Raw genomic sequence first — 288,358 nt, forward strand, 5'->3', positions numbered from 1 at the left:
GTCAAGTGAAAGTGCTAAATTTCATTTCTTCTTTTAACTTATAAAAGGGTCAAAAGTTGGGTACAAATCCTGCACTCGAAATACGTGCACTCTTTGATAGACAGTATAGCCATTCATCCAAATAAACCTAGTTCAAGGAAAGTGAACACTCAATGCATTTGTGACAAACCTGTCATTTTAATATTTTGCCCGTTACGTGAAACTGTCATCACACATCATCAAGACATTGTGCTATAGACCTCAGGGTTCTCGCCAGGAATTTCTTCACGCTTGTCGGCAGTTATACGCGTTGTTCTGGGGGTGGGTACGGGAGGGGTGTTCCCCCTCCCGCGCGAACGCGGAAGCCTTCGCTAATGCTTAATACAACACATATAAATCGCCGTTAAAATGCCACTAAATGCGACATTTTCACGGAGATGTAATGAACGTTGTGAGGGGCATATTCTCACAGAAACAATGCAGAAACTCCATACATTTTGTTGGCGGCAGTTCCTAAATAATAAATGAAAGAGAAGTAGGTGCCGATGGTGAAGGTTCCGATTTCTTTTAGGCCTTTCCTGTTTCACTGTTGCAATGATTGGCCGTCTCCGCATCGCAACAACGCGCGCCGTGTACTAGCTAACTATAGTGTTTTTGCTTTCTCGCCGTCTGCTCGACCACTTGGTAGGCCTACTGCATGCAATTAATGTGCGAGAAGCGATCGAGAACTTTCGGGACATCGTTGCACTTTCCTTTCTGGGTATACTGCGGTAGTTTGGCCGTGACATCAAAGAGACATCATACAAATCATACATGTAATGATGGTCATTATTCCGAAGGTTTGTTTAATCATAAAATGAAACGATTCATTTGTGAGTACTTCGAAGGTTTGTAATCGGAAACAACAACACCAAAGGTCGGTATTATAGATGAATTTTCAACATAAACAAAACTGATTTCGTTCGAAGATGAAAAAAAAAAAATTTCTTTTTTTCCGATCAACGAACCTTCAGAAAGGAATCTATCATCTATCATCGTTACTGTTTCGGAATAACAAACCTGGCTTCAGAGTAAGAAAACACCGTTTGGGGGCCGTTGTTGTATTCCGAAATTATACTGGCAGAACGTTCGACATAACAAAACTAATTTCGTTTGGATATAAACAAATATTTCTCCTTTATCATTTTTCGATTAACGATCATTCAGAATTAAGAATGTGGAGTATTATTTTACCATTATTCTTTCGGAGTAACGAACTCTCAGAGTACGAAAACTGTAACCGTTTTGGGCCGTTGTTTTATTCCGAAATTATACTGGCAGAACGTTCGAAATAACATAACTGATTTCGTTTGGAAATAAACGAACATTTCTTCTTTATCGTTTTCCGATTAACGATCATTCAGAACTAAGAATCTAAAGCATTTTATCATCATTATTCTTTGGAGTAACGAACCTTCAGAGTAAAAGAAAACTGTAACCGTTTTTGGGCCGTCCTTTTATTCCGAATTTTCACAGGCAGAAAACGTTCGAAATAACAAATCTGATTTCGTTGTGAAATGAACGGACATTTTTTCTTAATCACTTTTGGATTAACGAACCTTCAGAATAAAGAATGTAGCATTATTTTATCATTAATCTGTTGGAGTAACAAACCCCCAGAGTAAGAAAACTGCAACTGTTTTTGGGCAGTCGTTTTATTCCGAAATTTCAAGGCCAAACGTTCGAAATGACACACTGATTTCGTTTCGAAATTTACGAACATTTTTCTTTCTTTAATTTTCGGTTAACAAACCTTCAGAATAAAGAATCTACAATTTATTATTTTATCATCACTATTTCTGTCGGAGTAACAGACCCTTAGAGTACGAAAACACGCTGTTTTGTGCCGTCGTTTTATTCCCAAATTTCACTGGCAGAACGTTCAAAATAACAAAACTGATTGTGTTGTGAAATGAACGGACATTTTTTCTTAATCATTTTTGGATTAACGAACCTTCAGAATAAAGAATCTAGCATTATTTTATCATTAATCTGTCGTAGTAACGAACCCCCAGAGTAAGAAAGCTGCAACTGTTTTTGGGCAGTCGTTTTATTCCGAAATTTCACTGGCAAAACGTTCGAAATGACGCACTGATTTCGTTTTGAAATTAACGGACATTTTTCTTTATTTAATTTTCGGTTAAAAAACCTTCAGACTAAAGAATCTACAATTTATTATTTTATCATTACTATTTCTGTCGGAGTAACAGACCCTTAGAGTACTAAAACACGCTGTTTTGTACCGTCGTTTTACAATGTTTTCCGAAATTTCACTGGCAGAACGTTCGAAATAACAAAACTGATTGCGTTGTGAAATGAACAGACATTTTTTCTTAATCATTTTTGGATTAACGAACCTTCAGAATAAAGAATGTAGCATTATTTTATCATTAATCTGTCGGAGTAACGAAAAAAAAAAAAGAACCTTGGTGGTGATATTAACTGATGCTGGTGTAGAGAAAAACAAAGACAGCTTGCTCAAAAGATGCTTCCTTCTTTCAGTTTATTTTCACCCCAGTCATTCCTATTGTTCTCCTCCCATGAACCCCTGCCATGCACGGACGATGAACAAAACAAAATGTTACCGACGCTGCAGTGAAAAAAAAAAGAAAGAAACACGTGCTCGTAGCAAATTATCTACACTTTTCAAGTAAACAAATTGATGTTCGTAATGAAGAATTTTAAAAAACACGACCACAAGCAGTGGGGAAACTTGATATCATGGCTTGTGGAAATTTCCACGAAATTTCCACGAAAGCCAGGTGTCGGATAAAGGAATGCCGCGTGTACTGCCACCTTGCTTCAGTGGTCGTAAGCAGCGTGTACATAGCATGTAAACCAACTGGGAACTTGATGAATGATATTATCCTTTTATTTTCTGCCCATGAAGGCCCCCTAACCCACCTGTTAACAAACCAAGCCAGAAGCACGTGGAGCATTACGTACGTTGAACTTGAAAGACCATCATGACAGAATTACCATAAATTTCGGCCCGGAGAAGGAAAATGGAATATTCACGAATGACGTTTACAAATCCATGGAAAGTGAAGAGGCTCAAATGGAACGCATGGCTTTTTGAATAAAAAAAAATAAATAAATAACCCGCGGAAACTACCAAAACCAAAATAACAATTTGCATTTGCTTACTCCATCGCACGTTCTTTTTTCTTTTTTAAACGAAAGATGGAGTTAATTTTCTCTCTGCGGCAATGCTTTGAACGCATTGCCGATGGCCAGCTTCCTAAAGAATTGATACGAATCCTTTCAAATATATGAAACAAAGTCTAAAAATGCTGGATCCTGGCGGGGAATTCTGGTTGTATTATAAATCCTGCTCACTATCAAAATTTAATCATCTGTTCCTTGCGCAATTTTACCAACCAACTGTTCCTGAAATTTTCATCCTAATCTGTTCCCAAATTGTGACTCATTTTGCGAATAGAGAGACAGACAGGCAGACAAACGAACAAACAAACTAAAGCAGCAAAAAAAAAAAAAATACAACCTTTGGCGGAGGGGGGCATGCATTTCATATCGTTTGTTTTTGCGTAACCCGACAACAAGCGTGACATCAAGCGAGCACGTGTCAGCCTTCCTCAGCCTCCCTCGGCCTCCGACCCTCTCTTTCCGTCCTCTCTCATCTCTTTCTCTCACAATACCGTCATACACACAGGCCGCTGTGTGGCCGGCAGGGTGATGCATGTGTGTGTGGATCCCGAATCAGAGCGCATGTGAGTGAGCAAGTGTGTGATGTGGTGTGTACGTGTATGTGAAGCTAGTACGTCGCTATGTTGAGCCAAGGAGGTGAGTCTCACCTCCCTGGTTGAGCCGAGTTGTTGTGATCGGTGCGTGATAACTTTTAGCGCTTGTAAACTGCTGCTCCTTTCAACATCTAGTTTCTTTTCTAGCCAGATAATAAAGACTGAAAAAGGCGAGAAATTGGTCCGAACTTAGCTTGTCAAGCAAGCAGTTCACGCGTGGTGTTACCCTTGTCGGCAAGTTTTACCCTTGTCGGCAATTGTTTCTTCAAACCGCACGCTTGTCGGCGCCGACAAGGGTGACATACGCTGGCGAGATCCCTGGACCTATTCGGAGAACCATGCATTATGGCTGAGGCATACCAGTCGCCAAAGCGACATTTCTAGTATTCTTTTGTTTTTTATGCTGTCATATCGTCAAACTATTTGCTTATTTACTGACAGCCTTCTGTATACCTATCCCACAAAATGTACATTCTGCCATAATATCAGTCTGATCACTATTTGTTCCTTTATCCTCAATAGTGCTAAATCAACATGGGTTATTTTTTATTAGGCTATTGTACATGTTCCTTATGTAATGTACTGATATATTATTCCTGTTTTTAAATGACTATTTCATGTGTGATATGTTCAATGTAGAATATTCTGAATAAATTGAATCAAACTAAATTTTACTGAGAAATGAAATAAAAGGTTATGTTTTCGAAATCAGACAATCAGACTTGACACCTAGCCTGTAGTGGAAATACTCACATTGGAACTGGAGGAGTAACTCACATGAAATAACAGAGATTGCAAATTGTGTAATATTGTCATGATGATCAAGGTGTTATATCCCCGTCTCCACTGATATTGATATATTTTCCCAGAATGGAAGAAAAAAGTTCTCCCTGATTAGACTTTTTGGACTTCCGAAGTTTTACTACATTAGAATGTCCCTGTAGCACTTCTTTGTTCTGTGGCTGAGCCTGGAACAAACAACTTTCTCTCCTTAACTTCATCCATGACTGTATGTTTGTACAGGAATGGTTACGATACAACAGCATCTAGGCCCGGTAGTGATGTAGCACTTGTGTAAAAAAGTCTCATACAGCATGGTACAAGAGGAATGTTTTGGCACACTCTGCTAATGAACAGTCAACAGCATACAGGTCAGACTCACATATGCTCACAGCCACACATAAACAGATATATCACTATTGCTTATTAATGAATGATAGACCTACATATTTTACTATACAGTGTACATGTCTAGTTACAGTCAATGTTTATTTCATTTTCAAAGCCTGTCAAAAGTAGAAGGAATACAAGTGACATTCTGCTATTTAAGAAAGCACAATGTGATTTATTCAATATGTGGGTACTTTCCAATTTCTGGTAACAGAATTACTCATTAATTAGTTGCATCATTGTTTTCTTTTAATGAACATTTGATACAGACATTGACGAGTGTGCCAGCAATCCTTGCTTGAATGGAGGAAACTGCATCGATGAGGTCCAGGGTTACAGATGTGAGTGTGCTGTTGGATGGACTGGTCCTTCTTGTGCCATAGGTAAAGTATTAACATTTTGAATGTATTCCTTTTTCTCTAAAGGAGGATATGCAACCTCCTGTAGTCATCTCAGAATAAATTTAAAAAAAAAATCAGCCAACATACCTCATTTGTGTTTATGGTGTTCCATGCATGAATATGTTATTAATGTGTAATTTATAGAATTTATTTAAAAAAATTAAAAAAAATTAAAAAAAATTAAAAAATTAAAAATATAAAAAAAAAATTAAAAAATTAACCAAAAATAAAAATTTGGGTGGCCCGAGGCGGGCCACCAAATTTGCCCTTTTTAAAAATTTGGTGGCCCGACTTTCATTTTTGGTGGCCCCGGGCCACCGGGCCACCGCTAGTGTCGAGCCCTGTTTTATGCATGGTCAGAAGTCCCATACTATGTACTTGATCCCCCTCTCTTGGTGGCCCAAGAGAAAAATTTGTTTGCCCCCCCAAAAACAATAAAAAAAGATAAAATTCCTGCTTTTTGGGGGGATGAGTCAAATATTTAAGTTTTATCATAGTAAGAATTGGAAGCTGGACATATCTACTCATGAATAAACCTCAACAAACTCGCAACACTCACTCTCAGGCACTCATTTAGTCCTTTTTATCCATCCTTTAAACAAATTTAACTGCTGAATGAGACTAAGTATAAATATTCATTGACAGGCACATGGCTTGCAACATCCTAACATAAATAAATGACACTTTTTAAAAAATTTTGGTCGCCTGAGGCGGGCCACCAAATTTGCCCTTTTTTGAAATTTGGTGGCCCGACTTTCATTTTTGGCGGCCCCGGGCCACCGGGCCACCGCTAGTGTCGAGCCCTGTTTTATGCATGGTCAGAAGTCCCATACTATGTACTTGATCAAGTACATAGTATGGGACTTCTGACCATGCATAAAACAGGGCTCGACACTAGCGGTGGCCCGGGGCCACCAAAAATGAAAGTTGGGCCACCAAATTTCAAAAAAGGGCAAATTTGGTGGCCTGCCTTGAGCCACCAAAATTTTTTGAAAAGTGTCATTTATTTATGTTAGGATGTTGCAAGCCATGTGCCTGTCGGGCCCCATCGGGCCACCAAATAAAAAAGTTAGTGTGGAGCCCTGCATAAAAGCATGATCACCACTGGGATAGGATCTAAATTTCTTTAGTTCTCTAATGAAACCTGCATTGTTAGAATTAATGGATTCTTGCACAAAATTAATCAGTATTTTTGTAATCACTCAAAGATTATGGCTACTACTGGGCAATTCCATAAATTCGGACGTACATTTTGAACACATTATTTAGCTGCCCAAGATACAAAGATTGAAAATATGAAACTTTTTTCTGGCCATGATATGACAAGTGGTCAGTACAAAACAATTAACTATGAAAAAATTATGCCAAGACCTCAGTGACCTTGGAATGATTAAAAGATAGCATGTGTTCGGACGTACACAGAAAAAGTGAATTTTCTGACTTCGTAAGTTCAGTAGCAAAGTTCTGTGAAGTATGCAATATTTTTCTAAAAATTCACATTATATCAGTTAAAGTAGATGTGAAATGATGTAGAAACATAAAAAGAATTAGCAATTTAGACAATTAACATGGAAATTTTTATGTTTGTTTTTTGTTTCGGACGTACAGTTTCGGACGTACACGACCGCCGTTTCGGACGTACACTATGTACGCCCTCAACAACACTTATAATAAAGGCAAAAAGACATTTGTTACATAACTATTATTCATCCTAGGCCCTTCTCAGATGATAGCACTTGTCTATCATGTCAGCATTACCAGTGTAAATGAATAAAAGAGATTCAGAACATGAAAACTACTGTGTACATAGGGTTTGTGCATTATCAGCTGCCTTAATACATGTAACAATATTCAGGCATGATAAGTATATGTACGTACATGTACTTATATTACAGAACCAAAATTCTAATAACAAACTTTGTGATTATAACACAAAATACAGCCTAAAAACTAACTGGCCAGAACAACAGAAACACATGTGTTGCAAACTGTAGGTAACCAATTACTATTTTGATTTATAGAAACATTATATTTCTGTTTATTTTTTTTTCACAATGAATGTGATCAAGGTACAAAATAATGTACGGTCAACGAAGTACTGTACCAGATGCATGTATTTACAAACAGAAAGAAAAATAAAATTTGTGGAAAATAGAAAGATTTACATTAGTAGCCAATAACTGTATACTGACTAGATATTTGTTACATGTATACCATGGTGGCAAAACAATACATTTTTTTTTTTTTTTACAGACAACAGTAGAGTAATCCTGACACAATGGATATTGTTCATGGGCAAGTCAAAGCTATTTTATTTTGCCATCTTATGGGAAAGAAGAGTAAATAATCAAAAGAAACCATTTGCTGATTACTTTATGTTGATTCAACAGTAAGTACATGAATTGGACCAGAAAATTTTACATGAAATTTTACTCTGTTCTCAAAATTCTCTGAACTTTCAATGAAAAGAGCAAAGCAAAATGTGCATGGTCACATTCAATTTATGAGTGATTTATATATTAAACACAACATTCAGTGTAATTTAAACATTATGGGTTCCTTTTTTGTGAGGTCAAGCTCACAGAAACATGCATGGTAATGTATGAAGAAAGTAACATATCACTGGACAGTTTTGCATTATGCTTGGAATATTCTGGTAATCATAGGCCTTTTGATGTTGTTGTTTTTTTAGATATTAGATTTTTAATAGTGAAATGTTATTGAGTGCCTGCTAACCATTGGGCTCTATGCAGTGTATTTTTGTTGCATAATTTATTATATGAAAAAATCTTATTCACTCTGAAATATTTATCATTATTATTATAAATCACTAACACTATCATGACCATTTTTATGGCATGACCAGCTCCCGTACTCCTTCGGCAGCAACATTAGTCTGTAATTTTCAAATGAATGATTATTAACAGTGCATGAAGATAAATCACAAATTAGACAGGGCTGCACAGTTTAATACCCATTTTTTCTACTGGTCAGACTGGTCTGTCAGACCAGTAGGTGCCCAGTTTTTCCATCCTTTACTAGTCCATTCTTTCAAAAAAAATTACTGGTCCGACAGTAATTTTTACTTGTGCTGGACCATCGGACCAGTGCCAGTGTGCAGCATTGAATTAAATCATTAAATTGAAAAGATATGATATGACATAGATACTATAGTAGACCATGAAACCGATTTTGAAAGAAGATAAATACATCATAGCTTTGTCAAGAAAATTGACAATTAAGGTTTAGGAACTAACCAAAGTGAATTGAACATTGTATGTTTTTGAGGTCTTAGGTCATAACAATGTCTATTGTTGCCTAAATTGCAGGTTGTGTGTCCATATATCTGTAATAAAAAAGCATGAAGATGCAGATGATACCTTCAAGTCACAGGATTAGGATTGTAAACACCAGCCGACAAAAATGGTAGTAAACAGTACATTGTAGTATTGCAATGTGAACGCAAGGTGATAAGAAGCTGAAATACTCAGTCTAGGCCAAAATAGGAGGGTATTTCATACAACAAGCCACCTTCTCAGCTCTATGTAAGTTAAAGCAAGTAATCAATATCTGTCTTTGTAAAGACACATTGTCTAAAGAATGTCCCAGAATGTTGCTATGACCATTCCCTACTGCTGGTGGTTTTCATACATTCCACAGTATCAACTTCAGACCGCTCTTTCTGTTCAGCCTAACTTGTTTGTGTACACACATACATGGACAGAATTTGTTATTTAATGAATAATTAAAATTTTATTGAATATTATAAACCTATGTATACAAGAGGATTAGACACAGAAATGTATTCCTTAAACATGTAAGCTCAATGGGATTGTTTTCAATGGCTTCCAGAGCACAGTAAGAAGTCAACATGAAAAGTGTTTCGGACGTACATAAAAGTTGTTTCGGACGTACATAAAAATGTGTACGTCCGAACACATATTTTTTTCATTAATTAGAGATAATTACAAAATTCTACAGTTACACATTTGAAAAGCAACAAAAACTTGCTTTGCATTGAGATTTTGCAGTTTGTTGGCATTCAAGTTTTTATGTAGGATTAAAAAAAGGTGTTTTTTTGTTTCGGACGTACATTGAAATAATGCATAAAATAAAAGTGAAGAAAACAACATAAATTGTCACTTTCACATTCTCTACCCTATGGATATGGAAAAAGTGATTCATTACCTTCATATTTAATGATGTAGTGAGTTGAAAAGTTTCCTTTTCCTTCACAAAAAATATCAAATGAAATAGTGGATTATAAAAGTGGTTCCAGAGCAGTTGTTAAATGGCTTCATTGAAATCACTCCTGTGACCTTGACCTTGGTTAAGTATATTTCTAATTTACATTTTTGAACAGTTTGAACAATTCCCATCAAAATGATATATAATTTGTGCTGATAATTTCATTTTGAAAAATTGACCCTCTGGTTGACAAATTTATGGAATTGCCCTACTGCAATCTGTTATTATCAGTTGCAATAAAAACAACTTGATGCTAGAAATCATCGATTTGAATCGGAAATACGCAGTACCTGCTGCATGCAATACTGATTGAAATCAGCACTGGCTGTTGGGCTGCAGCTTGCTGGTCCAGTGGATACAACGTCTCTCAGGTAGTCAGGAGATCGTTGGTTTGAGTCCAACCCGAGTATGTGTGCCCATGATTTTTTATCAGGGCCACTGCTTAAACACTGATTAATTGGTGTTTATTTACATCTATGTACCGCAATCTGTCAATCACTGCATTGTTGTTTGCATTTTTGTTATCAAAATGAACATAAAGAATGCAATGAACATTATGTAAGTATTTTTGATAATGCATAAGGAATTTGTAGATTTTTTTTTCTTTTACAAGTTTATCCAATATGCATGAGCAACAACTATACATGATGGAACGAACTTGAAGGTGAATTAAACTAACACTGCTCAGTCTTTTTTTTTTCTTCTTTCTTTTTTTTAAGGAGATGGGGATGACATAGCAGGGAGTATGTGAAAAAAAAAAAATTTAAAAACTCAAGAAAAGGAAAATATAGGTTTCAAAGTAAATATCTTAACTTGAATTAATGTAAAGGTGACTACTCTCATTTTGTAGCCAAAAAGTTAAAGTATCTCATTTTCAGCTATGGAAAGAAAGTATTAAATTATTTACATTTTTGCAAGAATTACTGCCTCCATTTGCATAATCAAAATGGCAGCCTTATGTTTCAGACAATTTTAAGATATTCGCCTAAATTAGTTGGATCATTTTTTTATCTAGTTCCTTTATTGAACATGACCCCATATGATCTAGATTGATTTGTAATAGGTCAATCCAAGATCAACTAATCAATTATGCAAAGAATGCATTTCCTGGGACAAAATGTCCTATACATGAGGATTTGAGTACATGCATTTTCTCAAGTTTTTTCTGAAGATTTCAAACATTGACCAGTCATACTAATTTCAGAAGTTCTGATTTATTAGTTTTAACTCCTTATTAACCAAACTAGGAGTTGACATTTGATAAGTCTTTCATTTTGTAACTAAACTAACTTCCATAGTATTTAAGCAATCAATTTCAAAATTGGTATCTATGATGATCTGTAAGTGTAGTTATGCGAGACGCTCTTTGTGTTTCAGCCGTAATCTAGCAGAACTCCCTAAGTCGATTTTGGTCGATTTTCAGGTTTTGAGTGTTTTGTGTGTTTTTTCTCATGCTCTTTCAAGTGGGCCAAAAAATAAGTTGTGATTCGGTACAGAAAGTTATTTTTAGAAAGTAATTTTGGCAAGTTTCCTGAGGAGAGAGGGCCATTAATCTGGCAGAACTGCGTAAGGCGAGATACGAAATGAATTTTCCGATGTTAATCAGGCAGAACTGCGTAAGTCGACTTACGACAACGCTTGGACCAAGGTGTTCCTGCATCCCGCACAGACATGGTATATCTTAACACGCGTGTGCGCGGCCTTGGTAGTGACGAACGCGCTGCGTGTTGTTTTGTAGTTAACCATGCAGCCGCCGCTGCGCAAGCTAGCAGTGCCTAGCTAGCTAGACACAGAGTACTCGACGACAGTCACGCTAAAGCAATGGATCCAAAAGCAATGACCCTCAACTCTTGGGGGAAATTGCCACTTTCTTTCCCTTCATAGACTGGCAGGCTTCAAAACAGGTCAATATGCGGTATGCCTTACTATTAAGTTTTGCCACAATCTAGGGTTTTTCAAGTCTAGAGCATTTCTAGATCTAACAAACGTTATAGTTTGCATCTTGTCTGACATCACGCTCCAGTCAACTTTAGGCCTAGGGTCTACTTAGTACTGCAGCACTTGTCCATTGTTAGTGTACGTGAAATCAATGTACTGTGCGGTAGGTCACGCGAACAACAATATCTGTAATCCATAGCTTCTCATTTTGTTTTTCATTGTAATAAGCGGTTAGTTGGCTTGGATCTATGGGATTGATCTCCCGAGAAGTTTAATGAATATCTAGGATACCGTCCATAACGATGGCATTTTCGATCCAATCCTAAAGACGTCAGAAATTGGCCACTACTAACACTTTTACAAGTTAACTCTTATATACCGGTACCGTACCGGTACTCCCGGTAGAGTTGTACATTACTACTGTTACTTAACTTAGGCCGAATCGCCGGTTATTCTGTCTTTACTCAAGTTTCTAGTTTTTTAGATTTTATTCGGCATAGACATTCTTTAAGTCTGTAATACGAATAATCTAGAATCTACAGGTTAAAAGCTAAATTATAACCATTTAGCCCTAGAAATAGATCTGAAACTAAGATCTAGATCTGTGATCTATATTACTATTACTAGACACTATAGGCTAGGCCCCTATAGATTTTATAGACTTAGCGTTAGTCATTAGATAGGCAGGTTAGGCTCTACGTTGTTCTTAGATCTACTATAACATTAGTACTAGATCCCCAATAGACAGTCTAGCTCTAGATTTAGCCCCTACCTGGATATAGATCTAGTGTCTAGACTAGAAACTAATTTTCATTGATATTAGTCTGTTAATGACGCCCCAAAATAGATGTCTGGATGTTACATAGACCTAGACGATTGAGTAGAAAGAGTTCGAGAGTTCTAGTACGTTTTAGGCCTGCGTAGAGAGTAGAACACTACTACCTACCCTAGTAGTGCTGTAGTACTGTAGGAGTGGCTAGTAGTTAGTCGGCACAAACGAGACCTAGGGTCTGTTTTCTATTTCTAATAAAGCTGTAAATAAACTTTTAGTCAGGCCTAGCTCCTAGTATTCTTTAGTTTAAATAGAGTTTAGGCCTTCAGCCAAAAGGGTCTAGGCATACTCTTACTTTGGGTATACAGTAGGAATGATGAGATCAGTAGGCCTATCGTATGCAGATCCCTATACCGCTCTACTACAGTACTAGTCTCTAGATGTCTAGTGTATCATTAGGCCTGAATAGACTACGGTCTAGACGGTCTACAATGTAGTACCTGCAGTCTTGATGAACATATAGCTGAACATCTAGTCTAATATCATTCTTAATCCAAATGCAATGCTTCATGAGATCGACAATAACCTAGTAGCTGCCAGGCTTTTGATGTAGCGTTACTTCTCTTGCCGCTAAATAATACTGAAACATGTACACAGACGGACAATATTTGAGGAAAGCAAGTTATTTTCTACATACGAAAGAATGGATAAAATGAAATTGAATGTGAATCAGTAATGATGACTTTATACAATGTGAACAACAGGGCTGCCAACCTTGAGTGAGAGTTTGGCGTGAGACACTGCGAGGGAGCGGAGCGACCTCCTGGCTAGCACCTGGCGGCCTGCTGTGCGGCCGTACGGACGTACGTACTACGTACACAGTCAGTGTATGTAAAGCGATGTAAAGCACACGTCATAGCCATACATGTACTGTAATTTGCCAAAAGTACCAGCTACACTCACGTGGTATAGGTAGAAGCCAATCGTAATCCAATAGCTCGTCTTTGCGCGCGAACCGAAAACGATTATTATTGGTTAAGCTTTACACCCGCGCTGGAAAATCTCGACATTTTGGGCTTGGGCATATTGATATTCGGAATATCAGAGAATTTAGAGATATATTTATTTTTGTAGTCATGTACAGTCCATTTAGGGGGTTTAGCGTGAGATTTCGTTTATCAGAGTGAGACAGTCAAAATTGGTTGAATTGCGTGAGTCTCACGCTCAATGCGTGAGAGTTGGCAGCCCTGGAACAAGTATTTCAAAAAAAATGTACTCGATCTAAAATATTCATTGTTTTGACACTGCATCCGCTGAATAGTAAGGGGGATGGATGGTAAAATCCGATGGACAATCCGCAGAAAATAGACTGAGATACGTAGTTCTGGCTGGTAAACCACGTGTTTATCAGTCAAAACTGCGTATCTCTAGGAGATACGCAGTTCTGGCTGATTAGCACGTGGTTAACGACGAAAAGAGATACGTAGTTCGGCCTGATGAAACACGTGCTTATCAGGCAGAACTGCGTATCTCCTAGAGATACGCAGTTCTGCCTGAAAAACCCCCCGCATGGCCAAAGACTTACGCAGTTCTGGCTGATCAACCCGGGCACGTGACCAGAGATACGCAGTTCTGCCAGATTATGATCGCAAAAATTTGGCGATGATTAATCTGGCAGAACTGCGTAAGTTTTTTAAAATGGTAATTATTACTACTTAAAAAGGTCAAATTGTCATTTTTTTGCTGGAAATAAATTCTTTAGACCAATTATGACCAAGAAAAGAAGAAAAATGCAACTCATCATATCCCAGTTTAGAAAGGTGTAACATTGAATCTTAAAACCCGATTTCTGGCGTAATGAGTTAAAGGAGATACACAGTTCTGCCAGATTACGGCCAGTTTGTACTTGACAAAGCGTTGCCATGGTAACCGCATGTTTTCTTCAAAATCTTGTGCAGTGAACAACTTCCACAGTTTTGAAGCAATTGAAATCAAATTTGTCAGGCATTATGGCCTTGAGGCATAGATGTGGAACACATAATTTTTGTGTTTGTCGGACAAAGCATTGCCATGGTAATCATAATTTTACCAAAACCTTGTGGATTGAATAACTTCCACATCACTCAAGCAATTAACGTCAAATTTAGTATGTATGATGATCGGGAGGTGTAGTTATGCAAGACACCAAAATGTGTTGATATAAGAAAAGTGTGTTGCCATGGTAACCACTCATTTTTGTATCAAATTGAACCATTTAATCTATGAAGGTGAAATTTGGTGTGTATGATGCTCCTTAAGTGTAGTTTTGCGAAATGTCCTTTGTACTTGTATCGGACAATGCGTTGCCATGGTAACCGCATTTTTTAAAAAAAAATCCTGTGGAGTGAACTTCTTCCACAGTTTTCAAGCGATTGAAACCAAATTTGGTAGACATTATGGCCCTGAGGTATAGATGTGGAACACATAATTTTTGTGTTTGTCACACAAACTGTTGCCATGGTAACCACAATTTTACCCAAACCTTGCAGATTAAATAACTTTTCCTTCATTCAATCAATTAAAGTCAAATTTAGTATGTATCATGATCTAGAAGTGTAGTTTTGAAAGACACCAATGTGTTAGTTTAAGGAAATGTGTTGCCATGGTAACTATTCATTTTTGTATCAACATAAACCATTCAAGCTATGAAGGTCAAATTTGGTGTGCATGATGGTCTTTAAAGTGAAAACAAAGTTCTGGTAAGGGCTTGAAAACCCGTCTGGCACCATTTCATATTTGCTTGCAATATATCGAAAGAGTCTACAAAGAAACTTACCTGGCTGATGCGGTTTGCCGGAATGATGAGTCGTTTTAGAGTATTTTGAGAAAAATAATAAAAGTCGGAAAACCGACTTTTATTCCAGAAGGCTCCAGACTAACTTGGTCTCAGGGAAAACTCGACCCTATTTCAGGCAATTTACACACAGTTCGTGATCGCCATATTCTACTGTATAATACCAAACGAGGCCTAACTGAACAGACAGGAAAGTGCGTGCTAATCCTGTACAAAACAAATGGACAGCGCGTGGTCCTCAAGCCTATACGCACATCACCTCAGTTGCTGAGACGCGCGGTCTTTGAAGTTTTTGTTGTTGTTTATCAAGCGTCTTTGATTGTTTTTAGAGGTGCTTGATAGGCGCACACTAATTTTGCAAGCGCGCCAAAGAGGTTTTTGATGCGCGCGTTGTAACAACTCGACCATTATACTGAAGGCAGCCAGAACGCGAAGCGCTACAATGTAGTTTATACAGGCCGCTCCCATAGTACAACACTGTACAATCCAGAGGGACAACCAACACAACTCAGCCCGCCGTCAAAGCGAGGCCGAGTTATCCCCGAGTCCGAGTTTAGCCTGACCCCGTTCGGGTAAGTTCTGAGACTGAACCTTTTTGGTTAATATTTCGCATTTTCGTCGTTACCCATCGTATATCTTGTTATTACAGCGTTATTCCGCACATTTCCTAGGCAAACGTTCACATTTGGGAGCGAAATTTGACAACTTTTGCAGGCGTATCAGAACTATGTTTTGGCTTTAAGTGTAGTTATGCAAAAGGTCCCTTGTGTTTGTATCAGACAATGCATTGCCATGGTAACCATACTTTTTACCCAAACCTTGTGGAACTCAGTGTCAACTCTGTAATTGTACAGTAAACTAAAATTATTCTATTTCCAATTCGACAAGTGCACAAACTTGGTATTAACGTCATTGCCCTCAGGACATCACATACTATAAAGCAACACTAGGTGCGGGGGTATTAATCACCTTCAGCGATAATTCTAGTTTTCAACAGGCAACCAGTGCAGTTGATTCAACAAAGGAGAGCTCTGTTATGCTTCTTAAAGACCTAATAAAATGGTTTAGGCATTTTTTTCTCAATGATGTAATAATATTAAATGTTAAATTCTAAGTAATTCTATGGTTGTGCGGGGTTTTTTACTGTTCTAAATTTTGTTCTATATTTGTTAACATAATGGATGCAATTTCCTCGGTTTTGGAAAACTTGCTATACTTTCACCGCATGCGGCGCACTATCACTTCTAAATTGTGATGACGTCTAAGAACGGAGTCGTTCACGACCAGTCTAGCTGTAGCCAGCGAGCTAGCAAGGCTATGCTAGCACAGCGCAGCGAGCGACAGCCGGCCATCGGCGGCTGCACTGGCTAGCGCTGGCGGGGGAGCGAGCTAGCGAGCGCATAGCAGGTGCTGCGCTGCACTATTGTCATTGGCTAAGCCTTTAGACAAAAGAATATTTAATGAACTGTATCGGATTTAATACTGCCAATAATACAGATTACAACTGTGATACGCTTGGATATCCATTATTTTCGGCAAACTCGTGAAATAGGCCCCACCACTGCGTGTCTGTACTAATAGTAATACTACGGCGACTCGCCTGTTTCAGCCCCACCGTGTGGCGTTCATCTCGGTAGGTAAGCACGGCGGTGGGGCTGCCTTCCACAGTGAATACTCGTGAATGCGGCGAAAATGACTTCATAATATGGCCCTCGACTAATTTAATGGCCAATTTAACCATAAATACAACCCTACCTAACCCTAAACCCTAGGAGGACCTACCCTTGCTTGCTATAAACGCACGGGTACGGTGCACGCGCACTGCGGTGGGGCCCATTTCACGATAGCCCTACCACCACTGCGTGTCTGTACTAATACTACGGCGACTCGCCTGCTTTATAGGCCTAGACCTACTCGTGAATCCAGCCCCACCGTGGCATTCATTGGTAGATAAGCACGGCGTTTGGGCTTCCTTCCACAGTATGATTTTTAGCATAAAACAAAAACTACTCGACCAAAATTGACGATAATTCTTGGTATCGTTTTTCTTAGAAAATGGCGCATCTAAATTACTGATAACAAATAGTGCAGAAACTGACTATGGGAAACTGGTTAGGCCTTTTTTTTTTTCTTTTTTTTTTTGAGCCACGACCCACCCTGTGACAACATATCCCCCTAACCGTTAGGCGTTAGAGTGTAGCCTCTGTACTACTACCAAAGATTGCTATTACTACTTACTAGTCTACTAGACCTAGTGCGCCGTAGTGGTAATAGTACTACTACTAGTAGTAGTACTAGTAGACTGCTATTAGATCTACTACTAGACTACTACTGGTAGTTTAACTTGTAAGTGTAGCGCCGAAACTTTTAGGGTGGGGGAGGACCTTTCGTAAAACACAGATATTAATACGCAGCGGAAGAATTTTGGTTGGGCTTATTGTTATGTGTATGTACTATTATGTTAACATACACTAACACTCGAAATATATCCCCTCCTTTCGGTCTACGGGAAGGTTTCAAACATATGTGCAGTGTGTAACAAGTCACATCAACATCACTCAGTCACAACTATACACATTCACACATACAGCATGGTGAAACACTTTCATCTACGCTCACCATCATGCATACTATGCTCACCAGTAAGGAGTAATTAAATAAATTTACTACCATGACTGCTAATCAATAACTATTAGACAACTGTCTTTAAAGGAAATACATAGCTTCCTTTAATGATTATAATAAGAAACACATATACATTATGTACAATATGATTTAGTCATGCCAAGGGCATTCCAATCAGACCCTACATGTCTGGATTTAGTTGTCCTGTTTCTCAACGGTTTTATTTCTTAAGTCATTACAAGCTTGTTCCTAACAATTTAACCAAGTACGAGCCATTGCAACGATTGAGCAAGTTTTCAGTGCAGACATTTTACATAAGCCATTGTTTCAGGTCACTGTAGTCGAGTTGACCTGAAATACCAAAAGTTGTGAAGACTGTCAAAAGCTGGGATGCTCAACACATCCTCGCTCTTTGAAGAGCGGGAGCAAAAAAAGAGATTATCGAATGATTTCTTATATCTAACTTCAAAAACATAATTTATTAAATGAAGCAAAACTTCATGGATCAAACATGAATCAATTGAATCTTGAAACGTTGTGTTAAAACATAAATAACATTCGATACATAAATGCATTGAAAGTAATATACGGCAAGTGCATGATCTGTTCAGTTAAGCTTTACATAAATGCATTGTGAGCCTAATGTGATATCGCAGCAACAGATAGCTGCAGTCTATCTGGTTGTCCTGACAATACCACTTTATTTAAATCCAAAACAAATGTGACTTTCACTTCAAAGTCATGCAATTGAAGCGTCAAACAAAGCACCATGTGCGGCGTATATTAGCAACACTGAACAGATGAACAAATGACCTAATGTACAATTTACCAAAGTGTCAGTACTTATCATTAAAGCAAATGAGCTTAACTTGTGGAATCAATAAAATGTTAAGGCACGTGTTATCAATTGACTTGTTTCAAATACTTGAACTACAGCAAAATCTCATTAATCCTAAATGATATTACTTGAAAGCAATCACACATATCAATAACTACATACATTAAATTGAGTGCAAATAGCTTACCTGAAATACCAAAAGTCGTGAAGACTGTCAAAAGCTGGGATGCTCAACACATCCTCGCTCTTTGAAGAGCGGGAGCAAAAGAGGAGGAAGTTTGAGCCAAGATGATGCAAGTTGAGGTGGACAGTACCACCTTGCTAAATTAGAGGGTGGATACTGTAATCTGAGGGGGGGGGGGATGGTTGTGGAGTCTTCAGGTAAAGCATATTTGTACTACATAGTGTGCTGTTTTACCACATTGTAATTAGCACTTATACACATAACACATGAAACACATTGTCTTAAACTAATTACTCTCAAATATCATGATTTCAATATACTCGAGTAACTTTTATCCACCTTCATCTGTTGAGATGGAAGAGCCCATTTCTCATTAAATGACTAACGCTACTTTCTCGAGAAAAGGCAATAGAGAGGGGTAGGGAGAGGAAGTGGTAGGTAGAGGGAGTAAGGGGAGACAGAGAGAGAGGGAGTTTGGGAACCAAGAGTGGGAGTGGATAAAGCAAGAGAGAGGAGAGAGGGAAAGAAAAGGGCAGTGACGCAAGCTCCTACCAGAAGCTGGTATATATCATGTGCATTACCATGGCAACCACACTGGCTGGACTTCGGAACCTGTCAGCACACAGGTGTGTGTTTAGAGCGGTCCATTACTGACCGGTAGTGACCACAGTGCTTAGGAATGTGAGCTGCTTGCCCACTTTCATTTCGTTGCAGCATCCTGGTCATCCTATATACTAGTTTAAACCATTTAAACTATACAACATGAAACATATCATTTAATGTTGCACCAAACAGGGGCTACATAAGCGCCGGCCGACGGGCCAGGCCACGGCCGGGACGCTCCCGCTTGCTTGCTGCGGCTGGAGTAGCCGCTCACTTTGTGAGCGAGCTGGGCCTGTTCTTCTAATCTACTTACTAGACAAACAGTTACAACTTACAATGTCAATCATATTCTGAATACAGTATATCCTTTCTAAGGTTAAACTATATGGGGGCATACCAGACATACCAATCTGTATTTCCCAGGCGATCGTTTCCATGAGGTCTATTCTCGGGCTTGGTGCCATGTTCATACGCTCTTGCACTGGCAGCGGGGGAGATGCAGCTGGTTCATATCGGTAAGGTGCAGCCCCACGATAACGTTCTGGTTCATCGGCTGCCTCTCCCTCCCCATCTTCCCCTTCAACTTCACGTGCCTCCTTTTCTTCTCCGCTATCGTCAGAGCTGCAGTCTTCATCATCATCATCATCATCATCAATGTCGAAGTTTAACCATATAGGGGAAGACATTATACTCGAGGTACCAGGTATCTGTGCAAGCTAACTTAGTGATAATGTACGTGGTAATGCGTACATGTCGACAGTCAAGTGGGTCGACCGGGAGCGCACATCCCGCGGAGCCCGGGCCTGGCCGGGCTAGCTATCGTGTACGCGCGTGTACCAAGCTAGTAATCTGAGTGCTTGTGCTGAGCGGCGTCTGCTAACTGAGCACAACTCCGTGCTTATACGTCATCAATCGGTTCAGGGGTGTTGGTCACGTGTGTATCTTTTTGCAAAAGCTGCAACGGGGTCCTCCAAAAATGTGATATTTGGGGGAGTTTCTAGAAGTGATAAAAACCGGAACGACACTGACAACATATTTACATTGATAATCATGACATATATTTTACATTTCTTTTGCATATTAAAACATTTTGCAAGCATTTTATTAGGTCTTTAACTTTGAATATAATTCGGCGCAGTGCAATTTTGAATGTGCTTCAACCTCTCAACATCTGTTTTGTTGACATTAAGTTACAGAGAGTGTGAGTAATCCAGCCTACTGAGCATAAGGGATCGAATAGCATGCGTACTGGCCTCCTTTGTGAGCATCTTTCTTATTCTACAAATATTATACTGATGGAAATTGAGAGATTTACAAAGTGCAGTTACCTGATCAGACATCAAGAAGAGTCAATGTAGACACCAAGAGTCTTAATCAGAATTGGAGGGGACAATGAAAGCATTACCGACAGACACCGACACCCTTTGTGGAAGATGATGACTGACAAGTAACAATGCCTCTGTTTTTGCATCATTCAACTGTAACTTGTTCATCACCATCCACTGATTTACATCATGAATGCACCTTTCAATTGTTGATATTGCGTGGTATAAACTATCTGCACATTTAGGATCAATTCAAAGCTAGAATACATTTGAATATCATCGGCGTAAAAGTGAAACAATATTGTGATTCCTGATAATATCACCAAGCGATTTGACATGCAATGTGAAAAGCGTGGGTCTAATTACGGACCCCTGAGGCATGCCATATTCGAATGGACTTCTAATCTGACCTCTCATCCCCAACACAAACTAAAAATTAAAATTCCTTTAACATAAATACATGATGGATAGTCAACTTAGCCCTTGTCTGAAGGACATGTGTACCTTATGGCTCTTCTCTTATTGGAAAAAGGAGCAAAGAAAATGGGATTCCATCGGGATTCGAACCTGAGACCTCCAGATTGGTAGCCCAGTGCTCTACCAACTGAGCTATAGAAAGCCCTAGTTCCGTGTTCGTCCCAGAAACCCTAAATTCTCAAAGCTCAAATGGTTAGAAGCTGTGGCAATGTGTTTGTGTGTGACACACACGTACACACTTGAACCTGGCATAAACCTAAAGGATAATTCAACTTGGGGATTAATGCGAGGGATCACTGAAGTGATACAGCTTTTTGAGTATGTAACAAACTACACAGAAAAACTGACCAGAACGAATATTATTTATTAGTGGAAAAAGGAGCAAAGAAAATGGGATTCCATCGGGATTCGAACCCGAGACCTCCGGATTGCTAGCCCGGTGCTATACCAGCTATGGCTCTTCTAAATACAATAAATTTTGCTTTAAAAGATGACATCGCATATTAGTCGACAAACTCACTCAATTCGACACGGCAAAATAGTCCTGACAACTCGCTTAAGTCGACGCGGCAAAAAAAGTCCCAATTTTCCCCTATGTAATTCCTTGAAAATTTCCTCATCTTAGTCAACTTTTTTAAGTCAACAACTCACGTAAGCCGACATGATTTTCAGTGCCAACTGAGCTGAAATATGTGTTTTCACTCAAATTCTTATCGCCATACTCTGAAAAAAGAACTGTTTTCCCGCTTCGATTCATAGCATTACCACTCGCTAATTCGCTGTACGGCGCAGTACCAATTGCACCATGCCTCCGTTGTCTTGTACGCCTGAATATAAATGGCATACACTTTTACATTACTACTACCCAAGGTAGTTCAATTTCTTTCTCTCTCTCTCTCTCTCTCTCTGAGTGTTTGTGTCTGTGTGTATTGTATGGTGCTGCAGAGGTATTATATCAGTGTGATTTATGGTGCACACATGGAGCTACAGCTGCATTGTCCAATGAGGGTCTAGCAGGAAATTGTTCTTCAACACATTTTTCTTGCATTTTTATCATGTTTGAAATTACACTCATTGAACTGCACACTTGCCTTCTAAGACCCCGTTCACAGTGCGGGGCTGGGCCGAGCCGTGGCCGAGCCGCAGCCGAGCCCAGCCTCAATTGCGGGGCCGAGCCCCGCAATTCTGTCCATTTACAGTGTCGGGCTTGGCCCGGGCTTTTAATTCAAACCTTTCAATATTTTGTCGTAGTGGCGCTCTGCTTGTAAACAAACGCAATTTGGTATAGTCTGGTTTTCAGCCCCTTTACCAACTGGATTCCGTGGCGATGAAGTCACCGTTCGGCAAAGGCCTTTGCCGAAGGAAAAATCCTTTGCAGGACAGAAACCCACCTCAAACTATACTAGTTTTTTGACGTTGACGGGGGTTAATATCCTGAATAGCGAAATAGTACGGGCAGAGGGTCAGGAAGCCAGACTAAATTTGGTACCCGCATTTGGCCCAGTTTGCGTTTACAGTGAGAAAATGCCGGCTCGGCCGCAGCCGAGCCGCGGCCGAGCCGCGGCCAAGACCACCTCCAGAGCATGGCCAAATGCGCCCCCAATTTTGGCCCCACATTTGGCCTTTTGCGCGTTTACACTGAAATGAAGGCCGGGCTTGGCCATGGCCGAGCCCGGCCTTTTTGCTCACTGTAAACGGGGTCTAAGCTAAGTCAAGAACATATTTTGTGTGGTGATAGTAATGTATGCAGTTTTGTCAAATAACCAGATATATCTCACTTCTTCTCTCTGCACTCTCATTATTTGTTCAGTTACATGCAGTTTGCAGGGATATGTTTTTTATGGGTGATGCTCATTAATATGTTCCAAAATTTTCTTCATCCGAAAATGCAAAATGTTATAAGCCTAAATCCTAGTAGGCCTAGGTGCTCGTCATCCACACATGAAATAGGCCCCTTCATTAAGCTGAATATATGTGACGTTAATCATTCGGAAGCGTGGGATTAGAACTCTGGGCCCGTTTCTTGCAACTTTGTGTTTAAATGCAACTCAGAAAATCAAATGCAAGTCTATCAAATCACATGCAATGTTGTATTCAAACGCACGAGCGTTGCACTGGGAAAAGACTTGCATTTTTGCCAACAAAACTAGAAACACAACTCTTAAAAGCAATACAAGTGCGTTGCTGAAAAGACTTTTGATTTCGTATGCCAGGGCTCCACACTAACATTTTTGTTAGTGGCCCGATGGGGCCACCAAAATCCTCAATTTCACATTTTTGGTGGCCCGAGAGAAAAATTTGGTGGCCCGAAAAAAAGCAATAAAAAACATTAAAAGTCCTGTTTTTTTAATGAGTCAAATATTTAAGTTTTATCATAGTAAGAATTGGAAGTTGGACATATTTATCTACTCATAAATAAACCTAAACAAATTTAACTGCTAATTTCCGGCCCAAAAAGTTACAAATTTATTGACATACTTTTCAAAAAATTTTGGTGGCCCGAGGCGGGCCACCAAATTTGCCACCGGCCACCGTTAGTGTCAAGCCCTGCGTATGCAATATCAAATGCAACTTTCGCCGTGACCGAACTTAGCAGGGGAAAGACATTGTAACATTTACACGTCTCAAACTACCAAATTGCAATGCAGCTTAACGAAATATCAATGAAAACATTCTAACAAAGTGTTACAGTTCATTATGTCGAAGGTTTAAATGTCAGTCCAAAATTTCATTAGCCCAAAAGTGGAATGAGGCTTGTTCTTCCAAAGGGTAGTAAATCCGTCGTTGTCGGATTAACAAACTTTCCTTTTTTTGTCCCCGCCGAACAAGTTCGAGCAGGGGACTATGAAACGGGCTCCGTACGTGTGTGTGTCCGTGTGTCCGTCCGTCCGTCCATCCGTCCGTGTGTCCGTCCGTCCGTGTGTCCGTGTGTGCGTCCGTGTGTGATCAAAATCTTCAATTTGCTACTTCTCTGTCATTTATGAGCCAATTTTGATTCTGTTTGCTTTATATGATAGCACTACATGGGAGCTTTGAAACTTCTACAAAGAATTTCAGTCGTGACCTTTGACCTTGACCTTTGACCTATATTGTACATTTTGCTACAAAATGCTACTCCTTCGCCATTTCTAACCCGATTTTGATTCCGTTTGCTTTATATGATGGCACTAGGTGAGGGCTTCAAAACTTCTACACAGAATTTTGACCTTTGCCTTCTTTTACCTTTGACCTTGATTTTTGACCTATATTGTACATTTTGCTACAAAATGCTACTCCTTCGCCATTTCTAACCCGATTTCGATTCCGTTTGCTTTATGTGATGGCACTAGGTGAGGGCTTCAAAACTTCTACACAGAATTTTGACCTTTGCCTTCTTTTACCTTTGACCTTGATTTTTGACCTATATTGTACATTTTGCTACAAAATGCTACTCCTTCGCCATTTCTAACCCGATTTCGATTCCGTTTGCTTTATGTGATGGCACTAGTTGAGGGCTTCAAAACTTCTACACAGAATTTTGACCTTTGCCTTCTTTGACCTTTGACCTTGATTTTTGACCTATATTGTACATTTTGCTACAAAATGCTACTTCTTCGCCATTTCTAACCCGATTTCGATTCCGTTTGCTTTATGTGATGGCACTAGGTGAGGGCTTCAAAACTTGTACACAGAATTTTGACCTTTCCCTTCTTTGACCTTTGACCTTGATTTTTGACCTGTATTGTACATTGGCTACAAAATGCTACTCCTTCGCCATTTCTAACCCGATTTCGATTCCGTTTGCTTTATGTGATGGCACTAGGTGAGGGCTTCAACCTACACAGAATTTTGACCTTTGCCTTCTTTGACCTTTGACCTTGATTTTTGACCTATATTGTACATTTTGCTACAAAATGCTACTCCGCCATTTCTAACCCGATTTTGATTCCGTTTGCTTTATGTGATGGCACTAGGTGAGGGCTTCAAAACTTCTACACAGAATTTTGACCTTTGCCTTCTTTGACCTTTGACCTTGATTTTTGACCTATATTGTACATTGGCTACAAAATGCTACTCCTTCGCCATTTCTAACCCGATTTCGATTCCGTTTGCTTTATGTGATGGCACTAGGTGAGGGCTTCAAAACTTTACACAGAATTTTGACCTTTGCCTTCTTTGACCTTTGACCTTGATTTTTGACCTATATTGTACATTTTGCTACAAAATGCTACTCCTCCATTTCTAACCCGATTTTGATTCCGTTTGCTTTATGTGATGGCACTAGGTGAGGGCTTCAAAACTTCTACACAGAATTTTGACCTTTGCCTTCTTTGACCTTTGACCTTGATTTTTGACCTATATTGTACATTGGCTACAAAATGCTACTCCTTCGCCATTTCTAACCCGATTTCGATTCGTTTGCTTTATGTGATGGCACTAGGTGAGGGCTTCAAAACTTTACACAGAATTTTGACCTTTGCCTTCTTTGACCTTTGACCTTGATTTTTGACCTGTATTGTACATTGGCTATAAAATGCTACTCCTTCGCCATTTCTAACCCGATTTCGATTCCGTTTGCTTTATGTGATGGCACTAGGTGAGGGCTTCAAAACTTTTACACAGAATTTTGACCTTTGACTTCTTTGACCTTTGACCTTGATTTTTTACCTATATTGCACATTTTGCTACAAAATGCTACTTCCGGCGGGGACATATATTACGCACCGCGTAATTTCTACTTTTCCTTGTTTTCAGAGCGGTAATGCTGTGAATCGGAGGGCGAGATCAATTCTTTTTCAGAATATGAATGGCAATAGAAATTTGGGCAAATGATACGGTGACTTTTAATAGGAGAGGCAGTGATAATCATTTCTACAAAATCATACTAAATCAAATGCAAGACTTTTCAGCAGCACACTTGAATTTAAACCACAAAGTTGCATGTGATTTAGGGAATTTGCATTTGATTTTTCAAGTTGAGTTTAGTTGAGTTGAGTAAATATTCTAGAAACAGACCCAGGTTTCCAATCCTGCTCTCCAAAATCTCTCAAGAGATTTTGCAATTGGCGCGTTTACCATCACTAATGAGCGCATGATTTATGCATGAATTAAAATATGATCGTTGCGAAGATACAGTAGGCATCTTTCGACGGCAAAAGGAATAAAATTTTTATAATGAGCCGCATCACGATCCAAATCTTACTCTGTAGATGAGAAATTATTTTCATTTATACGTCGACAAAATGTCTAGACTTATGCATAAGATGACTTTTGCGTATGTCAACATGTTTTACTCAGTCCTGATTATGTTGACTTATGTGAGGTTGGCTGTAGAAAGGTTAGAAGGAAAGCTCTATAATAAGATCATTCATTTTTGAGAAAAGGAGAAGAAGTAGCTTTCTCTAATCTTATTGTTAATATCAGACTTTGCTCTGAACCACACTTTTGCAAATTTGAGCTAATGGCTTTTATGGCATCATGAAACTTTCATGAATTGCTAACACAAATGAATTGTTATAAGTATATTACAAGTACTAGTAATAAAGGAATTTGTTGAACTTTCTTATGCATTATACGTCAGCAAATCCGCACACTTACTAAATTTGTGAAAGTTTTATACAAATCAACCTTTCTGGTTTTACAGTAGCCTCTTTATTTTGTATGACTTAACATGCAATATTTGATATGTTGATAAAGCCATTGCAATTATTCCACGTTTAAAACTTTACCTGTCTATGAAATATATTTGTTCAACTGGAATAGAATTTTAAGTGCCATTATTAATGTATACAGCTAACTCTGCAGAACTGAATTATGAATATACTTACGTAAGGCAGATGTAGAATTATTTTCAAACATGAATGTTAATTAGATAATCTTTTGTTAATTTATTTCAGCTTGTATTGGGTTTCTGAATCTGGGATGTGACTACACCTTAAAACTTCTAGCTGTGCTATTTGTTGCATGTTGAATTAGTTTCATGAATGCACTTGCTCATTGGGGACAACTGTGCAATATGAATCATATTTTTTTTACTCAGATTAAAGGGGCTTGTACAGTACTGGTTGAGGTGGGGATACATGTTTTTTACATTCCTAAGTGAGATAAAGAGAAACTTCTAATGAAATATGAAAGAGCGTTTAATTTTAAGAAGGATTCAACGTTTATTTGATGAAAATTGTTTTTCAAATGGCTGAGATATCCAAAAAAAGTGATAGTAATAAAAGACTATAGGCCACGCCTTTTATTAGGATCTCTTTGTTTCACCTTGTTTTCGGATATCTCAGCCATTTCAAAACCAATTTTCTTCTAATAAACTTTTGATACCCCTTAGAATTGCATGCTCTTTGACATCTTATAGAGTGGTTTCTGAATGTCTCGCAAAATGTTAAAAGCTACATCCTCACCTCGACCAGAACTGTACACATCCTTTAACAGCAACAAAAACATGCTTCCTCTTTAAGGTTGAAAATCCTTGTATGTTCCATATGTAAAATGTGCAATATATCTTGGACTTGCCCTTTAAAAACTGGTATTTTATAAGAATATCTGATCTCCTGTTGAAGTTATGAGACTCATTTTTCGTCAGATAATCATTCAACTGAGTTCAGAATAGAGGATAGGGGGTGTGCTTGCAAAATGTACTTTTCTTTCAAGTGCTTGATAGAAAAAACAATACTCGTATAGATTAAGTTAAATATCAATGTATTGACAAATTCTGTGTACCATTTGTTTTCTTTTTTTCAGAAATCAATGAGTGTGCCAGTTTACCATGTTTGCATGCTGGGACGTGCCTTGATCAAATCGGCCACTACAATTGTTATTGTGCCCGTGGCTGGACAGGTACCAACTGTGAAACACGTGAGTAGGAGCTCTAATATGTGTGTATACATTGCTTCTCTCGATGCAACCAGAATGGTATTCCTTGAATCACACATAATGATGAAGCATACAAACAAGTTTGATTCTATTTGAAATAAACAATTACTGATAGTAAATTTGGCAAGGGTGAAAAATGATGATAACAACATTATCTTGTAAAAATTGTCTCAATGGGCAAAAGGGTTATATACACAAAGAGACATTATTATGCATTTTTCTTACCTCTTATATGCCTAATTTATGCATATTACCCCTATAAAGCGTTGAGGTTTTGTTAAATATCAAATTGTTTTATTATACGCAACCCTCTGTAGTCATCTTTATAATTTTCAACCAAGTTGTTATTTCCAACCTGGATTCAGTTCTGTAAGGACCTATTTTATTGCCGCAGACATTGCTGCAAGCCTGCAACTGCTGCACTTGATCAGTTGTGGTCAATTGGGCAAACTCAAGAAACAAAAAAAATCCTTGTGCTCTCACCAAGGTGACTCCAGGGCTGTTTGAGGCATCTCCAGACAAGGTGATAAACAATATTGGTTTCTAGTCAAGTCACCACTGGAACCATCTTCTTAACATTCTCTATCATCATTGCTGTCTCAGCATCCACAAACTGTGCTGAAGCTGCCTCGTTTAACTCACAAATGTAGAAATGCCCTAGAGGTCAATGATATACATGTCTGCATACATGTGGAACCCCACATATCAAAAATAATTTACATTAATGTGAGGACAAGGAGAAATTAGTGCAAATTAGCATTATTTTAGACCCATTCTTTCTATAAACATGAATTTGACTGAATATGGAAAAGCACACAGAGAAACTAACACCTTCAGTATTCTCGGAATTCTCATATTAGCCTCGTTCACTCCCAAATATGCTGTAATTCACTGTATACGCCGAATATTTTGCGAGATTTTATTTTCGCAGATTTTGCGAGTCAGCTGCTATTCGCGAAATTAAAGACGGGCAAAAATATTGGCTCTGATCCCAATATGAATGTAACGCACCTATACATTTCTCCGTTCAGTGCAGGACTCCACGATCGCGAATTTAACCACTCGCGAAATCGATGAGAAGTCTTGATTCATAAAGATTTACACTTGCTAAATATATGGCGTATACAGTACATAACTTGACTTGTCATAGTTACTCTTCAGTTGAATGTTTCATCGAATCAAGCTTTGAACAAGGGCAGGTGTGAGTTATTGAAGCGAACAGCTAGTGTATGGACAGTGTGTTCATTGTAACATCTCGATGATTGGTGTGTGCCGGTGTCTAATGCAAGAGTGCATTTGCAATCAGGAAAGCCCTTGTAATGAAGCGAAGCTACAATGTCAATATTTCTGTGATAAACATAAATTGTGCATCCTGATGTTCAATTTATGTGACTGATATGCTTAAAAAGTGTGCAGGAGCCATGTTTTGGGGTTGTCCATCTCTCTGGTTATCCATCCCACATATCGTTCTGATGAAAGAAGAACCACTCAGTGGAAGACATATGCTAATTAAATTTTTGGCAAAATTTCTCAAGGTCAGAGGTCACTAAACTTTGACAGAAATTACATTTTCAGCTTTGACATGCACTAGGAAGAGATGTACACTCAGCAAAAAAAGAAAGTAAAGACTTTTTCCAGTTAATATTTTTCATAGACGATTTCGATGAAAATCATTGTGTCATATACCATATTAAAGATTATTTAATTGGCTATCAATGTGGTAGGTTTATACAAAGGGAAACTTTACGCATGAGTGAACACATTCATTTTTGTCCTCCAAGGCAGAAAAGGAAAAATTGCAGAGATTGACATATTGAAATTCATTTGCAAATGCCCTCCAAGGTAGCAATGATAACAAAAGACCAATTTAACGCAGTGAGAGACATGAATAGAATAGCAGAAATAAGTTTCCGTTCCCTCGTTTCTCTTTATATTCTAAAACAAAAACATAGTGGGGAAACTGAAGGTGGAACATGATAATTTTCTATCAATTAATTCAAACTTTAAATGGCAAAGGGATTGCTGCAAAGGTGATAAAATTGACAGAATCTATTCATTTCACCTTTTAATTAAGGAGTTTAAGAATGCATGACACAAATTTAAGAACCAAAAATTATTTCAGATTTTCTTAATTTGGAATAACGCTTCAAATTTAACCCTCTCTGTTACCATTACTTATTCTCTTATGTCTTTTGACTATGGATTTGACAGAAGATTCTTCAATTTCTTCCATTATTGTTATTTTTTGTCTGTCTTTATCTTTGGAGGGTTACAGAGACATTATAGAGATCATAGGTTGAGTTTTGCAAATTAATTTGCATTCTTATTGTGTTGAATTTGTCTTTTGTTACCTCCGCCAAGGGAGGAGGTTATGTTTTCGTTACCGTTACCGTTACCGTTACCGTTGGTTTTTTAGTTTGTCCGTGTGCGAAATAACTCAAAAAGTAGTTAACGGATTGGGATGAAACTTGCAGGAAAGGTTGAGAATGACACAAGTACCAAACAATTAACTTTTGGGAGTGATCCGAGAATTTTTATGGAATTTATGAAGGATTTTTGACATTTTGGCAGGTAGGGTCAATGAACTTGGGAGTTCAGGCTGCGCATATTTGAGGTTTGCCTTCGCGCACTAAAGTGCGTGCTCTAGTTTCTGCTGGGGTGAGGCGTGCCATGCAGCCGAGTATTTATGACGTAACAAAGGCTTCTATATTGGGAAATCTGGCAACTTTCAGCACACAATGCTATAAGTACGTATGGGTGGAAATCACTGATATCTCTACGGAAGAACAAGATCACGAAAATGATTTGCATGCTTGGCGGAGGTCTGCGCTCTCAGAGTGCTTTTCTAGTTCTCATTGTTATATGGAACAGCATACACACCTGAATAACAGCTTGTCCATTTTTAAATTAAGGTAATTAAATTACCTTTAACATGGTATATAAAACACCATTATTAGCCAAATAGTCTATGAGAAAGATGAACTCGAAAAAGTGATTGCCTTTTTTTTTTTACTGAGAGTATTTTAAATAGATTTTAAATAGATTAAAACTGGAAACTGATATCTATAGGCAGAGGGTCAATACTTAAAGGGAATCTCTCCCCTAAAATTTAAATTAAACCATTATTAGCCAAATAGTCCATGAGAAAGATGAACTCGAAAAAGTGTTTGCTTTCTTTTTTTTGCTGAGTGTATTTTAAATAGATTAAGACTGGAAACTGATATCTATAGGCAGAGGGTCAATACTTTAAAGGGAATCTCTCCCCTAAGATTTAAATTTGAGAGGTGTGAGAGCATATCCTAAGAACTCTAGAGAAAATTCTATCCCATCATAAAAAATGCCCGAACTGTGAAATAGTAATTTGAATAAATCAGCACGCACTAGTAGCCAGATCTGAAAATACTAGCCGCGCGTAGACCATCGGTGTGTGCACATTTCCTTCGTTAGCCTCTGTCTGCACACAGCTATATCGAATACATTCTATCGGTACCGCCTCATCGAGCCATATGCATCCGCATGAGTAGATGCTGCCGCGGCTGCCTGTTCAGTGGCCCACAGCAGCGCGGCTGCCTGGTCAGTGGCCCAGCGCAGCGCGGCAGCACCAACCAAGCTAGCTGCGTACGTGGACATTTGCGTGCGTTTGCGTGTTTTGAGAGTATCGTAATACACTGATCATACAGAAAATTATTGAACTACACAATCGAATGCAGTCGATAACGCCAGATGACTTCTCTTAGATCAAGGCGTATGTAATTTTTAGCATTTTAGAGATTGCTCTATGTCTCTTTATATGTAATTACTATATCTCTGTATGTGAGTATCATTGCGCTCTTATATTTCATAGCGGGTTACCAGTACAATAACCTACAATGTACAATGTCAGAAAACTAAATTTCTGTGTACAGATACACTCTAAGGTTAGTGGTCAAGATCACTGAACTGCATCAAAATTTCAATAAATGGCAGAATACAGTGCTTGCCTGAGAAAATGGTAGGTATCCTAGTTTAATTCTTCTTAACTTTTTATCAGGTGATCCGAGTATCCTCTCGGATCACCTTCTGTATCTGTACTGATTCTTTGTTCTTCTTCTTCTTCTTCTTCTTCTTTTTCTTCTTTCTCCTCAAAAGTTGTGCAGAGGTAAACTCAGAAAGTCCTGAGACTATCAATGTCAAAATTATACCATGTATGTATCATGTCCCAAAGACGACAAATCTAATGTATCATTGTGATCAGTCGACCGTGACGTCACTATGACGTCATTATATGAAAACACATTCTCATTCATATATCATGAATGGAATGGAATTATTCAATGAAATTTACGTCACATATATTTCAAGTCAAGCGCATTCTACTCATATTCTCAAAATTCATATTTATCCTTAAAGCGTGCGCGTACGCGCGCGTTGAAATATTTGTATGCTCAAATCGAGCTCAATTTTTTTTTGCATACGTTTCAGACGATTTGGAGCATTTTTGGAAAAATTGAAAAAATTGGACGGACGCGTACGTGCGCGCACATATACGCACGCACAGCTCTTATGCTATAGAAATTTCCCGTTTTTTCACTCTTATCGGATGCCTGAAATGTCAAGGAATATTTCTACCAAGTTTAAAGTCAATCCGATTCAATATGACGTCATACGGGCCCGTCAAAGTTGAAATTCCGCGCGCGCGTCAATGGCGATATACAGTGCAACTATGCCAAAAAACCACCAATTTTAAATCCGAATTTACTCGTCAGAATGGACGGTGACCCCCCATTTTTGTTACATATTCTGAAAGCTGATGAGTTGTACATATCATTTCATGGGTTGGCGATGCTGGAAAAGTGATTAAAAGATATCAAATTTCTTAATAAAATAAAAGAAGTAAATTTTCAAAATGACGTCATCAAATTTCAAGTTCACTCGAGCGTATCTCACTTATCCTTTGCCAATTTTTACCCAGATTTCAGTATGTTGTAGCTTATCAAATGTTCTTTCATTAATGTACTAACAACATTTTGATTAGATGACGGCATCACCTCATAAAAATGGATTGAAAGTAATCTTGTCAAATTTGATCAGTTTACGTGTTATATCAATGGGAGTGCAGTTTTTCTGGAAATGAAAATTGACATGACTATCTTTTTCGAGCACTAGCTCACCTATGCTTCGGTGAATCTCTCTAAGATTTTAATATGTTGTAGCTGAGACTTTGGGCTATCGTTAGTGTGCCCTTCATTTTTTCATACGGTACCGGGATCACGTCCAAAAACTTGGTTGAAATCAAAGCCTATCTTAGATGTATTTTCATATTTCTTTCTTTTTCCAACTTTCTTTGCAATAACTCAAGAAAAACATACCCTATCACCACCATATTTTGCACATGTTTAGTTCATGTCACATACATTATTTCATAAAATAACAATTACTTCATCAGACGCCATCTTGGGTATGTAAATTAAGGTCAAAGGTCATAAATGTTTCATCCTTTATCTTGGTAAATACATGTCCTATCTTTCCCATATTTTGCACATTCAAAGACCATGTTACAAGAATCATTTCACAAAAATAACCACTTTTTGCTCAGAAGCCATCTTGTCTGTGCAAAGTGGGGTCAAATGTCATACGTACTTTTTTCTCTATCTTCGTTATGACGTGTTATCTCTATGGGAGGAAATTTTTCTAGATGTGACAATTGACATGATTGTCTTTATCGAACACTAGCTCACTTATGCTTCGATGACTTTCTCCTAGAATTTAATATGTTGTAGCTGAGACTTTCGGCTATCGTTGTGTACCCTCATTTTTTTCATACGACGTCGACATCACATCAAGAAACTTTGTTGAAAAAATTAAAGCTTATCTTCGATGTACAGAGATATTTCTTTTTCTCTGCAACTTTCTTTGCAATAACTCAAGAAAAACAGCCCCTATCACCTTCATATTTTGCACATCTGTAGTTCATGTCACGTACATTATAATTTCATAAAATAACAACTACTTGATCGGACACTATCTTGGGTATGTAAATTAGGGTCAAAGGTCACAAATGTTTCATCCTGTATCTTGGTGAATACATGTCCTATCTCTCCCATATTTTGCACACGTAAAGACCATGTTACAAGAATCATTTCACAAACTAACCACTTTTTGCTCAGATGCCATCTTCGGTGTCCAAAGTGGGGTCAAAGGTCAAATATACTTCATTGTGTATCTTCGTTAGTGTATACGGAATTCGGTACCAAAGATGGCAGGTCTGACTCCCTTTTCTAAATGAGAATCCAAACATAATACGACCAATGTCCCTAATCTCAGGTGAAAACTGTATGGTCATGCCTTTTGGGATCAGGAATCAAATCATTGATTTCCAAAAAGATCGGATCACCTAATTTGTCAGTCTTGACAAATTCCGAGTCTAGTTAATTGTTGTGATTAGTGCATTTACTTTTTAATTGGCTATATGTAGAGTGTACTGCTGAGCTTAAGCTCGAATTGTCATCCTAGAATACATAGAATCAAAGTGACTTACAGCAAGCATGTGACCGCACATCATAAAATCAACAAAAAGTCGCACACCCTGATCTTACATGAGGACTCAAAATATGTGATATGTATCAAAGTAGTCGATCTTGAGTTTTTGATATTTTCTGAAAGAGAAATTCTTCTACATTATTCTAAAGTCTTAGAACATAAAACAAATGGAAAATTGTGTTTTTACCAGTTTTTCTATATTTCTTTGTAGAATAGTGGGATTACGTGTGTCGTACCAGAGGCCCCTTTCCATTTCTTAAAAATCCTTGACACAGTCTTCACTTTCAACTCCAATAATTTTTGAAAAGATGATGCTGCTGCTTTGAAAGTTGGTATTTGTCATGGATAGAATGTGTTGATAAAGCTTACACAATTTAAGCTTAATTTGATAATCCTTTCATTGTTGCTATGGTATTTTTACATCCTTTTCTTTTTTGTCCCATTCATTGCACTGTAAGCACGGCTTGGTAAGATTGAGCGCTTGAATAGACCCTATACTTTGGAGCCTCTTTTCTCTGTACCACACTTTTCCAGAGTTTTTGCTTTCTTTCCAACATTTAGATAGGTTAGGAGAGTCCATTGCACTTGAGTTAGACATCATTTTAAGGCCTAAAGTCTGCTCTTTCAGAATTTGCCTGTAACTAAAAATTCATCTCTGGCAACATTTTGTTGGTTTTGTGATGCAGGTGACATGTGCAGTCCGCTGTTGTGTATCTGAATCATTCTGATCCTTTTCGTTTGATGTGTAATTTTTCCTGTTGCAGCGCGGAATGTGTGTGAAACACTGCCTTGTCTGAATGGAGCGACTTGTGTGGATTTCCAGACATTTGGTATTTGCCTCTGCCCCACTGGTTACAGTGGTGTTATTTGTCAAAATGGTAAGTCAGTGCCTGTTTTGCCCACAATCAAATAACATTTCACCTGACTTGCATAGATCTTCAACTACTTCAGATAATGTGAAAAACACAACTGAGTCTATTTCGTGCAAATAATTTTTTTACTAGATAGTTGAAGATTGTAGGTTTCATATGACTGCTTATTTGCTTTAAAATAGAGATATATTCATTAAAAAGACATTTTTCTCTTGCGATTCAGAGATCCTATTTCACAATAGATTTTCATAATTTAGAGAGGTAAATTCAATAGACTAATAATTATGAAGATCACTCCTGAGCATTCTGGATTAAATACAATGATAATTATTACATGTTTGACAGAGTTTCTAGTCTATCAGGATAATACTAATTTGTTTGTTATTTTCAAACTTGTGTAAGAAAGTTCGAAACGCCTTATAGGGTATGGTATACAAGTATATGCCACAATAGCAAAATTTGCCATTTAGGGAATGTGATGGTCCTGGTAAAGCCATGTTGGGTATAGGTGTATTTTCAGGTGTCACACCATTAACGTGGTCACAGATTGGATGTGCCATAGTATGCCATTCGTGGCATCATGTATGGTCCATTACCATTCTAGAGTGCTTGGTTGCCAATGGGTATCACATGTGCTTTAAAGGACTTTATAAGTGGATATCTTGTTGGTCTGAAGACTAAGTTGCAACCAGGTTGCAACTGTGCTTCTTCTTCTCTTTCTTCTGGTTAAGTTTGCCTCCTTCAATACACTGAAAATTTTTGCAGACTGTATTATTTACATTATAATACAGTTTATTTACAGATATTCACAAGTACATAGACTTCGTTTACCATGTAGGGCTGGGCCAAGCCTGGCCTCAATTGCGGTACTCGGCCCCGCAGTTCAGTGGATTTACAGTGGCTGGCTTGGCTTGGGCTGCATTCAAACCTTTCAATATTTTGTTGTAGTGGTGCTCTGCTTGTAAACAAACCAGAGCCGTAAATAGAGAACAAACGATTATTTGGGAGCGCGCCAGGGTCACAGTGTAGAAGCACTGGTGCAGGCTACGGTTTTTATAAAAGGCGAACTTTCGAACATCATACTCACAACTGCTCTTTCCTTACTTTTTATCTGCTTTCTACGCACAAGAACACAAGGATATGGACAAGGACGAATGAAACTATATAGTACAGTTATGATGATTTGATGATAACCTAAATTTAAACACAAATTTGGAAATACTACCTGTCCTCGTACTGACATGCTAATGATGAAGATTCTGTAGCGTACACCGAAGACTTTTTGCTGAACGTGGGATTATGACGTCATGATGTCACAATCATTGCACTTTTGGGGTTGCAATTTGGTACCACATTTGGCCCAGCTTGCGTTCACAGGGAGAAAAGGCTGGGCGGAGCCCGAATCGAGTCGAATGTTGCACTCTAGTCTTTATTCAATTCTTCACCTTGTTCTGTATGCGCATGTGCCCAATTGTGTACGCATTTATGTGTGTATGGTAAAACTGCAAGTGAAACAATGAATGATAAACTGTATGAACATGTTAAACATACATTTCAGGGATCACAGTAGGTTGAACAAATATAGTTCTCAATAAACAAAAAGGTTTTGCTTTTTCTGAACAAACAATACACTTGAACTCCATTATACATGTGTAATACATCCATGTATTCCTCCATGTATTCACTAAACATCATGAAATGATTGACAGTTCTGTAACTTTGTCATCCATTTACTGTTGCAATGTCTGGAAAACATTTAATGTTTGCAGGTCAATCTACAAATTAAGGCCCTGCAACACACTTACAGACTTGTGCTCTTCTAAGCTTAGAAGCCATACCCTTCTGACGCATTCAGATTACAGATCTTGTCCCTTTCTGCGACATGATGCAATAAATTGCAAAAGTTTGTGTGGAAATATGAAGGTAACATACTCTAGAAAATTTATACACATAACTTTAGGTTTCCACAAGGTAAATAACATTTCCTTTAAGCCAGTGCTGTTTAAGAGGCTCTAGAGTTTTAATTTCCTTTCACACAGAGATCTAGAAGTGATTCAGCCTGTGCCCAAAATGTTGCCATTATGTATGAGATGACATACGAGTGTAAGACGGAAAGCATGTATCAGTATCTGAATACCGACGTCTTGATATGCATTATATCCACATTGTTCAGACAGCAAAGTTATCACTAGCCTCTGCCATTAACATTACTGGTGTCAAATCCAACCTGGATTTTTATGCCACCGCCACGAAGTGTCGCCGGAGGCATTATGTTTTCGGGTTGTCCGTCCGTTCGCAATAAATTTTGTGGACAGCGTAACTAAAAAAAGCTTAAGGTATCCTAATTAGACTTGGTATGCATATGCATGAGTGGACGAAATTGTGCCTATTAACTTTTGGGTGCACATGCTTAAGGTCAAAGGTCATATGCTCAAAATTTCACTATTTCACTAGTTATCCTACATAGGATTTCTTTGCGTAGATCACCTCTAAATTGTTACAAGGCTGAAGTGTTGTGAGATCACAATTCCTGTTTGATACTACAGTCTTCAATCAGATGCTCATCAGAATGAGTTTTCCATCCCATTTATTCTTGGAGATCTGTGTGCTCATAAATGAGAACAGTTCTTTTTTTTATCACTTATTTTTTACGAAGCAGCTTTTTCAATCATACTTTGAGATTTGAGTGCTGCCATCACCATCTCTTGTTAGTTGACCACACATTGTTGCTTTTAATTTTTACTTATAAATTTTAAGATAATTCTCCTCAGGATAATTATCCTATACAACATCAATGTGTGCTCAGTCTCCCTAGTCATGTGCACCTCCAGAAAAGCCAGGTGTCTCTTGTATTAAAGGTGAAGCAAAGTGTTCAAAATGAAGAATAAGAAAAACGATAGTAGAGAAGAGCTCCGGAACACCTTTAGTTGTTTGTTTTGTTTTGTTTTTATTTGGGGGGGGGGGGGGGCAAAGTCTCGATGGGGGGCACATTTACGTGACAGTGTGAGGTCCTCAGCAATGGAGCAAGGTGAGGGTGGATACCCCCCTCCCATGGTAGGGACTTTTGTAAAAAGAGAGTATAAAATTAATATGTATATTATGATTTTTTTTCCATCATCATTATTGTGTCATTCATTTTCATGTGCATGTCTGTGTAATGATTTTTGTACTTCATAACTCACTTTTTCTACTGCGCCTTGAGCATGTTATGTGGAATTGGCGCATTATAAGTACTCTGTATTATTATTATTATTGTTATTATTAAAAGTCATGTTTACAGAGCATTTAAAAAAAATTCTAGGGAATTAAACATAGTGAAAAATCACTGCAAAAGATTATGATCATAACTTATGAAAACGATTAATTTTACTATTTCAAGTACAGGCAGAGCTAGCGAGCGCTTCGGAATGTATAGATTTTCAGGTCTGATCAATTAAATTCTGTATTACACAATAACATTTGTTATTTAAGAATACAGTAATTAATGAATGGAGTATATGTGTGCATGTCACAGTCATGTCAGGATATGTGTGCATGTCACAGTCATGTCAGGATTACGATCAATATTTTTCGCATGTTGTTAAGATTTGCAAATAGCACCTGACTTGCAAAAATAAGAACCACACAAAATATATGTTGTATACAATAATTGATATCATTGTGGGTAGTTAAACAGGAGCTAATTTTGAACAATGAACAAAACAGCTGCGATCAGTGCAGTTCATATTGGTAAAGCTCTTGATGTATGGGTGAACAATAGTTTTGACCTACACAGTAGATTAGAGATCTTTGTGCACAACATGATGTCCAGTCATGTGCCACCAAGTAGGCCAAACCCATTGATGAGGACTTTGCTCAAACCTTAAGTCACACACTACTCCCAGTTTCATTTTATCCCCAACTAATATTCATCTCACATTTTCCATCATTTGAAATCTAGATCCTTGCTTTAACTACTTTGTTTAAAGGGCATTTCCCTTCCAAGACAGTTAACCATCTTTTATTAAATTTTGTGTTCCTCTTTCTGATGAATTAAAAAAAAAAAAAAACATTTTTTACATGATTTTGTAACTCACACCTGAAATCATGCCAAATCGCATGCATTTTCTTTTATTTCATGTGAAATCAACAAGTGGAGCATTGTTTCTGTTGGTACAAAAGGTTAGTAGAGAGAAGAGATAATTAGGTGATCCGAATATCCTTCGGATCACCTTCTGTATCTGTACTGATTGTTTATTTCTGGACAAAAGTTGTGCAGAGGTTAGCTCAGAAAGTGCATTGCCTCTCAATGTCAAAATTATACCATACATGCATCATGTCGCAAAGACGACAGCGCAAGTAAAATCATAGTGATCAGTCGACCGTGACGTCACTATGACGTCATTATATGAAAACACATTTTCATGCATATCTCATTAATGGAATGGAATATTTTAATGAAATTTACGTCACATATATTTCAAGTCAAGTGGATTCTACTCATATTCTCAAATTTCATTTTTATATCAAAACGCGCACGTACGCGCACGTTGAAATATTTGTATGCTCAAATTGAGCTCAATTTTTTTTTGCACACGTTTCAGACCATTTGGAGCATTTTTTGAAAAATTGAAAAAATTGGACGGACGCGTACGCGCGCGCACATATTCGCACGCACAGCTAATATGAAATAGAAATGTTCAATTTTTTCACACGGATCGGATGTCCGAAATGTCAAGGAATAGTTCTACCAAGTTTTAAGTTGATCCGATTCAATATGACGTCATACGGGCCCGTCAAATTCAAAATTCCGCGCGTGCGTCAATGGGGATACACAGTGCAACTATGCCAAAAAACCGCCAATTTTAAATTCAATTTTACTCCTCGGGATGGACGGTGACCCCCTATTTTCTTTACATATTCTGAAAGCTTATGAGTTGTACAAAAAAGTAAATTTTCAAAATGATGTCATCAAATTTCAAGTTTACTCGAGCGTATCTCACTTATCCTTAGCTAATTTTCACCCAAATTTCAATATGTTGTAGCTTATGAAATGTTCTTTCAGAAGTGTAATTACACAATTTTGATTAGATGACGACATCACCTCGAAAAAATTGATTGAAGGTAACCTTGTCAAATTTGACCAGTTTACGTGTAATCTCTATGGGAGTGCAATTTTTATGGAAATGAAAATTGACATGACTATCTTTATCGAGCACCAGCTCACTTATGCTTCGGTGAATTTCTCTAAGATTTTAATATGTTATAACTGAGACGTAGGGCTATCGTTAGTGTGCCCTTCGTTTTTTCATACGTTGTCGGGATCACGTCAAAAAACTTGGTTGAAATTACAGTTTATCTTACATGTATTGAAATATTCCTTTCTTTTGCAACTTTATGTACAATAACTCAAGAAAAACATACCCTATCACCACCATATTTTGCGCATGTTTAGTTCATGTCACGAACATTATTTCATAAAATAACAACTACTTGATCAAACGCCATCTTGGGTATGTAAATTAGGGTCAAAGGTCATAGATGTTTCATCTTGTATCTTGGTGAATACATGTCCTATCTATCCCATATTTTGCACACACAAAGACCATGTTACAAAGATCATTTCACAAAATAACCACTTTTTGCCCAGATGCCATCTTGTTTGTGCAAATTGGGGTCAAAGGTCATATGTACTTTTTTCTCTATCTTCGTTATGACGTGTTATCTCTATGGGAAGGTATTTCTCTAGATGTGTAAATTGACATGATTGTCTTTATCGAGCACTAGCTCACTTACCCTTCGGTGAATTTCTCCCAGATTTTGATATGTTGTAGCTAAGACTTTGCGCTACCGCTAAAGTGCCCTTCGTTTTTCATTCGATGTCGGGATCACGTTAAAAAAATTGGTTGAAATTAAACCTTATCTTCTATGAATTGAGATATTTCTTTCTTTCTGCTACTTTCTTTGCAATAACTCAAGAAAAAAAACCTATCGCCCCCATATTTTGCACATGTTTAGTTCATGTCATGTACATTATTTCATAAAATTACAACTACTTAATCGGCCAACATCTTGGGTATGTAAATTAGGGTCAAAGGTCATAAATGTTTCATCTTGTATCTTGGTGAATACCTGTCCTATCTTTCCCATATTTTTCACATGTATAGACGATGTCGCAAGAATCATTTTACAAAATAACCACTATTTCATCAGATGCCATGTTGGGAGTGCAAAGGTGGGTCAAAGGTCATATGTACTTGTTGCTGTTTCTTCGTTATAGTGTATACAGAATTTGGTACCAAACATGGCAGATATGACTCCCTTTGCTAAATGAGAATCCAAACATCAGACGGCCAATGTCTCTAAACACAGATGAAACTTGTATGGTCATGCCTATTGCGATCAGTACTCGAATCATTGATTAAAAAAAATCGGATCACCTTAATTTGTCAGTGATGACAAATTACAATCTCTCGTTTGTATTGTGTCTTTGACGGTGAAATATGAACTGATATATATATATTTCTTTCCCTACTCAGGCCCTGTTGTGCCCCCAACAACTACAGCAAAGAGCACCACACTATTAGGTATACCTTTCACTACTAGTGAACACTCCGCGGTGACAGCTTCAGCATTGCCTGTTGTGATATCCTCTACAACTGCTCCTCCACCCACAATAGTAACGTCAATGGCTGATGCATCAACTGCAAAAGTTGATTCTACAAATAAGGTGATAACAAATCTACCTTCTCCTATGTCCACATCAGTAATTTCATCATCTAAGCCAACCACGTTACTTGCTACAGGGTCCTCGGCGGCTAACCCTACAACTGGGGTGACAATATCACAGCCTTCTGCTATGTCATCAACTAAAGGGACAACATCTGGGCCAACCTCCTCTCAGTCTCCTTTCTCTTCTAAGCAAACAACAATAAAAACAAGTTATGGAAAAGACATGATGACTGAGAATGCTTCAACAGTAAATCAACGATTTATCACATCCAAGCAGATGGGGACACTAACAAGTAGGCTTGTATCTGCATGGTTAACGTCAAACTCTTTTACAGGGGAAAATGTTATGGCTACTGGTCAAGAAGTAACACCTAGTCCAAGTGATACTTTGTCTTCAAATGTTACTGCACAAGCCAAAAACGTGACTGAGTTTATATCCACAACAGACCAATTAGTTAGTGTGAATGTCACTGGTTCTTCAGCATCTTCAAAATCTGCAGATGGATCAGCTCCACCTATGATTGAGCATACCATTCTTTCAACTATTGCAAACCTGTCAGAGATAAGAACACAGTTCACTCCTGTCTTTACCACAGTCGAACAGGCTATTACATCATCCATCCCAGCAGATGGCAACTATAGCACCATAGCAGAAGTTACTACTTTAGCTGCAGAACTTGAAAATCCAGCTTCTAGCATATCCATTGCATCACCAAATACAGACCAGCAAGGTTACACCATGAATGGAAAGGCTTCATTGGAGGCCACAATGACAAACTCAGTGGTGACAGAACCAGAATTTGTCACATCTGTCGGCAATGCTGTTACAAGCAATGGGACTCTCACAACAGGAATGAGCCAAATGAGTACTGAATCTGAAGAGGAAATAACAAGAATTATGGCAAGTGATATATTTGTAACTGGTTTTTCAGTTACACAGTCCAACACTGATTCGATAAAGGACACATCTACACAGATTGGTGAAGCACTACTGACAAAAGACAGCAAAACCCCACGTACTGATTATATAGTGACGATTGCTGATGAGAATACCATAGCACAGGCAATGCTTACTTCTTCTGCAGGAGAGGACATATTCACAGCAAAAACTTGGCCTGAAGCAACTACAACAGAGGAAGGGACATCACATCCCTACCCCTCTACCAGCCATGTTGATGCCATTTCAAACCAGTCTTTCACTTCTGAACAAAGTATGGAAGTAACAGTACCTTCTTTAACTTCAAGATTACTAGTGATTGGAACAGAAGGAATGACAAAAGCGATGACAACTTTTGAAGAAAAAAGTGAGTTTGCAACCAGCAAATTCTTTGGTTCTACCATTGGTAGTAACCAAAATTCTCAACATACTGTGCCTGGAACAACAGATGAAAGTGTTACTTTCTCTTCTACAGCATCATCCAAAATTGCATCAAAAGCAACACCAATTGCTACAGGGACAGTTCAGCAAACTGGAGAATTGCTCGGATCACAGTCACAACATCCTCCCGTCCAAGCTTCTCAAACCACATCTGTCTCACAGGGTCTCACCAAAAATGGACCCATTGATACAAATACACCAAATGAAATAACACAAGAAAGAGCCACACAGGAAATAACCAGTGAAATTCTGACAAGTGGATCCATTGTTACTGTTCAGGGTGAAAATTCTACCCCTAGTGGAGGAATGACATCTGAAACATTGGCAATGGAACATATCTCTCCAAGAAATGAAGAGTTTACAGATATAACTAGTAACATGGAAGCATTGATACAAAGTACTGCTGCACAAGTACCTCATGAAACTATCCCAGGTGATGCATATACACCCCAGCATTCAACAAAGGAATTTGAAGGTACAATTCCAGGAGGTTTTTCATCAGACTATTTTCATCATACTACAATGGCATCATATTCTACCTCAGGTGCCCCAGCTACTAAAGTTAGTACAGATGACAGTTATACAATAGAGGGAACACTGTTGAGTAAAGTACACACTCCCCTGCCAGTCTTCCTATACAATGCAACTGATGATAATCTGATACATTCAAACCCATCACAAACTTTCATGACAACTTCTGAGTATGGAGGTATAGACACTGGAACTGAAGAGGTGAAAACTGTTGATTCCTCCACTATTTTTCCTAATTTTCCAACAGATAGTACACATGATGTTTCAAGCATGTCATATGCTCAGACCAGTGGGCTCACACAGCAAACAAAGGCTAGTGCAAAAGTGTCAGCAGGCCATACAACATTGATAACTAACATAATAACAACAGATGAGAGCAAAGTCACCACTTTTGAAGAACGAAAAGAAGATATCACCATTATTGCTCCTGCTGTCACAAGTGAAGAGATGAGACCCATGAGCACTCTGAATGAAGCCATAGAAGTGAGCACAGGAGAACAACATGATTTCTCAGTAACTACAACCATGATGACCAAAATTTTTACAGAACTAAGTTATGAAAATTCTGCTGCTTCAGACAAAAAAACAGCATATACAAGTACATCAGATGGAGGTTCACACGTAGCAACAACAAGCAAGAACCAGGATGATATTACTTCAGACTTACCTAGTGATGTGTCCAGTGCAACTATTTCAGATTTTCAGACAGAAAATTCTGCTTTTACTTCTGAAAGCCAGCAACTCGGGAGGAATGGCTCTGATGTAAATACTAATATGTCAACTGATGTTTATGCAACATTTGATGTTGGCAGGCAGACTACAAGTTCTATTTTGACTGACACTGAAGATAGTAGACGCTTATCCACCGTCACAAATGAAGGAGGTCCACAACCATTTCTGACTGATACCAGTACAACTACTGTAGAAATGAAAGATACTCGGACAGATGGCCTCACAAATTCTCCCTTGCCAGATGTAAACAGTCAAATAATAAATCAGAGATTGCAGAGTGATGCAACAACTGAGAGTGAATCAGTTACAAGCACTTTAGCTGAAGTGGAGTCTCTGCACACAACGGTCACTGCTTCAACAGGTGCAGACGCTCTTGATATAACCTCATATCACATCTCTGCAAATGGAGAATCTACTGAGATCATTACACCAGCACCTCAAAACCCAGATGGCTCAATCCTGTATCAAACTGGCATGACTCTTATTACTAACGATGGAGCATTTCCTACAGCTACCCCATTATATACACAAACAAGGAAAGTAAAAGAAATTACTCTTTCCACAAGGGAGACATCTACTCTTAGAGAAGGAACTCATTACAGTGAAAAGACTGCACTTAACACTGGTTTCTCGTCAACAGCTTCTCCAAGTATTTCCAAGCTTCTCCACAAAGAGACAGAAGCAACAACCTCTCAAGAAGTAAGCACCAAAGATAGTACTGATGACAAGACTGGAATGATTCCACATGAAGGGCTTACTAGTGACTTTTTTAGCCCTGCTGTGGAAGAAATTGGCACAACAGTCGCTCAAAAGAACACGTCAAGCGTGGGAAGGGGCTCTGATGCTTCAACAACGGGACCATTTGGAGGAAAAAGTGTTACACCAAGCAAAGAAACCAGTTTAGAGACACAGTTTTCAGAAACAAGTGAAAGAGAAACTACTTCCAATTATGTAAACACAGCCATAACAGACAGTGGCCTAGTTAATATGACTGACAAGGGCACAACTAGTGAGGATGGTGCCTCTACACAGCAAGAGACAAGCTATTATACTTCAATCAGCGTACATCCGAGTCATCACAGAGAAGATACTATTCAGGGAGGTGTCACAACCTTTCAGAATGAGTTTAGGCAGACCACTCTGGGTGTTAGTATTACAAGAGAAATGTCCTCTAAATATGACATGTTATCAATGTCTGCTAATCCTTCAAGTGTTGCAGCAATTCAAAGCAGAACTAAAGTGAATGGGAATGATATATCGGAAGAAGTGACAGCTTCCTCGAGGAATGGTGACCACACTTCTTTTTTTTCGCAAACTATGCCTGAGGGTCCTGTAAATATTGTTGTGACTGAACAGAGTACAGTCAAAAGTGAGGAAACAATCATTCCAACACAGATACCTCCTAGCAGTGAGGCCAGAGATACATTTACTCATGACCTAAGTACAATAAGCAGTGATATAAGTGCAATGAGCAGTATGATTAAAAGCGAATATATCACCCCAGCACTCACCTCTATTTCAGAAACTAGCACTGAAGATGCATCTACAGAAGCAAAATCTTCTGATTTTATTCAAACCATGGCAGTGACAGAAGCAGGAGAAACAACTAGATCAGTGCCTATTGCCTCATCCATTACTGAAGAAATAGAACTTACAACACCTTTAACTGATGGAGTTTCAGATGTGGGAAATATGCACACAAGCTCTACATTAATGACAGTGCCCCAGGAATCAACGTCCCAGGTGCTCACTTCTGAAGGCAGTAGAAAGATCAATATGAAGACATTTTATGGAGTTCTGTCAACCATTGTAACTACCGCAGATCAAGCTTTTCGGACTAGTTCAGTTGGGGGTAAGAGCACAATGACACCAGCAAGTATTTCAGTTGAAAGTGGAGCCCCTGTTGAGGAAGATCATACTGTAGGCAGTATGATATCAACTCAGAAAAGAACAGCAACAGAGGACTTTCCAGATTCATTAACACAAGGGCCTACATTGAGTTCTACAACAGGGTTTAAGCCCCTTTATACTCTGGAAACAACAGTCCAGATGACAGAACAGGGAAGTACAGGTCTTACCACCCAATTTCCTGTAACTGAGGGAGTGACAGGGGATGAATATACGCTATCTATGCATACGTCATTATCAGTAGCTGATGGAAAGACCAGTGCATCTACAGAAGATAGCCTTGATACAGTGACTAATGTCATTACTCAAGATGGAGTCATTTTCTTAGCATCCACTTCAGTGCCAGTACAAACACATGGATTGTCATCCAAGACAGCAACAGAAACGTCAGCAGGAGTTCCAGTTGAGGTTACCACAAAGTCTCATTTTGCATCAACAGAACACGATATCATCAATATATCAAGCAATAGTGTTGCATCTACACAAGATATTCTCAATTTCTCAACTGAACCCAGAGTAACTGTGCAGGAAAGTGAAGGAATAATATCACAACACTCACTAACTCAACGGCTCTTTACTGCAACTCTGGGCTCTCTGCCAGTTTCAGACATTACTGCTGACCTTGCCATAACAGCTAAGAGTGAACTGATGAATGACATTGCAGGAACTCCAAGTGCTAGTTCACCATTGGGCTATTCTACATTGGAACCATTCACATCTGCCAGCCAAGATGAGAGCACTACTGGCCATCTTGTCCAGGAAACTAGTCAAGAAACGACCCATGAAATTTCCACATCACAACAACTTGCAGAGAAAACAGAACAAGAAGTGGAAACTACTTGGTCTCTAGTAACAAGACCAGGATCAGATATTGATGCAACACAAGATCCACTTGCTAATACCACACAGCCAACTGTTACAATGCAATTTATGGGTACAACTGATGGGCATACACAAAGCTTTAAGCCAACAGTGGTACCACATCTTGCAACGAGAGCATCATCCACTGAACCAACAAGGAAGCATAGAGCTTCATCACAACCAGTTGTGCCTTCTACAGGGCAACAAACTTTATCTTCACAGCAGTTTTTTCCAGGCACTCATGAATCTGCCATTTCAGACAATATCACTGATGATTCACACCAAACTGCACTGACCACAAAGCTTCCAATGTCACTTTCAACAACACAAACATTCATCACGCAAGACATGAAGACCGAGGCCAGACCAGGAGCAGAGACTGGGGAAATGATTCTACAATCAGAAATAACAGCAAAGCCTGTTACCCTTGTCACAACTCGACAACAATCTTTTATATCTAGGGAGCCGACAGTCGCAACTCAGACAAGGCATCCCAGAGATACAACATTTTCACAAACTACTCTTAAAGGCTGGCATAGAGTAACTACTCCAGTATCAAATGTGTCAGACCAGCAGTTAGTTCTTACATCACAATCAGACACAAGTACTGACAAATTTGTTGTCACAACTATAAAGCCTGAAGTTACAGAACCAACTGAGATTTCAGCAAAGCAGTCATTTACAACCACTTTGTCACACAGAGTAACACCACAAGCCTCTGATGTAACCACAAGGCAGCGAGGACATACCACAGAAATGACCATGACCACAGGGAACCAGCCTGTAGTTAACACAACAACTTACCCCTCATTTTTTTCTTCTGGGCAGTTAGTCACGACTTCAAAATCTCATCCTTTCACTGATCAACTAGTCATTACAACAGGGAAGTCAGTGGTGACAATGAATCTTGCAAATGTTACAACAAAAGAGCCTGAAGCACAAACAGAATCAATACTCATAACAACTGAAGAGCCAGCAGTTATGACGAGACAAACAGTTGTCACTACAAAAGAAGCAGTGGCTTCATCAAGTCAGGAAGTTGTATCAACACAGCCACCGCTTGCAACAGCAATATCGCCAATGCTGAACACTCGTCCAACAGTCAAAACAAGGCATCCAGAGGTTAACACTCCACCACAGGTTACTACAAGAGATCAGGTATATTTCACTAGTCAGCCATCAACCCCTAAGACAGGGCAGCCTGCTAGGACAGCTACAGCAGCTACACACTTGACAACAGGAGGTAGTTTACAACATGGAATGACACATACACAACCACAAAGTTCTTCAACAGCAGCACTACATACTCCAACACAAGTGTATTTTAGGACAACACCAGCATTCGTGACTCAACCTGCAATAGTTTCCACTGATAACACTACCACAGCTGATGGACTCCTGAAATATACTTCACAGCAGACAATGAGGACTATGGCAAGGACCACACTGGAAGAAGCTCAATGTAAGAATTAAGACAGTCTAAGAAACCACATTTTTGTGTGTTTACACTGTATTGGTTTTATTTGTCACCCTGCATCACAAAACGAGCAAAAAGTCGCCAAACATGGGTTTTTAATTAAGGGCAGATTCTGAAAGAGTGCTAAGACTCGAAAGCTTTCAAACAATGTATAACTCAGTTCAAATGGACTCTTCTAACCTATCTAGATATTGGAAAGAAAACACACACTCTGGAAAAGGATGAACTGAGAAAAGAGGCTGTGAAGTATGCAGAGTCTATTCGAGCGCTTATTTTTTACCAAGCTGTGCTAGCTGCACTGTGAATGGGACAGAAAAACAGGATGTAAACCACTGGAGCAACAATGAAGGGATTATCAAATTAAGCTGAAATCAACCATGCGCTGTTCGTGATTAATGCCAACTTTCAAAGCAGTAGCACCAACCTTTCAAAAGTTTTTAAAGTTGAAATTGAAGAATGTGCAAAGGATTTTCAAAAAAGGAGAAGGGCCTTTATTGAAGATATAGCTGATCACACTTCTCTACAAACAAGGTTGTAGAAAAGCAGCTGAAAAGACACTCTCCCATTCATTTCATGATTTGGTTGACCCATTTCACCTTTTGGAGTCCTTACCTCTCAAGGGCCACAACTTTTTGTTGGTTTTGTGATGCACTGTCAGTATAATTGTCTCATGAAAGAGAGTAAGAAATGTGTGCTTCTTTCATTCATTGTTCATATAGTTTCAGTCATTTCAGTTGCAGAATTTGGAAAATCTAAACTGGAAACTGTGAAAAGTGATTGGTAAATTGAACAACACATTAAAGAAGATAAGAGTACATGTTTCTGTCTCAATTTGGCAACGTTTTGCAAATTTAGTGGATTCAAAGTATTTACTATTTAAGTAGTAGGGGGTAATTTCCCTCATACGGTATCATCACAAATATTAATTGGGTGCAAGGTGTGAATAGAGCATGTGCCAATGGGCTCGCAACCTCTTTTCTGATACACAAAAAAGGCACCTGAACGGGGTCAGAGAAAAGCAAAATCCACTGAACTCTGTTTTGATCACTATGTACAACTCCATAAATGTTTTATAGCAAAATAAGCTCACACTACATTGGAAAAAAAGGTAGATAATACTGTGGTACATGCAGTGTTCATACAGAAACAGAACAGATGTTGATAGAAGAAACTGTAATCTTTCTATCAAAGCCATTTTTCTGAGCAACATAACCCAAATAAACATGAATTTAGGCCACAAATGCAGGCACTCTTGTCTACATTTTGGGAACCTGGTATACCAGGTTGCCATATATCAGTTGACCCCCATGGGAACATGGCAACATTTTGATACAAATTCTAGGGGTGACTGTATAATGAGAAATGGTCCAAAAATTTTGGAATACAGTGATTTTATTGACCTGCATGGCATGTAGAGGTATGGCATTTTGTACTGCAGTTTCAGCTCTCCAGAAGATGAGTTTTTGCCATCTTGTGTCATTAATCGTTTTTGTTATGGTGATGAGGATTTTGCCAATAGATTATTTTGGATGGGAGTTTTATTAAATGCTTTTACATCAAATATGAGCCCATCCATGGATGCAAATTTGTGTACAGATGATGGTTCCTGGTAGGTGTATGTTCATTAATGTACCTTTGTTACTCTTTAGATTTTGACATTGCATGCAAATTCCTCACTAGATGCAGTATATAGGTACAAACTGAGATGAGTGGAATCTTTGTTTGTTTCAGATGCAGAGGTTCTCACAGCAACTGTAACTATATTGAAAATCAATGGTATCGAGACATTTGTGTCTATGGAGATGCGCAACCAATCCAGTCACACCTTTTTCAACTTCCAAGCGCAGTTATGCAATGCAGTGAGTATATACAGGGTATAGGACATTAATAATCTGATTATCAGACTGAGGTTCAGGGAGTATTGTACAGTTGTTAACAAGGTGTTCGTGCAATGATGTGTATTTCAAGCCTTTTGTATATGAGGGTATGAAAATGTCAGTGGTTGTATAACAGTTTTAATCTTTTCTGGATGATGGAGAAATGCAATATAATTATATCCCATTGAAATTAACACCAAAAAACTCTGGCCACTAATTGCATACTGATGCATAAACAAAGCTGAAATCATTAGAATATCGCACATAAATGTAACTCTGCATCTGCCAACAGCTGCAGCAAAGGCTTGATGGCATCAGGAATAATGCTTGGCTTTCAGACTCAAACAGATACAGGCATCTTGAAATTTTTGCACATTTCATGCAGCAAGAAACTAGCAATAATAAAACATGTCAATATTTTTGCTTGCCCTGTGTTCCAGTAATTAATGCCTCAATTCTGTAGCATATAAAACATGTGAAATTCATCTTTAATACCCAACTGAGCAGAAAAAAATGACTCGTGTGAAAATATCCACTATTGCAGTAAAAATGCTTCTCAATGCAAATGCAATTTGCCTGATGCAGAGTCAGGTACCTGACATTCCAAGTATACAGACAACAAAATTTGATTTCATTTGTTCTCTTTAGCTGCTGGAGTACTTTGTAAGCCTCCCCATCAACACTGTTGGCATCATATGCAGAGTAACGAGCCTGGTGAATGGTAGCATTATTGCATCTCTGGAGTTTAATGTGACAGCTGGCACACAGGATGATGCTCTCAATAGGGCAACCCAGATTTATAATGCTCAAATCACAAGCAACACTGTCATCACTGATCCTGTCAGCAGAAATGAGTTCACCCTGGCTACCTTCACTGTCAATGGTATGTCATTGTACTGTACTTGAATGTTTGCAGAGGATGGTATTTCATTCAAATTTAAGATATCATTAATGATTCTTTGCATTTATAAAAAATGAAACAATGTTTATGTATATGTATATTTATATGTACTTAGTTATGTACAATATGTCACTTGTAAGTGACATTTGCTTAGTGTTTAGTGGAAGCATAGAAGGTTAGAAAACTTAATTATGAAATGTTTTACCTGAAACAAATTTAGCGTAAGTTACCATATTGTGCACAACTCCTAATCAAACTTTAAATACTACCCTTACTTTGAAAGAATTTATCAGTAGAAAGCTGATTAATCTGTCAAATACTTCTTCACAAAGTAAATTTTGAGATTCCCATATGCATATTGTTCATTGAATTACTTAACTTGGAAATGCACTTCATTGTAAACACTGCATAAACATGTGCATGTTTTTGGCAAAACCACATACATTTGTATCTCTGTTTTGACACTTTTGAGGATATTCATCGTGTAGATTTTTAACTTCTTACCACTGTATTTTTTGACTTGACATGCTGTGTGTGATTTGTGTAATTCTTTTAATATTCACACACATACACAAATGAAATCATGAGTTTTATTTTATATCAGATTTTCTTCAGATACATGGTTAAGCCAACATAATCATAACCATTTTGTTTAGCATTCGTTTGGTAAAATCATATACATGTATGTCAGAGTAACCATCATCACTCCACCCGTTGTTTTGGCAAAACTATGTTTTTGCCAAATAATGTAGCAGCTGATGTAGGCCTTTTAATTTGACAAAACCATGTATCTTGTAGAACAGAGATATGTGGTTTTGCTAAATCATTCAGAGCTAAAATCAGAAATTGCTAAAATTTATATTCATATAATTAAAGAAATAAAGTTGAGTTAAAGGCCTACAATGTGACAAATTAGCCATGTGTTCACAAACCTATGCATCTCTGTTTCGGCCCATTTAAAATATTTGAAGAAATAGATGTCCAAGTTTGCAACATCAAAATCATTCCTGTATCCTACCACTTACTTCTTTTGACTGGACACATTATTCTTATCTGCATTTAGTATTTAGAAATACCATGTATTTTCTCTAGGCATGTGATTTCCAATATTTTTTATTTTTTATTTTTTTTTTTGCATCGTTATGAAAAGCTTGTGTCACAGGGAGCGATGATTTCTGCTCCATGCACTCTTTTGGCAAAACCACATACCCTGAAGACCAGAGATATGTGGTTTGCTAAATCATTTGATCATAAATCAGAAATTGTTAAAATTTAAATCTATATTATTTGAAAGCCAATACCCAAATTTTGACAGCTGAGAAATCATGCATACATATATATGAAAAGTTACAAAACCTGAAATTGGCAATATTTTGAGATACTTGGTTCTGCCAAATCTAGGCCATACTAACGTATTACTTAACTACATACACATGTCATCTAGAGCCCGTCTTCATATCTTAAAATTAAATGATTATTCAGGGTTTGTTTGTTTTTAACTGATGTCAAGTTGTTTAATGCCACTGTTCTGGGAATTTCACCGTTTTATACCTGAATATAACTGCCTTTCTGTACTTATTAATAAATTGTATTACTCCTGATATATGTGGAAAGACGTGAAATCATATCCAGACTGTCAAAGTGGTATACATCTGTAGGGATTGAAATAGGTTTACTCCTTCGATACTTTTTCATTTTTGTTGCAGGCAGGGATATTTGCAGAACTCAGGCACCATGTCAAAATGGAGCAACTTGCATTGATCTAGGTTTTGATAGCCATCGGTGCATGTAAGTGCTATTGGCCTTTCTCTTACTTTCTTTCAGTCTCTGCCACCTTACATTTTCCTGTTCCTTTACAATGACATTGCATGCCAACATAAAGTATATCCTCATATTTGTTATCTCTTCAAAGTGGGAGATAATTTGTTCTTGGAAAGCATGAGAGCAAAGATGCTCTCAATTATTATTATTATTATTTTTTTAGTTGCAAGATTCAGAAAATACTTACTCTGTGATTGTCTCGTGTGCTCAGTGGAAGCAAAACATATCCATCATTATTACCTATGTAAGGTAGTTTTACTGGGCAATTGTAATTGGTATTTTGATTGGTCGGAAAATCACCAGTTTCCAGTGGGCAATATTAGTGGGTATTTTTCGTCTTCCAGGTTTCACCATTATCTTTACATGTAAACACTCTTGTCAATCACAAAGAAAAAAATTGATATGCACAAACAGCTGGCATCCGGGTACTTAAGCTCCTGGTGATGAAAATTTGCTGTTGATGAGAGTTTCTCGCGGAGAGGTTTCGCGACGAAGGGCAAATTCCCATACGTTAACACGATTAGAAGACGATCGCTGCACCATGTGTAGGTGTGTGTCTGACTGTGTGCGCTGGCTGTTATGCACACAGCATACCTGAGTTTCACAACAGAGGGCAAATTCCCATACATTAGCATGTAAAAATAGAAGACGATCACTGCAACTGTGTAAGCTGCATGTGCCGCGTACCTGAATTGTGCAGAGGGATTGTATGCATGCGTGTGTATAGTTGAGCGCAGTAGTGTTGGGTTCGACCTGGCAACGAGTGGAAATTTGTTACCTTAAATCGGGAAGTTTACATTGTAATGGTTTAAAGTTAATTCTCAAGATGCCTAATATGGGTAATAGTGATGATATGGACTGTGTACTTTTGGGGGGATACAACATTAATTGCCCTCACTGGAATTGTATTGCCCTCGTCGAATACAATTCTAGTTCGGGCAATAAATGTCATATCCCCCTCGAGGCCAGTCCATATTATATAATTATTTCCCTCACAAATCATTCAATGTCCTCTGATTGGTTGAGGGCATTGAAAGTGACAAAGCATTGTACTAGGTGTTACCAAAACATTTCCCACTTTTGATCCTTAACCCATTGAGGACGAGTCCCGAGTAAACTCGGGCAGGGGTCTATGGGAAATGCATGTTGTAGCAAAATCAAACCATCCTCATGCACGGGTTAATATTTCGAACACTATACATCAGATAACACTGTCATTGATATGAGTAATAGATGAATAGTGTACAGTTTAGTTGGTGGTGGTTTGAATATTGAAGCATGAATCAGTTTCATTAAATCCCTGATTAAAATATAATTCAAAGGTAAGTTCCTTATTTTGGTCTAATTTGAACCCTCTGTACAAAATTGAACTGTACATGGAAACCAATGATGTGTATTTGAGTGTGTGCTTACAATGACCCTGAACAATAGACATGAATACCAAGAAAACCACCTTTTCAGAGCTCTGGTGACTAGGCTTCTGGTCTCTTGCTCAAAGGCACATGAATGCTTTACTAATGATTCATGATGGAATTGCCCTGGGCACTGCTAGTCTGAAACCATGGTAAAGGGCAAAATGCATGCATATGTTTTCATGTGCTTGCATACACTACATTTCAAGATGAATAAAGACTAGCGGTGATACTGGAATTTCTTATGAATATGTAATAGAACATTCAAACCCTGGCCATTGTTCAAAACCATTGTCTGGGTGTTAACCACACACCCCCATACACACCAATTGATCCTTGTGCAAAGTTTTGTACAGAAGACAGAAAAATAGAGCAAAATCTGAAACCTAACTAAAAAATAAATCTTTAATTTTATCTATCTGGTTGAAGCTTTCATTTTGAAAATTACCTCCAACAAAATTGTACACTATTCAGCTATTGCTCATATCAATGTCAGTGTTATCTGATATATAGTATTTTAACTATTAAGGATCAAAAGAGTTTTTTTGTAACACATTGTATTTCCACCATGAAAATCCAAGTCAAACTATTCACTAGTGAAATAGGGAAAAAAAAGACTAGTACATCTTGTATACCATGCTGCCATGGTGATATTTGTGAAGCACATGCACACCACTCTTAATTACAAGTGCGCATTCAGTGCATGAGATGCCATGTCACGGTCTGATGTGTAAAATTATTAGGAAAACCCCTAGAAAGAATCACAAGGATTCTTTTCCTCACCAGAAGGATTATTTTCCAATCAATTCCTAATAGATTAAGCTGATTGCACAGTCCAAGCATTTGCTGTTACACAGTAGAACACAATGCAGGCAGTTACACAGAAAGATGTACAAGACACCTTTTTCGTTATTTTTGCATAATGCATTGCCATGGCAATGGCAAATTTGGAAATTTGCAAATTTGTTACACAATGTGATACCATGGTAACAGCATTTGTTCACTTAGACCAGGCATCCACTAGGGAGCAGACAAGACGCGGACAAGACCCGGAAAGCAAATTTGGTATTCCGCACTCATTCGGCAACCTGTCCGCATGTTCCTGAAAGTGTCCCCTCACTGTGCTAAACATGTCCGGGCGTTTCCACACCTTCAGGAGAGAGAGAAATTTCCGCATCAAAATTTTGATCGAGACCAAAATTTGGACAGGGAAATGAACTTCATGACACCTTCAGCAACTTGTCCTGACGATGTCCTCAGGACATCCCGCCTGTCTGGAACCCGTCCGCTCCTTCCGTAAATGCTCCTGAAAGAATCCCGCGGAGTGGGGAAGCTTCGCCAATGAAAGCGGAAGACACCAGGAATGTTTTTAGGACAGCGCGGAGCCGATGCGGATCTATATATGCAAGTGTCCGGAGCCAATGCGGACATTTTGTGATCAAGACATGAAAGAGTCAACACATTCCATGAGCGAAATGATTTTGAAAGTTGAAAAAATAGATCAATGCAGCATTATGTCAATGAAACGCAAAAAGACCAATAAGGGAGGCGAGGTCCCCATGCAAGCCCCACAACCATAACTCTCTTCCACTGATTAGGAAAAGGTAAATACAAAGGCAGTGGATATTTTGCCAACTGTAACTAGGAAAAAGAGGAAGCAGCACTATCCGCTACGAGTAAACTTTGGGGATTTTTTTAATGTTCTTTTCAGAAGTCATTTTCATTAGAGGGATTTTTAATAGTTGCCATTACATCTATACATGGTGCATCGTTTAGTTCGCTTTAAATGTGACCGCCCAACTCAAACACCACAAAAGTGGAACTAGGTCATTTTTTATATATAAATTATAGGCATAGGGCCTACTATGTTATAAGCTTGAAAATTATACAACTTGTTTGATAATGACCATCCTAAGGGACCAGGGCCAGTGCTCATTCGTTCGTTCGTATTTATTTTGCTTCTCAAATCAAATCAAATCAAAAAATGAATTACATCAATGTGACAAATTAAAGCCAAACATAACCAAATGACAAAGGAGCAACACAAAAGTTTCTACATTACAAGAGTATGCTTTAGAGGGAAAAGAAGATGTGAGTGAGTGCTGTGCGAGTGCAATAGGTGAGTTGAATGTTTTTGTTGGAGTCATTTTATGGTATATGATTATTCTTCAGTATATCAGACTTGAGTATAATAATACTAATAAATTCAGACCAAAACATAAACAAACTCATATCAATTATTATATGCTATTTTACTAAATATATTGAGTTAAAATATTTTTCTTTAAACCAGCTATGAAAGAAAACAGAGTTGTTTATGTTTGTAGGGAGTCGGGTAAAGCATTCCGTGTATCAGGTCCGTGATGCCTCACTGACCTGTGAGCTATAAGTGCTATCTCAGCATCTGTCACAGCTGGTATTTGAAGCAATAGTGCAAAGCGAATTTCAGCTGGTGTGACCTCCATGACGACTAGCAGTCAAATGAGAAAAATTCAAAGTCAGCGCCAAATTTATACTTTTCCATTTTCCTGGTGTTGTCCGCATGTCTAACTTATGTTGTCCGGAAGACATCCTGATTGTCCGTGTTCATTCCTGGTGTAATCCTAGATGTTTCCGTGCTGCCCGGCTACGATTAGCATATTCCGAGGTATTTCGCGCTCTTCCGGAGTGATTCCCAGGACACTCCTAGGAATGTCCGCAGTGAGTCCGCGGACAGTCCACTTGGGGATTAGGGTTGAAAGGTCAAATCATACTACTTAATTATTTGTTACAGACTGCTAATATTGTCATCACTAATTGTAACGTCATTACCTGCATGTACACATTGCATGCATGCATACTATACTGTGAATTGTGTGTGTACACATAAAACATAATTATATGTAATACAAAGCGCGCGCATGAGTTCAAAGATTTCTGGTTCCGGTCAACATCCACTGTTTGTGCGGGCGAGACCTTTCATACTGGACCAACATCAAGTGCATGTTCCATCCACTTTTCATCCACTGTTCACCAGGGTGTCTCTTTTTGGGTACCTTTCATACCAACAGTGGTCTAGCATAAACAGTGGATGACCTCTGGACGTCATTTACTGTTCAGTGTCTGGTATAAAAGGGGTGTTAGTAACTGTACAGTCTTTGCTAGGTCCACCAAACTCACAACACAGGTACATAACCTAAAAATGCTGTTCAAGTTGGAATGTTGGTTAAGTCCAACAAGGTCAAAGGTCAAAATGTCAATGCATTTTATCTGATAGGCACTGTACTTGCAATATTGAGGTGTACTGCAGTAACTTTCCACAGCTTTGAGCTACAATTTGTACATGTATGACCACCAAATTCACACCGCAAGTGTGTCACATAAAGATGTTTTGTAAGTTCTAGCACTTTCTATCACTCTCACTTTGCTAGTCAAAATTGCATTTTGTTTAGCATTGATCACATGTATCAATTTTGTTACAGGTGTTGGGACCAATACACTGGGCCAAATTGTGAAGAGGGTAAGTGGTGTAAGTGTTACGGCAAATGACAAACTTGTTTCATCTTTGTTGTTTAACTAGTTTCTAGGAAGCACTATAAGTAGAGTATTGTATGCTTCAGTAGCAAGTTAGGGTAAATTAAATCTAAATTTCAATTTTCTAAATTGTAATTACAAAACAATTTGTACTGTAAAAGTGGTTTCTTTTGCGTACAGATACTTTCGCGGTTTTCATCGGTGCCCACTTTTTCGCGTGTGTTTAAATTCACGGTAGGCAAAATCTGTGAATTCACAGTCGGCAAAAACGGTTTATTTTGCTCATGAAACCCGAAACTTTAATCCAATTATTCCTTTAGTTATTAAATAGAAATTAAAATTAAATGCAGGCTTACCTGAAATCCCGTCTCTCGAGTACTTTATAACTTGCTTGTACCTACGTGTACATTGCGCGGTATTGCTGTGTGTGTTAACCATCAATAGGCCTACACTCAATGCACAGAATCTTCGTGTGTGCATGTGCGCAATAGCGTTGTGCATGTAACAAGCGGTGAGTTCAAAACATTTTCGCGTGATGTTAAATTCGCGGTTCAACCTCAAAGCGCGAAAAGCGCGAAAAGCGAAAATAAAACCACCGCGAAAGAAACCACTTTTACAGTATTCATGAATGACATCAGCATAAAGTGATGCCCTTTTCGGGGTTTACTGAGGGACAGTTTATTATGACGAAATTTAGTGCCACTAGTGGAGCTTTCTGCTGATTTCATATGCAACGGATTTCAATTTATTAGATTTACTTGATTTTATTAGGCTTTTGGTAAATGTGAGTCATGATTTCAGAGATAAACATTCAGTTTGCAAATTATGCAATAATGCCACATAGCAACATTTGATGTAAATACATTTCTCTTTCAAATTATTGATAAGTGTCAGGGGAGCTTAATCAGATGTTATTCATATTGTAATTTCAACAGACCTCTTTCTGTCTTCATTATTAATACACTGCAGTATTAGTACAAATGCATTAGTATTTAGTATAATTAGTGTTAGTATTCATTCAGCATTTGAAAGGCATTACACGTGAATGATCACACAACAGCTACAAACAAACAAAACAAGCGTGATACAAGGGTACAAGATGTCAGGGAACTTCCCTAAGTTGCCGGGTTGGAAAAAAACTCCATCAAAATCACTATGGCCCGAATTCATGAAGGTGGTACAAATGAAACCATGGTTTAAACCACGGGCGAAAACCATGGAGTGCCAAGTGTTGCATGAAATATTTCGTTACGAAATCAGTCATTTCGTTTATGAAATGATTATTTTGTAACGAAATTACAACATTTTGTAACTGAACATTTTGTCCACAAAATGATAACTTCGTTAATGAAACGGTCATTTTGTCAAAGAAATGACCAATTTCGTAACGAAATATTCCGTGGTTTTTGTCCATGATTTAAACCATGGTTTCATTTGTACCACCTTCGTGAATTCAGGCCTATGGGTCTCTCCAACCAACTCCACCCGTTGAAGACTAGTCCCAAGTATACTCGGGCAGATGTCTATGGGAGATGTGTGTTATGGCAAAATCAGCTTGTCCTCAATGATTTAAGGAAGCACATCAGGGAATACCTGATATTTACTAATTAGCTGGTATTTACAAATTATTCTGCTCACATAGTGCTTGTATTCATCTACTATGTTGCACAGAAACCATAATCCTCTTCCACGCCATGTTTCTCTACAGCTCTGCTTCTTGTACTCAATGTTGTGAGTAAGACAGACACAACAGCAACTCTTGCCTGGAAATACCCTGAGAATCTTGGCAATATTGATGCATTCTTCTTTGAGATAAGGGTGTCTGGTGAAGAAGAACAATGGATTCGCACCCAACTCATCAGTGAAGTGGTCCATCAATTCACAATCACAGATCTGCAACCAGATACCTTTTACTTCATTCGTCTCCTGGCTGTCTTCTCAGGCTTATTTGACCCCTCAGTCATTTCATTTCAGGTTGCCTTTCAAACAATGGAAGGTAAGAAATGTGAAATGCAGCTGATGATTGATATCTTATCTTTCTTATCATTTGGAAAAGTGTATTCCTATCGATCTTTCTAATTGCTAACTGTTTGTGAAGTTATTTAATTTGGATGAAATTTTCATGAAACAATAGAAATGGACCAACAAACAACTCATTAAATGTTTGGTGGTGATCTCTTTAAGTGATTTTTTTTTCAGGACAGGATATGGGCATCACAAAGAAAATCTAATAAGGTGAACCATTTTAAATCACTGTTATTGAATGCAGAATGTCATGGCTAAATTAGTTTAAAATATGTTCTCATATGAATCTTTGTAGTGCAGTGTCTGTATTCTTTAAAAGAAGACTGTACTGACATTTTCTAAATGTCTGATAATTCTAATCTACATTTTTTGATGCCTACTACTGGAAAGAGAGGATTCTAAAACCCAGGATAAGCCTGTAATAATTTTTGAAAAAAATGAAAACGAGCAAGCCATGGAACGATCCACACAACTTGGCGTACGTCACAGGTGCTCGGTGGTGCACAACTCCGACTTTAGCAAGACGAACTACACATGTCAATTTACTGATGAAATCTCACACGAAGTACTGCAAAAGCTGTTATTTAGTAAAATTGCAATATGGAGCTGAAATAAGCATGTTAAACAATATTTATTGACTTTTAAAAGGAATCTCTTCAAAAGCTTTTTATTTAGATAAAACTTGTGGGGAATATTCCAGATATGCAAAATGAATTTGGCATCGTTATCCAAACGTGCTGCCCATAGAAAACTGTGTGTAAGTAACGTTACACTAACTATGCATTTATGAGCGATACATGGTTCAACAGTTCAAACTATCTAACGTAGATGAGGGCTGAGTGATGATCTTAAAATCTAAATCCAAATAGAGTCAACGGCAATCACGATTTACGCCTAGTTAGAAGAAAACGGCACCCAGTACACATAGACTCTAGACTAGAACTAGGACTAGGACTACTGAGCAGTCAAGGACCGAGTAGATTCTACGTGGCAGTCCAAGTTTTGATGAGTACACTCTCTCGCCGTCGACAGCTGTACGTGCACAGCGCTAATAAGGCACAGCGTAACATTATAGTATACATACCCTTGCTGCCAGAACTTGAAGAAAGTCTGGACTTTCATCTGGATGTTCTGGCAGCAGGGGTATGTATACTATAACTAGATCTAGACCCTTGTGCTGCAGGCACTGCTGTTCCTGTGCTGAATTTTGTAGGTACATGTAAGGTATCTGCTTTATGGATTTCCAATGTTTTTGTAGTTGAGATAAATCTCATGGTGGTCGTATTTACACCAAGGACTAGATCTAACAATTATTTTTAGTAGGACCCATCTCGGAAGAGTGGCCTGACCACGTAGGCCTAATAGAGATACTAACAGTGCCGCCGCTTTGCGATCCAAGCGCTGGTGTAGGTATAGTGCTAGCGTACTTCCGTATCCATGTAGATACACTTTGTATCTCAAAATTCACTTTACCAAATTGCACCAAAATCACAGGAAATACTTTATGACTCATATCCAATTGCTCACGCTAATTGGAACCAAATCGGGAAGCGTAAGTGTAGTTGTCCGTACTTCCCTGTTGTTGCTAAAAATAATCTACTCTAACGTTAGTACGACTAAACATGAGTGATCGCGGCGTAGGCCCTACCTGCGCACGCACAGACTGAAGTTAGCCAAGAAATTTCATGAGACAAATCTTTCAAGTATTCGGGAGCAAAAAATCAATTTACAAATTATTTGTGGTAAGTTGAATGAAAAATATGGTGCCTAAATCACACAAGTCGCCACAATCATTACACTTTTGAATTTAGTTCCCGCGTAAATTCCCCGTTCGCACAGTACTAGTCGGCTAACTTCAGTTCTAGATTGTGCAGGTTGCGTTTGCCAAGATCTCTCGCGAAGAGTGAGTTTGTTTTGAGTGACAACTTGAAAGTTGCCATCGATATTGATACTTCCCGATTACCAATTTCGTTCAAATATAAGAGAGTACTTCGAAATATGCTTAGAAGTATATCCTGTAATTTTGGTGCGATTTGGTTCAGCAAAATTTGAGATATCTACATGGATAGGACAGTACACAAGCACTGCCTGCTAGCTAAATTAGGCCTAAGCGTCGTCTGCTACTCGGTACGAATTAACGCACGCGTATGCGAGCGCTTGTAATCAGTAATATAGTGAGCACCTTTGACATCATGACATCCGGGCTCGTCAGCTCATTAGCATGATTCTCACCTAAAAAGTTCAATTTTTAACGTGAAATTACGGACTAAATCGTTATGAAATTTTGATTCTGTTCGCACCGCTGGGTCTTTTAGAATTAAAAGAAGAACATATAAAAAAATAAAAAACCGATACAATGCCCTTTTAACATAACTCATTAGAGAAAAGAAGGATGATAGATCATGAAAGGCCTACAATGCATGTAATAGCAATTTGATCTAGAATGTATACTGGTACTAGTCTGGACTAGGTGCTTAAGAGTTAAATTACCCTGTAAATTCAAATGTCATTCCTAAATGAAAAATACAGAACTATTGCATGAAATGCAAAGTATGTGGACAAATAACTCTCCAAGGCAAAGGTCTGTCATCTTTAAGCTTTTTCTTTTCCTGTAGGCCTAAACTATATAGGGTTTTTATGCCTCAGTCATGAAGTGTCGCTGGAGGCATTGTTTTCAGGTTGTCCATCTGTCCTTCCCTCTACCCATAATCAATTTTGTGGACAGTGTAACTTAAAAACTCTTTGAGGTATCCTAATGGAACTTGGCATATGTATGTGGTGTGAGTGGACTAAGTTGTGCCTATCAGCTTTTGGGTGCACATGCTCATGGTCAAAGGTCAAGGTCAAATTCTCAGAATTTCACTATTTCACTCATATCATATTAAGTACTTGAAAGTATTTTCTTGAAAATGTGATACCCAGGAATGATTCTCAAGGGAAAGTTTTGAAAGTTTTGGGCCATGGGGTCAAAGGTCAAATGAAAGGCTAAAATTTCACTTTTTCTGTTTATCTCGGAAATTGTTTGAAGTATCTTCATGGAACTTAGTACATATGCATGTATTGCCTGACAGTGATTCTCTCAGACTTTTGGGGTCATGGGGCCAAAGAGGAAGGTCAAATTCTCAAAATTTTGCTATTCCCCCCCCCCCCCATATCCATGCAATCCCCAAAGGTATTTTTTTAACTTACCGTTTACATATATTCCGACCCAGATAAAGATTTTCTGAAAAGGTTTTGGGCCATGGGGTCAAAGGTCAAGGAAAAATAATGAAATTTCTAATTTTTTCTCTATATATTGGAAATGACTTAAGTTAGTGTTATGAAATCTGTACATATGTACTGCCTGACAGTGACTCTCTTGGTAATTTGGGGGTCATTGGGTCAAAGGTCAGTTTAAATTGCTGCAATCCTCCTGTGTAATGCTGAAATTACACTAAAGGTCACTTTTTCTCCATTCCTTGCTCAATGCATAAACTTAACAATTATAGGTAAGTACATGTATGACTGCACAATGATTCTGTAGGGAAAGATTTTGGCCAGGCAGTCACAGTCATGAAGGGAAAATGTTCAAATGCCACATTTTTCCCCATATTCTTAAAATAGCTCAGTATATTGTTATGAAAATGGGTGTTACAAGTTAATAATTAGTCAAAGAATTATGATCATATGGTCAAAGGGGTTCCATGACATATGCTCCTGCAACAATTGCTCCCATGGGATATCTGTACTCCAAGTCAAACATAAATTCTACCCATGAATATAACCCTAACCCTAATCCTAATCCTCACATCAAACTAAACCTAAAACCCTGTCACAACCCTAACCCTAGCCCTAACCTTAAGTCCTTGGAGATAATAAGACGGAAGCAAAATCAAATGTCGCAGAAGCAAATGTCATTTCACAGGTTAAAGAGCAAGGATCAAAGGTCAATCGAAAATGCTCAAATCCCTGAATACCTGCTTTCTTAAACAATTTACCCATCCATTCAAATGAAATCTACATCAAGGAAAGTAAATACTCAACACATAACAATTAAGCGTGTCATTTTACTTTATTGCCAATTATGTGACAGTTTCGTTTCATATTGTCAAGATGTACTGTAGATGCATTGGGAAAACCATGTAATTTGGTGGAGACATACATGATGTTGGCATTTACCAGTCGCCATAGCGACATTTCTATTTGATCCATATGCTTTGACCAAAAGAAATGATTTAAAGCAGCTCTATTGAAAACAACAAGGTCCTATGTGTAACAAGTGGAGTATTGTGAAACACAATATATGACCTGCAACAACGGTCTCAGGCCAAAGTCGCAAGAGCAAAATCCCTCCTATGCAGGGTACAAAGATTTTGACCGTTATTTTTGTTGATTTTGTTTTTTGCAGAAATAGAATTGTTGATATGTTTACTACATCTGCACTAAATTTCATAGCAGAAGACAGTTCTCTTGTTTATATTTCATCATTATTTCCATTACTCACTGTTCCACCATCCATGACATAAATGACAGAGATGTGTTGTGAAAAAGGTGCATTGTAATAACACCAAAGTAAAGGATATTACCACAAACAAGACAAAGACCAGCCAGTTAGAACCAGCTTTTAATTCCAAAAGCCAAAATGAGTCAGGTTCCAGACCAAGCTAGGTATTTGAGCAATTTGGTTTTGCAAAGTTTTGCACAAATTGTCATCAGCCATTTCAGCAGCAGCATTGTGTGCATTTCAAGTTCAGCTCTAGTGCTGGTGTTAGTGCATGTGTTAGTGCTATCTCAACACTAGCAGCAGCAATAATCCCAAACTTTTGAAATCAGCCTGTGTTTGCAGGTTGACCTCAAAATTATGACATCAATATTTTTGATAGCTGAGGTGGGGTCCCGTATTGAATGTGTCTTCTGAACCAAGCTTCACTGTTTGTGTTGGCAATTTACATGGTGCTACTGTTTGTTATTTCAATGTGGGTGTTGGTGTTAGCTATTACTTCTTGTGAGACTCACTTTCACGTACATGGATTATGTACATTTTGCCTTCATACTCTATGCAAAGGCAATGGTCACCAGCAAAATGTACATGAACAATCTAGACATGGTTACATACGATACAGATCTGAGCCTTGGAACAAAATATTAAAATCATTGTATTTTGAATAAAGAATGAAATTTGAAGCATTTTAAACCATCTTGCCCTTAATGTGTCTAAAACTAATAATAGCAGTAATGCCAACTTAACTTGATAAAAGGGCCAGCACTTTTATTATTGAGCAATTCCAGCATGATAACACGGACTTCGTAGTAATTTGTAAATAAACACTAGTTACAGTGTAAGTGTTAGGGATTGATGATTGTGATAAGTATGGTTTGCATTGATCTGACTATCAGTTTTAGAGCATGATATAAGGCAGATGCCTGGGAGATAGAACTATATAACACCAACACTGCCATTGAACTTGAAATCATACATTGTATGCTGCATTATCTTCATTCTTTGTTTCAAGTGTAATGCGGCCACAAAAACAAAATGTGGTTGCATATAGTATTTCATTTGGTTTAAGTCAACCTCCTGGAGAATACTGTTGGCTGTCAAGAATAACTGAGTAGAGGGTAATTCATATGTGACCCGCTACAACAAAATGATCCTAAAGTCGGGCGAGGTCGATTATTTGAAAATTGCATGACACAATTCCCTAATCTTTCTGCTTTAAATTGATATACAACACGTCTTATAACAATAATCGGCTGCGGAGATATCAATGTTTAAAAGAGAGCATGTCAAGACGTCTGGGAAATCACTGTTTCGAGAAAGCGCCCTAAAAGTTCTCCTCGCAACGCAATCACAGTCAAGAGACACGCAAGTCAGTATTCACCTGCGGACAATAGAAGGTAAGCCCTAGCAACCCCCGAAATGCTCATTCAATCACAGCGTCGGCGGTCTCCTCACCGACCAATCAGTGACCAGGATGTCAGGAGAAGCGGCTGGGCATAGCGCAACCCGCCCGCACGCACCAGTCGACTGGGCAGAGTGCGAGCTTCACGCTTCAGTTAGCGGCAAGCAGCAAACTGACCAATGAGATCACTCTGGTCGTTGTTAGGGGCGGAGCCTATGTGTGGCGCTCAATCCAAATGTTCGAATCAGTTTCTGCTTCGTTGAAACGCCAAAAAACATGGCCCAGAAAAACGCTATTTTTTGGTCTTTCCTTTCATCATTTTGCTTCAAAATTTCGACAGATGATAGAAGACATGTCAGACTCTAATGATATGTCAAATTCAGAAAATCGTAAGTTTTGACCAGTTTTGATGCTCTAACTTCAAACTCGATTTTCACGGCTTCGACCGTGCACGACTTTAGGACCATTTTGTTGTAGCGGGTCACATATATATCCCCCCAGACCATGGCATTTAACTCTTTATGTGCCATGTTTGCACATCCCACTCAATCGACGGCGTGCCAACTTCGCATATTCCGCTCAAACCCACTAATCCGCTTAAACCCATCGATAAATCGCCTAATCCCGCGGTACAATGAAAGCTTTTCTCGCGCTTTTGTTCTGTTGAGGATTTGAAACTACCAAATATATTCATACATATTCTTTCGTGTATAACGTCCAAAAACTATAAGAAATCGGTTGGGACAGCACAAATATCAACAAATGTAAACAAAGGAATTAATTAAATGATTGATTATGTTCTTTTATTATTAAAACAATAAAACATTCAATTCTTCAGTGTATTTCTTAACCTGAACTTGAAATTATATCTGTTTGTAAACAATGACAGAAATGAGGACTTGGCATTTGTATTGGGATTCAAAATAAATCTAATAAAAGTAATAGACAACGTTCTTGTGACTCTCTTGGATTATAAACAACTTCAATATAGGCCTACACTCATCAAGATAGATTACTTTGAATTGTACAAATGCCCGAATAATAACCAAAATAAGGCAATTGAATAAGGCAATTGAATGTTACCGTGACAATCGAGAATATTATTAAATACGTCTATATACGAACAGTCAGGCCAGGAGAAATCAGGTGGAAGTCTCTGGTGAGAAATAAAATGAATGTCCTGGTAGCAGGAAACTTGGAATAACGATGCTGCAGTTGGGAGATTTCGCGGTGATGATGGAGTCTAACAATAGATCCGGTAGCGATGCAACAGGTAAAAGGTAGTTCTCGGAGATGATGGAGTCTAGTTCTGGTGGCAATGCAACAGTTAAAAGGTAGTTCTCAGAGATGATGGAGTCTAGTTCTGGTGGCAATGCAACAGTTAAAAGGTAGTTCTCGGAGATGATGGAGTCTAGTTCTGGTGGCAATGCAACAGTTAAAAGGTAGTTCTCAGAGATGATGGAGTCTAGTTCTGGTGGCAATGCAACAGTTGAAAGGTAGTTCCTGGAGATGATGGAGTCTAGTTCTGGTGGCAATGCAACAATTAAAAAGGAGTTCGCAGAGATGAAAAACCAGGAAAAACCAGGTAGTGATGAGAGAGTTCAGAGAAAACCAGATAACGATGAGAGTGGTGTTGACAGTCAGATCGAAGAAATCGAAGTTCTCAGAGATGATGGAGTCTAGTTCTGGTGGCAATGCAACAGTTGAAAGGTAGTTCCTGGAGATGATGGAGTCTAGTTCTGGTGGCAATGCAACAATTAAAAAGGAGTTCGCAGAGATGAAAAACCAGGAAAAACCAGGTAGTGATGAGAGAGTTCAGAGAAAACCAGATAACGATGAGAGTGGTGTTGACAGTCAGATCGAAGAAATCGGGTAACGATGAAACTGAGTGTAACAACAAAGTCCGAACGGAAAGTGTCTCTGAAGAAAAACGGTGTCAAGTTCTCTCCGTGAAAATCTATCGAGCAATTATATGATCATCTCCTGCTTTGTGAATTGTCTAGTAAGTAAGTAAGTATCTATCTCTATCTTTTAAAATGTCTGCAAAACAATGCGTTGGTAGAATCCCACGTCTTAGCAAAGACAACAATGCTAAAAAAATGAGCGCGACGCGCTCAGAAAACGCACAAAGAGGCGCGCCTCAAATAGAGCAGCGCTCATTATTACTCAATAATAGAATACGCATATAACTTATTTACAGGCACATACGTCATAATCATACATTAAATATACATAGACTGTGGCTAAGACGTAGGCCACAATAAGAACATGCTACAGTTCCTTTTACATACAGCGTGAATTCTATGTGGTGATTGACTAGCAAGCGGTGCTCCCAACTAAATCTGCGTGTAAATTCTAAGTTTCTCTCACGGTTTCATGTGCAAAAGTCATGCCTTTACAGTAATGTAGCAACTGCTCATTAAAACAATAAATAGAAATAGATTTGTCATACAATTCATATCAAAGCAAAGCTTGGCATTCCTCTTCAACTTTGCTCACTATTATGTCCAGCTTAACAGAAATTTGTAGAAGTTATATAGATTGGAAAAACAGAATTCTTTCTCAAAGCATGACTACCTTCGTGTCTCAGAATATTAAATGTGGCACACAGATGGTTTCCACCATGGCAAATAAAGAGTTAAAGAGTAGAGGCTGGATAAGGATTGCTTGGATTTTATGCACATGGTATACATTTCTTTTTACATCGTTTAGCTTCAGTGATGCCAGAAAAGGGTGCTGATGTCCAAGCTTCTGTGTCTTACTCCACACTGATATGGATCCTGATCATCATTGCCATCATGGCCTTTATCCTCTTTCTGTTTGTGGTGATGATGGCATATCGGAGGCGGGACTCTGTCAGATTGCCCTTTAAAGGAGACAACAAAGGACGATTTGAAGCTTGCATCAGGGTGAGTAAAACTTGCTGCAGATTTCATTACTTTTTAGTTGTTGTGTGTCATTTTCCTTTTCTTAACTGTGCTGATATGCCAGTAAATTTAATTTGCTGTTCACATGTTACGATACTGATTTCACAATGCGTTTTGACTGCATGGGTATCAAAGTGAGTATCTATCAGCAAGAAAAAAAAAGGCATAAGAATAACATCATTTGAAGTTTCGTTTGTATGTCAGTGTTTGATAATGTGGCTCTAAATGTATAACATATTATGTACAGTCAACTTTTAACCCATATCCACCGGTCGCGTAATGCAGTTCAAAGACTGTTGCTGCCGGAGACTATTTCCCATAAGTTCACTACACTGTGCCATCTCAAATTCAAGGTGATGTCACCAACACTTCTGGGCCCCATTTCATAAAAGGTTGATACGATAACAACTCTTGCTGGAATGGCAATTGTCATGGTAACAACACGAATCCAGCTTCCTGATTGGCTGTTGCTATTGGAAGTTAACATTCCAGCAAGAGTTGTCATTCTAACATCTTTTATGAAACAGGGCCCTGAAGAGAAAACTATGGAAAACTATATATCAATTGAAAGAGAGAGTAATGGCCTTTCATATAAGTTGTAAATCAGTGTCATGTCATGAATTATGTGACGTCATATGATTTTAGTATCTACAAATGATTAGCATACTTCTTCGAAAGAAACCACTATTAGAAAATATTTATAACCTTCATACCGGTACAGAAAAACAACTATCAATTTTGATATTGTCGTAATGTAAGCTTTCCGTCGGTTTATAACTCATAGGGTATATTGCTGAAACAAATACAAAGAAATGTCGAATAATAACTCAATGATCTGCGCTCTGCAAACCAGTCTGGTCTATAAACTCATAGACGCTATGGATGGGACTATTGGAAAGTAGACTTATACGTACACACACAGGAGTATTCGATCTCACCTATTCTGTCAGCAGCCTGCTGTAAACCTCCAAGTGAATACAAACTCAAATGAAAATATCACTAACAGGAAGTGATGCAAAGGACTGGGGGATATCAGGTCAGAGTTCACAAGCTATAATAAGCTACATAAATGACGTCATCGTCCAAGCCATTTCTGCTACAGATTATCCCATAGACTGGCGTTTGCGCAACTATGGAATATCCCATAGATATCGGCGGATATGGGTTAATCATCCCAACATGAACTGTTTGCCACTAAACCTTGACAAGGTGACAGTGTGTATATACTTTTCATGTTGTAGTTACTGTGAACAATGCAGGGTTACCCACAGAGACAAAGTGGTGTGTATACAAGTACAAATGTATATCATAATGTAGTAGCATACATGGCATGCAAATAGAGTCATATTTGGCACTGATATTTGCTGGCATGGACCATCACTCAGATTCAAACAGAAGTCAAAACTTTTGAAATTCAGGGTTTTTTAATGAAATGGATTTCCGTGTTTGTAACATTGAAATAGAATGATCATGTCTATATTTAAAGCAAATAGATTAAATATATTAAAGCACATAATTATACATTATATTCCCAAATCACACAGAAAAACAAAGATGGAAAAACTGCCATCAAAATATGATAATGTCAAAGACCATTCCAAGAAAGTGAGCAGTTTGTGATCAAGAGAGAGAGAGAGAGGGAGAAATAAAGGGGATGGTAGGGGAGAGTTTTGTGCTCATGGTATGTGAAAAGTTCATACATACTTTAATTTTCATAAGAGTTCTTTTTGGCAAATCTTCAGTGAAATTGTGTGCATTGAGCGTCTGCCAAAAAGAAAGTGTGTGCCGAGCACATTATTAATGCAAGATTAGGCTGCTAGTCATTATAGCACTGAATAGGTCATAAGCATCAGTCACTGCCACGGGGGGGGGGGGGGGGGGCACCCGCGAGAGGAGGAGATTGTTTTGGTTTTGGCATGGGCTATGTCGCTCCATGGTGCGTGTGTGTGTCGACAAACTTGTACAATGCTCTCCTTCTAATTCCTGTATTTTCGTTATTTATGGGTCAAATTTTTTCGTTCGAAATTCAAAACGGATGACTATAGAATTTCTCAATAGAATATAAAATCTAAAACTTTAGAAAGAATAGAGAAAATTGAGTGCACTTTGAATGGTCTGCCACAGGCAGATATCCTTATCATGCTCTTACGTAATATGACAGCTGTTGCAGTCATTAAACCCTGGCTTGTCCTCCAGGTTTGCCACGCCTGAGTAGAAAGTTATTTTGCAGTGGGCAAATACATCTACTCCCACTTCTCAAACGAGGAATCGTTAGGGGGGTATAGCACCCCATCAGCTTCGTTTGGCGATGGGGTCTCGCCTCAAACGGGGGTTTGACAGCATGACTTGTTGCTGACATATTTTAAGAGCAGCATTAGTTCCCCTGCTTTCTGACAGAGGAAAGTCAAGTACTCTTTCATTATGCAGGAAGAGTGACAAAATATTATCCGTACATCACATCATATAATGTTGTAGTGTTCTAATCCAGCAATGGAGGCACCAAATTTTTGAAAAATCGTAACTATTGAACGAATTGTCTGATGTGCCTTAAACTTCACCGATGTGTTCTACTAATATTGCCACATTTTTTATCAATCCATAGATATGTTTGGGTTTCCTTGTTTTATTGAAGGTGATTGCTCTGTTTTTTGCAGCCGCTTTTCTTAAGTGTCCCAAAAAGTTTTTCATTTTCTTTCAAATTCTTCCGCTTTGAAGGTTTGATAGTTTGTCCCAGAATCATAAAGTATAACTGATATTACAGCTCACATAACAATTGACAGAAACATTGACAATATGGAACCAAGGTCCACTGCTTTCTTTAAATATATTTCCTCTGGTTAATATCATCAGGCTCAGGTTTTTGCTGTTTCCTCTGGCCATTATGCTGTTCCCTGTGGTCAAATGAATGTCAGGTTTATAGTTGTTGGTGGGAGGGGGGGATCAAGGGTAAATGTGTGAGTGACTTTGTGTGTGTACCTGTCAGAGAGGGCTCCTGTATTTTTTTTTAAGGGCGGGGTGGCTGTGGGAGAAATGTGGGGGGATCAAGGGCAAATGTTAAGGCCACCCCCCTCCCTTGATGACTGGAAGAGTCTTTAAGCAAAACCCTCAGGGAGGCATAGGCTTTTATCTTTCTTTCTTTTCTTTTTTTTTTTAGCAAAGTGTGGGTGAGAGTGGTGGTGGGGGGGGGGGGGGGGGATGGTGCCAGAAGACAAACCTTGAGTTTCTGCTCACCTCTCAATACTCAAGTTACATGCTAAAAGCAAGCAAAAGGGAGAAGCAAACAAATGAAGGAGAAATATTTCAGGTTTTTTTTCTTTAAATAAAAATGTGGCAAAGTATACATGAATGAAAAAACAAAAACAACAACATGAAGCCCAGAGACCCGTTGATTTTTGTCATAACCTTGCAGATCACCATCTCTCCCTCTGATTATGAACCAGTGAATGTAGTGAGACTACAATTTACTTATTGTACATTTAACAATACTTAACATTGATCATACTGATTAACATTTTACATTGGTTGATTCTATCCATAATTCACATTGTAGAACTATTTGAAGCACTAGAGCTGGATTCTTTTGTCTGCAAGTGGTTAATAGTGGCTTAATAAAGCCACTGTTTACCATTGGGAGCAGTGATTAAAAAAAAATATTGGAGATTTCATATTTGATGCTTATGTACAAGTGTATAGTCCAGTAGTATCACAAAATGTCCTACCATATAGGAATTTCGCAGTAAAGCCACAAATATAATATTCCAGAAATGATTTTGATAATACTATAGTTTATGTTTCGTGTATTTAACAATACTTAACATTGATTATACTGACTAACATGTTTATATTGGTTGTTTCTATCCATAGCTCACATTTTAGAAGTATTTGAAGCACTAAAGCTGGTTTTTTTTTTAAATCTGCAAATGGTAAATACAGTGCACTCCCGTTATAACAAACACAGTTATAACGAAATTGCAGTTACAACGAAGGAAAAATTTAGGCCGCAACATTATCCACTCTGTGTACTTTTATTGTTTATTTGTTCGGTTATAAAATAATTTCGAAATACATGTAGCGAAAGAAATCTGCCGGTCCCGAGGACTTCATTATAAAGGGAGTCCACTGTAGTGGCTTTGATATTCACCGGGGTAAACAGATGAAGAAGATCATGAATATTAATTCTTTGTCCACAGTTTCTACAAGGAAGAGGAATCAGACCACAGTACCTCAGCTTCTGCTGAGTTTATTTTCAGTTTCAAGATTTCTTTCATTTCATCTGTTACATTAATGATATGTGACCTTGCATCACAAGCAAAAAGTTGCATGCCTTGATTTTACATGAGGTCTCAAATAGTTGAAATATGTGAACCTTATCAATCTTCAGGGTTTTTTTTATATTTTCTGAAAGAGATCATTAAACAAATGGGAAATTGTGATTGGTTTGCCCTTTTTTTAAACACTTTTATTTTATTTTATTTCTTTTTTTGAGAATAGTGTGATTAGTTGGATGTCTTTAGAGGCCCTCTTTCATTTCTTAAAAACCCTTCAAACACTCCTAATTTTCAGTGCTGATGACTTTTCAAAGAATAGTGCTACTGCATTTAAAGTTGGTATCAGTCATAAGTAAAATGTGCATAGTAACATTTCTGAAGTAAAATTTCAGCTTAATCTGATAATCTCTTCAATGTGTTTGCTACAGAGTTTTACATCCTGTTGCATGTCCCATGTATTGCACATAGTTCAGCACGGTGAGATTAAGCACTTGTACAGACCCCAAGCTCCAAAGCCTCTTTTCTCAGTAAATAAATACTTTTCCGGAATCTGTATTTATATTGAGTTCTACATCATTTTTAAGCTTAAAATCTGTAATTTCAGAATCTTCCCTGAACTAAAAATTCATGTCTGACGACTATTTGGTGGTTTTGTGATGCAGAGTCACATATCAATCAGTTAATCTACATGTATAGTCACTACTGAGACACAGCAGCCATGGCAAGTAATTGACTTCAAAAAATTCGGTTCCGTGGAGGTGAGCGATGCCCCAATGCCTGAATCGTCTGAGGCTTGTAGCAATGCCAAGGATTATGAGAAGGAGGAGGAGGAAGGGGAAGAAGGTAAACAGGACACGATGGCTAGCAGGCTAATGAGAGAGAGGGGGAGGGGAGAGACTTAAGTTGGTGGGGAACAAATAACTTTGCATTATATTTATATAATATTGGATGGCTATGAATGGGATACCAGGGAATATTGTACGAGTTAGGGCCAATATTGCACGAATCGAAGATGAGTGCAATATTGACCCTAACGAGTGCAATATTCCCTGGTATTCCATGAATCAAGGCCATCCAATATAATTATTATCATCTATACAATCAAGTAAAGCTAGCATAAACTGCACAAAATTACCCGGCTTCTACTCATCTTGGAAGTTGACTCGGCAGTCACATCCCAGCGCTGAAAAAGGGAAGCCCCTAAAACTGCGTATGAAACAAACAGCTAGCAAGATGTTTGCACGCTTGTGAATTGTAACAAACTGACGCACACTAGTAGCAAGCGATTGCGCATTCAGCAAGCGCTCGTGCAATAGACGAGACAGAATTGAATATGGTGTGATCTTGAACAGCAAAAAACAACGGTAGCACGTTGGCCTATGCGCTTCGTTCAATATGCTCTGATATTGAACGGTAAAAATTGAGCGGACTGCAATACGCATTTTTAATGCGCTGTTAAAACGTCCTATATAGATGATATAGATGATTGGAAATAAACTATGATTGAATTGATAATTCCTCATATTGTCTGTGTGTGTCAAATGGTTGTCGCAAAGTCATCCTGATTGTCCTAGTCCCTGACTTGACCACTCCTACTGTACAATCCTTGATGTGTCTGCACTGTCCTGCTACAATCACCTTTTTCTGCAGCATTGTATGCCCTTCCCAATTCATTTCTAGGACACTCTTATGTTTGTCTGCAGTCAGTCCTTATAGATTCCTAGTAATGTCTTTGGACAAGTTAATTCACACACTTTTTCTGCGTCTGACGCAGTAAGAATGCCGAAATGGCATAATTTGCTTCTGCAACCTTTCTTAGTCTTTTTGGGGCTCTAGTGGACGTCAGCCCTAAAGGGCATTCAAGGTTTAAAATTTCATTTTTATCTCTTTACAAATCAGAGTTTCATCAAACATGGTGGATAAACAAATGAGTCTTTAGTTCAACTTTAAAAGCAGTCAATATTCAAATGTAATGGATAGCTTGAGGCAATCGATTCCAGACATTATCACATCAAATGATCAAATTTTACAAGGTTGACGTCAATTGATGTATTCGCACTGATGACATCAAATTTAAAATGCTATTATTGCAATTTCCGTAGAGAATTTCACAAGCTAAAAATACTGAAAATCTGGCTGAAATAAGTCATTAAGGAGAAAAATATGCTCAGATATGTTTGACATTTGATGACACCCACAAATAAATCAATCAAATTTTACAGACTGAAAGTAAATCGATGTTTTCACAGTAATAATGTCATCAAATCAAAAAGCTTTTATAACTACAATAGAGATTTTTTAAAGCTACTTGTTTTATTGCATACTTTCTTTTGATGAATGCCTTGTAAAATGTACTGAAACCTTTGTTTAAATATGTAAGATATGCTTAAAACAGTTTGAAATTTGATGATGTCATTTTTTATTTCTCGTTTTTTCGTATCAGTCAAAATTTGACATCAATTCCATCATGCAGGGCGGGTGCACATCTAAATAACCCAAAGTATCTGCTACAATACATCAAAGTTTTGGATAAATTTGTCCAAAGACAAGTAAGCTATTGTGCAATGAACACAGTCATATCAATGGGCATTTTCAATGAGAATTGAAGTACGTCCTCTTTTATAAACCTTTATGCTATTTGTTTTATTGTGGGGAGGAGAGAACATGCTGATTTGCTGAGCTCAGGTCCTTTCATCCTAACTTTCCCTTTATAAAAATAATGTATAACTAAAAGGTTTCTGATGATGGATTCGGCACATTTTTACTGAACTTTTTGGTAATTCACTCTGGGAAATGTCCCAAACCATATAAAAGAGGTGGAGATGTGAAGCTCCTCAGATGAGGGAGCAAGGAGACAGCTTGTGTGCGAGCTGAGGACATCTCAACATAGCTGTACAACAAAAGAACTCTCACAATAAACCCTGCAGGAAGGTGATCAACTGTACACATGAATTGTGTTATGCTGTTCCATTCCTGTGCTAACATGTGGCTTAACCCTAAAAAGACTGGGGGAGGCCTAAAAGGCCCCCCCCCCTCGACATTTCGCGCAATTACTCTGCAACACGCAATGCTCTCGCCACGATGTTCTACGACTTTTTTTCTTTCAAGTTTCCCACACATTTTGACACCAAATTTGTGACACCCGGGGGTACGGTTCTGAAGTTACATAACATTTTGTACATGCATGTAAGGCCGAAAATGGCTCAAAAATATAATTTTGTGTACAAAGTCAATGCAAATTGAGTTTTTTCACATGGTTCATATATCTACTCTCAATGGCTAAAATTAATTTGTTTTAGGAGTATTATGCTTCAAAAAGTGTCTGCCACAAATTTTGTTTAAAAAAACAACAAAAACAAAACGTCAAAAACAAAGAAATACATAAGAAATCCATGAAACAATAGAATAAATAAGAAATTAATTTTGATACCGATTTTTTTTAAGTGCATTTGCTTAGAATGCCACAAAGAATAATTAGACAAAAAATGAGCACTTTTGGAGCTTTATTTACTGATTGAGATCAAAGAGTCTGATTTGTCGCATAAATTAGCATAATCAATCAAAATGAAATAAAAGAAGACCATTTTGGAAAATTCAAATATACGATCTTGTAGATTACATGGCACACTACCATTGTGCAAATTTTCGCGGCGATCGCGCGATCCACGGCTGAGATCTTAAGGGGGGCCCTTTAGGCCCCCCCCCCCAGTCTTTCGAGCTACCAAAATAGCCCAGTCTTTTTAGGGTTAATGGTGGTGAGTATCTCTGTCAGCGACAAAGCCAGTATCAGCTTTGTCACATGAAGACAGGCCTAAAGAGTCACTGGACAGTGGTATCGTGTGGTATCGTTCCGGCGTCTTGAAGAATTGCTAATGTAACACTACTATTCAAAAATGGCGACAAAAGAAACCCAATACTGTTGGCAAAGTCATGGAAAAGATATACAGTACTCCCTCTGAGAAAATGTAACATCCTTCATCATCACCTATGACTTGATCAATTTTTCCTTCAGAACGACAGACTATCAAAAGAAGAATGCCTCTTCTATTGCTTGCCTTAGACCCTTGACTTCAATTCATTTGGCCACCCCAGTGTCATTTCTCAATATTTTGTGAACTACAATCGTGGGTATGTGTTTCCTGTAAACCTCATCTCCTTTTGATCCATTCAAACATTCTATTCTTTAGTTTTAGCTCTTATGCCTCTAGTATTTACAAATATTAACATTGAACTTGCTATTTTGTGTAAGCACATATTCTCCAGGCTAACTCTGTGACTGTATTGCAGAAACATAATCTGGTTCCTTTTGAATATCTTGTAACATGAACAGTGATACATAATACCTCCTCCCCCATATGTAGCCAACTATGGCCACCATTCTCAGATTTCTATTAATTCTAAAGTCATGTAGCCAATTCTAGCATATCAGAATGTGAGCACGAATAAACACACCCTTTACAACATCATTCTTCAAAACATTGACACATTCATAACCCCCTAAACTTAACCTTACAAAGTTCCCCTTTGACCCTACATACAAGTGTGTACATTGCTTGGGTCCCTCCTAATAAAACCTCCATTCTCTTCCCACCTCCCTGCTCCATCCCTGCAATAGTTAAAGGAACGTTGCATCCAACTTCTCCAACCTACCCAATATCATGTGAAACTCACAATCAGCAATGCATCCTGCAGTGCATACAGTCACTTTGGGTTTTTGTTCTCATTGTGTACTTCGTCATTCTTCAGTTGCAAAATAGTCCAAGGCAAAAGGTGTATTGTCCAGGAACAATGGGAACCTTGAGAGGAGATTATGCAAACAGTGAGGGAGGGAGAGAAAAAGAGAAGAGCTTTATACAGAGAGACATACAGAAAATAGGGAGAGAAAGAAAAGGGAAAGAGAAGGAAAAAGGAATGGGATACACACACACACACACACACACACACACACACACACACACACATGTAAGATGAGTGCAATGAACTGTGCGATTTCAGAGGGTTTTGTGTTGTTCATATTCAGATCTTGACAATGTAATATGGTTTAAATTCTGCATGATGAGAATTTGTTTCTCAGACGTGGGTGATACTAATTATTCTTCTGTTCAGTCACAATGCATGCACTGACATGCTTCATTGATTTGCACTATCGTTTGTGTGTTGTTCAGGCATAACTCCATGGTGTACAAAGTTTGGGTGTGCATGAGAATAACTCCAAGCCAGTGAGGTGTGCCAATGAGTGGGAGAACAGCAATGGAGCATATGATTACGTAGCATATGTGAAGGTGTTCTGTGGAATGAAAATGCATGACAATGGGAGTCAGTTGCGGTAAACGAACAGGAATTCTAAAACTTAGGGTGTTGGCTTGTGACGGCAAGAAACTTGATTGGAAGACCCAAGTCTAACTCAACTTTAAAAACAACTAAATTTAGAAGTGTTGCTTTTGATAACACAAAGTGTTGCCTTTTCTTTGATGCCAGCAAGAAACAGTAATGTCCTGGAGGTTTAATGCCCAGAAACACAGTGGTGTGAGGAGTAACACAGCGCATCAGTTACACATGACTGTTGATGACATGCCACTGTCGGATTCTTCCCAAGGACCAGTGGGTACCCAGCCTCAAAACACCACACCAGTCAGCCAAGGCAGCATAAAAATGAAACGTAACAATTCACTCCAAAGCTTCAGCATCTTTCGCAGCTTTCCTGGTAAACCTGCTTCCCTATCAAAGGTCTTTGGCCGCAAATCAAAACTTTCCTTATCAAGTTCCAAATCGTTATCTCTTTCACAGGACAATGTGGCTTATGACTTTGAATCACAGCTGGCAATGCCTGCATCAGCTCGTTCAACTTCGCATATGGCTTTAACTCTGGAGGAGGAGAAAGCAAATAGCCCAGCATACTGGGAGATTCCCCTAGATAAGCTCGTGGTGGGAAAAAGAAAGCAATATGGCAAGTTTGGAGAGACTTTCTTTGGCAAGGTCCTTATTGGCAACCAATCCTTGTCTGTTGACGTCAAGAAGAAACCTGGTAAGTCACATAGTACATTTCAAGTCCAAAGATTTATTTTGTTGTTGTTGTTGCTTTGTCATTATACTGCCTCTCTGCTTAGTTATGGAAGTAATGATAACTGTGATCATAAGGAAAACATTCACAAATAAATCAGCTACAGAAACTAATTGTATTATGGCATCATTGTTTCTACACTGTTACGCCCTACATCATTAGTAATAGTGACTGTAAAAACAGTAGTAATAGTAAAGGTAGCAGCTGTAGTAGTCGTGACTGTAGATGTGTTTAAAGTACTGTTATAATGCACATATGCAATATATTCCTTGGTGATTTTATTTTCACTAATTTCTTGAGTCAGATTATATTTTGTTATATTAAAAACATGCAAAGATATTGCTTTCATTTAAAACAAATGCATTGTATATCATCAATGCTCACTGTGGGAAAAGGCGTAACTTTGCTACCCTACTGTATGTGAAGAGGGAATTCCAAACACCTTATGCATTCCAATTTAATGCTGTGGTTCTCAGTCATGAATCTAACCTCTTTTTAAATTGTCTTTTATGTTCTGATTCATAGAAAGTTATCCTCACAAAATGTACCTACAATGTAAGGTGTTCACAGTACTACTCGTACTTGTATCAGAAGCAGAAGTTGAGTACATCAGTTATAAACTTGAACATGAGAAGTAATTGCTAGTGCTGCATGAAAAAGTAAAAATAATTCATAATGGAAGCTTCAGCTTTCTTGAAAGCAGTGAAAGTACATTGGTAGGCGTGGCCAGGCCAGGAGTGATTTATTATCAGTAGTAGAAGTAGAAGTGGTAGTAGTAATAGTAGTATCATTATCATAACAAGTCTTGGTGGCAGCCTACTACATGTACATATGGAAAAGAGTAGCTCCCTATACAAAAATAATTTAAAAAAGTGCCTCAAACCTAAAATCAGCAAAGCGGACCAAACATCTGCTTATTTCAGGTCCACTGGAAAATCAACTCAACTTTTGCAGGAAATTGTGATGCATGGTATACATGTGTATGTATGTGTATGTGTAAAACACGAAAAAGCTTTGGCCATGTGCATGATGGGTGCTGCATCTTTTCAAACAATTGTGCCTGAAGGAGGAGCCTGTGGGACATACAATGTAAGCAGAATTGTTCACTTACTAATTACAATGTATATGCTTTTATTTTCCAAACTTTCAACCATATTGTATATGCCACGTGTTCATATAGGCATGCATGTATGTGTGGATGTTATGATCGGATGTTCATGTGTTTTATGTGTATGAGTGTGTGTGCTGCCACACAAATCATGTGAATGCATGAAGTTTGGCCTAATGGTAGCACCACCACCAATTGTGACCCGCGACAACGGTTTCAGGCAAAACTCGCAAGAACAAATTTCCTCCTAGGCCGGGTACAAAGATTTTGACCATTATTTTTGTCGATTTTGGGTTTTTTCAGAAATTGAATCTTTGATATGTTTTGTACATCTACACTAAATTTCACAGCATAACACTAAGTTTTTCCTACCGAAAATGGAATTTTAAACACCCTATGTTTGATCGCACTCGTCAGTTTCGATCTTCTTTCGAACGCCGCGCTACTATGCCCAGTGTTGCTACAGCGAGGCATCTCGTGTGCGATTGGATAGTGCGTCTCACACATTTACATAATTCGGCTTTCGGCGATATGCCTCGCAGCGTGTCGGAAATGTTTTGTCCACGCATGCATGCTCCATTGTTGTTGCTACAATAGATATCAGTACGCTCGGTCTTTAGTGTATGGTCTTCATTTCGCTTTCTATCCGAGCTTTTCTACCGCAATGTTCGACAACAGAAGTGAAACAAAAAGTGAACAGCAACACTAGACAGCACTAACTTAACGTAAAATAGATAGATACGAAGCGTATCAGAGTGACAAATCACCACACAAATCGTGCAACATACGATCGGAAACTGATTTTTTAATTGTGCTTGTAGTTAATGTGACAGCAGGTTGACTCAAAAAGGCAGCAGAAGAGAGAAAAGGAGTGGTCATAAATGACCAGTATTCAAATAATACACTTGTAGTAAACGTCAAAATTGCACCAAACTAAGTCAAGTCGTGTTTGTTGTTTGTTCGTTTGTTTGTTCGCTTGTCTACCACACAATGCAACACATTCAGGGCTTGAAAAAAAAACAGGAAGCGTGACCCTTTTCATCTTTCTGCCTTCGAAAAGGTCCCAATGACGAAATTTACAAGACAAATCAACCGCTATGAAAACGTGATTTGTAAAGATGTGGAAGGTGCCACCCGCTCCCGTGACGTACACACACAGGCATAGCGTGTGGATGCCATTGAGTAATACGTGCACCATACACACGCAACCAGCAGCTTGTAATTATCGTATCTGCCATCTTGAAAGACGTACTGGTAAACAAACCCGAGCGAAACGCATTGTGCATTCGGCTCCATACACTGAGTGCCGAGAGAGGTGCCCGGGAAATTTGACTCTCTCAGTGAACCAATCAGAAGCTGCTATGGTTGCTAGAGGCGTAGCTTAATCTCGATTGGCACCATTGTATGGATGGGTGATTCTCACCTCGCATCGCCGTTGGGCATTGTCTTTGAGCATGAGGGGAATCTTCAAAGCCCGTTTTCTCGCAATTTTGTCAGGCTAACAAATCAAAAAGTGCGTTATATTTCGCTTTATATGACCACTTACAGTACCGGAGAATACAAGTGTTTTATATCAATGTAAAGCTTAGGAAATGGGCAACGTGATTCAATGAAAAAATGAATTTTTAAAATTCCCGACTTTTGCCTGAGACCGTTGTCGCCGGTCACAATTATGTCTTGCCATCAGCATTCAAACCTCTTTTGATTGCTGAACCAATCAACATTTACATTAATGTGTGTGTGTATCTGTGTTTCTGATTCAGCCTTTTAATACTCTTTTGTCATAGCTCCATCTGAAAGGAAGAAGATCATGGCGGAACTTGCTGTGCTTGGACGACTAGGTCATCATAGTAACATTCTGAATCTTGTTGGAGCTTCCACAAAGTTGAGTGAGTAGTAACCACAAGATTCTGTTTGATCATGATTGCATGAATTTAGGTGTAGACCTACAATTTTTTGGCCTCTTCCCCTCAAAGGAATAGTATGTTTGTCAATCCATCTTCCCCAGACCTGGTACTGTATAACATTGAAGACCTATCTAAATTGTTACAAACTTATTGTTAGTAATCTCATCATGTAAACTGTTGATTCCTGAGCAACTATTATTTTCTGGAAACTTCTTGGCTTTTCAGACTTTTTGTTTTGTTAGATTAGTGAGGATGTCATTTCCTTGGATTTTTGAAAAATGTAATGTTCACACGCCCGACCCAGTCGACGGCTTGCCAACTTCACGCATTCTGCTCAAACACACAAATCCGCCCAAACCAATAAATTGCCAAATGCCACAGTACGATGAAAGCATTTCTCGCGAATTTGTTCCTCTCACATATAGCTTACATTCTATGTGGTGATTGGCTAGCAAGCGGTGTTCCCTACTGAGTTTCTGTCACTGTTTTCTGTGCAAAAGTCATGCTTTTACAATCACATGATTACCTTTGTATTGGGCATTTGAAATAACAACAATCATAGAGTTGTCATACAATCTACATCAAAGCAAAGCGTGGCATTTTTTCTACAACTTTACTCACTGCATGCCCAAACAAAACATAAATTCATAAAAGTTACTTTGATTTGAAAAGCAGAATGTTTTCCAAAGCATGCCTATGTTGCTGTCTCAGAATAATGTGGCACTCAGGGGGTTTACACCATGGCACGTAGAGAGTTAAAAAACATTTTTCAGTGCAGTATATCTCACCTGAGCCAAGGGCTCTGTTTTGGGGTTTGAGAACACAAAGTTGTTCAAATGGAGAAACAGTTAGGGAATGCTAAATTTTAGTAGTCTTTTTCAGAACTCCACATTAAGATTGAAAATCATAATGTAAACTAGACTTAATAGAAATTTGTCAAGACTGAAAAATTACATGTAGGTGATCCATTTAAATTGCGATTGGGAGCAACTGACCATGCAATTTTTTAGATGTTCATCAGAGAACAGGGATTTGAACTTAACAACCATTTTTGCGTACCATAGGATGCAGGTTTTGCCTATTCTGTGAGTCAAGATGTGTATTGCACAAAATCTCCATAAATTGATGCCCAAGTTTCACATTCAACCACAACTTAAGACTTAATTACATTATGCAATCAATGATCAATGGCCATAGCCCACAGGGATAGCTACAACATATAATTATCAAATGGCGCTTTCAGACACACCGAGTTATCGTATATTCATGCGACGTATGGATATACAACGTTTTGTTATGAGAGCATTCAGACTCAGCACCCCGTTATATGGCAATCATATTGGAGCATTCAGACCTATCGCACAAGTGATATTTCTTGAGTAGACGTGAATCTCTTCCTTGCGCAGGACGTAATATACGCAGGCTTTGTGCATAGTGTTTATACTCTGCCTTGGATTCATCCGGTATTTAGCTAGTTCGCGCTGCAAATAAGCCCCTCATACTCATACGATGTATGGATATGAGAGCATTCAGACACAAATATACATCGTATGGATATACATTTGTAGGATAATGATTTGAAACGATGCTCAAACCATCGTGTCGATATACAGCATATATTGATACGACATTTCAGTATAAGAGCATTCAGACACATAAAAACGTCCTATCTCCATTCGTCCTATATCCATACGAGAACTCTGTAGTCTGAAAGGGGGGTTAATCTAGGAGAAATCAAGCCAAGGATAAGTGAGCTACTGCTTAATTCATATCCATAGTCGTTTCAATCGACATTTCCCTCAAAAATGGACTGCCATAGAGATATCATTTAAAATGGTCAAATTTTACAAGGGTAATTTCAATTGATTTTTTTTTCACAATTATGATGTCATCAAAGTGAAAAACTACATACAAATACAATATAGAATTTGATATGCTACTACATACTGAAATCTGGATATAAATAGTCAAAAATAAGTGAGAAACACTCAAATGAATTTGAAAGCTTATGTGTTGCTTGAAGGTTTGAATGATGGAGCAAATAAGGGAGAATGGTTTGCAGTAGCACCATGTGAATGTATATCATTGTAGTCCTTGATTGATTGATATGAACAAAAGTATGAAACAAACTAAGTTACAATGATTATTACAATTATTACTCTGCAATGATATTTTGTCAATTTTTATGTACAAAAATAATTGAAACAATAATGCATACTAATAACATCACTTGCAACACGTGGAGTCATAATTGCCAAAGTAGGGGAGACTAAATCAAGAGCCTGGCTTGTATTACTGAGGCCACTGAGAAAAAAAAAGATGTCATCATTATGAGACAAATATAACAATAAAAAGAATTCATACCGGAATGGCATAGAAAACAACAACAATAACTAAAACTGAAGCTCCATATTAAAAGAGAGAGAGAGAGAGAGAGATAACAGGAGAGGATATGAAATCAAGGAAATAGATGAGATAAGTTGAGAGGAGAGGGAAAGAAGAGATGGAGAGAGGAGAGGATGTCAAGTAGGGGAGGATCCTTGTTGGAATCTTGGCTTGACAAAGGAAGATCGTAGAAAGAAGAGAGTTGAGGAGGGAAGCAATATAGGGAGAATATAAGGAAGGCAAAGAGTAACAATTGAGGGGCAGCAGAGAGCTGGAAGTTGAAGTTGCACTAGTGGAGACAAGAAAAAAGGGGACAGAAAGAGTTGTAAGAAAGGAAATACTGAAAATCAGGTAAAAGGTTCGGACATCAATGGGAGGAAAAAGATAAAATAGACAAGAGGGGGGAGAGGGAGAAGTTGAGGATTGGAAAATCATGGCGATAGAAGAGAGGAGTGAAGATACATGAAACCAAGGGGGGAAAATAAAATCTGATGGCACCATTGTGATTTTTTTTAATTTCATGAGTAAATTTGATAACTTTAAATCATTTTGCCAGCCGTGAAGACACTACTTACATCTCAACTCATCAGCTTTCAGAATATAACAAAATGTGGATTCATTGTCCTTCCTTAGGCCCCCATCTCACTAGGAAGGTGACCATGGCGATCTGTGAAAAATTTACAAATTGTGGCGCAGTCGCCATCCGTCTCCATTTTTGGCCTCCGAGGCGATTACACTACAGTTTCTCTACGCTCAACCTGCGCTGTAGGCGATAGCGCCATGATGATAATACGACTCTGCCATGTTGTTGCCGCATTTCCAGGCCGATGAGACGTGCTGCTTCTGCGATTGAACCAACTGTACTGCGATATTTGTATGCTTATCAAGACCTCGCTACAACAATGATACGATCGGAGCGACAGTGATACATTTACCCCTGGCCAGGCTTATGCAACGATCTCAAGCGATTGGGGTATAAAATGGGTGTCATGATTGTTCTTCAGTCAGATGTCAGTGTCAAACCAACATGGATATGCAGAATATGGTTTTACCCTTACATCTTAGCATTCCAGAACACACCAGTTAGAACCTGATGTGAAATCGCGCTATTCGTTAAGTTAACCATTCAATTTAAAGGGTAAAATGTGTATATAATATTAAAGAAATGGCTTATGATCAAACTACAAATCGTATCCTACAATGAGACAATTTTATGAAGATATATTTGAAAAGATTTACAACTTAATTTACTTTCATTGACTTGCAATGAAATATGACAAACAAGCAATTTAATAAACAGGGTAGATTCATACTGAGTGTACATGAAAAAAGGAATTTTATCCACTTTCCTCCATGTCCACCTTCCTGGTCTGGTGCATCACTTCCTTTTGTTCATGGATGGTTCCTGGTACGTAATACTGTAAATGTGGTTATTTTCATCAGTGATGGGGGCCGCTTTCAATGTGTTTGAGTTACACTTTACACGTTGCTACCCCGTCAGAGCTACAAATATGGCGCTTTTAATGCGCTCGTGAGGGGATTGTGATATGCTCTAAAACCACGGCGACCTCGCTTCGGAAGTCTTGGACATGTTCAAAACTTGGCAGTGACCATGGCAATGGTGGCTACCCTCCACACTTCTGAACCGCTCAGGATACGATGGAGAAGATTTAAAGTGAACAAGCCACGATCCGCCGCTCTTTGTCGATTTTTTATGATCGTAGCGGAATTGCCGACTGGTGAGATGGGGGTATAATGAGCTATAACAGATTTTTTGAAAAGGAATTTTTTTTTAATAGTTACACTCTATATCACCATTGACATACGCACAGAATATCAACTTGATGCGCCCATCTGACATCATATCAAGTGAGATAGGCTTGAAATTTGACTGAAATATTCTTGATTAAATTCAAAGCTGATTTCATGGGGGAAAAAAATGATGTGCATGCAAAATTTTTAAGTGCTCAAAATCGTCTGAAACATGCAAAATGATTTCTAGCTCAATTTTAGCATTTCAGAATTTTGCACATAGTGGCAATATTTTATATTGAAAATAAAGACCATTACATGAGATATGGATCAGTCAAGTTTCATTGACAAAATAACATTTTAAAATGGAAATAGAGATAATGTGATTTTAGAGAATTACTTCATAATGGTGTCATGGTTGACCAATCACAATGACATTTTAAGATTTTTCATCCTTGAGACATAGACAAAAATAAGTAATGAAAGTTCTGTGAAATTTGCAAAAATTATGAGAAAACATTAGGGTACGTAAGATTAGTGCAAAAAAAAAAAAAAGAAATTAAAAAGAAAAATAAAGAATTCATACAAAATCAGTAGGTGATCAGTGATTTCACATGGATCACCTAATTATGAAATGCTGTACATAGCCATTTTCTTGAGAAGATGTTAAATCAGGGAAATTTCTAGATTATCAGAAAATGTAAATCTGGACTTTTGCATGATACATATTATTACACACTTGCGTTGATTGGTGATAACATGTTTTGTTTCTTATTATTATTCAGAGCATAACATCTCACTGATTACTAGCATTTGGTATTGTTGTTGATTACTATGCTTCAATAACTTTTTTTCTTTGTTAGTTCCAGCATCTACTTGTCAACAATCAGCCAATTGTTCTTCCTACACAGATGGAACACAAGAGGAATTCTAATATGTTTTCACTTTTTTCTAACCTTTCCTTCATCAGATACTGTTTACCTGGTCTATGAAGCCATGGAACCTGTCCAACTAGATGTCTTTGTCCAGACAATCCATGATGTTCACAAACCAGTCAAACTCCATGTCCCTGATTTTGACGTCACCATGCCACTGATGCCTCTCCTGATGCAGTTTGCCATTGACATAGCCTCAGGTCTTTCATATCTATCTTCCAAGGGAGTGAGTTTCAAGCCAGTTTCAGAAAATTACAATTTCCTACTGTAAATGTATCATCTGCAATTATGTATTTTACTTTCTTTTTCGTCATTAATGTTTTAAAACATACATCATGTCTCCAGTCCCCTTATGAGCATTGTAGCCATCAACATGTGTCTTCTGATATTGTTTTCAGCTTAAATGTGGTCAGTCAGTAAGCAGATTTCACTCTTATCCTTCAAATGACAATTTTCTTCTTTTTCCCAACAAATACCAATCATATAGGACATTAAAATGACAAGCTGAAAGGATAAGGGGATATAGGAGTTTCCAATGATGTATAGTACATTCTAGTGATTAAGTTTCCTCAAGTAGCAAGCAATTTAACCAGCAGTCAACCTGAATGATTAAAAAAAGAAAAGGATTGCCCTTAATGTTAGACATTGTTTTGTCAAGCTTGTAAACTGCATGTGATCAGCATACTTGATATGTTTCCAATCAAGTGATACTTCCCTTATCTTAACTTTCTCCTTTTTTTGGGGGGGGGGGGTTTACTAGTTAGTGCAACAAGTAACTAAATTGGCTATCAAGACACATTATGCATGAGAACAGGAATCACAGAACCTTCAGAAATTAAACTCAAAATTTTTACAACTGTGTATGGAAAGTTCTCATAGATTGTCACATACAAATGCTCTTGTGTATTTAATGGGCCACAAGAATCAGTGCTCAAATTTTGCAGTGGGTCTGATTGCTTAGACCAATTGCAGTAGCTCCAAGGGTGTGTGAATATCTTGAACTGTTTAGCATACACAGTGTCTCACAGCTGCTTCCTCGTTCTTGCCAAGTGATTCAGAGATATGTAACAAAGCAATGCTTTCTTGCCAGTTACGCCAGAGTGACTTCTGCGTGTAATGTCAACTTTATGTGCTCAAGAAGCTTCCCATGTAATGATTCACTTATTTTTTTTTTAAGGCGATGCCGTCATTCATGATGGCAATTCAGTATGAATACTCAGATATGAATACTCATTGAAGAGCTGTTGGATCAAATGACCATTATTTCTATTACTATTCCTCTAATCATCTTTCATTGTGCATTATTGATAAACTTCTACATATTAGTCTTTTGTAAGATATAACCAAACAAGGCAGTTATCATTCTTAACCCCATAAAGCCCAAGCTATTTTGACCCCTTCCAGGCCCAAGGGGAGGGGGCACATTGTTAGGGTGTGTGCTAAAATCATGTTTTTTCTTTATATTTCTTTATCCCCAGTATTTATGTTTTTATTTTATACCAAACAGAGGAAAAGCAAGTTAACCTTCACTGTTTTTTATAGTTGAAATTTCTCAAGGTCAACACATGGGGATGCTATTCATTAAAATATAAAGAAATATGAGATCTACATATGATGTATTGTTTGGGATCTAATAGAAACATATTGGTATCACATTTGATATTTTCATAATACTGGAATTTTTAGTTTGCAGATTGATCAAATGATTAACAAATGATTATACTGGCAAAATTTGTGTGAAAATGATGCAAAATAAAAGAGTGGTTCTTGGAAAAAGGTGGTATTTTCAATAATTACTATTATACCTATTGTTTGATGCCTATGTCATATAAAAATAAAGGAAATACTAAGAAGACCTTTTCAGGGTTATTCACATCCATAATTACTTCACATTTTGGTCCTCCAGCAAATTACAGCCAAGAATTCCCCCTTTCATCCATTACTATATTGTTAACTGAAATTGGAACAGAAAAGCATGCAAAATCTGATGACATGGTTGACAGTTTATGGTTGCCATGGCAACCAGCAATATTGGATATAGCTAAATTATATGTCAAACTGTTTGCAATAAAATTTTAGGAAAAGTCACCAAATTTGGTTGAAATTGGGTAAAAGGCATAGGAGTGGCAGATGAAAATATGGTAGGGGGCACGATATGCCCCCCTTGGGCTTTATAGGGTTAAATTTCAAAGTTTTCAGATTTAGACAGTTGACCCCAAATGATGGAGGTGTTATGAGGATGATCAGAGCTGAAGTAGTTCTTGAAATATATAAACTACTGGATATGCCACATATTTTTGTTGGATTTTTATTTTTGCAAACATTGTGAAATTTTGCATGGTTAAAGAATTACTGTAAAACCAGAAATATTTGCCAGCATTAAACTTTTTACATGTAAAAGCCAACGACTTCTTTTGGCATGAAATTTTTGTGAATTGCCACTGGCATTCAGTGCAGAAGTGTATAGACAAGTAAGAACTTTCATGGACATTTTAATTTCTCAAATCGTAGCTCCTCGCAATATTTGCAAAAATTTCGTCTACACAAAGATTATGGTTCTACAGTATATCTTCCAACATCATGTATGAAATGTCTTCTAAAAAGATATGAAACACTAACACACTTCAAAGTTTTTTAAAAAGGTGTGAAACACTAGCCCCATGTCACTCAAGAATGTGCCACCCCTGTTGTTCTCAGAATAATGGTTGCAATTTCTCAGGGTTTGAATATATTCACTGGATATCCATGGTATTATTTCCCCCTCCATCATAAAGAAGTTTCCAGTTTTGTCATTCTTAGGAATGGTCTGAATTTCCTAACTCTACGATATACATTTGTACCACCTTATGAATGGAATCTTATTTCCAGGGTTGCAAAATAATGATCAGGAGGTTGTACAATATGTAGGTTTGAATCTGATTAATTGAATAACACTTAAATGAGGTAAATTATGGTCAACACACACTGTCTACAATATTCTTCAGCTAATCAAAGGAGGCAGACTTAACAAGAAGAAGAACAACAACACCCCCAAACCACAGATTTGAATATGTCTAAATATAGACAGAATTTATGAACAACATTATGTATGGTGATCACATGTACTTCCTAGTCCAAGAAGACAATTTCCTGATACTTTGCCCACCCCTTCCAAGTTTTTACTCTGCCATCTGTTAGCTTACTTGAAATGTCTGAACTATTCAAGCTTTTCATTTTTTTGTCTTTGTGCCCATAAAGAATGATTTTTCCGAAATTGAAAAGGAATTTTCCATATGTGTCATCATCAATGAATTCACTTACAAATATGATGTACGTCCTATAGTTGATCCTTATGCAAGTCAGCAGTGGGCTTGCCTCTATCTGACTACCACACATGCATACACAGTTTCAAACAAGTTTATGCACTATTTCAAATGACAATACATCATTGGCCATAAATATTTGCACTTTTATTCAGTTCATTCCTGTCGCTGCTGGGTGTTATGAATGCAGATGATGATCATCATCACTTTATTGAAGTCAAACAACTAAGGAAAACAAGACATAACAACACAATGGGAATAAGAGTTATTATCTCAATACATTGCCTAGGACAAGACATACAATTGTATGAATGAACTTGGAGGGCAAATGAGAAAAAGACGTAGAATACACATAGGAATGTTAAAGAAAAGTACAACACATGTAGTTCTATTTGGATCTCATCTCAGAATAGCCCTTTGTTGAACCCACAAATGTAGAAGTGCTCACTTATGTTGACGAACAACAAATGTAGAAATCAGCCACAAATGTTGAAAACATCAACCACTAATGTAGAAAATTCCAGTCGTAGATGTAAACAGAAACAGCACCCACTAATGTCAAATCCTTCCAACTTAGAGTACAGTGCTCACCTGTTAATCGGGTACCAATATAGCGGGAACACCGCTTAGGTGCAACAAAACTTGATTGATGTAATACATTTTTCATGTGTTATTTCCACGACATAATCTGAACCCAGTTACTGCTTTATTCGGGCAAATTCTGGCTGAAACACTTCCATTGTCTTTCATTAATATCTAAAAATAATAAGTAAGTCCTTAGAAAAGCTTGCAGGGATTTCATTTCCTTACCAGAAGGGTTATTTTCTAACCAATTGCAAATAGATTATTATTGCACGGTCTAAGCATTTGTGACCAGCGACAACGGTTTCAGGAAAAAGTCGGGGATTTTGAAAATTCATTTTTTCACTGAATCACATTGCCCATTTCCTAAGCTTTGCATTGATATAAAACACTATTCTTTGGCACCATAAGTGGGCATGGAAAGCGAAATAAAATGCACTTTTTAAGTTGTTAGCCTGACAAAATTGCGAGAAAACGGTCTTTGAAGATTCACCTCTTTCTCAAAGACAATGTCCGAGCGGCGATGCGAGGTGAGAATCACCCATTCGTACGATGGTGCCAATCGATGTTAAGCTCCGCCTCTAGCAACCACATCGCCTTCTGATTGGCTCACTGAGAAAGTCAAATTTCCCGGGCACCCTTCCTAGGAGCGCAGCGTATAGAGCCGAAAAACAATGCGGTTCGCTCGGGTTTGTTTTACCATTACGTCTTTCAAGATGGCGGATACGATAATTGCACGTATGGTGTACATGTGTATGGGCGCACGCATTACGCAATGGCATCCACACGCCATGACCATGGGCATGTATCAGGAGCGGGTGGCGAATCCAAAACACATTTACAAATCGCGTTTTCATTGTTGTTGATTTGACTTTATCATTGGCGACCCTTTTGTAGGCAGAAAAATGCCAGTGCTGGCAAAGGTCACGCTTCCTGTTTGTTTTGCTTTTACAAGCCGTGCATATGTTGCCTTGTTCGGTGGTGTTAATTATATTAAAACAAACAAACAAACACGACTCGTTAGTTTCGTGCGATCTTGATGTGTAGTATTTGAATATAGGCCTAACTGGTTTCATGTGACCTGTTGCTCTCCTTTCCTCTCATCTACCTTCCCTTGAGTCAGTCTGCTGTTATAATTTTTACTACATGTACAAGTAGACTATTGTTTTTTCTTTTCACACAATTATGTCGTGCTAAATGATATTTGTTTCACTTCCGTTGTCGAACATTGTGGTAGAATAGTTTGGATAGAAAGCCAAACGAAGAGCACGCACTACAGCGTATAAACCACTATAGCAAGAACAATGGAGCATGTAATCATGCATGCGTGGACAAAGCATTCCCCAAACGCTGCAACTCTGAACTGGTGTCTCCCAAAGCCGAATTATGTAAATGTGTGCGACGCACCAGCCAATTGCATGCGAGACCTTGCGCCGTAGCAACGCTGGGGATATTGGTGCGGCGTTCGAAAGAAGCTCGAAACTGACGGGTGCGATCCAACATAGGGTGCTTAAAATTCCATTTTCGTTAGGAAAAACGTAGTCTTATGCTGTGAAATTTAGTGTAGATGTAGAAAACATATCAAAGATTCGATTTCTGCAAAAAACCCAAATCGACAAAAATAATGGTAAAGAAATTTGCTCTTGCGACTTTTGCCTGAAACCGTTGTCGCGGGTCACATTTGCTGTTATACAGTAGGATGTAGTGCAGCTTCTACTCGTGCACTTACCACCCCTTCAGTGCGATACAAAGAGTCACCTTCTCCACGTGCCGCCCACATTCTCCCTCAATTAGGCGGGTGACCACTGTACTTGTCCACATAACACCAAGAAAATTAACAGAATCTCATAACTGTAAAAAAAAAATCTAAGTCTACATGTACTTTTACAAATTCCCAGTATCCTGTAGCACACCCTTCCTTTTAAACTGGACACATTGTGTTTTACTAATATCTAAAGATTATTATTTTTCTCAAACCATCTATACACTGTATGAGAAAAACTTCTATTAAGAATGCAGACCAATGCATTGATATCTTCATGAGATGGCAGGACCATAGAATCATTTGCATATAAAATAAAATGACAATCAGGTTAGGCGTGCACATTACCATCTCTCTCTCTCTCTCTCTCTCTCTCTCTCTCTGGATGTCTGTCATGTCGAAAAAGACTGTTCACAATCAGAAAGTTTTGACTCTAATGCTGCTGGGTGCAAGGTGGCTATGAAGACATAAGTGTATTCTTGAGTGCCAGTGTTTGCCACACACATTGTAGTAATAGTCATTTGGACTGCTTACCACTGCTGTAGATGCAGGTAACATAAAGCATGTTTGTTCTCAGCAGCAATTCTATTGGATTCCTCCAGGCATGCCACACCTGCTTGTTGTGTTCGACGCCAGTCAGTTCTGTGGGTTGTTTTTTCTTCCCAGGTAGTGGGATTAATTTTACACTTTTTCAAGGATGCCTTTATAAAGTTGTCCCTAAACAGTGTTCGTTGTCCCCCTACAGATCTTCCTGTATGGGCAATTAGTCTTCAGTCATCCTTACCACATGGCCTACCCATCTTAACTGGAAATTGGTGACTTTTGATTCGATGCTTGTTGTGTCAGCTCTTGCAAACACTTCTTGGTTGGTGATGAGATCTTACCTGATCCTCAGCAAAGTTCACAGCTTCCTCTTGTGGAATAAATTTTTTGAGGGCCTTGATGTGTCTTCTGTACACTGTCAATGTCACAATGCAGCAATGAAGACAGGACAACAGACCCATAGACTTTGACCATGGTCTTATGTCTGATATCATAGAACTTGAATACTTGCAAATGCAGTAGACCAAAGGAGGAGTTAGCTTGGCTGATTTGGTTTATTTTTTCTCATCTATGGTGGCATTGGAAGACAGGTTACTCCCAAGGTACATGTACTTGGAAGGATTGAACGGATGGCATGTGCAAAGCAGACAGAGTCAGCAAGTTGTGTTCTGTGCAAGAAGTGACTACACAATCATCTGCAAACATGACTTCCCTTACTAGCTCCTTCTGTACCAGTCCTTCGTGTTGGCTTTTAGGCAGGCAATGTTGAATAATTTACCATCAGTGCAATACAGATGTAGATGCCCTTATCTCTGTCTTTATAGTCTTCTTGAATCACAGCTGTGAGGAAAATGCCACAAAGTGATGGAGCTGATATACAGCTGTTTTTGACACCTTTTGAGATGGAGAAAGATTTAGATGCAGATTTACCAAGAAAAACTTAACCTCTTATGTCATCATGGAAGAGGTGGATGACACTGATGAACTTGGCAGAGCATCTGTATCTTTTTACAACCCATTCTCTTCTCTGCATTTCTCTTTGATCTTCCTTGCAGCAAAGATCATCAGTCAGTCGTCACGGCGTGCGAATCTCGCACAGAGCGCGGAGGACGTATGCACGCTCGGAGCGATCATGAATACATAATTAGCTGTGCAGTGTTCTTTTTAAACTATCGTTGTGCAGCCCCAGCATAACATTTACAGCTCATTTTTACATTAAATGAAAGAAGAAAGCTCAAGGTCTAATTCAATGACAATGATTTGATAATACTGGAAAGGGAATTAGGGTAAAAATACGAGTAATTTCACACGTTGAAAATATAAAATTTAAACCCGAAAGAAGTGGGTCAAATACGTTCTTAACCACCTTGCATCTCTTTCAAACTAAATAAGTAGTATCTTATTTTCAAAATATGGAAAAATCAAGTCACTCTATCGTTTATACCTCATGGGATCCAGCAAATTACAACAGTATGTCACATCGCTCTTTGTTCGAAATCGTCCATTAGCGCATTTGTACAATGCTGGATCGTGATTGTCAGAAACGACGGTCGCATCACATCATCACATCGTCTGCTACTGTGGTTTTTTTACTTCCTGTGTCGCGTCTCGAAGACTGAAACTCGGCTTAAACATGTATATAATAGGTTTATTCTGTCATATTCTGTCAAAATTTTGTAGATAATTATTTAAGGATTCGTTATCGCCACTTTGTGTTCGTATGGATTTGTCATTTGTTTGACTACTTGCAGATACGAGCACGTCAGCAATTTCACGCATTGTAAAAAAAAAACACTTGGGTTTAGTCCCGTATACTAATATTTGTGTTACGATGTTTCTCATGCCTTTTCTTTTCTGAAATGTTCCATTGTGATTTTCTTTTCATGTTTAGTTTTACATCAAGTCGTCTTGCAAGTTACGGTTTAATAAACAAAATAACCTTGTGTTTGTTTTTTCCTTTGACATTCTCACTCCTTCAAATTATATTTCTGGTTTTGATGATATGTCCGCTAGATTATGATTTATCCATTAATTTTTTTATTTTAATTGTTTTTTTTTAACTGGAACTTGGAAGCTGCAGCTGGGGACTACTGGTGATTTGCATGAATGTTAATCTTAAATAATCTGATGAACTATTAATCATGCCACATGTTTTCATTATTATTATATTATTATTATTATTATTATTATTATTATTATTATTATTATTATTATTCTAGAGCCCGAAGGCCTGGATTCATGAAGCAAGCAGTTTCGTTTTCTTTTCAGGGTGATTATTTAAAATGCTAATTTCCCCTTCTTTTTTCTTTTCTTTTTTTTTTTTTTGGGGGGGGGGGGGGGGGGGGGGGACTCCCAATTCCACAGAAGACTCTCTGGAAATGAACAATTATGAACCAGCATAGAATCAGAAGCATGTCATTGAACAATCTCCCTGATAATTGCATTTCAATGTTGGCAGCTCTATATTATGAATGCAAACAACCCCCCCAAAAAACACACACACACACACACACACACACACACACACACACACACATCTCAGAGAGAAAGGGAGAAGGAGCATGAACAAACACTCCCCTCACACAGCAACAAACATTAGTGAATATATTTGACTACACAATCAGGCTAAAGATGAAGAAACCTAAATATGAAAATAAACTTGTGAAGCAGAGTTTAGAAAAAAACAAGTTTTTTATTTGTGGACAATACCACCATAGAAGTACACAGGAATACATGGAATGTAAAAGAGGTACACAATGTGCGCAAACCATGTGCAATTCATCCATCAAGGTGTAAATAATGTGAATATCTTGACTTCGGCGATCGCAACTTCCGGTGCAAGTCTCTTTTTAGTCAGTTTTTTAACAAATTTTTAAGTAACTTACAGATATTGCATCTTTTCGATTTTTATAACAAGTATCGGTACATTCTTCCTCTGCCGAATTAAAAAAAAATTAGAGTATGAAAAGTTTTATACCAGCCAGGATCCAGCAAAGTAGAGGTTTATGTTTCGAATACATCAAAACTACGAGCAAAATATATGGTAAATTTAATGAGAGATTAAACATTGAAAATATTTTTAAGTATGGACAAATTTTATATCAAAATGAAGAGTACGAAACGGGTAATTGGACTCACCCCACCATGTCGAAATCGTATACACTAGCGCTAACTGCATGGCAACTGTATTGGAGCTTGTACAGAGTCTCGCAAAATCCCGTGAAACCTCAAATTCGCGAGACGGTCATGCGCATCGAGTAAACACTGGCACATGGAACCTCATTATGCCTACATGTAATTTGCATTCGGCGTGACGACTGACTGTCATGTGGATGGTGCTACAGTCTCGCTGGAAGCCATACTGAGTTTTTGGAAAAAAAGTTTCTGATGCCTATTACCAAGGGGCTGGAGGAGGAGACAAGCAAAGATTTTTCCTATGACTGCAAGCAGGGAGATTCCTCTACAGTTTTGCAGTCTGCTCTGTCACCTTCTTGTAGATGGTTACAATGTTGGCATCTCTCCATTCATTAGGGATGGTCTTTGCTTCCCATACCATTACAATGATGGCATTAACTCATCGGTAAAGTTGAAGTCCACCATATTTGAAGATTTCACCTAGTAGTCCATCTAGGCCTGGTGACTTCCTGTTCTTTATTCTTCTAAGAGCTGTTTCCACTACATTTAGAGATGGTGTCTGATAGGATACTGAGGTATTTGATTGATTGTGTCATCGTCTACTACAGATGGTCTGTTTAGGAGATCACTGAAGTGTTCAGTCCATGTATTTTGTATGCCAATATGACAAGTGATAAGAATGCCATCCTGGCTATTCAGGATAGGAAGAGTTTTGTTTTGGAGTGACTATACACACACAGATTTGATCTCCTCAAAGAGAGCCTTTGCATCATGTCTGTCTGCAGCTGATTGGATGTCACAATCTTATTGAACCCACCATGAATCCTTCAACTCATGTACACATGCCTTTCTGTAAGGAGGTACTCACATTGTAGACATTTGAAGTTTCTCTTTTTCTCTGAAGATGCTGGACATGCTAGATACTGGATGTAGGCCTTCCTCCTCTCTGCCATTGAAGACATCAAGGATTTATTGTCATTGAAACAGACCTTATGTTCCTTTTGGGAATGACTGATGGTTCAACTGCTGCATCACACAGCATTGCTTTGTTTGTTAATGTCTAGGCTGTAAGTAGATTGTGGATGCTATTGGAGACATGTACCAGAATACTATGGCAAAAGTTATATCCCCTGATGGTGAAACAGACCTATTTGAGATCTTAGCTGGTGTTCTGCAGGGGGATACTCTTGCACCATACCTGTTTGTCATCGTACAGGACTATGCCCTAAGGTTTGCAATTGAAGGAAAAGAGGAAGAACTTGGATTTCATTTGATAAAACGAAGATCTGGAAGAATTGGGCCAGAGGTGGTTGCAGACCTCGAATTTGCAGATGACGTCGCCCTGTTATCAGAAGAGATGCACCAGGCACAGGAACTTTTGCAAAGAATTGAAACATCAGTGGCTAAGGTTGGATTAAAGATGAATGCAAAGAAAACAAAACTCATGTCGAGCAACCATACTGGTGTTGTGAAGCTACACACAAAGGATGGGGCTAATGTAGACCAGGTACAAGATTTCAAGTATAGTAGGCTAATGGATGGAAAGTACGGCTAAGGATGTTAAGCAGAGGAAAGCGGAAGCATGGCGTACCTGTAACAAACTCGTTAAGCTTTGGAAGTCAACTCTCTTAAGAGTCGTTGAAAATGTTAGCTGGAGGCATCATATGACCAACACAGAACTGTATAGGGATCTACCCAAAATAAGATCAAGAAAAGGAGGCTTTGCTTTGCCAGCCACTGCTTCAGGAGCAATGAGTGTGTTTCTAACTTGATACACTAGATTCCCAAGCATGGGAGCAGGAAACCAAGCAGACCAGTGACCAACTTTGTTGACATGCGTAAGAGAGACACTGGTCTAGACACCAACGAGCTAAAGACTGCAATGCTGGACAGACAAACTTGGAGTGCCATTGTGGATTGAGAACACCACTTGAATTAAGCAAGTAAGCAAGTGAGCATTTGTATCCTTTGCTTTGTGTTGAGGAGCCAGGCGAATCCTAAGCTCGGCCCGAATGAGATTATGATTAATCCAGCAGCATATACATGTACCGTATATACACATGTAGCTCTGATGATGAGAGTGTCTCTATGGCATTTTGTTTTGTGATGATACAGTCAATGAGATACCAGTGCCATGTTCTTGGGTTTTGCAGAGACATTTATATTTTGAAGACTGTGTTTGTGATACAAAGTTCGAACTAGGTGCACAGTCAGTGAAGGAGTCCATTGGAATTGATCCTGCCAACCCCATTTCTTCCATCACATGTGGCAATTGGTTATGCTCAGGCCCCACATGAGCATTAAAATCTCCAATAACATATAGTGATGTCATTCCTTAGAACAGATGAGAGTAGGGTGTTCAGCTCAATATTTAAAGCTTGTCTTCATCACGACTTGTGAGTGTGTGAACATATACAATAATGACTGTCATGTGTTGCTTAAACTTCAGTGGATGCCTGCAGGTCATACAGTAAGTCAAGCATTGTGGCCCTTCAGCAACTCATTTAGGTTTTATGTAAGTGATGGGTTTCCAGAAGAAAGTATATCCTCCATATATACTTCTTTGAGTTCACAAATTTTGTTTCGGATAGGCCAGCAATATCAATGTCATAATTGCCAAAGCTCTGAAGCAACTGAGACCATGCATCTCACGGGACTGTCAGTATTGGTGGCATCCTGAAGTGTTCTCAAATTCCAGGTTGCTAATTTCAGTGATTTACTTTTGTGTTTGGAATTATGTCTTGTTTCTCAACTGCATGAGAGAGTGACAAACCCTCAGCTGTGGTATGATGGGTAAGTGGATGTTGAGAATGCTCTATGTGTAGGATGCAATGTATTGTCCCATCCCCAGATTGGGGTGACCAGAGCTGTCCCTAAAATAAGGACCGGTCAGTTGCTACAGAAGAACCCCCCCCCCCCCCTGCACTCGGTCCTTGAGTTAGTAAGAGGATGGCCATCACTCTACAGCTGCCTTACATGTAGGTTTGTGACTGTCAGCTCCCAGTGTCAACAACACCTGCTGATTTCACCACTTGCCTATGGCCGTAGGGCTGGGAAGAAAGATGTTGATAGCAAAAGATGATGGTGATACCTGTGCGTGAGTGGTTTCGGGTGGGAAAGTCTTCGCACAGTGATAGTTTCACACACTTGACCAAATTGCTGCTGAGCCCAATGGCATGACAAGTCCTGACAACTGGAGCAACACCTTGGCTGCAATGGCTGGTAAATATGGTTTGCCACACCTGAGGATGTGAACCTTGAAATTGAGGACTAGCGACATAGCCTTGCTGTACCCATGATGTAGGGAAAGGACACAGACTGCAGAAGGGGGAGGGGGAGTCAGGCAGTCCCTGAGGTGAGAATTTTCAATGATATGACACTATAAGATGATGGCTAAGAAGATCTTCATAGCCTACCTAAGCCTAACCTCACCAGGAAACCTCTGCTTGAACGTACTGCTCTGTTCTCCGGCAGTTTAAGGCAAAAACTATAGGGTATGGCAAGCTGGTACATCACTCAGAAGAAGCTATAATGAGGTCAAGCCTAGTCTAAAATCTTATCAAAGCCATGATTTTTTTTTTCAGAAACACCAGCAACAGATACTGTGCATTATTGGCTGTACTAGTCTGCAGAATTATGGTACTTGGCTTGTCTTAAGGTCTCCAGGAGAGACTAGACAGACAACTCCTTTTAGTGGAGCGGCATAGCCGAACAATTGTGCATTTTGTGATAAAAGCACCAAATTTCGTACACAGTCACGTTCAGATTAAATTTAGATATTGGTCCATCGTAAATAGCGCCCTCAACGTCCATGGCAGCCGTTTTTCAAAATGGCTGCCATAAATGGCATGTTTTCGTAAAATTTGCTAATTTTAGGAGAGAAAAGTCAATAAGATTTTGGTTACAAATGGGACATTACATCAAAAATAAATCTAGATATCTGGCCATTGGAAATAGCGCCCTCAATGGCCATGGCAGCCATTTTGAAAAATGGCTGCCATAAATGGCATGTTTTCGTAAAATTTGCTAATTCTAGGAGAGAAAAGTCAATAAGATTTTGGTTACAAATGGAAAATTACATTAAAAATAAATCTAGATATCGGGCCATTGGAAATAGCGCCCTCAATGGCAATGGCAGCCATTTTTCAAAATGGCCGCCATAAATGCCATCTTTTTCGAAATATTTGCTAACTTCAGAAGGGAAAGCCAGTAAGATTTTGCAAACAAGTGGAAAATTACATTCAAAATGAATTCAACTTCAGAAGGGAAAGCCAGTAAGATTTTGCAAACAAGTGGAAAATTACATTCAAAATGAATTTAGATATTTGGCCATTGTTAATTGCACCCTCAACGTCCATGACAGCCATTTTTCAAAATGTTGTCTAATGTGCAACTTCTTTGTTGATTTTGCAAATTTCAGAAGGGAAAAGTTAATAAGATTTTGCCCATAAATGTTAATTACATTAAAAATACATCTAGATATTTGGCCATCAGAAATTGCGCCCTCAACGGCCATGGTAGTCATTTTTTTCAAAATGGCCGCCATAAATGCCATTTTTTTGTTTAAAAATGCACATTTCAGAAGGGAAAGCCAGTTTCTTTTTTTCTTTTTTGCAAACAAGTGGGAAATTACATCCAAAATAAATCCAGATATTGGGCAATTGAAAATTGCGCTATCAATGGCTATGGCAGCCATTTTTTTTTTTAATGGGCACCATAAGTGCCACTTTTTGCATTTCAATTTAAAAGGAAAAGTCAATGAAATTTTGGTTATAAATAAGAAATAACATGTAAAATAAATCTCAATATTGGGCCATCGGAAATTGAGCCCTCAGTGGTCATGACAGCCATTTTTCAAAATGGCCACCATAAATGCTATATTTTCAAAAAGATTTACTAAAATCAGCAGGGAAAGCCAACGAGATTCTGCAAACAGGTGGGACATTACATTCAAAAGTAAACTTATAGGGCCATTGCAAATTGCCCCCTCAATGGCCATTCCAGCCATTTTTCAAAATGGCCACCATGAATGTCTTCTTTTCTTAAAGTGTTGCAGATGTCAATCAAAATTTCCACAAAGGTGGAAAATTATATTCAAACTGAATTTGATAATAGGCCATCCAAAAGTGCACCCTCAACAGCCTTAGCAGCCAAGTTTCAAAACAGCTGCCATGGATGCCCCTCCCCCCCCCCCCCCTTTTTGGGGGGCAAAAATTTGTGTATGTCAAAAGGAAAAGTCAATAAGACTTTGCAAACAAGTTGAAAATTATGCTAAAAAAAAATCGAAGTATAAGGTCTTCTTAGAAGGCGCCCTCAAGGGCCATGCTGACCGCCATGGATGTCTGCTTCTTCCTCTTTTTTGGAAAGATTTGCTAATTTCAGAGAGAAAAATCAATGAAATTTGTACATATGTTGAAAATCATATTCAAAACAAAATAATATATCGCGTCATTGCAAATGGCACCATCAACGACCATGGCAGCCATTTTCCAAATGGCCACTATAGATGCTATTCATTTCTTGAAAATATGATAATGCCAGAAGAAGACAATACAATTTCTTGTGCAAATTGACAAAAGACATTCAAATAAATTCAAGTTTGAATTTGAATTTGAAATGAAGATATTGAGCCACTATTTAAACATCGTCCCCAACGGCTATGGCAGCTCTTTGTCAAAAGGGCTCCACACACTCTTTTTTTTTATTTGCTTATTCCAGAAGGAGAAAGCAATAGAATACTGCTAAACAGCCATTATATCTAATGCAATCTGGTGTTCAAAGAAATTTAAATTTTAAAAAAGGCTTCATTGATGGGTTAGTTCTAAATTCATGTTTTCAGTTTAGTTCTAATTGCAGTATTTCGCGTGCGACGGCTAACAGTATGGATATCAAAGGTATGTGTTTTAATGGAAGCATAGGAAGTAAATTTACTTTTTTCGTAAAATGAAAGGCCATTTTTACGTATCTGTCTTCAGAATATTTTGGAAGTTACATTTTAGAATAGATACACGTCATATAGTCCCATATATTCAACGATATGGTGTTACTGTCAAAGTTAATACATGGCGCCATTATCCCTAGATATTCATATTACTCTTTTTTGGAAATTTTTCATGTTTGCCACCTAAAATATGCATTCAACATTGGTGAGATATAATCGCTAAGCATTTGCCTTGTTCGTTTTAGTTGTTCCTCAAATGATTTCTTTAACACCATATTTCAGATTGTATAATGTCTCTGTGAGTATTCTACTGTCTTCTCCTTCTGAAGTTAAGCGAATTTTCAAGACAAAAAAAGAAGAAGAGTGTATTGTAGCCATTTTGACAAATAGCTGAAATAGCCATTGAGAACACAGCTTATGATGGCTCAATGTCTAAACTTCTTTGTATGTAATTGTCAACTTGCGCAAAATTTTTTTACTATTGTCCTCTTCCGGCATTAGGACATCTTCATAAAAGAAAATGAAATATTGCATTTATTGCATCTTCTCTAATCACCGGAGTGGACGACCCGGAGGTGGAGTAGCAATATACGCTAAGCACCACCTTAAACCAAGTCTTCTGTCTGTCAAAATACCAGATAACATTGAAACTATATGGTTACATCTGAGACCGCCACGTTTACCTCGGCAGTTATCTAGTCTCATCGTCTGTGTTGTATACTACCCCCCTCGCCACCCATATGCTGAACAATACATTGATCATTTGATATCTACAAGTGATGCACTGATGTTACAGTATCCTGAAGCGGGAATATCATTCATGGGGGATTTCAACGATTTGAATCTTGAAATGATTCTCGCTAATAACAAATTCACCCAAGTAGTGATGGAACCCACCAGAGGAAACAATGTTTTGGATAAGATAGTGACTAATCATGCCAATCTTTACTCTCATGTTCAAGTTATCTCTCCTATTGCTGCCAGCGATCATAATTGTGTTCTTTGGATCCCAGCCAACCGATCACGTCCACAAAATACAACAAAGAAAAGAGTCGTACGTCCCCTAAATGATAGTGGATTGAGGTCATTTGGAGATTGGATTACTCACCATACTTGGGAAGAACTTGCGCAGATTGATGATCCTTCCAAAAGGTGTGATGTGCTCTTGGAAAACATTCGCTCTCGTCTTGACACTTACCTTCCAACAAAGACCATCCGGCTGCACAAATCAGATAAACCATGGGTTACCGCTAAAGTCAAAACTTTAATACGTCGCAGGCAGATAGCTTTTGCTAGTAAACAATTATCTCTGTGGCGCCATCTAAGAAACAAAATACTACGAGAAATAACAAAAGCAAAAAATTGTTATTACAACACCAGAATTCGCGATCTGAAGGCAAGAGATCCTGCATCATGGTATAGACAAATAAAACTCATCACACATGGTGCGCAAGATGATACTACCATCCACATTCCAGACAATGATACAGCTGATGACGTGTCAATTGCCAATTATATCAATGAATATTTCTGTTCGATAGCAGCTGACTTACCTTCACTGGACAGAAGCAGGTTACCAGCCTTCCTTCCAGCCCAACATCAGTGTCCTATAGTACGGCCCTGGGAGGTGTTTAAAATCTTGAGCACTTTAAACCAGGAAAAGGCGAGCATTACAGGAGACCTACCTGTACGGATCCTGAGAGAATTCGCTTGTGAATTAGCTTCTCCCCTTGCTGATATTTTGAATGCTTCTTTCCGAAAGGGTGTAGTACCACATCAGTGGAAATGTGCTGAAATAGTTCCGATCCCCAAGTGTGTATCCCCCATCGTACAGGATTTGCGCCCGATAGCCCTCACGAGTTACTTTGCAAAAACTGTGGAATCGTTCATTGCTAAATGGTTAGTTGAAGACATAGCTCAGCATATTGATCCCAACCAGTACGGAAATCGGAAAGGCCTGTCAACAAATCACTACCTCATCCAGTTGCTTCACCAAATACTGACAAATGCTGAAAATTCAAAGGCGATATCAACGATTGTTTTGACCGATTTTTCTAAAGCATTCGATAACATAGACCATAACATCCTCGTACAGAAGTTGCTTGACATGAGTGTAAGACCCTGCCTTGTTTCTTGGATTGTGAGTTTTCTTGAATTTCGTTCTCAATGTGTTAAGTACCATGGAAAGCTATCAGACTGGAAAAACATAAATGCAGGTGTCCCCCAGGGCACTAAACTTGGGCCAATTTTATTTCTGTTAGTGACCAATGATGTATGTTCAAATGTTCCAGTCCAGCATTTAAAGTATGTGGATGATATGACTTTGATTGAGAGTAGGAAAATGACTCAACCATCCAACATGCAGCATGCTTTGGATGAAATTAACCAGTGGACCAGACACAACAATATGAAATTGAACCCCTCAAAGTGTGTATCAATGACAATAACTTTCTGTAGAAACCCTCCTCTGCATAATGCTTTGTTCATTGCAGACGTTGAACTAGGTACTGTCACCCAGACAAGGATATTAGGTGTTGTGATTCAATCAAACTTGAAATGGGATGGTCATGTTACAGAGGTCCTACAAAAGTGCAACAAAAAGTTATACGTGCTTCGCTCCCTCAAACGTTTCCACCTCCCCACAGCTGATTTAGTTACTGTATATTCAGGATACATACGTCCTGTTCTTGAGTATGGCTGCCCAGTGTTCAGTGGCTCCCTCACAAAGAAACTTGAAAGTCAGTTGGAAATGATTCAGAAAAGAGCCTGCAGAATAATATTAGGCAAAAATTACACATCGTACATTACAGCTCTTGAAATCTGCAAGTTGGGCACTTTAGCTGAAAGGAGAAGACAGCTGAGTCTAGAATTTGCTTGTCGGATGGTTAAAAACCCGCTCGTATCTCACTGGCTACCTGCTAAACACCAAGGGCATCAATACACATTGCGTTCGAACACAAGGTACCAGCAATACAAATGCAAAACAAAACGGTTTCAGGACAGTGCAATTCCATATTTCATTAATCTACTGAATAATAAAGATTAGAAGTTTTTATGCATTTGTATAAGTAGCATTTCAAGTATGATGTTTTCCGGCTGTTTGTTCATCAGTCTATTTGCCTGTGTTGTTTTTGATATGGTATTATTTGTAATAGAAAAATATATTGCCGATTTGAGTAAATGACCGGATATTTGGTACATATGAAGTAATAGTGAGGATTTAACTGATTTTATCAGTTTTTGAGCCATAATTTTTATGATTGTTATAGCAGAGACGGGTAGATTTCGCTTTTCCTTTTTTAATTTCAAACATTGTTTTGTTATGGCAACCGCATTTTTTTTTTATATATAAAGAAAAACAATGAGTGTGAATTGAGTTGATCTCTTTTTTATTTCAGATTTTGATTTGAGATATAGTTTCTTTTTTTTTCTGATGGATGTAGTTTTTTGATATGTAGACCTAAAAGATATGTTTTATTTATGTTGAAGGATGAGCTGTCATGATGATAATAATTGTTTAAAAGAAAAGAAAGAAATATTGTTTATTTTATTGAAATTTGGCACACATGATCAATGTGATGTGTAAGGTGTGATTTTTTTAAAATACAAAATTAATATATGTAAATGAAATAGTAATGGAATTTTTTAATGACTAGTTGTGTAATGATATGTTGACAGTGAATTTTTCCCCTTTTTCCTCATTTCTTCTTTTTTCGTTTTTTCTTTTCTTTTTGAAAAAAGTAATCTGAGTATTGATGGGCTGGTACCCTCACTGTTCTCATTATCAGCTGTAATAGTAATAATTTTTTTTATTCAGTGTTGAGCAGTGTTGCCATGTGAACAGGATATTTCTTATCTCCTTTTTCTTTTCGTTTTTGTAAAAGCAATTTCAGAATTGACTGGGCTGGTACCCTCATAGATTGATCACTTCTTGTGATTTACCACATGTGACCACTGTAATATTTGTTCTTTTTATGTCATGTCGCTATATCATTGGTTGTACAGAGCACCGAAATAATCTGTCTGTTTTTATAAATATGATTGTAAAACATGTGCAATTCAGCCTTTGGCTGCCAGACATGATTTTTAATAAAACCTGTTCAATTCAATTCAATTCAATTCAATTATGGCGACCATTTGTGACCGTGCATCACAAAGCAAACAAAAAGTCGCACACACTGATTTTGTGCAAGGACTGAAAAGAGGTGAAATGGGTCAACCGAGCTGATCTTGACTTTTTCGTATTTTCTGAAAGAGCAAGTCTTCTACATTATGCTAAAATTTGGGATCATAAAACGGGCAGGAAAGTGTGTTTTTTAGCAGTTTATCTCGAACATTTTTGGGCGGAATAGTGTGATTAAGTGTCTTTATAGTCCCCTTTTAATTTCTTAAAAACCTTGTACACACTCTTCACTTTCAACTCCTATAACTTTTGAAAGGATGATGCTACTGCTTTGAAAGTTGGCATTAATTATGGACAGAATGTGTTAATAAGGCATCTTCAATTTTAGTTTAATCTGATAATCCCTTCATTGTTGTTACTCCAGTAGTTTACATCCTGTGTTTTGTCCCATTCATCATTCAGCCAGCATGGCTTGGTAAAGATTAAGCGCTTGAATAGACACTGTACTTCAGAACCTCTTTTCTCAGTCCATTTCATTTGAGTTATACATCATTTTAAAGCTTAAAGTCTGCTCTTTCATATATGCTTTCAACTAAAATTTCATGTCTGGCGACTTTCTGTTTGTTTTGTGATGCAGGGTCACATTTTGAAAAAAAAAAAATGGCTGCCATGACCGTTAGGGGGCGCAATTTGCGATGGCCCAATATCTAAATTTATTTTAAATGTTATATCCCACTCGTTTGCAAAATCTTATTGATTTTCCCTTCTGAATTTGTAAAATTTTACAAAAACTGGCATTTATGGCGGCCATTTTGAAAAATCCCTGCCTTGGCCATTGAGGGCGCAATTTGCGATGGCCCAATATCTGAATTTATTTTGAATGCTATTTCCGACACGTTTTCAAAATCTTATTGATTATCCCTTCTGAAATTTGTAAATTTTTACGAAAAATGGCATCTATGGCGGCCATTTTTGAAAAAAAAAATGACTGCTATGGCTGTTGAGGGCGCTGTTTATGATGGCCCAATATCTGAATTTATTTTGAATGTTATTTCCCACTCGTTCGCAAAATCTTATTGATTTTCCCTTCTATAATTTTTTATTTTTTGCGAAAAATGGCATTTATGGCAGCCATTTTGAAAAATGGCTGCCATGGCCGTTGAGGGCGCAATTTGTGGTGGCCCAATATCTTAATTTATTTTGAATGTTATTTCCAACTCGTTTGCAAAATCTCATTGATTTTTCCCTTCTGAAATTTGTAAATTTTTACAAAAAATGGCATTTATGGCGACCGTTTTGAAAAATGGCTGCCATGGCCGTTGAGGGCGCTATTTATAATGGTCCAATTTCTGAATTTATTTCAAATGTAATTGTCAACATGTGTGTGAAATTTGGTGCTTTTATCATAAAATGCACAATTCCTCTAATTTTTCAAGCTATGCCGCTCTACTATTTGTAAAATTAATAGTGGGAGGAAGGTGCCATGAAAGAGCAATAGCCAGTGGTTGATGATGAGTTGGCTGAGGACATCACAAAGTGTTACATTGTTATCAGTGCACAATGTCATACTCAAAGGATGGCATGCCTGCCCCATCGCACACACACGCAAACGCACACATTCTCGTACATGTGAGATGCTTCAACCTTGGATGTGATAGTTGGTCATATCAGGGCAATTACCCCCCAAGGACAATCACCCCTGGCTAAATACTGGTTAGTGACAAGATTAGAGTAAAGATTAGGGTTAGGTTTAGGGTTAGAGTTAGGGTTAGGGTTAGGATTTGGTTCAGGAGTAGGATTAGGGGTAGGGTCAGGAGAAGGGTCTGGGGTAATTGTCCCTGGGGTAATTGCCCTAGTACCAGTTTGCTCAAGGTAACTGGGCATATTCCATTATTGTTTCTGGGGGATTTCTTTTTCTGATAAATTGACTAATCTAAATTGAAATTCATGAAAAATAAAACTGAAATTCAGTTTCATAAGGTTTCATGTAGTGTATACAAGTAGGTGCAATCAAGGATATATGTAAGGATATGCATAAAAGTTTTCAATTTCCCCATAAATTTGAAAAGTGTGAAAACTTGTCGCCTACATAGGCCTACAGGTCCTTAATATGCAGAACGAGGATGTGCCTATATCCCAAAGGTAGTACCCCTAAGGCCTTAAGAGGGCACTTTTTCATATGTTTTAAATACTCTGAACAAAGGGGCATATGCCCAGTGTGAAATATATCCCAGTTGCCTGTAATGAAACACAATAATATTCTCGATTGGAGCCATTTGCAAGAATGTGCGCACACACACACACACACACACACATATACTTATACAGCAGGTACATATACTTTATAAAACATCAACAAAAGCCAATATTGCCATTTTGCCGTTGCACATTTGCGAACCATGTCTGTGTATCATTTCTACATTTGTGGGTGATTTTCTGCATTAATGGTTGATGTTCTGCATTAGTGGGCATTTCTCCATTTGTGGGTGTTTCTGCATATGTGGTTTATCAGCTCCCCCCCCCCCAAAAAAAAAAAAAAAAAAATTAATAATAATAATTGATTAATTAATAAAATTGATAATGAATAAATAGATTAATAAATGTCAGACTTATATTGAACACATAATATCACAATCTGATCATAACAATATAGTATTTGCCAGCTGAGCCAAAAACTTCACCTTATATTCAAACAGGACTTTGTGTATGAAGCATTCATTTGTTTATCTTTGCTACAAACACATCCCATTATAGTGCATATACATGTACATGTATACAACTTGTATGTTTCCATGATGTAAAAATATCACTGTATCCAACAATGTATATCACATACATTGTATGTCACTGTCTACCAGACCTAATTTAGATACTATATTCTGCCGTTGTGCGGTACAGCTGCATCCTTTCATGTATTTCAAAAGACTTAGGAAGTATGATTGTACCCTTTGTCCACTGCAAGTCTAGAGTACATTATATCTATAATGTTACCAAGAAGCATACCTTGTGCTGCTCTTCAGGTGGGAAAAAGAGACTTAACTGATAGTGCAAATAATGATAATGTGTTCAATATAATGTCTATGATACACTTACCTTTTCACTCTTGTAAATTGCTATCTTGTCTCCAGAGCTTATTTTGATACTGATGAATTTGTTCTTTGAGAAATACATGAATTATTTCAGATATGTACAGTTTCATATTCACAAAGATTGTTTTGTGGTTATATTTTACATATCTTACATGCTTTATGTTGGAAATTTGAGCTGAGACTCCCTTTTTAACAGATTATTAGGAATCATTTTGATATTTTCCCTTACAGGTTGTTCACCACAGTCTTGGGGTGAGGAACATTGCTCTTACTACAGACCTAGTTGCAAAAGTGACAGATTTCAAGGTTCATAGACAGATGTTAACAGGTAGACATTCAACATATGGCCACCGCAGTGAACTAGAAGAAGGGGTAAGTACTTACATAATGAAAATGCATTTACATATATATGTACATGTGTCAGTGCTTCTGATGTATATGTGTGTCCTACTGAATTCAACATTTTATTTTGTAAACCACAACTTTATTCAACAGAAGTGATTTATTCAATTGAAAGAACTAAGATATATTGAAAACAATTCAAGGTGACTTTGAAATTTTATGTTTCTAAATGTTTTGAGTCCCACCCAGTGCTTACATCCTTGGACAAGATGTTTTTACCCACCATGTCCCTCTCGACCCAGGTGTACAAATGGGTACCTGGCAACGCTGGGGTAATAATAATGGCAGGGCCCTCTGGTAGAGCAGTGGCAACACTGAAGAGGCTACCCTGGATAAATAAGACCTTATTACATGTATTATTATTAGGTGATCCGAGTATCCTCTCGGATCACCTTCTGTATCTGTACTGATTCTTTATTCTTCTTTCTTTATTTCTTTATTTTTCCCCAAAAGTTGTGCAGAGGTTAGCTCAGAAAGTCCTAGGCCTATCAATTTCAAAATTATACCATATATGTATCATGTCCCAAAGACGACAGATCTAATAAAATCATAGTGATCAGTCGACCGTGACGTCATTATATGAAAACACATTGTCATTCATATCTCATTAATGGAATGGAATTCTTCAATGAAATTTACGTCACATATATTTCAGGTCAAGTGGATTCTACTCATATTCTCAAAATTCATATCTACCCTTCAAACGCGTTTGTACGCGCGCGTTGAAATATTTACATGCTCCAATCGAGCTCGAAATTTTTTTGCACACGTTTCAGACCATTTGGAGCATTTTTTGAAAAATTGAAAAAATTGGATGGACGCGCGCACACATATACGCACGCATAGCTCATATGCAATAGAAATTTCCCGTTTTTTCACATGGATCGGATGTCAGAAATGTCAAGGAATATTTTTACCAAGTTTCAAGTCAATCCGACTCAATATGATGTCATACGGGCCCGTCAAAGTTGAAATTCCGCGCGCGCGTCAATGGCGATAAACAGTGCAACTATGCCAAAAAAACGTCAATTTTAAATCTGATTTTATTCGTCAGGATGGACAGTGACCCCCCATTTTCTTTCCACATTCTGAAAGCTGATGAATTGTACGTGTCATTTCATGGGTTGGCGATGCTGGAAAAATGATTAAAAGATATCAAATTTCTTAATGAAATAAAAAAAGTAAATTTTCAAAATGACGTCATCAAAATTCAAGTTCACTCGAGCGTATCTCACTTATCCTTTGCCGATTTTCATCCAAATTGCAGTATGTTGTAGCTAATTACATGTTCTTTAAGTTTTGTTAAACAGAGTTTTAATCAGATGATGTCTTCACCTCGTAAAAATGGATTTAATGTAACCTTGTCAAATTTGACCAGTTTACGTGTCATCTCTATGGGAGTGCAGTTTTTCCGGAAATGAAAATTGACATGACTGTCTTTATCGAGCACTAGCTCACTTACCCTTCGGTGAATTTCTCCCAGATTTTAATATGTTGTAGCTGAGACTTTGCACTATCGTGAATGTACCCTTCGTTTTTTCATAGGGTGTCGGGATCACGTCAAAAAACTTGGTTGAAATTAAAGCTTATCTTCGATGTATTGAAATATTTCTTTCTTTGCAATAACTCAAGAAAAACAGCCCCTATCACCCCTATATTTTGCACATGTTTAGTTCATGTCACGTACATTATTTCATAAAATAACAACTACTTGATTGGACACCATCTTGGGTATGTAAATTAGGGTCAAAGGTCATAAATGTTTCATCTTGTATTTTGGTGAATACCTGTCCTATCTTTCCCATATTTTGCACACGTATAGACGATGTCGCAAGAATCATTTCACAAAATAACTACTTTTTCCTCAGATGCCATCTTGGGAGTGCAAAGGTGGGTCAAAGGTCAAATATACTTCATTCTGTATCTTTGTTATAGTGTATACGGAATTTGGTACCAAAGGTGGCAGATCTGACTCCCTTTTCTAAATGAGAATCCAAACATCATACGGCCAATGTCTCTAAACACAGATGAAACCTGTATGGTCATGCCTATCGCGATCAGGACTTGAATCATTGATTTCCAAACAGATCGTATCACCTTGATTTGTCAGTGTTGACAAATTACAATATCAAGTTATTATTATTATTATTATTATTATCATTATTATTTCTAGAAGAAAATCTGGGAAAATTTGTAAATGAGCATATGGCAGTCAATTCATCAAGATATTTTGAAAAGTTTTGTGTATCTATAGTAATATGAGAAAAGATGATTACAAATTTCATGTTAAGTGGTTAAGTCATTGTTGAGATATTTTGTGAACAAAATGTGTGAGAAAGAAAGAAGAACAAAAGAAAGTAAGATTCCTTACAATAAACCTCAGTGATATGTTGTTAGCATATCCAAAAAATAAAAATAAAAACATGCACCAACAGTTCAAGAGTTATCTGCAGCCAGTCGCAATGGGGCAACAAAAAAAGCTGTTGATGCACCCCAAAGAGTAGGAAGGAAAAGACTCATAGGGTAGAACTCGAGAGCACAGACACTAGGCTCAAGTTTGTTCACAAAGCAACAACCGAGCAGTAGAGCAGATCATTAAATACATGGTTAAAACAAACATGTTAGTGAACTTGCGTGGTGTAATTATTCATTAAAAAAAATAATAATAATAATTGTTTGGATATAAACTCCAAATTTTATTGTCCAAGAATGGAAATTCTTTTTGCCCAATTGATCGTGGGCCCGGCAGCCACTGAGCAGCGCCAGATCGACGTTGCTCTAACCTTTTCAACTGTTGAACGGCAAACAGGGTAGCAGCAACTCCCATCTTTTAACGTCTTTTGGTATGACGCGGCCGGGGTTTGAACCCACGACCTCCCGATTGTGAAGGCAGCCGCTCTACTCACTGAGCCAACACATCTGTCTTTATATGTGGAGGATGATAATGATAAATAGCATGTAACTTCTTTGGATAGATTGTTCCAGTACTTTCGCCCTGTATGGGTAGTTATCTTTATGCCTGCGCCCGAAGGGGGCCGGAGGCATTATGTTTCAGGCTGTCCGTACGTCCGTCCCCATGCGTTTACACGATAACTTGAGTAACATTGAGTGAAATTCTACCAAACTGGTCCAAGTATAAAGTATGATAGAGCAATAACTTGATTAGATTTTGGGTGAAATTGGCCAGAGGTCATAGGTCAAAGATCAAGGTCAAATCCTAAAATTTATCTGTTTACGCGATGACTCAAGACTGGATCAAGCAAATTTCACCAAACTTGGTCCAAGGATGACGTATGATTCAGCAATTACTTGATTAGTTTTTTAGTGAAATCTGCCAGAGGTCAAAGGTCAAAGATCAAGGTCAAATCCTAAAATTTATCTGTTTACGCAATAACTTAAGGCTGGATGAAGCAACTTTCACCAAACTTGGTCCAATAATGACGTATGATAGGGTAAATAAGTAAGTAGTTTTTGAGTGAAATTGGCAAGAGGTCAAAGGTCAAGGTCAAATGCTATTTCTCCAAAATCTATGCAATGCCTGAAGGTATTTTCTTGAAACTTGGTGTAGACATGTACTACTGAATAATTTTCCAGAGAGAGTTTTAGGTCACGAGGGCAAAGGTCAAAGGGTCAAAAGTCAGGTGAAAATGTTAAAATTTAACTTTTTTCCATATCTCGCAAAGGATTCATTTGAGATATCTTCATGGAACTTTGTACATATGCATGTACTGACTGGCAGGGATTATTTAGGGAAAATAGAAGGTCATGGGTCAACGGTCAGGGGGTCAAAGGTCAAGGTCAACCCCTCAAAATTTCACTATTTCCCTCATATAATATATACAATGCTTGCAGGATTTTTTTTGAAACTTGATATATACATACAGGGACAAAGGCCAGGCTAAAATGCAACATTTTTTCTATCTTGTAATGAAATTACACGTTTCTTCATACCTTGAAAATTACTCAATGCATAAACTTTATAAAAGGGTCAAAAGTCAAGTAAAAATCCTCAAATTCCCAAATACATATACCTGCACTCTTATACAATATAGCAAACCTAGTTCAAGGAAAGTGAACATTCAACACATTTGTAACAAACCTGTCATTTCAATAGTTTGCCAGTTATGTGAAACTGCCATTACACATTGTGAAGACATTGTATTATACACCTATTAGGAGAACCATGCATTATGGCGGAGGCATACCAGTCACCATAGCGACATTTCTAGTTATTTGTTGAGATTGTTACGGTATGTGGAAGGTGATATTAAAGTGCAACATTGGCAGGTTGGACAGTTATGGATAGTATTGTTGCTTTTATACATTTGTAGAAACACATCAGGAAGATTATTCAAGAAATATTCATACATACTAGGATTGCCTTTACTATAGTCAAATATGTCTGTCAGTTTTTAATTTCTTTTTTATGTCTACACCCGAAGGGTGCAGGAGGCCTTATGTTTTTGGGTTGTCCGTCCATCCGTACGTCCGTCCCCATTTGTTTATGCAATAACTTGAGTAATATTGAGTGGAATTTTACCAAACTTCGTCCAAGTATAGAATATGATAGGGCAATTACTTGAACAGATTTTAAGTGAAATCAGCCAGAGGTCAAAGGTCAAGGTCAAATCCCAAAATTTATCCATTTATGCATTAAATCAAGACTGGAGGAAGCAAATTTCATCAAACTTGGTCCAAGGATGATATATGATGGGGCAATTAATTAAGTAGACTTTTAGTGAAATCAGCAAGAGGTCAAAGTCAAAAGGTCAAGGTCAAATGCTCAAAAATTTCACTATTTCCCCGATATCTATGCAATGCCTAAAAGTATTTTCTTGAAATGTAGCGTATACATGTAATACCAAATAAAGATTCTCCAGAGAGAGAGAGAGTTTCAGGTCATGAGGTCAAATGGTCAAAGGTCAGGTGAAAATGTTAAAATATCATTTTTTTTTCTCCATATCTCACAAATGGTTCAATGTATCTTCCTCGAACTTGATACATATACATGTACTGACTGGTAAGGATTATCAAGGGAATTTAGGTGTCAATAGATTAAAAATCAGGGTTGAAGGTCAAGGTCAAATCCTCAAAATTTCACTTTTCCCTCATTTTTCCAATGCTTGCAGGAGCTTTCTTCAAACTTAATATAGACAATGTCATGTATTACACCATTACCAAATGGAGATTCTCTGGGAAATTTCCTGCCAAAAGATCAAAACCTCAAGTGAAAGTGCTATATTTTACTATTTCCTCCATATCTTGAAAGTGAGTCTGGGTATCATGAAACTTAGTACATATTTATGCATGTTCTTCGTGACAGTGATTCTCTTGGGAATTTTAGAGGCAAAGGCCAGGCTAAAAAAAAAAAAAAAAAATAAAAATCTATTTGATACTAAAATTACACTTTTCTTCATACCTTGAAAATTACTCCATGCATTAACTTATAAAAGGGTCAAAAGTCAAGTAAAAATCCTCAAATCCCAAGATACATGTACCTGCACTCTTAGACAATATAGCAAACTAGTTCAAGGAAAGTGAACATTCAAAACATTTGTGACAAACCTGTCATTTTAATAGTTTGCCAGTTATGTGAAATTGCCATCACATATTGTGAAGACATTATATTATACACGTATTAGGAGAACCATGCATTATGATGGACGCATACCAGTCACCATAGCAACATTTCTTAAATAAAATCATTTGTGTGAGATGAATACCAAGTTCTGTAAACTATTGATTTATATATTTGTATAATATATAAATAACTAGATGAATATACACTCAGAAGAAGATTCGTCATTTTGCTCCATTATTTTAGCTTTTATTGATCTTTTCGGCTTTAAAGATGTATAATAGAGATCATAGGTGTGTTTTTGCAACTTAATTCATGTTTCTTTTTGTGTGAAATTTGTCTTTGGCTATATGGAAGAGCACTTGCGCATGAATGACTACCCGTTCATTTTTGCAATTTTTACTTTTGTGTCTTGTTTTGAATGTTTACACAAGAGAAGCTGCTATCTTAATTCTATAAGGATTTGACTGCCATACCCAGAAGAGGCATTACCAACGGAAAGGGATTAGCTCTCTTATGACAGAGACCCCCCCCCCCCCCAACTTTGTTTTTATCTCAGTCTGGCAAGTGTAAAATGACTGCATGCATGGGTGCACGCACACATCAGTGTGCTCTGCCGCACATTGCTGTTGCTTTGTTGTCATGAGTATTCCACAGAACTCTGAGTTCTGTGGAGTATTCTCTCTGCCATTTCTACATGCCAGGGAGGTGGGAAGAGACTTCCCCACCTCCGAGAAAATGATATCTTAAATACAATTCATGTTTTAGACCTTGCAATTCCCTAAAACAGTGTTGAATCAATCCCTAGACCAGAGTGGTAAAGACCTGTGAAGCACTCTTGCAGAGAATTTTTTTCTGCACAAAATGATAAAGATGCCACTTTCTTGAATACATGATAAAAAAAAATCCTGCAGCCTGTGTTTGGTAGAAAATTAACACAATATTACGAATGCCCACATCACAATCACGCAGCTAGAAGTATTGGTCATCAGCAATGCATTTCCACTGCCGCAAATGTTTAAGAGTGTCTTTGATGTAGACTACACATCAAGAAACTGGTGCTGAAATAATCCTCAAACCCCAGTTGGAGGAGGAGTTGCACGTCTAAAATCTTTCCCAACTCAGGTTTGGGGATTATTTGGACACCATTTTCTGGATAAGGGTAGTCTGAAATCAAGACCCTTTGCCAATTAGATCAGCTTTGCCACTCGTGTATGGATTCAAAGGAGTACTTTCTTCTGTTATAGGTCAATGTTTGTAAAAGGGATTAACTGTGCAGATAAGACACTTGGCTGGTGAGACAAAACGGTGTCGAAAACCCTAGCAGAGCGTTGTTTTACTCGGGTTGCCTTAGACGGGACTGTATTCCTAATGAAAACAAAGGTGTTCACTCATCTGTAAAGTTTCCCTTCTTATTGACCTACCAGGTTGATAGCCAATGAAATTACCTTTAATATGGTATATAATACATTAACTTTCAGCCAAATATTCTATCAAAAATATAAATTTGAAAAAGTGTTTACTTTTTTCTTTTATTGCTGAGTGTGTTATATTTATTCATATTCATGTGCATATTATAAGCACCAGTTGCATTGTTTATGTATATTAACCACACCCCCTCTTGCCACTGAAAAAAAAAGTGTGGGTAGTTACAAGATGTGAATACGTCCATCTGTGATTACATGCTACTGTTAACTAATAATTGTTTTTCCTTTTGATAATTTTTCAGAATTGTGATGTAATGTCAAAATAGATACAGAGAATTAAAGATACCAAAGAATAAAAGTATGGGCAATAGCAATCCACTAAAAAATTCCAGATTTGGAGAACTGTTATGGCTGTGTGGGTTAACACTGTTAACTTATAGCTATGATTCAACTGAACGTTTCTGCCATCATTGTTGCTTTGTAACATTTAATGTTTCTTGTAATGTTCATGACATTATTGATTAATTATTGGAGCTGTTGCACAACTTTGCATCAATTGACATGATTTCTTTCTTAAGCTCTGTGTAGTGAAACCTATCACATCTCTTCTATTTGCTTCATTGAAAACATGGGCAATACACTGTATGTGTGATTCAATTGGAATAGTACCCCATTTTTACTTAGCACAGAGAGGGTTCTGAGGCCTCCTTTAGCAGCTACAAGCATTCTTTCACCTCAGTATAAACAGACAGAATTCCAGAAAAGGAGATCCAATCAGGTCAAGTTCTGGAACCACTTTGTAGGGGCTGGTTTTAGAGCAGTGCTATGGCAGCCTTGGGGAGCATTGACGGCAGTATAACTCTAGAGGGTTCGAGAAGCCACTTTTTTGCCAACCTTGAAGTTATCACTGAAGGTCATTGCCAGCTAACATAAACAACCCATCTCTTGGCAACCAACCACTGCTGATAACTGCTGCACAACTTGCACACTTACTGCTCTCAACCTTGTTTTTTTAATTCAAACGGCTGCGCTGAGTATCAATTACCATGGGAATTCATGCAGCCAGTTAGTCCTGCTTTAGGAAAAATCAGCTGGCACAATATAAACAGACAAGAAACCACTTTTTCAGAGTTGGCTTTTGAACCTCCTTGAGGAGGCTATGAAACCCACTTCCAGTACAAACAAGTTGTAAGATGTTTCAAGATTTAAATACCGTGCATGCTTGAGGGCAGTTTTTGTCAATGTGATATATGTTTCATGACCAAGGCAATGGGAATCAGAGTATGAATGTAATTCTGCTTGCTCAGGTAACAGGCAACTCTCCCAGTACAAAGTGGATGGCATACGAGTCGTTGGTATTCAACACCTACACAGACAAGAGTAATGTGTAAGTTTGAGCCATAAAAATCATATTTAACACCTAAGTTCTCTATATTAAAATGCTGAAGTGTTTTTGATGTTTAGTGTTGTGTGCGTCTGATGAATGTGCTTAAGGCATTCAAATTAACATTTCCGTGTTTATTACTGTACAAACTTGAACTTGTAGTCTGGGTGCCAGAAGCTGAACCTTGTTTTACCGTCCACCCAATGTTTTTTGATGGTTCTACCCTATTTCGGGGGTGCTGAATCCAAATCTGGAAGATGCAACTCTTGCATCCTTGAGGGTTTTGAGATATTCAAGATGGCCGCCAAAATGGCCGCCAAAATTGGAAATTCCCACGTATTTCCTTCTAAATGGTGAGATATTGAAAACAATTGATGGTTTAACCCTATTTCAAGGGTGCTGAATCCGAATCTGGATGATGCAACTCCTGCATCCTTGAGGGTTTTGAGATATTCAAGATGGCCGCCAAAATGGCCACCAAAACCGAAAATTCTCACATATTTTCTTCTAAATGGTGTGAAATTGAAAATAATTGATGATTCTCCCTATTTGGAAGGTGCTGAATCCGAATCTGGATGATGCAACTCATGCATCCATGAAGTTTTTGAGTAATTCAAGATGGCCGCCAAAGTGGCCGCCATTTAAAACTGGAAATTCCCATGTATTTCCTTCTAAATGTTGAGAAATCAAAAACAATTGATGGTTTTACCCTATTTCGAGGGTGGTGAATCCGAATCTGGATGATACAACTCTTGCATCCATGAAATTTTTGAGATATTCAAGATGGCCACCAAAATGGCCGCCAATTAAAACCATAAATTCCCACGTATTTCCTTCTAAATGGTGATATGTTGAAAACAATTGATGATTTTACCTTATTTCGAGGTGCATGCTGAATCTGAATCTGGATGATGCAACTCTTGCATCCTTGAGGATTTTGAGATATTCAAGATGGCCACCAAAATGGCCACCAAAACCGAAAATTCCCACGTATTTCCTTCTAAATGGTGAGAAATTGAAAACAATTGATGGTTTTACCCTATTTCGAGGGTGCTGAATCAGAATCTAGATGGTGCAACTCCTGCATTGTTGATGATTTTGAGATATTCAATATGGCCATTAAAATGCCCAAAACGGAAGTTCCCATGTATTTCCTTCTAAATGGTGACAATTTGAAAGCAGTTGGTGGTTTTTATTTTATTTTGAGTGTGCTGAATCCGAAGCTCAGGATACAGCTCTTGCATCCTTAAGGGTTTTGAGATGATAAAGATGGTCGCCGAAAATGACCGCCAAAAACGGAAATTCATATGTAGACCCCCTATTTCCTTCTAAATGGTGTAAAATATAAAACAGTTGGTGGTTTTACACTATATTGATTTTGCTAAATTTGAAGCTCCAGGATACAGCTCTTACTTCCTTGAGGGTTTTGAGATAATAAAGATGGCTGCCAGAATGGCCCCTAAATGGCCGTCAAAAACGAAAATTTCCATGTAAGCCCTATATTACCTTCTAAATGGTGTAAAATTGAAAATAATTGGCGGTTTTACTCTATTTCGAGGGTGCTGAACCCAAACCTGGTTGATGCAACTTTCGTGTTCTTTTTTTAAGGGTTTTGAGATGTCCAAGACGACCGCTAAAATAACTGTCAAAAATTTTTTTAAATTTTAGGCCATATTCAACACCCTCGAAACTTGGTTGTTGAAATTCGTCCATCCTTTAGGGTTTTTAGATGTCCAAGATGACAGCCAAAATAAGTGGCAGGAATTCCAATGTTAATATATTTTTTCTTAATGGTAAAAATTTTAGAATAAATTGATGGTCTTATTCTATTTCGAGGGTGCTGAAGGTCTTTGAAGGTTTTCGGACATCTATAAATGTCCTGTATGAATGGAAACTCCTTAACATTTTCTTATACTGAAATGGTGAAGTATTGTGCTCTAACGCGAAGTGGGGGATTAAACCCATGCAGGGTGAAAAGCAATAATTCGTATTCTTAGATTCAAATCAGTTGAGCGAATTTGTCAAATCAGCCAAAAGTTATTGACATCCAAAATGACTGTCACAGTGGTATTGTAATATACTGAGATATGCCGATATGTCTCAAACGGAACTTCAACACATACTGGAAAAAAAAGAAGTGATATTGACATCATACTGTAACGTACAAACACAAAGAAAGATACAACTGAAAATATCTTTATGCATAATTGTTTTAAAATAATGCTTGTGGTCGCCAATAATATGGCTCCACAGATGTGAAGTTCATCCTTTTTCGGCTATCAATAGAGTAAAATTAAATTATGGCATGTTGGTATTTGGTGTTGAAACTTGTTTTGTATTCTGACGAGTCTCGCCTCGTATTCTTATGAAACTTGTTGCATATTCTGATTAGGTCATTGGAAATGGTTGCATCCATGACCACCATAGTAGATATCAATAAGGGTAATTTCAAAAGCACTCTGCATGATTATGATATTCGTAAGTACTGGATTACTGTATAAGCTATAATTTTCGCGTACACAAATTTTCGCGAATTGCCGCTGTCATACATTTTCGCGAGTGGTTAAATTTGCGATCGGGGGACCAGAAAAAATATGAAGTGGCAAAGAAAGTGTGAATTTTCAACTTACTAGCAAATAAGAATGATACTAGTTATACACTGCATGAAAAAAACTTACCAAACTCTGCGAACTAGTAAGTTAGAATTCAACATTTTTGAAGTGGTTAAGTCCATCGCGCTAGATTTCTGATGAGTGGTCCCCTTGCGATAATGGATTGGCTCTCTGTAAGTAGACATGGACAAGCTTAGCCAGTATGGTCTGTTCGGTAAGCCGTGACATGGTATACTAGTACTGAAATGTTCGTATCATCAAGGCAAGGGATTCATTTTGGATGGTAATATTTTCGCATGTTGTTATTTTCGCAAATAGCTCCCAACTCGCGAAATTCGCGAAAATAAAACCCCCGCGAAATATATAGCATATACAGTATCAACTATTACCTTCCATGTTGTCGTTTGTTTTTTTTATTTTTTTTTTCACGACGCGTTACCTGTGATTTGTCCGTCCCCTCGTGTGTGTTTGTAATAGATATATATATATATATATATATATATAGATTATATATACATATATATATATAGATTATATATACATATATATATATATATACATACATAATGTTACATCATATTGAAGAAGAAATTGAATCATAACTATAAAAATGTCCCACTTGTGTCTTCAACATTGTCATCAAGACAACCAATATAAACCAAATAACCAATTTGAGTGTTCATGGATGAAGAGATTAAAACTGCTCATGGATTAAGACAGGTAATGTTGGGTAATTTCAGTACACTTCTCTACATCACTATCACAATATGATTTAGATGAACATGTCTTGTCCATTAATTGTTAGTGTTCAAAACTTATCCATTATATGTAGAGGAAACAGTGTAACCTTGCAGTTATTCAAACGCATCTGTAGTCTTGAAGGGTTCATTGCTGGCACACTTGTGTCGTACCAACTCAAAGATATCCGGTAGAGCTGGTTTCACTGTATATACAGCATGTTCAAACTGTGCCACTGACGAAAACCTGAAATCTTTCAGTCAAAAAAAAATGGGGTAAAGCCATCAATTGTTATCAATTTCTCACCATTTATAAGAAGGAAATACATGAGAGTTTCCGTTTCGGCGGCCATTTTGGCGGCCATCTTGACTATCTTGACGTGCATCATCCAGATTCGGATTCAGCACCCTCGAAATAGGGTAAAACCATCAATTGTTTTCTATTCTTCACCATTTAAAAGCTAATACATAGAAATTTCCGGTTTTAATTGGCGGCCATTTTGGCGGCCATCTTGAATATCTCCATACCCTCAGGGATGCAAGGTTTGCATCATCCAGACTCGGATTCAACACCCAAGAAATAGGGTAGATTCATCAATTGTTTTCAATTTCTCACCATTTAGAAGGAAATACATGGGAATTTCCGGTTTTAATTGGCGGCCATTTTGGCAGCCATCTTGAATATCTAAAAAACTTCATGGATGCATGAGTTACATCATCCAGATTCGGATTCAGCACCTTCCAAATAGGGAGAATCATCAATTATTTTCAATTTCACACCATTTAGAAGGAAATACGTGCAAATTTTCGGTTTTGGGCGGCCATTTTGGCGGCCATCTTGAATATCTCAAAACCCTCAAGGATGCAAGAGTTGCATCATCCAGATTCGGATTCAGCACCCTCGAAATAGGGTAAAACCAATTGTTTTCAATATCTCACCATTAATTTAGAAGGAAATACATGGGAATTTCCAGTTTAGGCGGCCATTTTGGTGGCCATCTTGAATATCTCAAAACCCTCAAGGATGCAAGAGTTGCATCATCCAGATTCGGATTCAGCACCCTCGAAACAGGGTAAAACCATTAATTGTTTTCAATATTTCATCATGTAGAAGGAAATACGTGGGAATTTCCGGTTTTGGCGGCCATTTTGGCGGCCATCTTGAATATCTCAAAACCCTCAAGGATGCAAGAGTTGCATCATCCAGATTCGGATTTAGCACCCCCGAAATAGGGTAAAACCATCATAAAACATTGGGTGGACGGTAAAACAAGGTTAGGCCCAAAAAGTGGCTTTGGCACCCGGACTATTGTAATTCATATGATGTACTGTAATGCTGTGAAAGCTGCAATTTTCCTTAGGGTTTACTTTTTGTGAATTTAGCAAATCACAGTTGGGCCGCCAATCTAACAACATGCAAAAATATCGCAAACAGAAAGATAAACTGTAATATAAAATACATAACTGCATAATAACACGAGACTCACGGACCTGTCACCACTGTAGATAATTCAATGAAAGAGAGTCACAATGTTCATCACAAGTTTGCGTCCAACTCTTAGGCTCAAAGTATGTATACAACCTCACTATTGATATGTATTCATGAATCATTGTGTTTAAAGTATAAATGATGTCTTTCTCACAGATACAGTTGTGAATCAAATTTTTGACCTAACATTCTTCACTATGAACTCAAAATCAAATCAAAGTGCAACAGAGCATTTGTTCAACAAGTTAGCAGAGTAGGGACCTACACGTCATTTGTTAGTTTGTGATGGCCAGTCTGTGTATAGCATGTATATGCTAATGTTTATCTCAGTGTCATACTAATGTTGAACTTGCAATATAATAATTTATTTTTCAGGTGGTCCCTTGGAGTGATGATCTGGGAGATCATGTCTTTTGGTAGGTTGCTAATTCTCATATTTTTGTAGATTATAAATACAGTGCTCACCGCTTAATCGGGAGGTAACCTTTATGCAACAGGCCCCTGAAGTTTAATTGTATCCCTCGGCATGTATGCCAGAGGATACTTTGGATTTACTTGTAGCAGTGTTACGCCACCGCCGCCGCGCGTCGCGTCGCATTCTTGTGTGCGTTCAAGCAGCCACAAACCTTGACGGATTTCTTTTAGATTTTGTATTGAGGTTTATATTGGTAATATCTCCACACCTATAACTTTGGGTGATGCTGCCCCCAGTGTTCCATCTTTTATAGGGTAAAATGCCACATTTTTGTGCATAGTTTTTGTGCGCTCTAGAGGTCACATTTGTTAACAGATTTTGTTCAAATTTGGTTTAGAGGTTTATCATGTTGTAGTCTACAAGCCTATAGATTGTGGATCTGCTGCTCCCAGTATTCCGTCTTTTATAGGGTCAAAGGTCATATGGATGATGGATGGTTTGTGTGTGCTCTGAGGGCTACATTTGTTAAAGGATTTTGTTCAAATTTGGTATGGAAGTTTATCATGATGTAATCTACAAGCCTATAGATTTTGGATATGCTGCCCCCAGTGTTCAGTCCTTTATAGGGTCAAAGGTCATATTGTTGGTGGATGGTTTGTGTGCGCTCTATAGGCTACATTTCTTAACGGATTTTGTTCAAATGGTATGAAGGTCTACCATGATATGAGCTACAAGTCGAAAGATTTTAGATGTATCTATACTTAATGTAATGCTCTTATGGATCCACTATTTTTTTACAGGAACAAATATCACATTTTAATTTTTGTCTTGCTTTTTCTCCAGCAATCACCTTTTTTTTCAGTTGATTCCATTCAGATTTGTAAGGAGTACCATACATGTACTTCACTCTGCCTAATTTTATTCTGATGCTGCCCCAGTGTTCCATCTTTTACAGGTCAAATGTCGCATATTGGTTGCTGTCTTGCATGCACTTGACAGTCACATTTTAGACTGACTTCTTCCAGATTATATATAGTGTAAATCATAATTCACTCTCCCACAGTTTTTGATGCTTCTCCTGATGTTCCTTATACATGGTCAAATATCACATTTTAAGCCCCAGTCACACAGTCGCTCAAACAATCCCCCTGCATCCAAAAAGTCCATTAAAAAATTACACTTTTTAGGGGATACAATCGCATTGCATGGCAATGGACATTTCTTGTTTTGTATTCTGCTAGGCCTTGATTGACATCAGGCTCTACCCTCTAGACCCCCTACATAGAGTTCTAGATCTAGCCTTAGGTTATTTACATACATTGTAAATGGTAGTGCATGATGTGCAATGGGTGGCATTAGGTATTCATGTAGTATACTGTGCTGTGTCCTACTGGGCTTTATCAGGCTAGCACTACGTTCTACAGATAGGTTAGGCTAGGCGTATGTGGGCCTAAACCAAGTCCTAGGCCTATTTGGCGCTTACAATACTAGACTATGTACAAGTTGCAGGTCTATAGATTCTAGCAGGTCTGGTACAGTGGACTTTCATTATAACAAAGTCATGGGCACTGCAGTTTTCTTTTGTTATACAATTGTATATTGAAATGTTGTTATAATTGAGCAAATAAACAATAAAAATCATGGAGTGGATAATGGTGCTGCCCGAATTTTTACGTGTACTTCGTTTTAACTGGAATTTCATTGTAAACGTGTTCGTTATATCGGGAGTGCACTGTAACAATTGGATATCTTGCGTACACGTTTGTGGCCGGCTAGCTGTATCCAGCATAGCCACTCGTTCCATGCCATCGCGGAAATGCAACATACCACATGCTTGCATGTGGCTACTCTCTATGTACTACATGCAGTAAAACTTGGCTGGCCTTCCTGGTATTGCACTGCACTGCTGTGTTCAGCCATTATTAGACTCAAATTTAATTCGAAATAAATCTTACCCAACATGTAGGTAGATTTAATTCAAACCCGATTTAGACCACAGCTGGACTTAGTAGAATACAAATTAAACCTCAGACTAAAGTGGGTTTAAACTTAGGTGTTTCAAACAATCTGTGTTCTGTATTTTACAGGTCGTGAACCATTTGAGGGTTTCAGTGATGATGATCTTGCCAGAAGGCTGATGGAGGGCTACACATTGAACCAACCAGATGGCTGTTTGGATGATGTGTGAGAACATTTGTGTTTCTATAGTACTACAGATATATGTGACTGACCTTTAAATGTGTCTCTTGGCAGAGTGCATGCATGTGTACTACAGTTGATAAATACAATTGTGCCATTATTATCAAAATCGCTGTTTATCAACCTACCCACTTATTTTTATCAAATAATGCACTTTACATAGAACTTCTCATATACTAGTGATGAGTTTTCATTACATGTATTCCTCAAGCACTACACTTTTACATACAACTAGTTGTAGAAAACTGCCATAAAATGTGTTTGCTCACAGTTACTGGCATATCTTTCTCGTTTGGATGATGACAAGTAAATAAGTGTAGCAGTGAAGGGATTGAGATGAAAACTTTAATTAGGGCAATTTTGATTTGGAATCTAAGAGAATCTAAGAGTCACAAAATCAGCCAAGCAAAGAATTGTTATTAGTTCTCTCACAAATACAATTATGCTGTCCATGAAAGAAAGATATTATTCAGAGGGGTGAAGGCTCAAGTTTGAGTTTCTTCAGTTTGTCTCCCTCTACAAATGATGACAGTAGATGACAGGTTCGAGTCCCACTGGTTCATTTTTTCCGACATGTTTGTTAATTTACAGATCAGCAGTTAGCAAATTTTCATTTGTAGAGGGAGGCAAACTGAAGAAACTCAAACTTATGCTGTCCATATTTTACAAGAGTTCCTCATTGAGGAGTATCTAAAGGAGAGGATTGGAATAGAAGATATGGTCCACTTTGCAATCATATTTTCAATCATTGAAACACAATATACCCCAGTCAGCAAATATCTATCAAAGGGAGTGTCCAGCACAGTTAATGATGATAATGATGAAACAGCATTTATATAGCCCCATTTTTCTGTAGAAACATTCAAGGGCACCCAGCTCCCACAAAATGTCACACATCATTCACAAATGATTATTTATTTGTGTAAAAATCATACTGCATTCAAGATCTTGTTTTTAAAAATAAGTTGTTGATTAAGCATGCAACACAGACTGTAGTTCTAAAATGCCAAAGCAGCAAAACTTGGCACTGATCTCGATAAAAGATTGTACACAATGTCGAAGACACTTTTCTTCTGACAAGGACACAAATACTTGCATTTGCAGTATCCTGTACAAAACAACATATTAAAATTCAAGTTAAATTATTTACCAATAAGTGTATGTTTCTCAGTTCAGGCATGCCCAGCATAGTTGACAATGCAATTCAATGGATATGGAACGCAATGCATTCAATGTTTATTCTTACTAACTTTTAGTGTCGTGTGATATGTTCATATTGTCTCCTGTCCAGCAGAAGGACACTGCTAAGGCTTGCAAACTCATAAATAAACAAAAAAAAAGAATAATGAACTCATATGAAACCTGTCAAAACTCTGTCAAATTATGCCATGATCAAAAATTCAATTTTGGGGTAAAATTTTATGCTAGCGCCCTTCTGCTGAGCAGGCGGCAATATGGGCTCATGCATTTTTAGACTATCAAGATTAGAGTCTATCGCTATCACTGAAGGGCAAATTTTCATCTCTTCAAGGAGCTGTTGATTTCAACTTTCTTTTTCTATATGAGTGTATCTTCCTGTGAGACATAGTTATTATCCTGAATCAAAACACTCTTTTCAAAACCCGCCATGAGTTGAATTGTCTAAGCAGCACCATAATATGCAGACGTTAGATAATGAATCTTTTTTTTTTTCTATTTGCACTGAATTCAGATATGAAATGATTCAGAGCTGCCTGAGACTAGAGGCAAAGGAGAGACCAACCCTCAGAAGTTTTCATGCAAGACTGGTCAGGAGAAAGCAGTGTATCAAACTGCAGGTGACTAATTACAACAAATGAACAAATCTACTTTGAGTTTACGTCTTCTGTCATCCTGTATTTGGGTATACCTATCCAAGTTACTGCTTGTATGGAAATTTACCAATCTGTATAACCATGAGTCTCTTAAGCATATCAATTTCATCACAACTTTATTGCATTCACAGATCTTAAAAGTAATTTTTTAGTATTCAGGATGAATGTCTTATGCTATTACCATTCAATATGTAAATTATTTCAGGAGAGGACCCCACCTGTAAGCTTAACGTTTTCTATGGAGAGGGGAGGCTCATATGTGCAGCATACAAAAGAGTCTGTACACCTCTTATATTTGCTGCAATCTCTCATGGTCCCTACCCCTGCTTTGTTGGAGAACTGAGTTGGGTTCATAAACTTATATTTTTTTAAGGTTGCACCGGATAAAATCTGACTTTCTCAAAGAATTGTGATAGAAGCAAAAAATGTGGATAGCTACATTGTTGGAAAGCAGTATAACTGCTTTACAATGTAGTTGCTCAATTCGGTGGATTCCAAATACGGTGCGCCACCTATTGGTTGTAGCGGACAGGCCGATTTTCAACTTTGGGGTCGACATCGCGCTATGCAGCTAGAGCTACGCTGCAGCGCATTTGCAGCAGACGGTAGCTGCATGCGCAATGCACTGTTTACTGTACAATAACTGTACTGGCCTAGCGCCTAGCGATCGGTATACGCGGTAACTAGAGGTAAACGTCTACGGCGTTACAACGGTCGCGTCGCCACAAAGCACAGCGGACAAAAAAATGGCAGACCCCCCAAACCCAAGGCCCAAGGCGAAAATGGCAGACCCCCAAGACCTAGCTGTCTTCCGGCGAATGCGAGTCGACAAACTGAAGAACTACCTGAATGATCGTGGCATACCAACCCGAGGAAAAACAAAGGACGAACTAGTTCAGCTGTCGGAGAAATGTGGGGATAAATATGATGTTCTTGAACCGTGTGACCACGCAGAATCGGAAAAGAAACGAAGGTGTGTACGATCAGCTGATATCGGATGGGACTGAAGTGAACTTGTACGATAGGCCAGTAAGATGGACTAGGGATCTGAGTACTATACCCGATCTGTCGCTTGGAGATGTGTTTGCCTACCTTATCAAACAGTGTGATTGGACCCCAGAAAGGCTAGCGAGCTTCAAAAAAGATGATGGCTACCTATGTTTAAGGACAATCACATTGAAGATGTCCATATGGGACACATCCAGAACCACCCAGACCACATTTACATCAAGGCAACTGTGAAGCCTGAGCAGCGTCAAATGGCAGAACGGTACGCTACATGGGTACTACTCACAACAGACGCTTTAGTCCATTCTACTGGCTGTGGATGTGTTGCAGCGTAAGTTTGCTTTTTCTGTGATTCGTTGATTTTGTCATCTGTTGTAGTGTCACTCATGTTAGGGCCTAACTTCAGGCCAACCAGCCCGGGCGCCCGCCCGCCCGGCATGGCCGGCTGAGCTGAGCTGCGCTGCTGCATGTGCATAATGCAAGTAATTTTGATGTCGACTTTTTCCCATAAGGCATTGCGGATTTCGGCCTGTCCGCTACAACCGATAGGTGGTGCACCGTATATGGAATCCACCGAATCCAGTGACCATATCACCTGGAGAGTCACTGGCTCTCTCATGCCACCAAACCATACAACAGGAAGAATTTGACCAGCAAAATAAGGTCTTCACATGATGTCATCAGTGAAATCCCCCAAAATAGCAGGGCTATATCCATTGATAACTCTAGAGGGAAAGAAAATTGTTTTCAGATGACCAATCAGATTGCCCATTGTTAAACTAACAGTGTGCTATTAAACCTACTGGTCTGTAGAGAAATTCAACCAGCTACACTGACAAACTAGGACCAGGTATGAGGGATATACTTATCAGCAGATACCTAGCCCTGTTTATTGTCCCCGCCGAACGAGTTCGAGCAGGGGACTATGAAACGGGCTCCGTACGTGTGTGTGTCCGTGTGTGTGTCCGTGTGTGCGTCCGTGTGTGATCAAAATCGTCAATTTGCTACTTCTCTGTCATTTATGCGCCAATTTTGATTCTGTTTGCTTTGTATGATAGCACTACGTGGGAGCTTTGAAACTTCTACACAGAATTGCAGTTGTGACCTTTGACTTTGACCTTTGACCTATATTGTACATTTTGCTACAAAATGCTACTCCTTCGCCATTTCTAACCCGATTTCGATTCCGTTTGCTTTATGTGATGGCACTAGTTGAGGGCTTCAAAACTTGTACACAGAATTTTGACCTTTGACTTCTTTGACCTTTGACCTTGATTTTTTTACCTGTATTGTACATTTTGCTGCAAAATGCTACTCCTTCGCCATTTCTAACCCGATTTCGATTCCCTTGGCTTTATGTGATGGCACTAGGTGAGGGCTTCAAAGCTTGTACACAGAATTTTGACCTTTGACTTCTTTGACCTTTGACCTTGATTTTTGACCTGTATTGTACATTTTGCTACAAAATGCCACTCCTTCGCCATTTCTAACCCGATTTCGATTCCGTTTGCTTTATGTGATGGCACTAGGTGAGGGCTTCAAAACTTGTACACAGAATTTTGACCTTTGACTTCTTTGACCTTTGACCGTGATTTTTTACATATATTGTACATTGACTACAAAATGCTACTCCTTCGCCATTTCTAACCCGATTTTGATTCCGTTTGCTTTATGAGATGGCGCTAGTTGAGGGCTTCAAAACTTGTATACAGAATTTTGACCTTTGACTTCTTTGACCTTTGACCTTGATTTTTGACCTATATTGTACAATGGCTACAAAATGCTCCTCCTTCACCATTTCTAACCCGATTTTGATTCTGTTTGCTTTATGTGATGGCACTAGGTAAGGGCTTCAAAACTTCTACACAGAATTTTGACCTTTGACCTTGATTTTTGACCTGTATTGTACATTTTGCTACAAAATGCTACTTCCGGCAGGGACATTATTACGCACCGCGTAATTTCTACTTTTCCTTGTGTTGATTATTTATTTATGAAGCACTAGCTCTATAGCTGAAGAAGACAGCGATATACTACAGTAGAGTGTGGCATGGACAGGTTACTGTCAATAATTAAGTGGCTGGTTTGAAGATCACATCAACCCAGATTCAGAAACATATTATACACACTTGTACAACCCTTACTACTAGCAATTAACTCCTGTTTGGCAATGATTTTGTAAAGCATGTCAGAGACTCCTAATATTAACAAATGGCAGCTGCAATAACACATGGGGAAGGGAGACTCAAAACCCAACATCATCACAGTCACCTTCATTCAGGACAAGAATTTCAGCCAACACTGACTGTTTGGCAATAGAATTGTGTACATGTGCCGGGGCCGGCAAATGGAACTTTTTAGACCATCAGCACTAATGAGACGGGCAGGCAGTTACCTCCACGCTCCCAGATGCTGAGCTTCACCCAACCCCATAGCCAACCTTTCCAGCTACCAGTACTAGCAGAACTGTCCTTCAAACTCAAAAAAAGAAGCACTCAAACATGATCAGCAATTAAATGTCCCATTGTAGTGGTATGTACATGTATTAACCCCGCTCTGATTTGTGAGAGTGTAATTCATGTGACATATTTTACAATACTCCTGGACAGAATCATGCAAATCAACTTTGATGAGGAAATATTTCAAGACATGAATATTGCAGAGCCACAAATGTCCAGAAATCATGCTTGCAGATGCACAGGTTCAAGCAGAAATAACATTTACAGGGAAAAAGGAATGATCTCATATGCCATGCATACATGAAGAGAAAGAATTAAGTTTAAGGGTATTCCTTTGAGACCCAAAATAGAATAGACACATCCTTGTTTCCTCCAAGTCTATGTTCTCGTTGTTCATATGTTTGTTTGTTGTTGTTGTTGCTTTTTAGCTCACCTGAGCCAAAGGCTCAAGTGAGCTACTGCGATCGCCCTTCGTCCGGCGTCCGTCGTGCGTCGTGCATAAACTTTTTACATTTTCATCTTCTTCTTGAAAACCCCAAGACCGATTTTCATCAAACTTGGCAGGTAGCATTCCTAGGGGGTTAGGGACTCAATTTGCTAAAATGGGCACCATGCCCCACCCAGGGGTCCCCAGGGGGGCCCAAACCCCCCAAAATTAAGGAATCTGTAAAAATCTTCTTCTCTAGAACCAGAAGTGATAGAGCTAAGTTAATATTATGAGTTAGTACATTGATGACTGTAGTTTCAAGTTTGTTCATGGCAGAACCAGGGGTGCCCCCCTTGGGACCCAGGGGAGGGGGGTGAGGAGGGGTCCTAATGGGGCCTAAATTGTACATTTTTATTTTCTTCTTGAGAACCCCATGACCCATTTTCACCAAACTTGGCAGGTAGCATCCCTAGGGGGTTAGGATCTCAATTTGTTAAAATGGGCACCATACCCCACCCAGGGGGCCCCCAGGGGGGCCCAAACCCCCAAAATGAAGGAATCTTTAAAAATCTTCTCTAGAATCAGAAGTTATAGAGCTGAGAGGAGTGAGTACATGAATGACTGTAGTTTCAAGTTTGTTCATAGGAGATCCAGGGGTGCCCCTCTTGGGGGCAGGGGTTGGTTGGGAAGGTCCAAATGGGACTCGAGCCTGAATTGTACATTTTCATCTTCTTCCTGAAAACCTCATGATGGATTTTCATCAAACTTGGCAGGTAGCATCCCCAATTTATCAAAATAAGCACCATGCCCCACCCAGAGGGCCCCAGGGGCCCCAATCCCTCCAAATTAAGGAATCTTAAAAAAATTGGGCACTTATTGTACATTTTCATCTTCTACTTGAGAATGCCTGGTCAAATTTTGGTAGAGCTGTGAATAATTTAGATTAGTGACTGCGTGAAAGGTGAACTTGCGATACTCAGGTGAGCGCTAGACCCGCGGGTCTCTTGTTTCAATTCAATTCAGGAATACAATTACACTTATTTCCATCAAACAAAAGACAATACATACATGTATTGCAAAAATATACATTTGTCAACTCATATTATTAATGATTCAAAAGAAGACAAGTCAAAGTAAAATACAAAAGATAAATATAGGCCTATGAATAACTATATAGTGAGAAAAAAATGCACACTTCAGTGGTGACAAAAGGTAAATATATACATGTAGCAATGAAAAAGAGTGATCTACTGAAAAGGGGAGCTTGTAAGACGTGGATCACTCGGAAAAACAATGAACCAATAACGTTTTAACACTTTATGTTGGGGAAAAAAAGCATCCACACAGTGTTGCAGTCTTTCTACCCTACCAATTCTGTAGCCTCTGCTAACCTCTAGAATGCATGATACCATCCACCCAAATGGCAGGAAACATCTCAAAATTCACTGTAATGATCAATGCTGGCAATATGAAGCTCTTGCAAATCTTTTGGTAGTTTCCATAAATGAGTGTTTGCAACACTGAGACAAGTGGGTTACCTTGTTATCAGACATGTTAATGATATATGTTTTTAATGGGAAATCTAGGAGTAACTCTGACCATTGGCTTCCATGAAATTAACAACTCGGGATCATTTTTCATACGAACAAATCAATGCAACATCATATTGATGGGCACATCTATTTTTGCCTTTGTATTGCAATATCTATATTGCAGTTCCTCAGTGCAGTGGACAGGGAAATATTCAAGCACAAGAGGGCCTCAAAACTCAATCCTCTCCCATCACACGATACCCAGTGCTACCCTTTAAAGAGTGAATAGCATGTGCATAATGGAGTCTTTGATGTTGACATAATTTCTTTCATTTTATCTGTCATCTACTAACTCATCATTCATTTCACATATCAGTAATAATAATTTGCAAACAGGTTTATACCCTATGTGTATCATCATGATCATACCAGTTTTTATTTAGGTCTGTCTTCGATAACAGGGGTGGGCAGAATTACCTCACAGCTCTCACAGCAATAGCTATCACATCTTCCCGCCAACTCTCCCATTTGGGGGCATCATCTTTTCTTAGCCAACCATCACAAGCTCTTCCTCCACCTGTCTGTTCTACATTTTCTGTGGTTGCTCTTGCTTTCTTCATAATTGGCTCATTTACGTACTTTAAACTCTAGCACTTTCCTCAGGACATCGTCCTCATCTTCCTCAACACATGCCCATACCATCACACTCCATTCACCCTTGCCACCTGTTCCACGGATTCCTTCAACCCAAGCATCTCCATCATATCCTCATCAGTTTCTCACCACAAATTGCTTTTATCATAGCTCTCTCTGACCTCCTCAAATTGCCATTTCCCGCTTTCACCCGCTTTCCCTCAAACGATATGTCTTACACCCATACAACATCACAGATCTCACACAACTCCAATAAACCCTTCCTTTCATCTTCAAGGAAAACCTTTTTCCATATCATAACTCTCCACATTCCCTGAACTTTGCCCTGCTAAGCCTTGTTCTTGCTGTCACAGCTACTTCATACCCACCACTTGCTTTCACCCTATCCCCCAAATAGCAAAACCCACTCATTGTTTCCATGTCATCACACAATGTTTCCATTGGATCCACTATCTCTCTCTTCTAGCAACTTCCACAAATTAATCTCTTGCCAGTCTTAGGGTCATTATCTTCACTTTCATATATATGCCATTAATCCATTTCCCATATTTCGTACACATAAAATTTGCCATGACCCTCTTCCTGCACACACCACATGAATCTACCTCAGTGGCTGACAGTTCTCCTGCTTGTCCACTCACCATCACTCTCGTCTTCTTGAGATCTCAATATTCCTCTTGCAATCTCCTCAGGATAATAATGCATCTATCGTCCCTTTTCCTGGCATAAAGCCTTATTGCATCTCACTCAAAGTTATGATTTTCCAAATTCTCTTCTCCAATGCCCTCTCCACAATCTTCATTGCATGTTCTAGTAACTTCACTCCCCTGGATGCCTCACAGCTCATCATATCCCCCTTTCCTGTAAATATCAGTACCATCACACTTAGTGCCCAGTCATTTTGCATTCCTCTTCCCTCCAGTACACTCTGACAGAGTTCCATCATCACAACAATACATATCTCTCCACTTGCAATTATCATTTCTAGACTTACTTCTTAGAGACCAGCTGCTTTTCCTCTTTTGACTTTTCCTCATTGCCCCTCCTACTTCTTGAGTAGCAGTTTCTATCCTGTCATCCCATTCATTCTTCTCATTAATAATTCTCTCCACATACTCTCTCTAAACTCTTCCTCTGTCTTTCTCATTAAAATTCAACCTTCCATCATTCTTTCTCATGCACCTTCCTTCTTCAATATCTCTTCCATCCTTTTTCATTGACTTTATAAGCCTAAACTTTCTGTTTGGGTTTCCATCCAACTTGCTGAGCTCCTCCTCAGCCTCTTTCCTCATTGATTTTGCAAACACCTTCTTTGCATAATTCCTCATGCTCTTATACCTGTTGTTGCGACAAAGATTGTCGCCCCCGGCTCCGGGCGACAATCTTTGACGGAGTTGGCGTCAAAGATTGTCGCCCCGTCATAAATTGTCGTCTGGCGACAATCTTTGACGCTTGTGCAGTTCCCAATTTTTGACCTCGATGGCGACAATTTATGATGGCAAAAAAATTGTTGCGACATAAATTGTCGCCCAGTCAAAAAATGTCGCCCCTTACTCGGGGTGGTTGCTCCGGTGTTATGCTATGGTGGGATGGGTATGACTGGTTAGTTATGCATATGTGTGGGTGTGTGTGTGTGTTTGTGTGTGTGTGTGTGTGTGTGTGTGTTGGGGGCTGCATGGTATGTGCTATGTATGATTTGTGGGTGCGTACAATAAGTTACTTGTGTATGCGTTTGCGTATAGCTGTGTGTGTGTGTGTGTGTGTGTGTGTTTGGAGTATAATGATACAATATGTAGAAACTGTGCATGTGTGGTGGTTGTATAGTGGTAGTGGTTTGTTTGTCTGTGTGTATACGTGTGTCTATTTGTGTTTGTGTTTTAATGTTTTAAAAGGCATTCGAGGGAGGTACCCTCCCTAAATGTTATCTGCCTTTGTTCATTTTTTCACTGCAGTCATATTCTTCCATCAGTCTTAACTACAACTTCCATATCACTATTCTTTGTCATATGCACACCGCCAATACATATGTATTGTAAACAAACACAAACAAACACTCAAACAAATCCTCATAATGCAAATAAACCACCTCAACACTTTTTTTTTTTTGGTTTTTCCTTGATATTAATTGATTTCATTCAAATCATTCATAAATCAACCCATTCTAGATGTAACATGAACAAAAACGTTACAAATGCAATTCAAAACACAAACAAATCCGTTCGTCAATTTATACTACAAATAATCTCACTTCAACATAGATAACTCGATTATAAATCAACCCTACTAACAATTTCTTCATGAGAAAGTTTTGACATGTACCAAACCTATATCCCTTGAATATATTGGTTTGGATCATGTAACTCCTTCTTACTTACAAGGGCATATACTTACAAAAAAAACAAATACATTACACAAATCTAGAATGAAATCATTCATAAAAAACCCGACCAACCCTCCCCCCAAACCGAAACAAATCTACATCTATCCTAAATATCAAATCCCACCAAAATCTGTCTTACCATTTATAACTATCCTTCTTCAGATCAAATCCCCATCCCACCAACCCCCGATTAACCAAAACCTAAGTCATCCCACACCCACATTCACCAACCCACATACATACACACACCAACACACATACGCACACATGGGTGCTGTTCGTTATTCCGAAGGTTCGTTATTCCGAAGATTCGTTTTTCCGAAGGTTAATTCATTTATCCGAAACACACAAATTCCCTATACCTAGATGTTCGTTAATCCGAAAATGAATAAGGGTTCGTTAATCCGAACATTTGTGGCGTTATTCCAAAGGTTCGTTATTCCGAAGGTTCGTTAAATCTGAAAATGAATTCAGAATAACGAACCTTCGAAATAACGAAATGTAACCCACACAAACACACACACACACACACCCGACCTGATACCACCTTCCTTCCTGATGACGACTTCCCAATGTCGATACATAAGACATAATGGACCATATGCATAAAAGCAGCATCCGCCTGTACGCAAGCTCCACTCCGAATTCATATACAAATCCGTCAAACAAACTCATCAAACTCAAAGCTGCTGATAAAATCAATATAATGTTTATGCCAGCAACAGCTTATCCCTCCCCACGCGCAGCCAAAACACATACGCTGACATAAACACATTCTTCCATCATATACACTGACACGCACACACACGCACACACACACACACACACACAAACGGACACTAAATCATCCTGTGCGCGCGCACATACACACTTCCTGGAAACCTCACCATGACTTTTTACATGGCATGTTTGCATGGATGTAGCCATGTAAGTTATGTGTTGGTATTTCAATGACTATGTCAAGAACGATATTACCCAACAAAATGTGCTTCGAGGGCGGGCGACAATCTTTGCCGCCAGCCCTCATCAAAGATTGTCGCCAGATGACAATTTATGACGGGGCGACAATCTTTGATGCCAACTCTGTCAAAGATTGTCGCCCCCGACCCGGGGGCGACAATCTTTGTCGCAACACCTGTCTTTCATTTGTTCAGTCCTATCATTGCATAAGTCTTTGTGCACCTCTTTCTTGCTTGCTATTGCATCCCTCACCTCTATGTTCCACCACCATGTACCTCCTCAACATCTTCCCCCTTTCTTCTTTCCACTTACTTCATCACATGTTTTTAATACCCCTTCCTTAAAAGCTTTTCACAAATTTGGTGCAGCAATGCTTACTAGCTCTTTGGCTCTCTCCTTAGTTTTACTCTTATCTCTTCTACCCTTTTACTCTCGACCATTCCTTTTCTAACAAACTTCTTGAGCTTCATCTTATCCAAATCAGTAACTGCTAGCCTGTGTTGCGACAGGTTTTTCTCATTCCTCAGATACTTTCTCTGTTCTTTGCCAACCAACACAAAATGAATCTCTACCTCATTCCCTCGTGCACATTGTGTACTCTTTCTCTTTTCCATTTTTCTGAATTATGTACTGTACGAGCTGAAATTTTCGCGTACAGATATTTTCACGAATTGCTACTTGGAGGACATTTTCGCGTGTTGTTAATTTTGCGGTTGCGAGGGTCTAACTGAACTTACTAGTTATTCATGCATTGTTATTTTCACGGTTCAAAGGCGATTCGCAAAATTCGTGAAAATAAAACCACCGCGAAAATATCAGCTCGTACAGTATTTGCCACACACAACTCCTCATCGCAAAACTCCAATAGCATCCTTCTTTCCTTATTTCTCTCCCCAGTTACTGTATGTTTCCTCCATGCACACCTTCCAAGCTCATGATCCATTTCCCAACATGTCCATTAAAGCCAAAACATAGTTCTAGTACGTCTGCAAAAGTTGTCAAATTTCACTCCCAAATGTGCACGTATGCCTAAGAAATGTGTGGAATAACGCTGTAATAACAAGATGTTCTACAGTTAACGACAAAAATGCGAAATAATAACCAAAAAGGTTCGCCGGAGTCGCAGTCTCAGAACTTTCCCGATCGGGGTCAGGCTAAACTCGGACTCAGGGACAACACGGCCTCACTTTGACGGCGGGACGAATTGTCCCTCTGGACTGTACAGTGTTGTACTATGGGAGCGGCCTGTAGCGCTTCGTGTTCTGGCTGGTCACAGCTATGGTCCGAGTTGATACCAAAGACGCTTAACTGAAAAGACAGTAAAGTACGCGCTAATCCTGTACAAAACAAATGGACAGCGCGCGGTCCTCAAGCGTATTACACACATCACCTGAGACGCGCTGTCTTTGAAGTTGTTTTGTTGTTTATCAAGTGTCTTTGATTGTCTTTTAGTACGGCGATCACGAACTGCGTGTAAATTGTCTGAAATAGGGCCGAGTTTTCCCGAGACTGAGTTAGTCTGGATCCTTCTGGAATGAAAGTCGGTATATCGACTCTTATTTTTGATCTCGAAATAGTCCGAAACAACTCCTCATCCCGGCAAATTGCGTCAGCCAGGTAAGTTTCTTGGTAGACTCTTTCGATATATTGCAAGCAAATATGAAATGGTGCCAGACAGGTTCTCAAATCCTTACCAAAACTATGTTTTCACTTTAACCCATTGAGGATGGTTTGATTTTGCTACAACATGCATGTCGCATAGACACTTGCCCGAGTATACTCAGGACTCGTCCTCAACCAGGTAAAGTCACCCAATTCCAGAACTAATTCATCCTTGCTAAGCATAATCACTTGCCATTTCATCAAAGAACCTTTCTTTGATGACCCTTGTTCTCTCACTTTGTGGACAATAGCCACAAAGCACCCTTATCACTTCTTCCTCAAAGGCTAACACAACTGCTGTCACTCTGTCACTCTTTCTTCTTACCTCTGCTACCTTCTCACAGCTTTCTTCCTTCACCATGACTCCCACACCTCCAATTCCCTCACTATTTCCTAATCACCACAGCTTGTACCTTCTTCCTGTGGTCCCCACAAATCTCATCCCCAGGCCTTTCAATCTCACATCCACCCTCTCTATTCCTCAGTTCATCACATACCTCATTACCCCTTTCATGAACACTACCCATGTACCAACTTCCCAACCTCACCCCAAGCCGCTTGTCAGGCTGCTGGCCATCATACATTTTTAGCTCATCTGAGCCAAAGGCTCAAAAGTGAGCTATTGCAATCGCTCTTCATCCGGCATCCATCGTGCATCATCCGTTGTGCATAAACTTTTTACATTTTCATCTTCTTGAAAACCCCATAATGAATTTTCACCAAACTTAGCAGGTAGCATCCCTAGGGGGGATAGAATCTCAATTCTTGCTATCGCCAATGACATAAAAAGTACCCGGATGTGGCTTTTTCGTCAAGATTCAGTGCACTTCCGGGACTGGGGCACTTCCGGCGCGGGGCATATTTTGCACAGCGCTAGCGTGCGCGTACGTGTACCTTACCTATAGCGCCGCGCCAACCACGGATACTAGTACAGTAGGCGGCTGTACCCGAGCCAGCCAGTGGCCAGGCCTTTGATACTCGTACACTGTAGCTATAGCCCCCGCATTGCCCTAGGCCTTGCATTAGCATGCACCACCGCACGCATACAAGCTAGACATACCAGTACATCGTACTGCTTGATCATGCGACCGATGTGCACATCACTGATCAGTCATCTCTGCATGCGCTGAAAGTATGCTGGAAAATATTCACCCACCTGGATATCGTCATGGAATGCCCATCTTTTTTTTATTTGTTCTCTGTCGAGGTGCTGCGAACACAATCGTGAACAAACCGTGATCTCGAACTTATCCTGTCTCCAAAGCAATTTCTTCCAAGCAAGTACTACTACTAGTAAGTCGCGTGCGCGCTGCGCTGTGGTTATGGAGTCACCCGCAAACTTCACCCATGCAGCCACGTCACATCTTGCATGCCAGTAAGGGACCTATTTCTGTAGAATTTGTTCATTTATAGTCATGCGAACAACACATGGCAGCTTTGCAGTAACAACCCATAGTCGTATTAACAGCAATTTCTTAAGAATGGAGAAATTTCAAATCATATTAAAGCTAAAATTCAAGTCAAGAAAACAGTAAGTGCATGTAGAATACAGTCAGTTGTATGTGTAAATAGCATTAGTCACGTATCACGCACGTACGAACGGAAGTGACTTGGCTCCCGGACTATCCCATAATGCACCATAAATGATGCTTAAATCAACATCCAGGTACTTTTTACGTCATTGGCGATAGCGAGAATTCCTTCAAATGGGCACCATGCACCTCCTGGGGGGCCCGAGGGGGGCCCAATGCACCCCCAGTGAATAATCTTCAAAGATTTTTTGTAGAACCAGAAGTGATTGAGCTAAGATAATACAATGTGTCAGTATATTGATAACTGTTGTTTCAAGTTTGTTCATGGCAGACTCAGGGGTGCCCCCCCCCCCCCTCCCTTGTGATCCAGGGGAGTGGGATGGGTATAAATGAGGACCTAAATTGTACATGTTCATATTCTTTTTGAAAACCCCTTGATGAATGTTCACCAAACTTGCCAGGGGGTTAACATCTCAATTTGTTCAACTGGGTACCATGCTCTCCTTGGTGGCCCAACCCCCCCCCCCCCCACCCCAACATTGAGGAATATATGTATCTCCTTCTGTAGTCCGGGGGAGGGGGAAGGGGGGGGGAAGGGGGAGGGATCCAAATGCGGACCTAAATTGTACATTTCATTCTTCTTGCTGAAAACAACATAATGGATTTTCACCAAACTTGGCAAGTAGCATTCCTGGGGGGATAGGATCTCAAAGTATTTGAATGGGACCCATGCTTTCCTTTGGGGCCCCAGGGTGCCCAAACCTCCTAAATTAAAGGGAGGCAGTCCCGAGAATTTTCACTGTATGATAATTAAGAAGAGTAAAAAATATAACCTTTCACCAATTTATACACGTGGAAAGCAAACACTGTCTCTGTACACGATTTTTTAGAAATAATTCCTGCAAGCGATCTTGTAAGAGCCTGCAAAAAGGTGCAACGTCATTGATGCCCAACTCACTAAGTTGACAGCCTTGCCTCAGAAAACCAATTTAAGTGTTCAAAATGATCATATCTGATTTTGTTATAAAATGTGACAATATGTGGTTTTATTATTTCAAACAAAATATTTCAAGCTTATTCATATATATAATTAATATAAAAATAAATAGTAAACATGAATTTATAAATAACTAGGGAGTGTACGCATGACGAGCAGAACACGGCTGGGAAGAGTTGTGCCTCGGTGACGTCTAACTCTCCGCCAAGACTTGCTCATTAGCATATTCACCATGCAGATTCACACTTTTTCAATCAAAATTTACGAGCTTATTTGATGATTTGGAAGTTTGTTTTTTGGTGAAAGTAGTTCATTTATTGGAGGTACCAACAACAACATATTTTTTTTGGAAATTCGTGAGGACTGCTTTACTTTAAGGAATACTCAATGATATTCTTCTCTAGAATCAGAAGTGATAGAACTTTCAGTCTTTTTTTTTTCCAAAATGCACAATCCAACCTTCTATAAAGATGTACTTGGCAGGTATGTTTACCAGTGTGATGGAATATGCAAACGGACACCATGCCCCCAGCTCTCAAAACTGCCCCCGCCCCAAGTTTCCAATGTTCTCAGGTGAGCCGAGACACCCCCCCCCCCCCCCCCCCCCCCCGTCTCTTGTTTGTAAATCAAGTCATGCTCGCACAACCTAAACGAGGGTTTGCACCTGCAAAACTAGTTCAGGAGGGCAGAGACACCACTCCCTGAGACTCTCTTACGGAGGCCCCCCCATATATGAATGTATATTTGTGTATGTAAGCACTTCCACATGACAGAATTCTTGTGCATGTTCTTTCAGGACAACAATACAAGGGCTAAAGTGTTCCAGTCATTGGCCCAGCTGAGTGACAACCATGACAGTATGAGCCCACCTCAGGTGCGGAGCATGGAGATGTTGGTCAACAGCAATGCAAACAAGGTAAGGAAGTTAACTTTGTACTCTCTTTTAGAAATGAACAGTGTGACACTAAACATCGTGCAATCAACACTGTTTGTCATGACAAACGTTGCGGTAGTAGATGCAGTCACTGACACGCATGTGAGAATCTGCAACAGTCCAATCACTTATTAGTTCATCAATCTAATAAAACATTGAAATGATACAGAAAACCATGATATTTTGTGCAAATTGATAGGTATGATAAAGTGCTTCGAATACCACATAATGAGACTAAGAAGTAAAAAAAATAAAATTAGGAAATGAAATGATATAATAAATGTTAATTTATAAGCCTCAATAATTATGTGATAATTGGCAGGTATGATAAGGGCTTCAAATCCCACATACTATGACTAAGTTCACTATGTCTAACTTATTCAATTTTGAATTGAGACACACAAAACAAGACTTTTCCATGACACCACATATTCATGAAATGATTATATCGAACATATTGGTATACTTACTTCTATTTTTAGATAAATGAAATTCAGCTGTGAGAAAAAAAAAAGCTCAGTTTGGCCGAATATGGGCATATATAGACTGAGTTTGACCATGAAGACTAGTAGCAATCTGAACACACTCATAATTTTTTTTTCTATTATCATTATTATTATTGCCTGATCAGACTACCAAAACATATCATTTCTTACATAATGGCCCAGTATCTGCGCAGTTGCTGCTGAATGAGAAGACTACGTCAGTGTATGATGTCACATGCATAGAACGATATAAGGAAAATATAGAGATGATTTCACATTTTATTTTTTGAAAATCTGTGCACATTTCCTCAGTTTGTCACTGATGTATGTTAAGGGTAATATTATTCCCCGTTTTCTGAAAGAGGCAAGTCAAGTGTTCTATATTATTCAAGAAATGTGAAAATATGTTGAATTTTCTTCATATTTTCTGTAAATCTTTCTCCACATGTAACATCACAAGCTGTAGTAGTCTTTTCATGCAGCTGTGACTGAGCAGAAACCTCAAAAATTCATAACGTTTGAATGGATTGTCCAATTTTCCTCAAATTCTCACTGATGTGTTCTACTAATATTTTTTTTTATTTTATCAAAACATAGTTATTCAGGATTGCTTGATCAGCATGAGCCATTTTTCATCAAGGTCCTGAGATAAAACATAAAAATACAAACAAAAATTCAATCATTAGAATGAATTGTCATCAGTATAAAAATCCAAATCAGCTGAAGTAATTTTGATATTGCTGCATCCACTCGATCCACATGTCTATGCAAGGTGAACTTGTCCTTTAATGTTGAGCCTTGACTTATATTTTATGTGTGTGTGGTCACATTCTGTGCATGTACACTCAGCAAAAAAAGAAAGTAAACACTTTTTCGAGTTCATATTTTTCATAGAAGATTTTAATCAAAATCAATGTATTACCGGGTATATACCATATTAAAGGTAATTTAATTGCCTATCAAGCTAGTAGGTTAATACAAAAGGAAATTTTACACATGAGTGAACACATTCGTTTTTGTCCTCCAAAGCACAAAAGTAAGAATTGCAAAAAATTGACATGCTGCCTTTCATTTGCAAATACCCTTCACGATAACAATGACAACAAAAGACAAGTTTAACACAATAGGCGTTTTCACATCAGCCCAATGTTTCGAAATAGCGCGCTATTTTGCTAACTATTTTCTGCGAAAAATATCTCGAGCTTGGATTTTTATCGGACTGATGTGAAAACGCCTAATGAGAGAAATGAATGAAATAGCAAAAATAAGTTTTGTTCTCGTTATCTCTTTATAACCTCCAACAAAAAACAAAATGGGGCACGAAAGGGGGAAAATAAGAATTTTCTGTCAACTCAAACTTAAAATGATATAGGGAGTAATATGCATAAACATGGTTAAATGAACAGAATTTTTTTATTAAAGAACCAAACATTATTGACAATTTTCTAATGTAAAAAACAAACAACTAAAATTTCTGTCTTTTTCGTCGAGCCCACCGGAGGTGAGGGAGGCTAAGGGATCGCCTTGGGCGTCCGTCCGTCTGTCGTCTGTCCGTAACGCTACAAAAACTTCAATAACTCTTTACTCTGGGCTTCAATTGCAATCAAACTTCGAGGGAAGAGGGGTCATACAAAGTTTCACATTTTATAATATATGAAGGTCACCTCAAGGTCAAGGCTCACAGGCAGGGGTCAATGAACTTTTAGAGCCCAATGTTCAGTTATGAGGAGTTTCTATTATGGGTCATAACTTTTGATCCATAACTCCATTTGTGACCAAACTTGGATGGTAGATGTCCCTTGGGGAGTGGATGGTCACCACAAGGTCAATGGTCACAAGCATGGGTCAACAAACTTTTAGAGCCCAAGTTTTTATGGCGCGTTTCTATTATGGGTCATAACTTTTGATCCATAACTCCATTTCTGACTAAACTTGGATGGTAGATGTCCCTTTGGGAGTTGATGATCACCACAAGGTCAAAGGTCAGAAGCAGGGGTCAACGAACTTTTAGAGCCCAATGTTAAGTTTTTATGGCTCGTTTCTATTATGGGTCATAACTTTTGATCCATAACTCCATTTGTGACTAAACTTGGATGGTAGATGTCCCTTGGGGAGTGGATGGTCACCACAAGGTCAATGGTCACGAGCATGGGTCAACAAACTTTTAGAGCCCAATGTTAAGTTTTTATGGCGCGTTTCTATTATAGGTCGTAACTTTTGATCCATAGGTCTGTTTGTGACCATACTTGGATGGTAGATGTCCCTTGGGGAGTGGATGGTCACCACAAGGTCAAAGGTCACAGGCAGGGGTCAACAAACTTTAAGGGCCCAATGTTAAATTTTTATGGCACGTTTCTTTTTTGCCATTAATTTTTACCCTTTCATATCTCTTTTTGTCTGTTATCTCTTTTTTTATCTGTTATATCCCATTCGCGTACAATTTCTTGTACGCGAATGGGCAAGACACACTATGGCACTTGCCTTGTTGTTAATTATTGCTTCTTCTCTTATTTCATTTGAATGTAGATTTGACAGAAGATTCTTCATTTCCCTCCATTATTTTTAGCCTTCATTGATCTTTGGGGCTTTGAAGATATCATGGAGATCATAGGTTTATTTTTGCAACTTAATTCATGTTGCTTTTTGTGTGAAATTTGTTGTTTGTTCTCATTGTTATATGGAAGGGCGCCTACGCATGAATGACAACTTGCTCAGTTTTGCAATTTTCACTTTTGTGCCCTGGAAGAGAAAAACGAAGGTGTTCACTCGTGCGTAAAGTTTTCCTTTTTGTTGACCTACCGAATTGTTAGCCAATTAAATTATCTTTAATACACGTATGGTGTATAATACATGAACTTTTAGCCAAATATTATATGAGAAATATAATCTTGAAAAAGTGTTTACTTTCTTTTTTTGCTGAGTGTACATTGCACTTTCTACCATAAAAATTTTGTTCACCATGTTCAGGAATTACCACAGGACAGACTAATGGCAGTGCAATATGCTGCAACCGCCTTCCCTGGTAACCATGTTGCCTCCAAGTACATGTTACTCTCAGCATGTGGAGATGAGTAAGTGTGATTCATTACATTTGAAGGTTTGACAGCATGGATGACAAATCTGTGAGAATCACTCCTGGCAAAGCCGTAGTGATGTTATCAGAGTCAACTTTTAAAGCAGAAGCAAACATATTGTGATTACATTGTAAAACAGTGAAAACATCCAACATTTTTCTGGTATTTGAAAACAATTGACAATGTACATGTATGAGAAAAAAAAAGTGCATGTACATAGCAGAGTCACATACTTTTTCACATAAGGAAAAGATAAGAAAAAGAAATGAAGTGCAATTCAGAGTACAAGATTAAATGAGCCATTGAGTCGTCATGCATAGCAGGCTTTTTTTTTTACCTGGTGTCTCCGAAAATGTAGAAGAAATTTATCATTTGATTTTTAGATGCCATATGTAAAACACTTATGGTACATTCAATTCATTTTCCATCAACATAAGAAATGAAGTTGTGAGGACTGAAGCTACAAACATCATCAAAATGCAAGCCAGGATTGGTGAAATGGATATTGAGTCAGAGATGCCTACACACAAAGCTCTGCCCTCCTTCCCTCAGATGATAAGCTATGTGAGACAAAAGGTCAGTTTACCAAGCATGTTCCTCTGCCTTCCTGTTTAACTAGAAACATGATGCTAGTGAGTAAGAAACAAAAGTGAATTTTCAAATTAATAGTTTTGCTATGACCAGAATCACTTGAGAGACTAAAATTTTGTTAAATTGAGTATGAAGTGATTTCTTACTGAGTTGGAACATTACCCCTTACATGAATGAACTTGAGTAAACATGCCATTTTTTTTTTTTTTAACTGTAGTGTATCTGCCTAGGCCATATATGAATTTATAATCCACCATTTCCAGCAAATTCTTGATCGACCGCCTTAATATTCACAGACTGTACATTTTCAGGGGCAGATCCAGGAATTCTGTAAAAGGGTGGTGCCTTTACAAAATTTAAGGGGGGTGCATGCACCCCACTTCCCCCCCCCCATTTTTCTCTTTATTTCTTTTGTTTTAACAAAAAATAAAGGGGGTGTGCACCCTGTGCGCCCCTGCCTGGATCTGCCACTGATTGTGATACGAAATAAATAAAACTTTAGAATTATGAAAATACTCATTTGGGTTTATTTCTACATGTCTGTCATTTCAATTAAGCTTGTCAGTTGAGTCTTGTGATTGTATGATAAGTATGTAGATTTCAAATGGATATAAGACAAGCAATTAGCTGTACCTCTCTACTTAAACTTTATGGTTTGTTCCTCTTTCTACTCTCACATTATACATTCCTACTTGTTTTTTCTGTGCTTGATACATTAACATCTGACTGAATTGTCAAAACATTCAGGTAGCTTGTTTCACTGTTGAAGGGAAATGTAAAACAGGAGGGCACTTACTTTTATCATTTCAGTAATACTGTGCATGTCACACATTTAATGCATTGGAATGGGACTCGTGAGACAATTTTGCAAGTGATTGAATTCATGATAGTTAAAGGGGGTATCTCACTGAGCTGTAAATGTTTGCGAATGCAACAAATTCTATTAAGGAAATTTAGATTTCGCCAGGCTTTGTGTACAGTTGCAATCAAATTTGCAAACAGTTTTCATTGTCATAAATGTTTTTTCTTGTTGCAAAGAATTTTCAACATGCTTTGTGACCAGAAATTTTGTTTACGACATTGAAAACTGTTTGCAAATTTGATTGCAATTGTTTTCAAATTTAATTGTAACTGTTTATGAACCCTGAAATTCCCTAGAATTAACTACACTCACAAACATTTGCAGCTCAGTGAGTTACCCCCTTAACCAGAGTGATGGAATGAGAAATAAGTATACCCTTTTTCAGGAGAAGCATTTGTGAGTTCCCCCCCCCCCCCCCCCTCCTGGGCAATATAGAGTATGTTTGTAGGATTTTTGCATGTCATTAATTTCGGAATATCATTTGACTTGCAAAGTTTAGTATTAAAATAGAAACACGAAATGTACAGCATATGAAGTAGTACAGTCAACTCCGCGTAAGTCGAAGTCAAAACTTGAAGAAAAATCGACTTACGATTTTTGTACTTATTACAACACAAGAGCATTCCACCCAGCTCGACGGCAGCCAGAAAGCCATGAGGTGTGGGTGGCAGAAGCAGGGAGAATTTAATCTCTTTATTTAGATTGTCATAGTGCATCATTCACTAAAAGAACATGCATTGTACAATACCTCCGTACTCCTGTGACAACTGGAACAATCTGGAACAGTAAAGAACACGATTTAAAAAACAAACTCGTTCGTATGCATATTCCAGTGTTATAAATCTACAGCTTCCATGAACAATGTTTGGATTTGATGTACATTGTACACGAGCTTATGTATGTATCGTCTCGCGCTACTTCACCCGCTTGCTATTCATGTACACCCATGGCCATCCGGAACTTGCACACCAAGTAGACAAGTTCAAAATCACTGCAGCACACAGTGCAAGTATTAGTCATACGCAAGACTGAACATGACATTGGTAGTCGTGTGTGTACTTAGGATAGATTTACATTGTTCTGCAATGGCAAAGCACTTGTTAACCTCTCAAATCACTCACATCAAATGTGATTGTTTTCCTTCGCTTCAAATTCCCCTTTCGGGCATCCGATGGATTTTCACCAGCATGTATGATTTTATCCTTGTCTGGCAAGATGTCTGACAAACCCTGTTTGGTTTCATGTTGAACTTTAATGCAACATCTTTCCTCTTCATAGTCAGATTTTTTCCAACAAACTTGATGATTTCATACTTCTCGTCATATGATTTCGTATTCAGTTTTCTCTTGGTAGCCATACTAAACGGGAGCTTCAACAGAACAGAGTGAGTGAGTGAGCTAGCGAGTGGAAAGTGAAGGTTGCTTCATAGATGCGGGCTCAGCGATTATGCCCCAGCTTATTAAACCAGATTTCTAATGCTTTCTTTTAACATTCCATGCACAATCATGACTTTTTTCGAACACTCCTAGAGTGTACCATACAGAACTAAACTGAGCCAAAAGCAGACCACTTGCCGATGTGCTCCAAAAGGGTTCCAAAAGCATACCAAAAGTTTGCATGTGGAGAAGCATACCATGCACATAATATGTCATAATGCAAAGAGTTCATTCTCTTTGTGCAGGACATCTGTCGGTAGTTTAAGCATGCCAGGTGAATGACCCTCTTGCTACAAAACTTGTGACCCCCTCTAAAAATAACTAATGAGGTACACTTTCCTCAACGAGTTCTCAAACGCTCCAAATCTGGAACAGTTGAGTTTGGTACGCTTTGGTTTAGTTCGCTTTGGTTTGCTTCAGAGCGCTTGAATACACCTGAAGAGTCTTTGCCAATACTTGCTATCTTCTTCCCTTCCGTCTTTCTCATATCACTGTGCAACAGCAACATGTGTATTAGTGTGAGATACATCAATGATCCACAAATAAAATGAAAGATTTTATTAAAACTGTAATAATGTATGGTGCTGAGGACAAAAAAAAAGATGTTTAATAAATTCATGAGAGCGTTACGACCTTCCCCACCCTCACAATCAAATAATCCTCATTGCCTGTTATTGTCATGTTTTCTCCTTCTCTCTTCTTTGAGGTATCGTTAACAAATATCTTTCCTGCAGACAGATGATTGATTTTATGTCGTGCCCATATCAAACTTACTTTGTACATAGCTTGGACATGTATAATTTTGATTGTGGTTTCTGTTGCATGCATTGTACTGATGTTCATCATTTTCATTGTCATTGTCAAACAGGCAATTGACAACCTCCCAAACTCCAGCCAGAAATCTCAAGGACCTCTTGGGGTCTTCACAATACCTTTTAAAGCATTGGTATATGAAAAGGTAATAGACTAAAAAATTCCTTGTGCATGGTGTTATTGAATTAAGTCACTTATCAGTATGATCTAATTTGTGCTTATCTCATCCCTAATCTCTCCCCTATGTTGGGTGTGAAATGTTCATGACAGACATTGTTTTATGTATCATCCCCTCTCTAGCAAAGCAATGCATTTTCCCATAAATCAATATAATTTTCTTTGATTACTGATACTTCCATCGTATAATTTGTGAAATTATTAAAGTCAAAATAAGGGTGTTCATAAAAATGAAATAATACAAAGAAAAATAAAGTAAAACAATAGAATGAGAAATATCAATAAAATGTGTCAAAGAATCTGCCCAACAGATTTTATTTATGACTAAGCATTATTTGCTCAGCGATAACCAAATTCCAAGCCACTTTGCACGTTCAAATAAGAAATATGGGCAGGGTATGAGATGTTGCAAAAATATATGTGAGAACAAAGTATGTCTTGCAAAGCCTGCTATTTGCAAGATCTGTAAGCGACTGAAATTTTGTATTTTAGTCGCTTTGTCTTTAAATCTCAGCTTTAAATTTTTAGACTAGCTAATTACGTACAGAATCTTGTATACTGTATTTGTTCATCAGGTGGCAGTATTTCTTCGAATGTGCCTGGCGTATTCTGCTGGAACCTCCCCTAATGCATTCAAGACTGCAGAGATGATGCAGCAGGGACCCATCATGAACACTTATGTCAATGACCTCATAGAGAGGTATGCAGGGGACCCATGTGGTCCTGTCTTAACCTACATGGGTCTCCTTCGCCAGTATGTCTCAGCCATTGGGGATGGCAGGGGCCTCTACTCTCTCCTGGAACTTGTTGCCATGGCACCAGAAAAACTTGCGCAGCAGTTTGTCAAGAAGGTTGACAGTCTCAAGGTGAGGAGCCTAAAACTTTTCCTCTGTTTTTATGTGCTAAGAATGTGTATTTATGATTGCCATCCACTATTTGCTTATGCTGTAAATGCAATCAGGGCTGAGCAAGAGTGCAGATTTAGATCAACAGTGCATTGCGATTATATATTACAATGTGAAAAAAAAAATTGCTTATATTAAATATGCATCCTAATGTAATACTAACGTTGGTCATCACATTCTGTTTGCACTGTCTCTTGCTCATTTCTTCTTTAAGGGACTGTAGAATTCCAAGTATGTATCTGTCTTCAGACCATTACCTCTTTAATTCTCCAAAACTATAGAGTACAGGACACATGCCACTGGTACCCACATCCTGGGCCATTCTCACTTAAAGTGTCTTTAATACAAGGATACAAGATACAAGGAACTTTATTGTCTGTTAAAAATACAGAAATTCGTCTTCCACTGGCATAACAAAGGAAAAAAGAGCAGACAGCATGTATTGCATGTATTATAATAATAGTATATACACGTGTAACAAACAGGCAGACAAAAGCATTGAACAGACAGTGTCTTGAATAATTTAGATAAGAAGTCTGTAATTCATATAAAAAATATATACACAAACACCCGCATGAAGGTACACATACATTTTTTTTGGTTTTTCCTTGATATTTTATTGATTTCATTCAAATCATTCCTAAATCAACCCATTCTGGATGTAACATGAACATAAAAGGTACAAATGCAATTCAAAACACAAACAAATCCATTTGTCAATTTATACTGCAAATCATCTCTCTTCAACATAAACAACTCGATTATAAATCAACCCTACTGACAATTTCTTCACGAGAAAGTATTGACATTTACCAAATAAATATCCTTTGAATATACTGAATCATGTAACCCACATTTACAAAAGCATATACATGAAAAGACTAAAAAAAATATGTTAAACAAATCTAGAATGAAATCATTCATGAAAAAACCCAACCAACCCTTCCCCTACCAACAAAACAAAACTACATCTATCCTAATTATTAAATTCTACTAGTATCTTTCATACAATTTATAACTATCCTTCTTCAACTCAAGTCCCCATCCCCACCAACCCCCGATTCACCACACCCACAACCACAGCCACCAACCCACATACACACCAAACACCAATACACAAACACACATACACCCCCCCACACACACACACACCCGAAACGATACCACCTTCTTTCCTGATGAACGACTTCCAAATGTTGATATGTAAAACATAATGGACTGTATGCATAAAAGCAGCATCCGCCCGCACGCAAGCACCGCTCCAAATTCAAATACAAATCCGTCAAACAAAACTCATCAAACTCCTAACTGCTGATAAAATCATCTAACCTTTATGCCAACAAAATCTTATCCCTTTCCGCGCGAGGCCAATAACACATTATATTACCTTCACAAATGATAACTACTAAAAAAAAAATAAAAAATACTCAGGCTCTTGTTTCAGAAACATTTTCCCATTTCAGCAAATGTAATCCCAACTTATTTCTTTTTAAAGCAATTTCTTTTTCTTCATCCCGAAATCTATTATTCTTTTATGAATTTCCTCAAAAGTAGGAATTGTTCCCTCCGACCTAGATCTAAAAATGATATATTTCAAAATAAAAATCATTGTATTATAAAGCTTCATTTTTGGGTCCCTTCCCATAACACCGAAATGAACACCTTTCCAATCTATATTTCAAAGATCTGTCATCTCAAACCTATCTATCACTTTCTGCCACAAATTCTTAACATACACACAATCCCAAAATAAGTGTTTATATGTTTCTACCGATTGCTCACAAAAAGAACACCGGTTATTTTCAACGAAACCAAGCTCAAAAAGATTTTCCTTTGTATAAACAGCTCCTTGTAATAATCTATACTGAAATTCCCTGAGTTTTGATAAAAGTGTTGTCACTCGTGGTCTTAAAAATATATATGTAATTTCCTTTTTCGAAAACAAATAATCATTTTGGCCATCTTTAATTCGTAAAATGTATGATCGCTGTAAATTTGTAACTAAGAGTTCATACACCTTTCTAAATGAAACATCTTTCAATAAAGTTACATTGTCAAAAATTTTTAAAGAAATATTATATTCCTCTTTATCAACCGAATAAAAATCATACATATTTCCCTCAAATTTCTGGCTTCTTACAACAACCTCCCCTATTTTCCAAACTTTAACTATATTTTCATTATCTAATCCTAACCTGTGAAAATATACTGCTGCTCTAATACAATCTTTTTCCAAAATTTGCTTTACTAAGTGAATATTTTTCCTATACAAATTTTCACACACCAAAAAATTCCCTTTACACAAATAATCCTTATTATTAAAAAAAAATTGGATTAATCTTACCTTCTTGATAATTCTGGTTATTCTCCATTTCTTGCCATGCCCTCAAAATTTCTAAATAAAACAATGGTACTTTAAGCTTTAATAATCGTATATCATAATTACACAAAAATATAAATCTTCCTCCCACAGTCCTAAAAATGTAATTTAAAAAAAGTTTCCATCCCATAAGCTTCTCGCCGTATAACAATCGCTTCAACCACATAATTCTTTGACTCTTGACAAATAATTCAAAATTTGTCATTCTGAGGCCACCCTCACTATAATCCTGATAACATATAACCCTTTTGATTTGGTCTTTACCATTCCATATAAATTCAAAACAAATTTTATTAATACCTGCCACTACCCACTTTGGAACCTCTACTGATGAAGAAACATAAATATAATTTAGACAAAGCATATGTTTTAAGCAAATATATTTTTCCCATTACAGTTAAATCTCTTTGTCTCCACCATCCCAAAAGTCTTTTAATCTTACTCAATATCTCTTTATAATTCAGTTCTTCTCTAACCTTAATATCCAATGCAAAATACACTCCTAAAATCTTTATTTCAGTTACAACATTGCCCATGGGTAACCTTTCAGATCCTCCCTTTTTCTTCCCTATCCTCATTACCTTTGTTTTATCAATATTTACCTTCAAACCACTTAATTCATAAAAATCCATAAATATTTCCTGTATTCTGATAATTGACGACCTATGTCTAACAAATAAATTCATGTCATCAGCATATAAAACTTGCTGAACCTCAAAATTATCAAACTGAAATCCTCTAATCCCATTATCTCTTCTCACCACCTGTGCCAAAATTTCCATTACCAACAAAAACAAATGTGGTGATAATGGGTCACCTTACCTCACCCCTCGCTTTATATCAAAATAACCTGTCGAAACACCTCCATTCATAACACAACTACTAATTCCGTTATACATGATTTTTACCCAGGAACAAAATGACTCACCAAACCCAAATAATTCCAACGCTTTAAACAAAAATTTGTGCGAAACTGAATCAAATTCTTTTTCAAAACCAACTGCTATCAAATATGCCTCTTCTTCACAATAATCATTACAATAAAAAATCATATCATCTATCAAACGCAAAGCCTCACCAATATACCTGTTTTCTATATAACCAACTTGATCCAAATGAACAACCTCATGTAAAACTCCCTTTATTCGCTTTGCCATTATCTTAGAAAGCATCTTATAATCCGTATTTAACAAAGTAATCAGTCTATAATTCTTTATATACAATGAATCTTTACCCTCTTTTTCAAGCAATGTTATTACACCTTGTTTTTGAGACGTTGCTAAACAACCTTTCTCAAACGCTTCGTTAAAAACTTCAACCAATAAACTTCCTATCTGTGGCCAAAATCTAAGATAAAATTCAACTGTGAATCCATCATTTCCAGGTGATTTATTCAATTTCATACTTTTTAAACACTCCCAACATTCTTCTCTAGTAATTTTTCCTTCACAAAAACTCTTACTTTCATCACTTAATTGAGGAATATCTTACAAAATACACTTTCTCTAAAATCATCACACACTAATTCATTTTCTGAATACAAATTTGTATAAAAATCTCTAATTAATCGCATTATCACATCCTTATCTTTATCTCCCTTATCATCACATATTTCCCATATAACCGTTTTCTCTTTATTCGCCTTAAGCAACTGCTCAAAATACTCTTGATTCTGTTTACCCTCTTCATACCAGACCACTCTTGACCTAACTGTTAATCCATCCATATACACATTATACAATTTCTTCAATTCAGTTTTTTTACTCTTTATATCCTTTAAAATTCCACCACTATCAGGAGACCGTCTCCTGATAGCATCACTATCAGGAGACCGTCACTATCAGGAGACAGTCACTATCAGGAGACCGTCTCCTGATAGTGGTGGAATTTTAAAGGATATAGAGAGTAAAGAAACTGAATTGAAGAAATTGTATAATGTGTATATGGCTGGATTTACGACAAAAGATCCTTCTCCAAAATATCTATTTCATATTCCAATTGCTGTATACTTGATCTTCTCTCCTTTGATTTTTTTCTTCGAAAATTTCATTGCAAAATTTCTCATTTTAATCTTTAAAAAATCCCAGAAAGAAGATTTAGTATCAAACTCCGTCAACCACCATAATTCAATACTTTTTATTTCTTCAATCATTCCCTGTACAAATTCCTTATCAAAACACAAACTATCATTAAATTTCCAATACGACTTCCCATAACTTTCATTATGTCGAATAGATTTCAATTGTAAAAAAATCCCAGAATGATCAGGTGCTACTGATGATATAATCTCACATGTTCGTACTGAACGTTCCAAATCCTTTGATATAAACCAGTAGTCTATCAAAACGACTTTGAACCAGCGGAGCAATTTGCCTGAAAGTAAATTGCTTTAATATTGGGTTCCGTTTCCGCCATATGTGTGGCGCTCCGTCGGAATGAGTCAAAAGTCGCAAAAAATGAAATCGAAGTTATGCCTATAAGTGAATTCTACAGACTCTAAGCTTTACACTGATATGTAATACAACTCATTTTGACATCCCTATAGATCATAAAAACGAATATTAACCACGTTTGTTATGTCAGTTGATTTTCTAAATAACGGAGAAAATCGCTCTCAAAGTTCAGGCTATGTTCATGCTCACAACCTGTTTCTTTCACGGGACGAAACAATACAACTGTCCTGCTTAGCGACGGCGTTTACGCTCCATCGCACGCACTACTGTATAAGGCGATAGCTTGGGTACGTAAGATAATCAACCAATCGCAGGACAGGTCTATCATTAACGATTCTGACCAATACGGCAGCCCGAATGTAAACTTCGGCGCGTTTGTGTCCGTGCCGCTGCCGCCGCATGAATGAGTCGGTACGCGTTGTGTGTCGGCTGCGTTGTGGTTTGCCGCAAGTTTTTAACTCACAAACGATAGGAAATAGTAGAAAGAAAAGAAGGCACGCAGTGCGTCTTACGAGAAGCGTCTTTTAGCGAGGGCGTTGATCGCTTCCATTCTCCTCCCATGTTGTTGTCAATGGAAACTAAAGAGGATGCGTTCAGCAAGTACCAATACCTAAATAGAACCTGAGAACCTATTGTAGGCGGGCACGCAATGTGTCTTACGAGAAGCGTCTTTTAGCGAGGGCGTTCATCGCTTCCATTCTCCTCCCATGTTGTTGTCAATGGAAACTAAAGAGGATGCGTTTAGCAAGTACCAATACCTATTAAATAGAACCTGAGAACCTATTCTAGGCGGGGGTTCAAAAGACAGCATCGGTAGAAAAAGTCAATGAAGTTGATTAACGATAGTCGTCTTTTGAGATCGTGTTCTTTGCGTGTACTTAAAACCCTCAAATTACGCACATGGTCGTAATGTTGCAGAGCATCAAAAACTGCTTTCGCGTCTTTTCTGCTGCAGCTGTATACAGCCGTAACATTATGAATTCCCGCCATATTAAAGGCACATTTCCTTTATAGGCGTTGCGTGCACAGTAATTATCGCTTATCACGCTTGCCAATGCTGCACATATTATACGTATCAGAAGCAAAGGTTGATGTAGGCTTGACAGCTTCACGTTGGATTTACAATGATTCTCAGTCACTTTTCTAATAGCATAGCATATAAAAAAACAATTAACTTGTTGTAGCTTAAGCGGAATTATTTTTTTTTACATCACATGTGCAGTTACAATCTTTCTGCGTTTGAGAAGTGGATCATGAATAATAATACTGAAAAATATTCGGAATTAATACTTAGGCCTTCTTCACTTCGTTTTGTATTCACAAACCTTATCAGAAAAATGATTGCTTGATTACTTTCGGCAGTTCGGGTAAAGGAACTACCGGAAAGGAACCGCATTTAATTTTCTTTTTAACGAACCTAAGCTAATAGCAAACCATATTTCATTGTGTGATTAACGAACCTTCAGAATAATCAATTGTATTACCCCCCTCCCCCAAGGAAAAAAAAAAGCATTTCAATGTCATGCGTTGTCAATAGCGATAAAAGGCCCGTTTTTATTTCGTAGTGTGTCTCAGTACTCCTGTGCTTATTTCTAAGGATGTGCCTCTCTTAATGATTGCGATTGATGTTCAACTATTTCTTTCACGCGAGCTTGAACAGGAAGAAGCTAAAATTCAGGCAAGGAGACGAGTTTTCTTCCATGAGATGCAATCATTAAGACACATCTATTCACGAAAGTTGTGTGATTGCTTACATGGCTTATGTGTTAAAGAATTGTGTCCATTACATGAATCAAGCACTATACAAAACGGTTGAAATCTACTGAAAGTCGAACTTCGTTTTGTTTTTTGTTTTTTGTTCAATTTCATTTCAGTTTTAAGCGGGGATAGACTAGAAATTAGTTTGTCTATACTGGCAGGAGACATTACAGTTTTCCAGTACATGCTCCGCATTTAAACAGTCGCCATATTTTCGTGGTCAGAATCAGATAATGGACACGTGATATATTATAAAAATGAAAATAGAAAACAACGAACACGCCATATGTACAAACATTATGAACTTCAATGAATTAAACTTACCTGTGATATTCTGCGTAAAAAACAAGCACGCCGATTAAATGATTTAATATAATTAATAGAGCACACAGCGATATCATGCATGGCAGATCAAATCAAGTTCAATTGGTGAGAAAGCTAAATGAAGTTAAATAGTTGACTTCTTTTCGTTTCTCTTTCAATTCATGAAAACAGAATTACATTGTATATCTATTGAAGAGGATTGTCTCTGTTGCGAACGATCGCCATTATATATAGCACTGTTAGTCTCCTGCGCAAATCCGAATCCCTTAATACTTTAATTTTTGCTTGATAATGTAATAACCCTGCTTATAATTTCATAAAGGACTCGCAAATTCAAAGTTTCAAACCGTATACTAAAACATTATATTGTATACGGTGTATTTCAAAAAACATTTTGAATGCGTTGCGTGTTAGCATGTCAATAGCACCAATCTGCCTTTTATTTTCCGTACGTAAAGCGAACAGAAACGTAACCAAATGTTACAAAATACAGTGAAATGCATTGTACGGCGTGGTACTATCATTAGAAGTATATCCCATTCCTTTTATTTGCTTGAACCAAACCATGTGTCATTTTCGTAGCGACATCACTAGGAATTAGAATGTATGAAGATAATCGTTACTCATTTTTTTTTTTGCGCTACTATTATAGCATTTACATTTTCCAACTTTTATTGACATGCAGTACTATGTTACTGTATTGCTACAATTACGAATGTTGGTTATGAATTCAAAAGACTGGTTTATTAATCGAACTACAAAGGTAATAGCTGTTTTGAAAGTACTTCGATACAAGTTCAAAACGCGATCGAAGTCATTGTCATATAGGGGGAACTGATATCTCTAGAAAACTTGTTTAGGCTAGTAAAGATTGCCGTATAGGCAATCTTTGTAGAAAGTTTTGACTTAGGCCATCTTTTGAGTATTTTGAGAAATTTAATAAAGAATTATTTGTTTTGATTATGTCAAGAATTAGTTTGAACTATGAGAATAAAAAGGCGCGGTTACCCAAACAATGTCGTAGTTCGATTAGACAGTCATGATGGGTAAAGTGAATTCATGACTTGACTAATCCTTACTGAATTGATGATCACTTCTGTAAACCATCAGTTATGTCTTGTAATCGTAGTCAAAATTCTTTTGAGCGATGAGACGAAAACCAACAAACAAAATGCCGTGTATCATCGCTCGAGATTCCAACATTTGGCGTCACCCGACCAACAATAAGTGACAAATCAAATGGAATACTATGTTGTGGGATAGCAGACTGTGTTACGATTTTTAAATGTTTCGAGCAATTGTTTAAAAAAAAGAGAGAAAATGAGGCAAAGTTCAAGAAATTAGAAAAAAGCACGTAAATGCAGGCGATCATGTTTGATCATCAAAGTAAGAGATTACAATCGGCCGTGCGGATGTATATGATTGCCTTATTTACATGTCTGATTTCTGTAAACTATGTGATATTTAACGTTAAGTTCCCTTCCCTCCTTGATAGAAGTTTTGTTGGGTTTTCGCTATGGGCATTTATTAGGAAACGCTGTAAAAACGACAACAAATGCCTACTATACATTAAGAGATGACCTATACATACATGAAACACAAAAAATCTCTACGTTCTGATATAAATCAACTGCTTGTTTGTTTGTTTGTTTGTTTGTTTGTTTGTTTGTTTTGAATTATCATGGTCTTTGTCGGGGGAAAGATGAAGAAAAGTAGTAGAGTGTATCACTCTCAAATCAGGATGATTGCGATAAGTGTGTATCCCCGCCCTTTCTATACAGGTAAACGATTTAAGCTTGGTATGCTATTATAAAAGCCTACATGTGTCACGCGGAAGAACTGATTCCGTGATTACTTTTAGCCTTTCATAAAATTCACGTTTTAAGATGGTAACGATAGCTTGTAGGAGATAGAGTAAGATAGCGTCACTGACTGTGGTTCTGAACACAAAAGGAGACTGAAAAATTCCTTTACAAATTAGCAGACATAATGCCGATCCTCCAACACTGTTGCTCCATTCCGTCACTGATTCTGCTATCAATGGCGAAGAAAGAATACTGGTTGCGTGATTATCCATCCCTTGATAGCAGGAAGTTTACCTTTCATTGTTAAAGGCTTCGTTGATGCGGGGTTTCAAATACTCGGATACAAGGCGTGAACATTGCCGTCCTAGTTCTTTCATTCGAAATTCCTCAGAATACGCAATTCAATGGGCAATTAGCGCTGCTACTTGGCAAAGCTGTTAGCCAACCCAATTCTTTGCAGACTTGACCTCTCACATGTCAGCTACACGCAATACACGGCAAACAGCTATCATTACAAACATTCTGATTAAAAAACAAAACAAAATGAAGAAGCACACTTTTGAGTAGCGACACAGCTTTCTGTCCCTTTCTCATATAGGTCCTACTTCTAAAAAATACACAGATGACTAGAGTCAGAATATCCTCCAAATGGAACACGAGCTATCTGGGCATTAATAATGTTTGTCTTCCGATTTCTCTCCATGCCGTCACGGCCCAAACCATCATAAGAAATAAGGCAATAAGTTTCATTAACCAGGGAAATAATAGTACGCATTACATACATTTGGCGAATTATCACACAAATGTCCACTTTATAAAAACGAGAATAATTGACAACTTAGGCCCTACTATATCTCCTGACATGAACTTTAAACAGCAAGTCACATACCAGGGAACGAAAGTAATGATTATTTGAATGAATTAATTAATGAGGCCAATTAATAACCGTTGTAAAAGTACACACACGCATAAAGAGGTTTCAAGTTCGATATGTGATCATTGTATCAGCTCATAGATAAAGTATCATAAATTTTGCTCGATCGTTCGTTGGAATTATTTTTTTTTCAGTGCGATTTGTGCGTCATGTCAATCACCACTCATTGAAATGGAGTGCATGTATCAAACGAAACTCGCTGGTCATGCAATCAATAGCCTTGGTCAGCTCACTATTATTGCGTAATTCTATAGCCCTCGCCGCTTGGCCGCCGACGCCGACGCGCGCACCATGCTTTGTTTTGTCTTCAAAGGGGTCAAGAGCAATGCCTCATTAGCATACACCCTAGCAACGGAGGCGGAGTCTCGATCTGGCAAGAACAATAGGTGCGAAACGCAACGCAAAGGCGAGCGTTAGAAAAAAATGTAACCGAAAAAAATTGTCTCAGAAAAACGGTGATTTGGGACACTTGTACTCATTTTCACACGCTGAAATTTTCTGTACAAACAGATAAAACGTAAAGGAATCAAAATCCGTCATAAAAAAATTTCGACCCGAGTAGTGCTTCCCCTTCATTTTCGGCTCATTACGGGAAAACTCCCCGTGCGACTTATGACTCATTTTGTCGGAGCGCCACACATATATCAATCAAATTCATTTTCTTTAAAAAACCCTCTAATTCTTTACTACCACTCATTCTCAAATTAGTACTTACACCCATATAATCCAAATCTTTATTCATTACTACATTAAAATCTCCACCTAAAATTAACGAATAATTCATGGAATATAAATTTGACAAACAATTATCGAAATTCACAAGAAAATCAATTTGTCGATGCATCCTATCCCTTGTTGGGAAATAAACATTTCCCAGAAGCAGTTTATAACCTAACAAATCCCCTCTTAATACCACAAAACGCCCTTCATCATCTTTCATAACCTGATCAATCTTAAAATTCAATCCTGGAGCTAACACACACGCACACACACACACACACACACACACACATGAATACCCACATACACTCACACACACACACACACACACGTAAGCTGTCTAAAAATACCCTAGGAGACCCTAGTCACACATTTCCTCAGTTCCTGATGTCACAGGGCACTGCCGCCGCACCACCCAGTAACTGGATCAAAGGCTTTCTCTTCTGAGAGTCTACAAAGTAGGCAAAACAAATGCTTCTTCAGTTCAATAATTGCGTGGTTTATTGTACTGAATTTTGAAATGTATTTACAACATTGGAATAAAAATGGTGATTAACAAACATTGACAAAACTGTTGCCAATTAAGAGATACATTGATTTGATGTTATTGCTAATTGCGGTAGATTCTTGGGATGAGATCATCTGTTACAGTCTTCGCCCCTGGGTCCTAGTTTCATCAAACTTGAGTACCCCCTTAGGCAAGGTCCCCTCGATCCCTCTCTAGGTTGTCTACACTCTTTAGTCCGATTCAGTTGAAGCTTACTCCAACATTAAACTCCTTGCTCCAACATTAAACGCCCTGTCAATTACAATGAGTGGCATACACTCATAAGTTCAGTAATCTTAACAAAACACTATTATAAAATTTCTCAATTAGATTGTTCCTTCATGACTGAAACACCTACATTTCATGAGTTTAAGTCAGGTTTTGGCTTGTACGTTTACATGAACAAATCTGTCAACGCTGGGTCAGCCAGCAAAGATTAACTATCATGTAAATTGTGTTCCCGGTTGTGGCCCTAGGTCACTGGTGCAATAAATCTTATGGTCTTTTAGCTCAGTATTCTGAAATGGCTTGTAGTAGTACTGGCTAAACTATCTAACATTTCCTCACTCTTACACTGATGCATGTAACAAAATACTGTGAGGTAATATGACATAACAATATTATATCTTGACTCTCCATCTCCTTATTAAGGCTTACATAATTACATAAAAATTACTATGAGAAAGATTGGTTAACTTACAACTTTCATTGGCATTTCTCCCCTTTCTGCGCAAGCTACTCTCTCCCTGGCCCCTGCCGCAACCTCCTTCGGGTTGATGAGAGATTCCCTCTGCTCAGATTTTCAGACACTGAATGTGGCCTTTTGCCACCGCAACTTTCTCCTCGTTCCAAATTCATCTATCAAAGGGCAGACCAGTATGTCGGCGACACTGATGTACACCGAACCCTCCCGACGAACTGGATAAACACGTACTGATTTCACAAACAATTTTGTGCTCTGGTCTGAAGAATTTTGGGTTTTGCATCCCGGTTTTGTTCTCCAAAATTTCCTTCTTAACTACACCTGTCTATGTAGGACCAATCACTGTATATTAATTCATTAAACAAGTTATCTTATTGGAGGAGGGGGTGAAGTGGTTCCCAAAACTTCCTACCAATTAGTCAGAATGGTTACACCCCTACGAGTGACTTTTCCTAATTTCAAAGAATTGTTTTTGAACACGGTTTCCAAAGAAGGAGGATATGCCTTTATCGTCAATTGACCACTACAGCTGGGTGCGACTACCAGTTTCTTAACTTATGCCTCTTCTGGGCTGTCCTCCCACTGGTGGACATTTGGCAGGTTTACGACCCTCGCTCCTGGTAGCGGTCTCCACTTGGTGTGAGTCACCCTCTCCCTCTATGTTACCCTTTATTTCACTCGTGCCCCTGACGTAATAAAGGGCTGAGGGGTTACTGCCCTCTTGCTTCCTGTGCAGTGTAAACTCATTTTAATGGATGCCTTGCACATAAACATAAATTTGATGTAAAAGGGCTGATGAGATTATCAGTAGAACTTTCACATGGACAATGTAACCTACCATGTCGTGACACCTGAATATCATCTATTTAACTTCTCGTCCCCCCCCCCCCCCCTCATCTCCCCCATCTCCCCTGTAAGTTATGATGAAAAGTAGATGAAAGGGAAAGGGGAAAAGTCATGTCATAGAGAGAAGTAAGGAAAAGAAGAAAGGTAGAAGGTATTGACTGGTAGAGATGAGGAGGGGCACTAAAAAGCACCTGACCAAAAAAAAAAACCTGACCAAGAAAAAAAAAATACACCAATATTTAACCAAAAAAAACAATTGACTTAAGACTTCAGAAAAAATCTTACACAACACCTGTGAATTATACGAGACATAATAACAAACATACACGTATAAATAAATCATGTCTTCCTCCGAAACCACTCGTCCAAACTACCGACCACGACAGCACCCGCCAAGGTGCTTGGCCAGCACAAAACAGCACACAGTGCTGCCCTGCTCAAGTTTACACAGAGAGAGCCGTGAAGGGCGGGCGGCGCACCCAAAGAAACTCCTCCCACCCTGCATTCTCTTAACCAGTCCTGTACAACGCCGGCCAATAGTGAGGCAGTAAGACTATATCAGCAGACCCTCAACCCTTCAATTGAAAGGCGCGCCACACCCAGGAGGTGGAGCAGTGAACAAGGCGCTGAGTACATCACATATTATACAAAGTACTGATTACTAATATCGATCAAAATAAAAACTAATATCAACCACAAAATCTGCAGCGACCCTTTTTTATTTGAGTAAATGCAGTCATTACCAGGACATCTAATGGGAGGTTGCAGTGAATTCGCAGCAACCTCTTTATGCATGAGACTTGCATTTTCAGATGCATTCTGTTGCAACCTGCAGCAACCTAGTTGATAATAGAAATGTACAATACGTATTAAAGTGCTCAAATACCCATTAACCCATTGAGGATGGACTGATTTTGCTACAACTTGTGCAACACGCATTTCTTATAGACACCTGCCCGAGTACACTCAGATCTCGTCCTCAACGGGTTAAGATGAACAGGCCATTGTTTTACATACTGTAATAGTCTGAAAAGGGGATTGTTGTCAGGACAGGCACTATCAGACAAAACATGAAGACTCGGGGGTTGAATGGTTGAATGAGATTTATTATGGCTGTAATTTGCTGTATACAGACTCAACCTCCAGAAAGAAGAAGCAAGGTTTACAATTTGATTATTATCCAGCATTCAATGTTTGCAATGAAACAAGTAATTTCACCACTGCCCATGAATCTAATTAGCAATCACCTTCCATTACCATGATGGATTATGCATCACATGTCTAAAATAAGAGTATTGGCTAACAATGATGATCACCCTTCCTCTCTAGCTCAGGGTTATCACCAAAAATACTATTTAACTCCTTGGACATAACAATCCAGAGCACTTCCAAACAACTATGTTTGGCAGTAATCAATATTATGTATGACTGTAATAATAATAATAGTAGTCAGTTCTTAGAAACGCATAATACCATAAGATAATCTCTATGCCTGTATTAACCCAACAACCAACAAAAGCATGTAATTGACATAGGCCTATTATGTTCCTCATGTGTGCATTCTAACTGAGAAAGCTACCCTTAATACAACTTCAAAGACAATCTAATGAAGAGAAGATTATTAAAACTAAAAAAAAAAAATACAATGTACATTATGTTACATAGTATTCAGCCACCCTTTCTCACCCAACCAACTCAAACTGTAATGATGCTGATTCCTCCTTGTAGTTGCATCACATAATCTTCCCTGGATACAATGAGCCATAGTACAGCCCTTATCAATATCCGATACACTGTATAGGATATTATTAAACATATCTATCATGAAAACCACCTTCTCGGCTACAATGAAAGCCTTCACCGACAAAAGAGGAAATCCACTCATAACCTAACTTTTGCCATTTTTTTTTTTCACTGTGGAGACAACTTTGCATTGAGGCACTCTTATTACCATGATACAGCAACAACAAAAAATCATGTTAGCATGTCTTTAACTAGAGTAAGTCGTATACAATTGTACTATACACAGCATACAAAAATACAGTATAAGTAAAATCTGTCCATCCAAAAATACCTTTTGTTATGAAAAATCTCATGTTTTATCATCCATAACATAAGAGGAAGTTATATATAAACACCTATATCTGTTCAAACAGCATCCATGACACTAGTGCAGTGCTGTGTAGTCTTCACATTGTTATGGGTCTGGCTAAAGACTAATCATCTTTTCTGATAAAATTTTATATGTAAGGTTGAAAAACATTATTTAACACATATTTTGTACAAGTTATCTCCAATCTCACTAACTACACACAATAATTACTTATTTTTCATACAACACAATCCTGTCCAGTAACCACCAATGATCCAATTAACTCCAAACATTTCATTTATGTCATTTCTATACACACTACACAGTGTCTCTCTAGGGTCTGAACTAGCTTAGAAGACGGTGCATTCATCCAACAAGTAAATATTATAAAGCAAACTTGCACTGCATGTGTGCTCTGTGATTGTTCTCCACATGCACACGCATCAAAAGTGAGCCTCAACTTACAGATGTACTCATTTATTTTCCTATACACAAGCTTCCTGATCTAAATGTATATATCACACCTTAACTATGTCCTTTGCTTAAGGGCTGATTTCACAGAGCACGCCATCGATTTGCGAAGGATGCGAATATCGACAATAATGGCAAAATCCAACCAAACTAGCACAAGGATTCAGAAGAGTTGTAAACTGTTTGTGAATGTTGTTTTTATATTAGTTCGGCGGTGATTTTTTTTTTTTTCTTATTGAAATTTCTTGCAAGCATCTCCCGCACACTGGGTTGTGATTTGCACCTGCAAATGTCTTGAAAGCCTCTCCATGTTTGCAAAATCTTTGTGAAACCCCAAACAGATCAAGACAGTTTGGAGAATGTCTCACGTATGTTTCACAAAAGCTTGCAAAGCTCTTCGGATCATTTTACGACATATCTGCAAGCTGTTTGCATACTTTTTCAAACACCCTCACCAATGTTTGGTCCATATTTAGGGGCAGATCCACACGATGTGACGTCTGACCTCTATGAAGTACATTGCCAACGTGTCTGACTTCATAATGACTTCATTTCATTAATTAGATTTTCTACATATTGAGATTGTAACATACATCTATACACTTCCAACAATCCTACAGTATCCACAATTTTGAAGTAAAAAAAAAACAATTAGAGAATAAAATCTGTGATCAAATTCATAAATTTGTTCGGGGAACCTACAAAAAAAAAGATGCATGTGGGGGTAGAGCCTTTTAAAAGAAGTCGGCACAAACACACACAAGTGTTGCATGTGTAAAGGCCTCAAGAAAATAGACCCCCCTAAATTTTTTGGAAGTTTCTAGATATATGCATTGGAATAAATAGAGAAATTCACCCTCACAAGTTTATTTCACTCACCCCTGAAATCAGAGTGGAGTTTACCCAGTCTCTTCAATTTCTAAGAAAAATGCCTTCATCATGATGGATGTGGTTTTGAGTTCCACACTTTCATACCTGCATCCATTGTGACTAGACGTGGCATTTTTCCCTTCCTTCAGGTAAGAAATCTTACTTCTACTTCCGTTCAATTATTCTAAATCATTCTTTCTGACTGGTAAATTTGTTGAATTCTATAATGTTTAGTGTTTTGTAGTTGAACTACATGGTTCCTCCTTCAGTAAAATTGGAATTAAGACCAAAGATGATGTTCTCAGTGAAGTTATTGAATTATTGTTTAATGCCAGATATGATTGCCTGTTTGCTTGTTTATGATGTGCTAGTGACCATATGAGTATTAGTGCTTGTGTCATTATTAGATTTCTGTAGTGATTTAACAGTATTCATTATGAAAGATGTAAAATTGCTATTTAAGCTGATTTAGTTTCGGATTAAGTTCCGCTAGTGCGAGTGTGAACAAGCCATAGGCTGTGCCATTCCATGTAGAAAGCTGAGTGGAACGGTCAGTGTAAACACTCTCCTAGACGGTGCGTCGCACCGGAGTCCACTGACTTTATTATTGATGATACAGCTCTCTTGGGATTGATTGCTAGGTAGCTGACATTATGCTTTTCTGAATGGAAACCCAAACGCCTGAATAGGTATGCAGATTGTGAATATATGGATACTTTGTACAATGTTATCAGAGTTGCATTGTAGTATTGTACAAGATAGAAACAGTGAGAAGTAATTTAGAGTACATATTTAGAGTGTAGATGTAGAGATGGAGGTCCAATGTGAACACAGCTTGGATGACTCATGCAGGGACCTCCGCACCTTATCGGCCAGAGCTCTGACCACCAGCCCTCTGGACGGAGTGTTTATAGTTGTGGTCAGTACCTCTCTCACTTTCCCAGCTCCTCAGTTCCTCACTTTTGGCCAGTTTTTCACTTTGGTATAAAGAAACTAAAAAGGAATTGATCAGAAGCGTTTTGTTTTATATGCGAGGAATGAAATACAGAAGCGAGCAGGAAAGAGAGAGAAAACCTGGCTTTTAGAGAAATAAAGGAAAACTAAAGAAGTTAGATTTGTTTTGCAGTGTATAAAGACTACCGGTTTTCCTACTTGCTTTTAAACAATTCTTGCCAAATAAGTGAATGCATTCCAGGTTAAGGTTTATTTAAACATTGCGTTTTGATTTACGGATACAAGAGATTAAACAAATGATATTTAGTTGTGTTTATTTGATTAAATCATTAATATTTTAAATGACTAAATGAGGTAAAGCTAGATTGCTTTATTAAAGGAGAATTTTACAGTTAATTATGCTTACTTTAAAGGAATATTAAGATTGACTGTAATGAGTAAGTGCTATAATTAACCTTTGATTTTAGAGATTCTTTGAGGTATAAATCAAAAATCATATTGAGCAAGGAAAACTATCGATTACACTGATGAAGAATCAGGTATTCATATCAGCAAACTGGCATGTGTCATTCACATTGCGTTGATAAGAAGAAGTGTTTGATAATTAATTTGATTGTGATCAATATGATCATTGAGAGTCGGTATGATTTATACCAGAATAAAGACACACTTTCATACCTGCATCCATTGTGACTAGACGTGGCATTTTTCCCTTCCTTCAGTACACAGTTTTTAAACACCCCTTGCCGCATCGGGACGGGTGTAACACATGCATGAACCAACAAACAACAGAGAGGAATGAAAGGGAGAGAAAGGAAAGAGAAAAGAGAACAAATTTGACTTCAACTCAAGACAGCTGTCAACTCTCTTTGGAAACAATTTGGCTATGATCATTGGAAAATTTGTTCTATGCACATTTAAGTGACGTGTTCTTTGTGTATGTGACTGGCCATAGTTCTGTAATGGTACATACAGCATTCGCACATATGTCATGAGAACTACGCACAAACTGTGCAAGACTGTGGTTTACGGCTGCATTATTGGAATGCATTCAGAGAAAAACTTTTCCAAATGTTACATGACATTGCTATTTTTTTTTTTACATTGGCGTCCTTCACAATTGTTCGCGCCCTCAGTAAATTGATCCCCTTACAGTCCTCTGCTTGTATTTATAACTTTTTGATTATGGACCCAGTAGTGTGGGGACTCATGGGTGGTTCCATTGGGGTACATACGACAGGTATGAATGACACCGGTCAGAGAATATGTGCATCAAAGCGTAAGCTCATTGGTAGTAGTCAACTCCAGTCAAGATTCTGCAGGGTCTTTGTGTGTACTTACATAGAGATCAGTGATAAAGTTGTGCACAATTCATTACGAGGATTCTCGAATATATCTGAACGGGGCCAACATTCAATTCCCACTCCATGAATCCCCATGCTACATAGTCTTTAGCTTTCCTCAGTGATAAAATAGTCTTGCGGATGTGCACATTGTGCAACTTGGTCTGACCTCTCTTTTTTCCTGTGCAATGTTATATATGAACAATGCAAACTTCTACTTACTGGATCTGGATAATTTCATCAGCAAAATATCCTCAGGAGACACATCTGCACTAACTAATGACACAAGAAGCACGCTGCATGTGGAATAACGTAGTGTTATTGTTTTGACTTGGACCTAAATGTTTCCAAAGAAAGACTGTTCACTTAATAATAAAATCATTTAGTTGGATATCAATGAGCCCATTTTTAAATCTTGTACAACTGACAAGGAAAACTTCCTCATTCGCTACGCTTTTGTCTAAACATGATTTTGTAGTACAGAAAGAAGAAAAAAAATCTGTTTTTTTTACCATCAGTGAGGACTGATAAATCACCTTCATGCTTTAGACGTGTAATCCTAGCATTTATTTAATACAAATCTTACATGCGTTTTCTTTTTCTATTTGCTTGGTATTTTCCTTCTCACTTTTTTATCTCCTCCTAAACTAAATTTGAGGTCTCAGTTTTAGAAATGGTCAACTCACTGTCACTCAGTGAACAATAAACACTAGAAATTTGACTCACTGCAAAACGGACAGATCCAGTTACAACTAAAATTCATGGGTGAAGAGTAGAAATCGTCAGCAACAGCAAGCAAGGTGAAGCCATTTATTGCAGCTATCACATTGCACTGCATGGTGGTGCAGAAACACATTGCCATCACACACACTACATGGTGCACAATGGGTAAAGCAGTTCCAATTAAGGCACAGAGCAGTGATGTTACTTGCTTCCGCAGACTTGATACCAGCACACTTCTGTTGAAAATATGCTCGACAATCAAAACTAGGAGTTTGGATTTCCAAGTCCTAGTTTCTTGCATGTTTGACAAGATACTTTTTGCATCTCACTGTCGAACTACCAGTAGATGGTACTGACAGATTCACAGGCCCAGGGTTCACTTGCACATCCCCAGCACAAATGATCAATCCCATAAATAAAGTTTTTGAATCAACAACTTGGCATCGATTATCGGACTGTATCCCAAAATGAGCATTCCTGAGGTAGGCTGGTTTGGAAGTCATCTTCCACATAATCATGGATTCAAAAGTACTTACAGGTAGCAATCCCAGTCCCCGTTTCTCAGTTACCAGATCAAAACAGCTTGAAGATGGAGAGAGGGAGGTACTGGCTTATTAACTTGACATAGGTGCGCCCAGAAGATGAACTATCAATCTTGCAGTCACAAATATAAGCAGAGCATTACTGAAGGTGATATGGTGTCTTGAAGAGGCCATGATATCCCATCCAATACCTAAGGACACAATATTCCATAATGGGGGCATAAGGTTCAGAGGTCAGGCAAACCCAGCCAAAAATGGAAAGAGACTAAAATGACAAGCCTCACAAGGCGGACAAGATGGGTTGAAGCCATAAAACAACGTAAAACCCAACAGATGTAAAATAGATGCTCATATGAAAACTAAAATGACAATTGCATGCCACAAAAACTTCAAAACACAAAAAATTAAAAGAATTGAAGACCAAGAAAGAGGACAAAGGTTCTGTCGTGTCGGTAGCATTACTTTGCATAGCTATACTTTATTGTAATGTATCCAAAGCCATTGCTGACAGGATGAAAAATCAACAAAAATATAGCCAAATATACATTGACCTCCCGCAAAACGTAGCAAATCAAACAAATCATGTTTGATAGGTAAAAAAATGAAGATGACATATCTTAAATGACAAAGCGATGTTTTAGCCAGCCACAAGAGCAAAAAAATTCATGTCCTGTCACAATCAAGAGCATCTTCTCTTGCTAACATATTCCAACATTTTGTAACTCTTAAACTGTACATCCCTTAGTTTCAATACTCCAGCTATAATAAGTGCAAATGATAACAAACTGAAATCTTTACTTTACATATCTCAGTGTTGTATCATAATACACAAAATTCTGCTCTGGAATCAGCAACCAGCATGACCCATCTTGTGCTGTCATCCTTCAGCATGGTCATGACTTTGAACGAGGTCAGCGCTTTCTAAAGAAGTCATCTATGACAACCTTCTGTTATTACTTGATGATCTGAAAAGTCTGCTGCAAGCTCGCACTGCAACAACCTACCCACAACCTTTTTAGCTGAGCCCTTGGTGCAAATATGCAGCATGTACAGGATCTGCAGCAACTCATTTTCTACAGTAACCTTGCCTGTTGGAAAATTTCATCTGTATAGTAACCTTTGGCATCCTTTTTGCGTCCCATGAGAAAAGCTGACACTGCATTCTTTCAAAGTGGCTTTGTGGGAGAGACACCATGATGAGCTAGTACTTCTTAGCATTGAGGACTTTAAGCACCATGATCCCCTGATAGATTATATGCTTTGCAAATAAGATCTCAAAAAAGGGGGGAGGTTAGATGTTCTATGACTTCAAAATATGCAAAGATTTGTCAAAATTTCAAGTTTTTCATATGTTTGAGAATATTTTTTTTTTCTGAAGCACAATTGTTGGGCACTTGTTCCAAGTTTACCCAAAGGTATATAAAAAATACATGATACATGATACAAATGGATGATATATATTTTTTTTTTAATGTTAATGCGTACTGTATATTAAGTATGACGCAAAATATATCAACAAAGGATTGCTCAAGTGAAACAACAAAGTTTGACATCCTGCTTTTAACCCATAATCTTTCTTTTTCATGTCATGTTAATTTCAAAGTTGATTTTCACAAGACCATGTACAAGTACATGTATATTTGGTTGTTAGGTTCTTTGCAACTGATTGACAAATTGCCCTGCATCGACGTTAGGTTCTTGGAGTGTATTGATAGGATCTTGTAAAGAAAGTGAAATAAATCATATACAGGTACCACTGTAAAGCTTAAAAATTCTTAGGAGCAAAAGATGCAAAAATTAGAAAACAGTGCTTAGTGACTGTGTATGAATGCTTTGATTGTGATGAGTCATATATGCACTGCAAATGCCTAAATAGTCCAGGTGCAGTTTTACATTACCTCAGCCTTCAGCCTTGATGAAATGGATTTGCATGAGGATTATTAATGCATTTATAGTGGATATAGTATAGGACAATCCATGAAAAAGCATACACCAAATGATGTATCACGTGGAATAAAGCTGAAACAACTAATGTCACACGGTATTACAGCACAAATAATGCCAATTTCGTTATAAAGTAAACCATTAAGTCTATGTGTATTATGTGTATGTATATCTCCTCAAGATGTTGCTACACTCTGATGATGAAGCAGTGCGTTTCTATGCTGGCCAACTCATGGCAGTGGTGCTGTGTTACACCCCACCAAGTGTAGTGATTGACACTATTACACAGTTAACAATGAAGCTTGACACAGAGGTTAGTAATAATGACATTACATTCTTGTAAATACAACTGCATGTATACTAGTAAAGACAGTTTATTACTTTGATAGTGCATATGACATGTTGCAATGTACTTTTTTTCATATGTTATTTCATGGCAGCTTATCCACTAAAGATAATGATAGCATGATATGCCTAATTAGACCATACATGCTTGTATCATACAACATGACCTTGTGCTATAACAACATGCATTTGACAGTGTGATTTTGGCTATTACATTATCTTCATTTATGATAGCAAATCAAAATTAGCATCTGTTAAAATGCTATATTTGTCAGCAATTGTCATGTTCTTAATTTACTCCACAAACATATTTATTGTAAATGCAATAATAAGTTATGTGTTTATTCCAGCATTACAAAATAATATCATAATGTAAGTACATGTTGTTTGGTGTTCATATTTATGTTTTTGTGTATCTTTAATACTGTCCAGTCCACAGAAATCTCACAGGCCATGATCTGGGCTCTTGGCTATATCATTGGCCGGCAAATACAGAAGGAGGTCCTTGCCAACAAGGACACATTCACCAAGCTGACAGACACTCAAAATATGATGGAAGGAAATGTGTATAGGAGAGCTACTGAGGCAATTGGTATAGTATATTTAGTCCTTATAGTGTATCTTCAAATCTCAAGTAAACACTACAAATGATAGAATTGCACTAATTAATACAATAGGCCTTCTTGGGCTACATGACTGGCCTTATAGATCCATTGCAATGGCCCCTGCTTAGTTGGAAGGGGTGGGGAGACAAACTTTTCATGAGAAAAAAAAAAAGTGTCTTCTGAAGGTAAAGGTCAGCTCTTGCCTTTATTTATGTGGGTTTCAGGATGGCTCCTCAGTGTCTAACTCTTGTCCTCACCAGGCTGTTTGGGCCTTCTTTCTGAAACATCCTCCTCCCCAAACCTGTTTTCTGCTAGAGTCTCCCACCAGTCCTGCGAACCCTTGCCAGGGCTCCTTTCAAACCTCTGCATCAGGCTCCCCATACCACTTCTCTCTTGAGACGATTTTGCTAATTATTTTAACCTCCAGGCAACACAATTCATGCTCTGTCTTTAGATCGGGATAATTTATGATGGGTGAATGTGACCATTCTCCTTGTCCCAAAGCCTCCTTTCTAGTGAAGAATTGGGGGGGGGGTGTACCACTTCACCTGGATAATGCACCCTGCCCTAGCAATTAATGAATGAAGGAGGATCTTCTACGTGCGTGGGTTGTGGCTCTATCACACACGTAACTTCATTTTACGTCCTATCGGAGGGACAGTGATAACATTGAACAGGAAATTAATATCATCATGCAATGTTCGTTTCATCTGATATGATGTTAAAATTTGAAATCACTTCTTTCATAGCGATGCGATCACCATTGATAATAGTAAATAGTTTGTATGGGATATCATATGATGTTAGAAAACCTGGGGTACAAATTTGCAAGTGAAATGCTTGAAATTGACTAAAAAGACCTCATGAAATTTTCTCACTTTTCCTGCAGTCGTTAAACTAGAGAGCGATGATCCCACAATTGTGAAGGCAGCTTGTACAGCTGTGGCCGAAATTGGCCGCAGTGGACCAATACCCCTTTCCAAAGGGGGCAAGAACAATTCAAAGGGGTCACCAAAGAGCAGTGTTGATTCTGTTGAAAGCAGAAACGGGACCTCAAGCGCTACAAAGCTGAGTGTGGTACAAAGACTAGGAGAGATCCTGAATGCCGACTCCATGCCCTTTCTAGAGGTGAGGAAATCATGCAAACTGATGTGCTCTCTGTGCATCCATTTCACCATATTTGCAGTACATTTCATTTCATATTTCTCTGATTGTTTGATATTACATGAGATCCCACTCGCGTGTGCGCAGTCAGTTAAAGACACTGGGAAAGCAACTTTCCCTCAACAGTCAAAATACTATAATTTCAGCATGTTTTCAGGCACCGGCCCAGAAAAAGATTTTCTTGGCGAGAGAAACTCTCTTTTGTGTTCAATTTTAAGAATAATGAGAAATTGTGACAGATTTCAGCCATTAAAGTTTTTCTACCATAATCCACGAACAAGATGGCAATGCTAGTAGGCAACACCACCACTCCAAAGCCACAGAAAAACAGCGAAACACTGAGCACTGCCATGGGCACATCTATAGTTACAAAGTTCGGGCCCAAGCGCTCATCGGCAGGGAAACCCTGAAATACGAAATTGAAAAAATGTAACCCGGTAAAACCCACCTGGAATGTGTGTAAGATCGCAGGACCTTAACCCATATCAGCCAATCGCATAATGCAATGTACAGGTTGTTGCTACCAGAGGCTATTATACGTACAATGTATGTTCACTAAACTGTGCTGTCTCAAAGTCAAGGTGATGTCACTGACACTTATGAAAAGAAAACTATGGAAAGCTATACATCAATTGAAAGAGAAAGTAGTGGCCTTTCATATAAGATGTAAATCAGCGTCATGTCATCAATTATGTGATGTCATATGATTTTAGTATTTTTGTATGATTTACATATCTATGAATAATCACATCACTTTTTCAAAAGAGACCACTAAATGAAAAATATTCATAGCCTTTATACAGAAAAACAACTATCAATTTTGAAATATTCATAATTTAAGCTTTCCGATGGTATTTAACTCATAGGGTATAATGCTTGGAAATATGAAATATATAAAATAATTCCCCAAAGATCTGCGCTCTTCGGACTAGTCTGGTCTACAAACTCAGGATAGGCCCGTATTCTGCTAAAAAATTGAACCAAGTTTAAACCAGTGTCTGATCTAAAGTGGGTCTATCAAGTGAGTTTAAAATGGGTTTAAAACACCAAGTTTAAACCCACATTAGTCTGAGGTTAAATTTGTATTCTGCTAAATCCATCTGTGGTCTAAATCCGGTTTTAAATTAAACCTACCCAGGAGGAGGTTTATTGCGAGTTTAATTCGAGTCTAACGATGACTGGTAAGGCAGCGTATGTGTACCCGCGCACAGAGCGTGCATTGCATGGATCAATGGCGTGAAACGAGTGGCTGGATACAGCAGCTAGCCGGCCACATGCATTATACACAAGATACGCAATTGTACACTAGACATACTACTTTTAAGAGTCTGTTGTACGTAGTCTAGTTTGTGTCGGTAGGCCTAGGACTTGGTTTAGGCCTACGCCTAGCCAATCCGTAGGATGACATAGTGCTAGCCTGATAAGCCCAGCAGAAAACAGAACGGTAAACATTACCTTTGTTGGTATACCCCATGCAATGCAATGTACATTATGCACGAGCTAACTTAATTGTCAGAAACATATTTACCTATCATTTACAATGAAAATAACCTGAAGGCTAAACCAAGAACTCTATGTAGGGGGTCTATTCCAGAGGGTAGAGCCTGAGGTCGCGATCTAGGCTTAGACTAGAGAGCGCCAGTATTTGAATAGCTAGACTACAATTCTAGGACTACCGTTAGATATACACATGTAGGTAGAATATCTGCTTCTAATTTCAAAACAGGGTTGCTATATTTCTAAATCTTAAAGTGGTTTCCATATTTTATTAACTCACAATCTTTCGGGTGCTTAAGTGAACGCCTTCGAAGGAGAGCTTTTATTTACTTTCCTACCTCAACGTCCTGGTTTGGTCAATCGTCAATCCATTCCGAATTCACGATGTAATCGACAGCCCATCCAGCGCACAGCAACCGTGCCGCCGGTGCGGCGCGATGACTGGCTGGCTATGAGCTAGGAATAGCGCTAGCTGCGCTATTTATTCTGTGATGTGGGCCGCACACATACACACAAGCTGCAAGGACCTAGAGTATAGGCCTACTAATACAGTGCTTTCCGAGTCGTCACAGGCTGAAATACAGCATGCTCTTAGTTCGATGTAAATATCGGTAAAACTGTTCACATTCCAAGAAAATCACATTCATGTGGCTGATACACTGCCAATAATAAATTTGGGTGGATTTGTGGAACGAAATGTACTCAGAGAGAGAGTTTTTTTTTCTTCCACTGAGCACACCATGGTGGCTTGACCCAAGTGTAATTCGGGTTTAATATAAACCCGAAATAGACTTGGGTTTAACTAAACCTCGCTAGCAGAATACAAAATTAAACTTCAGGTCCAGCTAAACCAAAGGTGAGTCTAAAATGGGTTTAAATCTTGGTCTGCAGTAGAATATGGGCTATAGACGCTATGGATGGAACTACAGTAAAGTAGGCCTATATGTACGCTTACAGCAGTGTTCAATCCCACATAGATGTAGACCTATTCTGTCAGCAGCCTGCTGTAAACCTCCAAAGTGAATACAAATCCAAATGAAAATATCAGTAACAGGAAGATATGCAAAGGACTGTGGGATATCATGTCAGAGTTCACAGGCTATAATAAGCTATATAAATGACGTCATCGTCAGAGCCATTACTGCTACAGATTATCCCGTAGGTAGGCATTCACAGCGTTTGCACAAACTATTTGGGATATCCTGTAGATCGGCGGATATGGGTTAAAAGAAGATCAACAAACCGAAAGAAAAGGAGGAATTCATGGAATTGCAGGGCAGACTGGACAAATTAGATTTTTTGATGGAAAGAATGGTAAAGTCTTTGCCGAATTCAAATGCAACCACAACTCGGCCCACTGGTCTTTAGTACTTACATGTGCAGATATACAGAAACCTGGAATATTACATCATAACTCAGTCCTCATGTTTCTATGAAAATGGGCTCCTGCAACGTCGCTGAGCAGTCAAAGTGTGTATATGCTAATGGCTTTTAGTATTGGCACAAGGAGTACATGGTGTACATACTTTTCATGTATTGAAGATGGACAAGATGACCCTGAGTTGGAGCCTAAATATGTGTTTCCAATCGGATGAACTCTTGAAGCAAAGCAAAGCAGGGAATTCCAATTTTCATGAGTTTAAACTAGAAGCATACCCACTTGATAGAAGATTGTGCATTGTAAGATATGTAAAGCAATATGTCCAGTGCATGAAAACAGTTCATGGGATCAAGAACTCATTCTTTGTAAGCTACACCAGACCACACAGCAGAGTAACTACACAAACTTTGCTGCTCTGGATCAAGACCTTCTTACAAAGAGCAGGTGTGGATACTGATGTTTACAAGACCCACTCATTGTGGGCAGCAGCAACTTCAGCTGCTGCCATGGCAGGTCTTCCAGTGTACCAGATCCTAGCCTCATAACTGGATGGTCATGAGAGAAAACGTTGAGGAGAATTTACAGGAAATGTCTTCAAAGCATGAGAAATATTACTCCAGCAGTCTTACAAGATAACTCACTTTATCAGGAACTGCCTCTTAAAACTTGAATAGAATTGAAAATGAAGAGACCAGCTATCTAGAACTGCAGAACTAAAAATAACCAGATGTCTAGAATACTAATCTACATGCATGCATGCATGCTTGTATGAAAAGAACAATGTCCTTTGGAACATCATGACATCTACCAAATGGATGGTTTATGCATGAGATCATTGCCCACATGTATGCAGACAGAGTAATGGTCATAAAGTATGATGAGTCATTGTTAATAGAAGGAGTAATTCAATCTACATGTAATACAGTATTTACATCCCATGGATTGTGCCAAATGTGGCTCTTAATTGGCTTCAAAATCTCATGTAATGATGATCGGAGAAATACATTGTATGAAATAAAATAGTAGATTAAACAAGAATTTACCATTTGAAGTTTGATCTTTATTTCATTGATATTTAGGAGGAAGTTATTACAAGCCCTCCTCGCCCACCCAAACTTCAAATAGAAGTGTAAGTTCTCTTAAGTATCTTGATCTCCAGAGAGTAGCCACAGTTGTAGCTCTGAATATTGACAGCACACACGTGTTCAGGATCTCATATAGTAACTTCCTCCTTAACCCATTGAGGACAAGTCCCGAGTATACTCAGGCAAGTGTCTATGGGAAATGCGTGTTCTAGCAAAATCAGCCTGTCCTCAATGGGTTAATATTCATTAAATAAAGATCAAACTTCAAACTGTAAGTTCTCATTTAATGTACTATTAATGTTGCACTTTCATCTTTTCCATACTTGGAAAGCTTGCAAACTTTCATATATCATTTTCTCATATAATCAATTTCGTTAGCGGTACTTTAAACAATGCTGGATTGCTTTAAGAGGATTGCTTAAAATGTTCAGTGGGTTTGGAATGTTCAAATATACTTTTGTATCTGTGAATGAACGTTGCCATGTTACTATCATTCATTGTCTGTCGTGTAGCATGAGTCAAATTGTTACATTTTCAGCTTTTTTGAAAACCCCATGACAGTTTTTCACCAAACATTGGAGGTAGCGTTCCTAGGATGACAGAATCTCAATTTGTTCAAATTGGCACCATCCCACCCCCTTCACCCAGCGGGTGGTGGGGGGAAGTAAGTAGATTGGTAACTGTAGTTTGTTCATGGCTGATGTGAAGTTGCCTCCATGGGGTCCCTTATGGGGACCAAATTAGGGCCCAATTTGTAGCTCACCTGAGCCAAAGAAGTGAGCTACATGTACTATCATTATTCATCATGTGGCATACATAAACTTTATACCTTTTTTATCTTCCTGAACACCATATGACAGATATTCACCAAACTTGGCAGGTACATGTACACCAAGTATGTAGCATTCCTAGGGAGATAGGATCTCAATTTGTTCAAAAGGACACCATGCCCCTGGGGAAAGCTCATGAACAATAGGCCCCCAAAGCAGGAGATCTCCACCAATCTTTTTGGAGCTACAGTTTAAGTTAGTGCTATGAGTATCTAGATTGCCAAGTTTGCTCCTGGCAGATCTTGGGATTTGGTTGGGGGAGGGGGAGGGGAACAAAATTGGGCATAAATTTTCAGATTTTCATCTTTTTTCTTGAAAAAAAAAATCAACAATATGGTACGGTATGTCACAAAATTTGACTGGCATTGTCATAACCTTCCCTCCCTGGGACCCCCATGGGACCCTAACGCCCCAAAATTGGAAAATCTCAAAATCTCAAAATCTCTCCTTAACCAGCCAAACTCTGAATTTATACATAGGTGCGAGTACTTAAAAACTGCATGGTCAAGTTTTCTACGATCTTGGCAGGTATCATCACCAATGTGATGTACAATGTACAGATGGACACCATACCCTCCTGGAGGCCCCCAAAGACCCCTCCCCCCCCCCCCCCCCCCCAAGTTTGTCATGTTCTTCTTAGGTATAAACAGGCAAGAATGCGTGGAAGGTGAATTTAACATTCACGGCTTGAAACTTTTGTGAATTGGAGCAGACATCCATTTTTGCAGCATGAAACTTTCACTAATTTGCCACTGTCATTCAATCCTTGTGCGAACAAAAAAAAAAAATTCATGCATTTTACTTTCGCAAATATTGGCTTCTCGTGAAACGAGTGAAAGTTTCATGCACACAAAAATTTGTTATCTTACAGTACTTAAGTGAGAAAGAAATACAGTGGTTAATATGACTTGAATGTTACACATGATAACTTCTTGAAGCTATGTCTGACCCATATGCTTGACTGGTACATGTACCTGCTCACTCCCTTGATTTCATTTGCAGGTAAAGAAAGAAGCATCATTGGCCCTTGCACACCTCACAGTAGGAGAAGCAGAATTTCCCTATCGCAAGCTTGTCATTGACGCATTATGTAATTCAGTCAGGGTAAGTTTTATGGATCATATGGCCACATTCTTAAAATGTTAACACTTCTATGAATTCTGATATTAATTTTGTCTGTGAAAACTTCTCAATTTTCATTATAATTGGTGTACATGAATAATGTTTAGAATATAAGCAATTGCTGTATTTTAACTTATTTTATCTCTAGTATATTACAACATTCAGATCCATCAATTGCTGATGGAATTGTACCATTCATCTTCTACAGTGCTTGCCCGTTAGTCAGGAACCGCTTTAGTGGGAACCCCACAGAAGTGCAGCAAAACTTGGTGGAACAAATTTCTCACATTTTATTTCCAGTACTTAATCGGAACCATAAACCACTTGATCGGGACAAAGTCTTCCTTTTGTCCATTGTTAATGTCTAAAACTAGTGAGTAAATCCGTATAAGTACATTCAATCATAGGGATTTCATTTCCTTACCAGAATGGTTATTTTCTAACAAATTCCAGATTGTCAATCAGTTGCAATGAAATTCCAGATAGATTATGCCAATTTCACAGTCTAAACATTCCCCATTATGCATGTAGGATGTAGCGCAGGCATTCTATTGAGCGCCGTCAGCATCTATACACGCACTTACTACCCCTTCAGTGCACACATCACTGCGAGTCTCCTTCTCCACATGCAGCCCATACTCTCCCTCTTTGTGCATAGTATGTGTGTAGTGTGTGTGTATGTGTCTCTGTGTGGCATACAATGTAGCATGTGACGGAGTCATGTACGCTGAGTTAGCAGTGCTGCCTCTCTTACTGCATTGATAGGGTTGAAGGGGTTTTGCAGTAGGATGTTAATAAATCGGAGATCATTTATCCTTCTACTCTCCATTCGTTGTTTCTATACATGATAAAATACTCTGCACTTTAGGGCTGCATCTGGAGTTGATGATGTTGCAGGAAATGGTCCTCCGATTGAAATTTTGATTATTGCACTTCTCCCGTTTAGCAAATATACAAGAACAAAATGCGACACAAAATGTGATTCCGGTACATGAGGTGAAATGGCACAATGGCACAAAGAGACACCGAGGGATAGATAGATTAAGAGAGAGAGAGAGAGTTGGGCAAGTTTACAACTTGAAGTTTCCATGCTTTCATGTCGAAAGCTGGTGAAAGAGTGTGTGTGGGTGAAGGAGTGTGTGTGAATGAATAGTTGTAAAAGGCATGCGAAACTTCTTCGAGATGTGGAGCAAAGGAAGAAGGAGATAAGTTGGAAAGAGGATGTCCATCTCGCATTGCTATGATGACCGTAGGAGTGTCCGGAGTTGAAGTTAGGTTGTTCGTCAGGAATTTCAAATAGATGATACATAAATGCTCGCGCTACAGTGGACCAGAGCAGTCATAAAATTGTGCTTGCAGAGTGATCACGAGCGGATATGGTCAGAGAGTGGACGAAAACAATTCTCAGTAAAGAGAGAAAATGAAAGCTTAACCCGTTGAGGACGGCTTGATTTTGCTACAACACGCATTTTACATAGACACCTGCCCGAGAATACTCGGGACTCGTCCTCAACGGGTTAAGGCTCATTATGCTGCTTCAGGGTTGTAGGCATTGTGACTTGATTTGTACTGTGAACTGTGAACTGAGTTATTTTATGGGTCAAATGAACGAAAGTTTGCTCCGATGATGCATTTGCCAAAATTATGAGATTGATGTCTTTTTTTATTGCCGCTTTGTGTCATAGTGCATGTGTACTTGTTGATGTGGTTATTGGTGGGTTTAATAACTGTGCATGAATAGTGTAATGCCCACATACTGGGCTTCATGTTGTATGGTTTGCACTGGCCAATACCAGCTGCCACTTAGACAGGAGCACAACCTTACCGGGAGAAAATCTTGTCTCCCAACCCCTCCCAATTAAGCAGTTACCACTGTACATGTATTTTCAAACAAACTAAAAATGTTGTAAGACATCTTTGAAGTACATTCAGGTAAGCACATACATTCAAGTTAGTGTTTCTTTACCACAGTTGAACTAGTGTAGTGGTATGTTGGTACATTTGTATTTTTATTCTTCATTAACTACAGTAAGACAACATCCTTCACCTCTGTTGACCAAGGGTGGCTTTGACAGCACTAGAAGTTTTCCCCAACAGTCTTTGTATTTGTTTAGTTTCCTTTAAAAAAAAAATTTGAATTTACCAAATGTACTGTAATGATATGTCTTGTAAGTTTTTTATAAGTGTATATATATCTTCAATACTTTTTTTAGCAGATGAAATTGGCAAGAATTGTAAATCATGAACAAAATATGTAGAAAAGACAACTTGTAATCAGCATAATAATGTCTTTGTAATTCAACAGGATAGATTTATTCTCAGTATTTTTCAATGTTCCAATTGATATTACAGTGGTCACAGCTGATTCTATTATGGCCTTAATTTTGCCTGTATTGCCTATGATCTGTATTTTTGTTTGCTTGTGTTCATTTGAAATAGCTAAGCTTTACATTGTACAAGTGTAGCTGCTCTGAGAAATGCACAGTGCATGTATGTGTATTGCAGACATTATTGCATCTAAAATTACCTGACTAAACAAACTCATGTCTTTGCTTTTCTTTTAGGTGTCAGCACCAATCAAGGAGGAATTTCTTCCCTACCACTTTTATCTTGCCGATTCCCTTGCTACTGCCCTTCAAGGTCCCATGGCCCCAGTGGCCGTGGACCCTTGGCATCAAAGCACCATGCCTCAAAACCATTCCATTCCTGTGACTACTGATGTGAAGGTGATTCTCAATTCCCTCGTGACCGACAGCAGGCTGAAGGGATGGTCAGAAGAGAGAGAGGTGTGCTCTTATTCTTGATTGTTTGTGTGTTTTTACAAACTTTCTACTAAATTTTGCATTCTCAGGATTCACCTACCCCAATGGTGTACATGAATATAAAGTACAATCTATTCTTTATTGAAGCTGGGAGTGTACATGTATAAGTTGCATTCCTGTGCAATCTTTGCGAGAGGGATTTTTTTTTTATGCCTCTGCCATGAAGTGTCGCCGGAGGCATTAAGTTTTCAAGTCTGTCCGTCCTTCCTTTCATCTGTAATCGATTTTGTGGACAGCATAACTTAAGAACCATTTGAGGTATCCAAATAAAACTTGGCCTATGTATGTAAGAGTGGACAAAGTTGTGCCTATCAACTTTTGGGTGCACATATTCAATAATAATAATAATAATAAAAATAGCTGGTCTTTATGCCTCCGCCACGTAGTGTCGCCAGAGGCATTATGTTTTTCGGGTTGTCGTCTGTAGTCAATTTTGTGGACAGCGTAACTAAAAAGATGTTTGAGGTATCCTAATGAAACTTGGCATATATATGTATGAGTGAGCAAAGTTGTGCCTGTCAACTTTTGGGTGCACATGCTTAAGGTCAAAAGCTCAAGAACAAATTATCAAAATTTCACTATTTCCCCCATATCAATGCATTGCCTGAAGGTATTTTCTTGAAACTTAGTGTATACACGTACTACCAAATAAAGATTCTGCAGAGAGAGTTTTGTGTCATGAGGTCAAAGGTTACATGAAAATGTTAAAATTTCATTTCTTTTTCTCCATATCTCGCAAATGGTTCGAGTTAACTTCATAGAAATTAGTACATATGTACATTGTATGTACTGACTGACAATGATTATCTAGGGAATTTTGGGGGTCATGGGTCAAAGTTCAGGGTTCAAAGGTCATGGTCAACTCCTCAAAATTTCACGGTTTCCATCATATTTATGCAATGCCTGCAGGATTTTTCTTGAAACTTAATATATACATGGATTACCCAATAGAAATTCTCTGGGAAGTTTCTTGCCAGAACTTCAAAGGTCAAAGGTCATGTGAAAGTGCTGAACTTCACTTCTCCCTTCATATCTTGAAAGTGACTTTAAATAAGATATCATCATGAAACTTAGTGCATATTTATGCATGTTCTACCTGATAGTGATTCTCTTGGCAATTTTAGGGTCATAAGGTCAGGCAAGGGTCAAAGGCCAGGTTAAAATGCTAAAATTTTACTATTTACTACTGAGATTATCGTCGCTTGGGTGACAAGATCTTGTATCTTCAATTTTGGTGAAAATGACTTTTTAGGATTAATGGTCAAATAATGGGTTAAGTGATGTCCTGTCCAAATCCCAACTGTCTTACTCCAAAAATGAAGCCACCATGGCATGTCAAAGGAAAGGCTATCCCATTCGCCACAGTGCTTTGGCCGCCATGTTTTTTGGCTCTCCTGAACATTTGACATTTTGTAGATACGAGGTCTTGTCGCCCCAGCGACGTTATACTCTTTCTCCATACCTTAAAAATTACTCAATGCATAACTTATAAAAGGATCAAAAGTCAAGTAAAAATCCTCCAATCCCCAAATACCTTCACCCTTTACAATATAGCAAACCTAGTTCAAGGAAAGTGAACATTCAACACATTTGTGACAAACCTGTCATTTTATTATTTTACCATAATGTGAGACTGTCATCACACACTGTCAAAACGTGGTACTATAGACCTATTAGGAGAACCAGGCATCATGGCAGAGGCATACCAGTTGCCATAGCGATATTTCTAGTTATATAGTGCATTTCACACTTGTTAAGTATCTCAATGCGCGTTACAGACTATTATTACCCTGGTCACTGGATACATTATTTCCAACCAGCACTAACAGTACTCACTCTCCACTCCTTGGGGAGCATTCCAGCCAGTCACAGCCATTTTAAAGTTGATCTTAATTTTCAAGTAACTATTAAAGAGGACCGCAAACAATTTATTAAAGATCAACGAGAAAGCTATTGAATATTTATTAGCAAAACAGCCAATGACGGAAGCTGTCTCATGAAAAACACCCTGTGTACAAAATGAATGCCAGATGAGTGTGTCAGAAAAAATGGGTCAGCAAATGGTGGAGCCCGACTGACACTTGCACACATTATGGCATGACAGTGAGTGCTGTTTAATGACACATAGTCAATTTTGGGTCATGTTGACTTACAAATACATGTTGCTCACAAAGTGCAGAATCTTCAGGACACACATTATCATGTCATGTTTATGCTACACTTATGCATTGTTCATGCATTGGTGTTCATTGCGATGACATTCCAGCAGTGGTCACTTTCTTAATCTTTTTTTCGACATGTGACTTCTTTGAAACTAGTTCATCGGGTAATTCCACACTGCCTAACAAACAGTTATTTTGGGCACATGTTGCGTGTAATTCACACTCTTGCTCTCATCTATCTTATGCAGGCCATTTCAGTCAGACTCCTCGTTCTTCTAGAAACCTTCCAAGATATAGAGGTAAGGATTTTGAATACAATACTGTAAAACCAATAACGTTTGCAGCATGAGACTGTCATGAATTGCCATTGGCAGTCAATGTATTGTGTGAAAAAACCTTCGGCATGCACCTTTCATTTCATGAATCTTGGCTTGCAAAATTCATGAAAGTTTCATGCGTGCCGAAAATTCTGGTTATATAGTATGTCATCAGTTGATTGGAAGAACTTTCAAATTATTCTGGCTTTCTTCTTCAGGGTATTTACACACACAGTTGCAGCGGACGACTATAATTAACTCCCCCAAAACCCACAAAACGTTTTGAATTTTCAACCGTCATCGAGGCAGTGCGAATTGGGCGTTCTCATTTTCACCAAAATTTCACCTTTTCATATCTCCGCTATACATTGACCAAAATCGCTCAAACTTTCAGTATCAATGCAAAATGATGATTTCTATCTACATACGAAAAATCATGAGAAGCGATTGAGAACTTTTTAAGTTATTCAACATTTCATGTTTCCCTGTCTCGGAAAACTACCCTCCGATTATTTCCAGACACATCTAGTCGCACCACTTAATATTCATGAAACTTGATATACATATTCATGAGACATGGGCGGACGTTAGCAGAGTGGTGTTTGCTTTGTCGAAGACCTACTATTGAAGTTACAAGTGAAAATAAACAAGGTATCTTGTCAGAAATCTCGGAGCAGCAAACGAGAATAATGACATCATATTCTAAGAAAAACTGATTTGCACTTGCGCAATGAATGGACTTTCCCATGCTGCTTCGATCCAGCGAGCTGATTGGTCGATGCAATGCAGCGTACTGTTACTGTGCGATGCGAGGTGGCTGCATGCTGCGGATGCCTAGTACACTGCACATGCATGCTATGAGAGGTCGCGGGGTGTCGATAAGTACAATTTAGCAGTGTGCTGCAGGGGACTTCGCCACCTCAAAAACAAGCACTTATGTTATCAGAACTGGCTTACTAAAAAGAAAGTAGCAAAAATGTGAATATCTACCAGATATGATACCAGCTATGATACCACTTGCAAATTCATGACATTGGATTATTCGGACTTTACGCAGATTTTACTGCACTAGTAAGTAACATTAAAACTACGAATTCCCAGTACGAGTTACGATCAGAGTCCAGCAGTGCCATACGGCACTGAAGTACAGGTGACGTGAGCGCAACAAAGATGTGGGTACGTAGGACTGTACCCTGTCTTCCTGTGTGCGAATGACTATGAAATTTCGTGCTCGGAACGAAGGTAGAAAGTGCACCTCTTTCGATTATTTCCAGACATATCCAGACGCATGACTTCTCGAATGTGATATTTTAGAGTTCCGTAAAGAAATACATACTTAGTAACATACTTGAAAGTTTTTTGTTGTTCACGAAGTCAAAATGTGAAATTTTAGCAACGATTTCTGACAATTATTTTCCGTTTTGAGAGTGAGATTATGCTCCATTTTGGAATATTTTATCGTCGTTATTTAAAAAAGGTAACATAATGGCAAGTTAAACTGAGGTTTTTACTTTTCATAACCGTTTGGATTATCAAAAAATATGAATTGATAGTTACAGCAGTTTTGCTGCGACACTTTCGAAGCAGTTTTCGTGCGAAACATGTTCATTCAAGAGGAAAGCGAGGTCACGTCAAAATGAAAACAGTGAGTTAATTGCACCCGTCCGCTGCGACTGCACACACACACACATAGAGCTTTTATATTGATCCCAACCATCCATGAATATGAAGCTTTATCATTTAATGATGGTGAATTCTGTTATTTGATTTGTAAATCAACCACGCTATATATCTCTTATTATGTAAATTAGGTCATTGTCAGCGTTGTATTTCATATTTTTGCAATTCGCATTCTAGTGCATTCTAAGGGCATAAAATGGGTTGTTTGGTTCAGATTCTTCCGAAAGCACCAAATTTGGCCCACCAATCCCTTGTATCATACTTCTTCTTTTTTTTTGATGGGGGCCAAAACTAATAACCCGTGGGGCAGCCATATAATAATAATACAGGGTACTTATAATGTGCCAATTCCACATAACTAACGTGCTCAAGGCGCAGTAGAAGAAGTGAGTTATGAAATACAAAAATCCTTACACAAACATGCACATGAAAATGAATGACACAGTAATGATGATGAAAAAAAAAAAAACTCTTTAGATACAATTCTACTGGAAAACGGTTACAAACAAATGAGTCTTGAGGGCATCTTTAAAGGAGTCAACATTCGAAATGTAACGGATAGCTTGAGGCAACTGATTCCACAGGTATGGTGCAGCATGTACAAATGACCAATCCCCCCATGATTTCTTCATTTTTGGAACAACAAGCAATCTACATTCTGATGACCTTAAACATCTGGGAGGATTATGAAATGTCAGCAAATTAACATTGTACTCTGGGGCAGATCTGTGTATGCAATGAAAAACAAATAGTAATAATTCAAATACAATGCGAGATTCAATGGGTAACCAGTGGAATGAGGACAAAATAAGGGTAATGTGAGTATTTCTCCTGGTAAGGGTAACATTGTGAGCTGCTGAATTTTGCAATTTTTGTAACCGTGAAAGTTGAGATTGTGGTAGCTGAAATAGGAGTGCATTACCAAAGTCAAGTCGGACGATATAAGAGCATGAACTATTTTTTCTGTGGCTGAACGAGTTAAATACTTGCAAATAATGCCCAATATTGGTGAAATCCAATATGGCCACCATCCAGGTTAAAGGTCAACTGCAATTACAAAACTGAAATAATGATAATGATAATGAATAACACTTATGTAGCACTTGATACTGATGTTTCTAGGGGCATCCATCTGGAAAAAAAAAATATTGAGGTAAGATACAGCGTTATGTACATATATAACGACAACAAAAATTAGAAATGAGTAGATAGATAAATTTTCAGCAATGATTTGAACTTCTCAACACTTTCAGCATTACGAATATACAGAGGGAGCTTATTTAAAAGAGATAGGAAAATAACAGAAAAAGCCCTATCGCCATAACAGGTACAGGTGCGGGGGCCAGTGATAATTGGAGAGTGAAGGAAGAACGGAGAGAATGGATTGAAATGGAGGAGCGGAAGGAAATCAAGTCTTTAAAATAAGATGGAGCAAAATTGCTACATCTCTTATAAACAATTAGAAGGACTTTAGAGGTGATACGTTGATGTATGGGGAGCCAGTGGAAGGATTGGAGAGCGGGAGTAATGTGGTCAGATCTTTTTGTAACAGTCACAAAATACAACTGTATTTTGAATTCTTTGAAAGGGTTTATTAACGATTCTGCTGTGAAGGAGTATTAGGGGTTAGAGAATGTGATTCTAATATCATTTCTGCAATGCAAGGTCACTTTCATCCCTCAACGTCACTTTCAAGGTCAAATTAGTGTCAAGACAGGCATTTAGGGCATTTATCGAAATGATGTGTATGAGCATTCAGCTGCAATTCACTGGTACCCCCCATTTTTGCCCCGTATGTCATCTTTTCCATACTCCTTCAATGATCAATTATTACCAAGAGCGGTGCCATCCCCCTACTTATTGATGATAATTATGATAAATAAATGAAAATAATATATAGGTCTTATAATTAGCCATACAATTATGCATATCTATATATATATAGAGAGAGAGAGAGCCATGTATACAAGGCGTATAAAAAAAAACTTTACACTTTTGAAAAAATTTTCATGATTACATCTGAAAATGTTTCAGAGATTTTTTTCATATTTATGGATGCCCAATAGTCTCATCTATCAAGTGCAATCAACAAAACAAATGTTTGTTCACGCTTGGCTGAACACTGACGCTCTTTGTCCAGAGTGTGAAAAATGACTTGCGCCAAATTGAAAGGAGATGGAAAATTCAGCCAGCAGTCCAAATAAGTGTTCTCATTCAAACAAATTGCTCTTTTGCTCACAGTTTTGATGATGTTATGATAGTTGAGGAATTTTCTGGTGATTTTCTTTCACGTTTTAAATGATTTCATTGTGTTATGGAAGGTTGATTAACAACATCAAGATCTTTTAAGCACAGTTATCACAAATCATGCGCAGACATATCAAACCCACATGCCAGTCACTCAGTCAAGAAGAAAAGTACAAAATTAATGCATCCTCAGTTCATTCAATCAATACAATCAATCCAATCAATCAATCCAATCAATCAATCAATCAATCAATCCAATCAAGCAAGTGAGCAAGCAATCAATCATTCATTCAATCAATTAATCATTCATTTAATCAATCAATCAATCAGTCACAATTGTATGCATGTTTAAAGTGGCAGATCGACATAGGGAATATCACCTCCCCCCCCCCCCCCCCCCGGTTTAAAGGGTGATCAATGTTTGAAAAACTGATTAATTTGTTAATTTATTCATTCAATCAGCCGATTGATTATTTCAGTGACTGAAAAGTGATTAATTTATTATTGGGTTGATTCACTGATTGATTGAACGACTCAATGACTGACTAACTGATATATTGGTTGATGTATTGATGGGTTGATTGATTGATTGATTGATTGATTGATTGATTGATTAATTGGTCAATCAATTGATTGATTAATGGGATGAATGGTTTGAATGTTGATTAATTTGGTACCACCACCACATTAATGAACAACTGGCATATGGTATTGATGTGTCCGTGTATTGTGAAAACTGTGCTTTAAAGATCTTGAAGTAATTACACACTCTAATTCTCACCAATTAATTTAGAAATGAAATAATTATAATTACGATAAAGCTGACAAAAAATCTCAGACTATCATAACATCAAAGCTTTAAGCAAGAGAGCAATTTGTTTGAATGGGAGCACTTATTTGGACTGCTGGCTGAATATTCCATCTTCTTTCAATTTGGCGCAAGTCATTTTTCACACTCTGGACAAAGAGCGTCAGTGTTTAGCCAAGCGTGAACAAAAATTTGTTTTGTTGATTGCACTTGATAGATGAGACTATTGGGCATCCATAAATATGAAAAAAAAAAAAATCTTCCAAATATTTTGAAATGTAATTTAGACAATTTTTTCAAAAGTGTAACTTTTTTTGATAAGCTCTGTATAAGCTAGGGGAAGATCTGCGATCTTCCACTAGCTTCCATTGTGACATGTTTTTCCCTACTTTCTTAGTGTTCTTTGTGACATCTTATTTTGTGTGCTTTTTGTATTTTCCCTGCCTTCTTAGTATTCTTTGTGACGTCCTATTTTTTGTGCTACTTGTATACCGTGTATGTGCGCAAATTATTATGGGGCGCTACCATTGACGATGTATCTTTTATTTTGATTTATGTCATTTTCAATATAAAATCTGCTATTGATTTGCCAAAGCCCTATGGGCAAAAATTCATTAAAATGTCTTTCACTGAGTTTGATTACTACTATTTGGACTATATATATATATATATATATATATATATATATGTTATATAAATATATGAAAATTTTGAATGATGTACAATTGCCAATTTTCACACCTTATGGCACTCTTTCCCTTAGTACACACCACCTTAGTGCACACCAAGATGATCTAAGAAACCAGTTTCGTTCTTGTCATCTCAAAGCCTGGTAAATTTCCTTTCAGGAAATGTATGGGTTGGTATACTTTTGACTGATATTTTGCATTTGACGAGGACATAAATTGTAAAAATATGGTAAAAACGTTTTTTTCATAATTTTTTTTTTCAAACCAATGATGTTACTTTTTTAAGGTACGTGATTATCTGACTATTATCTGACCGTGTTCTGGATCTGACATATCTTGGGTATGTACCACAAAATTATAAGAAACCTATGAAGACGTATAGAATTACAGAGAACAAGTGAAATATCAAAGTCCTAAACAGACGAATGTCCGTGATGCTTTTATCTCTATCGCTGCGGCAAGTTCTACTTTGTTGTCCCGACTGTAATGTATACAAAAATTTGGTGTTCCACCTAATGTACATATCCTGCAAAACTTGTAGGTCTGCTGGCTGTACTTTCTGCTGTTACTTTTATGCAAGATTATACTCAGTTTACTTCATGGAGGTTTGTCCTCTATTTCCTGATAAAGATCGCAGCCCATTAAACGTTGTTGGCGATATTGTTCTCAGTCGTAATCAACTAAGATGTAGCCACATGGTAATATGTATGTTTTGAGTTTCTGTCCACCCCCTGTCAAATGTGAACCGAAATTACATTTTTGGACAAACCTCCGAGGAAAAAAAGAACATCCATGATGATTAAAGAATTATTGAATGGGGCACCATCTTGCTTTGATGGCACAGGTGAATCTTATTTTTGGCTCTCTAGCTGAGGAGCTGTATGCCATGTTTGGAGTGAACTGGGGCTTATCTGCCATTTTTGGACCATACGATTCACCGAAAACCAAGCAATTAGTGAATATTTTCTCTGAAAACCCACCTCTTGCTCTCTGAGGAATATATATGTTCAAAAGGTGTCAAATTTCTAATAATTTTGCATTGAAAATACCTTTTCACAAGTTTGAAAGAGTTTGGAAGGCTACGTACTCTCTATCGATTAGTTATCCGTCCTGGAACAGAACCCCGTTTGTAGAAAAAATGTCTGTGACAATTTTTGCAAACATCTGTGATGTAAACAATCCGACCGATAGGGATATTTTGTCTCAAAAGAGTTCTTTATTTTTTCAAGCTTTCAGCTCAAATAGCGAAAAGTAAAGTTTTACAAAGGAAACAATGAGCTTAGAGCAGCAGTTTCAGAATTTCTAAGACGGTATGTGATCATGATGAACAAACAGCTCAAAATTTATTTGCTATTTTATAATAATAATAATACAGGGTACTTATAATGCGCCAGTTCCACATAGTTAACGTGCTCAAGGCGCAGTAGAAGAGTAAGTTATGAAATACAAAAATCCTTACACAAACATGCACATGAAAATGAATGACACAATAATGATAATGAAAAAATATACATCATAATATACAATTCTACTGGAAAATGGTCATGAACAAATGAGTCTTGAGGGCAACTTTAAAGGAGTCAACATTCGAAATGTGACGGATAGCTTGAGGCAACTGATTCCACAGGTAAGGTCCAGCATGTGCAAATGACCGATCCCCCCATGATTTCTTCATTTTTGGAACAGCAAGCAATCTACAATCGGATTTTACACTTGTATTCCCTCAAATTATATAAATACAGCTAAATACTGAACACCAAGTCTTAGGAAACTGGAAGTTTGCATAATCTGTCATTTCTGTGCATTTAAATTTCTTTCTGATGAGGTTTTGGAGACAATCTGCACTGTTATAGGTTCTGAAAGTTTCGCTCACGGACATTTGGTCCAAGAAAAGAAATATCCGATAACTACAATTATATAATTATACAATTTTGCTCACAGATGTTCGTTGGTAGAAGAAGTCCATGGATTACATAGTAGGAGATAGAGGAACAGTGCCACTTTTTAGTGACAGATGCTCCCCATGTATATCTTTTGCGTAAGGTAGCTGCCATGTCAAACAGAACACATCCATTTTTGGTCTCCATCATGGACATTTGCTGTAATTACCATATAATCTATGCTTTTTTACACTCTTTTTTTCACTTTCACAATGATTTTTCTCTCATTCCCTATGTAGCCTGAACATGCTGCAAAAAGAAAAAAATAAATAAATACAAAAAGTGCTGCGCAGTCACATTTGGTATACATTGAAAGGAAAAGGATGAAATGACGGAAGAAGCCCGTAATGGGCGTCCGCATGTAGCAAGAAGAAACGTAAAAGTTTAAAAGAACGTGGAAGCAGTTGAGTGAAAATTACAAGAAACGGAGAAGGATCGACCTCCAACACGTATAGAAAAGAACTGCCAGTGCATTCTTGTTATGCCAAATTCCTCTGAAGGGGCTGTTTTTTGTTTGTTTGTTTTTTTATTCATCAACATTCTGTCATAAGAGAACAAAAAATAATGCAGTGCACAATTATTGTATGATGAAAAGATGCAAACCTTGCTTTTATCATTACATGGTGTTTTTTTGTACTCATCAATGAAAAGCAATGTTACTTTGCAATTCTATCTCATACATCTTTTTTTTTTTTTAATTATTACATTTGAGAGATCGTCAAGTTTTTGGTGCTTTTGTGCTTACTTTGAAAACTCATGTTTAATAAGTGATGATTTAGTAATAGGTTTAAGGTCGCAATTCGATACATTCGCTATTCCAAAGATTTGTTACTCGGAATGTCCGTTATTCCCTGGATTCATTATTCCAAAGTGCGTTATTCCGAGAATGAAAAAGAAGAGGGTTCCTAATAAATTCAGGAGGTTCCTTGTTCAAAAGGTTCTTATTCCGAAAGTTTGTTTATCTGGAATAAATCAAGAAGGTCCGTTCTTCTAAAAGTGGAATGGGCCCGATATTTGTTTAGATGAAAACGATTTGAGGTTTTTAAATCTGGAAGCTGTGGTTGTTTATTTATTTCTCCACATTTGGATTAACAAACTTCTTTTTCAAGTTCCAATAAGAAACTTTCGATTAACCTGCGGAGATGCCTATCATTTCCGAATAACAATTTAAGCTTCATGATTACGAAACTTAAATAATTTTCGGAATGACAAACCATATGAATAATGAGCTTTCAAAGTAACGCGCTACAAAATGTTTTTTTTTATAAGGAACCATATTGTATAATATCGAAGTCACAAACAGCAATCTAAGTTATACAGACTTAGTGTGTTTTGTTATGATGAAACTTCGGAGTAACAAACCTTATATCATTTCTGACTAATATAATAACACAAATTCTCCTCGGTGACAGTGTGTAAGGAGCAAACGCAAAGGGATTGCTGCTTAAACACACTGAAACATGAAGCGTTTGCCCTCCGCAGCTAAACTTCGTATTTCAATAACAGAGCACACTTCTTTTCTTCTTCTTTGTCAATTCTTTGTCATTTTCAGCTCTGACTGTGGTCGTCTTAAGAAAATTTGCACTGTTGACTTTAGATAAAAGATTTATTACCTGAATCTTCTTGATTACGAAATTTTGATAATGATATTCGATGTCAAGGATGTGCACTGTATCGCAATTACATGGGAGCGTTAAATTTTTTAAATCAGTCAACTCTCAATGCGATCTTGTTTTATGTCTTTTTTTCATACAGACTTGGGTTAATAACCGATCTTCAGTTAAGACATCTAGAACTGTAATACAACATGTCAAAACATTGTCAATTTATTTGTGTGATGGTATAATGAAAATAACGTGTGTGGAAATTTTTTTTAATTTCCAGAGTTTACCGATGGCCTGCTTACAACTGCCAAGACATGACATTTCATTTGATTCTTTTAACCTGAAGTGTAAATTTAGAAATGGTAGTCATTATAATTGCCAAGTTACTGTAACAGATTTGCTTGATGGAACATACTAATGACAAGGCGTAATATTTTATCAGATGGACTGTAAGTCACTGAGCTTACATGTACATTCGTACGTCTATCTATGCAATAGATGGAAAAAGTGTTTTCTTTGATTTCTCAGCATGAAAAGAGTAACAAGCTTTTACAATTGAGAATTGGTAATAATTATTTAGGATTTTGCAGAGGAGTTTGTTCTCAACATAAAATTTCTATTTGTTGCCAATAGAATGTGTTTCCAACTCCACAGAACTGCATTGTTCAATATCTTGTTTGTTCCGAATGTCCGTGAGCTATATGCGAACCTCCGTGATGAAAACTCTGCTATGTTTGTTTTGTTTTAGAGACTGCCTAGATCAGATACAAAAAAGCATCTTGTTATTTGGGAGTAAGGACTAAAGTGTGGGATAGTGAAATAAGAGGTCGAAATATTGAGTTTCTGTTAAATGCGCGTAAATTGGAGAAAGTGTTTAACGAAAGAGTTATATTTCAACAGAAACAACAAATTTGGTTAAATCTTCAGTCATCTACCCATTATGGACAGGTTAAGAGTACAAGCTCAATATTCTGCCAACACATACACATATCCCTTAAGATATTGACATTACCATTTGGAACTGAATCAGATCGATGCAAGCTATGTTAAATGGTATTCATATGTATATTATGCAGTAGCATTCCTCACAGATGTTCGATGCTCTGAACATGCTTAACTTCAGCGGTGAATAAAAACTTGTTCCTCTGGGAAGATCCTGGTATAATTGGGCTCATATTAAAGCTTGATTTATACTCTTTCAGGTAAGATAAATGATTTTGAGTAATTTTGAGTAATTTTTCTAATTTGGTGCTGTTTTGGCTCAATTGTACATCGTTCAAAATTCTGTCCCATGTATATACATATATATAGATGGTGTTATTAATAGCAAGTTTGTGATTGGCCAGATTGATACCACATGACGTGCGTAAATTGTGTTATAGTGTACAATAACTATCTTGTCTACATTTGGGCACTACTGCGCAGTCATAGCGTAGGGTACGTAAAGTCTAGTGTCTCTGTAGTACTGATAGCATATTTTCTATGCATACGTGGACAAGTAGTGCACACATGTAATAGGTGTATCGCTACAAGTATGCTATCACTTCATACACACTGTGCCTATACGCTGCACCCCGCGTTCACATTAGTCCCCGCAATGTGGGGAAAGTCCCACGCTGCGGGACTTTCTCCTCCAAAACCATAATGTGAACACTCACTGGGACTTGTCCCCTTGTCCCCACGAAGCTAGTTGGGTACGGGGACAAGATTTGGAGGGGAGAGTGACCTTGGGGCGCAATTGATAGCGTCCAGCTGTGGTCATCAAATGTGCGCATGCGCCATGCCTGGTTTCAAGTGACAGAGCTCGCCCCAAGCCCCAATTGCCCCCACAGCTCGGGGACAGATGAAATAGCAGTCCGGACAGTCAGTCGTAAAAAAGATAAGATCTCTTGTGGCTGTCCCCGCAATGCGGGGACTTATGTGAATGCGGGGGCAGTGTAAGGCGTAGGCACAGTGTGTACGAAGCACAGCACAGGCATATACTCGCTGGGTACAGTCGATACACAACATCCCAACTTTAGTATTCCTAAAAGCAAGCAATCTGAAATGAAAGCCCCTTTTAAGGTCATAACACAACAGTGGAATATATAGAACCCTCCGTTGTATGGATGTTGACAACATCTTTATTTGCTTATTTTATTTTTGAGGAGGGTAGGCATCATTTTTTGATAACGTTGAGCAAATCATCAGAAAACACCCTATCTACTCAAGCAGCTCTGTATCAACACTTCAAAGATGAGTGCTGCTACAAGCGAGTTTCTACTGGAATCATGACACCATGGGTCATGATGTAATTCCTGACTCCAGGGAATGGAGTTGGAGTAAAGATGGCACTGATACATGGCAATTACTGTCAGCCCCTCTTCTCAATACTTCAGTCCCAAAATGCATTCTTCTGTACTACATCTGTTTCAAGGCATGCATAGGGAGGTAGAAAAAATGGAAATAGAAAAAAAATAAATGAATGAAAGACACAGATGCACATGTAGAGTAGGTGTCAGACGAGCCATGATCAGTAGTTTGATATTGCTGCAAAGTTAAAGCTGGGGGGGGGGGGGGAATAAAGGGCCTATCTGATGGGAGGAGACATTTTGATTTCAGCATCTCAAAGGAAAAGAAATGGTTTGTGCTCTCACAACTTAGGCAATTCCAGGGCAACATCCAAGACATCTCCAAACAAAAGGACAACTTATTTGCTTGGAAGTTCTGGGGATGTCGGCACAACTTTTGCAGTCACAGGGATTTATCAGAGACGTCTTCTCTCAGTGACTTCTCCATATCATCACCATTAGGTTATCAAGGGTCTCCATGAGTTTGGGGACGTCTCAAAGACGTTGCAGACAAACAGTTCCCACGACATGGCCACAAGACTAGTGATGGAGACGTCGCGGAGACATCTCTGAGACGAGTTGGAAGCCGGAAAAGGTCTCCACAAGAGCAAAAAATGTTTGATTCTCCTACAACTCCCGGAGATTCGACTTGTCTCCAGGAGACGTGCGTTGTAGAGATGTTGCAACCTGGTCGCAACATAATCTTCAGATTTTAAGCACAAATCACAAAATAATCATTACCTTGTCATTTGTACAAGCTATGAATATAGAAATATGATGATAATCAGAAAATATCTTTGCTTGAATTTTGTTGCTTAAAATTTGGATATACCAAAACATACATTTCTCTGACTGTGAAGATTCCCGGCATATTCAATAGCAATTCACTCTTAACCCATTATGATGGACTGATTTTGCTACAACACACATTTCCCATAGACACCTGCCCAAGTATACTCGGGACCCGTCCTCAATGGGTTAATGACACAGGAAATCGAAAGACATGTTAGCAAATGATCACCTATGTGATTGTGAAAGTTGTTAATGTATGAATGATAATACAACACTACACTGAACTGCAAACTCTGATAATATTCACAACTTGTACACAATATTTAAACAAATACTACTCTGAAAGTAAAGTTTTTATTTTAGATCTTACATATGGCATTTTTGCAACAGTATACACAATGCCAATCTTTTGGCAACTCTTTTCTTCTGATAGCTTGAAAGCAATGAGATTTTGACAGGAAGCAATATGAATATTTTCCAGAGGATTTAAACTAACTGTAGATACATAATGATCATTTATTGTCTGTGAAAGGTGTTAGTTAATGAATTTTTCTTATGTCTTGTTTCATTGTGTAGCTCATCTACATAGCAGTTAAAACAAAATAAAAGAACTTCACATTTGATTCTCATTGGGATATCTTAATGGGGGACATGACATTCTTCCAGATCTTGTGTATGAAGTGTTCTAGAATTGTGTTCCTAGAAAATGACTGATGATGTTCAAGATATGATTTCAAAGGTGTGTGCAGGCTTTCAAGTGATCCTACTCTTTCCTACTTTTTTACTGCTGTTCCTACATTTCCTTTTTTTTTTTGCTTGAAATCCCACTTTTTCCTACTTTTTTGGTTAAAAGCCCTCAAAAAATGTGCAAGGCTACTTGAATAGTTGATATTCAGAATTTTTAGTGGCCCTGGGCTACTGCTGTCAAGCCCTGATCATGTGAAACTGTCATCTCACATTGCCAAGACATACTCTAGACCTATTGGCAGAACCATGTTATATGGCAAAGGCATGCAAGTCACATAGTGATGTTTCTAGTGTTTTCTTTGATGTGCATTGTATCAACATCCTATAGTGAAACAACTCAGGGGATACACCATCATTATGTGGTAACAGATATTTCTAGTTGGTGATCATTGGAATGTCATTGTGTCAGCTGGCATGGTGCCTTTCAAGGGAGAGGTGCTGTTCCATGATTATGCTATGTTACATGTTCATCAATTCCTAGATATGTTAAATGTTGTTTGTTGTCAGTGTCAGTTTGACCTGTTGAATCCTGTTCAGAAAAGCATCCTTTATTTCAGTCCCTATAGTAAGTCATCCATTGCATACGTCCTGTTCAAGAGTTGTTGTGTCCAGGTGTTTTTATGCCTCCGCCACGAAGTGGTGCCAGAGGCATTATGTGTTCGGGTTGTCCGTCCTTCCGTCCGTCCGTAATGAATTTTGTGGACAGCATATCTTAAAAAAAAAACTTTGAGGTATCCTAATGAAACTTGGCATGTATGTGTATTAGGGGGTTAAGTTGTGCTTATCAACTCTTTGGTGAACATGTTCAAGGTCGAAGGTCAAGGTCAAAAGCTCAACATTTCACTATTTCCCCCATATCAATGCAGTGCCTGAAGATATTTTCTTGAAACTTAGTGTATACATGTATTACTCAATTAAGACTCTCTGGTGAAAGTTTGGGGTCATGAGGTCAAAGGTCAAAATGTAAAGTAAAAATGTTCAAATTTCACTTTTTTATCCATATCTTGGAAATGGTTCAAGGTTTCTTCATGGAACATAGTATATATGCATGCACTGACTGGCAGTGATTTTCTAGGGAATTTTGGGTTCATGGGGTCAAAGGTCAAGGGCAACACTTCAATTTCCCTCATATTTATGCAATGCCTACAGGATTATTATTAACTTTGTTGTATGCATGTATAACCCAATAGAAATTCTCTGGGAAGTTTTTTTTTTTTTTTTTGCCAAAAGGTCAAAGGTCAAAGATCAAGTAAAAGTGCTGAACTTTACTTTTTCCTCCATATCCTGGAAGTGGCTCAAGTTATCTTGAAACTTACTACCTGGTACATATTTATACATGTTCTGCCTGACAGTAATTATCATATGAATTTTAGGGTCAAAGGTCAAGGGTCAAAGGCCAGATGAAAATGATAACAATTTACTATTCAATATAGAAATTGCACTTTTTCTTCGTACCTTGACAAATACTAAATGCATTTAAACTTATGACAGGGTCAAAGTCAAGTAAGTGTCCTAAAATTCCCAAATACTAGTACATGCTCTCCCATTCATCCAATTAAACCTAGATCAAGGAAGGTGAACATTCAGCACTTTTGTGACAAACATGCCATATTAATATTTTGCCAATTTTGTGAAAATGTAATCACACATTGAACACATGAACTATAGACCTATCAGGAGAATCATGCATTATGGCAGAGACATACCAGTCGCCATAGCGACATTTCTAGTTCTGTATTATTTCTCTAACTGCCAGATTGTCGGTAATGTCAATGAGAAATGTTTTCCATTTTTATCACAGCCAAATAGATCTGAAATGATGCAAATTGTCATGGAAACTGTCAACCTGTGGGATGGTAAGATGTTTTCATTGCTGTTTCATTAGCAAATGTGAATCATATTTTCTCCTTATGCTATATTTACGCCATGTTCCCATAGCCATGCCAGTCCCGTTCCAGGCCACCGTGAAGAAAATGGGATGGACGTGTGACAACGCGGGGGGATGTGATGAACAAACATTCAAATGTCGTAATTGCCGTGGATGCTGTGTCAGATTTTTAAACTGTCAACATATTTGCAATGGCAGTCATGGTGCTGATTAGAGACCAAGGCCGTTATAACATGGGGTGAACGCAGCACAATGTGACAGCTTGTAACAGGCTGTAGCAAAACTTAGCAGTGGTCCATAGTGGAACCTGACTAGAAATATGTGCAGTCTAGCCAGTCCAAACTCCGTGAAAAACAGTACTGTAAAAGTGGATATTTTCGCACTACTAATTTTTTGCACTCAGCTGGGTAAGTTGAGTTTCGCCTGTTTTTAATTCTGTGGAATTAAGACATCAACTAATGGAACTCATGGCAAGCAAAAATGTTTGCATGCTTTTATTTTTACACTAGTTTCTTGTTGCGCGAATTGCGCAAAAATTTCAACACCACAAAAATTTCCACTTTTACAGTATCTGATAGCTAAAATTTTCACTTGAGTGAGGACGGGAATGAATAGGACTAGATTACTTCGGAAAGAAAAGGAGAATATCGCTCCTGCCCGCGGCACATTACGTTTCAAGCAAACGGGGCTACCATGGCTGCCGGAAACATGGTGTAAGCATAGCATTACTGACACATCTAGCTAAATTTTCCATTTACACCTTAAGCCATCTTGATGCTGCTCTATATAAAGTGGTGTAGGCTGGCTTTCCAGCAGGTATTTTAATAATGTGTTTGTTTGTTTGGGTTTTTTTTTTTGTAAGTTTCTGTATTTTATTGAAAGGGGGGTCCTTCTATTAAAGTGTCTTGAGCGTTAGATTGTTAACTTGAGCATAAGTGTTGTCATTTACAAATTTTGTTAATGATTGTGTGGTTTCATTATTTTTCTCAACTTTCTACCCATATGAAGTATGCATGAAAAACCCTACACAACTTTTTAAAATGGTCTGCAGTAGCATGGATACAGTGTGCCAAATTATAGTATACCAGTGTCAGAATAACCAGAATAAACCACTTTTACAGTAGACCATTTACTTTAAAAACTCTTTCTTCTCTCTTATAAATGACATTTCTGGATTCAGGCATTAAGATCTGGTATGGCAGTGTGTTGGAAATATCCACTTAAATGAATTAGACCCCGTTTACAGTGCGGGGCTCGACCGAGTCGCGGCCGAGCCCGGCCTCAATTGCGGGGCCGAGCCCCGCAATTCTGTCTGTTTACAGTGTGGGGCTGGGCCCGGGCTTTTCATTCAAACCTTTCAATATTTTGTTGTAGTGGCGCTCTGCTTGTAAACAAACGCAATTTGGTATAGTCTGGTTTTCAGACCCTTTGCCAACTGGATTCCATGGTGACGAAGTCGCCGTTCGGGCAAAGGCCTTTGCCGAAGGAAAAATTCTTTGCAGGACAAAACCACCTTAAACTATACTAGTTTTTGACGTTGAGGGGGTTAATATTCTGAATAGCGAAATAGTACGGGCAGAGGGTCTGGAAGCCAGACTAAAATTGGCCGCGCATTCGGCCCAATTTACTGTTTACACTGAGAAAAGGCCGAGCTCGGACGCGGCCAAGGCCACCTCCAGAGCGTAGCCAAATGTGCGGCCAATTTTGGCCCCGTGTTTGGCCTTTTGCGTGTTTACACTGAAATGAAGGCGGGCTTGGCCACGGCCAAGCCACGGCCCAGCCCCGCACTGTAAAGGGGGTCTTATATGTCATTTTCAGCTGAGAATCTCTTCTTACGATACTTCAACACCACTATAAAATTTCACATAATGTTTGTTTGTGGTGTGATGCACATATGTGACCGTGCACCTCAAAACGAACATAAAGTCGCACACACTGATTTTGCGTGAGGACTGAAAATAAGTGAAATGGGTCAACCTAGCCTAATTTGACTTTTTCATATTTTCTGAAAGAGCGGGTCTTCTTTTACATTATGCTAAAATTTGGTATCATACAACGGGCAGGAAAGTGTGTTTTTAGCAGTTTATCTCGAACATTTTTGGTAGAATAGTGTGATTAGGTGTGTCTTTAGAATCCCTTTTTCATTTCTGAAAAACCTTGTCCACACTCTTCACTTTCAACTCTAATAACTTTTGAAAGGATAGTGCTACTGCTTTGAAAGTTGGCATTAATTATGGACAGAATGTGTTAGTGAGGCATGTTTAATTTCAGTTTAATTTGATAATCCCTTCATTGTTGTTACTCTGGTGGTTTACTTCCTGTTTTTTGTCCCATTCATCGCACAGCCAGCACGGTTTGGTAAAGATTAAGCGCTTGAATAGACACTGTACTTCAGAGCCTCTTTTCTCAGTTCACACTTTCCTGAGTTTGTGCTTTCTTTCCAATATTTAGATAGGCTAGGAGGGTCCGTTTGATTTGAGTTATACATCATTTTAAAGCTTAAAATCAGCTCTTTCAGAATATGGTCTAAAGTAAAATTCATGTCTGGCGACTTTTTGTTTGTTTTGAGGTGCAGAGTCACATATGGTAATGTGTGATGAACACTTGTTTAACAAATACCCATGGAACAGAGTGCAACATCCATCTGAGAGCAAGAATGGATCATTGAATGATCTGGATTGGATTTGATCAAAAAAAGAAGAATTGTGCCGCAGTCCTTGCCGCTACACAGAATTCTCTGCATATAACATTAGCAGCTATTCAAAGACTTCTAGCTCACCCGCCCAAATGTTTTTTATTTAATTACACATTTCCATATTGTGGACTAAAATTGATTGTTGACAAGTTTAGGTGCATGTCGTATGCCTATTCAATGTCTAAATTGTGGTACAGAGTGTCATAACAGACTATCTTGAAGAGTCAATACTAGTCTTCTTGAACATAGCTCTTGCAAAGTTGAAGAAGCTTACTGGCAAGATGATAACTGTATTCTCTGCAGTTCAAAATACATTGTAGTATATATCTTGATATTCTTTCAACACATGGAAATAATGACTCATGTTTCCACCACTTTCTTTCACTTACCGGGTTTTGCACCTCTCAAACTATATGTTTCTCTTGATCAATTTGCAGCTCAAGGCTCCATTACTATGTTACAGGAAGAACTTCAAAAGAGGATATTGGAAGTGCTCAAACTCTGCCGGAATTCCAGCAAAACCTTTACTCCCTCGAACATCAGCCACCACGTTTCCAATGAAATTCCAGATGACCCCTTGGTATATGACATGGCAGCTGAGACACAAGATCTTAACAGTGAAGTCACCAATGACAACTGCTCAAATGAACTAGACCTGCTGCCTTCACCAAGTAGCTCCTCTGACTTGCAAGAATATTCTGAATGTGATATTATTACTGATGGAAACAGTGAGTTCAATGTCATGCAGGATGACTTCATGAATGAAGACAATGAGGTGACAGCATTGTAAACTGGTGATGCACTGAAGCATGTTAGTGAGTGAAACAGAAGTTACTGATTCAAATGACTACAACCTGTCAACTTTAACTTTGTGTCAAGATTATGTCTGAAGCCGATGCACATTCACATGAGTGTTAAGCTTGATTGAATTGGTGCCAGATGCATTTGGTACTGGATATTCTGTGGACATACCTCATGTGTCTCATGTGACAGCTTTGAAATCTATGCAGGATGAGATGGAGGTTATATGTATTATCCTCAGATGTAACAGGAATTTGGGGATTTGTTTGATGTAGAGTTAAAATGAGAAGTAGGGTAGATTAGCTGTTACAATTTTTTTTTTGCATGAATTGAAGCATGTGTGTTAAATAATGTGAAGCGTTATATATATTGCTCTCATTTGACATGGACTTTTCACAAACGGGAAAGTTTGCATTACACTTGTATATCTTTTATTGTAACTGATATTTTCAACATTTTTGAATACCCATTATCATAACAATCATGCCTCCATCAGCAAGAAATGAAGATGGCTTATATCATATGTGTTGGGCAAGCTGCACATTGAGTTATAGTTTATGGTTACTACTCCACAGAATAAAATTCTCCTAGTTTCTCTATGAATGAGATAAAGCCTGGTTCACATGTCGACTTGATGGTGCAAATTTGTAAGACATATTTTATGTGCATGTCAATTACAGTGTTTGATGATATAGTGACCACATTTTGCTGCTTTAACCTTGTACAACAAATTACATCTGTACTTTCTTCATAGTATTTGAGAAAACGGGTACATGGGACAACATTAAGGCAGGGACTTGCATAACAGGACAAATATATTGGCAGCCATCATGGTTTGTGACCTAGGGAGTAAACTATTTCTACATCTATTGAATGAAACCTAAGTAAGTATTATGAGGAAGATGTTAAAGACAACATGACCATCAGTTGCAATGGCAACCATCCTTTTGCTATTACATCCTGGAAAAGTAAAATAGAGTTTATGCCACATATTTCATGGGCATGATATTTTGCACTTGGAGATTTTTACAAAATTTTTGAGAGAGACAGAATTCGCAATGAGAAATGGGATGAGAAAGAAGTGCTATCCCTATCAAGACAAAACTTGATTTCCCACCTTGGAGATGATATGTAGAGATATTTGTCTCAGAAAAAGGCCAAATATTCTTGAGTTATTGATTTTATCTTTATATATCTGTCAACTCCCAAAATAAAGGCACCATGGCCAGGTGTAACAGTAAGATATTCTACAGTTTGGTACATCCAAGATGAACACTGATTTATATCATTTCTGTTACCTAAACCTGAACTTGCAAACAACTTTAACATGCTTCTCCCTCCCCAAATTGTCACTTCCCAATATCCTGAAGTGAGAAGATATTATTCAATATATTTAAGTTCATTTCAGTTATGATCCTTATCCAGCATAAATTGTCATGGCTCAAAGGCTGTTTTGTACAGAAGATATTGTATGTTTCAAACATGTTTCTATTACTATTACACATCTTTGATGTTCTTATAAAAAAGGGAAAATATTGTAGAATGTTAAGAGATGCACATTATTTTGCTTGCAGGAAACATAAGTAAGACCTCAAAATTTTATGAATGACAATATTCCCTGGTGATGGGATTACAAAAATTTTATTTTTTAGAATGCTAAATGATTTTGATTTAGAATGTATGTATTTAAAGGGGTAGTATAGTATTGGTTGAGGAAAGGATTCAGTTTTTAACTTTTTGCGAGATACATAAAAACCACTTCATGAAATGTTAAAAAGCATACAACTCCATGATGAATTTTAAGTTTATTTGAAGAAAATAGGATTTGAAATGGCTGACAAATCCAAAAACATAGTAAAACAAAGCAAGATGGGTCCCACCTTTTATTAGGATTGTTTTGGATATCTCAGCTTATTCAAATCCGATTTTCATCAAATGAATTATGAATTCCTCTTGGAATATATGCTCTTTCATATTTCAGAGAGGATTTTTATCATTTCAAAAAATCATCAAAAAATGTTGGAAACCTGAAACCTCATCTCAACTGAAACATTGCCATCCCTTTAAAAGGAATGGAGAGTTAATATTAATGATAGTATGATAAGTATGTTCAAAGAACAAATTAAAAGCAAAGTGAATGCATGTCGTACAATATGCACTCAATATAGAATGTTAATCAAAACTACTTTGAGATTTGGTAAGATCATTCACTCTTACAAGAGGTTTAAATATAGATGTATTGCATTGTCACAAAAATATATTACTCATAGAAAATGAGAGGATAATGGAAAAAAGTTTGATTAAAATAGTTGGCAAGAGATGTGAGTACAGGAAGAGTTGAAAGGAGAAAAAGGACATTAGGAAAGAAATATAGCTAGAAGAAGAGAGCAATACAGGGAGAGAAATATAGTGATGCTGCGAATTACAGACAAAATATATTGAGATTGGTATATCAGTAAATTGTGCTAGAGCACGAAGGAATGCTAATGCATTATGTACATTTTGTTTACCATTATAGTTGAGGAAATATACTCATATGTCTCACATTTCCATAGTGTGATGGTATTTGTATTATGATTTTTTTAAATAAAAATTAACTATATTGTAGCTGTCTCTATTGCAATAAAAGATTGCAAAGAACAAGATTTTTACCATTGGAGCAGCTTGTGAGAAAAATTAATCAGAATATCCTTTCCTTGTTTTTCTCTACATTTTTGGTTTTCTGTGAGTGCACCACTCCTAATGGACTCTCACAGGTGTACTGATCATGGTAAAACTGCAATCATATTATGTTAGTTTAAAGTTATGGTATGGTAAATATTGTGAAGTTGGCAATTCACTCAGTTTTTATGCCTCCACCACAAAGTGTGGCCGGAAGCATTATGTTTTTGGGTTGTCCGTCCGTCCGTCCTTCCATCTGTCCTTTCGTCCATAATAAATTTTTTGGACAGTGTAACTAAAAACTAAACAACTGTTGAATGTATCCTAATGAAACTTGGCATGTACATGTATGAGTGGGCAAAGTTGTGCCTATCAACTTTTGGGGGCACATGCTCAAGGTCAAAGTCAAATGCTCAAGATTGTACTATATCCCCATATCTATGCACTGCCTGTGCCTGTGAAGATATGTATTGCCTGTTAAAGATTCTCTAAAGAAAGTTTTGGGCCATGAGGTCAAAGGTCAAGTGAAATGCTAAAATTTCACTTTTTCCCCCATATCTTAGAAATGGTTTATGGATTTTAGCACATATGCATGTACTATCTGACAGTGATTATCTTGGGAATTTTGAGGTCATGGGTCAAGGTCAACTCCTCAAAATGTCAATATTTCTCTCATGCAATGCCTAAAGATATTTTTGAAACCTAATGTATACAGCTTTGTAAAAGCAATACATGAGTTAAGAAAGAGAAAGAGAAAGTTTTGGGCCATGAGGTCACAGGTCAAGGTCATTTTGAAATTTAAGTATTTCCCTAATATCTATGCAATGCCTGGAGGTATTTTCTTGAAACTTTGTGTATTGTATTGCCTGATAAAGATTATCTAGAGAAAGTTTGGGGCCTTGAGGTCAAAGTTCCAAGGTCAAGTGAAAATTCTAAATTTCACTTCTTCCTCCATATCTTTGATATAGCTCAAGGTATCATTATTAAACTAATACATATTTATGCATATGTACATAGGCTATTTATGCACTCTCAGGCAATAGCCTGCCAGTGATTCTCCTGAGAATCAAGTACAGTGCACTCCTATTACAATGAAATCCTTGGGACCAGTAGTTTTCTTTCATTATAACGAAATTATGTTATAACCGAACCAATACTGTATATGATGAAAACATGCAAACCATGCGTATATTGTATGTTGTTTAACCCTTTCTGTGCCAATGAGTCAAATGTGTACAAATTTGACACACAAACCTATGAGCAGGTAACATGACATGGCACACAGAGGGTTAATAAATACTCATACATTGGAAAACTGTATCAAATGGGATGCTATCTCATTAATTTTGTTTAAATGTTGCATTTAAGAGAGAGCATAAAGTTGTTTGTACTTTCATGCCTACTTTGAAATAAATGTAAAAGAAGGAATGGTTTAGGATTTAGTTGCAGTTCGCTATTCCAAAGGTTCGTTATTGCTAAAGTTCATTATTCCGAAGGCTCCTTATTTCGAAGGTTCACCATTCCTAGGATTAGTTATTCTTAAGGTGTGTTGATCCAAAAATGAAATAAGGTTCATTATTTTGAAGCTTCATTCTTGCGAAGATTTGTTATTCTGAAAGTTCGTAATTCCAGAAGTGATGTAAGGTTCTTCGTTCGTTGAAATAATGAAACATTCCTAAGGTTTGTCAATCCAAAAAAGAGAAAGGTTCGTTTATCCAAAGACAATATTTCAAGGTTTGTAATTCTGAAGTTTTGTTAGTGTACTCATATTTTTCTTTACCGCTTTTGGTTTAACAAACCTTATTTCATGTTCCGATTAATGAACTTTGGAATAACGAAGATTCCTATAATTTTCTGATTAACTTGTGTGTTTTGTAATAATGAACCTTCTGAACAACGAACATTATTTCATTTCAGATTACCATATTATAATAACACAAGTTCTCCTTGGCAGAGTTATGTGAAGCAATCCGCCCATGCAGAAATGCTTGTTCCACTATGTATTTTCGTAAGCAATCCGCATTTTGTTATAATGGAGCACTTTTCTTTTGTTTTTCTCTGTCAGTGGTCCTTGGAAAAGACTTTGTTATAACAATAATTTTGCTCAAACCGTGTTTGTTAAAAGTGAATTTTGTACCATAGACATTAATGATATTTTTGGACCTGAATTTTTACTTCATCGCAACAAAATTTCGTTACAACCATATTCGTTGTAACGGGAGTGCACTGTACGTATTTATGCAACTTAGTACATATTTATGCACTGTCAGATAAGTGATTCTCTTGGGAACTTTAGATTCATTGACCACAGACACATGCAGGCATAAAAAATATTCTCGTCCTTTTATTTTCGCACTAGCTTCTGGTTGTGCAAAATGCGCAAAAATTTCCACTTTTACAGTAGTTCAAGAAAAGGGAATGCTCAGCACATTTGTGACAAACATGTCATTTTAATATTTTGCCAGTTATATGAAACTGTCATCACACATTGTCAAGATGTACTAAATACCTATGGGGAGAACCATGCATAATGGCGGAGGCATACCAGTCGCATTTCTTTTTTTTTCACCCTTCCTTCCCATTTATTATTTCATTTGCAATTACCAATATCTCTGTAATGGACACACCTGGTTCACAATCAAGAGGTTAACAGAATAATGTCATTGGGTTTATTTGCAAAGAGGAGACATTAGGGCAGCATGCTTTTCTCAGCTTTACATAGGTACCATTGCACATGTTATTAACTGTTGTCTGGACACCTCAAAATTGTATATAAAGGATAATTTATTAGTCGATTATCATAGTTAGGAGAGATATGCCAGCATGAAGCATTTTCCTGCTGGAGTAAGATGAGCCATGCCATCATCTTACACACCAATAAAAATACTATTGGAAGCCTAGATGTTCCTATTAGTATTTATTTCATTGTACATTGTGTGTTTGATCTGATCTGTGCTTTTGAAAAGTTAGATTAGATCACTGAAGAGTTTGATTGTATGCTTTAGCATTGGGCAAAGCACTCTTATTGTAAGATATTAATGAGGCCATGACTAATTTCCAAAGCAACAACCGAGTCACTTCAATACAAATCCTCAACCTGTTAGTAGTTCCATATGTATGCATTATTAAGAACTTGAACAGAACAATTCCAGGCCTTTTTATTTTCGAATTGAGCAAATTATGATTCAATTAAAATTCAATTCAAAGTTTATTTCATTTTTCGACAAAACATATGTTTCACTTCTTTTGATAACAGAGAATGAGGTAAATAGAACATAGTGAAGTGAAAAGACTGTACAACACTTGAGGACCTATGATAGTCATACATAGTATAATACAAAAGAAACAGAAGTGATCAAAGTGAAGTACATGTATACCGTTGCATAAAGTGCGAAAAATGGAGGGACCCACTAAAAAGACAGAGCTTGTAGTGTGAGGGCCCCTCTGAAAAAGAACATCGATGGAAAGATAAATTGAATCATCTTAGATACAAAAAATAACAAAGTGGAAGAAGTCTAGAAGCCCACTGAAAATTAGATTACCAGATAGGTGTATACACTTTCATAGACGCGAACAAACATGAAACAGGACAAGACAACAAGATAACTACTGAAGAAAAGGTTGTACAGGACAAAACGGGATGGACAAGACTGACAAACTGAAGACAAAATAGCAGACAAGAATGCACAACAGAAACAGAACAACAGAAACAGTGATCTTCGGCAGAAGCATGCCAAGAAAAACAGAAGATAGTTGTGGGGAAAAAGTAATATTTTGACGCCTGAAGAAAAGACAAGGAAATAGAAAATAGAGGGACGTATGAACAGGAGTAATATACGGAAAGTCAACTTCAAGACGCTATGGGCAAAATGGCATAGATGACAACATTGCGAACATCCAGGAAAAAAAAAAATACCATTAATTCTACGAAGAGGCATAGATGACAACATTGCGAACATCCAGAAGAAAAAAAAATACATGTACCATTAATTCTACGAAGAGGGGACAAAGTGAGCAGGACCGTATGTAAGAAAAAAGGCCAAATGGTTAATTCGGTATTGTAGATTCATACGATTGCAATAAAAAAGACTTCAGTCTCCTCTTAAAAGAATATATGGATGGAGCGTTTCTTATGTGATGATTCAAAGAATTCCAATAATTTGGGCCTACATAAATAAGTGTGTTTTTAGCAAAAATCGTTCTTAAAAGAGGTAAATGAAATTCATTGGAACGCCTAGTGGGATATTCATGAAATGATTGATTTTTTAGGAACATAGAATCAAAAATAGACGGAAGCAAGTTATTACAATACTTGTACATAAATTGCCCTAAATTAAACAAAAACAAATCTGTAATTTTTAAGAGCTTGTTGGAGGCAAACAACATATTTGTATGAGAGCGCACAGGGGAATAACAGATAAAACGGAGAGCTTTCTTTTGTAAAAGGAACACTCTCTCTAATAAGTTCTGATGCGTGTTGCCCCAAACTAATATTCCATAATTAAGATGAGGCAATATTAACGACGAATATAACATAAGTAATGATTTTTGTGGAATATGAAATTTCAATCTATTTACAATGCCTATATTACGTGAAATTATATTGCAAACATTATCAACATGTGATTTCCAGGAAAGTTTGTCATCCACTATGACACTCAAAAATTTGATATGTGAGACTCTTTGTAGGTGAGAGTCATCTAATACTATATTTGTACTTAAACTATCAACAGTATTACTAAAAAGCATATATTTCGTTTTTTGTGCATTAAGTGATAGCCTATTGGCCCTGACCCAGTTTGTCACTTTTTTCAATTCAATGTTAATTTTATAAACGAGAAAATCAATATCATGGGCAAAAAATACATTAGTGTCATCTGCAAAATGAATAAAAGAGAGGTCGTCGGATACGCGACAGAAATCATTGATATAAATAATGAACAATAACGGCCCTAAAAGACTTCCCTGTGGGACGCCACATTTAACTTCTCTGACAACAGAATCATTGTTTTTAATTGTAACAAATTGTTTTCTATCAACTAAAGAACTCTTGAACCACTCCAAGGCCTTCCCACGTATTCCATAATGCGATAACTTATAAAGTAAAATGTCATGATTGGTAGTGTCGAAGGCCTTGGAGAAGTCCGAGAAAATACTAACTAAATGAGAATGGTTATCGATTGCGTGAACAACTCTATCAACAAAATGCAAAAGAGCATGCGTAGTACTATGTTTCTCACGAAAACCAAACTGAGAATTCGTAAAAACGTCATGTACCTTCAAAAAATTGATCATTCTCTTATAAATGATTTTTTCTAAGACCTTAGACAATGACGATAATAATGAAATTGGGCGATAATTGCTGACTTCAAACTTATCGCCTGTCTTAAATATTGGGATTACTTTAGCTAATTTCATTTTATCAGTGAACACACCATTAAAAATTGATAAATTAAATATATGAGCAAGTGGATCAGCAATTGAGGAAATAACACCCTTAAGTACAAAATTATCTATCTCATCATAACCAGAACTTCGTTTATTTTCGAAAGAGGAAACTATGATTTAAGGAAGTGGTGTAGCGAATTCTCCAGATGCATGAATCTGTACGCAAGCTTTTTGCTCATGTGCCAGACCTCCCTCACCTAAATCTGTGGCATAATGAAATTCATATCAGATGTCATGCAGAAAAACAGTAAATGATGATCTCAAGTCAAGAAGTCCAGGACAGGATTTTGATTGGGTCCAGAATCTTCCAAATTTTACTGGTGTTTCAGCCAGTGCAGTTGAGAATTGTTTGGGACTAATGTGATACAGCTACAACATGTAGATATTGTATTTATGAGTCTCATCCAGGTTGTCGTCTTGTTATGATTAATGCAAATTGTTTCTTTTGGATAGGACTTACCTATCAAATGGGCCTTAATTATACAAACAATGTGCATTACACAGGGCATTAGTAAGAACTACCCAACCGATGGTAACTTTGGAACAGTCAAAAACACGAGGTGGATCCAAATGTGTTTTGGACTGTTTCAAAAGTTACCCAGGTTACATGATTTTACTAGCACCTGACCATTATGTGCATTGTTTTATAAAACGATGATAACATTTTTGCAGTAAAGTACATGACCTGATGCATTTCCATGTTTGTGTAGAATCTTCGTTTTAGCCACCTGGTATTACCCTATTGTGGCGACTGATTTTTGTTAGTATTAGATACAGATATGCAGAATATTTTCCTTGAAGGTTTGCATGGTGGAGATACAGTTTGTATGCACAGCCTTGTGGAAGAACCGTTACAGCCTTCTGCTGAAGCAAGCTCCCATGTCGAAATGAAATAAGTGAAGCAATTAATACTTACAATACTGAAAACGTGTCATTTTAAAGCACAAAAAGTGTAAGCATTGTATTGAAATCGACACTCAATAAAACAGATTAATGCTGCAATCACAAGTATTTACAGGTTTTTATTTTGATAAATAACATGTCTATCTACAATGGTGACTGGTCCTAGTATTTTGACGAATTTGCACATTGAAACGCCTATTTTGGCAAATTTGCCAAATTCAAAGTTAGTATGGCAGAACTCCATAAATCGCAAATTCTTGTTTGCATTAAAAGCACCCAAAATCCAATATCTGCTAATATATCTTCAAATGCTCATGCCCAAGTAATAGTTCAGCAAATCTGTAAGAAAATGCACTAGCTGTTGCACAGTCTAGCAAGGGCACTTATATCTTGATGTAGGCAAATTCTGCTAAGCTTATGGCTTGAAGCTGGAAGTTTATGAATTTTGCGACAGCCAATTAACAAGTTACCAGTGATTCCAGTGAAAAATTGATAATGAGTACCTATTGAGTTTTGGGCATACTAAATGAAGTTGATTAAACTTTATTTCAAATCGGTCTACATTCTGGAAATTCAGTACTTGACATTTGAAAGTAATTTCCTCGGCTCAAAACAACTTTAGATATATTCGGCTAAAGTGTGATTTTGGCAATTCTTAATAAATAGGAAAAAGATATCTAACGATAATCAGAATTAGAAGTTGAATGAGTTTAATTGCAGTTCTTGATGAAAAAAAACTCTCTGGTAAATTCATGAAAATATCATCAGATTCATAGGTATGCTGTATTTCATCACTCTTGCACAAGTATATTATGGTGATATCAGCTGTTAAGTACTTTCATTTGACAGCAGCAAGATTAAGTGGTTTGGGGTATTTCTCCTTTAGAAGGGAAGAGGAAGCGTAAGCGTGAATTTGGCCAATAGCTGCTTGATTTTTGTACTTTCGGCAAGAATACTTATGTCACCTTTGCACACCGACTGTAAGATATGATAGCAGTGATCATTTTGGATATTTTCAATGCCAAAGAGACGTATCGAGTTTTGTTATACTTCGATAATTATAAAACATATCAACAAATTCGGTGCTTGAAGTTGTACAATCCTTTGTGCAACTCATTTCAGATAAGGCAACGGAACGGAACTACAGAATCGCATGAGGTTTGAATGTCTACTGCTTATCAAAATTCTGCGCATTTGTACAAAGTCATTACACAATCATTCATCATATCCAGATATTTTAGTTTAAATCCAGTTTCCAATGCTTGAGTTCTATATCACTCTTCATGACAAACATGAATCTTCAAGCTCAGATTTGGTGAATCCGTCGAAATAGCGTCCAATTGTGCAGATTTGGCAAGTTAGCATAGGTGAGCTTTTAGAATGTGGTCATTTGGGGAAAAATTGAGGGAGCTATATAAAGATTCGAACGATTCGAACGAGCCGTTAGTATTTATTGACGTTGTCCAGCGTCGATAATATCCGAAACCATTATTGCATGATTACTAAGACATGAGAGCACTTTGGGGCGAGTAAGTCTCACTGTGTTGGTTATATGAAAGGTACTTTAACCTGAAACACAAACTAAGACAAGGCAAACTCAGGGAAACTTTGTAAAGGTACCAAAACTTCATATTATCTTTAAGGACTCTGATAATAAGGTTAAAGGGAATCAACAAATCTCGAATTTGGCAAATTTTGAGTTGCTGTATCCTTCGGAAATTTTTTTTCCAGGTTCGTCATTCAGGATGAACAACTTAGGATATATCAGTACGACCGTTATTTCAGAAAAAGCAAATGAACCAATATGTCATAAATGGTTGGCCAAAATAACTCAAATGAGGTCTTGAAGTCTACAAATACACATATTCTGCAAATTCGTAAAAATACAAACAAACGGACACTTGATGTTCACTATCTTACACGTAGTAGCCGTAATTTCCAGATATTTTCATTGCGATCCAATTCCAAAGCTCTCATCAAAAGAAAGCTGTAAGCTAGTATTTCATAAGATATCTCACAATTCGACAAAAATGAAGAATCAGTTTCGTGAAATGTTACATATGTTTAACAGAAGTGAACTCAGTGGGGTTGGAGGGCCAAACTCCACTAACAATTCGTAGAATTTGACACTGAATGTGTGGTCTTGGAGAGGACTGATACATGTAGGTCTATATCGTTACTCAATAGCATCATTTCTAGCTATTTAAAGTTAACTACCACAAAATCATCACTTCTTTGGAATGAAGGAGATTTATTATCTGACACGATGGGCATAAATCCCGGGGGTAGGGGATGCACCCCCCCCCCCCCATGGAGGAGGGGGGATACCCTGTAAAATCATCCCCCTGAAATTTAGAAAAAAAATTAAGAAAAAGAAATGTGGTTGTATTAATTTCAGCATATTGCATGGCGTTGTTATGCCCGGCTCGAGAGAGGTAAACAGATTTTAACAGTATTCTATTTTTCAGGATTTTTATACATAATTTTCTCAAATACTTCCTTGCCAAAATACACGTATTAATATCAACATAAAGCATGGTCCAGATGTTGAAAACATCAAATAATATAGGCCTGCCGTATACATGCTATGATGCACTCAACTCGGGACCATATGTAAATAACATACAAAAACAAATAACAAAACAAAAACAATACCGCCATAATTGACACCCCCCCCCCCCCCTCCCCTTATTTCCTGAATCATTGAGCACACGATGGCTCGGGTCAGGATACATCTATGAGCATACACTGGGATGACCAGGGGCGTCGATCCTAAATACAGGGGGTGGGGGCAAAGGGGCATTTGCCCCTCCCCATGGAAATGTTGGGAGAAAACAAATCATTTGTTTCCCCCCCCCCCCAAATAATTCCTGAGATGAGGACAAATCTCGAAGTTTTTTTATGAAAAAATCGTCAGATACCACCAGAAGTATGTATCAGATTGTTCAATCATAAATATGCAAAAGCTTCCCACTTACTTCTTAGCCCCTTTCGATAGACTTTATACACTCATGAGATTGACGTATTTCCTAATATCTTTAAGAGTGTGCAGCTGATCTTTCACTTACAAAATACCGAAGTTCCCTCATATGCAGATCGATCGGGGGTGGGGGGGAGTTGCCCCTCCCCCATAAAAGTATTGGGGTCATCCCACTAGACCGACACCCACGAGTCATACAGCCCACGGGTTCGACATTGAAAACAGGTCCATGAGTCATACAGCTCACGAGTCATACAGCCCATGAGTTCGACACTAGGCAAATAAAGCCCATGAGTTCGACACTAACTGAAAACAGCCCATGAGTTCGACAGATACAACACGGCGCGTAATGTGTCGGTCTCGTGGGCCTTGTTGACTTAGTGTCGAACTCATGGGCTGTATATGACTTGTGAGCTGTCTGACTCGTGGGCTGTATGACTTGTGAGCTGTATGACTTGTGGGCTGTATGACTCGTGGGTGTCGGTCTCGTGACGTACACCCAAAGTATTGGGGGCAAACATCATTTTGCTCCCCGTCGTAATTCCCGAAGTGTAAACACCTTGCTTTTTTGATAGAATACTGTCCAAATATTTCAACCAAAGATTGCTGAATTTAAATTCTGAAAATACAAAATCTCCCCCGTTCGGTCCTTTCTACTTAGTACAATTTTAGATCGAGGAGATTTCAGAATATTTCATCTAAAATGTGCACCAGATCTGTCACTTCAATTCAAAAAGAAAAAAAAATGCAAAGTTCCGTACGTTGGGTTGGTGGTGATATTTAGATACTTTCAATTAACCCTAATTTCCGCCACTTGGTTTCCCTCCATAGATTTACTACACTTCTGGGATTGACAATTTCCCAAATTCCATCAAAAATGTGTTTACGATATATTTTCATTATAAATCAAATACTGATAAAGCTTCCTCATATGCAGGGGCGTCGATCCTGGAGGGCTAGGGAGCAAACATGTCATTTTGTCCCCTCAATAAATCCCGAAATGAGGAAAATTTTCTTACGTTTTTGATAGAAAACTATCCAAATATTTCACCCCTATTTTGCACCAGATCCTTGAATTTCAATTCTGAAAATACAAAATCTTCCTCGCGTTGGAGGGGGTATCACCCTCCCACACAGTCCCCCATTTCGTCCCTTATAATATACTTGGGAGATTGGCAAATTGCAGAATATTTAATCAAAAAGTGTCCATCAAATCTAATAAATTCAAATGTTCCCACATCCTCTTTAAATTTGCCCTTTCCCCCACTTGGTTCCTATCCATAGAATGAGACTTGGCACACTTTGGAGATTGAAAATTTTCCGAATAGTCCACAAAAGTTTCATCAGATCGTTCTATTTCAATTCTTAAAAATGCAAAAATGCAAAAAAAAAAAAAATCTGTCGTGTGAAAGAGGACTACCCTCTTTCACAAAAAAAAAAATGCAGCGTTTGCCCCCTTAACAAGTTTACTAAAAGAGCGAATGGCGATGCGATTCAGTTCTCGAGTATGGTATCTGATCGAAATGTGGTTGGGTGGCTCTCGTCAACTGAGTAACCTGTTTGATATTATAGCCCTGTGTCAAAAGATGACCAAGATTATCGTGTATTTTTTTATATCATGTTTAGCCTGTCATTTTCTCTGCGCTGCTCCAGAGTGGTCCAATCAAGTTCTCGCAACATTTTAGTGACAGTTGAGGTATTATGGTAGCGATTCAGAATTAATCTCACAGCTCTGCTCTGGACCATTTCCACTTTGTGGATGAGGTTCTGGGAAGATCATCCAATTTTCATTGCAAAGATGTGAGAACGAGTACAACTACGTTGAATTTAAAAAATTCACCTTAGTCGTCCTTGATTCCTTAAGCTGTAGGATTTACCGATTTAAATAGATCTGTCGCAAATAATGACGCAACAGAGGATTCATGGAATGTATAAGCTATGGAGCTTAAATTTTTCATGTGCCTTAATCGGCCCTAGAAAATAAATAAATAAATAAGATGAATTTGTGACTCATTGAGTTTTCTTTGAATTTTGCCAAATTCAAGTTTCTCAATTCCAAATTTCATCAATTTCAGTTAGTGTAGCATAATTCCATAACATTACACCTTTATAGAAACTCATGTAATCATTAATTTTTAATTTCAATAAATTTTTGTTTATGACCACATTACGAATAAAATCTGTTAATGCAGATTCCTCCAAGTTGAGTAATGGATATATGAAGCTGAAAGTTATTTTCAATCTGAATGGCGATATGATTCGATTACCAGACGAAACAATTTGAAAGTTTAATTTGCTGACTTTGATCCTTATTTCTAGCTTCCTCAAATTAATGAACAACTAATTCGTTTTGCGGATTGAAACTATTGTAAATGAAAACAGGTTCTTTAAGCTCGAATTCCTGAATGAAATAAATCTAGTTTCAGACATTATTGAAGACGAAATTCAGTACTCTGGTTAATCTTTACAAAGAGACATCTTTTACCTGTGATAAAACTCATAAAATCAATAACTGTGACTTCCGTTCCTTTGAATATGCTTAGAGTGACGACATTACGAAATCGGCAAAAACACATGGTTGTGCTGCATTTAGGGATAGATGAAGCTCGAACTTGGCAAATTCTGAGAATGTTCTACTTAGAGTGGTATGTTATGGGGTAAAAAGCAACTTCCTACTCCTGTTGAAGCAACTCAACAAGCGTGATAATGTCATCTTGTTGTTCAGAAAACAAAGTAACGCATGTCACATTTCTTAATCCGAAATGAGCCGAATAATGTTTGAGACTGAAATGATTTAGGCAGTATCGTAAAAGAAAAAAAGTTATTGAATATGTAATCAGACGTAACTAAAGCTGTCATTAAAAGAAGTGTGTAATTAGTTATCTCATGAATCCGTGCACAGTTATTGACAAAAATGAAGCGGAATCACATTTTTGGGGGAGGGGAATTAGGATTTGCAATATTTTTGTTCAAGTTCAATATTTCAAATGGAAATCGGTGTTTTAAGCAATCTGCTCAAATAGACGCAGTGGCGTATGGGGGGGGGGGGCAAGGGGGCACGTGCCCCGGGCGCCACTCCTTGGGGGAGCCAAAAACGAGAAAAAAAATGTTAATAATTACTTGAATTATCAACTATATATATTGAAGAGAATCCCGTAAAGCAAATTACCCACTTTTCGACCACCTGAATTGCGGAAGCAAAATAGCGTGCATGATTCGAACGCCTGCGCTAGGAACGATCATCGTTCGAACGCCTCTGCTCATTGTTCGACCCCATATTATGTCCGTGCTTCGACGTTCGCGCCGTACCGCGCCGTGCGCTCGCCCTGCCTCTGAATGGATTAGCGCGCGTGCCACGCGCGGGCGAAACTGTATACATCGCGCTATGAGAGCGCGGTACTCCATGTACTCCATGTACTCCACGCTGTGCGAGAGATTCAACTCATAAAAAAAGTGGCGATCGAACCATGGCGATACCGCAAATTCTGGCACGGGTGGCATGCAAGATATCAATACATGTATCGCGTAAACGCTCAAGTTATCTCAGAAACTGCTGCTATCGTGGCTGTAGCTGTGTACACGCTGTACAGATTCAATGCAGATAAACGGACTAGTAACTGCGAAACTTGGAATGAAACAAGTCTATATGTGTTGCTATGCAACATTACTTAATAATTACCCGTTGAACTGCTTATATGCGAGCTGACCCGGGAGGGTCGCGACAATGATTTCGGGGGTCCGGCGACGTGGCCCACTGTTGTGCTCTTCGGAACACGTGTGGAGGTAGTTGCATAGTTTGAATTCCGCACTTGATTTGCGCCATTTTTTATTCATAAATTTAATGGAATTTTTATTCGTAAGAGTGGTCTATTCACGGAAACGGTCGAATTAAGGGTAACTTGCTTTACTTCCTATATACGAACATGTTCAGAAAATGCTCACACTGATTTGTAAGTTTTAGCAAGCTTTTGGATTCAATTGTCGCATGATCTGTTATTTTATATACAGGGCAAGCCACCATGTAACAGTGTGCAAGCATTGTATGATTTATAAGTACAACGAACTCTGAGATAAGTGCAATGTTTCCTTACACAGAAATATACACTTTTCGGCTCACTCGCTCCTACTAATTTAGAGTACTTTTTCAAGTCCTCAGTTTGTTGGTATGAATCGTTATCTATAAGGCCGTCACTATATCTTGATTAGAATTGTAAGATTCAATAACAAAAAAAATGACAAGAATTCCATGTTTTGTAAGCTGAAATACACAAATTTTCGGTTCGCTCGCTGGCCAAAATTTTATCAAAATTTATTACATTTAAATCACCCTCAAAATACCCCTTTTAAGTGCTTGAAAAGCATATCATGTGGACTTTTTTAAAGTCCCTACCGGGATGGGGTTGGGGTTGAACACTTTTTCAGAAATTAGGGGCGCAATTTTCGCGCTTGCCCCGGGCGCTGTTTTCCCTAGATAGACGCTGAATAGACGCACCGATTTCAACGACTCTTCAACTTCAATTTGCCGAATTCGGCCAAATTGACGCGTCAAAACGGCAAATGCAAAAATAAGCTTTCAATGCAAAACAAAAACTAGAGAAGCACTCTGAGAGCGCAGACCTCCGCCAAGCATTCAGCTCATTTTCCACCACTAATCTTGTTCTTCCATTAGAGCTGATATCAGTAATTTCCACCCATGCGTATTTATAGCATTGTGTGCTGAAAGTCGCCGGATTTCCCAATATATTGTAGAAGCCTTTGTTACGTCATAAACCCTCAGCTGCACGGCGCGCCTCGCCCTAGCAGAAACCAAGCAGAAACTAGAGCAGAAATTTAGTGCGCTCATGCAAACCTCAAATACACGCAGTCTGAACTCCCAAGTTCATTGACCCTACCTGCCAAATATCAAAAATCATTCATAAATTTCCCCATAATTTTCGGATCACTACCAAAAGTTAATCGTTTGTTACTTGTGTCATTTTCAACCTTTCCTGCAAGTTTCATCCCAATCCGTTAACTACTTTTTGAGTTATTTTGCACACAGACAAACTAACTAACTAACTAACGAACAAACAAACAAACCAACGGCAACGAAAACATAACCTCCTCCCTTGGCGGAGGTAATAAGCGATTCATGGAATTCTACCTTTAGAATTCAGGCGTATTCGCTAAGATAGGCGCTCAAATTCGACAAAATACCAGATTCTGTAACCATTGTATATACATTCCATTTAAGATGTTTTCATTCCACAGAAGTGAGAAGTTTTGTGGTTTTCAACTTAGATATCTACAAACGATTTTATGGGGTGACAATATCAGTCGTCTCTGACCATACATCTAATTTCGATTTCTTCGAATTCGCGGAATTCGGTTTTCAATAGGCCCTCAACCCTCATTTGGTTCACCTCTACTAAGCAAATATGACATATCAAAATTTATTTCATACAGATTATACACAAAAGGGAAAATAAAGTGCGAAATCGACTTTTATCATATGACACCAAGATTTTAATCATACAAACCAGTTTAGATGAAGGTTTAGGTATAAGTGAAAATGAATTAAGTAAATTCGACCTTCAAACTGTACATATTGGAGAAAAAAAAAATCGACACTCATTTTGGAAACAACTTCACCCGTCATTAACCAGGTAATTAGGTATTTTGCTGAGTCTGCACAAACCTGTCACATCGCCGAATTCGCAAGGTCGTCACACCTTAACGTATTCGAACGAAATTTCGAAAATGATTACATGAGATTTTCGAATTTCAAGGAAATGTCTCTTGAAGTGCAGATTGGCAAAAATACCTGATTTCGTTTTGTTAAACTTACTTTGCCCATGCTTTAATTAAAGAGTAGCAAGATTGGCAAAAATACCTGATTTCGTTTTGTTAAACTTACTTTGCCCATGCTTTAATTAAAGAGTAGCAAGATTGCCAAAAATACCTGATTTCGTTTTGTTAAACTTACTTTGCCCATGCTTTAATTAAAGAGTAGCAAGAAGTAAACTGTCTGCAGCTTCTGGGAGTTTATAAGTCAATGTAGTGGAATTTGTCTCGTTCACTTTCAGATAAAGAAAGGGTTTCGTCAACTTTACACAATTCAAACGTGTACTTTTCAATTTCATTAAATTAATCTAGCCACGAAGACTGGAAGATGTGTTACATTGGAACGAGTTTGGTGTTTTTATTGGAAGGTATGATTCAGAGAATTTCGAAGTTCCTGGCTTCAAATGACTTCTTTGCATTAAAAGCATACCATCGTGTACCAAACTTAATTGTACGTTAGACCTAAGTTCTACTTATCACGTTAAGCAAGGGAAATCATATATCAAATCGATCATTTATTACATTAGAATGTATTGCAAGATATGATTCGGCCAATTTCGGATTCAGTTTCTCTGTTCGAATGTCTGTTTCATACTCCTTTGCAATCAAAATTTTTATTGTTTGACTTCGTCAACCTTTCAACAAGCATTTGAAGATTGTACGAGAGGCAGGCACATTAGTAAAATTGTCTGCTTCGTTGTTTTAAGTTGATTGTTGGTGAATTCAATCAATCTTAACACTGCACAGAGTATTCTTGTAGCTTCATGGAATTTCAAATCGTCAAAATTTTGTGCAGGGTTGGCGAAATACAGGTATTGTAAGTGCGAAAATTGACTTTGTTTGGTCGTGAACACCGAGTGCAAAATCCGTAATGATAAATGGTAATGGTAAATAATAGTAAAATTACTTGATTTCTTTTATCTGCCACATTAAACAACGAAGGAGAAGATTTTCGTAAACAACGCAATCGAATGCCTTTTCTGTCAGAGTGTAACAGATCGTTAGTTACAATTTTACCGAAATCATGTTTTCATAATCTGCTAACCCTCAAGAACTGTAGGTATCTGTGCATGAACTAGAGTGACGTTCTTTTCGACAATGTCCACGACTTTGAGATTACATACTCCATGAAGCTATAACAATGTTTGGTGTTTTTAAAGGGGATGCCTAGTACCTGATCAGCATTCTCACTGAATGCTGGGGAATGATTCTTTCAATCCTTGTGGGATTCATTTAAGAGTACATTATATATCTATTGTTGTGTGAAAATCATTTGCTTCAGAATGGTCTCATATTCAAGTAATGTGCAGTTCACTGTTGCCAGGTTGGCATGCCTGTACAGTGAGAGGGCGATCCAGTCACTCCAAGAATGTTTGGTGCAAATCGCACTTCACAGCTTAACGACTACAGACCAGTGGCACTTACCTCGATCGTCATGAAATGCTTCGAGAGACTGATAATGCAGTTCCTTTATCCATCAGTGTCCCATCTTCTTGACAAACTTCAATTTGCATATCAACCTAAAAAGTCTGTGAATGACGCTGTTCTCACACTCGTTCATGAGCTCGCTCAGTACACCGATAAACCACGACGCTATGCACGTGCTTTATTTGTAGACTTTTCCTCGGCGTTCAATACTATGCAGACTCACATTCTTCTTCAGAAGCTGCGTCACATGAATGTACCATCTTATCTGATCTTATGGATAAAAGATTTCTTATGTAATCGGTCTCAAACTGTGAAAGTTCAAAATTGCTTTTCAGACCCTGTCGTTTTGAACACAGGTGCTCCACAAGGCTGTGTTTTGTCGGCGTTGCTGTTTATTCTGTACACGAACGATTGTAAATCAGCAAGGGAAAATGTATTCATTTTGAAATATGCAGATGACACTGTCATTTTAGGACTTATTGATGAGGATGAATCTAGCTACCGGGCCGAGGTTAAACGTTTTACCTCTTGGTGTGACAAGAACTGTCTGCAGTTAAATCTCACCAAAACTAAGGAGATTGTGTTTGATTTTCGGAAAATGCCCCCACAGCCAAAATTTATAAATATTGGTGGTACAGATATTGAGATAGACAAGAGTTACAAATACCTAGGGACAACAGTGGACAGTAAACTTTCTTGGACTGAAGAGTGTAGATCTGTTATCTCAAAAGCCCGGACTCGTATGTACTTTCTGAGAAAACTGAGATCACTACACATTGATAGAACTATTCTCAATCTTTTCTACAAATCACTTGTTGAAAGTATTGTATTGTTTAACTGTGTCATCTGGTTCGGGGTCTGCAGGAAACAAGACTTCAAGAGAATTGGAGCCAAAGTGAGACAGGCTAGCAAAATCACTGGGGAAAGTTACGACCTTACAAAGGAATGTACAGATCGGATCGCCAATATGGCAAATGGTATTATGTTAAACGAGAATCACCCGTTACATGATTATTTTGAATTCCTACGATCAGGCAGAAGACTACGGTCTCTGAAATGTCGTACAAATCGATATGCAGACTCCTTTGTTCCATACGCAATCAGGATGTGTAATAACAACCGCTGATTTTTGTATAAAGTGAAGGGAGAGCTGTAGCTGGTTTGGTGTATGACGGCAGGGGGGGGTATTTTGTGCATTATCAAAAACACACAAGAATTTTATGGTATGTAATTATTTGAATAGAATAACTTCTAAGTGAATTCAGATTAATGTGCAATAGTTGTCTGATTGTGCACATCGGGCGTGTCAGGGATTCAGTGAAACGAAGCAGATTTTAGCTGTGTGTATGGGGGGGGGGTGGGGTGTAAGGAATATGTGCAATATGTGTTATAATTTATGGATTATGATATTTGGAGTGGTCTGTGTAAAGTAAGGTGTTTTAGAATTTGTGGTTATACAACTTTTTGCGGCAATTGATTTTTCCATAGTTTTCTGTGTATGTACACAAATATATTTATTTTCCCCTCTGCACGTTAAACACATGATGCTAGTCAATGTTGTGATGTATGTTTGGTTCCCTGTATTTTTTTAGTATTCACTTGATGTTTTATATGTAATGTAATATTATTTGCTTTTTATTTGTTGTCAATATGTGTTTATGAATGTGTGACAAAATCAAATTTCCATGCCATGTTTTTAAACATAATTTGGACAATAAAGAAATGAAATGAAATGAAATGAAATGAAAATGAAATGTATTAAAGGTTGCTTCAATGCACAAAAATTCAACGTAAAACCACGAAGTATGCAATACAATTCTACTAATATGTACACGAAACTCTTTAGTGCAAATCTTCAAATGCTTGTTAAAGGTTGACGAAGTCAAGCAATGAAACTTTCTTTTTTACAAAGGTATTGGCTGATTCACATATTGCAATGTAAAAACCAAAATCGTTCTAAGGTAACAAATTGTCACTTTTTCTTCTAAGGTGAACGAAATAAATTGTACTACAGATACGACCTAAATCATTTCTTTGTGTGAACTTAAACACCGAATGCAAATTCGATGATAATCGAAATCGATAATAGCTCTCGATGTGCTTATTTAAATCTTTATACCAAATGTTTACATTTGCATGTATTAAAGGGGTGACGAAAATGGCTTCAACGGTGGCGAAATCGATTCAGCCAACAATATGCACAGGTAATACGTCGAATCGGAAACCCTTTGCTTCTCAATGTGCCATATTAATAGGATTTCTCTCGGGGAAATGTGCTTTGGATTCGAGGGTTCAAACACTCGTGCTTTGGAATGGATCAGAAATCCATCAGACACTTGAAGATAAAGGATGACGAAAAAATGCGGCAACGGTGATGTGATACGCCTATGATAGATGATACATCAACTTGTTATACCAATTTATTGAGAGTTGTATACTTCTTAGTGTGCTTTATCAAGAACTTTTATTTCAAATATATCAAACAGTTGTAAATAAAGGGTTAAGAAAAAAAAAGCGATAACGGTGACGAAATTAAGTCAGGCCACGACGTGCTTAGATAATATATACCAAAAACTTTTTCTCGGAGAGACATGTGCTTTAGATAATCAGTGAAAAAATGAAAAACTATTATTTCCCGAGATGTTAGAACTTTCTTAATGTCTTTCCAAAAAAAAAAAAACATTTATTGGTTCAGCGTTTAATTTTAATGTTACTTTACAGATCAGCAGTTGCGATCTTAACAAATTTAATTTGTAGAGAGAGAGAAATTGAAGAAACTCACATCTGAACCTTCACCCCTCTGAATAATATCTTTCAAGAAAATGTAATGTTAAAGCGGTTGTGCAATGTTGACGAAATCATTTCGTTATCTGAAAGTACAAAAAATAACAAAGAATGGCTGTCTTTTCGACAAATTCAACGACGACAAGACCTTACATATTCCGTGAAGCTACAAGAATGTCCGCCACAGTGCTAAGATTTCTTGAATTCACCAAGAAGTAAACAAGTATACCCAATGCGTAGGCAAAACTCGGACTGGTACAAATCTACCATGCTTTTTGAAGGTTTACCAAAGTCAAACAATCTGACGTTTTCGTGTTTTGTTTTATTTTGTTGTTATTGTTGTTGCTATGGGTGTGAACATGGCATTTGAAGTAATAAACCGCAATATTGGCTGATGAATGCACCACACTCGTTGTAATGTCAATTTTTCGTGAAATTTTGAATAGATTATTTTTTTACCGAAACATGAACACTGAATGTAAAATCTGTAACACTTTATAGTTGTCCTGAATAGTGGTAAAATTCCTTGATTTCATTAATTTGTCACATGAAACGACGAGGTAGGAAAAAAAGACTGGAAAAAACGCACCAAATGCTTTGTCTTGGTGCTATGTCATTCCTTTCCTCAATATAATGGCACAATTCACAACAAAATCAACCAAATTGTGTCTTGAAACTTCGTGAAGCCCTCAAGAATATAATATACATTACTTGAAATTGCTAATATCCGACACGAAACAACGAAGTAAATGATTTTCTTCAACTTATGGAATGTTTGTTGAAATTACATGATAAAACTTATGTGTTATGTAACAAAGACTGTAAATGTTCGTGCTTATTTGATGAAACCATTACTTTTCATGAAAACTTTCAAGAAAATCTTTAAAGGGCACATTGAGATTCATGGCACATCTACGTAAAGCGTTGTAAAATGCATTGATGTATTAGTTTCATACTGAATAGATTTTGTCACCGTTGTTACCATTTCCCCGTCACTCTTCATTTGCAACTGTCTAGTGCATTTGAACCCTCTAATTCAAAGCACATGTCACTTGAAGAAAAATTCTACAGGAAGTACATTCAGAGGCATGCGTAAACAAATTGGTATAAAGCATATCGTGGGCTAAAGCAATTTCGTCGCCGTTGCCGCCTTTCTTTATTGTGGACTGATTCGATTTCCTCACAGGTGCCAGTTTTCTTCGTTGAAGATTTATTGACTACTGTCTGATGAATTTGATCCCTCTACTCCAGAGCTCATATCCCTTCGAGAAAAAGTTCTTGGTATAGCACATTGAGAAGCACGCAACTCTCTGTAAAGTGGTATAACGAGTTTGATGTATTCGATTTCCTTGTTGTTGCCAGCTTTTTGTAAATTGTTTATTTACATCTGTCTGAAACATTAAAACCCCCTAATCCAAAACACATGTCACTTGAAGTAAAATGCTTGATATAGCACATTGAGATGTATGCAGCCCTAAGCAGTCATAATAATTTGATGTCTGAGCTAAGCATATCGTGGGCTTTATTGATTTCGTCACCGTTGGTGCCATTTTTGTCACCTTCGTGTACTGTTTGGTGAGTTTCAGGTATCCAATCCAAAGCGCGTGTCTTTTGGGAAAAAAATTCTTAATATAGCACACTCAGAAACATTCAAATCTAAGCAAAGGTAGTATAACGATTTGATGTACTCTTTAATCACATTGCTGGCTGAATTGATTTTGTCACCGCTGTCATCTTTTTGGCCAACTTACTGATACACTTCAGGCATCTAATCCAAAGCGCACGTCTCTTGGGAAAAGCGTTTTGATACAGGACGTTGAGAAGCATGTGGGCTGATTCCATTTTGTCACTGTTACTGCCTTTTTCTACGTTACCCTTCATGGTCAGCTATCATGTATTTGTGCCATCGAATGCAAAGCACATGTCTCTGCGGGAAAATGTCGACTTGAGAAGCACTCAACTCTAAGCAAAGTAATAAGACGATTGAATGTATTATTTAACTATATAGTGGGCTGACTCCGTTTCGTCACTCTCGTCGCCTTTTTCGCCACCTTTCATTTACAACTGCATAATGTATTTGATCATTTATATGCTTAGCACTTGTCTCGGCACAAAACATCTTGACATGGCACATTGAGAGAAGCATTCACGCTAGAGCAAAGTATTATAACGATTTGATTTTCTTTTAAAACTTATTCTCGGCTGATTTGATTTCGTCACGGTTATTGCCTTTTTCTCCATGAAGCACGCTGAGAGGCATGCAATTGTAAACAAAGTGGTATATCAATTTGATGAATTAGCTAAGCATATCTGTCGTGGACTAAATCGATTTCTTCACCGTTACCACTTCTTTTGTCATCCTATTGTGGACTGATTAGATTTCATCTCTGTTGCCACCCTTTTTCGTCACCTTTTATTTAGAACTGCTTGATGTATTTTATCCCAGCACATGTCTCTTCGAGAAAAAAAGTTCTTGATATACATTACCTAAGCACGTTGTTGACTGTTTCGATTTCGTCACCGTCACCGTTTTTTTTTCTTCGTAACCCTTCATCTATAACTGTCAGTTGAACTTGCTTAACGAAATGTCGATTTCAGAAAAAAAAATCTTGATATAGAAAATTGAGAAGCATACAACTCTTACTACATTGTTATGAGTTGATTTTTTCCTCTAGGCATTGTAACCTGAATCGATTATAGCACCGTTGCCGTCTTTTTTCGTCACCCTTTCTTTACAAATGTCTTATGCATTTCAATTCTTTATTCCAAAGCACATGTACATTAGCCCTCAAATGCAAAGCACGTGTCTCTGGGAGAAAATCTGTTCATTTGGCACATTGAGAAGTATGGACCTTTAGGCAAAGCGTATTACCTATGCTTATTGTCGGCTAGATAGATTTTGTCATTGTTGCCACCTTTTTTCGTCACCATTTATTTAAAAATTTTTAATGTATTTGAAAAACTCTAATGCAAAGCACATTATGTTACTTGGAGAAAATTTCTTCATATAGCACACTGCAACATGCAAAAAGGTATAACAATTTGATATATGAGCTAAGCATATCGTGGGCTGACAGATTTCGTCGCCGTTGCCGATCACCCTTTATGTTCAACTATTATGTATTTGGACCCACAATTGCAAAGCACATTGCATATTAAGAAGCATTCCACTCTAAGCAAAGTAGTAAGACGCCTTATTTTGGAGGAAAAACTCCGATATTGGCTGATTCACGTTCTAATATAATAAATCGTCAATATTCTTGGACAAGGTTGACGAAATAATTTCTTTGCCTGAAAATGAACACCTAATGGAAAATCCACAAATCCTCTACAAACGACCTGAATAGTGGTAAAATTACTTGATTTCATCAATCTATGACATAGGAGAATGACGTGTTAGTAGTATTTGAGCCCTCTTTATCCAAAGCACATGTCACTTGGAGAGAAATTCTTGATAGGGCACATTAAGATGCATGCAACTATAAACAAAGAGGTATGACAAGTTGATGTATGAGCTAAGTATATCGTGGACTGAATCGGTTTCGTCACCGTTGCCGCCTTTTTTCGTCATCCTTTGTGTACTGTCCAATGTGTTTAAGGCATTTAATCCAAAACAGTCTTTTTGGAAAAGACTTCTTGATATAGCTTTCAACCCTAAACAAAATAGCATAACGATATGATGTACTATTTAACATATCACTGGCTAACTACATTGTATACTGATTCGATTTCGTCGCCAGCGCCGCCATTTTTCGTCACCCTTTATTCACAACTGTCTGATGCATTTGAGCCCTATATTCCAAGGACATGTCGCTCTAAGAAACATACTTCAAAAAACACGAGACACATACAGCTGTACACAAAGTGCTATATCAATTTTGTGTATTAGCTAGCTAAGCATATCGTGGTCAAAATCGATTGTCACCTTCGAAGCCTCCTTTGTCACCTTTTATTTACAACTGATGTATTTTAGCCTTCTTATTAGCACCACAAGTCTCTTTGACAAAGAGTTCTTGGTAAAGAAACATACAACTCTGATTTAAGTGGTGTAGCAAATTTATGTGTAAAATAGGCATATGGCAGGCTGAATAGATTTTGGCACCTCACCCTTTACTTACATACATATGAGAACTCCGATTCAAAGCTTAATATTATATGACCCAAAGAAAAATCTTCATAAAGCACATTGAGATGTATGCAATCAATGTTGATATATCAGCTAAGCATATCGTCAGGCCAAAATCGATTTCGTCACAGTTCTCGCCTTTTTCTGTCACTCTCTATCTAAAACTATCTGATCGATATGAGCTCTGTAATCCACAACAAATGCAAACCACATGTTCCTTGGAGAAGACCTCTTCATGTGGCTTATTGAGAAGCGTGCACTTTTAGGAAAAGCGTTTTGATGTACGGGCTATGTTGGCTGAATAGATTTCGTCACCGCTGCCGTTTTTGTTTTGTTTTTTCGTCACCCTTCATTTTGAACACTCTAATTCAGAGCACGTCACTTGAAAATTATTCACAAAGCACATTGAGACGAATCCAAAAGTAGTAAATTAATTTGATTTACTAGCCGAAGCATATAGTGCTCTAAAACGATTGCGTCACTGTTAATGCCTTTTTACCGTCACCCTATCTATCGTGGGTTGGTTTGATTTCGTCACCGTTGCCATATGTACAGCACATATATGGCTTATAGAGGAATATGCACTTCTACTTCTAGGAAAAACATCGTACATCGTGGATTTTCTAAGCACAGATTTTGAAACCTGATTCGGTTTCGTCACCCTTCAAAGCATTTGAGCCCTCTAATGCATAACGATTTTGTTCTGAAGCCTTTAAGGCAAAGCACATGTCCCTTGGAAAAAAAAACCCTCTTAATATTGCTTATTGAGAAGCATGCACTTCTAGGAAAAGCGTTCTACAATTTAATGTACGAGGTATCCATATTAAATGAAAGAAAGATATTATTCAGAGGGGTGGAGGTTCAGGTGCAAGTTTCTTCACTTTATCTCCCTTTACAAATCAAATTTGTTAAGATCGCAACTGCTCATCAGGAAATTAACAAACATGTCGGGAAAAAAGGAACAAGTGGGACTCGAACCTGTCATCTACTGCTCTCTGGGCAGCGAAACTACCACCAGGCTGTTCCTGGTTGCCGGTAGGGACACGATGAACATGGAACAAATACCCAATCTCCGAAATTCCGACATTGTTATGTTAAGTAGTCCAAGGCAGACAAGGCATATTAAATCAAAGAAAGATATTAAAGGTGTCCATATTGTTGGCTAAAATTTCGTCACCTTTGCCGTCGTTTTTCGTCACCCTTCATTTTGACTCCTCTAATCAAGAGCAAGAGGCATATGTCGCTTGAAGAAAAGTCTTTGTAAAGTACTTTGAGACGACGTATGGAACCGTAAACAAAGTAGGTGGTAAATCAATTTAATGTAATAGCCTAAGCATATTATTTAAAAACTGACTGATGAATTTTAGCTCTGAAATGCACATGTCCCTGGGAGGAAAAACTCTTAATATGGCTTACTAAGAACCATGCACTTGTATGACAATCTGATGTACTAGCTATGCATATTGTGGGTTGAGTAGATTTCATCACCTTTGTCGCCTTTTCATCACTTGAAAGAAAACCTGTACAATGCAGATTGGGACGACTCGTGCAACTGGAAAGAAAGTGGGTGGTAAACCAATTTCATATATTAGCCTAAGCATATTATGGGCTAAATCGATTTGTTGCCTTTTTTTTTCGTCGCCATATTGTAGACAGATTTGATTCGTCACCGTTACCACATTTGTTCGTCACTCTCTCGTTTACAACTGTCTAATGTGTTTGGTACCTCTTACCCAAAGCAAATGTCACCTAAAGAAAAATTTTCCATGAAGCACATTGGGAGGGATTTAAGTATAAACAAAGTGGTATAAAGATTTGATGTATTAGCTAAGCAAATCGTGGGCTAATTCGATTTCGTCACCCGTGACGCCTTTTTCGTCACCCTATTGTGGACAGATTTGATTTCGTCACCGTTACCACATTTCTTCGTCACTCTCTCATGTACAACTGTCTTATGTGTTCGGTACCTCTTACCCAAAGCAAATGTCACCTAAAAGAAAAATTTTCCATGAAGCACATTCAGAGGGATTCAAGTATAAACAAAGTGGTATAAAGATTTGATGTATTAGACAGGCAAATCGTGAGCTCATTCGATTTCATCACCCTTGCCGCCTTTTTCGTAACCCGTTAATTTAATAACTGTCTGATGTATTTGAGTGAGCCCTCGAATGCAAAGCACAGGTCCGTGGGAGAAAATTTCTTGACATGGCTATAATTGAGAAGTATGCACATCCAGGACAATTTGATGTACTAGCTATGAATATTGTTGGCTGAATAGATTTCATCACCGTCGCCGCCTTTTTCGTTACCCGTTATTTTACCACTGTCTGATGTATTTGAGCCCTCAGATAAAAAGCACATGTCCCAGGGAGAAAAAAACTCTTAATATGGCTTGTTGAGAAAGCATGCATATCCTAGACATTTTGATGTACTAGTTATGTTAGCGAGGAAAAGGGGCTATCGATTAACATCGCGAAATCAGTAACCATGGTTTTCAGCAAAACTGCGCAGCCACCTCGATGTTCGATAATGATAAATGGACAAGAGCTGAAGCAGGTGTCATCTTTCAATTACCTCGGTAGCCTGCTGACTTCAGATAGCCGCTCAGAACAAGAAATCAAGCGTAGAATTGGCATTGGAAAGACAGCGTTTCAGAACATGCACAAGGTGATGACGAACCGCAAATTGTCCATCGCCACAAGGGAACGGTTCTTGAAGACATACATATGGTCAGCTATGACATACGGCGCCGAGACATGGACAGTTAATAAGCCGATGAGACACAGAATAGAAAGTTTCGAGATGTGGTGCTACAGGCGAATGTTGACAATATCATGGACGGAAAGAAAATCAAACACAGAAGTACTAGAAATGGTGTCGGCTGAACGTGAGCTGCTCTCGACCATCAGGAAACGCCAGATGCAGTTTTTGGGCCATGTCGTGAGGAAGAGGCAAACTGAACATATAGTCCTGTCTGGATTTGTGAATGGGAAGAGATCACGTGGACGACAGCGACTCACTTTCCTTTCTGCAATGGCTGGATTAGTCGGCAAGAGAGGATCTACATTGCTGCATTCGTGCGACGATAGAGGGAGATGGCGGAAACATACTGCATCAGTGATCGCCAACGGGCAGTGACGTCCATGGCAGAACAGAGAGAGAGTTATGCATATTGTCTGCTGATTAGATTTCGTAACCGTTACCTCCTTTTGTCACCCTCGATTCGATATCGTCTCCACTGCACTCCTTTTTTTTTGTCACCTTTTATTTCAAAACTTCTGATGCATTTTAGCCCTCATAATTTAATTTATTCATGGGATCATCAATACTACACAAAAAAATTGCCAATGTAATGCTTAATGATTTTTGGAAAGAGGTACTTCTGGCTTTTTCAAAATTTTTACAAATTAATAGAAATAATAATTTAGCAAGTCAGCCTCTTTGGAATAATCCTTTGATTAAAATGAATAATAATACTGTATATTTTACGTTTTGGTGTGAGAAAGGTGTACGTTTTTATAAATGATATGTCAGATAATTATGGAAAATTTCTTTCATATTTTGAATTTCAGAAGAAGTTTGGTATACAAACTAACTTTCTTTCAGCACGGTGGATTGTGTACTTCTATTCAATCATTTGCAAAAAAAAATGTATGTCGAAGATGACAGAATCTTTTATTCCTCATAGTTTAACTGTAAAACAAAAGAAAGGTTGTTCTGATATTTATCAAACGTTTTTAAGACACACGTCAAAACATTGTAACAGCTTCGTAAAGTGGAGTAGTATGTTGGATATTGATGATGAAACATGGTCTTTATGCTGTTTCATTCCTTTTCAATCAACTATTGACATTAAAATGAGGTGGTTCCAATTTAAGATTCTGAATAGAATATTATACATGAAAGATGACCTTTTAAAATTTGATTTTGTAATAGATAAAAAGTGTACGTTTTGTAATGATAGTGAGGAAACCATAATGCATATATTTTGTTTATATCCTTATTCAAATATTATATGGCATAAGTTTGAGCGATAGTTACTTTTCAAGATAGATAAACAAATATTTACAAACCACATAAGATATTTGGACTTTATGGTTTCAATAACACTGTATGATGTAAGAAGAAAAATTCTCTCCGCGAAATTCAAAAAAAGTTCCATCATTCGAACACATAATATCTGAAATAAAATGTTATTTTGAGATGGAAAATTGTATAAGTCAATTTTAGAGAAAAGAACTTTGTGAAAAACTGGGCTTTATTCATTAAGTGTTTTTGAACATTTAATCAAAATTATAAAATATCAAAAGTGTCTTTACGGTTGTGTCTGCCAATGAAAAAAGAATATTAATTATATGCTGTAAAAATAGTTAAATTCTGTTATTATATGTATAAGTGCAGTAGGTCACTTGTAGTCGATGATTGAATTATCATTCAATTCTCATTCTGTTTTGTATTGGAAAATTATTTGTAAATGTCGATTTCTGAATATGTGTATAAATAAAACACCCTGTGAAAGGGGGAAAAAATAGCCCTCTAATCCAAAGCGCATTTCTCTTGATATACATTTTCTTATAATGATACTACTCCATCAATTTCAGTTAGTGTAGCATAATTTCAGAACATTACACCGCTATAGAAACTCATGCATTCATTTATTCAAAATTTTGTACATGACCACATTACAAATAAAACCTGTTACTGCAGATTCGTCCAAGTTGAGTTAATGGATAAATGAAGTTATTTTCAATCTGAATGCCAATATGATTCCATTTCCAGAAAAAAACAATATGAAGGTTGAATTTGCTGATCTTGATCCTTATTCCTAACTACCTCAAAGTAATGCACAACTAATTCCTTTTGCGTATTGTAACTATAGAAAATGAAAACAGATTCTTTAAGCTCGAATTCCTGAATGAAATAAATCTAATTTCAGACATTATTGAAGACGAAATTCAGTACCCTGTTAAGTCTTCACAAAGAGACATCTTTTCTCTCTCTCTGTTCTGCCATGGACGTCACTGCCCGTTGGCGATCACTGATGCAGTATGTTTCCGCCATCTCCCTCTATCGTCGCACGAATGCAGCAATGTAGATCCTCTCTCGCCGACTAATCCAGCCATTGCAGAAAGGAAAGTGAGTCGCTGTCGTTCACGTGATCTCTTCCCATTCACAAATCCAGACAGGACTAGATGTTCAGTTTGCCTCTTCCTCACGACATGGCCCAAAAACTGCATCTGGCGTTTTCTGATGGTCGAGAGCAGCTCACGTTCAGCCGACACCATTTCTAGTACTTCTGTGTTTGATTTTCTTTCCGTCCATGATATTGTCAACATTCGCCTGTAGCGCCACATCTCGAAACTTTCTATTCTATGTCTCATCGGCTTATTAACTGTCTATGTCTCGGCACCGTATGTCATAGTTGACCATATGTATGTCTTCAAGAACCGTTTTCTTGTGGCGATGGACAATTTGCGGTTCGTGATCACCCTGCGCAAGTTCTGAAACGCTGTCTTTCCAATGCCAATTCTACGCTTGATTTCTTGTTCTGAGCGGCTGTCTGAAGTCAGCAGGCTACCGAGGTAATTGAAAGATGACACCTGCTTCAGCTCTTGTCCATTTATCATTGTCGAACATCGAGGTGGCTGCTCAGTTTTGCTGAAGACCATGGTTACTGATTTCGCGATGTTAATCGATAGCCCCTTTTCCTCGCTTGCTCTGGAGACAACATCCATCAATCCCTGCAACTTCTCTGCACTGTCAGCTAGAATCACCGTGTCATCGGCGTACCTCATGTTTGTGAGTTGACTGCCTCCGATTGCAAAGCCAGGTTATTCGTCCAATTGTCGCTAATTGACTCTGTGTATAAGTTGAACATGTATGGCGAACCAACACATCCTTGTCGCACACCTCGCTCAATATCCTGCCAGTCACCGACTTCTCCATCATGCTGTACTGCAGCTGATTGCCTCCAGTACAGGTCTGCCAACAACCTTTTATCTTCGTCATCAGTGTCTAGCTTGTCCAGTGTCTTGAACAATTCTTCATGTTTAGCCTTATCAAACGCCTTCGTGTAGTCGATAAAGCATACATACAGATGTTGCTGCTTCTCTATAGCTCTTTCTGCCAAGCGGCGAATGACGAAGATCGCATTCCGTGTTCCTCTGTCTGGAACAAATCCATATTGCTGCTGTGAAATCTCATTGCATGTTCGACCTCTTATCCGGTTTATTAGCAAACGAACAAGAATCTTGGTTAGATAGCTCATCAAACTGATGGTTCGGTGTTCCTCACATTTGGTAGTTCCTGCTTTCTTCGGTAGAGCAATGAAGATTGATCTACACCAGTCGTCTGGTATATGTCCTTCCCGATATACTGCGTTCATCATCTCTGTGACCGTGTCAAGGATTTCGTCTTCTGATGCTTGTAGCATCTCTACCAGTATACCATCCGGTCCTGCAACCTTCCCGGAAGCGCTCTTCCATATCGCATTTCTGACCTCATCTTTGGTGAATTCCAGCATCCGACGTTCTCCTGCATTGTCATCCCCATATATGTAGGCTGCGGACCTCTATTGTCAGCGAATAATTGGCCTATGTACTCTCTCCATCTGTCTGATATTGCCGTTTTTTTCCATCAAAATTTCATCGCTGTTATCTCGCAGGCAACCGCCGGCAGCTGACTTTTTCCGCTTTCCAGTCACTTTCTGGATGGAGCTGTGCATGTCGTTGTACTTCTTCTCTTCTTCCAGTTTCTGGATGTGATCACATTGTGCGTTCAAAAATTCCTCCTTTGCCTTTCGGCACTCGTATCGCACTTCCCAGTCCAGCTGTTTGTACAACACAGCATCATGGTTTTTTGCTTTTCTTCTCTGATCCATTAGTTGAAGGATATCGACAGTCATCCATTTCTGCTTTGCCTGTCTCGGCTGCTCAGGTATTACCTCTTCCGCTGCTTGTACCAAAGCTTCTGTCAGCCTCATGTTCAATATCTCAGCCTCATCTGATGTCGACTCATAAGCAGTTCTCCCACACGCTTTCTATTGATCAGCTACCGCCTGGTCCGTTCTTAAATAGATCAAATCGACGTCTTGGCTTTCGAGATGGATTTCTCTTCGCAGGCCGGTTGATCTTTAACCGTAGATTGCAAATCACTGGAACATGATCACTCCCGCAGTCTGCCCCAGGGTATGTCTTCGTTGCTGTAATCCAGCTATGAAAACGATGGTTGATTCTGATATAATCTATTTGGTTACGCACTCCATCTCCTGGACGCACCATGTGTATAGGCGGTGTTTCGGCTGTTTGAACCAAGTGTTCTTAATCACTTGTTGATGTACCATACACCACTGAATCCATCGCTCACCACGTTCGTTCCTCTCTCCCAGCCCATAGGGACCCAACACATCGTGCTCGAACGTGGTTCCATCTCTACCATGTCCAACTTTGCCGTTCATATCCCCCATGACGATATTTAGTTCACCTGGCTTGCACTGCCGATATAATCAGGGTATTAAAGTACCATTCAGTGACCAGTCGACAACTGGTGACGGAAAATCGAATATTGCGTGGAAATCCCGTCGCCCGTCTGCTATTTCAACGGGAAAATGAATAAAATCTCAATATCCTATTTTCAACTGAAAATGGAACACAGGATAATGGATTTGAATCAGGGTATTAAAGTACCTTTCAGTGACCAGTCGACAACTGGTGACGGAAAATCGAATATTGCGTGGAAATCCCGTCGCCCGTCTGCTATTTCAACGGGAAAATGAATAAAATCTCAATATCCTATTTTCAACTGAAAATGGAACACAGGATAATGGATTTGCTCTTAAATTCTGTTTTTCGCTTTCAATTATAAAGAAATGTCAAAAAATGACTCAAAATCCTATTTTCTGAACATTTCAAAAAATAGGAAATGGAAAACAGGATATCGGTTCGATATTCGTTTTTCCATTTTCCATTTGCAACGATCGCGACGGGATATTGAAGACCGCCCCCAACGGCCACTTTATTTCGACACATAAATCAGTGGTAGCGGTTCGGTATTTTTCAGCGTCTAGAAGAAGAAGACTATACCTTGGCTACGATATGCTACGCACCTCATCAAACTATCCAGCAGGCACAATCATGGGGTGTAGCTCTTTGTAGCGACGTGCTCTGCTGCGAAACGACAAGTTTGTGGAGACTTCCGACCGTAATTATGCGATATTTCCATCTACTGAAAACCTTTTTCTTCTCCGACTGAAACTGAGATGAACTAAGAAAATAGTTTTAGATGAAATCCTCGAATTTCAACAACTTCACCAATCACAATGTCGGTGAAAACGGAGAAAGGAGTTGCGTTTCCCTTTTCAGTGTGCTAGGACCAGGTTGTGATTTTGTTTTTGCTGTTACTCTTTATGTGACTGCTCTTGGTTGCTGTGACACACAGACTATTTTTTTTTTTTTTTTTGGGGGGGGGGGGGGGCGAACACCATTCACCACGGGATTTCAGTTCGTACCTACGAATTCGTACCTACAATTCAATATGCCTCCTCGACACTTTCGTAGAATTCTTCGATTTCATCTTCTGTACACGCGCTGGTAGGTGCATAAAGCTGGATGATATTACAGTTGAATGGCTTGGAGTTCACTTTCAAGACGATCACCCTTTCTGAAACGGCGTAGAATCCGGCCATTGCAGACGCAATCTCGTTTGACATCAACATCCCGACTCCATTTATATGTGCCTTTCTGTTTCCCGAGTAGACCATGGTGTACCCGTCCACCTTTATTTTCCCCGCTTGCGGCCAGCGCACCTCTGACATTCCCAGAACATCCAGCTTCAATCTCCTCATCTCCAGAACAACGTTTGCAAGTTTTCCTGCCCTGATACAGTGATCTCATGTGCCTATTCTTTTTTTCCGATTTTAGCTGCATGGTAGCATGATGATGGTCGAGGGAGTCTCGTGCTGTTGACGACTCAGCGCTCCTGAGTACGATGTCTCGAATAGCATCAGTACATGTATTCATATTGCATCATTGATTCTCATAGCAATTTAAGACGGTGGTTTGCCGTAGCCTTCCGAATCGCAGTGGCTGCTAACTAGCCTGGTCCTGCCAGTCGAGGGGGATTAGGATTGGCAAATTCTTAAAGTTCAATATTTTTCAAATGGAAATCAAGTGTTTTACCGAATCTGCTGAAAAAAAATACGAACCGCTTTCAACGGCTCTTATTTCAAATTAATCGGATTATGTTTTTTCCATTAAAAAACTTTAATTGTTATCAATAAAGACATGATTAAAACAAAAAATTTCCATGAGAAAATTTCAATTTCCCGAAATCGCCCGAATTGACGCGTCAAAATGGTAAATGCAAAATAGGCTTTCACTGCAAAACAGAAATAAGCGATTCGTGAAATTGTGCCTGACTTTGGAATTCAGGAGTATTCGCCAAAATAATATTGATAATAGTGGCTACTTGTATAGCGCACAGATCCACTTTTCAGTGCCCGTGGAGCTTCGGGAAAATACCGGATTCTGTTACCATTGTATATATATTCCATTTAAGATGTTTTTATTCCACAGAAGTGAGAAGTTTTGTGGTTTTCAACTTAGATATCTGTAAACGATTTTATGGTGTTGACGAAATCACTCGTCTCTGGCCATACATTTAATTGCTGTTTGAGGGCCAAATGAGATTTCAGGGCCGAATTAAGCGAATTATAATTCGCTTAATTCGGCCCTAAAATCTCATTTGGCCCTCAAACAGCATCTGGTTCACCTCTACTAAAAAAACAATCACATATCAAAATGTAGTTCATACAGATTAATAATAATAATAATGATAATAGTGGCTACTTGTATAGCGCACAGGTCCACTTTTCAGTGCTCATGGCGCTTCAAAAATGAAAAGATATCATATATTTACATGCATATACATATTCAAACATTTCAACAAATAAGAAAATGGTAAACAAAAAACATGTACACCAAATAAAGAATACAACATATACCAATTAAAAATACAATATTGATCCAATATTAATGACATACAGCAATTACAGTCCTCAGTATGAAAGGAACAGATAAGTTTTAAGTTTAGATTTGAATGACTCTGTAGATAACAGTTCCCTTAACTGAAGAGGTAACTGATTCCACAATTTTGGTCCCATAACGGAAAAAACACGATCACCATACCCATGTTTTACTCTGGGTGTTTGGAGTAAGAATGCATCTGATGATGAACGTAGCCTTCGTGTTGGATTGTATTTTTGAACAGAATTACTTATGTATATTTGGGAAAAAGAATGAACTGAATGATGTACTAATAACAGAATCTTGAAAATAAACATGGAATCAAACTTATTAGTAAAAGTTAACAATCGGGCAGCAGAATTTGGCAGCCGTTGAAGTTTTGTGACATTTTTTTGTTGTTGAAAAATTACACAATGAATTCGAAAAATCCAACCGAGAAGAAATCAAAGCATGAATAAGTATCTCAGCTGCAGATTTAGACAAATATTTCCTTATGAAATTTAAATTACGCAACTGATATCGAACATTCCGCTGAATATGACTTACATGACTTCGAAATGACATTTCCTGGTCAAATATGACACCTAAATTACGGGCTGTTTTCGACGGAGTAATGCAAATGCTACCGATGTTGACATGACATGACTGATAGTCAACTTTGCTTAACATATGCTTTGATCCCAATAACAGAAACTCAGATTTATCATCATTTAGTTTAAGGCCGTTGGATGTAAGCCAGATTTTCAGGTCTTTTTTTTTTTGGAACTTTAATTTCCCAATTCACATGCTGCTTCATATACGAAATATATGCAAAATAATGAATAGTACAATATTGAAACTAGAAATATCGCTACGGCTACTGATATGCCTCCGCCATAATGCATGGTTCTCCTAATAGGTCTATAGTACAATGTCTTGACAATGTGTGATGACAGTTTCAAACACTTGGCAAAATATTAAAATGACAGGTTTGACACAAATGTGCTGAATGTTCACTTTCCTAGAACTAGGTTCAATTGGATGAATGATTAAAATGTCAGAGTGCAGGTATTTGGGGAACTTATGATTTTTACTTGACTTTTGACCCTTTAATCAGTTTATGCATTGAGTAATTTTCAAGGTATTGAGAAAAAGTATAATTTCAGTATCAAATGGGAAAATAGCATTATCTAAACCTAGCCTTTGACCTTTGACCTCACAGTTCCAAAGAGAATCACTGTTAGGTTGAACATGCATAAATATGTAAGTTTCATGATGATACCTTGAGTTACTTTCGAGATATGGAGGAAAAAGTGCAATTTAGCACTTTCACGCTTGACCTTTTGACCTTTGACCTTTTGGCAAGAAACTTCCCCAAAAATATATATTGGGTAATACATGCCATACATCAAGTTTTTAAAAAAAAAACCTTCAGCCTATTGCATTTTAAGGAAAGTAGTGATATTTTGAGGAGTTGACCTTGACCTTTGACCCCCTGACCTTTGACCCATGACCCCAACTTCCCTAGATAATCACTGCCCTTCGGTACAACCATATATACTAAGTTCCCTGAAGATACCTTGAACCATTTGCGAGATATGGAGAAAAACATGAAATTTCAAAAAAAATTTCACAAAATAAACCTGTGACCTTTGACCTTTGACCCTGTGACCCTAAAATCCACACAAAGTATTATCCCCCAAGGATATACCCTCATACCAAGTTTGATGTAAAACCACCACATGGTTCTTGAGATATCGACAAAAACAAAACGGGACGGACGGACGTACGGACGGACGTACGGACGTACGGACGGACAGACGGACAGACGGACGGACGGACGGACGGACGGACGACCCGAAAACGTAATGCCTCCGGCCACTTCGTTGCGGAGGCATAAAAACATATAACATAGAAAACTATGGTATAAGAGCTTGCCATTTGCTCACATGAAAATCTAGACGATTCTTTTTCATAGCTATGATGAGTTCTGTATTTTCCAAATGCTTCATAGAAAACAGAAAGGGACTTAGAGTTGGAATTATATTTTTGATTTTACAAGAAAATATAAAATATTTTGCATAATAGATAATTGTATTCACGAAATGTCCCTTTTCAACATGCAAAGTTCCAAAACAGATTTCTTCATCTGTGAACATAACATTGCGGACATTTTTAGCTTTGAGCCAAAAAAATACTTCATACCAGAAGGATGACACATGGGTACATTTCAGAAATAAATGTATTAAAGTCTGTGGATGAGAGTCACAGAAATTACAAATTGCAGAATCACTGATACCTATTTTACATAGATGATATTGAGTAGCGATTTTTCTATGTACGAACTTAAATTGAAAATTACGAATTCTGTTCTCTATCGATGATCTATAGATCAAAGAAAATCGAGACTTCCATAACAAAGAATCTTGTAAGTTCAACAGTAAATCAGTTTCCCATTTTACTTGACGGTCTGTCTCTGAAAGTGTGGTTTTATGATTCTTTACAAAGTATGAGTAACAAAAATTTGAAACTCTTTTGGATTTAAGAAAACTGTTCAGTAGAAGATCACAAGGATTCGAAAGTAATACAACACTTTGACAATCCATATTTTGTTTTATGGTGAATTTCCATTCTTGAGGAATACTATTGAAAAATAAATCAAGAATGACCGTCGATTAAATTTCTGTAATATTTGGTCATAATTCATGAAGGAACCATCAGGGTTGATAATATCTCCTACGTAAGTCATGTTTGATTCAAACAAATTTCTAGAACAAATAGGCTGCCCATCAACTAAAATATGGGAATTAAACCATAATGGCTGTGAAACAATTTCCTTGAATTTATCTGGATTGTAGTACTTGTAATGACACCATGCAAAAAGAACATCGTACCAAAAAATATCAATATTATCATTTAGAATAAGGTGCCGAGGTGAAAGATTCCATTTAAAGGGGAAGGCTAGTAACTGATCAGTGGGAATCAGTGGAAATGCTGGGAGATGATTGTTCCAATCCTTATGGGATTCATTCAAGAGTTCATTGTATATCTATTGTTGTGTGAAAATGATTTGCTTCAGAATGGTCTCATATTCAAGTAATGTGCAGTTTAATGCTTCCAGGTTAGCGTCCCTGGTCAGTGACGGAGCATTAATCTGCACATTACTTGAATATGAGACCATTCTGAAGCAAATCATTTTCACACAACAATAGATATACAATGGACTCTTGAATGAATCCCATAAGGATTGGAACAATCATCTCCCAGCATTTCCACTGATTCCCACTGATCAGTTACTAGCCTTCCCCTTTAAAGATTATATCACCGCCCAATAGTTTTTACATACATTCTAAGAAAAACTTTGTGTTTACTCTCATTTTCTTTATCAAGGTACCTCTTTACCCAAGTTATTTTCATACCAGAGGTAAAAGATTGCAGATGCGGCATTTTCAGACCACCCTCATCATAATCATTATACAACAAAGAACGTTTTATCTTATCGTTCTTATAACTCCATAAAAACCCAAAGAATAATTTTTAAATGATCGACTGTGTCAAAGCTGAGCTCATATCAAGCATGATAAGAGCAGTGATGTTACCACTATCTAATTCTCTGAACACAATATCTGATAACTTGACTAACAGTGTTTCTACACTATGACCAGGCTTGTACGCAGATTGAAATGAATCAAGCAATTCATTATCTTGCAGATACATTGTCAGTTGTGAGAAAACAACCTTTTCAAGCAATTTACTTAAATAAGGTAAATTTGAAATTGGGCGGTAATTTTTTAGACACTCCTGATCTAAGCCTGCTTTTTTCAAAGTTGGATGAATAACTGCTTTTTTACACACCTGTGGAACAACACCTAATCTCAGGCTAGCATTTATGATTCTTGTGATAACGGGTGCTAAAACTCTGCCACACTTCTTAACCAAATCTGTTGGGATTGGATCAAGTTCACATGATTTGTTAGGTGAGTTCTTAATAAGCTTTTCTATCTCATTAACAGTGACAGACTGAAACTCATTCAATTCTGACTTGACTTCACATACAATGTCATTTGGCTGTTCACAACGAGTTGGGAAACTCCGTTGGATTGCCACAATTTTATCAATGGAAATATTTATTAAAACAATTGGCTAACTCAACTTGATCACCATGAGTGAGGTGTTCTGGCAAAGTAGATCGCTGTTTTCGGTAAAGTAAATCATTAGCAACTTTGTACAACTTCTTTGTATCTTTCCCACACTCTGTAACCTTTTTTGAATGATATTGTAACTTAGCATCTTTAATCAAGGCATTTACACATCGCCTTTGTGCATGATACATCTGCTTGTGAATCTCCAGTTTTGTGGACCTTGACTTCTTTTCTAACTGTCTACGAAGCAGTTTTGCTTGAGCTATTTCTGGGGTATACCATTCCGTATTGGGGTGTATTGTGACCTTGATTCGTTTCTCAGGTGCCAACTTATCAAGGGTGGCAGTGAGTAAGGTGTTATACAAATTCACTTCATCATCAACATTATTAACTTATAGATTCAGCTGATAAAAGAGACTAAACACGAGTATCAGCAACAAACTCTTGTGGGTTATCAGATTTCAAATTCCGTGTCACAACAAATGTTTTTTTGATACAACGTTTATTGCTGAATGATCTGATATACCTTCCACAACACCGGTATTACAAAGTTGTACAGTGTTACCTTTATGAGTTATAAGCAGATCTAATACATGGCCTCGATTATGAGTTGGCTCATTAATACGTTGAATCATATTAAAGGCTGATAATAATTCAGAGAACAACTTCGAATTCGAAGTTGATGAGTCCACAGGTATATTGAAATCTGCAAATTAACCTGCAATTAACAAGTCAGACGAGTAGAGAAGCTGTCTATCGAGAACATTAGAAAACTCATCCAAGAAAATCTGAAACTGTACTGAACTGGGTGGACGATATACATCGATGAAATGCAACGACTTCTGCATATAATTCAGAGTCATCTGAATCATTTCAAATGTTGTAACATTTGGGGAATCTACAATTCTGACATCTAATTGACTTTTAAACAACACAGCTATTCCTCCTCCTCGTTTGCCAACTCTGGGAATGTGCTTAAATGTGAAGCCATGTGGTGTCAATTGACCAATCGGAGCAGCATCATTAGGCGTAGGCCATGTTTCACAAATAGCAACAATGTCTAATTCATGATCAAGAATATAATCTACAAATTCAGCGGTTTTGTTCTTCAGCGATCTGGCATTTAACATAGCAAATTTCAAATTCATACATGAAATATCAGAATTCACAAATTTTCTTTCGTGTAACAACTTCACAGTTTGATCCCTATTTTGTCTTACCTTTTACCTCTGCGAGTCTTTTTCACTCTGTTAATCTGTAGTGCTGTTATTCGTTGCCATGTCACTTCATTAATCCTAAGGCACTTACAAGAAGGTTTAGTGGAGTAAACATTGTAAGGGTTCAGCTGTAAAAGGTCCGAAATACTATGTGCACGTCTTGTATTGTTATCTACAGCATGATCTTTAGTAGCTGACACACTAAATGACGGACCTGGGTTGATTTCAACATCTCCACTGGTAAGCAGTGACATGTGAAAAGTAGAGCTTGCATTCTTATAATACAAAATGCATGCTTTTTAGTAGCCTTTTACACTGATACCGGTACTAGACATGTTCTTATCATTTTTCACAGTTGGTAGTATAGACCTACTAAAAGTGCATGTAGCTGTACAACAATACATACATGGCAAAAGAGTCAGTATTAGACTCACAACAAACATATACCTCATTCGTTCCATTATACTGATCATTATCATCACTGCGTTGTGCAAAACGTACATAAAAATTTTAAAAAGCTACAGCTCATTCAAGTACAACAGTTGAGCGCATGAACACAAACGCGTATGACTTCTACGCGCTGAACAGCTCTAGGCTCATGAGCGCATAAACACATACCTGAATATGAAGGCTGTAGTGTGGCTCCCGTACAAACGATATCAAACCCCAAATCCAGTTTGCCGATTTTCAGCCAAATCCTCGAATTACTTAACACAAAAATGGTCCAGGAGATTCACAAATATAATCTGCTCTTAATTTTCCCTTTTGCATATTATATGAAAGGGAAAATAAAGAGCTAAATTGACTTTTATCATATGACACCAAGAATCTTATCATACACATTTCGATGAAGGTCTAGATATAAATGAAAAAGAATTTAGTTAATTCAACCTTCAAACTGTACATATTGGAAAAAAAATCGGCACCCATTTTGGAATCAACTTAGCCCGTCTTAACCAGGTAATTAGGTATTTTGGCGAGTCTGCACAAAGCTGTCACATCGCAGAATTCGCAAGGTCGTCACAATATTTCGAAAATGATTATGAAGTAATTCACACTTTGTGAGGAATATAGTGTTAGACTTTGCTGTTAGTTGGAATTTTATTAGGTGTAAACCAGTACAGGAAACTGGAGATTGCAGTTAAAGTGCAGGTATTGTTGTTTGTGTTAATTGAGCTGCACTTTGTTTGGGTTTTATTTTGGTGGGCAATTGAGTTGGGACTATGGAAGGATTACCTGTGGTAGATAACAGGGAAGGGGGTATAGCTCTTTGTGTATTGTGCCTTCTCTGTATCCACAGCTAAGGGACTTAATAGCAGTATAAAATGTTTTGTTAGGGAATTAAGTTGGCCACCTTGGATGAGCTTTTAATTGGGTCTGTGTTTAACTTGGAAAATTGTGTTCCTTTGTCCTTAGTTGTGAAGGTTAGTTATTTGGGCATGGGAAGGGGAGTTGGATTTTAGATCTCACTGAGGACAGACCTGTACAGTATGTAGGGGAGAGAACTGTCTAAAAATGATGATGAGCTGCTGCTCATCATCAGTCAGTCCGAGTGTTTCGTCTTCAAAGTTTGAAATATCTTGTGATCTGGTGAATATGTAACTTTGGTTACGTAAATAAAGCCGCGGAGGTCAGCTTGGAACTATACACCAGAAGTTGAAATCTCCCTATGTTTGAGTATATGTGTGGCAATGTTGGTGATGACAGTCACAACTATGGAACTGTGAGAAAAAGCCCACAGGAGTGCAATTGGGTAATGCCCTCCCCGCGCGTATCGCTACAATTACATGAGATTTTTTTTCGAATTTCAAGGAAATGTCTCGTTAAGTGCAGATTGAGAAAAAATCCTTGATTTCGTCAACTTGACACGACAATTCAAACATGCCACTTATCACTTTTGATAAATGATTTCGCTAAATCTAGCCATGAAGACTGGAAGATTTGTTACATTGGAACGAGTTTGGTGTTTTCATTGGAAGGCATGATTCAGAATTTCGAAGTTCCTTGCTTCCAAATGACTTGTTCGTAATTCTTTGCATTGAAAACGTAACATACTATACCAATCTTAATTGTACATTAGACACAAGTTCCACTTATCACTTTCAGCAAGAAAAATATATATTTCAAATTGATAATTTCTTGCATTAGAATATGTTCTCATTTTCGGAGTTTCGGAGTTTCGGAGTTAAGTTCCTTTATTCGAATGACTCGTACCCCTTCGCAATCAAAACTTAATTGGCTGACTTACCCTTTCAACAACCATTTGAAGATTTCTACGAGAGGGAGACACTTCAGTAAAATTGTCTGCTTCCTTGTTTTATGTTGATTATTGGTGAATTCAATCAATCTTAACACTGCACAGGATATTCTTGTAGATTCACGGACTATCAAATCGTCAAAATCTTGTGCACTGTTGGCGAAATAAATTGGAAGTGCAAAAGGTGACTTTGTCTGATCGTGGATCGTAAAGTAAAATGCAAAATCCGTCATTTTCAATGGTTAATGGTATTAAAGGGCAAATAATTGTAAAATTACTTGATTTCATCAATCTGCCACATAAAACAACGGAGTATAATATTTTCGTGTACAACGCAATCAAATGCTTTTTCTGCTCACAAAAACATTCCTTCATTGAACATAATGATGCAATTCACTTAAAATTTACCGAAATCGTCTTTCCATAATCTGGTGACCCGTAAGAACTGTTGGTATCTGTGCGTGAACTAGAGTGACGCTCTTTTCGACAATGTCAACGACATTGAGATCACATGCTCCATTAAGCTACAAGAATTTTTCTCTACAGTGTTAAAGTTGCTTCAATACACCAATATTCAAAGTAAAACCATGAAGTACGCAATATTATTGTACTAATATGTACAAGAAACTCTTTAGTGCAAATCTTCAAATGCTTGTTCAAGGTTAACGAAGAAAAGCAATAAAACTTTTTTTGTTGTTGTTGCAAATGTATTATCTGATTCACATATTTAATGTAAACACCAGAATCGTTCTACTGCAACAAATTGTCAATTTTTCTTGCAAGGTTGACGAAATAAATGGAATTGCGAATATGGCTTAAATTATTTCTTTATGAGAACGCAAACGCGAATGCAAATTGCGGAATGGTTAACAAACAACCAACATAGTACCAAAAAAAAAAAAATCAACTGAGAGCGACATCCTGAGCTATCTGCCAATTCCATCGTACTCTGGGAGCCCAAACAGGGAATTGCAAAAAGAGGAAGAAGTAGGGCCACTTTCATCAGTGTACTAAAGAAAGGACGCAGACCTTGATAGTATTAATGAACTAAAGACAGTCATGTTAGATAGACAGGTTTCGAGGCGCAACTTTGTGTATGAAACCCGAGTTGGCATAGGCTGTAGCTGATACACGCCCCCGAATTACATGTAGTAGTAGTAGTATCGAGAACACAAAACACACAGAACGTACTATTACCAAACAAAAGGAAAGCTGAAGAAATTCATTACAAGAAAAAGTTCCCTATAATTTATTCTAATCCTTATCACTAATGAATACTATAACCCACTATATGTATCTTATGCTGTTTGATGTAATTCCTTACATTTTTTATATTGTTGTTTAACTTTTTTCTGGCGTGTTGATCCTACTGTATAAATTCATAAGTTGCATGTCAAACATACCAATATGAAACTGGTCAATAGGGGATAACAGCGACATCTGCCTCTATTATGGAAAATACACATATTGCCGACTATATCCCAGAATGTGCCCTTTTGGGCATTTATCCCCTATTGCCCAGGCTCAAACCTTCGTTATCAACAGATGTGAGTTATTTTTCAACAATTATACATAAACTAACCAGGCCAATAGGTTAACAAAGCTTTTTCTACAAACACACATATAACTCAATTACAAAGAATATCGATATTTTCATGTATATCAAAAAATGGGCCCATTCGGGCATTTATCCCCTATTTACCAGGGTCAAATTTTGGTTATTAATAGATATGAGTTAAATTATGTAAAATATACCAATATGAAACTGGTCAATAGGGAATAACAGCGATATCTATAAGCGATATGCCTCTATTATGAAGAATACACATATTTTCGACTATATCCCAAAATAGTCCCTTGATAATGAATTTATCTATAAGCGATATGCCTTTATTATAGAAAATACACATGTTTCCGACTATATCCAAAAATAGGCCCTTTTGGGCATTTATCCCCTTATGGCCAGGCTCAAACCTTCGTTATCAACAGTTTTTATTTATTTCATTACAATTATACCTATATAAACCTGACCAATAAGGGGAAAACAGCTTTTTCTACAAAGACATATAACTGAATCACAAAGAATATCGATATTTTCATATATATCACAAAATGGGCCCTTTGGGGCATTTATCCCCTATTGGTCACGGTGAAACCTTAGTTTTCAACAGATATGAGTTATACTATGTCAAATATACCAATATGAAACTGGCCAATTGGGGATAACAGCGACATCTATAAGCGATATGCCTCTATTATGGAAAATGCACATATTTCCGACTATATCCCAAAATAGGCCCTTTGGGGCATTTATCCCCTTATGGCCAGGCTCAAACCTTCGTTATCAACAGTTTTTATTTATTTCATTACAATTATACCTATATAAACCTGACCAATAAGGGGAAAACAGCTTTTTCTACAAAGACATATAACTCAATTACAAAGAATATCGATATTTTCATATATATCACAAAATGGGCCCTTTGGGGCATTTATCCCCTATTGGTCACGGTCAAACCTTAGTTTTCAACAGATATGAGTTATACTATGTCAAATATACCAATATGAAACTGGCCAATAGGGGATAACAGCGACATCTATAAGCGATATGCCTCTATTATGGAAAATTCACATATCTCCGACTACATCCGAAAATAGCCCTTTTAGGCATTTATTGGCCAGGCTCAAAAATTCGTTATCAACAGTTATCATTTATTTAATGGCAGTTATACCTATATAAACCTGGCCAATAGGGGAAAACAGCTTTTACTACAAACACATATAACTGAATTACAAAGAATATCCATATTTCATGTATATCACAAATTGCTCACTTTCGGGCATTTATCCTCTATTGGCCATGGTCAAATCTTGGTTATTTATAGAAATATCATGTCAAATATACCAATATGAAACTGGCCAATAGGGGATAACAGCGGACATCTATAAGCGATATGATTCTATTATGGAAAATGCACATATTTCCGAATATATCCCAAAATAGGCCCTTTGGGGCATTTATCCTCTATTGGCCAAGCTCAAATCTTTGTTTTGCAACAGTTATTATTGATTTAATGGCAATTATACCTATATAAACCTGGCCGATAGGGGAAAACAGCTTTTTTACAAACATATTAACTCAATAACACAGAATATCGATATTTTCGTCTATCCAAAAATGGGCACTTTCGGGTATTTATGCCCAATTTGCCAGGGTCAAACATTTGTTATCAAGAGATGTGTGGTATATTACCGATACGAAACCAGCCGATAGGGGATAACAGCGACATCTGTAAGCGATATGCCTCCATTATTGAAAAAAACACATCTTTCCGACTATATATAAAAATAGGCCCTTTTTGGCATTTATTCCCTATTGGCCTGGCTCAAATGTTCGTTATCAACAGTTTTTATTTATTCAAGATTGCACCACTCAAACTTGAAAATAACAGAAGAGTGCCGAAAATTCAACAAAGGTGACGAAATCGATTCAGGCCACATCACATATTAAGTCGAATATCGGGCACCATAACGGAAGCGGAGTGGCCAGAAGAGAAGCTGGCGCTTAAGTGTAGTCTCCTCGAGAGAACAATGGAACGCTTGCAACGTTAAATCCCTGGAGTTCCGCCGGGATAGACGGTCAACGTCCCGCTGAAAAGCGGACGGGGTGGAGCAGAGTGCACGAAGAGGCGAACTCCTATCTGTTATCTGCCAGCTTAATCCCCGGAGTTCTGGCGGGCGAGGCTCCCAGATTTCCACTGAATTGCTAGCGACGAATCGGAGCACGAGGAGATAAATCTCTATAAATGTCTCTGTTCTGTTTTTGTTCTTGTTTCTCTTCTTTACTCTGTGTGTAAGCGTGTGGGTGTATATGTGTGTGTGTGTGTGTGTGCACGTGTGCGTGTGCAACAGTTCCATCCCGTCGGCTTTTCAGCGAGTCGTTGACCGCCTGTCCCGCCGGAGCTCTGTGAGAGCTAACGGTGGAAGTGCCGTTGTAGTTTCGGAGGCACTACACTTAAAGGACAAGTCCACCTTTATCACATTGAGAGAATGCAGCAATATTAGCAGAACTCATCAGTGAAAGTTTGAGGAAAATCGGACAATCCGTTCAAAAGTTATGAATATTTTAAGTGTCTGTGCAGTCACTGCTGGATGAGAAGACTACTACAGTGTATGATGTCACATGCGTACAACTATATAAGGAAAATAAAAAGAGAATTTCACAAAACTTTATTTTTTTGAATAAAGTGCACATTTCTTCAACTTGCTACTGAAGTATGTTAAGGGTAATATCATTCCCCCTGCCTTCTGAAAGAGAGAAGTCGAGTGGTCTTTTGTTATGCGAGAAAAATGGAAATATGTTGAATTTTCCTTATTCTTTCTTTATATCGTTGTACTCATGTGACATCACAAGCTTACTTAGTCTTTTCATCCAGCCGTGACTGAGCAGAAACTTCAAAAATTCATAACCTTTGAATGGATTGTCCAATTTTCCTCAAACTCTCACTGATGTGATCTACTAATATTGCTGCATTCACTCCACCCACATGTCTATGAAGGTGAACTTGTCCTTTAAGCGCCAGCTTGTCTTCTGGCCACTCCGGTGGCGTAAAGGTGTGCCCGATCCGACTTCAACGCTCCCACACGACCACTGACAGGCATCTACACACAACGCACGCACACGCACACGCGCGCGCACACACACACATACACACACCCACTCACACAGAGAGGAAGAACAACAAGAACAAAAAGAGAACACAGACATTACAGGTTTATATCCTCGTGGTCCGATCCGTCGCTAGCAATCCAGTGGAAATCTGGGAGCCTCGACCGCCAGAACTCCGGGGATTATGCTGGAATATAACAGATAGGAATTCGCCTCTTCGTGCACCCTGCTCCCCCTCCCCCCCCCCCCCCCCCCCCCCCCCCCCGTCGGCTTTCCAGCGGAACGTTGACCGTCTATCCCGCCGGAACTTCAGGGAGTTAACGTTGCAAAGTTCCATTGTTCTTTCGAGGACACTACACTTACCCGCCAGCTTCTCTTCTGCCCAATCCGCTTCCGTAATGGTGCCCAATATTCGACTTAGTATGTGATGTGGCCTGAATCGATTTCGTGTCCTTTGTCGCCTTTTCGGCACTCTTCTGTGCTTTCGAGTCCCAGCGATCCAAGTCCGAATCCGAAACGGCCCTCTTTGAATTGTTTTGCCATTGGAACACGTGCTTAAACAGCACTACGAGGGGAGGGGTTCTCGTAATGTCGGGCCTATTATAGGGAAGGCCGTTTCGGTGAACGATATTTGGTTTTGCATGCCGGCGGACCGGGAGATCGAGTATCTCACTCTAGTGGAAAGTGGAAGTTCACAGCACCGAAATGGAACTGGGAGCGCACTTCCGGTGACAGAGAATTGGAACGCAGGTCTATGGTCACGCCAAATGCAAAGCGAGGCCCTCCGAATCATTTGACCCTTAATTATGTGCAATGTGAGAGATTTGGAGCAGACGGGTTCTTGCAATGCCGCGACATATATGAGGGAGTCGGTCTGACGGAGCGTTTGTCAGACAAGATGAAGAGTGCTAGAGAAAAGACTCCCCTACTCTGTGAAACCAAGGCGCAAAGTCCTCGCACGGGCACGTCAGACGCCATATTAGCGACATATTTATGACGTAAATTTCACATCACTTTTGATACGTGTTCATCACGTCATATTGGCGATGTATTTATGATGTAAATTTCACATCAGTTTTGTTACGTGTTCCTTACGCCATATAAGCGATTCATTTACAACGTATATTTCGTGTCAGTTTTGTGACATATTTATCACATCATATTAGTGACTATTAATGATATAAATTTCACGTCTGTTTTATTACGTGTTCATCAAGTCATATTTGTGACATACATGACGTGAATTTCACGTCAGTTTTATTATGTGGTCATCACGTCATAGTTGCGACGTATTTATGACGTGAATTTCACGTCAGTTTTGTGACGTGTTTATCACGTCATGTTCGCAACGTAGCGCCTATGTATTTGTGACATAATTTTCACATGAGTTTTGCTACGTGTTCACCGCGTCATGTTAGCGACATATTCATGATATAAATTTCACATCACTTTTGTTCCGTTTTCATCAAGTCATATTAGCGACGTATTTACCACGTCTTGTTAGCGACCTACTGATGATGTAAATTTTACGTCAGTTTTGTAACGTGTATAGGAGGTCATATTAGCGATGTATTATGACATTAATTTCACGTCAGTTTTTTGTCATTTATAACGTATATTTCACATCAGTTTTGCGACGTATTTATCACGTCATGTTAGCGATGTATTTATGACGTAAATTTCACGTAAGTTTTGTTACGTTGTTCATCATATCATATTTGCAACATATTTATAACGAGAATTTCACGTCAGTTTTGCGACGTGTTCATCACGTCATGGTTGCGAGGTATTTATGACGTAAATTTCATGTCACTTTTGTGACGTGTTTATCACGTCATGTTGGCAACATAGGGCCTATGTATTTATAACATAAATTTCATGTCCGTTTTGTGATATATCATCACGTCATATTAGCAATATACATGTATTTATGACGTAAATTTCACGTCAGTTTTGCGACGTGTTCATCACGTCATGTTAACAACATATTTATGATGTAAATTTCACGTCACTTTTGTTCTGTTTTCATCACTTCATATTAGCGATGTATTTATGACGTAATTTTCACGTCAGTTTTTTTTATGTGTTCATCATGTCATGATAGCGACGTATTTATGATGTAAATTTCACGTCAGATTTGTTATGTGTTCATCATGTCATATAAGCGATTCATTTATAATGTATATTTCATGTCAGTTTTATGACGTATCTATCACGTCATATTAATGACGTATTTATGATGTAAATTTCACGTCATTCTTGATACTTGACGTGTTCATCACGTCATATGGCCAATGTATTCATGACGTTGATTTCACGTCAGTGTTGATATTAGCGATGCATTTATGACGTAATTTTCACGTCAGTTTTGTTACGTGTTCATTACGTCTTATCAGTGACGTATTTATGACATAAATTTCACGTCAGTTTTTTGATGTGTTCATCACGTCATGTTAGCGACATATTTATGATGTAAATTTCACTTCACTTTTGTCAATTGTTCATCGTGTCATATTAGCAATGTATTTATCACGTAAATTTCAGGTCAGTTTTGCGACATATTTATCACGTCTTGTCAACAACGTATTTATGACGTAAATTTTACGTCAGTTTTGTTACGATCTATTTATGACGTGAATTTGATGTGAACTTTACGTCACTTTTGTCACATGTTCATCACGTCATATTAGCGACATATTTATGATGAGAATTTCACAGCGACATATTGATGATGTAAATTTCACTTCACTTTTGTCACTTGTTCATCACGTCATATTAGCAATGTATTGATCATGTTAATTTCCGTCAGTTTTGAGACGTATTAATCACGTCTTCTCAGCGACGCATTTATGACGTAAATTTTAAGTCAGTTTTGTTACGATGTATCTATGACGAGCGACCACATGTCCTGAGCCGCCTGTGTGTAGGTTTATGACTACAGCTCCCAGTGTATATCCGCAACTGCTGCTACACCGTTCCCCTATCGCCACAGGACTTGAAGGTTGCCAAGTTGGCGATGTCATGACTTGCGCTAAACTTTGATTAAAGTGAAGGAGACTTGCGCAGGATCAGCCTCACTCTCTCGTTCTGAGACGCCGGGTCCAGTGGCAAGACGAAGTCAAGACGGCTGGAGGCGAGACAGGATGCAGGAGCTGCCGGAAGGTGACAAGTATGCCAGCCAACCGCCTAAGGGGCCCCACTCCATTGATTACCATTGAGCACTAGACAGTCACCAAGAATCAGCCCGCCTAGCCCTTCAGTTGTTCTGTTCTCCAGCAGTTTGAGGGATCTTCACCCCAGCCGGAACATGATTCACAAGAACTCTAACCTTAGGGCAGCCGAACATGACCAAGAGGACCCTAGCACTCATGGGAGGGGCACAGGTATGACGCTGGATGCCATTCCAGTATTCAAGAAGGAGTTCTTGTCTGTCGCAAACAACGTAAAATATAAACACTAAACAAAAAGTAAGTTCCCCCTAAAACAAACCTCTGTAATTTATGAATCGGGAACCTCTGAGGAAATGTGAATACAGGATCATGAAGCTGTATTTCTTGGCTACCTTTCATGTGAAATTCAGTAGATATCACTTAGTCACGCTTGAGTGAGCATGACTTAAAGTCAAAATGGTCACTTTTTGAAGTTCACAAGCCCAATTTTGCAACTTTGATTTGGTGATATCGGAACAAATTTCAATTTTCCGGGATAAAAACGCATGCAACGTATAATTCACGTGCTTCTTATCGTACCATGTGACTTGTGCACAAAATTTCACGGTTGAGTGAACACGGGGTGAAAATTACCAAAATGGCCGATTTGACATGTTTCTCATGGTAATTTCTATCAATTGAGATTGAATTCGTGTGTTGAACAGTTTTTACACACAATTCACGTAATTTCATGGTTGAATGAGCACATTAAAAACAAAGAAATATAACAATTCAAATTGTGCAGTAAGAATTGCGATAATTTTGCGCAGTGAAATCAATTGTTTTAATGCTTTTTGTATTGTGTTTAATACTACTGTGCATACAGTGATCACCTGATATTCTAGTCATGCTTCAATGAGCATGTGGGGCTGGAAACCCCCTTTTTACCCTATATAATAAACAAATATTTATTGCTTTTTATGTTTTAGTTGAAATGTTGGGAAATTACTCTGATTTCAATCTAAAAATAAAATTTCGATAAAAAATGACATTGTGACATGCTTCAGTGAGCACATAAGATGAGCAAAGTGTGCAGGTCAAAACCATTTTCGTGGCTGAGTTAATGCATGACTTCATAACGTTACAAAGATCAACAACTTAATGCCAAAATTACTATTCAGTAGCGAGAACAAAGGTCCGAAGATTTAATTTGCATAATTTCTCATCTCTGCTCCAACAAGGGGATTTCATCAAAGTAAAGGCAGACCAATTTCCCCACGAATACTTCAATATCTAATCAAAGGTAACAATGGATTATAAGAAGGGTTTCCGGCACCATGTACCCTTTGACATGTAAGATTTTGAAGGAATGCCAAGGATCACTGAGACATTTATATCGGTCCTAAACGCAATAATGAAATGTTTTTTCAGTTGATTTTGAATGCAGAAGATAAATGCAACACCTGCTGGATGATTTTAATAAGATAAATCATTGTTTCATAATGTGGTCATTCAACCGTAAAATAAATAACATTGTATGCAAAAGCCATTGTTAGCTTTCAAAAGCATAAATTCCTCTTCTTCACATGAACTTATCATGGGGATTACGGGCAAACTGCAAATTTTTCATTATGTAGAATTTAAAAAAAGGGTTTCCAGCCTCACGTGCTCATTGAAGCGTGACTGAAATGTCAGGTGGTCACTGATATGCGTTTGGGTATAAGCGCAACATAAAAAAAGCATCATACAGTTGATTTCAGTGCGCAAAATTATCGCCATTCTTACTGCACAATTTAAATTGTTATTTGTCTTTGCTTTTAATGTGCTCATTCAACCGTGAAATTACGTGAATTGTGTGTAAAGACTGTTCAACACACAAACACACAACACACACAACACACAACACACAAATCCTACGCAAGGATTTCAGCCTACTATGACGTCACTATAGATATCAACATTAGTATTAGTATCGCGTACCAGTCAACAATCCTCAGTGTGACGTCACCATTTACAGTGCAGTCAAGGAACAAGGCGTATACGCTAGAAACAAGCAACAAGTGCGCATCTTCAGCCAACAAACCTCGTTGTGACGTCATCCCCTACAGTCATCGCAGCTAACTTTCAGCAACGCACACAAAGCACCCGTTAGCAGCCAGATTTGACGCAATTCATTATTGTGACGTCACAAGAGCTAAAGGACACGTCCAATTTTTTTTCTTCTTTAGTATAACTTTCAGCTATAAATAGCCTTCGAGGCGATACATACGAATGTCGAGTAGCACTGAATAGTGTTTGTGGGTCCGTGTTGTCAACCTCCTTGTGGTGGGCCCGGGGCAACTGATCGATCAGGTGACTGATTTATCAGGCGAATGACAACAATCTGAGACAGCAGCAGCAACAGTAGAGCTCCAAATAAGATGAATCCTTCATGTCCACAGCCTGAAGCTGACACAAAGTTATCAGGGCAAGCATCTTTTGATGTCATACAGGAAGGTGTCTCCGTGCTGCAACTAAACGTAGAAGGCCTAACCAAAGCCAAGATCAATGTTATTGAACAGTTACTTCAGACACATAAAGCAACAGTAGTTCTTCTACAGGAAACTCATGCTAAGGACAGCTCTTGTCTCAATATCCCTGGTTTCACTCTGGCCGCACATACAGTAAGCGAAATTCATGGGATTGCAACTTTTGTCAAGAGTACTCACAGTTGGAAAGCATTGGTTTCATGTCCATCAGACTCACCAGTGTAGTGGACGGCAACGTTAGTTGAAGAGGTTACCATTATAAATATCTACAAGCCACCCTCATTTCGACTCCAGCCAAATACCCTTCCTATCTTCAGTGCTCCTTGCATCTATGCTGGAGATTTCAACAGTCACAGTACTTCATGGGGCTACTCATCCACTAATCCAGATGGTTTTGCACTAGAAGATTGGTCCTCAACAGCTGGTGTCCAATTACTGTTTGACCCAAAACAGCCAGACAGCTTCCACTCTTGCAGATGGAATACAACGTCAAATCCTGACTTAGCCTTTGTCAACTTTCAAGGCCCATCACCTCACCGGATCATCTTAGACCCCTTTCCCAAGTCACAACACAGGCCATCACTGCTCATACCAGTAAACCCAGTCCGACCAGTCACAACGAAGCCTGTTAAGCGTTGGAATTTCCGCAAGGCCGACTGGAAAAAATTCTCGAACTTGGTAGATGAAGCGGTATGCAATCTCCCTCCACCAACTCCCCGTGGCACCGACCAAGCCTACTCAGACTTCTGCAATATACTTATCAAGGCAGCAACGAATTCCATCCCGCGCGGTTTTCGCCGACACTACATCCCCACCTGGGACGAAGAATGTGATGCTATCTACCAACCAGTTCTTGCGATCTGAACCTGGAGACTTGGCTTCCACCAAAGCCTCAGAACTGACTGATTGTCTAGACAGGAAGCGTCGTAAACGTTGGGAAGAAACCGTGCAAGGGATAGACTTCACACACTCTAGCAGAGTTGCTTGGAAGACTCTCAAACGCCTCACTGGAAACAGTACCAAACCTAGAACATGTCCTGTGTCAGCCAACTCCATCGCGGAACAACTTGTTAGCAATGGGCGATTCAAGGACTGTGACAAGGCCCACACTCGATCTGTGAAACAGGAGACTACCAACCTATGGCAGGCCCCGGGAGTGGATGGATGGTTGTCGGCCCCCTTCTCTCAGGAGGAGTTAGCTAATGCTTTAGCCTTACTTAGGAGTGGAAAGGCCCAAGGTCCGGACAACATCCCACCGGAATTCCTTATTCATTGCGGGGTCAAATGTCAGAAGTGGTTAACAGATTTCTATTCTTGCTGTTTCACCAACCAAGTCATCCCTAAGATATGGAGAAAAGCCACTGTAATTGCTCTCCCAAAACCAAACAAACCAGTTGATGACCCCAAGAGCTACAGACCAATCTCCCTTCTCTGTGTCCCTTACAAGCTTCTGGAACGTCTCCTTCTGGCGAGGATAGAACCTGTGGTTGATCCACAATTACCAGATGAACAAGCGGGCTTCCGCCATGGTCGGAGTACAGTCCACCAAATTGTCAAGATGACCAATGACATCGAAGATAGCTTTGAGAAGAATCACAAAGCTGGCGCCATCTTTGTCGACCTCACTGCAGCCTACGACACTGTGTGGCACCAGGGTCTGACTCTGAAATTATTAAAGACAATCCCTGATCGCCACATGTTGAGGTTCCTCTGCAACATTCTAGCCAACAGGAGGTTCGTTCTGAAGACTAGTGATGGACAGTCCAGCAGACCACGCCAACTGCGGAATGGAGTTCCTCAAGGCTCTGTACTATCCCCCTTGCTCTTCAACATATACATCAGTGACATCCCCTTCACAACCTCACGACAGTATGGCTATGCTGATGACCTTGCCCTTCTTCACTCTGACAGAGCCTGGTCAAATGTAGAGAATACCCTCACTGCAGATATGTCGCAAATCGCGAAGTACTTCAGGATCTGGAGACTCAAGATTAGCATGTCCAAGACAACGGTAACAGCCTTCCACCTGAACACCAAGGAGGCTAATCGGCAACTCAGTGTCATTCTTGATGGAACACCTCTTCCATACAATGCTACACCAACCTACCTTGGAGTGAAGTTGGATAGGCAGCTGACCTACAAGGAACAACTTAAGGCCATAAGAGCAAAAGTGTCTTCAAGGAACAACCTCCTTCACCGACTTGCAGGCTCAAAATGGGGTGCCAGTACAACCACTCTCCGCACTAGTGCGCTAGCACTGGTGTACAGTGCCGCGGAATACGCCTCCCCTGCGTGGTGTAGGAGCTCTCACACCAAGAAACTTGACTCAGTTCTGAATGACACCATGAGATTAATAACAGGATGTCTCCGGCCTACACCAACAGAATTCCTACCTGTTCTCTCAGGCATCGCTTCTGCCCCCATGCGCCGAGAACATCACACACATAGGCTGGTAACCAAGGCCTCCAGCAACCCGGACGACCTCCTCCACGACGTAGTTGAGGGCTCTGTAACTCTGGGTCAGCGGCATCAGCGACTGAAGTCTCGCCGCCCTTTCTCCCGCCATGCAGCAACGCTGAGAGGATCAGACTTCAACATCTGCCAGACATGGAGAACAAGCTGGGAAGACACCCAACGACCTGCCCAACTCGTTGTCACGCCCAATACATCTGTCCCCCCAGGAGCAAACCTCCCAAGGAGTGAGTGGGTGTCTCTAAATCGGATTCGAACGGGAGTTGGGCGTTTCAATGCAGCCATGCATCGTTGGGGGCTACGCCCGTCAGCAGCTTGCCAGTGTGGTGCACCAGAACAGACTGCTCAACACATCTTGAGTGAGTGCCCTGATCTCCGCCCTCCTGACAACATGGACCTGACACACCCTACTCCACAGACTGTAACTTGGCTACAACAATTGAGGGACATTACTTAGCTGCTGCTGCCTCATAAGCAAGAAGAAGAACACACAAATTCAATCTCAATTGATAGAAATTACCACGAGAAACATGTCAAATCGGTCATTTTGGTAATTTTCACCCTGTGTTCACTCAACCGTGAATTTTTTTTGCACAAGTCACATGGTATGATAGGAAGCACAAAAATTATACGTTGCATGCCTTTTTATCCTGGAAAATTGAAATTTGTTCCGATATCACCAAATCAAAGTTGCAAAATTGGGCTTGTGAACTTCAAAAAGTGACCATTTTGACTTTAAGTCATGCTCACTCAAGCGTGACCAAGTGATATCCACTGAATTTCACATGAAAGGTAGCCGAGAAATACAGCTACATGATCCTGTATTCAGATTTCCTCAAAGGTTCCTGATTCATAAAATATAGATGTTTGTTTTAGGGGGAACTTACTTTTTGTTTAGTGTTTACATTATAAATGAATCACTTATATGATGTGAGGGGCACGTAACAAAACTGACGTGAAATTCTCGTCATAAACATGTCGCAAATATGACGTGACAAACACGTAATATCACTGACGTAAAATTTACGTCATAGATACGTCGCTTACATATGACGTGATAAATATGTCGCAAAACTGATGTGAAATATACATTACAAATGAATCACTTATATGATGTGAGGAGCACGTAACAAAACTGACGTCAAATTTACGTCATAAATACGTTGCTAACATGACGTGATGAACACATCACAAAACTGATGTAAAATTTACGTCATAAGTACGTCGCTAACAAGACGTGATAAATACGTCGCAAAACTTATGTGAAATTAACGTCATAAATATATCGCTAGTATGACGTGATTAACACGTTAAAGAGTGACATGAAATTTACGTCATAAATACGTCGCTAATATGACGTGATGAACATGTGACAAAAGTGACGTGAAATTCACATGAAATTACGTCATAAATACATTGTTACAAAACTGACGTAAAATTTACGTCATAAATACTTCGCAAAACTGACGTGAAATTTACGTGATAAATACATTTGTAATATGACGTTATAAACAATTGACAGAAGTAAAGTGAAATTTACATCATAAATATATCGCTAACATGACGTGATGAACATGTCACAAAACTGACATAAAACTTACGTCATAGATACGTCTCTAACAAGACGTGATAAATACATCGCAAACTGACGTGAAATTTGCGTCATAAATATGTCACTGATAAGATGTGATGAACATGTAACAAAACTGACGTCAAAATTACATCATAAATACATCGCTACTATGACATGATGAACACGCAACAAAAGTGACGTAAAATTTACGTCATAAATACGTCGCAACCATGACGTGATGAACACGTCGCTAATATAAAGTGATGAACACGTATTGAAACTGGCATCAAATTTACTTCATTAATACGTCGCTTACAAAAAAAATGACCACGTCACAAAACTGATGTAAAATTTGTCATAAGTACGTCACTAACAAGACGTGATAAATACGTCGTAAAACTTACGTGAAATTAACGTCATAAATATATCGCTAGTATGACGTGATTAACATGTTTAAGACTGATGTGAAATTTAAGTCATAAATACGTCGCTAATATGACATGATGAACACGTATCAAGAGTGACGTGAAATTTATGTCATAAATACGTCGCTAATATGACGTGATGAACATGTGACAAAAGTGACGTGAAATTCACATGAAATTCACGTCACAAATACATTGTAACAAAACTGACTTAACATTTACGTCATAAGTACATCGCTAACAAGACGTGATAAATACGTCGAAATTAACGTCATAAATATATCGCTAGTATGACGTGATTAACACGTTTAAGAGTGACGTGAAATTTACGTTATAAATACATTGCTAATATGATGTGATGAACACTTATAAAGAGTGATGTGAAATTTACGTCATAAATATATCACTGATAAGACGTGATGAACATGTAACAAAACTGACGTCAAAATTACGTCATAAGTACATCGCTAATATGACGTGATGAACACGCAACAAAAGTGACTTAAAAGTTATGTCATTAATACGTCGCAACCATGACGTGATGAACACGTCGCAAATATAACATGATGAACACGTATTGAAACTGGCGTAAAATCTACTTCATTAATACGTCGCTTACTTTGACCTGATAAATACGTCGCAAAACTGATGTGATATACACGTTATAAATGAATCGCTTTTATGAATGAATCGCTTATATAACGTGAGGACCACGTAACAAAACTGACGTGAAATATACATCATTAATGAATGGCTTATATGACGTAAGGAACACGTCATAAAAACTGACGTAAATTGTACGTCATAAATACGTCTCTAATATGACGTGATATCACTGACGTCACAAAACTGATGTAAAATTTACGTCATAAGTATGTCGCTAACATATGACATGATAAATACGTCGCAAAACTGACGTAAAATATACATTATAAATGAATCACTTATATGATGTGAGGAGCACGTAACAAAACTGACGTGAAATTCTCGTCATAAACATGTCGCAAATATGATGTGACGAACACGTAATATCACTGACGTAAAACTTACGTCATAGATATGTCGCTTACATAGACGTGATAAATATGTCGCAAAACTGATGTGAAATATACATTACAAATGAATCACTTATATGATGTGAGAGGAGCAAGTAACAAAACTGATGTGAAATTTACGTCATAAATACGTCCCTAACATGACGTGATGAACACGTCACAAAACTGATGTAAAATTTACGTCGTAAGTATGTCGCTAACAAGACGTGATAAATGCGTCACAAAACTTACGTGAAATTAACGTCATAAATATATCGCTAGTATGACGTGATTAACACATTTAAGAGCGATGTGAAATTTACGTCATAAATACGTCGCTAATGTGACGTGATGAACACGTATCAAGAGTGACGTGAAATTTACGTCATAAATACGTCGCTAATATGACGTGATGAACATGTGACAAAAGTGATGTGAAATTCACATGAAATTCACCTCATAAATACATTGTAACAAAACTGACGTAAAATTTACGTCATAAATACGTCGCTGACAAGACGTGATAAATACTTTGCGAAACTGACATGAAATTTACGTGATAATTACATTTGTAATATGACGTTATAAACAATTGACAGAAGTGAAGTGAAATTTACATCATAAATACATCGTTAACATGACGTGATGAACACGTCACAAAACTGACAAAAAATTTACGTCATAAATACGTCTCTAACAAGACGTGATAAATACCTCGCAAACTGACGTGAAATTTACATCATAAATACGTCACTGATAAGACATGATGAACGTGTAACAAAACTGACGTCAAAATTGTCATAAATACATCGCTTATATGACGTGATGAACACGCAACAAATGTGACGTAAAATTTACGTCATAAATATGTCGCAACTATGACGTGATGAACACGTCGCAAATATAATGTGATGAACAGGTATTAAAACTGGCGTAAAATTTACTTCATTAATATGTCGCTTGCATACGACGTGATAGATACGTCGCAAAACTGATGTGATATACACGTTATAAAAGAATCGCTTTTATGAAGTCAGGAACACGTGACAACACTGACGTGACATTTACATCATAAATACGTCGCTACCATGACGTGATTAACACATTAAAAAACTGACGTGAAATGAAGGTCATGAATACGTCGCTGATAAGATGTGATGAACACGTAACAAAACTGATGTGAAAATTGCGTCATAAATACATCGCTAATATGACGTGATGAACACATTAAAAAAGTGATGTGAAATTTATGTCATAAATACGTCGAAACTATGACGTGATGAGCACGTCGCAAAACTGACGTGAAATTCTCATCATAAATACGTCGCAAATATGACGTGATGAACACGTAATATCACTGACGTAAAATTTAACTAATAGATACGTCGCTTACTATGACGTGATAAATATGTCGCAAAATTGACGTGAAATATACATTACAAATGAATCGCTTTTATGATGTGAGGAACAGGTATCAAAACTGACATTAAATTTACATCATAAATACGTTTCTAACATGACGTGATGAACAAAAAAAAAAACACTAACGTGAAGTTAACGTCATAAATACATCGCTAATTAACCTGATGAACACGTCACAAAATTGTGTAAAATTTACGTCATAAGTACGTCGCTAACAAGACGTGATAAAAACGTTGCCAAACTGATGTGAAAATGACGTCATAAATACATAGGTAATATGACGTGATGAACACGTATCAAGAGTGACATGAAATTTACGTGATAAATACATCGCAAAACTAACGTGAAATATACGTTATAAATGAATCGCTTATATGATGTAAGGAATACGTAACAAAACTGACGTAAAATTTACATCATTAATACGTCGCAAACATGACGTGATGAACACATAAAAAAACTGACGTGAAATTTACGTCATAAATATGTTGCTGAAAACACGTGATGAGCATGTAACAAAACTGACGTGAACATTACATCATACATACATCTCTATTATAACTGATGAAAACAGAACAAAAGTCACGTGAAATTTACATCATAAATATGTCGCTAACATGACATGAACATGTCGCAAAACTGACATGAAATTCACGTCATAAATATATTGCTAATATGACGTGATGAACATGTCACAAAAGTGACGTGAAATTTACGTCACAAATACCTCGCAACCATGACGTGATGAACACGTCGCAAAATTGACCTGAAATTCTAGTCATAAATATTTCGCAAATATGACGATAAAGACGTAATAAAACTGACGTAAAATTTACATCATAAATACGTCGCTAACATGACGTGATGAACAAGCCACAAAACTGATGTAAAATATACGTCACGAGTACGTCCATATTCACATATCTTGATCAATACGTCGCCAAACTGATGTGAAATTTACGTGATAAACACATTGCTAATAAGACGTGATAAACAATTGAGAGAAGTGAAGTGAAATTTATATCATAAATACGTCGTCGCTAACATGACGTGATGAACATCTCACAAATCTGATGAAAAATATACGACATAAGTACGTCCCTAACAAGACAAGATCAATATGTCGCAAAACTGACATGAAACTGACATCATAAATACATCGCTAATATGACGTGATGAACACGTCACAAAACTGATGTGAAATTAACGTCATAAATACGTCACTGATAAGACATGATGAACACGTAAAAAAACTGACGTGAAATTTACTTCATAAATACGTCGCAACCATGACGTGATGAACACTTTGCAAAACTGACATGAAATTCTCGTCATAAATACGTCGCAAATATGACGTGATGAACACGTAATAAAACTGACGTAAAATCTACGTCATAAATACGTCGCTTACAATGACATGATAAATACATCGCAAAACTGATGTGAAATATGCATTATAAATGAATCGCTTATATGACATGAGGAACACGTAACAAAACTGACGTGAAATTTACATCATAAATACGTCGCTAACATGACGTGATGATCACATAAAAAACTGGCGTGAAATCAATGTCATAATTACATCGCTTATATGACCTGGGGGGTGTTTCATCAACGTTTGTCAGCACTGACAAGTGTCAGCGCTGACAATTTCAGCAAAATCCTTGGTTTTGATTGGATGAGATGCTCTGGTCACTGACTGTTTCTATGGTGATTGTCAGCGATGACAACTTTTTGCGCTGACAAACGTTGATGAAACGCCCCCCTGATGTACACGTCACAAAATTGACGTAAAATTTACGTCCTAAGTACGTCGCTAACAAGACGTGATAAATATGTTGCAAAACTGACCTGAAATTAACGTCATAAATACATCGGTAATATGATGTCATGAACACGTATCAAGAGTGATGTGAAATTTATGTCATGAATACATCACTAACATGACGTGATGAACACATTAAAAAACTGACGTGAAATTTACGTCATAAATATGTCCCTAACATGACGTGATGAACACGTCACAAAACTGATATAAAATTTACGTCATAAGTATGTCGCTAACAAGACGTCATAAATGCGTCGCAAAACTGACGGGAAATTTACGTCATAAGTACGTCGCTATCAAGACGTCATAAACACGTCGCAAAACTGACGTGACATTAACTTCATAAATACATCGCTAATATGACATGATGAACACATATTAAGAGTGACGTGAAATTTACGTCATTAATACGTCGCTAATATGACCCGATGAACATGTGACAAAAGTGTCATGAAATTCACATGATATTCACATCATAAATACGTCGCTAATATGACCTGATGAACATTTGACAAAAGTGACGTGAAATTCACATGATATTCACGTCATAAATACATCGTAACAAAACTGACGTAAAATTTATGTTCGAAATACGTCGCTGACAAGACATGACAAATACGTCGCAAAATTTATGTGATAAATACATTCTTAATGTGACGTTATGACCAATTGACAAAAGTGAAGTGAAATTTAGGTCATAAATATATCACTAATGACGTCATGAACACGTTGCAAAAACTGACGTGAAATCTCGTCATAAATACGTCGCTGATATGACGTGATGAACACGAAACATAAGTGACGTGAAATTCACATGAAATTCGCGTCATAAATACATCGTGACAAAACTGAAGTAAAATTTACGTCATAAAAACGTCGCTGACAAGACGTTATAAATACGTCGCAAAACTGACGTGAAATTTACGTGATAAATACGTAGCTATATGACTTGATGAAGACGTAACAAAACTGGTGTAAATTACATCATAAATACATAGCTAATATGACGTGATGAACACATAACAAAAGTGACGTGAAATTTACGTCATAAATACGTCGCTACCATGACGTGATGAACACGTAACAAAAGTGACGTGAAATTCTCGTCATAAATATGTCGCAAATATGACGTGATGAACACGTTACAAAAGTGAAATGAAATTTATGCCATAAATACGTCACTAAAATGACATGATGAACACGTCGCAACACTGACATGACATTCATGTCATAAATACATATCTAATATGATGTGATAAATACGTTGCAAAACTGACGTGAAATTTACGTCATAAATACATCGCTAAAATGACGTGATGAACACGTATCAGAAGTGACATGAAATTTACGTCATAAATACGTCGCTAATATGACGTCTGACTTTGCACCTTGGTTTCGCATGTGAGAAATGCTCACAGAGTAGATGAGTCTTTTCTCTAGCACTCTTCATCTTGTCTGACAAACGCTCCGTCAGACCGACTCCCTCATATATGTCGCGGCATTGCAAGAACCCCTCTGCTCCAAATCTCTCGCATTGCCCATAATTAAGGTTCAAATGATTCGGAGGGCCTCGCTTTCCATTTGGCCTGACCATAGACCTGCGTTCCAATTCTCTGCCACCAGAAGTGCGCTCCCGGTTCCATTTCGGTGCTATGAACTTCCACTTTCCACTAGAGTAAGCTACTCGATCTCCCAGTCCGCCGGCAGGTAAAACCAAATGTCGTTCACCGAAACGGCTTCCCCTATAATAAGGCACGGCATTACGAGAACCCCACACCTCGTATAGCTGTTTAAGCACGTGTTCCAATGGCAAAAACGCCAGATGCAGTTTTTGGGCCATGTCGTGAGGAAGAGGCAAACTGAACATATAGTCCTGTCTGGATTTGTGAATGGGAAGAGATCACGTGGACGACAGTGACTCACTTTCCTTTCTGCAATGGCTGGATTAGTCGGCAAGAGAGGATCTACATTGCTGCATTCGTGCGACGATAGAGGGAGATGGCGGAAACATACTGCATCAGTGATCGCCAACGGGCAGTGACGTCCATGGCTTAACAGCGAGAGAGTTATGCATATTGTCTGCTGATTAGATTTCGTAACCGTTACCTCCTTTTGTCACCCTCGATTCGATATCGTCTCCACTGCACTCCTTTTTTTTTGTCACCTTTTATTTCAAAACTTCTGATGCATTTTAGCCCTCATAATTTAATTTATTCATGGGATCATCAATACTACACAAAAAAATTGCCAATGTAATGCTTAATGATTTTTGGAAAGAGGTACTTCTGGCTTTTTCAAAATTTTTACAAATTAATAGAAATAATAATTTAGCAAGTCAGCCTCTTTGGAATAATCCTTTGATTAAAATGAATAATAATACTGTATATTTTACGTTTTGGTGTGAGAAAGGTGTACGTTTTTATAAATGATATGTAAGATAATTATGGAAAATTTCTTTCATATTTTGAATTTCAGAAGAAGTTTGGTATACAAACTAACTTTCTTTCAGCACGGTGGATTGTGTACTTCTATTCAATCATTTGCAAAAAAAAATGTATGTCGAAGATGACAGAATCTTTTATTCCTCATAGTTTAACTGTAATATTAAAACAAAAGAAAGGTTGTTCTGATATTTATCAAACGTTTTTAAGACACACGTCAAAACATTGTAACAGCTTCGTAAAGTGGAGTAGTATGTTGGATATTGATGATGAAACATGGTCTTTATGCTGTTTCATTCCTTTTCAATCAACTATTGACATTAAAATGAGGTGGTTCCAATTTAAGATTCTGAATAGAATATTATACATGAAAGATGACCTTTTAAAATTTGATTTTGTAATAGATAAAAAGTGTACGTTTTGTAATGATAGTGAGGAAACCATAATGCATATATTTTGTTTATATCCTTATTCAAATATTATGTGGCATAAGTTTGAGCGATAGTTACTTTTCAAGATAGATAAACAAATATTTACAAACCACATAAGATATTTGGACTTTATGGTTTCAACAACACTGTATGATGTAAGAAGAAAAATTCTCTCCGCGAAATTCAAAAAAAGTTCCATCATTCGAACACATAATATCTGAAATAAAATGTTATTTTGAGATGGAAAACTGTATAAGTCAATTGTAGAGAAAAGAACTTTGTGAAAAACTGGGCTTTATTCATTAAGTGTTTTTGAACATTTAATCAAAATTATAAAATATCAAAAGTGTCTTTACGGTTGTGTCTGCCAATGAAAAAAGAATAATATTAATTATATGTTGTAAAAATAGTTAAATTCTGTTATTATATGTATAAGTGCAGTAGGTCACTTGTAGTCGATGATTGAATTATCATTCAATTCTCATTCTGTTTTGTATTGGAAAATTATTTGTAAATGTCGATTTCTGAATATGTGTATAAATAAAACACCCTGTGAAAGGGGGAAAAAATAGCCCTCTAATCCAAAGCACATTTCTCTTGATATACATTTTCTTATAATGATACTACTCCATCAATTTCAGTTAGTGTAGCATAATTTCAGAACATTACACCGCTATAGAAACTCATGCATTCATTTATTCTAAATTTTGTACATGACCACATTACAAATAAAACCTGTTACTGCAGATTCGTCCAAGTTGAGTTAATGGATAAATGAAGTTATTTTCAATCTGAATGCCAATATGATTCCATTTCCAGAAAAAACAATATGAAGGTTGAATTTGCTGATCTTGATCCTTATTCCTAACTACCTCAAAGTAATGCACAACTAATTCGTTTTGCGTATTGTAACTACAGAAAATGAAAACAGATTCTTTAAGCTCGAATTCCTGAATGAAATAAATCTAATTTCAGACATTATTGAAGACGAAATTCAGTACCCTGTTAAGTCTTCACAAAGAGACATCTTTTCTCTCTCTCTGTTCTGCCATGGACGTCACTGCCCGTTGGCGATCACTGATGCAGTATGTTTCCGCCATCTCCCTCTATCGTCGCACGAATGCAGCAATGTAGATCCTCTCTCGCCGACTAATCAAGCCGTTACAGAAAGGAAAGTGAGTCGCTGTCGTCCACGTGATCTCTTCCCATTCACAAATCCAGACAGGACTAGATGTTCAGTTTGCCTCTTCCTCACGACATGGCCCAAAAACTGCATCTGGCGTTTTCTGATGGTCGAGAGCAGCTCACGTTCAGCCGACACCATTTCTAGTACTTCTGTGTTTGATTTTCTTTCCGTCCATGATATTGTCAACATTCGCCTGTAGCGCCACATCTCGAAACTTTCTATTCTGTGTCTCATCGGCTTATTAACTGTCTATGTCTCGGCACCGTATGTCATAGTTGACCATATGTATGTCTTCAAGAACCGTTTTCTTGTGGCGATGGACAATTTGCGGTTCGTGATCACCCTGCGCAAGTTCTGAAACGCTGTCTTTCCAATGCCAATTCTACGCTTGATTTCTTGTTCTGAGCGGCTGTCTGAAGTCAGCAGGCTACCGAGGTAATTGAAAGATGACACCTGCTTCAGCTCTTGTCCATTTATCATTGTCGAACATCGAGGTGGCTGCTCAGTTTTGCTGAAGACCATGGTTACTGATTTCGCGATGTTAATCGATAGCCCCTTTTCCTCGCTTGCTCTGGAGACAACATCCATCAATCCCTGCAACTTCTCTGCACTGTCAGCTAGAATCACCGTGTCATCGGCGTACCTCATGTTTGTGAGTTGACTGCCTCCGATTGCAAAGCCAGGTTATTCGTCCAATTGTCGCATAATTGACTCTGTGTATAAGTTGAACATGTATGGCGAACCAACACATCCTTGTCGCACACCTCGCTCAATATCCTGCCAGTCACCAACTTCTCCATCATGCTGTACTGCAGCTGATTGCATGCCTCCAGTACAGGTCTGCCAACAACCTTTTATCTTCGTCATCAGTGTCTAGCTTGTCGAGTGTCTTGAACAATTCTTCATGTTTAACCTTATCAAACGCCTTCGTGTAGTCGATAAAGCATACATACAGATGTTGCTGCTTCTCAATAGCTCTTTCTGCCAAGCGGCGAATGACGAAGATCGCATTCCGTGTTCCTCTGTCTGGAACAAATCCATATTGCTGCTGTGAAATCTCATTGCATGTTCGACCTCTTATCCGGTTTATTAGCAAACGAACAAGAATCTTGGTTAGATAGCTCATCAAACTGATGGTTCGGTGTTCCTCACATTTGGTAGTTCCTGCTTTCTTCGGTAGAGCAATGAAGATTGATCTACACCAGTCGTCTGGTATATGTCCTTCCCGATATACTGCGTTCATCATCTCTGTGACCGTGTCAAGGATTTCGTCTTCTGATGCTTGTAGCATCTCTACCAGTATACCATCCGGTCCTGCAACCTTCCCGGAAGCGCTCTTCCATATCGCATTTCTGACCTCATCTTTGGTGAATTCCAGCATCCGACGTTCTCCTGCATTGTCATCCCCATTATATGTAGGCTGCGGACCTCTATTGTCAGCGAATAATTGGCCTATGTACTCTCTCCATCTGTCTGATATTGCCGTTTTTTCCATCAAAATTTCACCGCTGTTATCTCGCAGGCAACCGCCGGCAGCTGACTTTTTCCGCTTTCCAGTCACTTTCTGGATGGAGCTGTGCATGTCGTTGTACTTCTTCTCTTCTTCCAGTTTCTGGATGTGATCACATTGTGCGTTCAAAAATTCCTCCTTTGCCTTTCGGCACTCGTATCGCACTTCCCAGTCCAGCTGTTTGTACAACACAGCATCATGGTTTTTTGCTTTTCTTCTCTGATCCATTAGTTGAAGGATATCGACAGTCATCCATTTCTGCTTTGCCTGTCTCGGCTGCTCAGGTACTCTTCCGCTGCTTGTAACAAAGCTTCTGTCAGCCTCATGTTCAATATCTCAGCCTCATCTGATGTCGACTCATCAGTAGTTCTCCCACACGCTTTCTATTGATCAGCTACCGCCGGGTCCGTTCTTAAATAGGTCAAATCGACGTCTTGGCTTTCGAGATGGATTTCTCTTCGCAGGCCGGTTGATCTTTAACCGTAGATTGCAAATCACTGGAACATGATCACTCCCGCAGTCTGCCCCAGGGTATGTCTTCGTTGCTGTAATCCAGCTATGAAAACGATGGTTGATTCTGATATAATCTATTTGGTTACGCACTCCATCTCCTGGACTGCACCATGTGTATAGGCGGTGTTTCGGCTGTTTGAACCAAGTGTTCTTAATCACTTGTTGATGTACCATACACCACTGAATCCATCGCTCACCACGTTCGTTCCTCCCTCCCAGCCCATAGGGACCCAACACATCGTGCTCGAACGTGGTTCCATCTCTACCATGTCCAACTTTGCCGTTCATATCCCCCATGACGATATTTAGTTCACCTGGCTTGCACTGCCGATATAATCAGGGTATTAAAGTACCATTCAGTGACCAGTCGACAACTGGTGACGGAAAATCGAATATTGCGTGGAAATCCCGTCGCCCGTCTGCTATTTCAACGGGAAAATGAATAAAATCTCAATATCCTATTTTCAACTGAAAATGGAACACAGGATAATGGATTTGAATCAGGGTATTAAAGTACCTTTCAGTGACCAGTCGACAACTGGTGACGGAAAATCGAATATTGCGTGGAAATCCCGTCGCCCGTCTGCTATTTCAACGGGAAAATGAATAAAATCTCAATATCCTATTTTCAACTGAAAATGGAACACAGGATAATGGATTTGCTCTTAAATTCTGTTTTTCGCTTTCAATTATAAAGAAATGTCAAAAAATGACTCAAAATCCTATTTTCTGAACATTTCAAAAAATAGGAAATGGAAAACAGGATATCGGTTCGATATTCGTTTTTCCATTTTCCATTTGCAACGATCGCGACGGGATATTGAAGACCGCCCCCAACGGCCACTTTATTTCGACACATAAATCAGTGGTAGCGGTTCGGTATTTTTCAGCGTCTAGAAGAAGAAGACTATACCTTGGCTACGATATGCTACGCACCTCATCAAACTATCCAGCAGGCACAATCATGGGGTGTAGCTCTTTGTAGCGACGTGCTCTGCTGCGAAACGACAAGTTTGTGGAGACTTCCGACCGTAATTATGCGATATTTCCATCTACTGAAAACCTTTTTCTTCTCCGACTGAAACTGAGATGAACTAAGAAAATAGTTTTAGATGAAATCCTCGAATTTCAACAACTTCACCAATCACAATGTCGGTGAAAACGGAGAAAGGAGTTGCGTTTCCCTTTTCAATGTGCTAGGACCAGGTTGTGATTTTGTTTTTGCTGTTACTCTTTATGTGACTGCTCTTGGTTGCTGTGACACACAGACTATTTTTTTTTTTTTTTTTTGAGGGGGGGGGGGGCGAACACCATTCACCACGGGATTTCAGTTCGTACCTACAATTCAATATGCCTCCTCGACACTTTCGTAGAATTCTTCGATTTCATCTTCTGTACACGCGCTGGTAGGTGCATAAAGCTGGATGATATTACAGTTGAATGGCTTGGAGTTCACTTTCAAGACGATCACCCTTTCTGAAACGGCGTAGAATCCGGCCATTGCATCCCGACTCCATTTATATGTGCCTTTCTGTTTCCCGAGTAGACCATGGTGTACCCGTCCACCTTTATTTTCCCCGCTTGCGGCCAGCGCACCTCTGACATTCCCAGAACATCCAGCTTCAATCTCCTCATCTCCAGAACAACGTTTGCAAGTTTTCCTGCCCTGATACAGTGATCTCATGTGCCTATTCTTTTTTTCCGATTTTAGCTGCATGGTAGCATGATGATGGTCGAGGGAGTCTCGTGCTGTTGACGACTCAGCGCTACTGAGTACGATGTCTCGAATAGCATCAGTACATGTATTCATATTGCATCATTGATTCTCATAGCAATTTAAGACGGTGGTTTGCCGTAGCCTTCCGAATCGCAGTGGCTGCTAACTAGCCTGGTCCTGCCAGTCGAGGGGGATTAGGATTGGCAAATTCTTAAAGTTCAATATTTTTCAAATGGAAATCAAGTGTTTTACCGAATCTGCTGAAAAAAAATACGAACCGCTTTCAACGGCTCTGTGAGAAGTTTTGTGGTTTTCAACTTAGATATCTGTAAACGATTTTATGGTGTTGACGAAATCACTCGTCTCTGGCCATACATTTAATTGCTGTTTGAGGGCCAAATGAGATTTCAGGGCCGAATCAAGCGAATTATAATTCGCTTAATTCGGCCCTAAAATCTCATTTGGCCCTCAAACAGCATCTGGTTCACCTCTACTAAAAAAAAAAAATCACATATCAAAATGTAGTTCATACAGATTAATAATAATAATGGTAATAGTGGCTACTTGTATAGCGCACAGGTCCACTTTTCAGTGCTCATGGCGCTTCAAAAATGAAAAGATATCATATATTTACATGCATATACATATTCAAACATTTCAACAAATAAGAAAATGGTAAACAAAAAACATGTACACCAAATAAAGAATACAACATATACCAATTAAAAATACAATATTGATCCAATATTAATGACATACAGCAATTACAGTCCTCAGTATGAAAGGAACAGATAAGTTTTAAGTTTGGATTGAATGACTCTGTAGATGACAGTTCCCTTAACTGAAGAGGTAACTGATTCCACAATTTTGGTCCCATAACGGAAAAAACACGATCACCATACCCATGTTTTACTCTGGGTGTTTGGAGTAAGAATGCATCTGATGATGAACGGTAGCCTTCGTGTTGGATTGTATTTTTGAACAGAATTACTTATGTATATTTGGGAAAAAGAATGAACTGAATGATGTACTAATAACAGAATCTTGAAAATAAACATGGAATCAAACTTATTAGTAAAAGTTAACAATCGGGCAGCAGAATTTGGCAGCCGTTGAAGTTTTGTGACATTTTTTTGTTGTTGAAAAATTACACAACAATGAATTCGAAAAATCCAACCGAGAAGAAATCAAAGCATGAATAAGTATCTCAGCTGCAGATTTAGACAAATATTTACTTATGAAATTTAAATTACGCAACTGATATCGAACATTCCGCTGAATATGAGTTACATGACTTCGAAATGACATTTCCTGATCAAATATGACACCTAAATTACGGGCTGTTTTCGACGGAGTAATGCAAATGCTACCGATGTTGACATGACATGACTGATAGTCAACTTTGCTTAACATATGCTTTGATCCCAATAACAGAAACTCAGATTTATCATCATTTAGTTTAAGGCCGTTGGATGTAAGCCAGATTTTCAGGTCTTTTTTTTTTTGGAACTTTAATTTCCCAATTCACATGCTGCTTCATATACCAAATACATGCAAAATAATGAATAGTACAATATGGAAACTAGAAATATCGCTACGGCTACTGATATGCCTCCGCCATAATGCATGGTTCTCCTAATAGGTCTATAGTACAATGTCTTGACAATGTGTGATGACAGTTTCAAACACTTGGCAAAATATTAAAATGACAGGTTTGACACAAATGTGCTGAATGTTCACTTTCCTAGAACTAGGTTCAATTGGATGAATGATTAAAATGTCAGAGTGCAGGTATTTGGGGAACTTATGATTTTTACTTGACTTTTGACCCTTTAATCAGTTTATGCATTGAGTAATTTTCAAGGTATTGAGAAAAAGTATAATTTCAGTATCAAATGGGAAAATAGCATTATCTAAACCTAGCCTTTGACCTTTGACCTCACAGTTCCAAAGAGAATCACTGTTAGGTTGAACATGCATAAATATGTAAGTTTCATGATGATACCTTGAGTTACTTTCGAGATATGGAGGAAAAAGTGCAATTTAGCACTTTCGCTTGACCTTTGACCTTTGACCTTTTGGCAAGAAACTTCCCCAAAAATATATATTGGGTAATACATGCCATACATCAAGTTTTAAAAAAAAACCTTCAGCCTATTGCATTTTAAGGAAAGTAGTGATATTTTGAGGAGTTGACCTTGACCTTTGACCCCCTGACCTTTGACCCATGACCCCCAACTTCCCTAGATAATCACTGCCCATCGGTACAACCATATATACTAAGTTCCTTGAAGATACCTTGAACCATTTGCGAGATATGGAGAAAAACATGAAATTTCAAAAAAAATTTTCACAAAATAAACCTGTGACCTTTGACCTTTGACCCTGTGACCCTAAAATCCACACAAAGTATTATCCCCCAAGGATATACCCTCATACCAAGTTTGATGTAAAACCACTACATGGTTCTTGAGATATCGACAAAAACAAAACGGGACGGACGGACGGACGACCCGAAAACGTAATGCCTCCGGCCACTTCGTTGCGGAGGCATAAAAACATATAACATAGAAAACTATGGTATAAGAGCTTGCCATTTGCTCACATGAATATCTAGACGATTCTTTTTCATAGCTATGATGAGTTCTGTATTTTCCAAATGCTTCATAGAAAACAGAAAGGGACTTAGAGTTGGAATTATATTTTTGATTTTACAAGAAAATATAAAATATTTTGCATAATAGATAATTGTGTTCACGAAATGTCCCCTTTCAACATGCAAAGTTCCAAAACAGATTTCTTCATCTGTGAACATAACATTGCGGACATTTTTAGCTTTGAGCCAAAAAAATACTTCATACCAGAAGGATGAGACATGGGTACATTTCAGAAATAAATGTATTAAAGTCTGTGGATGAGAGTCACAGAAATTACAAATTGCAGAATCACTGATACCTATTTTACATAGATGATATTGAGTAGCGATTTTTCTATGTACGAACTTAAATTGAAAATTACGAATTCTGTTCTCTATCGATGATCTATAGATCAAAGAAAATCGAGACTTCCATAACAAAGAATCTTGTAAGTTCAACAGTAAATCAGTTTCCCATTTTACTTGACGGTCTGTCTCTGAAAGTGTGGTTTTATGATTCTTTACAAAGTATGAGTAACAAAAATTTGAAACTCTTTTGGATTTAAGAAAACTGTTCAGTAGAAGATCACAAGGATTCGAAAGTAATACAACACTTTGACAATCATATTTTGTTTTATGGTGAATTTCCATTCTTGAGGAATTGCATATACTATTGAAAAATAAATCAAGAATGACCGTCGATTAAATTTCTGTAATATTTTGGTCATAATTCATGAAGGAACCATCAGGGTTGATAATATCTCCTACGTAAGTCATGTTTGATTCAAACAAATTTCTAGAACAAATAGGCTGACCATCAACTAAAATATGGAATTAAACCATAATGGCTGTGAAACAATTTCCTTGAATTTATCTGGATTGTAGTACTTGTAATGACACCATGCAAAAAGAACATCGTACCAAAAAATATCAATATTATCATTTAGAATAAGGTGCCGAGGTGAAAGATTCCATTTAAAGGGGAAGGCTAGTAACTGATCAGTGGGAATCAGTGGAAATGCTGGGAGATGATTGTTCCAATCCTTATGGGATTCATTCAAGAGTTCATTGTATATCTATTGTTGTGTGAAAATGATTTGCTTCAGAATGGTCTCATATTCAAGTAATGTGCAGTTTAATGCTTCCTGGTTAGCGTCCCTGGTCAGTGACGGAGCATTAATCTGCACATTACTTGAATATGAGACCATTCTGAAGCAAATCATTTTCACACAACAATAGATATACAATGGACTCTTGAATGAATCCCATAAGGAATGGAACAATCATCTCCCAGCATTTCCACTGATTCCCACTGATCAGTTATTAGCCTTCCCCTTTAAAGATTATATCACCGCCCAATAGTTTTTACATACATTCTAAGAAAAACTTTGTGTTTACTCTCATTTTCTTTATCAAGGTACCTCTTTACCCAAGTTATTTTCATACCAGAGGTAAAAGATTGCAGATGCGGCATTTTCAGACCACCCTCATCATAATCATTATACAACAAAGAACGTTTTATCTTATCGTTCTTATAACTCCATAAAAACCCAAAGAATAATTTTTGAACCTCATCAAAGAAAGATGGAGGATTTGACAATCTACTTAAAGGATAAATCAATTTTGGAATTACCAAAGATTTTATAATAACATTTTTTCCATACAGTGTCAAAGATCTACAATTCCACAAATTCAAAAGTGCTCTTATTTCTGCAATTTTAGGTTTGAAATTCAAATCATAATCGTTGATACAATCAGAGAGGGGAATCTTTATTCCTAGATACATAAACAAATCTGTTGGCCAAATAAATGGAATGTCTCGACACAATATTTCTGAAAAACCTCCAAGTCTGACTACATTACATTTCTCAAGGTTTATTTTTAGGCCTGTTAGAGATGACAATGGTAGAATGTTGTTGGTCATCCTGAAATTAAATGCAAATTTGTTAACACTCGGTAATATTTACGGCCCCAATAATGACAAACGATAGTTTTTTTGCTGATCTGCATAAGCTACTTGCAATGCACGGGGAAGAACCATATGTAATCGGTGGTGATTTTAACACAATTATTTTAGATGCTAAGTTAGATAAATTTCCGAATTTGATTCAAAATCATAAACGATGCTTTAAGGCCATAACTGATATAATGTTAGATTTTGATTTGATCGATATATGGAGATCCTTTAATTTATCAAAATGGAAATACACTTGGATGTCTCATAACAGTAAGATAGGAAGTCGTATTGATTATTTTTTGATATCCCAAAGCTTAACCACTTCAGTTGAAAAATGTGATATCAGCTTTGGATATAAAAACGGACCATTCTTTGATTTCTTGGATGTTAATGAAGTCCGTTGCAAAGCGGGGGCCGCGATTATGGAAACTTAATACATCTATTTTAGCTTCGGCAAAAAACGTGGAAAAGATACAAAGTGTAGTAGATTTAGTTTTGACTGAAAACAAAGATTCGAACCCAATAAAGACTTGGGAATATTTGAAATATAAAGTAAGACAAAAGTGTATTCAAATTTCAAAAGAAAATAAAAGTGTTCGTCAGAAAAGATTGAGTAAATTAGAATCAGAAATTAATAAATTGCATAATATAGATAATTTGAATGATAACAATGTGTTATTGAATGATCTCAAAAGGAAAGAAAGGATATATGAAGAATTACAGGAGGAAGTCGTGCGTGGTATAATTGTCTGCACCAAAGCTAAATGTGAAGGTGAACGTAATACTAAGTATTTTTTTAATTTGGAAAAGAGAAATTTTCAATAGAAGTGTATTTCTCGATTATCTACAAACAATGGCATGTTAACCGATGCAACTGATATTCTTGAAGAAGAAAGGTTATTCTATCTCCGGTTATATACCAAAGACAATCTGAAAAAGCTAGACGTTGATCCCATTAAAAATTTGGTGTTACCTACACTGCATCAGAATGAAGAACGATTCAAAAGATTTTAGAGAAAGAATGTTATGAAACTATAATGTCGTTTGCAAACGATCAAACATCGGGATCTGATGGTTTTTTCAAAACATTTTGGGTTTCAGATTAGAGATTTGTTATGTTCTATGTATAATAAATGTTTTGAGGAAAAATCTCTTCCACATTCAATGCGAAGAAGCATTATAACTTTGATTCCAAAAAAAAGGTAAAGACCTGTTACTTTTAAAGAACTGGCCTCCAATATCACTTCTTAATAGTTACTACAAGATTTTGCCAAAATTCTCTCTCAAAGACTTAAAAAGGTTTTACCTTATATCATAAGTAGAGATCAATATGGTTTCCTGAAAGGTAGATACATAGGAGAAATATACGGTTGTTCATTGATATAAAACATTATTGTGAAATGCATAATATGGAAGGTATTGCTTTAAGCATTGATTTTGAAAAGCTTTGATATGTTAGTTTGGGATTTCTTATATCATGCTCTTTATACCTTTGGTTTTGATCAGTCTTTTATTCAGTGGGTCAAATTGTTATACTGCAGATTTTCAGGTCTTGCAAACATGCTTCGAGTTTTGGCAATGGCGGATGACAATGAAGACACAGTGGGTTTAAAAGACAAATATAGTTGTATATCATCCGCATAACAATGATAACTAATACAACGCTTGCGAAATACTTCACTAATTGGTTGCATATACAGAGAAAAAAGGAGCGGGCCTCCAACAGAGGTACACCAACTTTGTCATAGTTTGACAAGAAGTAGAATCACCAATTCTGACATAATGAGATCGATCACATAAGTAGGATATAAACCAATCAAGAACAGTTCCTTTGATGCCCAAATATCTCAATCGGTTGAAACATGATCGACTGTGTCAAAGCTGAGCTCATATCAAGCATGATAAGAGCAGTGATGTTACCACTATCTAATTCTCTGAACACAATATCTGATAACTTGACTTACAGTGTTTCTACACTATGACCAGGCTTGTACGCAGATTGAAATGAATCAAGCAATTCATTATCTTGCAGATACATTGTCAGTTGTGAGAAAACAACCTTTTCAAGCAATTTACTTAAATAAGGTAAATTTGAAATTGGGCGGTAATTTTTTAGGACACTCACTGATCTAAGCCTGCTTTTTTCAAAGTTGGATGAATAACTGCTTTTTTACACACCTGTGGAACAACACCTAATCTCAGGCTAGCATTTATGATTCTTGTGATAACGGGTGCTAAAACTCTGCCACACTTCTTTAACCAAATCTGTTGGGATTGGATCAAGTTCACATGATTTGTTAGGTGAGTTCTTAATAAGCTTTTCTATCTCATTAACAGTGACAGACTGAAACTCATTCAATTCTGACTTGACTTCACATACAATGTCATTTGGCTGTTCACAACGAGTTGGGAAACTCCGTTGGATTGCCACAATTTTATCAATGAAATATTTATTAAAACAATTGGCTAACTCAACTTGATCACCATGAGTGAGGTGTTCTGGCAAAGTAGATCGCTGTTTTCGGTAAAGTAAATCATTAGCAACTTTGTACAACTTCTTTGTATCTTTCCCACACTCTGTAACCTTTTTTGAATGATATTGTAACTTAGCATCTCACACATCGCCTTTGTGCCTGATACATCTGCTTGTGAATCTCCAGTTTTGTGGACCTTGACTTCTTTCTAACTGTCTACGAAGCAGTTTTGCTTGAGCTATTTCTGGGGTATACCATTCCGTATTGGGGTGTATTGTGACCTTGATTCGATTTCTCAGGTGCCAACTTATCAAGGGTGGCAGTGAGTAAGGTGTTATACAAATTCACTTCATCATCAACATTATTAACTTATAGATTCAGCTGATAAAGAGACTTAACATGAGTATCAGCAACAAACTCTTGTGGGTTATCAGATTTCAAATTCCGTGTCACAACAAATGTTTTTTTGATACAACGTTTATTGCTGAATGATCTGATATACCTTCCACAACTCCGGTATTACAAAGTTGTACAGTGTTACCTTTATGAGTTATAAGCAGATCTAATACATGGCCTCGATTATGAGTTGGCTCATTAATACGTTGAATCATATGAAAGGCTGACAATAATTCAGAGAACAACTTCGAATTCGAAGTTGATGAGTCCACAGGTATATTGAAATCTGCAAATTAACCTGCAATTAACAAGTCAGACGAGTAGAGAAGCTGTCTATCGAGAACATTAGAAAACTCATCCAGAAATCTGAAACTGTACTGAACTGGGTGGACGATATACATTGATGAAATGCAACGACTTCTGCATATAATACAGAGTCATCTGAATCATTTCAAATGTTGTAACATTTGGGGAATCTACAATTCTGACATCTAATTGACTTTTAAATCAACACAGCTATTCCTCCTCCTCGTTTGCCAACTCTGGGAATGTGCTTAAATGTGAAGCCATGTGGTGTCAATTGACCAATCGGGAGCAGCATCATTAGGCGTAGGCCATGTTTCACAAATAGCAACAATGTCTAATTCCATGATCAAGGAATATAATCTACAAATTCAGCGGTTTTGTTCTTCAGCGATCTGGCATTTAACATAGCAAATTTCAATTCATACATGAAATATCAGAATTCACAAATTTTCTTTCGTTGTAACAACTCCACAGTTTGATCCCTATTTTGTCTTACCTTTTACCTCTGCGAGTCTTTTTCACTCTGTTAATCTGTAGTGCTGTTATTCGTTGCCATGTCACTTCATTATCCTAAGGCACTTACAAGAAGGTTTAGTGGAGTAACATAGTAAGGGTTCAGCTGTAAAAGGTCCGAAATACTATATGCACGTCTTGTATTGTTATCTACAGCATGATCTTTAGTAGCTGACACACTAAATGACGAACCTGGGTTGATTTCAACATCTCCACTGGTAAGTAGTGACATGTGAAAAGTAGAGCTTGCATTCTTATAATACAAAATGCATGCTTTTGAGTAGCCTTTTACTCTGATACCGGTACTAGACATGTTCTTATCATTTTTCACAGTTGGTAGTATAGACCTACTAAAAGTGCATGTGGCTGTACAACAATACATACATGGCAAAAGAGTCAGTATTAGACTCACAACAAAACATATACCTCATTCGTTCCATTATACTGATCATTATCATCACTGCGTTGTGCAAAACGTACATAAAAATTTTAAAAAGCTACAGCTCATTCAAGTACAACAGTTGAGCGCATGAACACAAACGCGTATGACTTCTACGCGCTGAACAGCTCTAGGCTCATGAGCGCATAAACACATACCTGAATATGAAGGCTGTAGTGTGGCTCCCGTACAAACGATATCAAACCCCAAATCCAGTTTGCCGATTTTCAGCCAAATCCTCGAATTACTTAACACAAAAATGGTCCAGGAGATTCACAAATATAATCTGCTCTTAATTTCCCTTTTGCATATTATACAAAAGGGAAAATAAAGAGCTAAATTGACTTTTATCATATGACACCAAGAATCTTATCATACACATTTCGATGAAGGTTTAGATATAAATGAAAAAGAATTTAGTTAATTCAACCTTCAAACTGTACATATTGGAAAAAAAATCGGCACCCATTTTGGAATCAACTTAGCCCGTCTTAACCAGGTAATTAGGTATTTTGGCGAGTCTGCACAAAAACTGTCACATCGCAGAATTCGCAAGGTCGTCACACCTAAGGTATTCGAACAATATTTCGAAAATGATTACATGAGATTTTTTTCGAATTTCAAGGAAATGTCTCGTTAAGTGCAGATTGAGAAAAAAATCCTTGATTTCGTCAACTTGACACGACAATTCAAACATGCCACTTATCACTTTTGATAAATGATTTCGCTAAATCTAGCCATGAAGACTGGAAGATTTGTTACATTGGAACGAGTTTGGTGTTTTCATTGGAAGGCATGATTCAGAATTTCGAAGTTCCTTGCTTCCAAATGACTTGTTCGTAATTCTTTGCATTGAAAACGTAACATACTATACCAATCTTAATTGTACATTAGACACAAGTTCCACTTATCACTTTCAGCAAGAAAAAATATATATTTCAAATTGATAATTTCTTGCATTAGAATATGTTCTCATTTTCGGAGTTTCGGAGTTAAGTTCCTTTATTCGAATGACTCGTACCCCTTCGCAATCAAAACTTAATTGTTTTGACTTACCCTTTCAACAACCATTTGAAGATTTCTACGAGAGGCAGACACTTCAGTAAAATTGTCTGCTTCCTTGTTTTATGTTGATTATTGGTGAATTCAATCAATCTTAACACTGCACAGGATATTCTTGTAGATTCACGGGACTATCAAATCGTCAAAATCTTGTGCACTGTTAGCGAAATAAATTGGAAGTGCAAAAGGTGACTTTGTCTGATCGTGGATCGTAAAGTAAAATGCAAAATCCGTCATTTTCAATGGGTAATGGTATTAAAGGGCAAATAATTGTAAAATTACTTGATTTCATCAATCTGCCACATAAAACAACGGAGTATAATATTTTCGTGTACAACGCAATCAAATGCTTTTTCTGCTCACAAAAACATTCCTTCATTGAACATAATGATGCAATTCACTTAAAATTTACCGAAATCGTCTTTCCATAATCTGGTGACCCGTAAGAACTGTTGGTATCTGTGCGTGAACTAGAGTGACGCTCTTTTCGACAATGTCAACGACATTGAGATCACATGCTCCATTAAGCTACAAGAATTTTTCTCTACAGTGTTAAAGTTGCTTCAATACACCAATATTCAAAGTAAAACCATGAAGTACGCAATATTATTGTACTAATATGTACAAGAAACTCTTTAGTGCAAATCTTCAAATGTTTGTTCAAGGTTAACGAAGAAAAGCAATAAAACTTTTTTTTTGTTGTTGTTGCAAATGTATTATCTGATTCACATATTTAATGTAAACACCAGAATCGTTCTACTGCAACAAATTGTCAATTTTTCTTGCAAGGTTGACGAAATAAATGGAATTGCGAATATGGCTTAAATTATTTCTTTATGAGAACGCAAACGCGAATGCAAATTGCGGAATGGTTAACAAACAACCAACATAGTACCAAAAAAAAAAAAATCAACTGAGAGCGACATCCTGAGCTATCTGCCAATTCCATCGTACTCTGGGAGCCCAAACAGGGAATTGCAAAAAGAGGAAGAAGGTAGGGCCACTTTCATCAGTGTACTAAAGAAAGGACGCAGACCTTGATAGTATTAATGAACTAAAGACAGTCATGTTAGATAGACAGGTTTCGAGGCGCAACTTGTGTATGGAACCCGAGTTGGCATAGGCTGTAGCTGATACACGCCCCCGAATTACATGTAGTAGTAGTAGTATCGAGAACACAAAACACACAGAACGTACTATCACCAAACAAAAGGAAAGCTGAAGAAATTCATTACAAGAAAAAGTTCCCTATAATTTATTCTAATCCTTATCACTAATGAATACTATAACCCACTATATGTATCTTATGCTGTTTGATGTAATTCCTTACATTTTTTATATTGTTGTTTAACTTTTTTCTGGCGTGTTGATCCTACTGTATAAATTCATAAGTTGCATGTCAAACATACCAATATGAAACTGGTCAATAGGGGATAACAGCGACATCTGCCTCTATTATGGAAAATACACATATTGCCGACTATATCCAGAATGTGCCCTTTTGGGCATTTATCCCCTATTGCCCAGGCTCAAACCTTCGTTATCAACAGATGTGAGTTATTTTTCAACAATTATACATAAACTAACCAGGCCAATAGGTTAACAAAGCTTTTTCTACAAACACACATATAACTCAATTACAAAGAATATCGATATTTTCATGTATATCAAAAAATGGGCCCATTCGGGCATTTATCCCCTATTTACCAGGGTCAAATTTTGGTTATTAATAGATATGAGTTAAATTATGTAAAATATACCAATATGAAACTGGTCAATAGGGAATAACAGCGATATCTATAAGCGATATGCCTCTATTATGAAGAATACACATATTTTCGACTATATCCCAAAATAGTCCCTTGATAATGAATTTATCTATAAGCGATATGCCTTTATTATAGAAAATACACATGTTTCCGACTATATCCAAAAATAGGCCCTTTTGGGCATTTATCCCCTTATGGCCAGGCTCAAACCTTCGTTATCAACAGTTTTTTATTTATTTCATTACAATTATACCTATATAAACCTGACCAATAAGGGGAAAACAGCTTTTTTCTACAAAGACATATAACTGAATTACAAAGAATATCGATATTTTCATATATATCACAAAATGGGCCCTTTGGGGCATTTATCCCCTATTGGTCACGGTGAAACCTTAGTTTTCAACAGATATGAGTTATACTATGTCAAATATACCAATATGAAACTGGCCAATTGGGGATAACAGCGACATCTATAAGCGATATGCCTCTATTATGGAAAATTCACATATCTCCGACTACATCCGAAAATAGCCCTTTTAGGCATTTATTGGCCAGGCTCAAACCTTCGTTATCAACAGTTTTTATTTATTTCATTACAATTATACCTATATAAACCTGACCAATAAGGGGAAAACAGCTTTTTCTACAAAGACATATAACTGAATCACAAAGAATATCGATATTTTCATATATATCACAAAATGGGCCCTTTGGGGCATTTATCCCCTATTGGTCACGGTCAAACCTTAGTTTTCAACAGATATGAGTTATACTATGTCAAATATACCAATATGAAACTGGCCAATTGGGGATAACAGCGACATCTATAAGCGATATGCCTCTATTATGGAAAATGCACATATTTCCGACTATATCCCAAAATAGGCCCTTTGGGGCATTTATCCCCTTATGGCCAGGCTCAAACCTTCGTTATCAACAGTTTTTATTTATTTCATTACAATTATACCTATATAAACCTGACCAATAAGGGGAAAACAGCTTTTTCTACAAAGACATATAACTGAATCACAAAGAATATCGATATTTTCATATATATCACAAAATGGGCCCTTTGGGGCATTTATCCCCTATTGGTCACGGTCAAACCTTAGTTTTCAACAGATATGAGTTATACTATGTCAAATATACCAATATGAAACTGGCCAATTGGGGATAACAGCGACATCTATAAGCGATATGCCTCTATTATGGAAAATTCACATATCTCCGACTACATCCGAAAATAGCCCTTTTAGGCATTTATTGGCCAGGCTCAAACCTTCGTTATCAACAGTTATCATTTATTTAATGGCAATTATACCTATATAAACCTGGCCAATAGGGGAAAACAACTTTTTCTACAAAACACACATAACTAAATTACAAAGAATATCCATATTTCATGTATATCACAAATTGCTCACTTTCGGGCATTTATCCTCTATTGGCCATGGTCAAATCTTGGTTATTTATAGAAATATCATGTCAAATATACCAATATGAAACTGGCCAATAGGGGATAACAGCGACATCTATAAGCGATATGATTCTATTATGGAAAATGCACATATTTCCGACTATATCCCAAAATAGGCCCTTTGGGGCATTTATCCCCTTATGGCCAGGCTCAAACCTTCGTTATCAACAGTTTTTATTTATTTCATTACAATTATACCTATATAAACCTGACCAATAAGGGGAAAACAGCTTTTTCTACAAAGACATATAACTCAATTACAAAGAATATCGATATTTTCATATATATCACAAAATGGGCCCTTTGGGGCATTTATCCCCTATTGGTCACGGTCAAACCTTAGTTTTCAACAGATATGAGTTATACTATGTCAAATATACCAATATGAAACTGGCCAATAGGGGATAACAGCGACATCTAT

At 38.0% G+C, this 288,358-nt stretch overlaps 5 protein-coding genes across 5 annotated transcripts; 1 reads left to right on the plus strand and 4 right to left on the minus strand.

Annotated features, from left to right (window-relative positions):
• Nucleotides 1–5,214: 5,214 nt before the first annotated feature.
• Nucleotides 5,215–205,397, plus strand: LOC139743338 (uncharacterized; the record flags this gene model as incomplete). The annotated part of the gene is made up of 31 exons (XM_071653828.1): nt 5,215–5,332; nt 27,920–28,033; nt 35,335–35,448; nt 41,961–49,025; nt 50,772–50,899; nt 51,566–51,800; nt 53,525–53,606; nt 58,513–58,550; nt 60,273–60,560; nt 69,184–69,380; nt 79,454–79,691; nt 82,623–82,724; nt 87,850–88,040; nt 110,523–110,663; nt 119,006–119,085; nt 124,296–124,336; nt 126,423–126,519; nt 128,246–128,351; nt 142,795–142,914; nt 146,385–146,488; nt 146,929–147,067; nt 150,249–150,338; nt 150,946–151,236; nt 172,866–172,997; nt 173,462–173,621; nt 174,524–174,762; nt 180,594–180,695; nt 183,278–183,499; nt 185,946–185,996; nt 200,653–200,707; nt 203,872–205,397. Coding segments are annotated over 31 exons (11,433 nt in total), but the record flags the coding sequence as incomplete, so codon positions are not given.
• Nucleotides 205,398–235,784: 30,387 nt separating this feature from the next.
• On the minus strand, nt 235,785–236,183 carry LOC139743339 (uncharacterized). The gene has a single exon (XM_071653829.1). It carries the CDS (start codon nt 236,181–236,183, stop codon nt 235,785–235,787), a length of 399 nt encoding a protein of 132 aa, XP_071509930.1.
• A 2,732-nt stretch (nt 236,184–238,915) lies between these two features.
• LOC139743340 (craniofacial development protein 2-like) lies at nt 238,916–239,230 on the minus strand. The gene has a single exon (XM_071653830.1). It carries the CDS (start codon nt 239,228–239,230, stop codon nt 238,916–238,918), a length of 315 nt encoding a protein of 104 aa, XP_071509931.1.
• A 201-nt stretch (nt 239,231–239,431) lies between these two features.
• Nucleotides 239,432–255,889, minus strand: LOC139743341 (uncharacterized). The gene is made up of 5 exons (XM_071653831.1): nt 255,753–255,889; nt 243,732–243,900; nt 243,059–243,357; nt 242,595–242,981; nt 239,432–239,489 (listed from the first exon to the last, which is right to left on the minus strand). Exons 1-5 carry the CDS (start codon nt 255,887–255,889, stop codon nt 239,432–239,434), a joined length of 1,050 nt encoding a protein of 349 aa, XP_071509932.1.
• Nucleotides 255,890–271,415: 15,526 nt separating this feature from the next.
• On the minus strand, nt 271,416–271,814 carry LOC139743343 (uncharacterized). The gene has a single exon (XM_071653832.1). The coding sequence runs from the start codon at nt 271,812–271,814 to the stop codon at nt 271,416–271,418; it is 399 nt and encodes a 132-aa protein (XP_071509933.1).
• Nucleotides 271,815–288,358: the final 16,544 nt, after the last annotated feature.

This window comes from Diadema antillarum, unplaced genomic scaffold (assembly GCF_040938485.1).
Source record: "Diadema antillarum isolate AM-2024a unplaced genomic scaffold, OU_Dant_1.0 seq00001070_RagTag, whole genome shotgun sequence".
In the NCBI taxonomy this organism is placed as follows: domain Eukaryota; kingdom Metazoa; phylum Echinodermata; class Echinoidea; order Diadematoida; family Diadematidae; genus Diadema; species Diadema antillarum.

What these genes read in the sequence shown, in the direction of transcription:
- LOC139743340 (XM_071653830.1), bottom strand. Translation starts at nt 239,230, where the DNA reads ATGAGGAGATTGAAGCTGGATGTTCTGGGAATGTCAGAGGTGCGCTGG.
- LOC139743339 (XM_071653829.1), bottom strand. Translation starts at nt 236,183, where the DNA reads ATGAGGTACGCCGATGACACGGTGATTCTAGCTGACAGTGCAGAGAAG.
- LOC139743343 (XM_071653832.1), bottom strand. Translation starts at nt 271,814, where the DNA reads ATGAGGTACGCCGATGACACGGTGATTCTAGCTGACAGTGCAGAGAAG.
- LOC139743341 (XM_071653831.1), bottom strand. Translation starts at nt 255,889, where the DNA reads ATGGTAATCAATGGAGTGGGGCCCCTTAGGCGGTTGGCTGGCATACTT. An exon ending in AAGTTTTTCTTAGAATGTAT is followed by an intron (nt 243,358 to 243,731) that starts GTAAAAACTATT and finishes CCCACTGATCAG; the next exon opens with TTACTAGCCTTCCCCTTTAA. An exon ending in ACCCATGTGTCATCCTTCTG is followed by an intron (nt 239,490 to 242,594) that starts GTATGAAGTATT and finishes CTCGACTGGCAG; the next exon opens with GACCAGGCTAGTTAGCAGCC.